This window comes from Prorops nasuta, unplaced genomic scaffold (assembly GCF_024137725.1).
Source record: "Prorops nasuta isolate Cenicafe-Biocafe unplaced genomic scaffold, Cenicafe_Pnas_1.2 PNAS00002, whole genome shotgun sequence".
In the NCBI taxonomy this organism is placed as follows: domain Eukaryota; kingdom Metazoa; phylum Arthropoda; class Insecta; order Hymenoptera; family Bethylidae; genus Prorops; species Prorops nasuta.
The window spans coordinates 11,335,967-11,624,324 of record NW_027116799.1 but is presented as its reverse complement, the minus strand read 5'-3'; the positions used below and the strand labels follow the sequence as shown (position 1 = coordinate 11,624,324).

The window sequence follows — 288,358 nt, the reverse complement described above, 5'->3', positions numbered from 1 at the left end:
AAGCAAATTAGGTGTTAACCTACGTTTCTTCAAAACACCGGTTAATTTGACACTTTTTGAACTGTTTGAAGTAGGCTGAAAAGAGAGACACAGAGAGATAGAATAATCAATAATTCGTTTCGACCACTCTTAATCACCCTACTTCAAACAGTTCAAAACTGTCAAATTCACCAGTGTTTTGAAGAAACGTAGGTTAATACCTAATTTGTTTAAATTCACAAGTGTTTAAATGCAAAATCAGTGATAGTGTGCTTTCTGGAAATCATCGAGGAGCCAGTTTGAAGCTTTTTCAAAAACTTCGATTTAAAGGAACTTGCAGAACATTTAATGGGTGAGTTTAGTTTTCTCCTTCATCAATGTATTGATTTTGAATCATTCCCTTTAGCTTCGTTAGTAGAAAGAGAATGCCCTCATGCATTGTCTATTAAGTTATCATTGCGCTCGCGCGATATCTTAGCTTTTGATACTTTCCTTTACATTGCGTCAACTCGCTCTTTCCATCAAATCAGTCAATGATGCTTGTACTGAATTGAATTGAAATTGTAATGTAAAGGATTTTGTTATTTTTAAAATTAATCTAATAGCCAGATTAAAGAAATAAATAGCAAAAGTATTACCGCACGCGATCGATAATTTTTACATTCTAGCTGGGTGCTCATCAATTGTTTTTCACTTTCTCCACTTTCCATTATGCAGTTAAAGTCGTTCGAAAAGGACTGAAAAAGGGTGATTATAAATAGAAATAACTTTTAAACCTCTTGAACGATTCGAACGAAATTTTACACGTACACCCAGTTTGTCACCCCGAACCTCCAGTTATGAGAAAAGGCGGTCGTTTCGTTACACCCTGTATAATTAAAGCTGACATTGTCGTTTTGCATACCACATTTCTTTTTAGAACCAATTACTGTCACATTTATGCTGCTAATTCTTGACAAAGGTATAACCTATCGGACAGATGAAACCCACATCAGTTTAAAGAGAAGAAACAACTAAAAATGTATTTTGTTCATGATTTCAATACCTGGAAGTTTAGCATATGGTTTTCAAATACTTTAACGATTTTTTGCAATTAATATGCTCTTGATAATCACCGATGCACATAAATGTTGAAAGTATACTTCTCCTTGGCACAGTGTTGAAAATGAATCTTATTTCATCCAGTTAGCTCTATCCTCAGCAATGATTCAATCCACATAGTTTCATCCTCAGTATGATATAACCTATCGGACAATTGAAATCCATATCAGTTTAAGGAAAAGAAACAGTTAAACATGTATTTTGTTAATCATTTCAATACCTGGAAGTTTAACATATGATTTTCAAATACCTTAACAATTTCTTGCAATCCTGATAATCACTGATGCACATAAATGTTGAAAGTATACTTTTCCTTGGCACAGTGTTGAAAATATATAAATATTAATCTTACTTCATCCAGTCAACTCTATTCACCCCCAGTATGATAACCTATCGGACAGTTGAAATCCGCATCAATTGAAAGAAAAGAAACAGTTAAATATGTATTTTGTTAATGATTTCAGTACTTGGAAGTTTATCATATGGTTTTCAAATACCTTAACAATTTCTTGCAATTTATATATACTCGGGATAATCACCGATGCACATAAATGTTGACAGTATACTTCTTCTTGGCAGTGTTAAAAATATATAAATATTAATCTTACATCATCCAGTCAGCTCTATCCTCAGCAACTCAATCCACGTAGTTTCATCCTCAGCAATCAAGAGACACGGTGTATATTATATTTTAATCTTTCACTCCACACAGCTCGACCCTTAGCAGTCAGATAATAAACACATCACTATTTAATCTGCAATAAAATCACACAAAGTACCAGAAAATATATTACATTTTATATCATAAAATTCATTGTTATACTTATCTAATCTGTTGATTCCTTTATGTAATTAAAAATCCTTTTAATGAGTATAACCTCATCAAATTTAAATAAGAACAGCCTAATCATGTTTTTTCATTTATTTATTTCATAATTAGGATCAAATTGTTTTAAGGTTAATACTGTCAATCTTGCAGCTTAACCTGATTTACCGTAATAAACGAAGTAAAACATATATCTAGGAGATACACACAGACACACTGTTTACGATTGTGTGCAACTATATTTACGTTTACGTCTACTGACGTCACTAAACCTACGTTAAGCAGCCAACTTCAGCCCGAGACATAAACTCTGGCTGGATAAGATTCTCAATTTTCGATATATGTATAGCTAACTCAGTATGAGATCTCTGGATTGCATGAACCGTTTTTAATATTCAAGGTCTTAAATGAAAGCTTGTTCCAAACTAGTTGAAGGAAAGCTTTACTTAAATCATGACAGTGGATCATTCACGGAAATAAATCGGTTTGAAAATTGAGGCGGCCAAACCTACTGTATAAGTTAACGGTAGTGCTCGGCGGTATAGACATGTCATTATCTACTTTTATATGTACTTGCCGTCGAGACACTACCGTGTCTCTTGATATAAGCAACGAAATAAGAAGCTACTTGATAAACTTTGTAAAAAGAAAAACTTCTGAACCAGCACTCGATCAAGTTGATTTGATACATTTATTTAAAAAATACGAAGATTTCAAAAAAGAAACTTTAAATGGCAAACACGGTAAGACAGCACAGTACTACATGTTGTATGCAAATATGATAGATTATTATTTTTTGCTGAATAGGAGCATCCGCACAGGCAATTTCGACATGTTTACATTCGTTTTACCAAAAATAACTAATTTAGTTTTTGTATTTAATCAACCCAATTATTCGCGGTATTTAGTCAAATATCATGATAATTTACTAAAAGTAAATGAGACACATCCAAGATTACGTTTGCAATTCGAAAAGGAGTCTTTTGTCATTAAAAGAACAATAAAATCTTTTTCTAAACAACCAATAGATCTCACTCTCGAACAGACTATAAATGCTGATGCTGCGAATAAGCTAACTGGAATTTCCCACATAACCAGTTCAATATCAGGTAGACAGCGATTGTGTCGGAGCCATACGATACGATCGACAATTATTAGCGATACACTAGAGAAAACGGGGTTGACAAAGAAGCAAGATGTAATAGCAGAACTTCAAAAAAGCCGTATAAAAAGAGGCACGGCATATCTTCAGACATTTATTGATGGAGTAAAGCGCAACGTTAATCCGTTTTCAAAGGATTTGAATAAAGAATGTTTGTACAACATTTCCACAGGCGAGGCAGCTCCCGAACAAGTAACAAATTTTCTGCTTAATGTTGAAGAAACGGGAAACAAAAAACGAGAAAATTTTATTCAAGCGTGCGTAGATAACCCAAACAGATTTGAACAAGCTATTTCGCAGTCAAAGTATTATACTTTTGCTGATATTGTTGACAAGAAAAAAGTTTCGATTGCCGGAAAGGAAACAGAGCTGCGAATGCAGCGTGACTTATTTGATCAGCTGCTTTATATATCGCTTGAAAAAGAAATCGATATAGAGAAGATTCTTACGTATCCATTAACGCCAGTACCACTATCTATGTGTCATTTGGACGGTTCAATCTGCAAAACTGACAAATCGCCGCTAATGACATTATTAGAAATAAAAGTGAAATCTGAGCCGTCTCAAATCACGGATGTCATGATTTACGATGAATTTTTTTTGTTACATTTCATGAAAGATGTGCCAAGTAACTTTGGTAATATTTCGAAAAAGATGCTGCAGACAATATGTATGAATACAGCAAAAACCATTGTAATTGCCTTTGATCGATACATTTTTCCATCAATCAAAGATAGTGAACGCAAGCTTCGAGGTATGGAACAAGCATACTTCCGTATCGATGGTCCTGACCAAGTGCGAAAAAAAGACTTCATGATTGAATTAAAAAATCTTAATTTTAAAGAAGCGCTTGTAACATTTTTTATTGACAATTGGGCGGAAGATTACATGGCACCGTATATTGGTAATAAAGTAATATTTTTAAATTCAGACGCATGTTATAAGTACGTTGTAGGCGACGGAAAAGTTACAAGAACTATAGAGGAAGCACTCACATGCCCTGCTCATGAAGAAGCAGACACTTCAATGGTTTTTCACGTTCGTCAATTGGACTTCGATGCAAATGTAACGATTCGTTGTTCCGATACGAACGTGTTAATTATAATGCTAGCTAATATGAATAAGCTTCTAAGTAATCTGCAAATATTTATGGAAGTTGATGTTAAAAACCACCAACGTTTTATTAATGTATCCAAATTGTATGAAACTCTAGGAAGTAATGTGAGTGCAGCACTACCAGCTTTTCACACGATTACAAGATGTGATTTTAATCCGGCTTTTTTTAGAAAAGGCAAAAAACGTCCGTTTTCTGTCATGAGTAATTCAGATGACTTTATCGAAAGCTTCATCAAGATGTCGACGCAATCCGACAACAAGGAAGATATTTTCCCCAAAATCCAAGAGTTCGTCTGTAATATTTATGGCTTTAAGCAATTAAAAACCATTGATGATGCAAGGGTAGCAATGTTTCAAAAGACGTATAAACTGCTCGATAACGACGGTGTTTTCCGCTTAACTAAAAAAAGCATTGACGGCTCAGCTATACCGCCATGTAAAGCAGAATTATACCAACAATTTTTAAGAGCATGTTTCAACGGAGAAATTTGGTCGCACGCTCACCTAAAAGCTCCAACCGACAATTGTCCTTTAGACTATGGCTGGGTAGAAGTTGAGGGAAGTATGACTTTACTTGGTTCACTGGAAGCCAGCTACCAACAACTATTACTGAAATTACAATTCAGCCCGAAGAAGGTAAATAAATTTATTAATTTCTATTATATCGCTTACATTATGCTCATATTTATGTACTTACCCTTTTATTTTTATTATCTTTTTACAGATAATGATAATATTGATGAGGAACAAATGGTACCAGATATTTTCGAAAGCGACTCAGAAAATGATTCAGACGAAGATGACGAGAGTGCCACAAGCCAAAGTGAAGATGAAAGCTCATAAAAACTGTAATAAATAAAAATATTTTTAAGAACATATCACTGCATCAGCTGACAATCTTTCCCCCGATTTACAGCCATCTGATATGTTTTTCTATTTAGAGGTCCATTCCACGTTAAAACAGACAGATTTTAGAGTACAACACCGATTTTTTTTAAATATATGTTAATATATAAGAAAATACAAGACTTTTGGCGCTAGTTTGAGTCAAAAATCTTTTTTCGTTTCGGAGATACGAGCTGTCAAACTTTGCAATTTTACTGTTTTTGGTAAAACACGTAATCTTGGAAAATTTATATCTCCTAAACGAATAAAGATAGAAGACTCTGGCTAGGACGAGTGTACTCAGAAAGAATCATACTTTATTAGAAAAATATAAAAAAAATAGTTTGTTTTAATTGGTTAAAACTATTAACTATTAAAATAAACAATTGAATTAACAAATGTGTTGTCATGCTCTGACAATTATAAAAAAATATCAGGAATGTTCCTTGGAATGTCCTCTACAAAGCAAAAATTAAAACGCGTATACTCTCGTGGTGTTCATAATGAAAAAAAATATTTTATCACGACGCGCACGGCCAGAAGCGTCGTTCGAGCGGCGTAAACCGGTGAGGCGCATGCGTAACTGAGCGCGACTAGTCTCTACATGTCGGAATCCATCAATCTATGAATAATGCGAGTTAATAACATGTTTTAATGGTTTGTTTATGTTTTTATCACTATTATAAATTAATAATATATTCATTATTATTCTGCTTTATAAGCAGTCGCTATTTATTTACAAAATAATTAGAAATAAGACATTTGAACATGGTATTGAATATACAAATTATATACTAATTTATATTTACATATTTTATTAAATTATTGCAGAAGAAAATATTGTGAATATGAAATTTCTGTACTAAAAATATTTAACAAACTTTTACAATTGTATAATTATCTGATTGAGGAAAAGCTTTCGTTTGTAATTGTGTCTTTTAATCTATCGTTAAAAATGCACGATAATTTCTAGTTCCTTTAACTATTTTCACTTTTCAACAAAATTTCGTACAAAGTGTTTTAATAAGTATCAAAATAATTTTAACGAGATTTTTTTGAAAAGTGAGAATGGTAAAAGGAACTAGAAATTATCATGCATTTTTAACGATAGATTCAAAGACACAATTACAAACTAAAGCTTTTCCTCAATCAGATAATTATACAATTGTAAAAGTTTATTAAATATTTTCAGTACAGAAATTTCATATTCATAATATTTTCTTCGCCATAATTTAATAAAATAAGTAAATATAAATTAGTATATAATTTGTATATTCAATGCCATGTTCAAATGTCTTATTTCTAATTATATTGTAAATAAGTAACGACTGCTTATAAAGCAGAATAACAATAAATATATTGTTAATTTATAATAGTTATAAAAACATAAACAAACAATTAAAACATGTTATTAACTCGCATTATTCATAGATTGATGGATTCCGACATGTAGAGACTGGTCGCGCTCAGTTACACATGCGCCTCACCGGTTTACGCTGCTCGAACGACACTTCTGGCCGTGCGCGTCGTGATAAAATATTTTGTTTCATTATGAACACCACGAGAGTATACGCGTTTTAATTTTTGCTTTGTAGAGGACATTCCAAGGAACATTCCTGATATTTTTTTATAATTGTCAGAGCATGACAACACATTTGTTAATTCAATTGTTTATTTTAATAGTTAATAGTTTTAACCAATTAAAACAAACTATTTTTTTTATATTTTTCTAATAAAGTATGATTCTTTCTGAGTACACTCGTCCTAGCCAGAGTCTTCTATCTTTATTCGTTTAGGAGATATAAATTTTCAAAGATTACGTGTTTTTACCAAAAAAAGTAAAACTGCAAACTTTGACAGGTCGTATCTCCGAAACGAAAAAAGATTTTTGACTCAAACTAGCTCCAAAAGTCTTGTATTTTCTTATATATTAACATATATTTAAAAAAAATCGGTGTTGTAATCCGAAATCTGTCTGTTTTGACGTGGAATGGCCCTATAATTAAAAGTATTTTTTTTTTTACGTGCGTGGGAGGCTACTGCCGCTCAATCCACCCACGGTGCCGCAGCTGAAGTTCTCCAGGCTTCAAGGCACAAATAACTTAATCATTTTACGAATTTTCGGTTGAGAAGATTTTAGTCGCAAAAATCTGTCGCTGGCTCCCGGATTATAACGATCGTTGGGCAGTATATCCACAATTTTTTAAGGCCACGAAACTTAGGAAGTAATTTTTTACTTTCCCCAGTTGCTGCTACACTTGTAACCTTTACCAACACCAACGTATCTAATGAAAAATTCAGTGCCTTCGATCTTTTGGATTCGTAGAACTCCTTCTGTTTGATCTGGTCCCAATCGATCATTTTCTTCGCTCGTTTTCTTATTTCTTCTAATGATAATCGATTTAAATTAGCCTGTATCTCACTTAAAATATGTGTTTCAGGAATGGATTGTGCTTTTACCCCAAAAATCAATTCTGCTGGTGTAATACCTGTAGACTGATTTACTATGGCATTCAAGCCCCTTTGCACCGTCTTTATATATTTGTACCACTCATTATCTTCCATACCTCAATTTAACGGGATCCCTCAAGCCCTCTGTAGCCAATATTACGGAAAGAAAAACGAGGGAGAATTGTCCAGCGCTATTTTTCAACCGATTTCAATGTTTTTGGGCTTGTTGGAATCGTTAGGACTCTCACTTTGTCATAAAAAAAACCGTATTTTCCAAAAAACGTGAAAAAAATAAAATTATTTAAAAATTCGCATTAATATTATTTAAACGCAAAACAAATTGAAAAATCGAGCTTCTTTATGACGAGGTGCCAGACCTAACGATTCAAACAAGCCCAAAAACATTGAAATCGGTTGAGAAATAGAGCCGTACCATTGTCCCGCGTTTCTGAGGTGGATGAAAAGCAAAAATTTTTAGGAAGGCAGCTAGGCTTCCACCCCTCTTGCGGCTCACGCTAACGTGTTCCCCCACTCCAGCATCGAAACTTACTGCGAAGCTTTCCTCATATTTACGCTATTCCCCTATCTGTAGCTATACACATATAAATACCGCTAAAATAATGTTGAGAACATTTCATTTCGCCGATATAATGAAATTGCTAAAAATGCAATTATCATTTTGAAATAAAATTGTAGAAAAAGAGATTTCGTAATGCTTGAAATATAGGGCATACGGTGAAACGCGGGACAATGGTACAGTCGTATTTTTCAACAGAATTTGATGAGACTAGTAATAATTAGAGCCATTCTTCATGTAGATTGTCCTAAAGAGCTCGCATTTTCGATAAAGCTTATAGTTTTTCAGCTATGAACGTTTGAAGTTGCACGGCGCACAAATACATATTTCTTCTCTCGCGTAGATCAGCTGTTGCGCACGTCCATCTTCAATCGTTCATAACTGGAAAACTATAGGATTTATCGAAAATGCGAGCTCTTTGGGACAATCTACATGAAGAACGGCTTTAGTTATGACTAGTCTCATTAAATTCTATTGAGAAATGCGCCTGTACCATTGTCCCGCGTTTTGCCGGAATTTCAGGTCTTCAAGCGTCACTGACTCGTTCATTATGCTATTTATTCCGAGCAAAGTAAAAATGCACCAACAACTTGGGTAGCATCATTGAATAGAGCGTGAAAAGGGGAGACGCTTTTATGATATTTTCATAATTTTGCAACGCTTCTTTTGGTCATTATAATGCAAACTGTAACATGATGCGTACTCGGAGTAAATAAAGTTGGCTTCCCCTTTCCCCTCTGCAGCTTGTTGCCTTGTCCAGCGTATGTAAACCAGCATAGTAGGCCTACATGCATACGGGTGTGACTGTGTTAGTGACTCGTGGAGTGTACTGTAAACAAACACACATTGCGTTTAGCATGTATGTACGTGGGTCTTATTTTCAATCGCGAAATTGCCCTTCTAAATTTATTGCATTGCACCTTCTACGACAAGCTTCATAAGATTAAGAAATACTCATAGCAGCATGTACATTATCGAGAGCTTCTAATGTAATTTCTCAATGTGCAATCGTACTTTTATTTGTTCCGAAATAAATAGCAGAATGAACGAGTCAGTGACACTTGAAGACCTGAAATTACGGCAAAACGCGGGACAATGGTACAGGCGTATTTCTCAATAGAATTTGATGAGACTAGTCATAACTAAAGCCGTTCTTCATGGAGATTGTCTTAAAGAGCTCGCTTTTTCGATAAAGCTTATAGTTTTCCAGTTATGAACGATTGAAGATGGACGTGCGCAACAGCTGATCTACGCGAGAGAAGAAATATGTATTTGTGCGCCGTGCAACTTCAAACGTTCATAGCTGAAAAAATAAAGCTTTATCGAAAATGCGAGCTCTTTAGGACAATCTACATGAAGAATGGCTTTAATTATTACTAGTCTCATCATATTCTGTTGAAAAATACGACTGTACCATTGTCCCGCGTTTCGCCGTATGCCCTATATTTCAAGCATTACGAAATCTCCTTTTCTACAATTTTATTTCAAAATGATAATTGCATTTTTAGCAATTTCATTATATCGGCGAAATGAAATGTTCTCAAAATTATTTTAGCGGTATTTATATGTGTATAGCTACAGATAGGGGAATAGCGTAAATATGAGGAAAGTTTCGCAGTAAGTTTCGATGCTGGAGTGGGGGAACACGTTAGCGTGAGCGGCGAGAGGGGCGGAGGAAGCCTAGCTGCCTTCCTAAAAATTTTTGGTTTTCGTCCACCTCAGAAACGCGGGACAATGGTACGGCTCTATTTCTCAACTGATTTCAATGTTTGTGGGCTTGTTGGAATCGTTAGGTCTGGTACCTCGTCATAAAGATGCCCAATTTTTCAATTTGTTTTACGTTTAAATGTTATTAATGCGAATTTTTAAACAATTATATTTTTTTACGTTTTTTGGAAAATACGGTTTATTTATGACAAGGTGCGAGTCCTAACGATTCCAATAAGCCCAAAATCATTACAATCAGTCGAAAAATAACGCTGGACAATTCTATCTCATTTTTCGTTCCGTAATGTTGGCTACAGAGAGCTTGAGGGATCCCGTTAAGGCCAATGGAAATTTGTCTTTCTTAGTTCAGTTGCTTTATTTGCCCTTGCGGGGTACAAATAGACCTCTCTCCATGCACACATCGTTTCAATCTTATAATAGACTCGCCATACATTTTCTTTATATCTATTACATTTAGCCTTACATTTAATTCTTAAGTACTAATGTGGGACATCGTGGCCCACATTCTACCCCTTCCTTATGTCACACCCGTCATTCACTCACACCTTAGAGAGAGAGAGACCATTCATTCCTTAATCCTATTCTCCAACCTTCCTCCTTCACACTCTCCACTCATACCGTACTTCGTTCCTACATCATCCATTCCTCCTTCCATCCTTTTCCTCCTCTCCAATTCCTCCCTCATCCAACTATCGCTCTCATCATCCCTAAATATCTCCTTGAACTTATCCCCCACTTCCCCACTCCCCCAATCACTACACATTCTCCACCCCTACATTCCTCCAACACCTGTTTCCAGCTCTCTACTCTCCACCCACATACTTTGCACATCCTTTCCTCCTCTTCCATCCAATACCTTCCCTCCATCATGTCATTTCCCAGCCTAAATCTCGTTATCCTCCTCTTCCTCTTTTCATCTCCCTTATCCTTTAAGTACCTCGGCTCCCCCTTCACCATCAACTACTCATACCATCCATTGTACCTGCTGTTCACAATTTTATTCAAACTTCCTCCTTCTCCTCCATTCTCATAACGCTTACTATCCTCTCCCACTTCCCCTCACTTTCGTCTTTCCCTTTTCCTTCTTCTCCCTCCACCCCTCTTTCCCAATAACCCTCTAAAAAACTTGCCCTCTCCCATTCCCACCTAGACCTTACTATTCCATCCCTTCTTCCACTCTCTATCTCCCTCAAACACATCCTCGCCTACTTGCTCCCTCTTCCCTTCCTTAACCTCTCTTCAAACTCCCACGCTCTCCTTGCTTCCTCTGCCCTTAACTTTCCTCTCTTCACCTCTTCACTCACCATGTACCCCGGCGTCACTACCCCCACTCCCAATATCCACCTCATCCTCCTATCATTCAGCCCTTCCACACATCTCCTTTCCTTCCATCCCCATATCTCCACTCCATATCACAGCACCGACCAAATCAGTCTGTGAATTAACCACATCCTCCTGCCCACATCCCATTCAAAAAGCCTCTTCCCTATTCCCCAGACTTCCCTCAGCGCCACCATTGCCTTCCTCACTCTTTCCTCTAACTTTCAATCCTGCGCCCCATTTCTTCTTATTATGTACAATGACCGGCAGAAATGGCGTCCCTTGATGCGTTTAGGAACCGCATTTTAGGATCCTTCACTGTATACTCTATTCTGCTAGGCGGAGATAGGGGAATGGAACGCGATAACTATAGTAGTTAGTTTATCTCGCTCTAAATGCGTGAGTGCGAGAGAGAGAGAGCTTTATACGGCATAGCAGGGCAAGCCAGGTGTCCCGAGGCTTATTTCTATCTGTGCCATTGCCTATGGCTATCTCTCTCGCTCGGTAAGAATCATTCGTCCGTCCTTGTTTAGGTCAGTTCTACGCCAATGGATACTCTCTAAAGAAGATTTTCTCAGGCGACACCATTGAAGACTGCGATTACAGCGGGGATTTTAAAATACTGTGCACCTGTCACTGTCAAACGTCAGTATGAAAGATTATTGTCACTTACAGCGTTTGGTGCAATTAACATTATAAGTCTGGATTATTATGTGATATTCTGTAATGCACATATATATATATATATGTTAATTTACTTTTAATTTTTTAAACCAATAAGTTATTGCCATTATAGAAGAAACTCATTTAAATATAAGAATATACTGGTTTCCACTTATGTAACTTTTCTTGTAAATATAACATAATTTTAATTAATAAAATTCACTCGTTTATTAATCAGACTAAGAAGAGTTATTTCTTTTAAATTTTAACATGTATAGAATAATATCCTAAACGCGCACACTTAACTAATTATTATTAGAGAAATATTTTTATAATCGTTACACATTGATAATAATATATCTCAATATCCTTCAGTTTAAAATATCATTTACATTGAAGAAATCTTGATCAATGGTCATGAAGAGTTCGTGGCTCAGTGGCTAGGTCGCTTGCCTCGAAGATTAGTTAGAGCGCTTTTGTCGGTGGTTCGAATCCCGCGGGAGATATTTTTTTTTTTCGTTTTAAAAGCATTACTATCTTTTCTTTTTGTTAATTATTTGGAAGCATTGCTACTGCTTCCAAACATATTTTGAAAAGTTTATTTTGCCCTGAAAAGGGCAGTTAGTCAGACACGGCTTCTATAATGGCAATAACTTATTGGTTTAAAAAATTAAAAGTAAATTAACATATGTATATATATATGTGCATTACAGAATATCACATAATAATCCAGACTTATAATGTTAATTGCACCAAACGCTGTAAGCGACAATAATCTTTCATACTGACGTTTGACAGTGACAGGTGCACAGTATTTTAAAATCCCCGCTGTAATCGCAGCCTTCAATGGTGTCGCCTGAGAAAATCTTCTTTAGAGAGTATCCATTGGCGTAGCACTGACCTAAACAAGGACGGACGAATGATTCTTACCGAGCGAGAGAGATAGCCATAGGCAATGGCACAGATAGAAATAAGCCTCGGGACGCCTGGCTTGCCCTGCTATGCCGTATAAAGCCCTCTCTCTCGCACTCACGCATTTAGAGCGAGATAAACTAACTACTATAGTTATCGCGTTCCATTCCCCTATCTCCGCCTAGCAGAATAGAGTATACAGTGAAGGATCCTAAAATGCGGTTCCTAAACGCATCAAAGAACGCCATTTCTGCCGGTCATTGTACAGTGAAGCCAGATTGGGTCTAAAATGCTTCCCCACTCTGCCTCCATAAACTCACTAACACGTAGAGCTACTGAAGCATCCATGAGAGCACCCCACTACTGCCTCTCTAACCGTTCACGCATACCATTACTGCGGTACGTGCATGTTTTGGTCTCCATCGTTTAGCTTCGGTATATTTCGAGTACGAGATAGTGAGGTATAGTTTTCTCGGACTTCTCTTTCTCGCGCTCGATCTTCGTTCGTTTAAGTGGTTCGAGCACGACTCTCTATTCAAATAGAGTTGTAGGTTGTTACAAAATGGAAAATAGTACTTTACTTATTCTGGTTATGATAGAAAATCAATTTGTGACAAATAAATAATGTAAGTGTTATTTTTATTCAGTTTTATTAATCTTTTTGAAACAATTATATTAAAAGGAATACGCATATGACTTGAGTAGCTGCCACATTTCCATGCAGAATGTAGACAAGTACGAGATTTAAAATTTTTCATGAGTAATAATAGGAGATTATTATAGGTAATATACACATTTTCAGTGATTAAATAATTGCTTATAATTTAAAATATATTACTACAGTTTTTTTTGCTTTGTGCAGTCATTGCAATACGGGACATCATAAATTTCATCAAAATGTGTTGATTGCCCATTAGGCTACACGTTAAAAGTGCCAATTTCAAATAATTATTTCTTCCTTATATCAACGGTAACATCATTCCAAATTTTAGTAGATTATTCCTCTATGCCTAAATAACCTTCATTTAAAATTTTAAATAATTCTGAAGAAATTTCATTGGCGCTCGATCCACCTTAAGGGAGGCAATCTCTTTAGATGCTGAAAAATAAATGCTTTTTTTGGAATTTTTTTGAAGGTGATGAAATAATCACATGGTTTTAAATTTTCAACATCATCTTATTAGTGGCTTAAAGTTTACAGAAATATATTTTTTCTTTAAAATGGCAGATCGACAGAGTAGATATTCGATGCGTCTTTCGTGTGATCGAAAAGTGCTCCAACCGTAGCGATTTTTCTATTGATCTGAAAAAAAAACAAAATAGGCTTTAATTTGTAACATATTTACGGAAAGGATAAACCTCAAAAATGATAAAAAAGTATAAAAACAAAAATTATGGAGGCTTTTTAACGAAATTTTACAGTTTTCGACTATTTTTTCGATAAGTTTTACCTTAAAAAATAACTTATTTACGCGAAATCAGCAAAACTTGAGGTTTATCCTTCCGATAATACTACAGACATAAACCTTCCAAAATTTCATCAAAATCGATCAATAAATTTTTGAGTTACAGCACGAGCAGTTTCGAGATAATCGCGTTTACAGTTTCAATATAATAAAACTATTACTTTTGGTAACTTACCGATCTATCGGCGAATCCAGGCGCGATCCTTTCGTATACCTGCTCTTACACATTATACAATAAGGGTTACGCAAAAACTAATAGAACAATAAAGGTATTATACTGTTTTACCCCAAACGATTCGACTATCTGCTTCCGTAGTATACCATCTGCAGGCCCGTACAGCGCTTTCGACTATTTGCAGTAACTTCATAAATATTTAATATTTCGATTTTTCCTTTTTTCAGTTATTTCTCAATATATTATACTTTCGAAATATGAAATAAAAATCGATTTTTTTAAAAACATTTTAAATGGATGCCCCCCTCAGCCAACTAGACAAGCCGAGTTAGTCGAAACAAAAATCTTTTCGGCCAGCTCTGATAATAGTTGGCCAAACTAAATGTATCGTGATGAAATATATATAGTCAGCTTTTTTGACTTATTACATTTTATAATAAATAAAGAAATGGATTATAATAGGTAAGATTAATCAATTTTATTATGACTTATATGTTACGTATTATTGTTGAATGGTTTTATTTTTTAAAATTATTATTGAATGTAGTAGGTTAAATAAAATAAAATAAATCCTAATGGTTAAAAAAAATTTTTAAAGTTTGCATGAATCCGCAGAAATTGAACCCAAAGCCCACGGAGATACTAGGCAAGCGCCTTTTCATCTGCGCTACGGTACTTATTCGGATGCTCAGAGGTAAAGTCGGATGTTAAAGCTATGGAAGCTTTCTGTGTTAGGTTCAGTTAACAGAAGAAAATATAAGTTTTAATCATGTACATAATTATTTTGTATGTCTTTTTATAATGAAAAAAATTTTTTTTTTACTTATTTGTAAACATTAATGATTTTAATAGCTCTACCTTCAAAAAGTGACTCTAACATTACCGAGAATACTTTTGAACGCGGTAGATTTAAGAAAGGCTGCCCAAGACTTGTATTTGGGAGTTAGTTAATTATTTCTATTGAAATCTATTTATTTTCAATTATCTCATATATAGAAAAACGATCAATCGTCCTTAAAAAGTAAACACGCATGGCTGACAGAAATGGGACGATGTAGCTCTATTCTATTTACTCTAAATATAAGCTTAATCTTCTAATAGTCTTTTAATACAGTATATATGCCACATAAATACTTTGTTTGTCTACATCGTCTCATTTCTGTCAGCCATGCGCGTATAATTATTAAGAACAATTGATCGTTTTTTTATTCGCTATGTGCACACCTACACATTGGTAGCCAGGTAAGAATGTGTAGTGATGCATATGCATAATATCAGCGCTGACTGTCGGTAAATTTTGTCATTTTTGCCGGACTTTTTTTGTTTATGTATATTGCTACACATTCTTACCTGACTGTCAACGTGTAGGTGTGCACATAGCGAATATGTGAGATAATTGAAAATAAAAAGATTACAATAGAAATAATTAACTAAATCCCAAATACAAGTCTTAAGCTGCTTACTATTAAATCTACCGCTTTCAAAAGTATTCTCTGTAATGTTGGTGTCACTTTTTGAAGCTAAAGCTGTTAAAGTCATTAATGTTTACAAATATGTAAAAAAAAAATGTTTCTTTTCATTATGAAAAGACATACGCAATAATTACGTACATGATTATAACTTATATTTTCTTCTGTTAACTGAACCTAACAGAGAAAACTTTCATAGCTTTAACATACGACTTTACCAATGAGCATCCGAATAGGTGCAGTAGCGCAGATGATAAGGCGCTTGCCTAGTATCTCCATGGGCTTTGGGTTCTATTTAAGCAGGTTTAATGCAAACTTTTTCAATATTTTTTAATCATTAGGATATTTTTTATTTTAATTAACCTACTACATTCAATAATAATTTAAAAAAATAAAACCTTTCAACAATAATACGTAACATATAAGTCATAACAAAATTGATTAATGTTACGTATTATAATCCATTTATTTATTTACTATAAAATGAAATTAGTCAAAAAAGCTGCCTATAAATATTTTATCACGATACATTTAGTATCGCCAGCTTTTATCAAATGTGGCCGAAAAGATTTTTGCTTCGACTAACTCGGCTTGGATCGTTGATTAAATGAGCGAAAATCGAGCGCGAGAAAGAGATTTCCGAAAAGACTATATCGCTATCTCTTCTGCTCGAAATATACCGAAGCTAAATGGAGGAGACCGAAAAATGCACGTACCGCAGTAATGGTATGCGTGACGCTTAGAGAGGTAGTAGTGGCATGTTCTTGCGGATGTTTCAGTAGCTCTACGTATTGGTGAGTCTGTGGAGGCATAGTGGGGGAGCATTTTAGACCCCGACTGGCTTCACTAGTCATCGCACTGTATTAATTAATATGCTTCTGGGGTTCATTTTTAAGGTCATTTGAAGGTAAAAGTTTTTTTATAAATGGGTACCCCCAATTTTTGGAAACCGGATCCATCAAGAGTGGGCGATTTTATGTTCGAAATAATAATTTTCGATCTTTCAGAGAGATCTTTAGAGGGTGAAGTTCTGATGAAATGTGAGAAATATCATCTAGAGAAACTGAGAAGTTTTTCCCTTCAATCTCGTAAATTTGTATATGTTGGAGATTGGAGTGTCGGTGCGAGCGGTCTGAGACTCTCAGGCAGTCTCGCTCTCGCTCACACTCTGTCTCTCTTGGTCCTACCTCCAACAGAGGTCGATAGGTGGCCCACGGCGAGGAGCTCTCTCTCTCTCGCTGTTATGATTTGGGCCCATTGTATATATAACTGCCCAAGAGTTCCGTGATAAGCGCGGCTCGTTTCAGTCAGTCTAGGCTCTAAAGTGTGTCAAACTTTTGTATAATTAGTAGCTTAGCCATTCCTCAACCTTCCTGCGACACCACTAGGACTCCACCTCGCAATTCTTCTTCCTCGTCGGTTTCTTGGTCTCCAGGAAAACGTCGTCCTTTCTGCTCTTACTTCGTTGCCTGGGAATCTCAGGTGCAAGGTATCCTACCGGGGGACCTGTGGTCTTATTCAAGGTTGGGATTACGTAGCTAGTCAGTGTATTATTGTGGGTGAGTTATTACGATATAGTCAGTCTCCATTGTGAGCGAATTTTATTCTCTGTATTCTGTATTCCCTGGATATTGAATAAACAGATTTTCTACCAGATTTTCTCAGCGTTATTTTGTCACCTAGAGTCCTCCTCTCCTATAATTATTAGAGGATATCATCCGATCAACTTTTCAATAGTATATTTTTTGTGGCCAAACAATTAATATAGACAAACTGTTCGAGATTGGGAGGAGCAGAAAATGTTGAGAAGTAGATTCCGCATTTTTCTGTTATATCTCCCAACTCTCTCGCGCTCACAGTAGACGGCTAGACCGACAGCGTCTAGCCGCTCTATCTGTCTCTATCTATCTTTCACCGCGGCACGCTTGCACGTCAACTGGCCCTGGCACGTCGCGGCAGCGGCACGACTTGCGCGCCTGGCCACTAGGTGGCCAGCGCCACGAGCAGCTCTCTTGTTGGCAAGTTTCGTACCGCGGAATTATATAGATGGGTCCTTGATAAGTACCCATCGCAGCCCAAACCGCTCAGCAACTCCAGCAGCCGCAGCATCAGAGCAGCTTTTTCTCGCCTTCCGGCACCACGCCTACACGGCAAATTTTGACGCCTCAACGGCAGCGTCTTCACTGGCCAGCAAATGAGCGCCTACACTGGCGAACTCGACGGGTCGACTACTTTGGTAAGTATCACCCACCACCCACCTCCTTCCAGGAGGGGACTTCCCCTCTGCGGCACTCTCCTCCCTCCTAAGAGAGACTTCTCCGGGGACTGCCCGGGAGATATCCACCCTCTCCTTCCCTACCACACTGCCTCCCTTACTTGGACCCAGCGTTTCTACCCCAACATCCAGGGCTCTCGCAAGAGTCGGGTAGTAGGGAGGGGTTAATTCACCCTAGGGGTTGGGATGGCTCGGAGCCACTAGAGCTAGTGGAGAAGGAGGCTGCGGGGTAAGGGGACTTCCCCTTCCCTAAACCACTTCTCCACCTCCGATTCCTCCCGTGTTTGGGGATTTTGCTGGGGAATACCCCAGAGAAATTCCAGTCCGGGAGTTTGTAAGCCCGCGATCCTATCTAGGGAGCTTGTTTTCTCTGGGTTTTGGGGAAACTTCTTCGGAAGTAAGTCCCTAGAATTTTACGGGAACAAATTCCCTAGAGTGCAATTATTCTAAATCGTGTTCTAGCGGTTCCGTTTCTTTTTGTATATATTTTGTACATAATTTTTTATTCAAATAAAGAATCCTTGTCCTTTCAAATTGTCTTTTGAAACTTTCATTTTCGAGAAAAAACCTTCCCATCTGACCACAGGTTTGGAGCCTACTTAAACGATGTTTCGCGCACAAACTTATAAATATATTTTAACTAATATTTAAAATTTAGCATCAAATGTTTTCAATATTTTGTTTAAAATTTATTCAATTAGTTTTTAGTGATGTTAATCAATTTCCGTATTAAACATTCTTTTACTATTTAATTAGTTATTTTCGATTAACAGAGATATTCGGGTGAGTCCTTATACTCACCTAAATGCAATTTATATTCCAAATATTTAGTTCATATCTGAATTAAATGAGACAATGATAAAGTGTTCTAGATAACTTTTGAGATCAGTTTTCAGAATATGTGAGAAAAACCAGGGTGTTCCAATTAAAAATTACAAGATGGCCATCATTCAGCGTTCAGATAACATTTCAAGGTCAAATCAAAGATACCATTTTATTCTTCCTCAAAGTCTAACAACTTTTGTTTGAAACATTTTTTATATGATTATTGGTATGCAAATAATTCGCGTGCGTCGATTAAAATGATAAACCCTTTAAAGATCCTTTCGTTACATTTATATAATTAAATACCTGGTTATAAGAGCAGCAACATCATAATGATTAGGATGATGGACATTCTTTGGATTTATTTTCTCCGCCCATTTTGCAAAACTCTCCAGCGTTGATTCCGCAACTGGACTTATTTGCAAATCTATCTGTAAATAATGAAGCTATTGTTAAGAAAATAATTGCTGTTATTCTACTTGATTTTGTAACGTAGGGGTCTGTTCCCTGTACTTCTAAACCCAGTATAGGTTATTATAGTAATAAGTAGACTAGTTAGAAATAAGAAATTATAAGAAAAGTGTTGAATTTGTTGTTTCGACACCGGGACTTCCGGTCACTTGGCGGAGCACGAAGCTCAAGATAGTTGCTCAATGCTGACACCCGAAATTCCCGGCTGGGTGCGTCAATGCTCGGACGACGATCAACGATCCGACCTAGTGAGACGTAGGCTGGAAAGTGTTGCGAGGCAAAAGGGGTCTTGCACCACCCCCCCCCAAAAATTTCGTATTTATAATCCGGTCCGACCGACCAAACTTCAGTTATCCTGTGCATCTCACTACCGCGAGTCGCGTCCGAGCATTACGGAGCAGATAGCTCAACACTTATCTTCGCCCGGCCAACGAAGTGCTGGTAGTCTAAGTATTAATTGTCACTCGTACATCCGCGAACTTTAGAAATAAAACCAATACGATTTAAACCTACAATCTCTTACGACGACTACCGCAACCACACAATCTGCCCAATCTCTTACGACGACCACAGCCGTCCAGAAATCTGCCAACATCCTACGACAACCACTGCAAATTATACATCAAACTGAACCGTAAGATAAACCCGAAATACAATTACCAGTCACACAAATCAGAACTCTAACAAAGAGACATTTTCCCTTCTATTTGAAATACCACGAATCCCGCTGACCTTGTCGATCTTTCGCCGCTCGAAGACCGACGTTTCGATTGTATCGTCGGCTCTGTCAACGCAATTCAGCATTCTCTCCTAACCCAATTATATTTGTCGACCTTTTGAGCCACGCTGCTTTGCTGACGCAGTGCCTAATGTAACAATGTTTAAAATCTAATAATTATTTTGCTGATAATCAAAGTAGCTTTTCACAGTAATTTTTAACATTTTCAATTTATTGGGACAAAATTTGGTTAATAAATGTACACTAGACTGTGCAGATAATCCAAAATTTTGATATTGAAGATATAATTGTATAAATGTATATGAAGAAGTTTTCTCTGAAAAAATAAATCAACCTACAAAAAGAATCAAAATCGATAACTTTGATCCATTCGCATAAAGTTCAAAGTTTTGCATTTATTAAAAACATTCATTAAACTTTTACCGAGACGTTTGCTCCGCCGCTACTCCATGTACGATACCGCGTAGTGGGGGGAGTCTACAGTGCGAGTGCCGATACCGCGGCCTGCACTGTACAACGTGCAGAGTATAGCGGGCTCAGAGCAGCGTTGCCAACTTCGCCATTTTGATTATATTACGCTGTACAGTGATGTTAGTGATGCCAGAATCAATTTTTTAGAAACAAAAATAAAGTGGACCGCTAGCCAGCAGCAGTATAGGAAATTTGAATAGAAGAAGTATATATCCCTTCCCTTCAAATTTTCTATACTGCTCCTGGCTAGCGGTTTACTTTATTTTTGTTGCTAAAAACTTGATTCTGGCATCACTGACATCACTGTACAATGACCGGCAGAAATGGCGTCCCTTGATGCGTTTAGGAACCGCGTTTTAGGATCCTTCACTGTATAGTCGGGGAGAAATAGCATTTCAATTTCCACTTCGTGCCATAGAGAATTTTTATTGTTTTATGTATAGTTTAAAACGTCCTTAAAGAGCTCCTAAAGTCTTGAATACGAAGGAGGTCGGAAAGGTTATTATTATTTCAAAAAAATGTTGAAAAATGCGTTTCTCTCTGGTTTAACTTAAATAACTCGTTTATTATTAATCGTATCAAAAAATGTGTCAAATAAAATTTGTTCGTAATTAAATTTTCAATCAGATAGGCTGGGTTTAAAAAATCAATCTGTTTTGTTTATTTGTAAAATCATTAATGAAGTACAGGAAGTGGAGAAAAGTTTAAGTAGTGAAAAACCATATAACAAATGCTTGATAGCTACTAAAAGTTCACTAGAAGGTGTCTATTATTTAGTAGAATTTGCTATAAAAGCCATTTTTTGATATCTAAAAATGGCGGCCTATTGCAAAATTATTTATGTCAATATTTTAAGTAGCTGCCAATTTTTTCCTGGCTGTCATAAATTAATGAAACCAATTGCTAAAAATTGGTATTAACGTTATTAACAAATGGTATAAAGAGCATATTTTTCAATAATAAACAAAGCATTTTTTAATTGAAAAAACCCGTTGCTGTCGTCCGATTTTCAGCAACTATTGGATTTTAACTATTGCAACAAAATACATTGTAATGTTTATAAAAACCCATGAATTTAAAAAAAATCATGGCGATTGGAGCAGTAAAAGCTGAGATCATCAAGTTTAACTTCATGGTGCACTACGTCGAAACTATTTGACCTTTCGACCTGAAATTTGGCACATTCGTAATTCACATATCACCCTGCCACCTTAATTTTTTTCTGAATCTTTCGTTCAAATTTTCTTGTTTGCAACGAAGAAGAATCTGTTAGAATTTACACGCTCGGTGGTAGCGGTCTCCTCGCTACGTGGCGCGATGGTGGGGGTAGCGCCTGAACATTGGAGGGAGGCGTGCTGGAGATATTAAACAACTTAATTGAAAAATTTATTTCTATATAACCAAAGGTCGAAGATGGATGATTTTTTTTTTAATTGTATATCATTTTTCCGTACTGTCCAGCAATATTTATAAAAATTTTATAAGTCTAGGGCAAGTGTTAGAAAACTATGCTTTTTAACTTATTTGCAATTTTCCATGATTTCGAAATAAAGTACAGAAATGTTTTAAATTGTATAGTTAAATATATATTGTTATATACATATAACTACTTATACTACTTTTCTCTATCAACTAGCCTATAACTAGAATTAAAACATTTAATTAATTAAAGTTAGTTAAATTCAAAAATGCTCCGCTTGCATTTGAACCAAGCGCCGTGTGGCGTCATTCGTATGCAACCTGAACCTCCTTCTTAGGCAACAGTACTTCTCTGTTGCCAGGGCCTCAGAGTGCGCGTGGCCAAAAGTCTTAGTCAGCTATTAGAACAATCGTCTTATTGACGCACGGTCGACTTAATAACCATTGACGCACGATCGATTCCCTAAAACCATACCATATATGGTCATGAGAATCGATGCATTTTGAGGCAAAGACTTGACTGCTCGGTTCCTGACCGATCAGTCCAGGCCCAGCAGTAACTAGAACAAGTCATCTGACTTTATCTGAGCATTAGCTCCCAAGTTACTCTAAATTCAATCTAACTTCAATTAGATAATCATTTTATTAAAAAACCTCTAAAACCTGTATAACTATAATTTATTTTTATAATTCAACATTGTAAAATAACTCTACAAGCACTGAATAAATATAGTTGTACCAAAAGCACTTGAATTAGTTTGTCACGGTGTGAACCCATAACAATATATGATATTTAACTGCAATTTAAAAACATTTCTGTACTTTATTTCGAAATCATGGAAAATTACAAATAAGTTAAAAAGCATAGTTTTCTGACACTTGCCCTACTCTTATAAAATTTTTATAAATATTGCTAGACAGTACGGAAAAATGACATACAATTAAAAAAAAAAATCATCCATCTTCGACCTTTGGTTATGTAGAAATAAATTTTTCAATTAAGTTGTTTAATATCTCCAGCACGCCTCCCTCCACTGTTCAGGCGCTACCCCCACCATTGCGCCACGTAGCGAAGAGACCGCTACCACCGAGCGCGTAAATTCTAACAGATTCTTCTTCGTTGCAAACAAGAAAAATTGAACGAAAGATTCAGAAAAAAATTTAGGTGACAGGGTGATATGTGAATTACGAATGTGCCAAATTTCAGGTCGAAAGGTCAAATACTTTCGACGTAGTGCACCATGAAGTTAAACTTGATGATCTCAGCTTTTACTGCTCCAATCGCCATGATTTTTTTTAAATTCATGGGTTTTTATAAACATTACAATGTATTTTGTTGCAATAGTTAAAATCCAATAGTTGCTGAAAATCGGACGACAGCAACGGGTTTTTTCAATTAAAAAATGCTTTGTTTATTATTGAAAAATATGCTCTTTATACCATTTGTTAATAACGTTAATACCAATTTTTAGCAATTGGTTTCATTAATTTATGACAGCCAGGAAAAAATTGGCAGCTACTTAAAATATTGACATAAATAATTTTGCAACAGGCCGCCATTTTTAGAAATCAAAAAATGGCTTTTATAGCAAATTCTACTAACTAATAGACACCTTCTAGTGAACTTTTAGTAGCTATCAAGCATTTGTTATATGGTTTTTCACTACTTAAACTTTTCTCCACTTCCTGTACTTCATTAATGATTTTACAAATAAACAATCAAATTGATTTTTTAAACCCAGCCTATCTTATTGGAAATTTACTTACGAACAAATTTTATTTGACATATTTTTTGATACGATTAATAATAAGCGAGTTATTTAAGTTAAACCAGAAAGAAACGCATTTTTCCACATTTTTTTGAAGTAATAATAACCTTTCCGACCTCCTTCGTATTCGAGATTTTAGGAGCTCTTTAAGAACATTCTAAACTATACATAAAACAATTAAAATTTTCTATAGCACGAAGTGGAAAAGTGCTATATTTTTGTGCCCTGACTTCCCGACTAGTATAAAGACCGTGCACACTAGCTCAATGACAGTAAGATAAGAATGTATATTGGTTTATACGCATACTATCAGCGCAAACTATCGGTCAATTTTCGCAGTTTTTGAGTGTAATTTATTTATACGTATACAGTTATACATTGGCACTTCGCTATCATTGTGTTGGTGTGCACGGTCTCTATACTCTATTCTGCTAGGCGAAGATAGGGGAATGGAACGCGATAATTATAGTAGTTCGTCTATCACGCTCTAAACGCGCTAGTGCGAGAGAGAGATAGCTTTCTACGGCATAGCAGTGCATGCCAGGCGTCCCAAGGCTTATTTCTATCTGTGCCATTGCCTATGGCTATCTCTCTCGCTCGGTAAGAATCATTCGTCCGTCCTTGTTTAGGTCAGTTCTACGCTAATGGATACTCTCTACAGAAGATTTTCTCAGGCGACACCATTGACGACTGCGATTACAGCGGGGATTTTAAAATAATGTGCACCTGTCACTGTCAAACGTCAGTATGAAAAATTATTGTCGCTTACAGCGTTTGGTGCAATCAACATTATAAGTCTGGATTATTATATGATATTCTGTAATTCATATATATATATATATATATATATATAACTAAAAAGAGTTTTAACATATAATATTTTAAAATATGAAGCTATTCTTCAGCCCTTGCTACCTCCATCGTTGTCTCCTCCTCATCCTCCTCCTCTTCCTGCGGAATTATCCCTGCCTCTATCTCAATCATTCTGATACCTCTCATCAACAGTTGTATACAGCGTGTTACTGTAAAAAATCATCAGATTTTAGAAAAATGTATGATGCAATCTCATTCATAATAACTTACTATTTTCATACTCCATTCCATGCGTCTCGATTGTTTCTTCATTTACCGCTCGTGATAAATTTTGCATAATTTCATCTATTATTCTTGTAATTATATGAATTACTGGAGATTCTGTCTATACGCTAAATTAATAATCACTTGATACTGCATATTTTTTCACTTTATATTTATCGACAGCTTGTATAAGAAAAAAGTAATCTGTGTCGAAGGTTCAAGAAAGGTATGTGAAATTAAAAGAAGGATCCATAGGAGGAAAATAGTAGGTGGGTCTAGAATGGGTATGTGGAGGAAAAAAGACCCTTCAATAGCGTAGAGGTCGTTTGAGGGGGGAGAAAAATGGTTAAAGAGTATTAGGGAAGTTTTGAAGAAGAACATTGACTTTAGTTTTAAACAAAATTTTAATAGATTCACTTGTTTCATTATTTACAAGTTGTAACATTATATCTCATTCAATTAAATTTTTGTTAACATATGAATCTATTCCTCTTCCTCCTCCGATCACGTATACGAATCGTCAATCGTATGTCCTCCTTCCTCAATTTCCCTGATACATCTTAAAAACATTTGTAAGAAGCATAACAATGTTGATAAAAACAAAAAAATTAGAAGATTTTAAAAAAAAAAAAATGTATAATGGGGTCATCTATAATAACTTACCATCTATATCCAACACATCTTCTGGCTCTCGCTCACTTATTTCAAAGAAATTCAAATGAAACAATTCAATCATTTCCTGTAATATACTGTCCGTAGGACGTCCTAAAATAATAGCAATGCTAACTTGCATATTTTTTTCAATTATTACTAACTTGTGTAAAAGAAAAAAAAATCTACCTAGTGCTCAAGGTTTAAGAAAATGTGAAATCAAGTTAAATGGCGGGTCTATAGTAGGAAAATAGTGGGAGGGTCTAGGATAAGTATGTGGAGGGAGAAAAGACCCTCCGAGGGCAGGTCTAAGAAAAAAAAATGGCAGTCCGTAAGATGCTCAGGACCCCTATTGGTGTAGCTGTCCCCAGTAATTTTCGTGATCGCCACCTAGTGGAGAAAAATGAAACTTTTTCCTCCACCAACTAAAATACAAAAAAAGTTCTCTGGGTAACTGCCAGGATAATTAACCATCCGGACCTTAGGGTGATGGGAGAGGGGTAACCCTTAGGAAACTAGTCGACCCGTAGGATAACTAACCATCCGGGCCCAAGAGTCATGGGAGAGGGGGTACGCCTTAGGGAACTAGTGGACCCGTAGGATAATTAACCATCCGGGCCCTAGACTGATGGGAGACGGGTGAGAGACTAAGAGAGAAAGAGAGGGTGAGAGGGACCTCTCTCTCTCTCTCTCTCTCTCTCTCTCACTCCCCACAGCCAAAGCATTTCCTCCGCACACCCGCACCCTCCTCATCATCCCAATGAACCCTAGCTCTTAAGAAGACACTTCCCCCGCACACCCGCACTCCCCCTCATCACCCAATATACCCCAGCTCTTAAGACACTTCCCCCCGCACACCCGCACCCCCCTCACCACCATGTCACAGGAACCCCCTAGCTACCACTACTTATTAATGTATTGAAATTTTTTAAAGAATCTATATAATCATCAAATTCTATATTTTTTACAACATAGCTTTTAATAACTTTAATACATTTTTTATCCTTATTAACACTGTTGATTCGATATGCATACATTTTTGATCGAAGTCCAACAAATTCTGACATTAAATTACCGTTACATTCATCCTTCATTAAACCAATTACTTTTTTATTAACCAAAGGTATATTATATTATTATTAATAGGATAATCACTTCTATCAAAATAATCTATTTTTTCTCGAATGAAATCGTAAATATTTTCACACCTGAACTCATAAATTAAACTATCGGTATCAGTACACAAAAGTTTTACGTCTAATTTGAATTTTGGTAGAATTACATCATAGTGAAAGCTATATAAACATACTTTAGATAAATCTAAAACGCACATTCCAATAAATATTGGTTTATCAATAATAATATTTAATTTTTTCATTTGTATTGCAACTAAATCTTCGTCAAAAATTGAAATTCGATAAAAATTTGGTTTTGATACTAATGATCTTACAACGTTATCTACCTCCCCAATTATTTTTTATATAAGCATTACCTCTCTTACGTACATTTTCTATAGTTTTACCAAAAACAGCATTATTCATTAATTTGTATAAATTTTTCTCAAAATCACTATTACTTTCAGTTCGTAATTTAGTATTCAAATCAATATAACTCTTCAACCAAAATGATTGTTTAAATTTTAAAATTCCATGTATTTTTTCCAAAACCACACCATGATTTAAAGCTTGTTTCAAATTTCTATAATGCATTACATAACGATGTTTATTGTTTAATGTTGCTAATAGTTTTGAAATTTTTGAATTTGGTGGTTTTTTATTTTTCCGGACACATGGGTAAATCTCTTTGTAAATCGTGAATTTTTTGAGGATAAGAAAGATCAACTTCTATGATGTATCCTGTATCTGAATCATCAGCATAGTCATTTACATTGAAATTTTCACAATTCTCAACCCATTCAAATTGTCCAAAAGGTAAAGCCTGAGACATTGCCCAACCATATAAATTGTTTATATCAAAATATATTAAATAACGAGATGATTCACTTGAATTATAATTTGATAAAAATTTATTGTTTGCCTTGGCATACCTATTAGAACATTGACTGAGACCACCTCTTATACCTCGTTCAATAAATGTTAAAACATCTATATCAGTTACTAATTCCAACTTAATATCAGTATAAAATAACATTACATCCCATGTATAACTTGGTAAACTAAAATAATGAACTGGATCAAGTCTATAATTATTTATACATGATTTTCTAAAATTCTCAAAAATATCTGCCAACAACAGAACATCTGTTTTTAGATACAAATCAGAATATTCACCAATATTTTGAATATTAAAAGTATTCCATACTTTAAGAGCATGTGTATAATCATTCTCTGAAATTTCACATTCATTTAAATGATTGTAAAATAATTCACGAGATGGAAGTTTTGATTCATTTAAAACATTTAAATCTTTAACATAATCATATGGAAATACACCTTTACGTGTTAATAAATTCAAAGCTTCAAACTAATATCTTGAAATTCTGTTTTCAAACACGTAAAATTATTCTGATCTACGTAATTGCCTAATTTTTCCAGACTAGAATTCAAAAAACGAAATGAATCTAAAAATATAAATTTAATATTACTATTTTTTATAAATTTAATTAAAGTCATATATTTTTCCATATTTAACGGTATTACTTTTACATTGCCATCAAAACTATTTGTAATGTCGCGAATTAAAAAATGAGCATCATAATTACTTAAATTATGAAATATGACTGGAATATTTAGTTTTAATTTATAGTTTATATTACATGAGTTATGAGCAGCACCTCTAAATAATCCTGTGATATGATCATGATCTCGAACCTTTACATCATTTACACTAAATGGTTTTTCACAAATATAACAAAAACTGGCCTTTACAAATTTCTGAATATCTTGTTTTGACATTTCCATTGGTTTAATATTATTTATTATTCAAGAAAAATATATATATCAATATAAATAATAATAAATAAAAATTTTGTTTATTTGTGTATTTACTTCTGATATTTCAACAGCAATTTTTTGAAGTTCGTTGGTAAACCATTTTGCACAATCAATACTACGTTGCATTTTAAATCGTGAAAAATTAGTATTATAATTACACGAAACATAATATCCATAGCTATACGGTTTATGTTGTTGAAATGCTTTAGCAGGAACAGATAATGAATCTATTTTTTCAAGTAGACCTTCGAAATCTGCATATATAACAAACGGTATTTGCAATTTTTTATAATAATTTTTAAATTGTAAAATATTATTATCTTTAACAGGAAGTACTACTGCACAATCATTTACAAGATTACAATCAACACGATGTTGTATTAATTTATCATTATTACTAAAATAATGCATACAACGATTACAAAAATATTTTGTATGTTTATCTCTACTAAATTGGTTAGATAGTAAATATGATAAATTTTTAATTAAACAATAATGGTGATTGTAATCATTTGAAATATATAACAAATTAAAATGTTTAATTTGCTCTTCTTTCGTAAGATGTGTAGGTAAAATTTTTTTCTTCTCAGTTACAAATACATTTATTGAAATTTTATTAAATTTTTCAAATTTGGGAATATCTTTAATGGATATTGGAAATTCTAAACCTTCAAAATTCAAATAATTTTTATAATGAGGATAAGATAATAATAAATTACATTTTTTTTTTGCTGGAAATAATCCTGTCATTATTGCCCATGCAAAACAATCTTTGCCTCGATTTTTAACATTAATAACAGCATGTTTATTTTGAATCCATTGAGGTAATTTGATATACGATGATGCTGTCATTGTATGATATTTAATAATTTGAATAACAATATTTATTATTTTCGAAAGAGCCCAACCAGAATCTCTTTCCTGAAATTCTTCTAATAGAGTTTTTATGTTAGACATTTCAATTTCATACCAATTTATGATATTTTCAGATTCGCATAATATCTTATAATTTGTATTAAAATATTCTACTTCCTCATTATTTTTTGACACAAATAATCCACTAAAAATCAACATCACCTTGATAAATTTAAATTTAAAAATTACTTTTTGTATAAACTGGAGAACACTATCTTTTACATCCAACATAAAGTTAATTGGTTCAATATGTGACACATTTATTATAACACTAGTTTGATGTCTATTTTTGAAATTTGATTGTACTTCTTGCCACATATATCTTTTTTTATTCGTTTTATTTATTTTCTTTTCACCACCAACACCACCACCACCAGCAATTTTCTCATTTTTTGTCATTAAACAACTCTTTTTTTTCTTTCAATAATTCTCATTAAACCAAATATTCTATTAAGTTTTGCCTTTGCACTTATTTTTCTTCCCACACCAATTTTCATATTCATATATAATTTTATACTTTTTATTGCTTTATTACACTTTTTAATAAAGTTTATGTAGTCTTCAATCGATGATGATGTATTTTCCATTAAAGAGTAATATTTTTCACGAATCTCTCTCTCGTAGGAAGTCAACATTTTTAAGCAATCAACCATTGTGTATATGTATATATTATTGATAATACAAAAAATATTATATAAAGAGAGAGAGAGAAATGAAATTTTCTCAAACAATCAACCAACTTCGTTACGTTGACGATAGACACACTTGAATCACAGTAATATTCTTGAATATGATTCACTCTCTTTTATATACCATACTGTTACAATATGTTAATTAAGAAAATATTTTAATATGTATAGTAGAGAATTAATTTACACATTAATTGTTTTATATACATATAGAGAACAATTGAAGTATTGAAATTAGATTTCTTTTAACCAATTGAAGAATAATTGAGGTACCCTCAATTTCCTCCTCCTCCTCCTCCTCCATCTCACTGGAGAGAGGTTTTTTAAGGTTACGAAAATCATTTGTATGAGACAGGCAGGAACTATTAACGCGCGCTTATGGTAGCGAATACCTCCTCGTCTCTCTATCTCGACACACACACACACACACACACAAGTTTAAAATATTAATACTTTTTTCATGCTGATAAAGATACTCACTGCCTTGCCGACGGGGTCGGGGCCTTGTCGGCGGCACGCATCCAGGTGCACATCCTCTTACACCCTCATACTGCCCCAACTCTCGGGCGGGAAGAAACGCGCGGGATTAAAAAAAAAGGGGGTGGCGGTGGGTGGTGGTGGTGGGCGGGACCTTATTTTTGAAGGGCGAAGCCAGGGGGACATCCCACCCACCCACCCAAAAACGCACACGAACCATATTTGGACATAACCATATTTGGATCGAAACTTCTTTTGGACATGCCCATATATGGTCCGATCCTTATTTAGAATACCCCCCTCACCTCTCTTCACTTTCCCTCACCTACACTTCATCCAAGTCCTGTTTAGCTCTACTACTTCTATGGTCTCGGACTGTAGCCAACATTACGGAACGAAAAACGAGAGAGAATTGTCCAGCGCTATTTTTCGACCGATTTCAATGTTGTTTGGCTTGTTGGAATCGTTAGGACTCGCACCGTGTCTTAAATACAGCCGTATTTTCCAAAAAACGTAAAAAAAATCAAATTGTTTAAAAATTTGAATTAATAATATTTAAACGCAAAAGAAATTGAAAAATCGGGCTTCTTTATGACGAGATGCCAGACCTAACGATTCCAACAAGCCTAAAAACATTGAAATCGGTTGAGAAATAGAACCGTATCATTGTCCCGCGTTTCTGAGGTGGACGAAAAGCAAAAATTTTTAAGAACGAAGCTAGGCTTCCTCCCCTCTCGCGGCTCACGCTAACGTGTTCCCCCACTCTAGCATCGAACCTTACTGCGAAGTTTTCCTCTCATGTTTACGCTATTCCCCTATCTGTAGCAATACATATATAAATACTGCTAAAATAATGTTGAGAACATTTCATCTTGCCGATATAATGAAATTGCTAAAAATGCAATTATCATTTTGAAATAAAATTGTAGAAAAGGAGATTTCCTAATGCTTGAAATATAGGGCATACGGCGAAATGCGGGACTATGGTACAGTCGTATTTTTCAACAGAATTTGATGAGACTAGTAATAATTAAAGCCATTCTTCATGTAGATTGTCCTAAAGAGCTCGCATTTTCGATAAAGCTTATAGTTTTCCAGTTATGAACGATTGAAGATGAACATGCGCAACAGCTGATGTAAGCGAGAGAGGAAATATGTATTTGTGCGCCGTGCAACTTCAATCGTTCATAGCTGAAAAACTATAAGCTTTATCGAAAATGCGAACTCTTTAGGACAATCTACATGAAGAATGGCTTTAGCTCCGACTAGTCTCATGAAATTCTTTTGAAAAATACGACTGTACCATTGTCCCGCGTTTCGCCGTTTGCCCTATATTTCAAGCATTACGAAATCTCCTTTTCCACAATTTTATTTCAAAATGATAATTACTTTTTTAGCAATTTCATTATATCGGCGAAATGAAATCTTCTCAACATTATTTTAGCCGTATTTATATATGTATAGCTACAGATAGGAGAAAAGAGTAAATACAGGGTGTATCTCTAACGGCGGCATATAGGAGATTCGTGTTAGTTGACTATAGCGCTCAGGACGATAGTAACTGAGAGCGCTGATTGGTCAATATCATGTAGTGCCAACTTGAAATGGTCCGTTACCAATAGATGAATACGAAAAATGAGACCCATCCGCCATTTTGGAGTGGAGAAGTGTTTACATGCTAGTTGTAGCAGAAAGAGGTGTGAAATGGAAAAATGTGAAATAGTGATGTTACTAAAGTAAAAATGGAAAATAATGAATGGACAGTTCGAATATTCTTACTTTCCATTCATTATTTTCCATTTTTACTTTAGTAACCTCACTATTTGACATTTTTACATTTCACACCTCTTTCTGCTACAACTAGCATGTAAACACTTCTCCACTCCAAAATGGCGGATGGGTCTCATTTTTCGTATTCATCTATTGGTAACGGACCATTTCAAGTTGGCACTACATGATATTGACCAATCAGCGCTCTCAGTTACCATCTTCCTGAGCGCTATAGTCAACTAACACGAATCTCCTATATGCCGCCGTTAGAGATACACCCTGTATGTGGAAAGCTTCGCAGTAAGTTTTGATGCTGGAGTGGGGGAACACGTTAGCGTGAGTCGCGAGAGGGGAGCAAACCTAGCTTCCTTCCTAACAATGTTTGCTTTTCGTCCACCTCAGAAACGCGGGACAATGATACGGCTCTATTTTTCAACCGATTTCAATGTTTTTAGTCTTGTTGGAATCATTAGGTCTGGCACCTCGTCATAAAGAAGCCCGATTCTTCAATTTATTTTGCGTTTAAATATTATTAATGCAAATTTTTAAACAATTTTATTTTTTTATGTTTTTTGGAAAATACGGCTTTATTTATGACACGGTGCGAGTCGTAACGATTCCAACAAGCCAAATGACAATGAAATCGGTCGAAAAATAGCGCTGGACAATTCTCTCTCGTTTTTCGTTCCGTAATGTTGGCTAAAGAGGGCTTGAGGGATCCCGTTAATACTGATAATTTCGTATCGTCTAGAAGTTTCTTCTAAAACGTTACCCGGATTTGTCTATGCTCCTCCCATTGTATGGAATTAGCATATATGTGTCTCGGCTAGTCTTATTAGTTTATCTGTATGAATAAGTGATAGTATGAGAGAGAGAGAGAGAGAGAGAGAGAGACTGTGGGCTCTGTGGCGAGGGGGTAGTGGAAACGTGGGGAGAAATGGTAGGAGTGTGGAGTGAGTTATGGATGGAGTTGAGCGAGAAGAGTGGGCCCAGCAGGAAAAAAAGGAGAGAGGGATAGGAAGCGAGTAGAGCGAGGATTAAAGATAGAAGCTGGCATCCTTCGCCGATACTATCTCAATTACCCGAGAGAAAACCAAAATTCACTAGGAGAATAACAGTACCAACAGACTATATTTTGAAGCGGGAACCGACTATTACGCAGTGATGATAGAAAGCGGGTATTCGTTCCCCCCACTATGCAACCATAGGCTCACTACGACTCTGAAAGCCTTCTGGAAATTCTGGCATGTGTGAGACATCCCCACTCGTGTCCCTTCTCGCTGATCACATATACCATCACAGCGATGCATACGTGTCTCGGCTTCCGTCGCTTGACTTCGGCAAGCTTCGTTGAACGTAAGTACGAAAGAGAGCGATATACTTTTCTCGGACCTCTCTTTCTCGCGCTCGATCTTCGTTCGTTTAGCCAACGAGCAAAGCCGTGCTAGCCGAAGCAAATTAAGAAATGTCTTTTATGGCAGCTATGAAAAAAAGCTGGCCACGTTGAATGAATATTAAAATAATATTTATAAGCAGCCATTAACTTATTAGATTTTATAATAAATAAGGAAATGCGATGATTTTACATAACATTGATCAATTTTGTTGAGACTCATATGTTACGTATTATTGTTAAAAATATTTCATTTTCTTAATGTATTATTTAATCTAGTAGATTAATGGTAATAAAAAAAAATCATTATGAAAACATAATTTTAAAAAATTGCACGAATCTTCGGGAATCGAACCCGAGCCCGCGATAACAGCAGGCAATCGCCTTACCATCTACGCTATGGCACTTATTTGGCAGCTTAGAAGCAAAGTCGCAAGTCGCTTATTAAAGCGATGGAACCTTTCTCTATTAAGTTTAATTTCCAGAAGAAAGTAATAATTATAATCTTAAATTTATTTACTTCGTATGTCTTTTCGTAATAAAACAAAATATTTTTTTTTAATATTTCTAAACATTTATGACTTTAACAGCTGTAACTTCAAAAAGTGACTCTAACATTGCGGAGAACATTTTTGAAAGCTGCAGAATTAAAAATAAGTAACCCAAGAATCGTATTTGGTATTTAATATGTCATTCCTATTGCAATCTATTTAATTTAAAATACCTCATAAATAGAAAAACGATTAATCGTTCTTAACAAGGAAAAGCACGTGGCTGACAGAGATTAAATCGATATTTATGATAGATAATATATGAAAATAAATAAATAAATTGTGATCGATTTTTTGCATTTTCAAATAATAGTATCGCATAATTAAAAGAGGTAGTGCAAAAGTGGATGAGCTAGTCTAAAGGATCGATATCGCAATTTTGGCAAATCATCGAATAGTTCCTCCCGATCTTTCTCCGATAATTTTTACAATTTCTGAGAAATAAGCATATCAACGTGTAGCCCTAAATGTCTACTTTCTACGATGTCTAAACAACTTTTTTCAAGGAAAGCAATTTTTCCGGCTCAAAAAGGTACTTCACGCGCCGTGTACCCGCACCTTATTGTTCGTACGGAAGGAGAAAATCAAAATTAGCAAACGATGCTTATTTCTCAGAAATTGTAAAAATTAAAGGAGAAAGATAGGGAGGAACTATTCCATGATTTGCCAAAATTGCGATATCGATCCTTTAGACTAGCTCATCCCCTTTTGCACTACCTCTTTTAATTATGCGATACTACTATTTGAAAATGCAAAAAATCGATCACAATTTATTTATTTATTTTCATATATTATCTATTATAAATATCGACTTAATCTCTGTCAGCCACGTGCTTTTACTTGTTAAGAACGATTAATCGTTTTTCTATTTATGAGGTATTTTAAATTAAATACATTGCAATAGGAATGACATATTAAATACCAAATACGATTCTTGGGTTACTTATTTTTAATTCTGCAGCTTTCAAAAATGTTCTCCGCAATGTTAGAGTCACTTTTTGAAGTTACAGCTGTTAAAGTCATTAATGTTTAGAAATATGTAAAAAAAATATTTTGTTTTATTATGAAAAGACATACGAAGTAAATTGTAACGCGCAAATTCGGGGAGAGGTATTTTATGAAAATAAGTAAGCACTCTAAATAATTTTCATAAAAGGAAATCACAATTTTACTTCTATCTTTCTTGTGGGTGCTTACATTCAAAAGTTTAAATAATTATCTATGTACACTGGCTTCTGCTGCCAGGGCCTCTCCTGGCCGTTTGTACGGGGTATCTATACAATAGGCCATCGATTTGCGGAAACTCATAAAAATACTACAATTTTGCTAATAAACGGTGATGCTATTGGTGCTCTCGGCGCATTCGGTGTAATTTTTATTTCCGTTAGGGCGCCAGGTCCGCCGTGGGCCGTCCGAATGGCCTTCGATGTCCGCGGAGCACTATTCGCCGCTTTTCCGGCTTTCCCGTGATTCTAACCTCTCAGGGTCGCCCGAGTGCCGAACCCTAAGCTAGCCGCAATTTCCTTCCCGTTCGAGTCGGGGCCGCACTTCTTAAAAATTACGGGTCTCTTCCCGGCAGTAACACACACCGGGCAAGAGACAGATTCGCGCTAATAATTTGATCGCCTACCTTATCTCCTATCAGGCAAATTCCTATTTCGCCGCGTGCCTTATGCGCTTGTCCTATTTCTATCTGTTTCTCCTGGCACGTTTTCTCCCTCTCAATTGTCACGGTCCGGTTCAGCTTTCGTACGCCTCGTTTTCGAGTTTCTTCTCCTCGCGTCTTGTCTATTTGACAGTCTGACAGGCAGTGACAGCCTCGCCGCGAGCTCGCGGCAGCGCGGCGATCGGCGCTGGAGTTCTCGCGAGACAACCAATAGCGCGTCGGGCGCGAAAATTCGGAACTCTTAACGTGGCTAGGATCCCGTCTGGACCTGCCACGTTACAATCCTCCCCCCTTTCACTATACCCAGGGTAGGAGAGAGTAAAGTGGGTAGGTATGGGATTAGTGTGGTAGCTAGATTCCTCATGAACGAATCGGATATAATGAACAGGCTTTTATTCCCTCTCGATACAAAACTTAGATTGCGGTAGCAACGGTATAATGGAATGAAAAATGAACTCTTCTTAACAAAAAAAAAAAAAAAAACAACAATATAAGAGAAAGGAATATAAATGTGTGGAGAGTAGTCCTGCCCCTCTTAGTCTTCAGGGAAGGCATAGGCCTATGGATTTGGGTAGCGGGAGCGGAGAAGGTGAGCTTGCCACTGGGCCTTCTCCGCGGTCACTCGTGGTCCATTCCTGGCCCACCACTCGGCTCGGGCTGCTTCTCCTCGCCGGCCTGCGCGGACGCGGCGTTCGTATCCCTCCGGGATGTAGAGGTTTTGGGTCCATTGGAGCCGCTCCGGGCGAGGAGGCATTGGTAGCCCCAGTCCAGCCCAGTGGCGGGGGCCACAACGGAGGCAGGTGGCCTCTTCCTCGTAGGCCCACCCGCACTTTGGGCAATATGGCCTCTGATGGCTCGAGGTACACTCCCGAGGGCGGTGGCCATATATGCCGCAAGCCCAGCACTGAGCGAAGGGCCGGGGGCCCTCCTCCCAGGCCACGGCCATCTGTGAATAGGTCTCCGGAGGAGTGGCCCGTAGGAGGACATCTCGGGGACCGATTAGTAGTTCACCTCCATCGGCCTCAAGCTCGGACGTCTTGGGGTTAGATAACCCAAATACTTCTAACACTCCCTTAGAGGTTAGCGGGGGCGGGGGGGTCTTGCCACCGCCAGGCTCCATGTCCCCTCCGAATCGGTCTGCCTCGTCTACTGCCCCTTCAGGGGCGAAGGGTAAATTTTCCCCCATGGGTAGGATGTAAGGCCTCAGGCCCTCTGGTATCCGGCCCAATGGGATACGCTTGCCGGATCGGAAAAAAGCTCGAGACATTTTCTCTCTCCTTGCTTTCTTTTTTTGTTCTATAGGCCTGGAACCGAGAAAGTAGGGTAATTAGGCCTCAAAAAAAAATATATATATAAATTCGATCCTATACGCGATAATCAACGGTCTCGAGGCCTCAACCGTTTCTTCCAGGCCTGGGAGTCAACAGGAAGGGTGACAGAGCTATGTTTGGGTCCTACAGGCTTCTGTAACGCCTCCCCCCTTGGATTGTGAATAGGGGATGATTGGGACTCTGAACAGAGTGAAGGTACTGTCGCCTGCCCTTTGGTCATATGCACTATCTGGTCGCTCCCGGCAACTACGGCCTGAAAGGGTTTGAGGTCCGATACATGAACTTTCGGATGACTTTTACCGTTATCATCCTCCAGTTCGTACACGGTCGCAGATACAATCTTGGAGTTCGGGAACGGCCCTACATAGGTAGGAGCTAGTTTGGCAGCGAATCCGTCCGCGGCGGACGACAATACATGATTACGCCGCCAAACCAGATCGCCAGGCTCAAACTTTACAGCTCTCCGACCCCGGTTGTAATATTTCGCCTGTTTCGCACTCGCTCGCTCTATGTGCGTTTGCACCAGGTCGCTTAATCTATGCAATCGTGAGACTCGGTCGATCCACGCAGTCGGATCAGTCTTCCGCAAGAGTTTAGGCTCTTCTATTTGCCTACGCACGCTACGCACGCACTCAGGATTTCTGCCGAAGTTCAGGAACGCCGGGGTCTCGCCAGTCGCCTCATGATGTGCAGTGTTGACAGCGAAACGGAATTCGTTGAGGTGGACGTCCCAGGTACGGTGGTTAAGTCCAATGTAGGCCGAAATCATCCCTTTGACCACACGGTTGACACGTTCCACTGGGTTTGCCTGAGGATGGTAAGGCGGCGTGGTGTAATGTCGTATCCCGTGCTCTTTTAGGAAGCTGCCTAGATGCTTGTTGATGAATTCGGTTCCGTTTTCCGTCAGCATAATCTCGGGTGCTCCCCACCTGTAGACTACAAGTTCTTCAAAAGCCTTGGTGATAGCAGCCCCGTTAGCATTTCGTAGAGGCTTTAACTCTATCCATCTGCTAAAATTGTCTAAAAAGACAACGATGTACCGAAATCCATTTTTGCTGGCTGGTAACGGTCCCATCACATCGGCGGCGACTACTGTCCAAGGTTTCTCTGCTATACGGCCTTCCATGAGTCCTATCGGTGCTTGTTGACTCGTCTTATTTTGCTGACAAGTTTTGCACGTTCTAATGTAGGACGCAACGTCTCGGTGCATGCCAGGCCAATAGTATTGGACTAATAGGCGCTTATACGTTTTAGAGACACCAAGATGGCCTGAGGAAGGTGCAGCATGGGCCTCCTCGATAGCTTCTTGTTGCAGTTTCTCCGGTAATACCAACTTCCAGGCATTATCATCATGGCCTAGCATTTCATGCGTGAGGTCGGGCTTATGGCAATAGATTCTGCCCTCCTCTACCTTCCAATCAGGGAACATCTTGGGGTGCTTCTGGATGTTGACCAGTCGGCGCTGGTACCACTCCTCCGGATGCTCTGACATAGCCGCTACCGCATTTTCTAACTTCTTCTCTGCTAGGATGGTAGACTCCATAGCTATTGACAGCGCATCGGGCACATGATGTAAGGCTCCTTTTCGGTGGACAATCTTGTAATCACAAGCCTGCAGTGATAGAGCCCACCGAGCCAATCTCCCTGTCGGATCCTTTAAGTTGTTTAACCACCTTAGGCTGCTGTGGTCAGTCACAACTGTAAATGTATAGCCTTCTATGTATGGGCGCAGCTTCTTAATGGCCCATACTACTGCCAAACATTCCTTCTCTGTTGTTGCATATTTTCTTTCAGCTGCCGTTAGCACGCGATTCACATATACGATGGGGTGCTCTTCTCCTTCTATTTCTTGTACTAGCACAGCCCCAATCGCGAAGTCGCTGGCGTCAGTTTGTATCATAAATGGCTTCATAAAGTCCGGTCTTGCTAGGACTGGGGCGGTACAGAGAGCTTGCTTTAGCTTTGCAAAGGCTAACTGTTGTGCCTCACCCCATTGCCATTTAACGTTCTTCTTGAGTAGCTCCACCAGGGGAATCTTGTCATTCGCTAATTCTGGTAAAAATTTGGCATACCAGCCTATCATTCCCAGAAATCTTCTAAGCTGCTTCAAGTTTTCAGGTGGAGGGTATTCGACGATAGGCTTCAATTTTTCTTTGTCAGGCGATAAGCCTTCTTGGTTCACCACATAGCCCAGAAAAGTGACTTCTGCCCTGCAAAGTTTGCTCTTCTCCCAATTTATCTCGAGGTTTGCCCTTTCTATGATGTTGACCACCCGTTACAGCCAACGCATATGTTCCTCGAAGGTCGAAGTTACAATTATCAGATCGTCCAAATAAGCGAAGACATTAGGCTCTAGCTCCGGTCCTATCAATCGATCCATTAGCCTCTGGAACGTGGCAGGAGCGTTGGTGAGCCCATAAGGCATTCTTCGAAACTGGAACAATCCTCTTCCTGGTACTATGAAGGCAGTTACTTCTTTGCTGGTCTCTTCCAGGACGACTTGGAAGTATGCCTGGCTTAAGTCGAGTGTCGAGATATACCTAGCGGAACGCAGCTTGTCTAGTATAGCTTCCATGTGAGGCAAGGGATAGGCATCTTTCCTGGTGACTTCATTAACCGCTCTGTAATCAATACAGAAACGATGTTTGCCATTTGGTTTTGGCACTATTACGGGGCAACTGGCCCATGCACTTTCCGATCTTTCAATAATCCCTGCAGCTAGCATCTTGTCCACTTCATTATGAGCTATCTCGTACATTCGAGGAGATATTCGCCTGGCGCGCTGCCTGATGGGCGCGTTTCCTTGTACGTCAATCCGGTGAGTTACTAATTTGGTGATCCCTGGAGTGTCCGACACAGGTTTAAAATGCTTCAGTCTAAACCTTTCAACTATTGACGCTTGCCAGTCCGATAAGCTTTCTAATGCTGCGCAGGCAGGATTCCGTAGCCTCTGAGGAGCTTGCGCTGCTTCTCCCGCAAAGGTATGCCAGTGGCCTCTTCTCGCTCGCCAGATCGAATTAGCTAGGTCGATCTCCAGCTCGAAGGCCTTTATGAAGTCCATGCCCAATATGCAGTCGTAGTCCAGGCTGGGCGCGACTCGCATTCGCAGCTTCTTCTTGAAGTCCCCTATCTCCATTTCCAGGTAAACTTCGCCTATCGTCGGACTTAGGCTTCCATCACCTAGTCGGATCTCTCCTGTCGCAGTTCTGTCTATGTCCCCTGCCAGGATGGGGATAGTTCTCTCGCCAAGGTACGACCGAACAGTGCCAGTATCCAGTAAGGCTTTGATTCCTCTGCCTAGAAGGAATACCCAGATATATGGTCGATTGTCCTTGCTATTTGCTATTTCCCTTGGCGATTGTTTGGTGTTAGCTACTCTGGCCAATACGCTCACATCCTCGCTCGCAGGCTGAGCTGGGCCTCGATACCGCAAGTACGGGTTGCTGAATCCTTCTCCCCGCTGCCAAGTTTCCGTTGCAGTGTCGATTGCTAACCCAAACTTCTTGAGGAAATCCATGCCTAGAATGACTTCCATTGTCAATTTAGGCGCTAGATAAACCTCTAATTCTTCTGTGGCCTCATCGATGGTCCAGTCCAGTGCTGCTTTGCTGACTGCTGGAGTATATTGGCCATTTGCCATTTTCACTTCAAACTTTCCCTCCTGGCTGCTTTGAGAGGCAAACTTCAAGGCCAAAGCTCCGCCTATATATGTCCGTTCGGACCCCGTATCTATGAGGCCGAAGACATTAGAACCATCCAGACAGATGCCTAGGCATGCTCGAACATCGAGCTCTTCTTTCTTCCTGGGCTTTACATCCGGATGAACAACAGTGGCAGAGATGGCTATGAGTTTTCTCCCTTCTGAACGCTGTCTGCTTTCTTCTGGTTGGAGGGTCAGTTGATCCATCTTAGAGGCAGTGTCGACCCGTTTCACTGGCCTCTCGTCTCGTTTCCCGTTGCATTTGTCGGGGCTTTGGAGGCATCTGCCTTGACTGCCGACTGTGGAGGCTTCGGGAATGGGCATTCCGCCATCCAATGTCCCAATTGACGACAGTTATGGCAAGGGTAGACACTCTTATTTCTACGGATCTGTTCCGCTTTTCTCTGGTAATTGGCTGAGCTGGCGGAGTAATTTCTCTGTGGAGGAGCATCTGGATTCTGCTCAACATTCACCGGTTCATTCCCTGATGCTGTTGCGCCCACTGTCTTGTGCTCGGACTTGGCTGAGTTAGGCGCTCCCCGGCCTCTGGCCTTCCCGTTAAGCTTCTTTTGCCCTGGTTTCTATCCTGTTGGAGATGGCGATTGCGCTGTTTCTTCGTCTCCAATTGCTGCGCATTTCTCTTGGTTCCTGCGGCTGCCAATGTAGACCGCTGCAGGCACTGGCAAGGTCCCTGGGATAGTTTGGCCTTTACGCAGCTTTTCCTGCCTTCTTAGCAACTCGATTTCCTCCCCGAGCTTCCTTAATTTTCGGTACGAGGAGAAATGGCTTCTTAGGAATCGGTGTGTGTACCAAGGACGTAAGTTTAGGTACACAACATCTAACTGCCGAGCTTCTGACAGGGTTGGATCCATATACGAAAATATAGTTCTCATATTTTCGATGAACTCCACCATAGGCTCATTTTCGCCTTGTAGCCGATTCTTCGCTTGTTCTTTGATTCTTCGGCGAGAATCCTTGGTTTTGAATCGTCGGCGAAACTCGACTTCGAATTCTTTCCAAATCTTGCAGAATCTTCCGTCAAGGCGATACCACTTCTCTGCCTCTCCTGTCAGCACTACAGGTAAGGCCTCGAGGATGGCACTTTGTTTTAGGCCCGATCCTCGGCAGCATCGCTCAACCCTTTCTAAGAACGAGTCAGCACTCTCGCTTTTCTCGTTGGCATATGAAATCCGCCATTTCGTTAAGGCATCCACTGCTTTGTTTCCCCCTAAGGTGGCTCGTCTTCGTTTCTTCTTGCCAGATGACGAGTGCTTTGCTGACCTGTCATCGTCTGACTCGTCGGGGCTCTCTGAGCCATCCGATTCTGGCTTGCTATCGTAGTCCGAACTGGAGTCATCTGGGGAGTCATCTTCGTCCTCGCTGTCGTCGCTGCTTTCTGAAGAGTGTCCATTTCTTTTCTTCGAGGACTTTGTAGGCTTGGAGACTGGCCTCTTACTGTAAGGAGATCCCTTTGATCCATTCCGGCCATCGTTCTGTTTCTCCCGCCTTTTCTTCTCGCTAGCTCTTAGTGATAACTTCTGGAAAAGGTCTAAGGCCTTTCTGGCTGCTTCGCGTTGGTCAGTCTCGGACTCTTCTTCAGGCCGAGCTGACTGGTGGCTGCTAGTGAGCATGACCCTAGGCCTCGTTCCTATAGGAGCTTGCAGATAGTTGGAGGAAGTCCTGAGATTCTCGCTCGCACTCGTTATTGCTGGATTCCGGGAAATTGGAGAAGGCATCGTAGTTGTGGCTGGCATTGGATCTTGCCACAAGTCGTAGGCTGTGCTCACTGCTGGCCTTGGTGCATAGGTCGATGGAATGGGTAGGCTGATCGAGGTGGTTAGGGTCGTGGCAGTAGTCGTTGCCGTGACCATAGTGATGATAGAGTTTGTCACTGTTGTTGGTATTACAACAGTGACAGCCGTTGACACTGCGTAGGCATTATCAGTGTCAGTAGCCTCTATGTCACTGCCTCTTATCTCACTGCTTGGCAGTGTAGCCGTTTCCCTGGCCTGATCCCGGGTAATGTCCCACCTTGCTGCCTCAGGCCCATCCATTTGCCTCACCCGATAGCGCAGCAATCTATCTTGCAAGACCGAGATGGCAGAGTCGGTGTTGAGTCCTTCTGATTCCAATATTTCCTTTAATTCCGACGGGGAGAGCTGGCTAATTTGTTTCTTGATGAATTCCCAGGAGACTTTCCGTTCTTCCCGTACCTGGGCACGTTCATCGCGACTTCGGGACTTATTTCCTTTGCCCATTGTCCTCGATTCTTCTTTTCTTGATAGCGACGTTGATCAGTTTCACTCCCACGACGATTAACGCTGATTCAGGCCCTTCGAGCCTCGTTAACCTTGAAGTCTCTTAAATGACCTATATTTACTATGGGAGAGGAGTGGGGCACATAAGCATTAGCCTTTTTGGCTGGATTTACTAATTTCTCAAATACATAACCTATACTACAAAATAACGCTGAGAGAGTTCACCTTGCCTCTCTAAATTCCTATTTACAAGAATCAACAAAAAAAAAACATTTTTCAATACTGCTTATTACTAATCCTAAAATCCAGGGTTAATTTACAAATTAGGCGCTCGCCTGGATTAAAGGACCGCACCGAAAAGTACGCCGCTACGCTAAAGGCGTTACTTCACTTATTTGCTTGAATATATGTGTGTAGTATGTTAGAGGTTATGAGGGGGACTAAAAATTTCTCTCCGACCGATGCTTATAGGTCCGGATATCTCTCATTTTCTATTTCAAGGTTATTTCCGCCAATAACTCCACGAAAACTACAAACACCCTCAGTGCGCCCCCTCGAGGCTCTGCCGCTGGCCTTTGCCATAACCGGTAAATAATCTCAAATTTAAAAAAAAAACCGAATTCCTAACCTTTTTGATATTTCCTTTTCATTTAAATGCGCTATTTGCAGCATTAAATATTTTATCGCTGTGCGCCGCAGGCAGCACTATTTACAGGGAGGAGCCTCTACACACATATACACATATATTCTTCGCTAAAATTTTTGTCGAGTAATATAATACTACATCAACTTTATGTACCTACTATTTTCTATAGGCATGAAAAAGAAAAGGACGGCGCTATTATTTCGGAATAATACATCCGCTTAAAATCTCAAATTTGTTCTTGGAATTGATCTAAGTCAAACCGTTGTTGACGTCGTTACGCTCGGCCGACTGTGCCGCGCGAAAAAAACGTCAACACTGGTGCGCGCTACTGCCGCGGCCAGGCTCGCCGGAGTGCCTCTCTCCGGCCGAAATATTCAACTAACTAACGGTCAGACTTCTTTCCGCTAGTTACTTGCTTCTTTAATTTATTTTAGGCTCTTATTCCTGAAAAACATAAAATTTTCCTATTTTCCATGCCTATTACTTCGCTCGCAATTTATTTTACACGCTATCGGCTAGTTTTTTCCATTTCCCGTGGTTCGGCACGATCGCCCCACGTTGGGCGCCATTTGTAACGCGCAAATTCGGGGAGAGGTATTTTCTGAAAATAAGTAAGCACTCTAAATAATTTTCATAAAAGGAAATCACAATTTTACTTCTATCTTTCTTGTGGGTGCTTACATTCAAAAGTTTAAATAATTATCTATGTACACTGGCTTCTGCTGCCAGGGCCTCTCCCGGCTGTTTGTACGGGGAATCTATACGATAGGCCATCGATTTGCGGAAACTCATAAAAATACTACAATTTTGCTAATAAACGGTGATGCTGTTGGTGCTCTCGGCGCATTCGGTGTAATTTTTATTTCCGTTAGGGCGCCAGGCCCGCCGTGGGCCGTCCGAATGGCCTTCGATGTCCGCGGAGCACTATTCGCCGCTTTTCCGGCTTTCCCGTGATTCTAACCTCTCAGGGTCGCCCGAGTGCCGAACCCTAAGCTAGCCGCAATTTCCTTCCCGTTCGAGTCGGGGCCGCACTTCTTAAAAATTACGGGTCTCTTCCCGGCAGTAACACACACCGGGCAAGAGACAGATTCGCGCTAATAATTTGATCGCCTACCTTATCTCCTATCAGGCAAATTCCTATTTCGCCGCGTGCCTTATGCGCTTGTCCTATTTCTATCTGTTTCTCCTGGCACGTTTTCTCCCTCTCAATTGTCACGGTCCGGTTCAGCTTTCGTACGCCTCGTTTTCGAGTTTCTTCTCCTAGCGTCTTGTCTATTTGACAGTCTGACAGGCAGTGACAGCCTCGCCGCGAGCTCGCGGCAGCGCGGCGATCGGCGCTGGAGTTCTCGCGAGACAACCAATAGCGCGTCGGGCGCGAAAATTCGGAACTCTTAACGTGGCTAGGATCCCGTCTGGACCTGCCACGTTACAAAATAAATTTAAGATTATAATTAATACTTTCTTCTGGAAATTAAACTTAATAGAGAAAGGTTCCATCGCTTTAATAAGCGACTTGCGACTTTGCTTCTAAGCTGCCAAATAAGTGCCATAGCATAGATGGTAAAGCGATTGCCTGCTGTTATCGCGGGCTCGGGTTCGATTCCCGAAGACTCGTGCAATTTTTTTAAATTTTGTTTTCATAATGATTTTTTTTTTATTGCCATTATTCTACTAAATTAAATAATACATTAAGAAAATGAAATATTTTTAATAATAATACGTAACATATGAGTCTCAACAAAATTGATCAATGTTACGTAAAATCATCGCATTTCCTTATTTATTATAAAATATAATAAATTAATGGCTGCTTGTAAATATTATTTTAATATTCATTCAACGTGGCCAGCTTTTTTTCATAGCTGCCAGAAAAGACATTTCTTAATTTGCTTCGGCTAGCACGGCTTTGCTCGTTGGTTAAACGAACGAAGATCGAGCGCGAGAAAGAGAGGTCCGAGAAAAGTATACCGCTCTCTTTCGTACTTACGTTCAACGAAGCTTGCCGAAGTCAAGCGACGGAAGCCGAGACACGTATGCATCGCTGTGATGGTATATGTGATCAGCGAGAAGGGACACGAGTGGGGATGTCTCACGCATGCCAGAATTTCCAGAAGGCTTTCGGAGTCGTAGTGAGCCTATGGTTGCATAGTGGGGGGAACGAATACCCGCTTTCTATCATCACTGCTATTACGCCAACAGAACCAATTGGCTAATCACCAGGAATAATAAGTCCAATTATCTGAGTAATCCAATCACATCATAAACATCCGTTGTATAGATTGAGGAGTGGGGAAGTTACGGGAAGTCGGCAAGTAGAAGAAGATGTGAAGAGAGAACGCTCCCTCGAGTGTCTCGACCTCCGAGGAAAACGGATGTGGACCAGTTTTTGAGCATAGTGGAATGGAAGGTGGAAGAATCTGAGGCCATAATCATCGCTGTGGAGGGTAGGAGATACCAAGGGACGGTAAGGACCTGTGACAGGAAACTCCCGTCAATGTTGATTATTAGAAAGGTCTGATTTGACTCCTTCTCTCTTTCACGTGGCGGATTAGTGGGTGCGCGATCGGCCTAGGAGGGAGGATGCATCCTGAAAGAAGCTTTCCGGGAATTTTCCCTCCTGGAAGGAGTTGCGGAGGTTGTCCTTTTCCCCTTTTCGCGAGAATTCTTGGGCCTTACTCTAGGGTGACTCTTCCCAGGAATCTCCTTACCGAAGGGCGATTTAGATAAGGTGGAGAACATGGCTCGAGTAGGTTGGTCCCCTTTTCCGTGTTGATTTCTCTTTTGTCATACAAGATGGCCATCGGTTGGCCTATTTAATCGGATCCCCGAGTCTGTGGCGTTGCTCTTCATAAGAGCGTGGCGATATTTTCTCAAGTATCCCACTCACGTGGCGGGGACAGATATCCGATCGGTCGTAGGACGGGACCTGGACTTGTTTCGTCAACGTGTGGTTCGAGAAGTGTCAGGCGTCCCTGAATTGGACCCCGACCGAGTATCTCCCCCATCGGGGCGCCTTCCGAGTTGCGCGATCGGAAATAGGAGTTCCCATGGCGTGCCTCCCTACTGGAGCAAGGTCTCATGACTCAGTGGAAGCCTCCTTCGGGACTTGGCTATTAAATAGGGGCTCACTAATGCTCTTCAACAACGGGCCTTATCCCCCATGCGAACGAGAAATTACCCTAGTAACATCAACCAGAAGTTCCACACTTCCCCGCTTCTCGGTTTGGTGTATGTATGTGTATGCGTGTTTGAGACTTGAGTATGAATGTAAGGGATCGTTACGTATATATTATAAGTGTTTTCGGTTTGAAGCGATTAGAATACGGAGGATTGACCGAGGCAGCAGTTGTAATAGGAAAATTTATAGAAAGATTAAAGCCTCGATGATGTTTCAGAATTTATCCTGTGGATGGTTTCTTTAATTTTTCTCTACCCTGTTTGTGACCGATCCGACCTCTATCCCGAACCTATACTTATCCCGCCCCTCTCCTACCTTACGGGGCTGACTAGCCGCGGAGCGATTGTATATGGGGATTATATTTCTAAGACCCTGATTCACAGTTATCAAACCTGGCGCCCAACATTTAATATAGTAGAATTACCGAAATTCCCCGATTCCAGGTTTCATTGCGCCGGAGAGAATGCTTTCCATGTTTTGCGTGGTGGAGTGTTGGCCGTCGGGAGGATGAGAAACATTCTATGCCGTAACGCATACGTACACACGCACGTAACTACGTCGATTTTCATATTACCTCCTAATGTCTTACATTCTTGATCCTGATGCAGATGAAATTCATTTTCTGCTTATTTTTAAAAGGATCCTCGATAGCACCCATTTGGTTGAAAAGCTTGGAGAATAATACGACGTTATTCGTACATTAATTATCAAGTCGTATTATCTTTTCGGTAACGCGACATATAAACTACTCTAAGGTTGTCAAAAAATAAGTATTATATTAAAAAAGCTATTATAAGAAATTGTATTTTTTCCTGTTTTTGATAATCTCACTGTTTTATCAGATAGAGCAGATCGCTACATCATTGGAAGAGAAAAATGATTCGAAAATAGATTCTCAAGTAAGGCCATAGTCTTCTTTAACAATTTCAATCTAAGTAGAGAGCTTAAGGGATCCCTTGAAGAAAAGATAAGCCTTTTTTCATTTTATGAAGGGACAAGCTACAAATTAAGAATAATTTTTTGTTGATGCTACAGAAGATTATTATTAGTCTTTGCATGCTCTTAGATACCAGAAGATTTCAGAGATAAGTTAGCAAATGCTCATGCGTTTTTCTTTCTCAGTTTATTACGATTTGCTTGGTGAATTGTAAGATATTTCATTTTGATGAGCATTTCAACTTCTAGTCACTATAAACTATAATCTAGTCTAGCAATTGGCTAGTTTTACTGGTAAGTCCATTTAGACAGACACTATGCAAAAAGTACTAGGCACAAAGGCAAAAACTATGGACAATCTAGAGCATAAAGAAAAAAATATTCTTAATTTTTTGGCTTGTCCCATCATAAAATGAAAAATGACTATTTATTCTTAAAGAGACTTAGATTGAAATTTCCAGCGAAGACTATGGCCTTACATGAAATTCTATTTTCGAGTCATTTTGCTCTTCTATGATGGAGCAAACTGCTCTATCTTATAAAACAGTGAGATTTTCAAAAACAGGAAAAAAACACGATTTCTTATAATATCTTTTTTAATGAAATACTTGTTTTTTGACTACCTTAGAGCCGTTGATATGTCGCGTCACGGAAAAGATAAAACGATTTGAAAGTTATGTCACAAGTTACGCCGTATCGTTACCCAGAAATTTCAACTAAATGGGTGCTGTTGAGGATCCTTTTAAAAATAGGCAGAAAATAAATTTCATTAGCACTAGGATCAGGAAAGTAAGACATTAGGAGGTAATATTAATAATAATCGGCGTAGTTGCGTGCGAGTGAGTATATGCATGTGCGACAATACGATTTGGTGTAGAAATACAAATTTTTTTTGTTTTTGAAGGGGAACTGTCGATGAAAGTGAGAGAAAAGTAATTTTTCCGTTGAATAAAAGCTGTGATTTATCGGTTTTAAATTGATTTATCTCAGTAATGATACTTTCACAGATGTCATAGTATAGATGTTTTCTATTTAGTTTAGTGCCATGAATATGTGGTTATACTTAAAAACATCATTGATGTTACACTCTGTATAATTATCCGCTATAAAATACTTATTATACAATATTGGTTTAGCTTACCTCTTCCTTCTCCTTTTCCAAGTATATAATTCGGACTACAACTATATCCATTTGATTCCCTGATGAGCTGTCATGATAAAAGTCAGAAACCATGTTCATAATCGTCAACAGGTACTGCTCGTAATTGGTGCCTTTATGGAAGTCAAGAAATCTTCTATCAACCACTAGCCCCAACTCGATATATCGATGAATACTATGTGTACTAGAAAATGAGGTGGCGTCTCGTTTTTCTTTAAGTATGTTACTGGCTTTTAGATTTTTCTCATTTTTCGCCAACTGCTCCGTCCATGCGCTTTCCCAGTTATCTTTTTCAAAACCACAACAATTTTTCAGTATCTTTAAATAGGGGCGAAAATATAAAAATACGTTGCAATAACTTTATAGTTTTTTCTAATAATTTATACCGATTATACTCTCTACAGTAAAACAGATTACATTTACAATGTAAAAGATCGAAATTTGGCTAAAAAAATGTAAGAAAAAACGGATACTTCTAAAATAATTAACGGTAGTTCAAATACATAATCAAATATGTGATTCTTCTTTCGACATATGAATTTAAATCGCAAATATTAATGGGATCGCACATACCGATTTTACAGAGAAAATGCAAGTCTGTTATATCAGAGATGAAACGGGAGATTGCTCATGCGAGGTCCCGAGGCAATCCCTACCGGTAGGCGGCGCTGGTGTTGGCAAACGCGTGTCTCAGGTCCATCTAACCCCTAACGCCATCTATCGGAAGAGACCACGAAGCACGAGCGTTAAGCTTAGAATAGGGTAAAACATATATGCATTGTTGCCAGAAAGCGGAATAAAGAGAGAGCGGAGATATTTTCTCGGACCTCTCTGTCTTTCTCGCTGTTAGCTTCTAGCAGAAGAGTCGAGGCAAAATCTTTCCGTTTCGCTTTGCCGAAAATCTACCAATATTCGATGTCATTTACATTTGCAGGCCAATGCCTTTATACATGATTTTTTCAGCATATTTATTTATCAGCATTGACTTATTTAAATCAATAATAAATTAAGGAAATGCGTATTTGATATATAATAATTATTTTAACTATAATTTCATCGTTATATTTCGTTTATTTCCGTAAAATCTGAATTTCTATAGTTTATTATTGATTATTGTAAGTCAATGGCCATTAAAAAATTTTAATATTAAAAAAAAAAGAAAAGTACCGTTCAGGAATCGAACCCGAACCCACAAATCGCCACGCGATTACCTTACCGCCTAGACCACGAGGCTTCTTCAGTGCACCGTAAACAGATAGTCTTTTTAAGGGCTTGAAATCTTCTTTTAAACCATATAAATAAACGAGCAACCGACAGCTTTATTCATTATTATTCTGTCATAATGGTACACAAATTAAGGAATAATTATATTTTGAATAGTTTTCAAAAGCTTTTCCAATAGCCAAGAACGAAGATAAATAATCAACGCTCGCAGTTTCCGTTCTTGGTTATTGGATAAGCTTTTGAAAATCTACATTATATAATTATTCTTTAATTTGTGTACCATTATGATAGAATAATAATGAATAAAGATGTCGGTTCTTCGTTTATTTATATGGCTCAATAGAAGATTTCAAGCCCTTAAAAAGACTATCTGTTTACGGTTCACTGAAGAAGCCTCGTGGTCTAAGCGGTAAGGTAATCGCGTGGCGATTCGTGGGTCCGGGTTCGATTCCTGATCGGTACTTTCCTTTTTTTTTTAAGATTAAATTTTTTTAAATTGCCATTGACTTACAATAATCAATAATAAACTAAAGAAATACAGATTTTACGGAAATAAGCGAAATATAACGATGAAATTATAGTTACAATAATTATTATATATCAAATACGCATTTCCTTAATTTATTATTGATTTAAATAAGTCAATGCTGATAAATAAATATGCTGAAAAAATCATGTATAAAGGCATTGGCCTGCAAATGTAAATGACATCGAATATTGGTAGATTTTCGGCAAAGCGAAACGGAAAGATTTTGCCTCGACTCTTCTGCTAGAAGCTAACAGCGAGAAAGACAGAGAGGTCCGAGAAAATATCTCCGCTCTCTCTTTATTCCGCTTTCTGGCAACAATGCATATATGTTTTACCCTATTCTAAGCTTAACGCTCGTGCTTCGTGGTCTCTTCCGATAGATGGCGTTAGGGGTTAGATGGACCTGAGACACGCGTTTGCCAACACCAGCGCCGCCTACCGGTAGGGATTGCCTCGGGACCTCGCATGAGCAATCTCCCGTTTCATCTCTGGTTATATCCCTCCCAAAAAACACTTTCGTGTAAATAAAGCGGCAAGTAATTTGGTCCTTTCTCTCCACAAAAATTAAAATCCCAATAAAATACCGGCAACACAAAGAATTAAAATCACTTAATTTCGACAAGTAATTATTTGATCCCAAACAAAAATAATGGCAACACAAAGGATTGAAATCACTTATAAATTCGACAAGTAATCAAGCGGTAACATAAAGCACTGTGGTCGCATAATTTAGGCAACTAAAAAATGTGAACAAATAATTAATTATTATATCATTTTTGTATACATATACTTGCCAGGACGGGCAAAATAGTGTAATGTATTGTTACGCGGCAAAAATCTCGTGATAAAACTTGCCGCGTAGAGCAAAATACGGGATACTATATAAACGGTTTTTGGGGACGATACGATACTACTAAAATTAATACGCGATAAACTACACGACTATATTCGAATACTCTAAAATCTATAACGCTATAAACGATAGGTTGGGCGCCAGGTCCACGTAGACCATGACTGAATGCTCTACGAAAAATCTACTAATCGACAAAAAAATTCCCCAAAGTGCTGGGCTAGCTCTGTCCCTAGCTGGATAATGGAGAGGGGCAAGATTAGGAGAGGTTTTCACTAATATCGATAAGAGAATCTCTAAAACGCGATACAAAATCCGTCAAAAGAAAAGGCAAGATTTACATAAGAAAAATCTTTAGATTTATTCACAAAACTCCTGGGATTTACAACTATTGAGGATACCTCTGGTTCAATTAACAAGGCCTAGAAAGTCGAGAATAATTACATATTAGGTCCGCTACGATATAGGTAATTTTCCTAATAATTCTCTAACGATAAAACTCTACAAATACATAAAAGAGAACGCCAAAATACTACAACTTAATTCGGAAACGCAATAAAACCTAATATGAAGATAATCCAAAAAGATACAATAAACTCTAAATGAATGATCATGAAAATTCCTATGATCATGGCTTAATATCGATATCGTTGATTCTTTAAATCAAATATTAACTAAAACAAAACTCTACTGATCTCCAGCGCCTCGAAAGCGGAGACTTTATTCTTCAAAACGGCAATTGAACTGGAGATAGAGTTGATGTCCTGCGACACTCAATCTTGGCTAATCAACTCACGAAAACACGAACCATTTCGTCCCGGAAAACTCCACAAAAGATACGAAAATTATATCGAGCTTACCAGAGACAGGCCTCGATGCGCGACACCGCCAAACGATACTTAACTGTAAGAAAATGTGATTAATTTTCCCCAGTTAACTCCCAAAATGCTATATATTAACTTAACTCAACATATCACCGTATAATATTCGGCCGTGATCATAAGAAACCAAAATCTCGAGGATTTATGTAGCGGAATAAAATAAAACATAATGTACAAGGAAATTAGTGAAGCTCTGGCTGGTCGACCTGAATGAGGCACTCACCAATCCGCAAACTCTCATCTATTCGGTAGTCTAATATTTCCTCTCGAATACAGGAAATCAGCGGGAAACAACAGTCAAAAGATGTTCAGAACGCCTCAAAAGAACGGTAGTAGGTTCGGTCCAGGATGCTGCGGAGCTTACGTCAGACTCCCAACAGCACTAGGTTTCGAATGTGCCTTATGTAAAGCTTAGAATACGAGTGTTAATCCTCTAAATGCTAGACTATGAGTATCTCTCTTGTAAGAGTTAGACTAAGAGTATCGCTAGCAAGACAGTGCTTTCGGTAATTTTCGATCATCCCCACCTACTGATTACAAGTTTCGGATATCGATCGTACTTCCGAATAATCACGAGGATCAACGATATTAGATAATCCTGGTCGATAGCTCGTTTTCACTTCTTTCTGTCGCCAGGAGTAAGTCTTGTCCTGAACGACTCTAAATATTTTCGTCAGCTACAGCGGTAGTGTGAGGCTGAGGTTGTCACTGTTCGTGAACCAGTGATGGATAAAAACCGTAGAAGAATATGAGCAAGTGACGATAGCCCATTCTGATGTAATTACTCCATGAATTTGGAGGTCTCTACGATAGCTCTATTATTACCCGGATGTAGCTCCTCTTGCATCCTGATCTCGGTATATCTTCTCAAGTCCAGGTGTTGTCCTTTTACAGGCCGAAATTCCTCGTTGATCGATAGTAAGAAGACGAAAATGCGATATTCCCTCCGATGATTTTTCCGATAACGTAGTCTTCCCCTGGATTGGTGATGGAGGAGAAGGAGGAGAGGCAAGGCCCCCACTCAAGACGACACGCCGTACAGAGAGTTTAATTTACAGAGCAAACACTTTACAAAAATGAAGCTACAAAACGTAGTCTAATATAAAATAAAATAACACATGCCGTTATCGACATGAAACGGAAGTGGATGAATAAATGAGATTTCTAACCTTTATTTGTGGTGGAGTTCCAAGGTGATTCTGCAGCTTCCTTTGACCTTTAGCTGTAAAATCTTACTCTAACATGCTCACAAAATTGCAAGTGACCGAGGGCCAAAATATCACAATTATCGAATATTAATGTGATTTACGGTATTAACTCGGGAGGTTATATCCGAGTGTGCGGGAGTTCTTTATAATCATGTTTTGTGACGACACCAATACGCATAGAGTTGGCCACGTCACAGTATATTTAAATCTTCGTTACAGTTTCATATTGAAATATATACTACTCTACACATTTTGGCCCCTCCTGGCAAGTAGTATGTATACAAAATGATATAATAATTAATTATTTATTTACATTTTTTTAGTTGCCTAAATTATGCGACCTCAGTGCTTTATATTACCGCTTGATTACTTGTCGAATTTATAAGTGATTTCAATGCTTTGTGTTGCCGCTATTTTTGTTTGGGATCAAATAATTACTAGTCGAATTTAAGTGATTTCAATTCTTTGTGTTGCCGGTATTTTTGTTTGAGATTTATTTTGTGTAAATTTTTTTATTATGGTATTTTATTGGGATTTTAATTTTTGTGGAGAGAAAGGACCAAATTAATTGCCGTTGTTTTTTACACGAAAGTGTTTTTTTTTTGGGATGAATCAGACAGGAGCTGGAGAACGTCAGCATCCTCGTCGAACCGTATAATGTTTTCTGGAGAAAGTTCTTGCTCCATATCAATACCCTCCCACTCAATTTCACTACTAAAATCCGATAGACGATCATCATCATCATCGTCATTATCCCCATCGGACTGGATATTTGATGGGGATTGTTGCCGCTGAAGCTTTTTCCTCAGCATCCTCACAATTGCTGTTAACATGTTGTTATCCTCGTCTTCCATTTCACCCCAATCTTCTTCCAAATCTACTTCTTCTTCTTCTTCCTCCAGTGATTCATCCATATTTAGAACGTTATCAATATTGTGTTCAGTAAATAATCTATAGAATTTAATTACACCCATTTCTTTTGTTTTTTTAAATTTTTTTGTAGAAACTATCACGTCAAACAAACTCGGTAGACTGAGAATGGAAGAGATGTAAGCTCAATACGAAATATATTAACAATACGTATTATTATTTTCTCTATCTGTTCGAGATTGGGAGGAGCAGAAAATGACGAGAATTAGATTCCGCATTTTTCTATTATATCTCCCATCTCTCTTGCGCTTACAGTAGACGGCTAGACCGACAGCGTCTAGCCGCTCTATCTGTCTCTCTCTATTTCTCGCCGCGGCGCGCTTGCGCGTCTACTGGCCCTGGCACGTCGCGACAGCTGCACAACTTGCGTGCCTGGCCACTAGGTGGCCAGCGCCTCGAGCAGCTCTCTCGCTGGCAAGTTTAGTGCCGCGTAATTATATAGATGGGTCCTTGATAAGGACCCATCGCAGCCCAACCACGCTCGACCGCTGTGTAATAGCAGCAACAGCAGCATGTTTTGACGCCTTCTCGGCAACCTCCGCCTTCCGGCATCCGCCTCACCGGCCTTTGACGCCTCTACGGCAGCGCCTCCACGGCCATCTAAACGAGCGCCTCCACCGGCGAACTCTTCTGGTGAATCACTTTGGTAAGTATCACCAAACCACCCACCGCCTACCAAGAGGGGACTTCCCCTCTGCGGCAATCTCCTCCCTCCTAAGGGAGATTTCTCCGGGGACTTCACGGGAGGAATTAAACTCTCTCCTTCCCCTCCACACTGCTTCCAAGGACTTACTTGGAACCAGTGTTCCTACCCCTAAATCCAGGGCTCTCGAAAGAGTCGGGTAGTAGGGAGGGGTAAATTCACCATAGGGGTTGGGGTGGCTCGGAGCCACTAGAACTAGTGGAGAAGGAGGCTGCGGGGTAAGGGGACTTCCCCTTCCCTAGACCACTTCTCCACCTCCGCTTCCTCCCGTGTTTGGGGATTTTGCTGAGGAATACCCCAGAGAAATTCCAGTACGGGAGTTTGTAAGTCCGCGATCCTACCTAGGGAGTTTGTTCCCTTGGGTTCTGGGAAAACTTCTTCGGAAGAGAGTCCCTAGGATTTTACGGGAACAAATTCCCTAGACTTTCGATTATTCTACGTCGTGTTCTAGCGGTTCCTTCTCTTTTGTATATATTTTGTAAATTTTTATACATTAATATTTATTTGAATAAATACTCCTTTTTCCTTTCAAATTGTGTTTTGAAACTTTTATTTTTGAGAAAAAACCTTCTCATCTGACCACAGGATTGGAGCCTACTGGAACGCTGTTTCGCACACTATCAATACGTATTAGCTTTCGCCTCCTCATAATAGCTATCAATACGTTATTATCCTCCTCTTCCATCTCAATGCTATCTTCATCTTCTGCTACTACTACCTCGTCCATACTTTGGATGATCTCAAAATTTTAACAGCATCCTGATACGACGACCGTTAATAATATTATTTTATCATTTTTCGTGTGATTTCAAGGGTGAGGAGCAGGGGGGGGTTGCGATTTGTTAAAAGAAAGTTGAACGATCATTGGAGTTTGTAAATTAACATTTATATATTTTTAATAATAATCTAATACACATAATAATAATAATAACAATAATAGTATTGCTTCTAAACTTCAGCAGCAGCATCTGCGATTAAAAAATTGAAAATGATTTATTATTAGGCATAACTTTTAATTTCATAAAGTAATTAATGTTAGAAGAGTTTAAGCTTTTCTTACCGACTGGTGATGGTGGCTGTTAAATGCAATCACGATCCCTATGCTCACGTAGACCGCATATTGCACAGCATACAAGACGTGGTATAGGTTGATGATCGGCAGCAGCAGCAGCAGCATCAGCAGCTGCAACAACATCAGCAGCAATAGCAGCATCAGGCTGCAGCGGTGCATTTAAAGGTCTACGAAGTGGTTGATGCTGCTGCTGCTGCAGAAGTTTCCATCTATTTGGTACAACTAATTGCGCTGTCCGCTGTTGTACATGGGTCTGCTGTACAATCCTATATGGCTTTACGATTGCTACAGGCTTTCCTGTTTGTTGAATGTTCAATAATGTCAAATTTTTGTCTGGCAAACTGATTTTTTTTTATTGGAATCCATTTCGTACACTGTCAGAAACACTACTAATGTCGAGATTGCTCTCCTCTTAATATTAACAGTACGAATAATCCTTATCTATCTCTACTCTAGATTGAGTTACATCTCTTAATCAGTACGTATTAACTTTCTTTCCGTTTACTCCAGATGAAATAGGAAGGGGAATATTTACAATATTATTTTTTCAATAATTTTTTTAGTTTCGATTTTATTTACCTTCTACTTTTTTTCTCATGTTTTTTAAAAACTATTCTATAAAAAATTTGATAGTAAAAGAAAAAGAAATGTGGTGGTTCCCCTTCTTCCCTCTTAGTCTGCTTTGACTCCTTCCTCCTCCTCTACTTTTTTCTCATCTTCCTCTTCTTCCTTCTTTGTGTACTTTGACTCCATATTTTTTCCCTCCTCCTCCTCTTCTTCCTTTTCTTCCTTAATCTTCTCCGAATCAATATTTTCCTTAGTCTGTTTTTCTTCATTCTTCGTCTCTTTTGACTCAATATCTTCTTTAGACTGTTCTCTTCTTCCTCTTTTAGTTTATACAAAAAAAAATTTTTTAAATATTATGAAAAGGTAAAAAAAGAAATTGTAAAATAAATGCTTACAGTTTTTATGCAAATAATGATGCAGTTTCCGTTCATACTCTTCGAAGGAACGATTGTAAAAATCATTAATTCGATTGACGTATTCCTCTGTCAATTCTCTGGGAAGAGCGGGTGAAAGAAGAACAATATCCTCTTGAATCATGATTAATTTACACTTTTCGCAGCTCTTTTTTTTCCTGTGTGCAGCACCAACGACGGTATAAGATTGAATGAAGCTTTGAGGACTTGTCTTCTCCTCTTTATTTCTCTAAATAATTCTTTTTTTTCCGATGAGTTTGAAAGAATCACATTTTTGCTTTTATCCACTTGGCAAAAACTGACCCCTCCTCGTACGGACAGTGGATACGTTCATTGTTCAAGTTCGTCTCTCGAACGTATAAATTACACGGTGTTTTTTCAAAATCATATAATTTCATTAAATCCTTAAACTTAGGACAACCATACACTTGTAAATTAATATTTTCCACATTCATCCTATTCAATATATTTTTTTTCAATATTCCCTTCCTTGTAGGCTACTACGGGATTCTCGCAGGTTAAGCAATCTCTAATAAAATCTTCAACATCCTCGTGCTCGTATTTCTCGAATCCCGTATAACTGTATTTTATACCATGCACCATATTGAGCAAATACCACAAAGTTTTTTTGTCTTTCTTACTAAGGTTGTTCATAGTGTCACGTAAACGAAAAGATGCGTAAGAAATTTGGTTACTTTTTTAAATCAATTATAGCTATATCTTTATATTTAAGTTCTTTTTTATAAACAAAGAAACCTTCTATATCCATTATGTGAGTTATTCTATGCATTGTTGCGATCGCGCTATTCTCGACGTAGAAAAAAACTGAAATGAGGCCTCCGAAGAAATATCTCCGTCGAGAGAAAGACTTTATCGTTTCTTTAAAATATAAAGTTACATTTGATAAGGAGTCCATTCTTTCTTAATCAAAAAAAGATATTTTTTTTCTATTGTATTATACTGTGATGAACCTATAGGTGACAATCACAATGGGAAAAAAATGTTAGAAATTATACCCTCTGAAAAAAAACATTGAATTTTAATATTTTTAGCATATTTGTTCCCCTGATAAAGGGGGAAAAGAAATTTCTTAAATGCGACAAAAAAAAAAGATCGTTCAGTATTGCATCGAGCGACTGACGATAATGACACCGACATTCGTAGATTTTCAAGGTTTTGTATTGACCGACGAAAGTTTTATAGTTAACGAATTTGCGATGTTGCGTGATAATGAAGCGTATCACAATGTATTTTTACGACCATTTCAAGAAGCTTGGTTGAGCGATTTCGAGAGAGAACAGAATAAGTAAGTCTTTTTTTTTTAAACGATAAAAAATATAATATTCTGTATATAATTTTTATTTTCTTTAAAGTTGGCTTTATTTTAATCGCCATGGATTCAATTGGACCAACGGTCATTCACCTTATTATAAGTATAAAGATGTAAGACGAAAGTATGTAACGTCATACGAGGAGAAGGAGGAGCATTGGATTTTCGTGAATGGACGGGAGAAATATGATTGGTTGACAAAAATTTGCAACTTAGAAAATATATACAATGTGAAGGAGTGTGAGTGGGGTAACTTCAGTCTTAGAGGGAGTAAAAATTTCGAACCAATGTTACCCAAGTGTATAACTCATTATGGTATACGTTCACTGCAAAATGTCTTTTATATGAAATCTGTATATGATCAAAGAAATAAATGACTTCTGTGAAAAAATTGATACAATGTATATGTAAGAATATCGATTACATCTCGAACGAAACAAAGGGATGTATATATCACCCCTACTCCCATTTTCTATTCGCTATATATGAGCGTTACTCTTCGCGAGAGACGCATTCACAATTATTAATTTATTGTTGTTGTCTACCGTATGACAGAATCATAAAATTTTATTTTTTTTAAGGAACAAAAATGTCTACTGATTTACGTAAAAAATTGTTTACAATTAATAGTGCGAACGAATACGATGCATGGGTACTGGAATGTCGTGAGCATATTCGACGATTGAGCAACGCGGATCGAGCTTTGCCCGTTGGAACGCGTCAAAAGAATTTCGCCGAAATCGCGTGTATAAAGCGTCTATTGCTACGAGCGCAGAGAGAACTGAATTCTATTAAATCAGGTGCTGGTTGTAGCAATGACGCACAAGGACTTATCTGGAAGGAGCTTCATTCGGCGTTTCGAAGTCGAATATGCAGCGGTATTGTAGTTAATAGTAATTATATAGAGCCGAAGGATTTTTTAGTATACGCAGAAGTATTAGTGCGTGTGCGTATAGATAAGGTATTTGTTAGTGAAAATAGTGTTAAAGTTAATTGTGTATTTAACGGACAATTCATCTCCAAGGACAATAGTGATGAAAAAAACATTAGCATGACTAACGCAATATTGTATAAAACTGGTAATTTTAGTGATTGGTATAGAAAAAATATTTTAGACGTTATTACTCACAAAAAACAGACTTCGGCTGTAAAAAAAGGAGGCAAGTACATGAACCATCTAGCATAAATAATATAGTAAAATTAAACAATTAAAAAAAGTAGTGAAATCTAAATATTAGGCAAGTGTATTTTTTCACCTTAGCAAAAGTTAAATTTTTGAAAAATAAAAGGAACAAAAAAGTTACTTGCCGGTCCCGTAATGTCCATGCACAGTGGGAAATTGAATCGTGTATGAGATGCAGCTATAGCGTAGTACAGCAAATTTCATGTTAAAATACAGAGTGAAGTTAGCCGAACCACAGACGATTCTATTTCTCACTGCGTATGGACATTACGAGCCCGGCAAGTAACATTTTTGTTCCTTTTATTTTTCAAAAATTTAACTTTTGCTAAAGTGAAAAAATACACTTGCCTAATATTTGGACTTCACTACTTTTTTTAATTGGATAATTTTACTATATTATTTATGCTAGATGGTTCATGTACATGCCGTCTTTTTTTACAGGCGAAGTCTGTTTTTAGTGGGATTTCATAACGTTTTCTAAGAGTATAATATTTAAAAAATTTAATAATTCTTTTAATTTTTCTACAGAATTTAAAGAAAATTTCCACACTTCTCATTTTTTGAAACAGCAGCGCTTAACTAATAAAATTAACTAATAAAATAATATATATTAATATTGAAAAAATGTCACAGTCAACACATTGAATTTATTGAACTTTGTAATGCATTTTGCATAAATGAACTTCATAATTAATGCCCCGGATGCTTGTTTAATGTTTTCAGTTTCACTATAATAAAAGTTTGATTAAATTTTTCATAATCAATAAACATACTTTCAACATATAAAAATAATTATGTAAAATGTATGTTTTAATTAATTTACATTTTCTGTTTATCAACATTTGACTTTATACCAACATGTGATTTTGCGAAACTTCAGTAACTCCATCAGCTGCTTGAGATGATATAGGGGCATGACTGGACAAGCAATTCACAAAGCTTTGAATAAGCTACAATTAAGCATATATTCAAAGCTGACATTGTCGTTTTGCATACCACGTTTCTTTTTAGCACCAATCATTGTTACATTTATGCTGGTAACTCTTGACAAAGGTGGCATGGGAGATATATTGGCGAGTCGTCCTTATAACATTTTCTGTGCCAGATCCTCAGATGTTCGTTTCAAAAATTTCTACACATTTTTGAAACTGGTCGGATTTTTGGTGCTGCAAAATGGAATGGAAACCATTAATATTTGGACTGAGTTTCAATTGAGATTAACCGTGCATTTTTTCATCCATACCAATGACCAGAATACTGCCTTTGGCCTAGAATACTAGCATATAGGTAACAGAGGAAAAAAATCAACAGTTATTAACTCAAGTTTACAAAATTTCATCCAATGAATCTCAATCTTAAATTATGGCTGAGCAATGGATGACGTTTTTCTGAATATTGGCTTATTCTTACTTTGCCAATCTTTCAATGCTTTTACCTTTGCCTGTTTCAAGTAACAGAATACAAGAGAGAAAAGGCCAATTGTTGATTCAACTCCATTAGTCAGTATGTGAGCGAACCTTCTTCCTTGGATTTTTAATTCTATTGTACCAAATGTATTTAAGTCGAAGCACAAGTATTACTATTTGCTATAATAAACTTGCACAATGACTGTAAAATACTAAATGATAACACTATGAGTAAGCCTGAAATCAAATCCATCATTTAACAATCTTAATCTTCAAAGAAAATAAATATTTGAAGCAACATGAAGCATCTCAGTTACTTACCAATATTTTATTTTGCGCCATCTCCATTTTCTTTATTGCTTGGTGACCTAACTTCTGTAATATTTGGTTGTCTTCGCATCTTTTGTAAACATCTACTATCGTATAATTTGTTCAAATCCAAATACTGGTCAACTTGTATTTTACGTAAATGAAGATTCTTTGGAATGTTTCATATCTTTCAAATAAGCATTGCCATAATTTAATCTGAAATATTTGTTCGTATATATATGATATAACCTACCGGATAGTTACAATCAATATCAGTTTAAAGAAAACAAAAAGCCAAACATGCATTTGATTAATGATTTCAATACCTGAAAGTTTAGCATATGATTATTAAGTACCTTAACAATTTCTTTCCATTAATATCCTCCTGATAATGACCGATGCACATTAATGTTGAAAGTATACTTCTCATTGGCATAGAGTTGTAAATATTAATCTTATTTAATACAGTCTGCTCTATCCTCATCAATGAAAATGAAAATGTTCTGTCTTAATTTATCTGCAAAAAGAAATACTACAAAGTATATACTACATCCTATATTGTAAAATATAATGTTATACTTATCTAATTCGCGAATCCTTCAGTCACTGTTAATTGAATTTATTTGTGGTTTTAGAAATTTAATAGGTTCATTATCACAACACGATAAATAACCTCCCTGCATTAAACAAAAATAACCTCACATTACAATTTACACAGTTCAATGTAGTCGCCGTATTAATTATCGATTATGTCGATTTTAATTGACAGTTCACAACCATATGTTCGATCGTTGAGTATATTATGTTGGAAGCGTTGTGAAAATGACGTCATTTTTCTTAGCGACTAACTTCAGTCCGAGACATACATTCTGGCTGGAGAAGAAGATGACGAAGGAAAAGAATCTTAATTTTCGATATATATATATATATATATATATATTTATAAAGCAATAGTTATTGGAACCGTTTCAGAGATCTAATGATACATATCAGGACTTTTGGTGAAAATGGGGACCGGTCCAATAATTTTTCTTATAATACGAAATGTAAGAGGCCCGGTCCTCATATTTTTTCAAATATAAATCGATAGTTAGAGGAACCAATCTTAGAGACGGCAAAAAGATAATAATGGGGTCCGGGTACTTACATTTTTATATACTTATAGATAGAAACAAGAACCGATTGGATTTTAGATTTTTTGTTAATTATATGGGATAATAAGTAATTTTAATGCTATCTAAAATATTTTAATATTAATGGATATTTAAACATAAAATTTCTTTTAAAAATTAAGTGATCATAAAAAGTTACAGGTTATTCCAATAAGAAATTTATATTGAAATTAACTATGGTAACCGTATGTACATCGTTAAATTACAAACTAACAAAGTGATGTCTGCTGATATCGGATGTTTTGCCTATTTGTCACTATGATTATACAGGTACCTTCTGTAAGAGATAAGTGTCTAAGAATTTTCTATGAATATAAACTTAATTATCTCTACTCCAAAGTAGAATGTAAAAATGTTGAAGTATAAAAATGTATTTGAGGTATTAACTAGAAGATACACAAAAACTGTATTTAGTTTCTTCTCTGCCTAGACTCGGCACTACATAAGATGAACAATTAAATTAAGACTGTGTTGCTTATTAATGACAATAAGATGGAAGCATTTTATATTCAAATCCTACTTAAAGCATGCTCTAATAACATCTACCTGTTAATGATAGAATAAACAGCCTGCTATAATTAAAAATGATTCTAACATTAATAACAATATATAATTATAAGTGCTTACAAATATCAAAAATTAAAGGAACCACAAATTTGATATAAAGATAGAAATCAGCACCATGTAAAAGAGTTTTACTTTAATATCCATTTCTTGCTTTAAAGCCCATACTTTTGAGAAATATAAATGATTTATCGTCTAGTATTCCACCTCGTATATGACAAAATATTATGATTGTATCTGATTTATTATACTAACAAAATTTTATTAAAATTTATCTAATTTACATGGTGCCGACATTTATAATTGTATCAAAGTTTTGGTTCTTACAATTACTGATACATATAAACACTTAAATATATATTGTCAATAATGTCAGAACCACTTATACTGCAAGTAAGTTATCATTTCTCCAGCTTCTTCAAATATTATTAGAATCATTAGAAGTCTAGAAAATGATTTTATGATAAAGTAATTTTATTTATTTGAAAATATTTTACATGCAATTACTCAATTTTTTTAACGGATAATCCAGGCATGCAATAACAAACATTTCATCTCACCTCCATTACATGTATCTTTAATTTATTTGTGCTTCCAACATAGCTTTTATTTACTTTCAAAAATGATAATACAGCATTAACGGTAATAAAGATCTTTAATAGCATTAATATTATTTATCATATTTTACAGTAGGTAAGACCTAATTTACAAGCATAAAGTAAATATAAGATACATAGAATGGAGGTGAGGTGAAATTTTTGTAATTCCACACATGGATTATCCGCTACAAAAATTGAGTAATTATATTACAAAATTTTTCGAATAAACTAGATTACTGAATCACAGAATCGTCTCTTAAACTTTAAATGATTCTAATAATATTTGAAGATGGAGAAATGACGACTTGCTTACAATATAAGCGGTTCTAACATTACTGACAATATATAATTAAGTGTTTATATATATCAGTAATTGTAAGAACCAAAGCTTTGATACAATGATAAAAGTCGGCACCGCGTGAAATTAGATAAATCTTAATGAAAATTGGTTGGTATAATAAATCAGATACAATCATAATATTTTTTCATATACGAGATGCAATACTCGACGACAAATCATTTATATTTCCCAAAAGATTAGGCTTTAAAGCAATAAATGGATAACTGAATCTATTTTACATGGTTCTGACTTCTATCTTTATATCAAATCTGTGGTTCTTATAATTACTGATATATATAAACAGTTAATGATATATTGTCAGTAATGTGAGAACCGCTTATATTGGAATTCAGTCGTGCTATCCTCAGTTTCTTCAAATATCATTAGAGTCATTCGAAGCCTAGGAAACGATTTTATGATTAAGTAATTTTGTTTATTTGAAAATATTTTTAATGCAATTACTCAATTTTTGTAACGGATAATCCAGGCATGGAATAACAAACATTTCATCTCACCTCCATTCCATGTATCTCTAATTTATTTGTACCCGACATAGCTCTTATTTAATTTCAAAAATGATAATACAGCATTAATGGTAATAAAGATCTTTAATAGCATTAATATTATATTATCATATTTTACAGTAGGTAAGACCTAATTTACAAGCATAAAGTAAATATAAGATACATAGAATGGAGGTGAGGTGAAATTTTTGTAATTCCACACATGGATTATCCGCTACAAAAATTGAGTAATTATATTACAAAATTTTTCGAATAAACTAGATTACTGAATCACAGAATCGTCTCTTAAACTTTAAATGATTCTAATAATATTTGAAGATGGAGAAATGACGACTTGCTTACAATATAAGCGGTTCTAACATTACTGACAATATATAATTAAGTGTTTATATATATCAGTAATTGTAAGAACCAAAGCTTTGATACAATGATAAAAGTCGGCACCGCGTGAAATTAGATAAATCTTAATGAAAATTGGTTTGTATAATAAATCAGATACAATCATAATATTTTTTCATATACGAGATGCAATACTCGACGACAAATCATTTATATTTCCCAGAAGATTAGGCTTTAAAGCAATAAATGGATAACTGAATCTATTTTACATGGTTCTGACTTCTATCTTTATATCAAATCTGTGGTTCTTATAATTACTGATATATATAAACAGTTAATGATATATTGTCAGTAATGTGAGAACCGCTTATATTGGAATTCAGTCGTGCTATCCTCAGTTTCTTCAAATATCATTAGAGTCATTCGAAGCCTAGGAAACGATTTTATGATTAAGTAATTTTGTTTATTTGAAAATATTTTTAATGCAATTACTCAATTTTTGTAACGGATAATCCAGGCATGGAATAACAAACATTTCATCTCACCTCCATTCCATGTATCTCTAATTTATTTGTACCCGACATAGCTCTTATTTAATTTCAAAAATGATAATACAGCATTAATGGTAATAAAGATCTTTAATAGCATTAATATTATATTATCATATTTTACAGTAGGTAAGACCTAATTTACAAGCATAAAGTAAATATAAGATACATAGAATGGAGGTGAGGTGAAATTTTTGTAATTCCACACATGGATTATCCGCTACAAAAATTGAGTAATTATATTACAAAATTTTTCGAATAAACTAGATTACTGAATCACAGAATCGTCTCTTAAACTTTAAATGATTCTAATAATATTTGAAGATGGAGAAATGACGACTTGCTTACAATATAAGCGGTTCTAACATTACTGACAATATATAATTAAGTGTTTATATATATCAGTAATTGTAAGAACCAAAGCTTTGATACAATGATAAAAGTCGGCACCGCGTGAAATTAGATAAATCTTAATGAAAATTGGTTTGTATAATAAATCAGATACAATCATAATATTTTTTCATATACGAGATGCAATACTCGACGACAAATCATTTATATTTCCCAGAAGATTAGGCTTTAAAGCAATAAATGGATAACTAAATCTATTTTACATGGTTCTGACTTCTATCTTTATATCAAATCTGTGGTTCTTATAATTACTGATATATATAAACAGTTAATGATATATTGTCAGTAATGTGAGAACCGCTTATATTGGAATTCAGTCGTGCTATCCCCAGTTTCTTCAAACATCATTAGGGTCATTCGAAGCCTAGGAAACGATTTTATGATTAAGTAATTTTGTTTATTTGAAAATATTTTTAATGTAATTACTCAATTTTTGTAACGGATAATCTAGGCATGGAATAACAAACATTTCATCTCACCTCCATTCCATGTATCTCTAATTTATTTGTACTTCCGACATAGCTCTTATTTACTTTCAAAAATGATAATACAGCATTAATGGTAATAAAGATCTTTCATACCATTAATATTATATTATCATATTTTACAGTAGATAAGACCTAATTTACAAGCATAAAGTAAATATAAGATACATAGAATGGAGGTGAGGTGAAATTTTTGTAATTCCACACATGGATTATCCGCTACAAAAATTGAGTAATTATATTACAAAATTTTTCGAATAAACTAGATTACTGAATCACAGAATCGTCTCTTAAACTTTAAATGATTCTAATAATATTTGAAGATGGAGAAATGACGACTTGCTTACAATATAAGCGGTTCTAACATTACTGACAATATATAATTAAGTGTTTATATATATCAGTAATTGTAAGAACCAAAGCTTTGATACAATGATAAAAGTCGGCACCGCGTGAAATTAGATAAATCTTAATGAAAATTGGTTGGTATAATAAATCAGATACAATCATAATATTTTTTCATATACGAGATGCAATACTCGACGACAAATCATTTATATTTCCCAAAAGATTAGGCTTTAAAGCAATAAATGGATAACTGAATCTATTTTACATGGTTCTGACTTCTATCTTTATATCAAATCTGTGGTTCTTATAATTACTGATATATATAAACAGTTAATGATATATTGTCAGTAATGTAAGAACCGCTTATATTGGAATTCAGTCGTGCTATCCTCAGTTTCTTCAAATATCATTAGGGTCATTCGAAGCCTAGGAAACGATTTTATGATTAAGTAATTTTGTTTATTTGAAAATATTTTTAATGTAATTACTCAATTTTTGTAACGGATAATCTAGGCATGGAATAACAAACATTTCATCTCACCTCCATTCCATGTATCTCTAATTTATTTGTACCCGACATAGCTCTTATTTAATTTCAAAAATGATAATACAGCATTAATGGTAATAAAGATCTTTAATAGCATTAATATTATATTATCATATTTTACAGTAGGTAAGACCTAATTTACAAGCATAAAGTAAATATAAGATACATAGAATGGAGGTGAGGTGAAATTTTTGTAATTCCACACATGGATTATCCGCTACAAAAATTGAGTAATTATATTACAAAATTTTTCGAATAAACTAGATTACTGAATCACAAAATCGTCTCTTAAACTTTAAATGATTCTAATAATATTTGAAGAATGTGGAGAAATGACGACTTGCTTGCAATATAAGCGGTTCTGACATTACTGACAATATATAATTAAGTGTTTATATATATCAGTAATTAAAGGGACCACAGTTTTGATATAATGATAGAAATCAGGACCATGTAAAATGATTTCAGTTTAATATCTATTTCTTGCTTTAAAATCCATTCTTTTGAGAAATATAAAAGGTTTGTCGTCTAGCATTTTATCTTGTGTGTATGTCAAAACACTATCATTATATCATATTTATTACACCAATCAATTTACATTAAGATTGATCTAATTCCACGCAGTGCCGACTTTATCATTGTATCAAAGCTTTGGTTCTTACAATTACTGATATATATAAACAGTTAATTATATATTGTCAGTAATGTTAGAACCGCTTATATTTGTAGTAAGTCGTATCCTCTTTTTCCAGCTTCTTTCAATATTATGGAATCTTTTTAAAGCCTCAGATATAATAATAGGATTCATTAATATAATTTTTATCAATCATTTTTTATGTAGTTACTGAATTTTTATAACGGAGAGTCCGTTTGTCGAATAATAAAATGTTTTAATCTTTCATTCAAACGTTGATACTAGTAGCCTAATCTAAAAGTGTAGATGATTTTGCTGATAGAGAAATTATATCTCATCTGTTTAACTGATTATTCGATCACTAATAAGTGTCCAAATATATTTCTACTACGGATACGATGAGTTGTAATGAGTCCGGTACATTACTGAAATACAAATGAAATATTCGGTTAGATGTCGATTTCCTTGATTGCTTTGTACGCATTTTTTATCAACGAAAATTTCACCTCACCTCTACTACATATGTATATATATATTTTTTATATTTATTTTATTTTTCCGACATATAGCTCTTCTCTGCTTTCAATGATGACAATACAACATTAATGCTTTCAATGATAACATATAATATCATGTGTTTAAAATTTGGTTTCAAAAATGGTTCTTGTTTAATTAGATTTATGAAAACAAGCGTTTTTATATATCAGTAATTATTAGGACTAAAGTATTTATCTAATGGAGTAGAACTCGGGTCCATAGAAAGAACCTTCAATGTGAATATAAATTCATTACATTAAACATTGTGCTCATTAATTGGGACTCATTCGACGTTGATTCTTAAGACAGTCTGAGGTATAAGTAATGGAAACTGCATATTCAGAAGAGAAAACGGTTAAAATTCTCAACAAAAATATTAGACCTTCATATGAGATATTTCTCCCAACAGACTCTAATCAACATTACAATAATTTTTCAGTTTTACTATAATTATTTTCAATTTAAAGTAGAACTGTACTTAAAGAATATTTTATACGAGAGATACAAAATTTATTTTACTCTATCCCTAGAATCAGCAGTGCATAAAATGAGCATATACAAGAAATAAAGATTTTTCAGATTATTATGATGAAAGGTTTGTTTAATTTATAGATGTAGTATGCTATAATAACACCTATGGGTGATTGAGAAAATAAATGATCTGTTATGATTAAAAATGGTATTTATTTTACTGACAAGATATTTTGAAAGTGTAGTCGCAAGCGGTAGGGCGAAAAAGAAAAAAAAATGCATTACAATCAAGGACACTGCCTTCTTTTAAGGAAATACTAGAGTTGAAAAAAAAATATCCAGGCTATTTCACAAGAAATTCTGCTGCTATAAAAACATGGGTGAATAACCAGATTAAAAGAAGAATATAAAATATATTAAAATGAATATTATAATATCGCATATTATTATTGTAAGCTCCGAGTTTCATTTATCTGCTTTTGCGTAACATAACAGAATTATTGCTTAATTTTTTTTCTAATTATAATTAGTTTAAATTACAGGCAAAATTTCAATTAATGCCAGTTATTTTAATAAACGCAGTTTATTTTATTTTAACAAATTATAACCATTGCGTTTGGATCATATTTCACATGTAATTTCTTTCAACATAACACAGATAATTGTATTATGGTTCGATAGTTATTAGAACTGTATAGAAAGTAGCTTTAATCTTATAATGATATTATAACTTCAATGATTTCAGTTGGAAAGTTTAATGTTCTAAATGTATTATAATATTAACATAGATTTTATCCAATATATAAATATATATGAATTGTTTTTTTATATAAACGAGTTTATAATAAAATTGAAGATATTTCAAATGGTGATGACTCCTGCCATTAAATAAGTACTTTCCTTCCAGTCTATATTAATATACATATACATATTTATATGTATTTATAAATATTAACAATTAATTAAATAGAAAGAAGTCTTATTTTGTAAAAATTAAAATAATAGAATACTAATTCTTGGAGTAATTTAAGAAAACAACAAAATATATAAAGGATTTGTTTTATCTTACTGCAGAACATACGTAAGCGTAAAAATTCATTAGCCTTTTAAACTTTTGTCATATTTAGAGATCTAAACACTAATTTACTAGACTATTCCACTTATAGATTTCTAAGGAAATGAGAGCTTATTTATTACCTATTACAATGGCTTAAGACTACATTTCTACCAACATGAAATTTTCTGATATTTTAATTCTTCTAAGAGAAAAGGCTGTACCGTATTGAAAAATAATAATTCCATAATATTTATAAAAACATCAAAATCATTTAAGGACATTGTCATATTAAATATTTACTGTACCATTCAGACATGTTTTATATATGAAATAAATAAAATCCTCGTTTATAAGTGAATAATTAATACATAACCATTGAAACATAATTAAAGGGCAAAAAAAAAGAAACGTCATTTTCATATTTGCATTGGATGCTATCTTAATATTTATATTTGTTCTTGTTTCTTATTGACCTTAAATATTCTGGTAAAAAAATGTAATTCTTTATTAGATTTTAATTTACGAGGAGCTATTTTCATCGTAAACGCATACTCTACACCTCCCCAAATTTCATTTTGTAAATAAGTGTTTGCATCTATTTTTTTCTACGTTTATTTATCAAAAATTCGAATTGCTAATCAAAAAAATTAATTCTTATCATTTTATATAAATAAATTTAAGAATCGAATTTGGTAAGTTTGTAGAGTTTATTTATACGATTAAAATAACTCCTCGTTCATTAAAATCTAATAAAATAAAATTAATTTACGAGAATATCTAATTTCAATAAGATAAAAGAACAAATATAGATATTAAATTAACATACGATGCAAATATGAAAAAGATGTCTCCTATTTTGCATTCTCTTTTAATTATTTATGTATATATATATCAATATTAATTATTAAATTATAAACCAAGATTTTATTTATTTAAAATATAAACATGTCCCACAGTACATTAGATATTTAACGCAACAACGTCCTTAATTAGAAACTTATTATTGACTACATTATTATCTAACATTAGCACTTTGTAAATTATTGAAATTTTCTATAAAACAGCGCTCTATTTCTTCTGTCCTATTATTTAAATACTTTAATAGCTTTCGAATGTCTGATTTAATAAGTAAAATCTTTCGTTTTTGAAACAGAGTCTCAATTGCTACACGCACAATAATTTCCGGTTTTACATTCGAAATACTACAGACTGTGTATTCAAACAATTAAATCCCTGGCAGAAACAAATGAAACAAGAAATGGGTTTAAAACTCCATCTACGACAACTACAATGGGCACTTTATTAAAGCAAATAAGTAAACGAGCTATTACAGTGTATATATTGCAGGATGATAAAGAAAAACTAGAATTAGTAGAAAAGTTTTTGAAACTGATAACCGAAGACTGTTCTTCGTCAATTGCACGCGTAGCAATTGAGACTCAATTTCAAAAGCGGAGACAATCAAAAAAGATATTGCCTATTAGATCAGACATTCAAAAGCTAATAAAGTATTTAAATAATGGAATGAAAACATATAATTCGTCACTTAATACTACATTGAATGTATCGAATTCTATAATAAATACATCTGGAAATGGAGTACCTGACGATGAGGCCATGATCGTTATTAGTGTTGAATCTGGACTTAAAAAAGATTTTTGTATGTACTGTCATACTCATCAAACCAAACTGAGTCGTCACTTATCAAGAAAGCATGGGGATATTAAAGAAGTCAAAGAGTTTCTCTTAATACAAAAAGGACGCCGAGAGCAAAAAATTTTGATTAATATAATCCGAAAACAAAGTCAATTTTATTATAATACAAACTCTCAAGCAAATAAAGGCGAACTGAAGGTAATGAAACGCCCCAATGAAAAATTGAATAAAAGAGCAGTTGACTTCGCTTTTTGTCCTCTATGTAAAGGTTCATACTCTAAATCATCTCTTAGATACCATTTTCGCACTTGTAATAAAAAAAGGAATAAAAGTAATAGAAATATATTAACTAAGTCAAGACAAACTGCTGGACGCATACATGAAGTTGCTTGTGACGTATTGCGTTAACGAGTATTTCCCACACTCAGAGAGAACACCATTACAAAGACAATTCGTTACGGTGAGTTGTGCATTCTTTTTGGAAATAAACTCTGTGATAAATATAAAGACGCACATTTCTACGACATGATCCGTCAAAGATTACGTCAAATTGGTCGATTTTTATATGAAATTAAAAAAAGGGATAGCGATATAAATGATTTGTTTTCGGTTTTACATCCGAAAGGAGCGCTGCTACATAGAAGATTTCAATAATTTTGAAACGGCTAATGAAAAAACTTTCGGTGATTCATTTAAAAAAATGTCAGAAGGGCAAAAGAAAACTACTTTGAGATACATGCGCTTTACCATGCGAGGCAAGCTGGGAAAAACAGTGTCAGTACTATTAACTCGAGATGCATTCAAATATATAAAGATACTGCTCCAATACCGCCAAAGTGCCAAAGTACACCCTAAAAACCCTTATCTTTTTGCTGTTCCTGGCACACTTAAGGGTGATTACAAATATCTTAAAGCTTATTTCATTTTAAAAATTTTTCAGAAGAGTGTGGAACAAGTAATCCTGAAGCATTGCGTCGTACAAACTTGTGAAAGCATTTGCCTACCACTTGCTCTTTTTTAAACCTTAGAGACAACGAACTTACAGATTTAGTTGCCTCTATGCGGCACGCAGAAAAAATGCATTTTCAATTTTGGATGTAAAACGGAAAATAAATTATTTATATAGTTAGCCCTTTTTTTAACTTCATATAAAAAACCAATTTATCGTAATTTTTAATGAATCATGTCGTAAAAATGTGCGTCTTTATATTTATCATAGAGCTTATTTTCAAAGAGAATGCACAACTCCTCTCGTATTGAATTGTTTTTTTAATCGTAAACTCTCTGAGTATAGCAAAAACATGTTGACGCAATACATCACAAACAATTTCATGTATGCGTCCAGCAGTCTATGTGAGTTAGTTAATATATTTCTATTTTTTTTTTATTACGAGTGCAAATAGTGTATCTAAGAGCTGATTTCCAGTATATACCTTTACATTAAAGGTAAAAAGTGAAGTCAACTGTTGTTTTATTATATTTTTCATTAGGCTTCTCTCTCAATACTTTCAGTTCGCGTTTATTTACATGTGAATTATTTTTATTAAAAAATTCAATTTTATTCAGATTTCATTAATCAAAGTTTTGTTCTCTCGATGTCCTTCTGGTATTACGAGAAACTTTTTGACCTCTTAATAACATCATTCTTTCTTGATAAGCGTCAAACCAGATTTGTTTCATTAATGTGGCAGTACATACAAAGATCGTTTTTAAGTCCAGCTTCAACACTACTAACGATCACGGCCTCAACGTCAGGTACTCTATTTCCAGATGTATTTATTACAGAATTCGAAAAATTCAATGTAGGAATAACTGACGAATTTTTACTCATATATGCTAACGTAAATTTCTTAGATTCGTTAATTCCTATTAAATCTACATTAGAAACGTCTGAGTCAAAAGTATCAGGATCATAACTTGCACCACTTGTATTGTTGGATTCTTCTTCCCATGCTTCTAAAATAAAAATTAGACTTTATACAACCTGAAAATTACAATTATTTTGTATCTTAAAATCATTAAACAATGAGAATATTTAGTCGAAGGAGGTGGGGACATGTATTAAGCCCACTTGATGCGGGGATTGGTATAAGACTATCAATTATTAAATAAATCTAAAGATAAAGTGAAAAAATCGAAAACAACCAAGTGAGGGAGGAAAAGCAGTGATACGCGAATTATTTTTCTATTATCCCTATTAATCTCCCCCTCCCCCCTCCCGCGCTCTCTTAATCCACTCTATTTTTCTATGTCTTTGAAATGTATAATAAAAATTAGTTTACTAAATTGCCTGACTGTTAGAACAAAGAAAACAAAAGGGATAACAGAAGCAACGTGCGGAGCAATGTTCATGTTTTTCGTTCTATTATCCTCTCACTATCATCAGAAATAGTCATACGGTTTAGCTAGCAATCGTACAAAACTAATATAGACAGATGTTGGTGAAAAGTTATATAGGCATATATTCTGACAATTTAAAAATCTTCATTGAAATGTATAATTTTTCTATTATTTATGGAGCTTGAATAAGCATATAATTAACAAGAATATTAACATGTACCCAAATAAGCAATTTACGATTTAACGTTGTCAAAAATAATATATATATATAATATACTATAATTTATTGAAATCATGCCACAACTGAATTAATTTATTTAACAGCTACCAATTCTATTTATTGTGAATAACTACAAATCGAAAATTGTTCATATAAGAATGAAAATTCAGTGCCAAATTTGTAATAATTTGTAGCATTTTAGCTCGATTGTAACGAATTTTAAATTCTTGTGAGAACTAGTTGCACGTAAGTTTACATTAAACCTATTTAAAAACGAGAACCGTAGAGACAATTGCCTTAAACCATAACTATCTTCCCCTTCGACAAACTAATTAAGACTTTATATATAAGAGAAGGTTGGATACAATTATTTGTTATTTGGAAATTAAGATATCTTATAAACATTCTTTGAGTAAGGCTTACCATTCTCAGGCAGATTTGATCGATCAATTTGTGGGACACATGAAACTTCCTCAAAGCTTTCATTTCCGAAGCTTCCTAGATTCACGTCTTCCATTATAATTGAGCTTATTCTAGATTTTTTAATTTATTAAATCAAATGATGAATTAATATAAATAAATATTTTTTAGTTAAAATAAATTTATAAGAAAATTAATCCAACCTTATATCATTGGTTGCTTCTATAGAATAACTATAATTAATGTTTGTTTTACTATGCTCAGAGGCATCTGCAATTAAAATAAAATTATTTAGCATAAGGATTTAATACAAAGATTCAATTAAAGGAGCGAACAATTTTTATACCTAGTGAGGAATAAGGAACTACAGCATTTGATCCATCAGTAGAAATAATATTATCAGTAGTAATAAAATTATTATGACACTCTGATTTTTCTTGTTCATAGCTATCATTTTGTTTATTTAAACCTAAAACGTTTCAAGAAAAGAGTAATAAAAAGTAAAAAAGGTAAATATACGATTTTACACATTCACCTTTGCTACAAATTACAAATTTATAATATTTTACCTTCTGAAAAATTTTCGTTGGTAATGCAAGTATTGTTAAAAGCACTCCAAATATCAGTATTAGTACCAGATAATTTAAAATTTACAGCTGTAACATAAGTAAAAGTACACGCAAATTAAACAATAAAAATTTAAGGAAAATTATAAAGAATTAAATAAATAAAAAGGAAGAGGACCATGTACCTTCACATTCCGTTATTGTGAGATCATAGGCACTGCTATTATGTAATTTATGGTTATTACTATCAACATTATTCAGATCAGCTACATTATTCTTATGTATATATAGATTATTTTGGGAATATTGCCCTGAAAGAAAATTTTACACAATCTCTTAATTATCAATTTATATCATTTCTTCGTAAACACACAAAATTTATATTTTCTCTTAGCCACTATAAATATAATGGTAACTTTAATAGTTACAGAAGCACACAAGCACTTAAGATAAATATAATATAAACAGAGCTAAGGAAGATGATACCTTCATATTCATGAGTATTAGATTCACCAGGAACGGCAATAATCATCTGATCAATAGAAATACATGTTCCATCTGATGAATCTCTTTGACAAATATTGGAATCATTATTATTACATTGTGCTGAAAATGAAGAATATGAAATACTTGGAGTTACTAACTTTTATATATCACATTAATAATTTGGTTAAATAGAAAATCTTCCATGTATTTCTGCAGGAAACCTTGTGTTACAGAATAACATGTAATAAGTTTCCAGAAATTAAATGGATTCTGTGGAAAGAGTTTAGGGAACAAATACCTTCGAAATCAATGGCCCTAGGTTCCCCAATTTTATGACCAGTGTCTGATTGTAGAGTAGTGCAGCTTATTTCAACAGCTGAGTCTTTTTGGCAATTACTGGTACCATTGGTGTTACACCGTACTGAAAATGAAGGTTATGAAATTCTTATATTTACTTACTTTTACATGCTAAACATTAATAATTGCTCTGATTTCCAAAATTTTTCTATAGCCCACTTACGTAATAGAAGAACATGCAATATGTTTTCAAGAAATAAATGGATTCTGTGGAAAGAGTTTAGGAAACAAATAGCTTCGCATTCAATGGCCCTAGGTTCCCCAGATTTATGACCAGTATCTGATTGTACAGTGGTGCAGCTTATTTCAGCAAATGAGTCTTTTTGGCAAATACTGGTACCATTGTTGTTATACCATGCTGAAAATGAAAGAAATGAAATGCTTATATTTCCTCACTTTTACCAGCTAAGCATTAATAATGTGCTCCGATTTCCAAAGTATCAAAATTTTTCTATAGCCTACTTTACGTAATAGAAGAACATGCAATAAGTTTTCAGAAAATAAATGGATTCTACGGAAGGAGTTTAGAGAACAAATACCTTCATGTTCTATGCCACTAGGTTCCCCAGTTTTATGACCAGCATCTGATTGTACAGTGGTGCAGCTTATTTCAACAACTGAATCTTTTTGGCAAATACTGGTTCCATCATGGTTACGCTGTGCATAAAATGGAGGATATGAAATGATTGTCATTACTCATTTTTTTTTTTTACAAGCCATACATTAATTATTTTTTTATATACCCAAATGTGAATATTTTTCTAAAGCCCCCTTTAAGTAATAGAGTAATATGTAAGAAGTAATAAAAAATTAATTTGACTATACGGACGTTTAGATAATAAATACCTTTGCATTGTTTGCCACTAGGTTCACCAGTATTATGACCAATATCCGTTTGAAGAGTTTTGTAACATGTTTCGACATCTGAGTCTTTTTGACTAATTCTGCTACCATCCTTGTTACACCGTGGTTAAAATGTATAGGATATGAAGTGCATATAATTACTCATTTTTACATGCCATACATTAATAATTTGCTGAAATAGTAAAACTTAAAAACTTTTTTATAGCCCCCTTCAAGTAATAGAACATGCATAATGTGATCAAAACTTGATTTGACCGTAAGGATAGATTTAAGAAAATAAGTACCTTTTCGTTCTATAACCCTAAGAATTCCAGCATTAATGTTAATTTTATTGTATTTTTGAGCCAAATCACATTTGATTTTAGTTACAGCTTTCTTATCATTGCTTCTTTTTTGACTTGGATTGATAAAAAATTTTTATTTTATTTTTATATTATTGAATATTAGCTTTATAGGTTTTAAACAAAGGAACAAATTTGAATATTCTATTTAATTATCTTTCCTCTTCTTCGGTTGGTTATAATTATTTTTTTCAGCTTTTATAGTTTCTACACCGTTTGTTTCTAAATTATCTTTTATTTTTATAAGATTTTTATGATTTTCTGAAAATTTAAGGAAAATGATTAAACAAAACAATGTTGATAGTAAAAAATGTATCTACTTAATTTTTACTTACTAGAAATTTTAATGATTTCACCAGCATAAAGTTCACTATTTGTACATGAAATATCTGCTTCTTTAGAGATATAATAAACATTATCCGTGAATAAAGCAAAGCTTATATTATTGAGTCTAAACGAATGTAGTATACTTTTTGCGGTAATGGTGATTGTTTTATAAATTAGCTTTGTTAGAAAACCAACGATCAATATGCACACGAGCCATGAGGAAGTCCAAGGAAGTCTAGAAGTTCTGGAATGTTCTTCAACTGTTTAACGCTGGAAATATTGCAACATTGCCTTAAAAAAATGTGATGATTTGAGGACGTTTTTTGCTTGTTTTGAATTTTAGGCAGCGGCCACTATAACTTCCCGCGGTTAGAATGAGTTTTACAAGTGAAGCCAGTCTGCGTCTATATCGTCCCCCTACTATGGCGTCCGAGTCTATATAACTATATAAGCTGGGTAGTCAGAGTGGGGGGTCCGCTTAGACCCAGACTGGCTTTACAGGGTAAAATTCAAATTCTAACCGCGGGAAGTCACAGTTGCCGCTGCCGATAAATTAAAACAAGCAAAAAACGTCATGAATGCTCGGAATTTGTTTAAGGCAGTGTTGCAAAATTTTCAGCGTTAAACAGTTGAAGAACATTCCAGAACTTCTAGACTTCCTTGGACTTCCTCATGGCTCGTGTGCATATTGTTCGTTGGTTTTCTAACAAAGCCAATTTATAAAACAATCACCATTGTCTCAAAAAGTATACTTCATTTGTATAGACTCCAAAATGTATGCTTTAGTTTTATTCACGGATAATATATATTATATCTGTAAAGAAACAGATATTTCATGTAAAAATGGTGATCTTAGCATTAAATATAAAGATGGTAAACGATATGCTGGTGAAATCATTAAAATTTCTAGTAAGTAAAAATTATGTAGATTTATTTTTACCATCTACATCGTTCAATTAAATTATTTTCCTTCGATTTTCAGAAAATCACAAAAATCTTATAAAGATAAAAGATGATTTAGAAAAAAACGGTTTGGAGACCATAAAAGCTGAAGAAGATAATTCTGATCAACCAAAGAAGAGGAAAGGTAATTGCATAAACTATTCACATTTGCTCCTTTGCTTTAAACCTATAAAGATGACATTCAATAATATAAAGAAAAAACTAAAAATTATTTTTCAATTTAAGTCAAAAGAAGAAACAATGATAGGAAAGCTGAAACTAAAAGCAAATGTGATTTGGCTAATAAAGAAAATACAATTAATATTAATGCCGGGGATCTTAGAGCTACAGAATATAAAGGTATTTATTTTATTAACTCTATCCTTACAGTTAAATAAATTGTTGATTACTTATTGCATGTTATTCTATTATGTAAAGAAGGCTGTAAAAAAGTTTTGAAATTCTGGTATTTAAGCAAATTAATAATTCCTGGCAAGCAGAAGTTAGTAATTACATGCATTTTATATCCTTCATTTTCAGCACGGTCTAACGATGAAGGTACCAGTAGTTCTCAAAAAGACTCAGCTATCGAAACTTGCTACAGAACTCTTCAAACAGATACTGGTCTTAACACTAGTGAATCTAGTAAAATTGAATGCCAAGGTATTTATACTCTAAACGTTTATCATGTAATCAAATTAATTTCTTATTACTTCTGGCATATTATTCTATTACCTAAAAGGGAGCTATGGAAAAATATTCAAATTTGGGTATATAAAAAAATTACTGATGTATGGGTTGTAAAAATGAGTAGTAACAATCATTTCATATCCTTCATTTTAAGCACGGTGTAACAATGATGGAACCATTATTTGTCAAAAAGACTCAGCTGTTGAAATAAGCTGCACCACTGTACAATCAGATACTGGTCATAAATCTGGGGAACCTAGGGCCATTGAATGCGAAGGTATTTGTTCACTAAACTCTTTCCGTAGAATCCATTTATTTCTTGAAAACATTGCATGTTCTTCTATTACGTAAGTGGCCTGTTAGAAAAATTTTGGAAATCAGAGCACATTACTAATGTTTAGCATGTAAAAGTAAGTAAATATAAGAATTTCATAACCTTCATTTTCAGTACGGTGTAACAACAATGGAACCATTATTTGTCAAAAAGACTCAGCTGTTGAAATAAGCTGCACTACTCTACAATCAGACACTGGTCATAAATCTGGGGAACCTAGGGCCATTGAATGCGAAGGTATTTGTTCACTAAACTCTTTCCGTAGAATCCATTTATTTCTTGAAAACATTGCATGTTCTTCTATTACGTAAGTGGCCTGTTAGAAAAATTTTGGAAATCAGAGCACATTATTAATGTTTAGCATGTAAAAGTAAGTAAATATAAGAATTTCATAACCTTCATTTTCAGTACGGTGTAACAACAATGGAACCATTATTTGTCAAAAAGACTCAGCTGTTGAAAAAAGCTTCACTGCTCTACAATCAGACACTGGTCATAAAATTGGGGAACCTAGGGCCATTGAATGCGAAGGTATTTGTTCCCTAAACTCTTTTCACAGAATCCATTTAATTTTTGAAAACTTATTGCATGTTATTCTGTAACGTAAGGTTTGCTGCAGAAATACATGGAAGATTTTCTATTTATCCAAATTATTAATGTGATATATAAAAGTTAGTAACTCCAAGTATTTCACATTCTTCATTTTCAGCACAGTGTAAAAATAATGATTCCAATATTTATCAAAGAGATTCATCAGATGGAACATGTATTTCTATTGATCAGATGATTATTGCCGTTCCTGGTGAATCTAATACTCATGAATATGAAGGTATCATCTTCCTTAGCTCTGTTTATATTATATTTATCTTAAGTGCTTGTGTGCTTCTGTAACTATTAAAGTTACCATTATATTTATAGTGGCTAAGAGAAAATATAAATTTTGTGTGTTTACGAAGAAATGATATAAATTGATAATTAAGAGATTGTGTAAAATTTTCTTTCAGGGCAATATTCCCAAAATAATCTATATATACATAAGAATAATGTAGCTGATCTGAATAATGTTGATAGTAATAACCATAAATTACATAATAGCAGTGCCTATGATCTCACAATAACGGAATGTGAAGGTACATGGTCCTCTTCCTTTTTATTCATTTAATTCTTTATAATTTTCCTTAAATTTTTATTGTTTAATTTGCGTGTACTTTTACATATGTTACAGCTGTAAATTTTAAATTATCTGGTACTAATACTGATATTTGGAGTGCTTTTAACAATACTTGCATTACAAATGAAAATTTCTCAGAAGGTAAAATATTATAAATTTGTAATTTGTAGCAAAGGTGAATGTGTAAAATCGTATATATACCTTTTTTACTTTTTATTACTCTTTTCCTGAAACATTTTAGATTTAAGTAAACAAAATGATAGTTATGAACAAGAAAAATCAGAGTATCATAATAATTTTATTACTACTGATAATATTATTTCTACTGATGGATCAAATGCTGTAGTTCCTTATTCCTCACTAAGTATAAAAATTGTTCGCTCCTTTAATTAAATCTTTGTATTAAATCCTTATGCTAAATAATTTTATTTTAATTGCAGATGCCTCTGAGCATAGTAAAACAAACATTAATTATAGTTATTCTATAGAAGCAACCAATGATATAAGGTTGGATTAATTTTCTTATAAATTTATTTTAACTAAAAAATATTTATTTATATTAATTCATCATTTGATTTAATAAATTAAAAAATCTAGAATAAGCTCAATTATAATGGAAGACGTGAATCTAGGAAGCTACGGAAATGAAAGCTTTGAGGAAGTTTCATGTGTCCCACAAATTGATCGATCAAATCTGCCTGAGAATGGTAAGCCTTACTCAAAGAATGTTTATAAGATATCTTAATTTCCAAATAACAAATAATTGTATCCAACCTTCTCTTATATATAAAGTCTTAATTAGTTTGTCGAAGGGGAAGATAGTTATGGTTTAAGGCAATTGTCTCTACGGTTCTCGTTTTTAAATAGGTTTAATGTAAACTTACGTGCAACTAGTTCTCACAAGAATTTAAAATTCGTTACAATCGAGCTAAAATGCTACAAATTATTACAAATTTGGCACTGAATTTTCATTCTTATATGAACAATTTTCGATTTGTAGTTATTCACAATAAATAGAATTGGTAGCTGTTAAATAAATTAATTCAGTTGTGGCATGATTTCAATAAATTATAGTATATTATATATATATATTATTTTTGACAACGTTAAATCGTAAATTGCTTATTTGGGTACATGTTAATATTCTTGTTAATTATATGCTTATTCAAGCTCCATAATTAATAGAAAAATTATACATTTCAATGAAGATTTTTAAATTGTCAGAATATATGCCTATATAACTTTTCACCAACATCTGTCTATATTAGTTTTGTACGATTGCTAGCTAAACCGTATGACTATTTCTGATGATAGTGAGAGTATAATAGAGCGAAAAACATGAACATTGCTCCGCACGTTGTTTCTGTTATACTTTTTGTTTTCTTTGTTCTAACAGTCAGGCAATTTAGTAAACTAATTTTTATTATACATTTTAAAGACATAGAAAAATAGAGTGGTTTAAGAGAGCGCGGGAGGGGGGGGGAGATTAATAGGAATAATAGAAAAATAATTCGCGTATCACTGCTTTTCCCACCTCACTTGGTTTTTTTCGATTTTGTCACTTTATCTTTGGATTTATTTAATAATTGATAGTCTTGGATCAATCCCCGCATCAAGTGGGCTTAATACATGTCCCCACCTCCTTCGACTAAATATTCTCATTGTTTAATAACTTTAAGATACAATATAATTGTAATTTTCAGGTTGTATAAAGTCTAATTTTTATTTTAGAAGTATGGGAAGAAGAATCCAACAATACAAGTGGTTCAAGTTATAAGCCTGATACTTCTGACTCAGACGTTTCTAATGTAAATTTAATAGGAAGTAACGAATCTAACAAATCTACGTTAGCATATATCAGTAAAAATTCGTCACTTAATACTACATTGAATGTATCGAATTCTATAAAAAATACATCTGAAAATAGAGTACCTGACGATGAGGCCATGATCGTTAGTAGTGTTGAATCTGGACTTAAAAAAGATTTTTGTATGTACTGTCATACTCATCAAACTAAACTGAGTCGTCACTTATCAAGAAAGCATGGGGATATTAAAGAGGTCAAAGAGTTTCTCTTAATACCAAAAGGACGCCGAGAGCGAAAAATGTTGATTAATATAATCCGAAAACAAAGTCAATTTTATTATAATACAAACTCTCAAGCAAATAAAGGCGAACTGAAGGTAATGAGACGCCCCAATGAAAAATTGAATAAAAGAGCAGTTGACTTCGCTTTTTGTCCTCAATGTAAAGGTTCATACTCTAAATCATCTCTTAGATACCATTTTCGCACTTGTAATAAAAAAAGGAATAAAAGTAATAGAAATATATTAACTAAGTCAAGACAAACTGCTGGACGCATACATGAAGTTGCTTGTGACGTATTGCGTCAACGAGTATTTCCCACACTCAGAGAGGACACCATTACAAAGACAATTCGTTACGATGAGTTGTGCATTCTTTTTGGAAATAAACTCTGTGATAAATATAAAGACGCACATTTCTACGACATGATTCGTCAAAGATTACGTCAAATTGGTCGATTTTTATATGAAATTAAAAAAAGGGATAGCGATATAAATGATTTGTTTTCGGTTTTGCATCCGAAATACTATAAATTATGTATTCAAACAATTCAAACCCTGGCAGGAATAAATGAAACAGGAAATGGGTTTAAAACTCCATCTACGGCAACTGCAATGGGCACTTTATTAAAGCAAATAAGTAAACGAGCTATTACAGTGTATATATTGCGGGATGATAAAGAAAAACTAGAATTAGTAGAAAAGTTTTTGAAACTGATAACCGAAGACTATTCTTCGTCAATTGCACGCGTAGCAATTGAGACTCAATTTCAAAAGCGAAGACAATTAAAAAAGATATTGCCTATTAGATCAGACATTCAAAAGCTAATAAAGTATTTAAATAATGGAATGAAAACATGTTATTCGTCACTTAAAGAAAAGTTCTCGTACAATGATTGGAAAAATTTGGCCGAATTTACACTAATCTCAGTGCAGCTCTTCAATAGACGTAGGGCAGGAGAAATGGAGCGCTGCTACATAGAAGATTTCAATAATTTTGAAACGGCTAATGAAAAAACATTCGGTGATTCATTTAAAAAAATGTCAGAAGAGCAAAAGAAAACTGCTTTGAGATACATGCGCTTTATCATACGAGGCAAGCTGGGAAAAACAGTGTCAGTACTATTAACTCGAGATGCATTCAAATATATAAAGATACTGCTCCAATACCGCCAAAGTGCCAAAGTACACCCTAAAAACCCTTATCTTTTTGGTGTTCCTGGCACACTTAAGGGTGATTACAAATATCTTAGAGCTTATTTCATTTTAAAAAAATTTTCAGAAGAGTGTGGAGCAAGTAACCCTGAAGCATTGCGTGGTACAAACTTGCGAAAGCATTTGGCTACCACTTGCTCTTCTTTGAACCTTACAGACGACGAGCTTACAGATCTGGCTGCCTTCATGGGGCACGCAGATAAAATTCATAAAGAGCATTATCGCCAACCTGTACTTAGTAAAGAAATATTGCAGATATCTAAAATTTTAGAAATAGTGCACGGTAACGATATAAATGATGAGAGTGATGATTCGGTGGACAATCAAAGCGGTATAATTTTCTATAAATTTTATTACTTGTTTTCTAATCAGTTTAGCATTATATTCTATTTTTTTAATAGGTATAGAAGAAAATGTAGATGATCCGCCAACGAAGAGAGTGCGTAGAAATACTGACTCGGAATGGTTAGAAAATCAAGCTGGTTCGGCTGAAATTATTCCTAAAAAAGCATTCCCTCTTGACGAGGATAACTTCACTTATATTGCAGAAAATTTACCAATGAAGAAGAAACGATCAAGTAAAAAATTATTAATTATTCTTCTCTTAAGTATTTGTAGCTTTATACTATCTTGATTTAAATGTTATGTAGTAAGATAAAACAAATTCTTTATGTATTCTGATATTCTTTCCTTATATTACTCCAAGAATCAGTATTCTATTATTTTAATCTTTACAAAATGAGACTTTAATTTTATTTCATATTTGCATCTAGCTTCACCATTTGGAAAGTGTACTCGTAAGCGGTGGGGCGAAAAAGAAAAGGAAATTGCACTTAAAGAGTTCGGACATCACATTGAATCAAGAACACTGCCTTCTTTTAAGGAAATACTAGAGTTGAAAAAAAAATATCCAGGCTACTTCACAAGAAATTCTGCTACTATAAAAACATGGGTGAATAACCAGATTAAAAGAAGAATATAAAATATATTAAAATGAATATTATTATATCGCATATTATTACTGTAAGCTCCGAGTTTTATTTATCTGTTTTTGCGTAAAATAACAGAATTATTGCTTAATTTTTTATTCTAATTATAATTAGTTTAAATTACAGGCAAAATTTGAATTAATGCTAGTTATTTTAATAAACACAGTTTATTTTATTTTAACAAATTATAACCATTGCGTTTGGATCATATTTCACATGTAATTTATTTCAACATAACACAGATAATTGTATTATGGTTTGATAGTTATTAGAACTGTATAGAAAGTAGCTTTAATCTTATAATGATATTATAACTTCAATGATTTCAGTTGGAAAGTTTAATGTTCTAAATGTATTATAATATTAACATAGATTTTATCCAATATATAAATATATATGAATTGTTTTTTTATATAAACGAGTTTATAATAAAATTGAAGATATTTTAAATGGTGCTGACTCCTATCATTAAATAAACACTTACCTTCCTATCAGTAAAATTAATACCATTTTTAATCATAACAGATCATTTGTTTTCTCAATCACTCATAGGTGTTATTATAGCGTACTAAATCTATAAATTAAACAAACCTTTCATCATAATAATCTGAAAAATCTTTATTTCTTGTATATGCTCATTTTATGCACTGCTGATTCTAGGGATAGAGTAAAATAAATTTTGTATCTTTCGTATGAAATATTCTTTAAGTACAGTTCTACTTTAAATTGGAATTAATTATAGTAAAACTGAAAAATTATTGTAATGTTGATTACAGTCTGTTGGGAGAAATATCTCATATGAAGGTCTAATATTTTTGTTGAGAATTTTAACCGTTTTCTCTTCTGAATATGCAGTTTCCATTACTTATACCTCAGACTGTATTAAGAATCAACGTCGAATGAGTCCCAATTAATGAGCACAATGTTTAATGTAATGAATTTATATTCACATTGAAGGTTCTTTCTATGGACCCGAGTTCTACTCCATTAGATAAATACTTTAGTCCTAATAATTACTGATATATAAAAACGCTTGTTTTCATAAATCTAATTAAACAAGAACCATTTTTGAAACCAAATTTTAAACACATGATATTATATGTTATCATTGAAAGCATTAATGTTGTATTGTCATCATTGAAAGCAGAGAAGAGCTATATGTCGGAAAAATAAAATAAATATAAAAAATATATATATACATATGTAGTAGAGGTGAGGTGAAATTTTCGTTGATAAAAAATGCGTACAAAGCAATCAAGGAAATCGACATCTAACCGAATATTTCATTTGTATTTCAGTAATGTACCGGACTCATTACAACTCATCGTATCCGTAGTAGAAATATATTTGGACACTTATTAGTGATCGAATAATCAGTTAAACAGATGAGATATAATTTCTCTATCAGCAAAATCATCTACACTTTTAGATTAGGCTACTAGTATCAACGTTTGAATGAAAGATTAAAACATTTTATTATTCGACAAACGGACTCTCCGTTATAAAAATTCAGTAACTACGTAAAAAATGATTGATAAAAATTATATTAATGAATCCTATTATTATATCTGAGGCTTTAAAAAGATTCCATAATATTGAAAGAAGCTGGAAAAAGAGGATACGACTTACTACAAATATAAGCGGTTCTAACATTACTGACAATATATAATTAACTGTTTATATATATCAGTAATTGTAAGAACCAAAGCTTTGATACAATGATAAAGTCGGCACTGCGTGGAATTAGATCAATCTTAATGTAAATTGATTGGTGTAATAAATATGATATAATGATAGTGTTTTGACATACACACAAGATAAAATGCTAGACGACAAACCTTTTATATTTCTCAAAAGAATGGATTTTAAAGCAAGAAATAGATATTAAACTGAAACCATTTTACATGGTCCTGATTTCTATCTTTATATCAAAACTGTGGTCCCTTTAATTACTGATATATATAAACACTTAATTATATATTGTCAGTAATGTCAGAACTACTTATATTGCAAGCAAGTCGTGTTTATGAAGCTTCTATGAAATATTATTAGATGTTTTTAAAATGTAAGAGACGATCATAGATTCATTAATCTAATTTATTTCCAACATATATATTTTATGTAGACACTCAATTTTTTTAACGGAGGGTCCGTTCGTTAAATAGCAAATAGCAAAATCTTTAAATCATTCATTCAAACTGTGACACCTGTGGTTTTATCCGAAAAGATAGTTGATTTTGCTAATAGAAATTATATCTCTCATTTGTTTAGCAGATTATTATATCGCTAATAAGTGTGCTAAAATATATCTACTACGATTGCGATGAATTATAATGGATTTGGCATAATAGTGAAGTACAAATAAAATATATAGTTAGATGTTGATTTCCTGGATTGCTTTATACACATTTTTCATAAACGAAAATTTCGCTTCACGCCTGGCCAGTATAAGTATCTTAAGTTGATTTTATACTTCCGACAAGATCTGACCTGTTTTCTAATGTAATACATTCAATATCCTCTATAAACTTTAGCTACTCGTTTTTTCGAACTACTGTATCATATATAAATCCACATTAGCGAGATTGAAAAAATTTTTTGCTCGGTCCTATTAATTATCGATTTATAATAATAATCATTGAATTCATCAAATCTATTGCATTTCAATATACCTCATTCTCAATAGATTGTAAAATTAATAAAATAACCTTCTTTAATTAATGTATACTAAAAATTTTGCAATGTATACGCAATATATACCAATTCTATGTTAATACTAGAAAAGTCCTTTTAATTATCAATACATAACAGAATATCAATTTGGTTTATATCTTCATAGAAATGATATACATTTAAAAAATGAAAGCGAAATGTGACTCCTGAGAACGAGGTATATCAATGTATACAAATGTATACGATACTTTAGGATGGTCCTCATATCTGTCCTTTTATAAACATATATATATATATATACAAGTGAGAAAAAGAAAAACACATTTATTTCTTTTTCTCACCCAGAGAAGAATTTATAAATTCAGCATCAGAACTCTAAAATTATGACGAGCGCGGGCAGGAACAGGAGTTGCCAAGCTGTTGGCCATAGAGTCAAAAATTATAGACGCTGGAACTTGTGACGAGAGACATCTGCGTACTCTAGCGGTACTACCAAGTGAGCGGAGAACGAAACACGAAGCTTGACCCGTTCATAAAGACTCACGTATGGACGTATATTAGTCCACAAAAATGTGCCTTGGTGCCCTCCGTATGAACATAGCCTTATACTATGACTGGATTGGCTGAGACTATTACATGTATGGTGGTCCGTCCCTAGCAGATTTTATGCCTACGAAAAATACCGTAAGTTACCGTTCTCCTCACTAACACCTGCATGTGAGTGATGAGGAGAAACGCTGAATGCAAGATCATAAGGCTCTAATCTTCATGGATCCTCCTCCCTTTTCACAATCTAACACATTGAACGAATCTATCATACCGTTACAGTCCAATGCATATGATTAGTGGGTATTATATACTTAAATGATATGAATAAGTTTTGACCATCCAGCTGGACATTTGGTGCCCTAGATACCGAAAGTGAAGAAGGGCGGATGTGAAAAGAAACCTGCACTTGAGTGGCTCCTTGTGTGGACGTGAATAACATTATGTAACATGTTTCTCTTTCAGCTACAATGTCATCAGTTACGTTCGTTATTAAAGAGTAAATATATTAAACTGTTTTTGCATATAATTAAAAATTATGAAATATTATGTTCGTTTATTAATTATAAATATAGCTTAAGGCATAGTCATCTAAACCTATTGTTTCAAATGTATAATAATTTAAATTTCGGGTCATAAGATTACTAAAAAGTATAAACCGAGGGTACTTTTTACTTGATTAAACTTGATTTTGTTGTCGACTTAAAAAGTCAACTGTGAGTCAGTCCGCTCTATGCTTTTAGGACCATTTCTAATTCATTTTCTTCTTATTATTATTTAATGACAAATCTGATAATTTTAATACTTTCTTTGTTTATATTACGTTTAAGGGGATTTATTCCCGAGCGGCATATTTACTCTATTCTGTGTATTTATGGGCGCTACAGAGTCAGTTTTTCGAAATTCGTAAAAAAAAAAATTTTTTTATATTATTTTTCTTATAACACGTTGAGCGCCACGTCAGCCAGCAGTGGCTGATAGCGTGTAACATTAGGAACACTGTCCACGAATCCATTTCGATAAAATTTTATTTAGAGGGCCAAACCAAAAAAGAAAACAAAACGGTCTTGGCGCGTAATGTGTCGAATGAACGCCTATATGGATCATGTTCTAAACGTACACTATCTTCTACTGCGATAAGAAACATTTGCCTTACAATTATAGTGCTTCTAAGCGGCGCGCGTGGCCTGACGGGGACTTCCTTAAAATTCAGCTTGACGCTCAACGTGTTAAATAATTTCCAAAAAGCGAGACTATAGCGCCCTCTGGCAAACGTCAATCAAGTAATTTCATGCCAATAAAAAGCAAATACTATTACAAATTTGGAAGGTATTCTAGACTGACTTAATTTAGCTCTTATATGAAAAAAATTATATTTTTTTTTATTTGCAAAAAAAAAAACAAGATTTTAGCACCATTAGGCGTAATAAACGAAATATTTTTATGAATGGTAAAATTGTTTATTCCCGATATTTTATATTTTCTAAATTCCAATTGTCTCGATCGTGGATCCTCTTAAACTGTTTTACCGACGGAGAAGTTTCAGAGAATGCGTTAGACAAAAACACATACCCCTTATAAAACGTGAGAGTTGATAGGCTTGTTGCTATCTAACGCACTTTGAAATTTCTCCGTCAGTAAAACAGTTTAAAATTTGTCTTCTTTTCACTAGCTAAATTAATTTTTCAAAATAATCTTTCCCATTTTTAAGTATATTTGTCTCTTGTTGGTCTCAATTTACTTATATAACTTTTCTTTAGAGTGCTACAAAGCCTTTCTTTCAATATTATTATGGGCAGTAAAAAGATCAGTATTTATCATATTTATGAAATATTTTTTATAATTTTGAGAAACCGACTTTGAAGCGCCCTCCAGTACAGTCAAAAGGGTAAATTTAGTCTATACAAGAAAGTTCATATTCCTAATCGTTTGGAAGATAAACTTGTGAATAGTTTGAGTTGCTCAATGCATCACCTTTATATATCTTTTTATTATCACCTTGAAATAACAACTAAAATTCTAAACAAAAATTCAAAAATAACTTGAGCCATTTCCCCGTAAATTATTTACTTTTTTTAGGATCACTATGTTTCTACGTTATCGAAATGTTGAGCAAAATAACCTCTAGATAGTAAAATATCGCAATTTTAAGGGACTGCTGCTAAAAAATTTAAAAGATCATGCGGATCCGTACACATAGCAGTGACAACAGCTTAATAAAAATTGTCCAGAAATATTTCTTTTCAATGCTTCCAGTAATATAATAGATTCGCAAATATTAATATTTTTTACGTTGAAAATTACACTGCAATAATCACAAAAATATATATTTTTTCAACTCTATTTCATTGTCATTAGTGAATGTTTTGAAAATTTTATTCTTGAAAATTGCCACGATAAAAAATATTTTACTAAAAAATTTTGTTGAGCGTCTGACCCCAGGGAGCGACAGACAAAAAAATTGATTAATGAGATAAAATTACATTTTTTGGTGTACTTTAGCTTCCAATAGTTAATTAACACAAATAGGAGTTGTACCGTGTCGCCTGGTCTAGGAGAGATTACCTTTAGTCAAAATATTAAAGCAACTGCATTACGAAAATTTGTCGAGCATTAAAGAAAAGGAATATACCATCATTGCAGAGCAAAGTCATCTGGTGTTTAGGTTTCCATAAATCATAAGATTGAAAATTTCGTAGTTTGATCCAAAAGATGCAACTCTGAGTGTTCGAAAGCAATTCTTCAAAATAAAATCAGTCTTCATCACATAGGATTGCGTTATAATAACTAACATCTCTGGTGAGATGATCCGTAATAACGATATATGTATTTCAGTTGAGCATTATTGACATGTCGATATGTCGATGCAATTTACCTTTTAATACATTGCATACGGCGCTCTGCGCGCTGATCTACATGCTTGGGATTCAGTTGTTTCGCTAAATTTGTCGTAGGAATGCGAGAGGCTTCGTTACCATAGTAACGTAAAAATATTTGCAGCTGGTTGCTTAAGTAGCCGATTGAATACAAAAAATAACGAGATATCTCGTGATTCGTAAGTTGTGGTATTCACGTTTTTACCACGTCACTACAACATTTCTGTGCTACGTGTGCATCTGTGTTGCCAATTGACTGAAAATGTGGGTATGACATCCCCAAAAAACTATTTTCAAAAGTATTTATTTTGTACAAAGAAAAATCCTATATTTACTGCATTTTTCATTCTGATTAATAGTAACCTCCTTGCTGTTATTCCTAAGGTGGTGCGTTCACCCCCCCCCCCCCCGCTGGTGTGGCACCTTGTCGTGGTGGGGGTGCTCACTTTGGGGTCGGCTTCCGATCCTTCACCGACCGCTATGGTCGGAGGGGGGCCGGGGCGGCTCCGGGTGCTAAGACCACACCACATCAACCAACCAACATGGACAGTTCTGGTTCGAATAAACCGTTTACGGTGCAGGGGAGGGATACCCCAGTACCGGTAGCTGAGGAGGTGGTCACGCAGGCCCCCCTCCTACTGTCAGCAAGCTACTGTGGTACTCGTGCGGATGAGCGGGCCGCGCTGAGGGAATATGCTACTGCTCTGGCCTCGGAGATGACACGGCAGGCTTCCGTGTTCAAAAAAGCTACTGCGAGGAAGGATAAGGGGACCATCAAATCCAAGGATAAGAAAGTCAAAACAACGGTCAGGATGTTACAGACCTTGAAGGCTTCAGCCAAACACCCGAAATCTGGAGGACAGCAGACCAGGGCTCAAACGGACGACGATGTCGTCACGATCGACGAGAGAGGAGAAGAGAAGGAGAGTTCTGCTGCTACGTCAGCACCTCCCAAATCACCCAGGACAAGAGGGACACGGCGGGGTTACGCCAATAAGGACGCGACGGAACCGGCGCTAGTTATCAGGACCATCACGGAAGAGCTGCCAATGGTGAAGCGGACCAAGATGGCTAACGAGAGGCAACTGGAGGTAATGAAGAAGGGCCTCCAAAATGTACAGGCTAAATCAGCGTTACTGTGTGCAACGGTAAAGGAAAATCCTAGGGATCAACACCTTATAGACGAACGGGCAAAGGAAATGCGTCTGGCAGCGGATCGGCTATCGGAGGCTTACGATGACCATGTTAAAACGAAGGAATTCCTTCTGCTGAGAATGGAGAACCTCATGACGTGCATGAAGGCGATGTGCACGAGCCACAAGAAGGACATGGACGCCCTCATCGCGAGGATTGATGTCATGGAGAAGGCTGGCACGACCACCACCCCAGATCCAGCGGTACTCAGGAAGGGGGAAAGGAAGAAACGGACACCGGCAAGGGCAAGAACGGACTGGAGAGGCCCCCGCAGCCCCTCCACTTAAGGAAGTTGGCCACACAATGACAATGGAAGTGGATAACGCACTCCCACGGGATGAGGAGGCTTCAACATCCACAAGGACTGCCTCTAGGACAAAGGTAGTGGCGGCACACCAAAGCCACAACGGAAGCCGGCTAATTTTCAGGTTGCCAGTCAGGGGAGGGTCAGAGAGGGACTGAATAGGACGGGTACCTTGAAAGCCTTAGCACCGGGCTTCTCAACGACGAAGAAGAGTAGGAACAGACCTCCAAGGACGAAGGCGGTCAAAGTGGTGGCTAGCGGCGACGGGAAGATGGACGACATATTCGCTGCTGTAAGGACCAAGGTGAACCCCGCATCAATGGGGGCGAACATATCGTCGGTAAGGAAGACAAGGGTAGGCGAATTGCTTATCGAGGTCGGTGCTGACACGGAGAACTCCAAGGTCGACGAGCTTCGGACTACAATAGACCGGGTTTTGGACGGAACCGGCGCAAAAAGCCTCCCATCTTATTCCAAGGACGGCGGTGGACATTCTAGACATCGAGACTTGGGCGATGGAAGAAGAGATTCTACGGGCAATAGAAGAGGCTGCGAACCTGCCACAAGGGGCCAGCTTAGTACGGGTGGTTTCTAGGAGGACAACGTTCGGGAATTTGAAGAGGGTGCGTGTAGTACTACCGGATAAGGCAGCGGATACTCTCCTACTCGCGGGTAAAGTAAGAGTAGGTTGGTCAATGGGAAAGGTACGGCCAGTAAACACTCCGATGCGATGCATGAAGTGCCACCAAACGGGTCACAAGATAGTAGCATGCAGGTCCTCCAAAGACAGAAGCGAGCAATGCATGAGGTGTGGGAAAGGTGGACATAGGTCTGCCCAGTGCAAGGAAACACATCCGCGGTGTGTTGTGTGCAGGGAAGATAGAGGACTGGATGGGGAGCATTTTCCTCTCTCAAAAAACTGCTCGATGACGATCGAGGTGAGAAGAGGGGAACGAACGGTCAGGAAGACCGTCGTAGTGAAGAGGGGATAAGGGTTAGGCAGCTAAACCTTGGCCACGGAAGGACGGCCCAAGCTGTATTCGTGGAAACAGTGGTAAACGACGACGTGCATGTCCTTCTGATGACGGACTTGTATAACCTTCGTAAAGGGGGAGCTTGGGTTGGCAGTTCTGGTTGTAAGGCGGCGATGGTCAACCTTACGGATGAACCTTGGAGGGAAACCCACGTGCGGGAATATTTTGTTTCAGGTATGTGGCGGGGAATACTATTTGTGTCTGTCTACCTCCCTCCTTCCTTGCGAGTGGGGGAGGTTGTCCGGGTGCTGGCGGACATCGGTGATGTCATTGTCGCGACCGGGCGTGCAGTAATAGCGGGTGATTTCAACGCGAGACACCATCTTTGGGACCGCCTTACCAATGAGAGGAGGATTAAGGTGGTAGAGTTCATGGCATCACATGGGCTACGTCTGTATACTTGGAAGGGGGTACCTATCTTCCAATCGATGAGGAACAGGAGCTCAACGATTGACCTGACAATGGCGTCCCAGGGAATATTGCTAGAAGGATGGACGACTATGGAGGAGGACAACCTATCGGATCATTATACGATCATCTTCGAAGTACAGGCGAGTACGGCCACCGCTTCAGAGTCAAATCAATATAAAGGTACCTCCAGATGGGCTAAAGCAACACTGAACCCTGGAATGGCCTCCTTGGCCTGCCAGTGGTTGCTGGGTGGGGTGAGAACGGCAGGGTCAGACGTTAGTAGGGCGTTGGTTGTGGCTTCGGATGCGTCGATGAGGCGGAAGCCAGTACACAGCAAGCGGCCGGTAAAATGGTGGTGGAACTCGCGATTACACACGCTATATCGGGAATTGTCAGCGCTCAGACGGCGAGTGCTTCGCGCTAAGTTACCGGGCAAGGAGCAGGTGGTTGCTGCGTGGAGAGCTGCCAGAACAACCTTCAAGATGGAAGTTCATAAGGCCAGGGACGAAAGTTGGAGGAGTTACGTGAAAACCCTGAACAATGACCCTTGGGGCCCACCTTTCCGTCGATTCTTTCGGGGTCCGTCAGCTAGACCCGTTGTGAGGTCTGCAGGAGAAAATAATGCCCTAATTGTCGAGCTGTTTCCTTGGGACGACGTGACGGATGTTGCAGCGGCGAACAGGGACGAGGACAACATGGAGGACATTCCACAGGTGACAAGGGAGGAGGTGCTACGGGCTATCAAGGCCATCAAATCAAACTCAGCCCCCGGAGAGGATGGAATTGAAGGAAGCTTGACCAAGGCGGTGGCGGAGGTGCTATCGGAACCGATGGCTGCGGCAATAACGGACATCCTGCGTTCAGGGGAGTATCCGAGAGAGTGGAAGGCGCAGAGACTGGTGCTGATTCCCAAGGCGCACCCGAATAAAGTTAGGCCTATCTGCCTGGTATCGACGGAAAGTAAAATCGTGGAGACGGTGATTAAGGAACGTTTGGAAGGGATATGTTCCCACCGGGGGATTCCCAGCTTGAATCAATTCGGTTTTAGGAGGGGTAAATCTACGATTGATGCCATAGAGACGGTGATGGCGTTCTTCAGACAGGGGATGAGCGTATGCGACTATGTCATGACGGTGACGATAGACATTGCGAATGCCTTCAATACGGTTCGGCACAAGGCAATAACCGACGCGCTGGCCGCAATTGAGGATATGCCGCGTTACATGGTGCTCGTGATAGGAAGCTACCTGGCGTATCGGTCGGTAGTGTGTAACGGGTCGGAGGGTGATTCTATTTACAGGTGTTACCGAGGAGTACCTCAGGGATTGGTCTTGGGCCCGACGCTGTGGAATATCGTCTTCGACGTGATGACAAGGATAGAGGTTCGAGAGGGTTGCGGTCTTACGGCGTTCGCGGACGACGTGGCCTTGGTCACCCGCGGGAAGGATCTAGGGAGCGTGACGATACTGATGGAAGAAATGATAGCCTCTGTATGCGAGAAGCTGGGAGACCTTGGGCTGACTATCTCCCCTGGGAAGTGCGAAATGATGGTAAGGACCGGATACAAGGACGCCGTACTTGCGAGAGCCTCACCTAATATACGCATCGCCAGGGTAACTATAGAGGCAGCTGGATGTATCAAGTATCTGGAAGTGTGGATCGACAGGAAGCTGACTTTCAAGGAACATTTGCGGGTGACGACGGAACGAGTCGTAACATCGTCAAGGGGGCTACACGCGGTCCTGCCCAGGGTGAGAGGACCAACGTATTTCCTGAGGAGGCTGTACGTGACGGTAATATACAGCGTATTGATGTACGGGGTTCCTGCGTGGGGCAGTGTCCTCGGGACGGTCACGGCGGTGAGGAAACTAGTTACGGGTACAAGGCCGATCCTTCTTATGGCGACCGGGGCATGCTGCTCCGTGTCTACAGAAGCTATACAAGTGATTGCGGGAGCTATTCCCATTGACCTACTGGGTGACGAAAGGAGGTTGGTATGGGAGAAGACGAGGACTGTACGCGGGGAGGCGTCAGTGGTTCATGCGGAGAGGGAGCGGGTGAAGAATCTTTGTAGGAAGGACACCATTAGAGAGTGGCAGAGAAGATGGACGTGCTCCTCGAAGGGAAGATGAACTGCGAGGATTATTTCAGATGTAGCGGAATGGACGGAGATGCAACGGGACTGCCCAATCGATTACTAGGTGGTTCAGATGTTGACGAGTCACGGATCGTTTATGTCCCATAGACATAAGATGGGGAAGAGTAGGTCAGCTGCGTGCTTGAGATCGGACAGCGGAGAGGACAACGCGGAGCACCATCTATTCGAGTGCGTAATGTGGAAGGAGGAACGATTATGTCTATGGGCGGACGATGAGTCGCCGAGATCGGAGACGCTGCTGGATTTCCTAGTGAGTAAGGATAAGTGGGTGGAATTCCGCACGTTTTGCAGATTGACTATTATGAAGAAGGACGACATGGTATGGGAACTGGAGATGAACGGACGCAACGTAGACTCCAGCAACCGGAAAGAAGCAGGACGACACTCGTGAAGAGTGGCAAGGGGAAGAAGATGGAGGAAGGTCGATAAAGGCGAAGGTCAATGTGTGAACCTAAGCATCAAGGGTCATGGCATTGCATCTACAATGCCAACGCGAGGGAAAGGTTAGGTTGGGCAACCGACCTAATATGAAGGGTAATGATGGACGGAAGGTTAGGGCGATGCATGCCTTCGGTGATTCCGCACTAACCTTCCAAACTAAACCCAGTGCAGGGGTTTTAGTGGGTAAATGCTCCCGTGTTGCACCACCATGCGGGGGGGTCCCACATAACCTAACCCGGGTAACTGTCCTTTTCAAGACACTGCCCTTTTCAGGGCGTCCCCGGGGGAGGTATGCATATAAAGCATTTCCCCTTCACTTAAAACAGTAAAAAAAATATAAAAAAAAGGTGGTGCGTTCATGTTGGAGCTTCTAGCAGTGACAAGAGCAGCAAATAAAGCGGTGAAAAGGAAGTTTCCATATAGATGACATAGGAAGTGGTTACGCTTCATTTTTACCGCTGCTTGAAGCTCCAACATGAGATTATCCTAATGTCAACAGCACACAATAAAAACTGGTCTAGACATCTGATCAGATCTACGTATCCTTATGTGTTTCGATGTGCTGAATCCCAATTCAAAATCAATTTGGTTAATACATTCTCTTAATTTCTAGCAAAATGCTAAACCCAGCTAAAAATCATATAGATTCTTGACTAATCGCATTTATTGATACAAAAAATTGTAGAAACATTTATCTTCCTAAACCAAGTATGTACTTGATGTATCTAGATGCATTGAATCCAAATGTTGAGAGTAACGTTCAGCTTATCGCTGTACATAAAAATAAAATTATATGTTCAATAAATCTTTCCGAGATTGGTTAACGCGTTGACCGTCACGCTGTTTTTTAAGAAAATCTCCGTCAGGCCACGCGCAATGCTACACAGAGCACCGCAACCCGAGTATTGGTTACGTGGCCTAATCAGGATTTTTGACGTCACCCGAATATGGGTGGCACGAAAATCAACGTATTGAGTACAGAAACGACATTTTTCGTTGTTTCCTGGCAATTTGTCTGTATTTCTTGCTATTTCTTATTAGTTTCGCTAAATCTACACACGGTGGAGTTCAACTCATTACAGATTAGAATCCGGAGGATCAAATTTCATCAAGTACGCACTTGATTCAGAAAAAGCAATTTCTACAATATTTTATTTGAATTAATGCGATTTTCGCATTCAACTCGAGATGTCAAAGGTGTAATAGCCAAATCAACTTCGGATTCAGATCTAGTGTGTCAAAATAGATAAGAACAGGTGCGTTTGTTTAAATGTACAGATTACTTTTATGCACATGCTGGTGAAATAAGTATTGTTAATTTTAATACATTTTGGTTTACGACTTTGGTGCTTTTTTTTATAAAGCTAAACTGTCTAATGCCATTTCAAGATTTATTGCAATAGCGTAGCCCCTTAGTTTTTCAAGCTATGATTTTGTAAAATTCTTAATAACTGAGGGAGAAATTGTACAGTACTATATCAAACCTATTATATCTCAGCAACTGCATGAACTTTTTTGACTTTATAAATACTTAAATATTTGAAATTATTAAGAATATATTCAAAATCACAGGAATGACCAAATAAAATGAACCAGCGGTTTAAACTGCCAAAATCAAAAAGGAAAGGAGATGAGCTTACCATTGGCTAAAAATAGACAGAGACAACGAATAGTTTGGTCACTCTTCTTTGCTCGTAGTTAAATAATTATATACCTACCCACCCCCCCCCCCCCCCACCTCAATCTGCTCTCAATTATTTCTACTTATTTCTTTCAACCGCTAGATCGTCTTATTTGGCGATCCCTGCATATCAAATTTAAAAGAAAAAAATACTCAAAACTTTATGCGTTTCAAGAGTAATAGAGATGATATCTAACCTTTTCTACGGATATAACACGTCCGTGTAATTCTGTTCTGTGCAAGTGTTGTATACATTTTCCAGCATCTTCACTAGTGGACATTGTAACGTAACCATAGCAGCGAGCTCCAGGTGTCCTTGCATTAGTTACAACTTTAGCTCCAATTACTTTTCCATATTTTGAGAAAATCTGTTTCAAATCGGTAGCCCTTGTAGTTGATGATAAGCCAGACACCCATAAATTTCTACTGCTTGCATTTACAGGACATATATGAGAAGATTTCCTCTCTATAAAAAATAATGTGGTTAAACATGGAATCAAAAAAAGAATAGAAAAATGGTATATTAGAAAAATATTTACCTTTTTCTTCACGCTTCAAGTTTTTATTGGTTGATTCAGAACTGAAAGTAATAACGAATATTATTTTCTAAAAGAAAAAGATTAATTCCATTAGAATTACACTTTAAAAAGATTAAATTTTCAAGGCTTAATTACTATCTCTGTAATTATGTTAGGCATATAAATTTGGCTAGCAACTTTTTTCGTATATTCCTTATAAATAGTGTACAAGCTAATATTTACATATACAGGGTATAACGATAACACCGAAATGTTTCCAGTCAAGCTAATCTTAATAACTGTGCGACGAATATCCTTCAAGCTTGAAAATATTGCGATTTTATTGTCAAAGTATAGCATCGCAAGGGTGTAACGTTACGTAAGTGCCGTTGCGAAACATCGATCAGTTGACCCACGCCACGAAGATTGTGTCAGAGCAACGAGAATCCAATCCGGGCCCATATGGGCCTCTCACTTTGACGTTCAAGCCCATATAGTTGTTTGAACTGGGAGATGTGAGTGGGGGGAGTCCGTTTTTACCCAGACTGACTTCACTGCGTCAGAGCAGTTGCTATAAACATTTTTTTACAACAATTTTAAACCGTAAAACAATTTCGTATCATATTAACATACATGGGATACTTAATTGTTTATCGATTTTAAAATAACAATTTCTGGCATCTCCGGTCTGCGTACGTTTATTACTGCTTGTTTTCTATCAGTAATGAAAGCATAAGTTTTGTTTATATTTTTTTGGAGTAAAAGAAAAACTTGCAACAATTTGCTCTTTCAAGCCTATTTCATTTAAAAAAATATTTATTAGAGTAAAATACCGATACTCCTGAGTTTATTTATTGAGAAAGAGAAGAGGTTCTTGTCAAACGACTCAAATTATACTGGATTTTTTTTCTCTCATAAGAGGAAATAAATAAACAAGCTCTAGGATTTTTTATATATATTAATTCAGTCTCTAGGTACATAGGAAAATATTGTTTATTAAGAGTTAGTGACGTCATAGTTGACTATAAGCTCTTCAACGTGATCGGTAAAAAAAAAGACTCCAAACGGTAAGAATTTTCACTTTTGTAAAAATGATCTCTCTGCAACCAAAACTTCAAAAACATTAGTTAAATATATAATATTTATTGGAGCTTACACTAATAACATCAATAAAAAGTCGAAAATTAATAGAACAGTGGATATGCGAATTTTCAATTTTTTTTTGCTCTTTAAAGTATTGTAACAAAACAACTATCAGCAAAAATTCAATTATTTTATAGATACAAATTCGAATAAATATTATATATGTAACTAATCTTTTTGAGAAATTTTGGTATTAGATCATTTTTAAAAGAGCGAGAATTCCCAAGCTTCTTTTTTTAACCCGCCAATAGACGCGTGCTATTTTTACATAGATAGGCGCGTGGGGTGCCACGGACACCGCATTTGTTTCTCGTTAAGTGACGTAAAATATTTAAGAATTCAGATTTATTTTTCAATAAATATCATCTATGTGACGTTCCCTTGGTATACGATAGCAGTTGCACATTTCTTTAAGTCATTTCTATTAATTAAACGCTAATACTTGTAAATGACTGCACAAATTTTTCGCCAAGTTACCGATAGATTTCTATTCTTGGGGTGCTTTTGACGCCCCGCGCGCACTTTGACGGGTTAACCGACCACGTTGACGGGTTTATAGGGACTTATGACGTCACTAATTCGTAGTAAAAAAAATTGTGTATGCACTTAGCGACTGATTAACGGGAATCCGTATACCGACATTACAGAGCGAAAACTATTTCGCATGCAGCGTCGTTATTTCTTGACGGATTGTAAAGTTATTACAGGTTTTTGGAAATGCCAGAAGCTTATCTACTAAGTTACGTTAGGAAAATTAACAAAAAATGAAAAAAAATTTTTGTTTAAATAAATATATTAACATTATTGAGAAACAGCAATTAAATCGCAAAATTCCCCAACGTACTTTACTAGATAATGTTCATACGTTTCCAAAAAGTCCACATAAATGCAAATCCGTCAAGAAATGACGATGCTGCATGCGAAATAAATAATGGAAGAATTTCGTGTTAGCGATTTCCCGAAGACGAAATTCTTCCATTATTTATTTCGTATGCAGTATCGTCATTTCTTGACGGATTTGCATTTATGTGGACTTTTTGGAAACGTATGAACATTATCTAGTAAAGTACGTTGGGGGATTTTGCGATTTAATTGTTGTTTCTCAATAATGTTAATATATTTTTTTAAACAAAAATTTTTTTTCACTTTTTGTTAATTTTCCTAACGTAACTCAGTAGATAAGCTTCTGGCATTTCCAAAAACCTGTAATAACTTAACAATCCGTCGAAAAATGACGACGCTACATGCGAAATAGTTTTCGCCCTGTAATGTCGGTATACGGATTCCCGTTAACCTAGAAGGAATTGTCAAGACTTTTGGCCTACGAAAGAATAGAAAACCATTTCTAATTAGAGGAAGATTCGATTTCTCTCTTAAGTAATATTTTTTTGTTTTGTCGAAAGTACATAAGATTTAAAAAATTGTATAAAATACGAAAGACCTGAGTTTGGATAATATATCCAGGAATATTTACAGTTTAAAGGGATTCAGAACTGATGAAAAAATTCAAACTCAAACCCAAAAATCTTCTAAAATATTAGGAAAATTAACTTTTTTGAAGGGACAAAACTCTCCTCGTTTAACTGTGCTTTAGCCTAATGCAGCCCACATCCTTTGTTAAATAAAGAAAATTAAAATATAATAATAGACAATTATATATTTTTCCCTTGACAATAATTTTGAAAAAGGGACGCTGTATTGGGATAAATCAGAATTCAACGAGTAATTCGAAACCAAAAACAAGCAAATAAATCTAAAAATGTAGAAGACATTTTGAAAAAAAAGTCAGTTTTACAAAGCAAATTTTAAAGTGTATTACCGACGCACAAGTGTGCTTTAAGTTAGATAAGGACTGGTGATAGTGGATACCTCTGCTAAAGCAAAAGAGAAAATAAACTTGTCTTTGTCTAACGCATAATCAAACATCTGCGTCAGTAAACCATTTTCGAAACGTGAGCTCTTTAGAGCTTACAATAATAAACAGAAATTAGGAATGTACTTTCTTGTAAACTGTTTCGTTAACCTTTCAGATAACTTCACTGTGTACTTTTTTGATACAAACTATATATAATACACTATAGCAAGAAATAATTACTTATAGATCGTATACAGGGAGCCACGCGTGCAAGGCAAAAATAATATAATTAAATATATGCTTATCTACCTAGTATTCATACACGAAAAAGAATTTGCATCGCAAAGTTTGAATGGAACGACGTAAAGCGATATGCCCATGTACATTCAACTTCAGACTCAGCATCAACAATGCACGCTTGAAGTTTTTACAATTTAAGTCAATACATTCACAAAAATATTTACATAGTTTTCATGAAGTGTAACATTCCCCTCTATTATTTCAAACAATGAAATTTTCGAAAAAAATATATTTTTAGGTTTTTCAAAACATTATTAATTGTACTATTCATTTGACCTCGAAAGGTCACGAAAAGTTTGTATGGACCATTTGTTGTTAATGTAACCTTCTATCGTTTATTGCACATTCTTGTAGCTTATTTCAAGAACTTTCCAAAAAACTTTTGTTCAAATCTAATTCCCTCTTAAATAATATTTTAGTTATAAAACTTTAAAATTCTTAAATAAGAGATACACTAACCTGATTTCTAACATCTTTCGGTGATAAAGGACATAACAAAAAATGTAAATCACAAAAGTCTGCAAATTAGTGCACTGATAGAAATTATGAGCAAATTTTGTAACAGATTCAATGAGTGTCTCACTCTAATGTATACAGGGTGTTTCACGTAAGACCTTAGCTCTGAAAGAAATCTATAAGCGTGTGGTGGGGGGCAGATGCATTTAATTGGCCGGAAAGCGAGAGAGAGAATGCAGGTTGACCAGAACTATTGTGAATGGGAAAGGGAGGGGATAGCGATACACTAGGCATATCGTACATTAACGAGTAGCTCTCTCTCTTTCTCTCTCTCTCTCTCAGTCCCCGACCAACTAGATATATCTAACTACACCGTGTGCTCTGGGTCTTCTTTACAAGCTGGGGTGTCTAACATGAAACACCCTGTATATACTATCGAGCATGTTCTTGCAATATTCAAATTATTCATTTTACTCATTTTTATTAGCTTCATGTACTAAATTAATTATATAAGAATCAAATTTATTCCATTTAAAATTTTTATGCAGTATCTTAAAACACCAGAATAACTTCTTTCTTATTATTAATTACATAAGATCTTATTTATATGAACATACCAAAAAAGAATATTCTAGATGGTTTTTCGAATTCTTTGAAGAACTAAGTTCACAAAATAAGCATTCAATCTGAAACTGCTAAGAAAAATTTCAGCCTTAAGAGTAAGTTGATTAGTATCCTCACAATACCTCATAAGCTTTATTTATTTCTTATCTTATTTGAATTTAAGTATTTTATCTTTTCAGGTAATAGGACACGAAAAGTCACATCTAATTTAAGATTTGCAGATTGGACGATATAATAAAGCGATTTCAAAAGTATTAAAATTTAAGAGTTTCACGATTTTTATATAATTTGCGTATTTAAAATTTTTCAAGTCATTGAAAATGAATCTATAGCATTGTTTGCTAAAACCAAATTCATTATTTTACAGTGTGCACGAAGAGATTACACGATAGGTTTTCGAATTTTTTTGATTGATTAATATCAGATTTGGATAGTACTTTAGTAGCGAGCTATCTTATTAACTTTTGCACAACAAAAATCACTGCTGGTGACTAATTCATATATGGCGCAGGAAGAGAAATGGAGTTTTAACTTTTGAAGGTTGTAATTCTGCAAGCTTTAGGAAGAAATTGAATGTTATATATTAAAAATTTAATATTTGATTATGCAGAGTTCTCCGCAAACTGTCAACAGCGTTTTGTACTTGTTTCGTTATATCGGTCGGAACGTAACGTGTGTTTTCGCATCGTTCCTGTATATATCAGTACAAGTGCTCAATATACTTGTATCTATCTTGCGCTGTTTTTGATGTTTTACGTTTGCTAAGACAGAAAAGCAAATTTAGTCTTAATGTTAGGATGAATTTTAAAGTGTATGGGCACTTCTGACTACAGGAGAGTTTACTGAATTCTCTTACTGAATATGAGGTCTAGTGAGGTACCTAAATAAATTCATACGCATCTACAGCTAAGAATTGTTTTCCTGACCAAAGAACAAGCCATCCTAATAGATGCAGAGGAAGGTTTAACTTTAAAGGATTGTACTACAGCTAGTGCTAATATTGCATTTGCAGTTAATATTAGATTTTTATCCAGGTTCGTAAACGGTAGGATAAGCATGTAGATATAGTTGATCAATTCCTAATTGATAAATTAAGTCTTTTAAAGATGTACACTTCAAAATCGACGCATATGATAATAATATAAGACCTCTAGTATCAAATTCGAAAAATATAATCCTCTCTAACGTGTGTTAAATAGTTCTATATAATATATGATTGAAGACAATTCAAAAGAAATTATGAGAATCAAGCAGTGAAGCCAGTCTAGGTCTAAAAGGTCCTCCCCCCCCCCCTCCCCCTTTGACGACCAAACCAATACACTTATATGAGGTAACAGATCAGAGTAGGGGGTCCGTTTAGACCCAGGAAGGCTTCAATGCCATTAACCAGCTTCGGGTATGAGCTTCGCAAAAGCAGGGTGTAACGAAGCCGGTTATACAGGAATAATCAGTTTTCTAAGACAGATATACAGGGCCAGGCACTTAAGACACCCCAGTGTATATTCAGCGTTAGGATGCTTTAAGTGTCCCCTCCCCTTTTTATCAAACCTGAAAAAGGATGTTTGCAAACTTTCAAAATATATTCAACTAGTATTTGACACAACACCTATTACTTTATATGTAAACGTTACTTCAGACAATTTGGCTCGTTTTGCTTGCAAGAGTTAAAACCAATTTGCCCGAGAACGTCCCAAAACGTCAGCACAGATACTATCGTTTAACCAAGATTAATCCTCGTACCACTAAATGAAAAGTTTGAATTGAGTAGGAGTATTACTTATGAGAATTTAAAAGGTTCTACCATAACTGTAGATATTAAAACTCAACAAATCTGTTACCAACGTTTATTCATGGTTACTGACTGCATAATCAGTAAACGCCTCTGAAATCCAATAAATTGATGCTAACACAGAAGAAGAAGGAGACGATCAAGTCCTAAAAGAAAATAAACAACCAACTAAAGAATATTGAAAAATACACTCCTCTCAATTGGATGCAGATTCCGATGATGAGTTAGAATCACACACACAATGCTATTCTCAATTAGAAATGTAATTCGTATCACCTAACCTTATCGCAAAATGAACAACATACTTTATCAAATAAACCGCGTAAACGTTTAATAATTTATTAAGAATTTAAAACAATAATACGAACAATGGTTGCACAATATTTTCAATTCATATGAATTTATGGAAAAAAATAAACATCTTATCGGTAAGACATACTACAGCTCTGGCCAATTTTGCACTTATAACAATTTTCATCTCACCACCAAACATCCCTGACAAATCTTACCGTATCTCTTAAACACTAAAACAAATGCAATTGATAGTACACTTGTGCAATTATACTAGCGTCTAAAATCCTAATTCCCGAAACTATACTCCGTAACAATATTATAATCTAAAATCATAACAATATTCGTATTACCTACAATAACCCCAAAAATGTATTCAGGATGCAATTAATCAATATGACTATTTATCCATTGAAGACAAATATTAAAAAATGTGACGTGTTTCAACTCACTAAGATCCTCCGCAACATGTGACCGGACTTGAAAGAGAGAGGTATCTAGAAATGCTCTCCAAGATCATCAATTCACTGGAAAAAGGTATAGGTAATGATAATATAAAAATTTACCAAACAGTTTCAAAAAATTCTCATAACTCTAGTTTAATACGAATTACGATCGACAATTATCCAGACTACACATTATTTATTGGAATATGAAAAGTATATATAGAATACACGAAGAACTGAATAATATGTTAGCTGATAATGAGTTTTTTTCTTGTGTACAGTTCGGCCTCAAAACTGACTTTCACATATAGGATATAAAGGACTTTGTACTATAGGATTTGATCATCTATTGAGGAAAGGAGGAATTATATTATATTATGTATGTATGTATCATAATATTTATCAGGAATCAGATCAAGTTCAAAGTACTTCCTAAAGTTTAATGATATTGAAACGTTAATAGAATCATGTGCAGTTAGTTAACTCACTCATAAACCCGAAGCGGACATTTTCTACTCGTTTGAGTTTTAGACTAGAAAAGTAACCAAACGTTATATGAAAAATCAAAGAAATAAGGATTTTTTTATATAAAAAGGTCCGCTCCCTTTTAGACTCTGAAGTTGGATTTTCAAGATTCCTTATCAAAAATGAAATATGGCGTCTCAAAGCTGACCAAATTTTTCGATCGATTCTTGAAGCTTTTATATATTATAAACTTCCCAGATGTCGACTAATGCCACTAAAAATTTGAAAATAAGTAGTTTACAAGCACCTGAACCGATCGGTAAAATGAGAATTTGTTTATTTTTTTCAAAAATTCAATATGGCGGATGCCCAGAAGACCGATTATATTGAAAAATAGCAGTTCTTCAGAATCTTCATGTATAAGTATTTTTTATGTATTTTGGAAAATAACTAATCCTATATGGTGTCCAATAAACGTAAAAAATTGCTTGATTCCAATATAGTCGTATGGGTAATCATTTTATATGTTTCAAAGGCCGCTGAAAAGAATATTCATTTTTATTTCGTTTCACTACGAAATATGATGTACTGTGAGTACTAGCATTACTCAATGCGAATCATGAGGAGATCGCTGGTCAGATTCTGCGTATCGTTTTAACCCTGATAAGGGCCGATTATCGGAGATTTCGTACATCTGAAAAGTTTCTGATAGATAAAAACATCAAGAGTAGATTGAAAAGTTTGGCTAAATTTGAGCCGCCATATTTCATTTTTGGTAAGGAATTTTGAACATCCGATTTCAGATTCTGAAACAGCGGACCTTTTTACCAAAAAAAACCTACTTCTTGGACTTTGCGTATAATGTTTGGTTATTTTTCTAGTCTAAAAACAAATCACCTAGAAAACGTCCACCTGGAGTTTAATGAGTTAAGGGGATCCATCAGGGTCGAACATTTTACCTCCCAATTATCTTCTAGAATCTTAGAAATATTAATTTTTCCTAAGGAGTAAACTTATTCGTTGAGATCCACATTATGGTGATAAAGGGCCCGTTAGAAAAAATAAATAATAATAATAAATAACAATTATATATCACTTTGTAAAAAATCACAGAATTTATTTAAAGAATAAACCTTTACGATTATGAAATAGTGTCATTAGTAATTTGAGACTAAAAACAAGCTGATATTCTTAAAATTGAGAGTGCGCTTTTCATTAATCAGATGTGACGCGTGACTCATGAGCCTGCTTGACGCCCCCCCCCCCCCCCCCCCACTCATCCATCGCTGAATGCCACTAAGCGACGCGTAAATAGTTTTGTTAATTATTATTGGCAGGAATAATTATAAATTAAATTAAAAAATGAATGAGATACATTAGACAAATGATGTTCAGTTGCATCGAGTGCATATGAATTAAAAAATAATTTAGCATTTTTAATGAAATTTATCCTACTTTATATTTATATGATTCTCTCAGCTATTCCTGTAGATAAAAATTTATTACTTTTAAATGCTATAAAAATCGTGTAAATATATTTTTACAGGTTGTGTTTCATTGTTTTATACTTGTCATTGTTTGTTTCAATTTATAAAATTTAGTAAATAAGCAGCAATAAAAAGTGGGTAAAACTTTACTAAAAATGTTAAAGTATCCTCTAATTCATAAAAGCACTCGATTCACCTGAGCATCATTTGTCTAATGCGTCTCATTCACTCTTTGATTAAATTTCTAATTATTTATATGCGAGCAATAAGTAACAAAACCATTTACACGTAGCTCAGTGACGTTCAGCGAAGGACGAGTGGTTAGGGGTATCATATAGGATCTTGGATCATGCATCCTCTCTGATTATTGAATCCGTACGCTCAATTGTAGAAAATATTTATCTAAAATCCCAAATTGTCTAATCGAAGAACACATTTGAAATTGTTTTACCAAAGCAAAATCATAATAACATGACAAACAAGGACAAGCATATTAGATCTCTCGCTTTATAAGGAACACATCAAATTTCAATCCCATCTCCACTACTCCCAGCCTAATTATACCACAAGTCTTGCTTAATAACATCCCTATCGGTGTGAGATTACAGCGCAACACTGCAATTATGATTTATTTTCAGCTGAAAAAAAAGCTTCTTGAAAAAACTATGATTTCACCACTACACGAAGAAAAATAAATAGCACTTGCTACTATATTTTATAATAACTTTAGGACACATAGAGGATTATGGTGATTATTACAAGGCTCGTATAGTACACTTGACTAAATATTTAAATTTTTTCTAAAAATTATTGTGCATGGTACTGTATTATATAGCAATTTTAACCAAAATCCTTAATGTGTCCTAAAGTTACTATAAAATATAGTAGCAAGTGCTATTTATTTTTCTCCGTGCAGTCCTCACACGAAGCAACGAAATTGTGCTTAAGTTTTTTATTCATAATATGATCTCTAAAACCTGCATAAGCTGAAAAGAAAACTACGTGAATATATGAACACTTAAGTATGCTTTGTTGCAAGTTTCCGCGTTGATCGACACACGAATATGACCTACAAATAAAACACAAGCTTACTAATGCTCCTATGAATGTACATTCGTAGTGCAACAATGTGCATCATGATTTATTTTCAAGTGGGAAGAAAGCTTCTTAGACAAATCTATGGCTTTCTCCCCATTTCTCATGAGCCAACAAAACTGTAAATAATTTTTACTATAGTCTGACGTCTAGAAGCTGAGAAAATTTAGTAAAACTGTTCGGATATACGAATTTCAGCGTGCCTAGTCGCGAGTATTTATATTTTGATGCATTCTTGTCAATCAACACATAGAAGCATGCGACAGAGGCGCGAAGAATCGTACATCTGTATAGGTGTATCCAAGTTTCTCCGCCTTTAGAGGTCAGATTATGATAAAAAAATGATACATAATTTCATTGCTTCATTAAAAATGAGGGTAGAGGCATAGTTTTTTCAAAAAGCTTTCATTACAACCGAAAATAAATCGTAATTGCACTGTTTTGTTGTAGTTTCACACCGACAAGGATATTAGTAAATGATATTTGCTGATGTATATAGACTGGAAAATGTGGGTGATGATAGACACTCCAAAAATAAAGGGAAAGTGCTGATATACCTGCCCTTGTTTATCATATTGCTAAGGGTTTTTGCGTCGGTAAAACATTTTCCAATCTATTCATGAATTAACCGATTTCGTTTTGGTTAATAATTTTCTACAATTTTAGGAATATCATCTTGTATTTGGTCTCAATTTTTTCATCACACTCCGAGCCATAGCCGTACAGGACTATCGTTTTAATCAATTTTGTGAATTTTTTCACGGAGTAAAATATAACAGGTGTTATTTATTTCTTTTTTTTTTAATGAGACCTTTAATGCCATAAGGTAGATCTTAACAAATAAGTTTAAACTTTACCAAAAAAATATTATATTTCTAATTGTAGAGGATAATGGGAAATTAAAAAATATTAGACTTCAATGGTTACCCTTAAAGATACTGCTAAATCAGAAAGACTCGGATAAACAAATAAAAACAAACAAATATTCTGATTAGTCTTGTAGAAGGCAGTGGCAATATTTTGAAAGGATTAAATTTTAAATTTATAAAATTACATTTACCTATCTGATTAATGAAAACTGTGTAGATAGAAGATTTGAGGTTTACGGGAATACGATAGATGTAATAGAGGATGATCATCATTGAATATAAAAAATTGTGTTAATTATTTATTTAAAAAAAGTATCTTCGGAGGAGAGTATGTGTAAGGTCATTTAAAAGATATCACGATAACCGTCAAGATCATCCGTCGTTCACTTGTACTGAAAGAAGTTATAGAGGTTAAAAGACTGCTAAAATTGAAGGTAACTGATTAGAAAATTGTATATTTCCTCCACTGAAGATTCTTCCCTTAAATAAATAATTGCTAAATCAATTTTAGTGACGAAAACGATTTTCTTTTATACAGTGATGTAAACAAACAACAGCTGAATCATAAAAACCCAGAAATCATTAGGTTAAATTAAATGTAAATTTCTTTTGAAATTAGAAAGATCAAAGTTGCTGTATAAAATGCACAGTAGTGTTCAACGGTATGTACTTGCAGTTGAGAAATATCGTATCTCTTGAAAACTGAAGGTTTTGGGAATACAAAATATCTGCAAAATATTAATGTACAGGCTAATATCTTCAGAGATTCCATAATTTTTTATTTGTTATGTGATGTATGAGGAAACCATCATTGCTAATTTATATTCTGAGTTGCTGTTAGAAGCGATTGTACCAATAATCGTTTAAGTATTCAATAATGGTGAAGAAGGCTTTAATCATAGTTTTCAATAGAATTGGACGTTACTTTATTTTTCTATAAATATATGAACTTGTCTGGATGCAAAGTTATGAATGGGAATGACTAGTGACTATGGTCCAACTGAATGACTTCCTCGATCAACGGACTTGGCATAGTGCTATTTATTCCTATATATGGATGCCTTAAGAGTAAAATATTTCTTACTAAGTTTAGAGGCACAGAAGACTTAAAAGAGAATAATTGATGAGTGGCGAAAAATTAAACTGCTGATGTTAAAAAATGTGCACCAAGGATACGAGGGCAAATTATTCGTCCGTTAAGAGGTAACAGGAGTCCAATTTGAAAACTTTAAGAATACAATCCAGAAATAAAAAATTTTTCAACCGAACACGCTGTTTAATGACTACAAATAGAATTCTGAATCAAAAGGACACTAGCCGAACAAGTACATCGCGGTCGGAGAGTTAATCCCGAAACCTGCCAGACGTGGTTGTAACATACATTAGATTAGTTATGAGTTAGAATTATTATAAAATAACGAATATAATGAAAATGCGTGCTTCCTCCACCTCAAAATGGTGTGTTAACTTCAGAAAAAATTCGGAAGTAAAAAAAAACACGCTAAAATCACATTTTCCCCCATACATTTCCCTCTATAAGTTTGTAAATATACAAGTTACAAAAAAAGCATTAGTAAGGAATATGTTCGTTATCAAATTTTCCACAAGATATAGTATACACTGGGTTCCTCATCTCTACAATGTTAACCTCTCCATGGGAGTCGTATTCAAAGACATTGTTATCAAGTCGACGTTTAAGAAACATTCCAGTTAGCATCATCAGAGATGAGAACACCTCGATACTCTCTTAAGACTTCCTTCTTAGGGGTCTCCTTATATACTTGTATACATATGTGTACCGTTATGGTTGAGCTCATCAGCTAATCAGATTAATCAATTGGCCGATCAGCTGATATAATTTGCTGATGAACGTTACCGGAACGGTACACATATGTACACATAGAGACTTCGAAGAAATAAGTCCTCGGTATCGAGGTTTCTTCTTCCCTGATGAAGCCAATTGAAATGTTTCTTAAACTTTGGCAGAATTATAGTGTCTTTGATAGCGACTCCCATTCGGTAACTAAAAATGACAATTTTGATAATGAACAGAAAACCTAAAAACTAACTTTTAATGGTTTATAGTATATTGTTAATTATGGGAAGAAAGAGATCGATTATAGATGAGATGTAAAGTTCAGATGTACGAGGTGGGATTGATACACGAGCTGAAGACGATGGTTATCAGCATAGATGTGATCATCCAAATTTCAGACATGGTCTCTGTAATCGATGACTTCTCGTTGTTCAGCATATTGCTTTTCATAACAAGCGAGGGGAAGTACAGTATTTCATCCAGGTTTTAGCGGAGTGAAATTGGCTTACTTTCCTATCAGCCTCGTCAGCAAAATGTCATTTCCACTCCGCAAAACGGACACGAAAAGCTGTACTTTTACCTCAGGCGTGTTATGAAAAAGTAATTATTTATAATTATCTTTGGTATTGACTACTTTTACATTATATATAATTCGTTACAGGTTCAAGTAATACCATGATAAATGGTTAAGAATTGTCAAAATTATTTTAAAATAAAACGAAAAATTATTTCAGCCATTCACAATTTTTACGAAATCATAATTTTTTGTACACGTAGTGATCATTTTGCCTTTTAGAAATTAACGTAGGGGAGACCGGGATTAAAAGTAATATAGCAGGTAGTAACTATATTTTTATGTGTAATGAACGTGAAACAAATGAACTAGGTGTTAAAAGTGTCAACTTGCACTTGGAAGCATATTGAGACGTGACGTGAGCTGACCGCAGCATTAGTTTTACCTGGACGTAATTGGAGACCATAATCTGATTCGAGATGAAAAAGCATCAAGTACATATAAAATTTCGTGATTTAACTTTAAGTATACTATTTAGCTGCATGCACTTTTAAATAGTCTAAAATTTTATTGAAACTTTATAATTAGTCCATAACCATATTACGAGTTGATTTTCTATAAAAATGAATATTTTTTGTAAATTTAAAAAAAAATATTAATATCTCTTGTTAAAATTGTGTCGATAGAAAATGAGACATTTTAATTGACTTTGATATATAAATCCTATCATTTTAAATGAGGATACACACATTCATTTTTCAAGAACAGATAAGCTATGTATGCTTATAATGTTCTATGATTTTATGATTGAAGTTGACACTTTGGGATTCAGAATTATCATTCAATATGATAAAACAAATTTATTAGTTTATTTTATTCAGCATTTTAACAAGGAACATCCAATGGGGCAAAAAGTAACTTTCGAGAGGCCAATTGTAACAGTGTTTGAACTTACTCGAAAAATATACTTAAGTCTAAATTAATATTCAACATTATTAGTTAAAAAGAATTTTATTTTGTTAAGGAAATAAGTTAGTCTAGCATTTTACTTTCCACTTATTCTTGTAATATTTCGTGTACTCAATTACGTCATAAACAATTATTAATATAGTTACATTTAATAATGGGAAGACGAAGGAGAAACAAAAAATAGATTTTTAAGCATTTTTCACACGTAGAACAACTTGCCCCAGTCTTGTTTCTTTTTACCTCGTGTCGGGGCAAAAAGTAACAACTGCTCATGTTTGGAGATACATCATCTATCTCTTTAACAGAAACGTACCAAGGATTTTTTATACACGCAGGGTTACATTTAAAAAGGTCAATTTGACTGGCAAATGGTAGCTTTAGTGTTAACGAACTATTCCTGATGAATTTCTTTCTCATACATCACAGTTTAATAATTAATTCTTCAAATTCACTTCAGTAATTACAGACGTGGGTACTTTTTGTTCGATATAATATTTACATTAAACATAAAGTATTACAACTAACCTCGGTCTCCCTTACTCTGATAGACATTGAAGGTAATTTAACTTTATAAACTTTATGCATGCTTTGTGTATGTGTTGTATGTATGCAGAAGTATGAAGGGTCTATCGAATAATTCATACGAAGTAGCGGAGGCATACCAGAATGCTCGTGGTGGAGGGTTAACACGTAATCGGTGGTGGAGAGAGAGAGAGCACAACGCTACTCACGCGTCACTTCTCTGCTACTCCCAGTAATCCTCCCCCCTTTTGAAACGCAGATTGACAAAATTCCCTGGTTGAGATCTGCCTCTCCCTCTCTCTATCCTGCAGCCAATTAATTTACTTAATCTAAGCTTCAAAAAGGGAGATTACTATCAGTAACACAGAAAAGACTTTAATAGTATTGCTCTTTTTCTCCTCTCAGTTTCGTTATCCTCTCTTTCTTTCCGCGATCAATCACGTGCCTGACCCCCACTACGGGGCTTCAAGTAGACCTCCACCTCTTGATACGTAATTTCTAACTGTGCCTGTATATATAACACTTTTCTTTGCCGTCTTTTATATTTCATTTTTATGTCATTCTAACAAACATTTTATTAAACAGTGATATTAGGTTTCTTTTTATTCTTCAATTCACACATTAATTATACAGGGTGTATCTGCAATGATGCTTTTAATTTTAACCACATATTCTTGGCACTAAACTAAGTCGAAAAGTCCTATACTATAAGGTCCGGAAAAGCATCATTGCTGAGATAAATCAATTTTAAACTGATGAATCAGGGCTTTGATTCAACGGAAAAATTATTTTACTTTCAATTTCGTTGACAGTTATCCTTCAAAAAAGAAAAGAAGTTTGTACTTCTCCACCGCTCCCTATTGCCGTACACGCGCACACACACTTACGCACAACTACGCCGGCTATCAATATTACCTCCTAATGTCTCTTACATTCCTGATCCCGGTGTTAATGAAATTTATTTTCTCCCTATTTTTAAAAAGATCCTCGACAGCATTTAATAAGTTGAAAATTCTGTGTAATGATAAGGTGTTATTTCTAGATTGATTTTGAAGCCGTTTCATCTTTTCAGTGATACGCTGTACGAAATGCTCTATCCAATAAGAGGTAGTCAGAAAATAAGTATTATATTAAAAAAGCGATTTGAAGAAAATCTTTATTCGCTTTTTGAGAATCTTACTGTTGTATTACATACAGCAGATTGCTACGTTATTGAAAAAGTAAAATAACTTTAAGAATCGGTTTCCAACACAAGTAATGCTGTAGCTTGACTCGAAATTTCGGCCTACGCCGAGAGCCCGAAAGATTCCTATAAGAATAAATAGTCCTTTTTTTATTTTCTGAAGAGACAAGCCAAAAAATTAAGAATAATTTTTTGATAATACTGTAGATTATTATGCATATTGTTTGCACGCTCTTAGGTACGAAAAGATTTCAAAGATAAATTAGTAAATGCTTATACTCTTCTCTCCACTTTATTACCATTTGCTTGGTGAGTTGTAAAATATTTCTGTTTGGTTACCATATCAGCTTCTATAGTCACTATAAACTAGAATCTGACCTAACAATTGGCTAATTTTACTGGCAAATCCATTTAGTCAGACACTATGGAAAGGATTAGGCAAAAAGGTAAAACCTGTGGACAATGTACGAAATAAAGAAAAAATTATCTTTAATTTTGTGGCTTGTCCCTTCATAAAATGAAAAAAAAAACTTATTTATTCTTAAAGGAATCCCTCAAGCTCTCCACTTAGACTGAAATTTCTAGACACGACTATGGTCTTACTTGAGAATCTATTTTCTAGTCATTTTGCTCTTCCAATGATACACACAGCAAACTGCTCTATCTGATAAAACAGTGAGATTTCCAAAAACAGAAAAAAAGTACAATTTCTTATAATAGTTTTTTTAATATAAAACTTATTTTTTGACTACCTTAGACCAGTTCATATGTCGCATCACCGAATAGATAAAACAGATTGAAAATGAATCTACGAATAACGCCGCATATTATTCTCCAGACTATTCAACTAAATGCATGCTATCGCGGATCCTTTTAAAAATAAGCAGAAAATAAATTTCATCAACACCAGGATCAGGAATGTAAGACATTAGGAGGTAATTTTAATAATCGGCGTAGTTGCGTTCGTGTGTTTATATACGTGTACAACAATACGGATCAACAGAATTACAAACTTGTTTTCCTTTTTGAAGGGGAACTGTCAACAAAAGTGAGAGTGAAGCCATGTTTCCGTTGAATCAAAGCCCTGATTCATCGATTTAAAATTGATTTATCTCAGCAATGATGCTTTTCCGGACCTTATAGTATAGGACTTTTCGACATAGTTTAGTCCCAAGAATATGTGATTAAAATTAAAAGCATCATTGCTGATACACAGTGTATAATAATGTTATTACCTTTATTTCCGAATTAAACTGATGTGATATTAAAATAATAATTTGAAAATTCAAAGCGATAAATAAAAAAATAATATCGATACAAATCTTAAAATCTTGGTAAAAGTAGTAGCATGGTCTAAAGACTCCATATTAAATATTTGGATATATACTACCAAATTCGAATTTGGGAGACTTTTTGGGACCTAAGGCCCATTGTGTGATGCCCCGTAAAGGCCGATTTATACTATTCGGCACGACACGACACATTGGTTGAAGGAGTATAGAGGATACTTTTCATTACGTTTACGCTCCTTCAACTAATGTGCCGTGTCGTGCCGGTCCAGTGCCATATAGTATAAATCCAGGTTAAGACGTAGACGCACCTGCGCCTAAGAGGTTTCATTCTTGCTTCGCAAGCTAGACATCATTATTCACGATGTAAGAACTTATCCAGACTTGCAACTTAGAACAATGCAACCCGATCTTGTCGCAAACCTAAGCTTGTAATCTCCTCCTCTTTTCCAGATAATATCCGCTTTTAAGCAAATTCTTATGAAAATTAATATATAGGCATGATTATAATTACATTAATTATTTAATTAATTAAGTTGTTTCTATTAAAGCGTTCCAATTGTATCAGTCCCTGTGTATCAATATATCTAATGTGTCCGGAGTTATAAATGGTAATCCCTACGCGAACCATTCCTAAATCCTGCTGGTTCCACTTGCAGTAGAATAGTGCAACTGGGCCTTGTCGCAAATATAAACTTGTAAATCCCTCCTCTTTTCCAGGTAATATCCTCTTTTAAGCAAATTCTTATGAAAATTAATATATAGGCATGCTTATAATTACATTAATTATTTAATTAATTACGTTATTTCTATTAAAGCGTTCCAATAGTATTATCCCCTTTATCAAGATATCTAATGTGTCCGGAGTGATAAATGATAATCCTACGCGAACCATTCCTAAATCCTACCGGCTCAATGTGAGCGTTCTACATCGAACTGGCGGTATGCAAAGGTGGATTCAGACTATTCGACAAGGTTTCGTCACAACTCCGACGGTAACATGAGTTAAGAGAGAGCAAATGTATCTTCCAACTTCTTCTAACTCACGTTCCTGCCAGAGTCGTGACGAAGGTTGCCGGATAGTCTGTGAACGAATCTTAAGGGTGGTTCGCAACCTAGTTCGGGTTCGCCGTTCAGTTGGAAGTCTAGATCCGTCTTAACGGAGCACCCGACATCATTCTTTCGAAAATTAAGCAAATGGCTAAATAAAAGCGGTCCAAGATATTTCTATGCATGTTAACACGTTCAGTGCCACGCGGTTTTATCAGGACTTCCCCGTTAGGCCACGCGCACAGGTATCGTGGCACAGCAATGCAAAGCGCAGTACTAGAAAATTAGAATTTACTCGATGCAAATGTTTAAACATATTAGGGCCATTTGTGTCAGTCACTGATGACTGACGCGACCTGAACGGAAAGCTCGGTGTCAGTCATCGATGATTGACTTGGCACTCAACGTGTTAACACATTAACAGCCGGTGACCAAAGAGATATTTAAAACCTGAGCGCTGACAATGTATTGGCTACTTAAACCCCGAACGCCGGCTTTATTAGCTTGTTTATAATCACAGTGTGAATATCCAAAAAAAATATTTAAAACATTATATATTTTCGTATAATAGTACATTTTAAAAACCGCGTTTTCGCGGGGCCGGCTGTCAATGTGTTAAGCGCGTTCCATTGAATGATTATGTCTTCCACTTCCGGGGTCTAAATCAAGAGACACGGTAGTGTCGCGACGGCAAGTACATTTAAAAGTAGATAATGACATGTCTATACCGCAGAGCACTACCGTGTAACTTATACAGCAAATTTAGCCGTCCCAATTTTCAAACCGATTTATTTCTATGAATGATCAATTGTCATGATTTAAGTAAAGCTTTACTTAAAATGGTTTTGAAAAACCTTTCATTTGAGCCCATAAACATTAAAATAGGTTCACGCAATCCAGAGATATCATACTCTGTTACCTATATATATGCCGAAGTTGAAATTCTTCTCCCTTCTTTCTTCCCGAGTTCTGTATGTCCCGGGCTGAAGTTGGCCGCTAAGGAATGTGACGTCATTTTCACATCGCTTCCAACAAACTATACTTAACAATGAAACTATAGTTGTGAACTTGCAAATAAATCGATGTAATCGATATAACTAATCCGACGACTTGCTAACTGTCAATAGTAATGTAAGGTTATGTATATTTAATGCAGTGAGAATGTTCATTATTATGTTAGTGAATGTTTAATTTTTAAAATGCTAAATAAATTCGAATAATAATGACATAAGGAGTCGATAATTATTAGATAAGTAAAACAATATTTTAGAATACAAGAGGTTATATGCTTTTTGGTACTTTGTGAAATTTCTATTTCAGATAAAATAAATAGAACATTTCTATTTTCATTATTGAGGATAGAGCTGACTGGATAAAGTAAGATTAAGATTTACATATTTTTAACACTGTGCCAAGGAGAAGTATTCTTTCAACATTAATGTGCATTGGTGATTATCAGGAGCATATTAATTGCGAGAAATTGTTAAGGTATTTGAAAATCATATGCTAAACTTCCAGGTGTTGAAATCATTAACAAAATGCATGTCTAATTGTTTCTTCTTTAAACTGATGTGGAATTTAACTGTCCGATAAGTTATATCATATATACAAACAATTATCCAGGAGACAGTAAAACTTTCTTATTACTACGATTAAAGAAAAGTAGATGAATATTTGCTAATCGTTACTTAATATTCAATTATAATATAAAAAAAGTATTAAATCCAAATATTTATCTACGCTTCCCTAATTAGAGTAGAAAGAAATTATTATCTACAAAAAAATTATTTAATTTCTTATAAGTTTAACATTGAGTTTTATAATATAATATGTAATATATTTTTTGGAACTTAGTGAGATTTTATTTCAGATTGAATTATAATAACATGTTTATTGTGTCATTGTGAAGGCTTGAGTTGTAATATTATATATAAGAAATCAGAAATGATATCAGTTTGCCATAGTAAGAGCCATAATGTAAAGTTAATGGTGAGAGTTAAATCAAAGGAAAAGGTGGAGAAATTAACAAATTTGGAGGCCAATTCTTGATAATAAAAAGGCTTGCAAGTGATTTTGGGCATAAAGTTTTTGAAATATATAAGTCAATTAAATAATAAGTATAATGAAAACATCATCTAGAAGTGAAACAATAAAATGAAGTCATCATTTTAATATTTTGCATGCGATACATAATACAGTGAATAAATTTGGTAAAATGAAAGCAGTATATCTAAAATAGAGGCTTCCATTGCATTAATTTGTGTATTTTCTAGTATATATTGATGAAAAGAAAATACAAATGGCACTAGTTTGCTTGAAAAAGAGCCCTGATTCATAGTTGATATTGGGAGTAACAGTTAAGAAAAAGGTGGAAAAATGAGTCAATACATAAGAAAATCCTTGAGAGGGAAGGATTTGCAGGTGATTTTGGACATACAATTTTGGATTTAGAACTCATATAGTTGATGAAAATTATAATAAAATCTTGTGGATGTGTAAATATGAAAGGAATTCATTATTTCAATATTTCACATGTAATAGAGTATACAGTGGGTAACTTCAGGAAATTGAAAACAGTACACTTAAAAAACATAGGCTTCCATTGTATTAACTGGTATATATTTTACAGTTTATATTAATCAAAAGAATAAATAAATGTCACTCGTTTATCAGGGAAATAGCCATAATGCAAAGGTGATAGTGAGAGTAACAACTAAGAAAAAGGTGAAATTAAAGGTAAATTTAGAAACAAATTTTTGAAATCGAAAGGCTTTAAGGTGATTTTGGGTATAAGATGTTGAAAATATAATTCAAACGGTCATTGAATCCTATGTTAAATGCATCTAAAAGTGTAATTATGATAAGATCTCATCATTGTAATATTTTGTATTTATTTAATTGATTAATAAACTAATATCTCAAATTGAATAGTTACATTATCGAACGATGACAACATTGGAAAATGTTTTGTAGATTGAATTAGTTAAAACTATTTTTTAGTTTTAATTCCTATATCTTACAAAACGTTATAAGATCCCACAAAAAACGAGCTTCGCTTGTAAAAAAGGGACAGCAAGTACATAAGTCGTATTTAGCATGATTAATATATAATAATATAAAATATTTTAATTAAAAAAAATAGTGAAATCCAAATGTTAGGCAAGTATAAATTTTGACCATGGCGAAAATTGAAATTTGGAAAAAAGTAAATAGTAATACAAAAATTACTTGCCGGGCCTGTTGTATGCAGTCGCATTAAATAGCCACATTTATAACTTACGAGAAGCAACGATTATAAAGCAAGATAACGACTTACACATGAATATTACGGGCCCGGCAAGTAATTTTTGTATTACTATTTACTTTTTTCCAAATTTCAATTTTCACCATGGTAAAAATTTATACTTGCCTAACATTTGGATTTCACTATTTTTTTTAATTAAAATATTTTATATTATTATATATTAATCATGCTAGATACGACTTATGTACTTGCTGTCCTTTTTTTACAAGCGAAGCTTGTTTTTTGTGGGATGAAAAATTCAGCTATAAAGAATCTACGAAACATAAATTAAATAAGAAATATATATTTTAATTAAGAAATCCAGTGATATTAAATATTTAGGCAAGTATTTTTAATACTTGCAAAAAATAGTATACCATTAAAAATTAGCTGAAATCTAAAAGGATGTACGCGTCCCTGATTACTTATCAAAAATACATTTATAAAATTGATATTGCTGAAATTGTTAATGAAAAGAAAAATGTCAAATTGTCTATGAACAAATAACCCTTTAAGATAATTAAGCACCTTCATTTTTAAATAGAAAAATTTTTGAAATTTTTGCATTCAGAAATTAAATTTGCAACCAATAGGGGATTTATTAAGTCAGTACCTCTTTTGCATTATATTTCTACACCATGCTATACAATTGTTGAAAATGGAAAATTAAAAGTTTAGTTATTGTATGAAAAGTCACAAAGTGCGGGACTCTTGGCAAGTACCCCTTTATCTTCAAATATATAGTTTTGAATACAAAATTTTGAATATTTTTTTACTTAAGGGGACGTATCAAGTGGCTGCAATTTACTTCAAGAATATCTCTTACTAGCTTAGGAATATGAACTTTTCCATAGGACACAAATAGACTAGTTTTACTCTATTTGAACGCAAAACGGTCATGATTTTGGATTTAAATAAAAATATATCAAATATACAGGATGTGTAACATAATGTGGCACAGAGCAAAAAGTAAACGCGGAACGCACATGGTGGGGGAAGAATAAGTGCGTTATTGGTTTCACATTGAAAGCGAGAGACAAAGACACGAGATGGAGATAACTATACCCTGACAACGTGGCATATCGTCAGCTCACTCTCTCTCTCTCTCTTCCTGTACTTCCATCTTATCGTACCTTCTGTCATATTTATTGATGTAATTATTTAACAAATTATACAAATTTAGCTATCGTTTCCTCACCACCTAGTGGTAGATCACAAGACTCATTTTTTTACATGGATAAAAAATATTAATGAAATCCAATAAATATTGCATTAAACATTCGCAATAAAATATTTTAGTCTTAATATATATTTGTCGATAGAAACAAAATTCAATTTGACACAATTAAATATTTGTTCAAACTAAGTAAAACTTTTTATTGTGAATATTCAAAGACAAGATTTAATTGAATTAAATAATATTTTTTTGTCTGCTTAAAAAAACATACTTTGCTAACAAATGTTGGGTAGTGAGGAAAAGATGGCTAAATTTGTATATATAAATATTGTTAAAAAATTAAATTAATAAATATAATAAAAGGTACAATAAGATAGAAACAGAAATGCCGAATGAGAGAGCTAACGATATGCCGCGCTGTCCAAGTATAGTTATATCTTCTTCTAACGTCTTTCTCTCTCACTTTCAATGTGAAACCAATAACGAACTTACTCCCCTAATATACGATTCGCGTCTGTTTGCCTCTGGAGAAAATTATGTTATACACCCGTATATTAGGGTGGCCATTATAAATGGTGTTTTTTCATCATGACCGAGGCGCCCTCCCCAAATGCACGTCAAATAAAAATAAAAAATATCTGTGAAAAGTAAGCGCTGAGAGAGTAAATCCTAAAGTACCCCCTGAACCGTTTACATTTTCCCATTTAAATTACATGAAATTTTGACGGGCTCTATGGAAATTAATTTTGTATAATCCGAATTTGTTACCATAAAAATTTATAAATCATATAAAACTGTCAAATATAGTTATTAATATTTTTAGAAAATCCGCTTCAAATTTCAGCATAAATATTAGTAAATATATTTGACAGTTTTATACGGTTTAAAGATTTTTAAGGTAATAAATAGGGAAAAGCTAAAATTAATTTTCACTGTACATTAGAATACTTTGTTATTTAAATAGGAAAAAGTAAGTCGCTCTCGGGGGGAGTACATTAGGATTTCTTCTCAGAGCCTAATTTTCATGGATATTTTTTGTTTTTGTTTGACATATACATTAGAAGGCGCCTTTATCATTACAAAAACCCAACTATATTTTTAAGAAACATCCTAATATACAGGATCTACCTGTATCGCGCGAGCGGCGGTATATGGGGCATTTCTGATTATTTGACTATAGTAAAATTATTATATTTCGTTTGAATTAAGTAATAAACATAGCGAGTAAGACCATATGAGAACAAATTACGTTTAAAAGGGTCAAGATAAGTGTTTGAATTAAAATAACGATTCCAAATAAATGTTTTAAAATTTTGATGAGAAAGATAATGCGTAGTAAGTGCTTATGTGCTATACTGAAATAACATGATCCTATGTACCGCCGTTAAAGAGAGACACTTTATGATACAGGGTGCGCCACTTAATTTGAATCACAACCAACAGAAGACGAGAAATGTATAGTGGGGGAAGAGGCATCTTATTGATTGAAGATCTGTAGGAAGAAAGACATGAAAAGGAGAGGGATAAACCGAGTTCGCGTGGCTTATCGTCCCTTCATTCCCTCTCTTTCTTTCTCACACTTTTAGTACTCTTTTTCTTCAAAAAGTTATCTAATTTGTTGCTCGAAGAGACAAACGAGAGACTTATAGAAATGAGTCAGAAACAACAATTATCCTTGCTTGGAACGTACCCAACTCATTTCTTTCTCCCTGTCTCTTAATATTTATTAATTTAATTACTTAAAAAGTATAAAGAGAGAGAGAGAGAGAGAAAGAAAGTGGATAACATACTACGCGAACCGGATATAGCTCTTTTCTATCCATGTTTCTCTCTCTCTTTTTCTAAATCTTTAATCAATAAAACGCTTCTTCCTCAACCATGTGTGCTCCGCATCAACTCTCGCTCCTGATGCTAATTAAACGACACCCTGTATATCTGATATTATTAATTATTTTTTATTCTCGGTCAATAATTTAAATAAAAAAGAACCTTTATCACGTTTTGGCAAGGTTCAAAGGTTAAATAAAGACCACAAAGAAGTAAAAACATTGAAAAATGTGGAAGGATTTCTTGAAAAACTATTATATTCGTACGAAGATAAATGTAAAACTGTTTTACCAAAGCAAAAGATTAATAATCGGTTAGTATATAGGACAAACATATGAACTTTCTCAGTTTAGTAGGAGTATCTACTGTCTTTTTCCACTATCCAAACTACAACAGGGCAAATTTGTCATTGTTGCGCTGTTATAGTTTTTCCAAAAAATCTTCAACATTTATGGTAATGTTTGTTTTTTCTTTGTCTCAAATTACTCGTTGAAGTTTATCGCAGCGTCGTGAGGACTCCCTTTTTCGAAATTATTTCGATGATAAATAAAATATAATTACTAATATCCAATTTTTTTATCCTAAAAATAAATCTTTGCATCAATTAAGCAGATCAGTATGAGCCAATTTGGTCTCTACGAAAATATTCAAATTTCTAAAATTGTAGAAGATAATTTGGAAGTACTTTTTCGACGCTCAATGCATCCACTTAACGCAATAGCATATGTAAAAATTGAGGACAACTGTGGTCTTTTATGATGTAGCAACTCTACCTACGAAACGATAAAAACCTTCAAAGGTTGACACTAGTTATTTGCATGTTAGAGGTAGATTGATTAAAAAGTATTTTATGAATTGCTAACAAATCCTTAATAGAAGTGTTGTTATCAGGTATCATGATTATTAATGTTGTAGGATTTTTCTACCCAATGCAGCACAACTGTAGAGCTTAATTTGATACAGTCGGGTAAGTTTTCAATAATGAAATTATGGATTTTTTGACCATATCAATACAATAAATCAGAATGCACTAGGATTTTGGGACTAGAGACTGTCTTTTCGAAAGTATTCCCTTTCCCATTTTAACTTCATTTCACCTGAGGCCCTTTATCCAATCCAGATTAAGGTATCTGGGCTATCTTCACTCTGGTTTGGATTTCGGACATCTTGTAAGGGTAAAGCTGTTGGGAAAGGCAAGTGCTTCGAAAAACGAGTCTCGTATACCAACATTTTTGTCCCTTGCAATAAGTTATTGATATCGTTCTGATATATTGGTCTCTTTTACTTCGTATATGTGTCAAGATGTATTTAACTAGTTAACTGAATCATCAAAAAAAAAAAAAATTATATACTTATATTGTCGTAAAAAACACAGCCTATAATTACTATATTCATCTTAACACAATTTTCTTGTTTTTTCTTATGACGAGTATACTCGTCAAACTCTGCAGTTAACTGGTTAAACTTTGGTCTTATTTTGGCCCATTGCTACAAATTCCTACGTTGTCAATACCAACGACATAAAAATGAGCTCTCATTACGAGTAGCAGTAATAAACAAATGCAGACTTTGTGAGACGGCAGTAGATAAAGGTTGCAATGTGACACTAGCATGACGTTATAGCAAGGTATAACAGTGAATCTACGTTCCATGGCAAAAAGTACCTAGAAAGGTGCTTATATTTAAATTTTTATATCCAGAGAACCATCCTCCAGGTTTTTCATGGGTATCGAAGACTTTCCATTGAACAGCCTATCGAATTATCCTCTTTTAAAATCACTCGGTGGTATTATTACACCCTGTATATGTCGATCCTTAAAACATTAACTTATAACATACTTTACAGGTGGTTATTAAAAATATATCTATAAAACAAATATTATTTAAATATTCTTCTTCACTTGTCCCATCATACGCTTATTGCTACAAATAACAAAAGTTTATATTCATCTTTTATAGTCTCATTTGTCGTTATGCAAGTTCCTCACGTTTAATTTGTTGCTTCTCACTCTTCTTCAGGAATAACACTATCACATTGTAGAAATATGTTCGGCACAGACACACATAGTTAATGGGGAAATCTTCTTCGAGTCCTAAATTCCTTGATCATGCCATGTCAAATAAAAGAAATCGTATGATACTGACTTCTTTTCTTCCACAAAAGTACTTCCTGTAATCGTGGTCCACTTTTAAAGATTAATGCCCCTGTTGGGGACAAATACGCAGCACTCGATATCAAAGTAGGATTACTCTGTTGAAATATTATATATACATTTTTAAAGTGTGCTAGCCAAGTTTTAAGTTTCTCTAGGTGGGATTCCCATATTCCGAACTTGACAATTTTAAATTGGGGGGAGGGTTGAGCAAAATAAAGTAGATATTATTGTCTACAAAATTAATTTGACACTTTGAGAATATCTTCCCAGAGCCATAAACTACTTTTCAAATATATAAGTATATATTGGACCTAGGATTAATTTGACTGCCATTAAATGCTATTTAATATAATTTAAGACTATAAACGTGTGTTGTTCTCGATACGTAAATTAAAATCAGCACTGTGGAATGGAGAATCTACAATTAACAACTGATAAAATACGAAATTTTATACATATCTCTAATAACTTATTGACCTCTGCATAAGTCTAATAGTTTATTTAAAAAAATTAAAAATATTTACTAACAATATGAGGGAAGATGTGGTCATCAGTTGCAACTGAAATTTTAGAAGAATCAAAAATTGTTGGAAGAAAAGTGGCGCGCAATGAAATTGAGCAAAAAGAGAATTATAGGCGATTTGTGCCCATTATGAATGTTTAAGCTTGATATAAACACTAAAACTCCCCACTAGATATGTTCTTGCTTTGATAAAATATTTGTATACATATATATAACCATTCGTGTGTATGTGTGAGATTAACAATTGAGTGGCAACAATAATGTGAATGCAGTGGGTGCTTTCCAATTAGCTTAAAAATCGACACAATCGAACACAAATGATATATTGCATGTCACGCAAACTATAGATTTCTGTCCGATTGTGTCGATTTTTAAGCCAATTGGAAAGCTCCTAGTGATTTACTCGTGTTTCTTTTATTTTATAGCGTTATTGAAGCAAAAGCAAGTCTCGAGCATATCTAAGGTAGATTTATAGTGTTATTAGGTTATTAACGTTAAAAAATTTGTAAACATCTCAAGTGTTCAGTGCTGCAATATTTTAGACTTTGCAAAAAACTCATAAAAAGCAGCAATTCGCCTTTAATATCTCCAAAATAAAATAAAATAGTTGTGATGAAGTAAACTCTGTCAGTAAAGGAACTATTTGGAGATTAAATAAAAAAGTATACTAGAATGTAAATAGATTGACTGTTCTTGGTAAGTTCAGATGATCAGACCGAATACATTAATTACTCTTGTAATATTTTTGAATATATACAGGGTCTTTCTCTAACGGCGGCATATAGGAGATTCGTGTTAGTTGACTATAGCGCTCCGGATGATGGTATCTGACAGCGCTGATTGGTCAATATCGTGTAGTGCCAACATGAAATAGTCCATTACCAATACATGAATACGAAAAATGAGATTCATCCGCCATTTTGGTGTGGAGAAATGTTTACATGCTGATCGTAGCAGAAAGAGGTGTAAAATGGAAAAATGTCAAATGTTGTCGTTACTAAAGTAAAAATTGAATACTTTGAATGAAAATGAAGAATATTCGTACTTTCCATTCATTATTTTCAATTTTTACTTTAGTAACCTTACCATTTGACATTTCTCCATTTTACACCTCTTTCTGCTAGGATTAGCATGTAAACATTTCTCCACACCAATATGACGGATGAATCACATTTTTTGTATCCAACTATTGGTAACGGCTTATTATCTGTTGGTACTACGTAATATTGACCAATCAGCGCTCACAGATTCGATTATTCCGAGTGCTATAGTCAACTAACACGAATCTCCTATGCTTCGCTGTTAGGAAAAGACCCTGTAGTAAAATAACTTTTATTTTTCTCATCATTTATAAACGATATTTGTGGATAAAGAGACACGGTAGTTTCTCGATGGCAAGTACATATAAAAGTAGATAATGACATGTCTGTACCGCCGAGCACTACTGTGTAACTTATACAGCAAGTTTGACCGTCTCAATTTTATACCAATTTATTTCAATGAATGATCAATTGTCATGATTTAAATAAAGCTTTCATTTGAGCCCACAAACATCAAAATCGGTTCACGCAATCCAGAGATCTCATACTCTGTTAGCTATATATATAAAGAAAAATTTCATTTCTTTCCGTCATCTTCTTCTTCGTCTTCTTCTTCTCCAGCCAGAGTGTATGTCTCGGGCTGAAGTTGGTCGCTAAGAGGTAAATGACGTCATTCTTTCTCAGCGTTGCCAACTAGTTAAACTCAACTACAAAATCATGGTTGTGAACTTGCAAATAAATCGATGTAATCGATATAACTAATCCGGAGACTTGTTAACTGTCAATTGTAATATAAGGTTATGTGTATTTAATACAGTGAGGTTATTCATTGTTATGTTAGTGAATGTTTAATTTTTAAAATGCTAAATAAATTCGAATAATAATGACATAAGGAGTCGATAATTATTAGATAAGTAAAACAATATTTTAGAATACAAGAGGTTATATGCTTTGTGGTACTTTGTGAAATTTCTATTTCAGATAAAATAAATAGAACATTTCTATTTTCATTATTGAGGATAGAGCTGACTGGATAAAGTCAGATTAAGATTTACATATTTTTAACACTGTGCCAAGGAGAAGTATTCTTTCAACATTAATGTGCATTGGTGATTATCAGGATCATATTAATTGCAAGATATTGTTAAGGTATTTGAAAATCATATACTAAACTTCCAGGTATTGAAATCATTAACAAAATGCATGCTTAACTTTTTTTTCTTTAAACTGATGTAGAACATACTCTCCGATAGGTTATATCATATGTACAAACAATTTTCTAGGAAACAATATAAAACTTTCTTATTACTACAATTAAAGAAAAGTTGATGAATATTTTCTAATCGTTGTATAATATTCAATTATAGTATAAAAAAGTATTAACACCAAATATTTATTTACGCTTCCTTAATAAGAATAGAAAATATTATTATTATCTCCAAAAAAAATTATCCAAATTTAATTTTTTATAAGAATAACATTGATTTTTATAATATAATATGTAATATATTTCTTGGTACTTAGTGAGATTTTATTGCAGATTGAATTACAATAACTTGTTTATTGTGTCATTGTGCAAGCTTGAACTGTAATATTTAATAGAAGAAGTCAGAAATGATTCCAATTAACCATAGAAAGAGCCATAATGTAAAGTTAATGTCGAGAGTTAAACCTAAGGGAAAGGTGGAGAAATTAAAAAATTTGGAAGCCAATTTTTAATAGTGAAAGGCTTGCAGGTGATTTTGGGCATAAATTCTTTGAAATATATAAATCAATTAAATCATAATTATAATGATAACATCATCTAGAAATGAAACAATGAAAAGAAGTCATTATTTTAATATTTTCCATGCGATTGAATTTACAGTGAATAATTTTGCGAAACTGAAAGCAGTATATCCACAAAAGAGAGGCTTCCATTGTATAAATTGATGTATTTCCTAGTTTATATTAATGAAAGGAAAATATAAATGGTACTAGTGTGCTGGAGAAAGTGCCATAATTCAAAGTTGATGTTGAGGGTAACAGCTAAGAAAATGATGGATAAATATGAGCTAATTTATAAGAAAATCCTTGAGAGTGAAGTGCTTGCAGGTGATTTTAGGCATACAACTTTGGAATTAGAAATAAGATAGTTGATGAAAATTATAATAAAATCATGTAAATGTGTAAATATGAAAGGAATACATAATTTCAATATTTCACATGTAATAGAACATACGGTGTGTAACTTCAGGAAATTGAAAACAGTACACTTAAAAAACATAGGCTTCCATTGTATTAAATGGTATATATTTTACAGTTTATATTAATCAAAAGAATAAATAAATGTCACTCGTTTATCAGGGAAATAGCCATAATGCAAAGGTGATAGTGAGAGTAACAACTAAGAAAAAGGTGAAATTAAAGGTAAATTTAGAAACAAATTTTTGAAATCGAAAGGCTTTAAGGTGATTTTGGGTATAAGATGTTGAAAGTATAATTCAAACGGTCATTGAATCCTATGTTAAATGCATCTAAAAGTGTAATTATGATAAGATCTCATCATTGTAATATTTTGTATTTTATTTAATTGATTAATAAACTAATATCTCGAATTGAAGCTTTACATTATGGAACGATTAGAACAATGAAAAATGTTTTGTTAGATTGAATTAGTTAAAACAATTTTTTTGGTTTAATTCCTATATTCTTACAAAACGTTATAAGATCCCACAAAAAAACAAGCTTTGCTTGAAAAAAGAAGGACGGCAAGTACATAAGTCGTATCTAGTATGATTGATATATAGTAATATAAGATATTTTAATTAAAAAAAATAGTGAAACCCAAATGTTAGGTAAGTATAAATTTTTTCCATGGTGAAAATTGAAATTTGGAAAAAAGTAAATAGTAATACAAAAATTACTTGACGGGCCTGTTGTATACAGTCGCATTAAAAACCCACATTGTTAACTTACGAGAAGCAACGCTTATATTGCAAGATAGCGACTTACACATGAATATTACGGGCCCGGCAAGTAATTTAGTATTACTATTTACTTTTTTCCAAATTTCAATTTTCGCCATGGAAAAAATTTATACTTGCCTAACATTTGGATTTCACTATTTTTTTTAATTAAAATATTTTATATTACTATATATTAATCATACTAGATACGACTTATGTACTTGCCGTCCTCTTTTTACAAGTAAAGCTTGTTTTTTGTGGGATTTTATGTACGTTGAAAAAGTTACAGTTTAAAATTTAATTGGGCTGCATATATGGAATACTGGAACGAGATAAACTTAAATTTTTCAAAAAGATTTGAATTTACTGAAAGAGTGGTACAATTGTTCTGGAAATGAGCAAACTAATTTTTAAAGGGATAAGAGCTCCTTATCAGCGATTTTTAGCTTCGAATTATAATTAAGAATTAACAACGCAATTATTTCTGTAAGTAATCACTTTGTAAATTATATGTTGTACATTATAATGATATCACAATTCTCTTTCTCAAGGTTGTTGAAAAATTTGCCATGTTTGACGGCGCTACAGAAGAAACCTTAACATCGTTGATTCCTCGAAATGCTTTAGTTAACATCTTTTAGGCAGAAATGAATGAGAAACTTGGTAGCCAACAAACTGTTGGAGAAAATCACGTTCCAGTTGAAATGTTTTTTACTCTTTTATATGGTATCATAATTTGGTGCATAACTAAATGAATTACATAAAAATGATTATATATACAGTTGATAGTAAAGTAATTAGTATAGCGTTAGGAAAACCTTCTCGAAAATGCCATTATTCTCAGCTATCATCCCTATTGTTTTGTGCATACTTTAAATAGAAAAATATAAATAGCACACTGTTAGCTAAGATTTCAGAATTAAATTACTAAATGCTGGACCTTGCTAATTAGACTAATTATTAATTCTATTACGGAGTGCCCTATTTAATTTGTCACTTGTTAGAATTAAACAAACTCTTTTTTGGACTCAATTACTTTGTCATTGTATGCTGCTGAAAGTATTAATAATTTAAAAGTATATAAACCAAAGATGCTTCAGATCTTATTATAAACCACTAAAAACGCTCATTTTTAAACCTTTTCAGCCCGGATTTTAATAGGCCTTCAAAGTTATTTAATTGGACAACCCTCAAAAATAACCATTCTTAGGGAAAGTCGGTGATATTGTTACACCCCGTACACACCACTATAATCTAGGATATTAAATCGCGCGCGCTCTCTCTCTCTCTCTCTCTCTCTCTCTCTGCTGCAGTCTAATATACAATTTTGTCGAACAAGGACAGAGTGATATTAGTAAAGCCAAAAACGAATCAAATTCCTACAATGTACTAATCTTACTATTTCCACTGATTCTTCAATAGTAACTATTAAAGCTGTTGCTTTTACATTTGGTCAATATACGAAGAGAGAGGATATCCCTTTTCCGCATTAAATATGAAAGATATGACGCTTTAATATTTTTCTTTTCCTAATAATAAAAATAGTTGGGTGAAGAGATAGGGTTGTGAATTCCCTCTTTCAGAATTCGCTAATTGAAACGAATGACCGAGGAGTTGCGCTTGATGACGATAATATACCACAGCAACCAATTTTCAATATAATTGATCGTGTTAATTTTTTTCAAAGCTGTTAATAAATTTCTAAATACGTTTGCTCAAGTTGATCAAAATGACTGCTAGGGTTTTTAACTAATTTTATGGGAATCCCCCTTAACATACATTTCAGAGTTAAGTATTAAAGCCTAAAAGTATATGTTATGAATAGTTTGTATTTAATTGAAAAGTGGGAATAAATTAATCTTGCTTGTGAATTCGTTAAATTATTCACTCTTCAAAATCCACAGTTCGTGTAGCAACTTAATCCTGCTGGTGATGTACATAGAATAGAAAGTCATTCTAAAAGACGTGCACTTCGTCGATGAATTATTGTGACTTCTAGCAATGGGACCAACCTCTTACTTCCATCGCCACCTTCCTGTTTGTTCTTGATTCCAACGTTGTTCGCACCAGATACCATCCCTTCCTTGCCGCCGACACCACTTTCCGCTTTACTGCTCCCTTTAGAGTCTCCTTTTTTGTTCTCTTGCAATTTCTTCTCTCCTCCACCATCTACAGAGACAGTCAAGGTAGCATAATCACTGTATGCCAAGTGAGATTTCTCTCTCCCTAACGTTTTTCTAAACAGCTTCTATGTTCCGGACCTTTGGTAATTTCTTTAGCCGTTAATTAATTAATATGACGTTGTATAATGTTGATAGACTAGTAAGACCATGTTAAAACAATTATTAGAACTTTATATAAAATAACTCAATTTATCAATTCAAACCACCAGCTCAACTTAATTATGCAGGGTCCACCACTTAAAACGCTCCAGAGCAAAGATGCAAGAAACCGTGTGTCTTCGTAACTGTGTAAGAAATTGCGTTGATTTGACACAACCTTTTCGGAGCTTTATGCTATTTGCTTTGAGTACTTCTTGTGAATAATTGTGATATCTTTAATAATTACTTTAGCAGAAAAAATATTAACGACTTTTTACTATTATGCCTTGAGGCATTTTAAGTGAGAATCCCATAAGGTTCCTAATTGGGGTTTGGTGGTATCTAAGAAGAAGCTAAAAAAGCAAAAATCACAGAGCGTATAATGAGCCTTAGAATTAGGTATCTATTTTAACATCCTATGACATGAAAATCGTTAAGCAGTGAGCTTCTCAGGCTTGTGGGTTTTACATCGTTGCATGATTTAGAGAGTGATGCAGCTTTCCATAAATCCTACAAATCTTCACATTAATTGCAAACCGAGAATTTCGTCCAAGTTGCATATAAGCTAGGTCCTTTGTATATCCATTGTCACTTCGCTTCAATTTATGATCCAACGTTGCTCTATGTATCACAACCAATATTACGATACGTCAAATTTTAGTTCTACTTGACCTTTAGGACTAGCACTTAGCAAACACGTAAGTTTTTTTTTATTTTAAAAGAAGATAGATGTTATAGAGGCCAATATTTCCATCCTTGGAATAGGAGTTTGTGTTGCTCCAAGCTCATATAGACGTCTGATCTTAATTCAGTCGTTTGTAGAATAAAACCTGTCGTAACTGTCAATATCTAGATTTCAGACAATTCATCAATATAGATGTTGTAAATTTAGCTCCTTAATTATTTTTTCGTCGACCAAATGAAGTGTGGAGTTGATTCACCATTACAAATACAATTTGTTTTTATACTAAAATTAATCATTTTATATATAAATTTGCAAAATTCTTACCTTTGGATTTATCATGTGATTCTGTCTGCAAAAAAAAATGTTAAAATAAATATTAAATGCATTCGTAGATTAAATGTTTCTTAAATCGACGCTTATACCAGATATGAGATTAAAGTGTCTTAGCTAGAAAGCCATAAATGCAATAAGGAAACATAAGAAAACTTATCTAAACTCGTTAAGTTCAATTCCTATACAGGGCGGGCCCGTTATTTAACCCTTAAAGTGCACTAGAGGTCTAAAATACCCCAAAGAAAATAGCTTTAATTATAACTTTTCGGATTTAAAGTTTTGTGTTTGTACCGTCAATTGTGAAAAACAGATTCATGAGAAACATTATTAATTATTTTCGTAATAGAATACTTGAAAAGACAAGATTTGTAGACATTATAAAAAGTTGGGGTCTTTTAGACCCCATGTACCTTTTATGATATTGATAGGAAGTGTGCGCTTTAAGGGTTACAACACTTCAGAGTATAAATACAAGAAGACACATGTCCCTGTAACTATTAGAGATATTAAAATTTTGTATAAGAACCTTTAATGAATGCAAGCAGTAAGACGTTTTGAAAAGATCTTATAAACATTTTGATATCTCTGGTAGTTACAGAGATATACGTATTTGTGTATTTATGCTCTGAGACGCTTCAGCTTAGGGACTCTTTATCTATTAAGGTTGTTCTTATTTCGACAAATTTTAAATTTTTATAGCAGGACCCGTTTATTTTATTCCAAATACTAGAAAAGTAAGGTATGCCTAGCTGTATGTCAGTTACACAATTTTGCTCCACGACCTAGATACTCTTATTTTCCTCATTTAAATAACACTGGTTTTTCACAAACATTGGGATTTATTCTCCAGCTCGAAATGTGCATCGTTTTAAAAAACTCTCAAATATATGTCACATATAAATAATAGAAAATTTAAGTGATTTTCAGGTATATCCATGAGGAGTGGCACAATATTGAAATCAATCCTAAAATTTACAATCATTTTAAATTCATAGACGTCATATATTTCTGAATGAATTTATACATCTTTATAGTGTTTTGAAAAGCTCTTCAGACTAGCTATAAAAAGATAAAAAGTAAGGATATTTAATTAACGAAATGATGGTGACCTTCATATGACCTTGCAAGGTAAGACCGATTCTAGAATAATATGACTCATTTTAAGTTAAATAACTTTTGTTTCTACCATTTTGCTTGAAATATAATTTTTAACAAATATATCAAATTTTCTCCTTGAATATACGATTTATTAAAAGAATTTGCGAGATGATAAATTCACATTTTAAAAGAGATATACCGGGTGTATCAGCAATGATGCTCTTTTAATATTAACCACATATTCTTGAGGATAAACCAAGTCAAAAAGTCATGTGCCATTAATACCGTAACAGCATCATTGCTGAGATAAATCAATTTTAAATCGATAAATCAGGGCTTCGATTCAACGGAAAAATTATTTTACTCTCACTTTCGTTGACATTTCCCTTTCGATAAACAAAAGAAGTTCGTACTTCACCGTTCCGTACTGTCACGCGCACACATGTGCAACTATACCAATTCCAAACATTACCTCTTGACGTCTTGCATTCCTGAACGTAGTGCTGATGAAATGTATTTTCTGCCTATTATTAAAAGGATCCTCGAAAGCACCTATCAAGTTAAATATTATAGGTAGCGATACGGCATTATTGTTAGATTAACTTTGAAGTCGTATTATTTTTTCGATAACGCGACATATGAGTTATGCTAAGGTGGTAAAAAAATAAGCATTATATTAAAAAAGCGATTATAAGAAATTTGATTGTTATCTGTTTTTGAAAATCCTACTGTTTTATCAAATAGAGCAGTTTGCTACATCATTGGAAGAACAAACTGACTCGAAAATTGGTTTTCATGTAAAGCCCTAGTCTTCTCTAGAAATTTCAATCTAAGTGGAGAGCTTGAGGGGTCCTCTAAGAATAAATAAGCCTTCCTCCACTCTTCGAAAGTACAAACCAAAAAATTGAGGATAATTTCTTCTGTATGCCATAGATTATCCATAGTGCCTGCCTGAATAGGCCTGCCGGTAATACTAGTCAATTGCTAGGTCAGATTCTAGTTTATGGAGACTAGAAAATTGCATGATCCTAAATAAGATATTTAACAATTTACTAAGGAAATTATAATAAAAGGAAAGGAAAGCATGAATATTTACTAACTTATCTTGAATGTTTTCGTACCTAGATGAGAGCGAACAAAAACTATAAATAATAATCTATGGCATTAACAAATAATTATTCTTACTTTTGTGTCTTATCCTTCCATAAAATGGAAAAAGGCTTATTTATTCTTCAAGGGATCCTTCAGGCACTCGGCTTAGGCTTAGATTTTGAGACAAGACAGTGGCATTATTTGTGTGAAAACCGATTTTCAAGTCATTTTACTGTTTCAATAAGGTAACAATTGGATCTATGTAATAGAACAATAAAATTCTCAAGAAGCGAACAAAAATTTCTTTCAAATCGTTGTTTTAATATAATTCTTCATATACCTTATTAGATATAGCAGTTTATAGGGCTCGTCATCTAAAAGATAAAAGGACTTGAAAATTAATCTACAAATAACGCCGTATCGTTACCCAGAGTTTTCAACTAAATGGGTGCTTTCGAAGATTCTTTTAAAAATAGGCAGAAAATGAATTTCATCAGCAGCAGTATCAGGAATGTAGGACATTTGAAGGTAATATTAATAATCGGCGGAGTTGAGTGAGTGTGTGTATGCGTGTACGACAATACGGAACGACGGAGAAGTACAAACTTTTCTTGTTTTTTGAAGGGGAACTGTCAACGAATGCGAAAACAAAATAATTTCTCTGTTCAATCGAAGCCCTGACTTATCGATTTAAAATTGATTTATCTTAACAATGATGCATTACGGTATTAATGGTACATGACTTTTCCACTTAGTTTATCCACAATTACATATGATTGAAATTGAAAGCATCATTGCTGATAAACCTTGTATGTGCCTCAAGAATTATTGTATTAAACAAAAATGTAAGTTTAAATATTTCAAAAGTCCTCTTTTCTTTCCACGGGTAGCTTGAAGAGTCAATTTCCAATAATTAATTTATTTATTACTAACTTGTGAAAATCTGTTTAACCCTTTGTAGCACGATGCCACCTTTCTCGAAGCACTTTTTTGCAAATTTGAAGTAGTTTAAAATCGATTTAACCAATGTTTTTTATATTTTTATGACCGTGGGATGTTATAGAATTAAAATTCATGCAAGAAGGTATAAATTTATTTGTTAATTTATTTGTATTAATTAATAACTTAAAAGTAAACCATCCTTTTTTTTAACAAAACTTCCTTATTGTAGCGATTTTTAAACATCATCGTACGGAAAAAATTATATAGAGGTTTTAGGGATATTGGTTACGAACCTGATGTCAGAATTTAGAAATTCAAAATGGCGGATACAAAATAGCAAGCAAAAATTTCAATTATTACCGTATTTCAAAAGCAAAATTATTATACAGCAATTTACGGACTTGCTGGTTACGAATCTGAACTCAGATTTTTGTGAAAATAGATTTAAATTCAAATTCGTAATCAGCGACCCCGAAGACCGTTATATAATAATTTTTAATGAAATCGGGTAATATTTTATAATTTTGATCGCCATTTTGAAATGTTAAAATCTGATGGCAGATTCGTAACCAGCGACTCCGAAGACACCTGTATACGAATTTTTATAAGAAACCGATCATATAAAAAAATGTGTACCGCGAAGGGTTAGTGAGAAATATGTTACACTTGATTCAATTTCTGAATTCTGCTATTCGCTTCTATCAATATAACACTATATCTTTTAGTAGGGTTATATATGAATACTTCTATAAAATTTTAATCTCATTATTTTGTTTAATCGATATATTTTGTATTAGATATTTTACAGATTTCTTCGGAAATAAACAAGCTTAGTAAACATTGCATACTTTTATCTAAAATAATTGAAAAACTAGTACTATTTTTTACCACGATAATACCTTTCCTAGGACTTTTATGTACTTGCAGTCTTATTTTTACAGAAAAGGTTTACTCTTTTATATATTATATATTCTTGTAGTTGTAACCTATGTCGAGAAACTTCCAAATCAGTATATTAATATGCTGGCGTAAAACGAACGAAAACCGCATCGATAGTAAACACATGATGAAGCAAAATGAATTTTAAATTGTTATTGATTCTATTGAAACGCTAATAAAACTTGCATTTATTTAATAAAATTTTAAGTATGCAGAATGAGTGTTAGTAGCATTTTCAAAGGAGTTAACAATAATTTAGTATCGATTTTCACGATTAAGCGTTAGCTGAGGTAGATACGGTAATCTTCAATTGTATTGTATGTACAACCAAGCAGTTTTAGAAAGTTCCAGAGATAACCTATAAAAATATCTAGTGAGAAAGGTTTTCCTATTGAAGAAACACAATGATATCATTACGTACTCTTTGAAATTTCACCCAAGAAGGGTCTCCCATCAGTATTATCTCGTACATACTTTAGAATATTCTAAAATTGTCTATAAACGATTATTTTTTAAATGCTTATTTATCGACATATTGGCTACGTTTGTTTTTCTACTGCCAGTAGCATGAGCACTACTTTAACTTTGCGAATCATTGTACATTAACCAAAGACAAAGGAATACATGCAGCAGTATTGCTAGTACTAAAACAAACGCAGTCATCGCATCGTTTTCACAGTAATTCCTCAATTTGTGTAAACTTAAGGTGGTTCAAACGACAATAAAATTTCTGCAGAATCATTTAAAATTTTAAAGAAACGTTACTTAGTCATGTAAGTATAGTGTGCTAAAATTTTGAATGATGTTACCGATGATATAAGTAAGAAATAACCGTTTGAAATTGACACTTTTAACGTGTAGCCTATGGGCGATCAACACAATCTGAAGAAAATGGTCTCGTATTGCAGTGACTGCACAAAGCAACAAAAAACTGTAGTGATATATTTTAAATTATAAGTAATTTCTTAATCACCGAAAATGTATACATTACCGATAATAAACTGCTATTATTCCACGTGAAAAATTTCAAAATCTCGTATACTTGTGTATATTCTGCATGGAAATGTGGCAACTATACTCAAGTTATATACGTATTTCTTTTAATATAATTTTTTCAAAAAGATTTATAAAAATGAATAAAAATAATACTTAAACCATTTATTTTTTACAAATTGATTTTCTATATCAAACAAAATAAGTAAAGTACTCCTATCAATTTTGTGACTACTTAGAACTCTATTTGACTAGGGAATCGCATTTGAACCATTTTAAGAGGATATTTTCTATTCATTAATATGTTTTTCAGCCGATGAAAAGGTACACGTCAATTATTTTTCATAGTACCACAAGTGTACAAAGTTTAATAAAAATCAGAGCGATAGAGTTGGGGAGGTTCACCTGTAAGTAACCTTATCCCTCGAGTGCACATGGTGTTACCGTAACCACTAAATTATATTCAAATTTGACGTTTGGCGATCGACTTGTATATAAAGAGACACGGTAGTGTCTCGACGGCAAGTACACATTAAAGTAGATAATGATATGTTTATACATATACCGCCGTCGAGTCACTACTCACTTTTACAGCAAGTTTGGTCGTCTCAATTTTCAAATCGAATTTTCTCCGTGAATAATCCATTAACATAATTTAAGCAAAGCTTTTCTTAAAATGGTTTTGAACAAGCTTTCATTTGAGTAGCATTTTACTCGACGACAGAAATACTTATAGTATTTTAAAATCTCACTCGACATACGTAAAGTTGAATAGATTTGGTAGAAAATAAATAACAAGCGAAGTAACGTTCTTGTGGCATTATTTTAACTCTATGTGCAATGTAAGTGAAATTTCCTATCTATTTTTGGTAAGTTAATGTGAATAAATCTCATATCAGGTATAAGTTAAATCACGTTAACATGAAAATCTGATTTTTACAATCCGATCCTGCAGGTATTTATCTGATAGCTTAACCCTTTAAGGCTTAAATGTACGAATTTTGTACATTATTTTCAGCGGTATATGAAGCAGGAAATAAAGAAGAAAAAAATCCTGGAGTATCATTTCGTGTATATTTTCAACTGCTCTGTCCAACCATGTATTGCAAATTACTCGCAAACGCTTTGCAAAAAAGATACGAGCCTCTTTTTTTATACAAAATCATTTTGTTCAGGAGTAAAAGTTTTAAGATAGGCATTGAGAGTGGTAGAAAAATCGTGACAAGGATGTTCAAACTTTCAGATTAAATTTCTTCTTCCCTTAAAAATTCAATTTGGCGTAACAAATACAGCGTCAAAAGCGTGAAAATGAATGTTTTCTACAACAATTACCGTATTAAAATTATTCAAAAACACATTATATGTATTTTAAAACACGTGAACATGGCATCATATATTAGAAGACCATATAGAACGAAGAATATTGTATAATTTTGAAATAGCGTCATGTTTGAACCTGCGAAGTCACTATAAATGACTAAGATTTAAAATTTTCCCCTATTCCACTATAAAATTAGACTCTTGAAAGCTGTTTTTTCTTTTTATTGGCTAAGTAGCGTGACTTTATCATCATATGTTATTGCAATATTTGCGTGTTACATAATGCATATAACAAGCTGTTAAATAATCTTAAGGGGCTATACCAGTGTAATTTTTTCAAAAAATCGTTTATTTTTTTTTTGCTGATTCAATAGTTTATACTTTCAAAAATATCCTGTGAAAGCGGCAAGGTCGTATCTTGAATAGTTTTTGAATGGCAGCGTTCTAAAAATCGACCGCTAGCAGGTATAAACCGCTCCAGCTGCCTATGGGCGGAGTACCGGAGTTATTGTGTAGTCCCTCGAATCTTTCGCATTGTAAGCAGTATATAGGTAATATAGGGGGCCTACATAGGTATATACGGTACTTGTATCATGCCATTTTAAATATATTTAGAGCCGTTTAAACGCATTTTTCTCAGCACGACATTTTTCAAAATTGCTGACATCATAACTCAAAGAGAAATTGACCGATCGACTTCAAATTGAAACTTAGTATTCTTGAATATATTTACTATACAATAACCTACGATCTTTTTGATTGATTGAAAAATGTCAATTTGGCATTAAAAAAACGACCATTTTTTCATCCCAAAAACGACACTTTACTTCAGAACTACGCCACTTTGTTAATGTTTGATATTTTTCAAAAATCGTAGGTCATTGTATAGGAAGTATCTTCAACTTTAATTACCCTTTTGAATTTTTTTGATTCAGCTAGTCATTCGTCCGGAATCATGTCAGCAGTTGGGGAACTATTTTTTTTTGGCACTTCCGAAGAATGCACATAACTCTTTTATTTTTCAATATTTTTGTAAAAAAAAAAAAAAAATTCAAATATAGTTGAAAATATACCTTTTATGTCAAAAAATTCAAAACATTATAACGTGTACTTCCTTTTAAAAAAATCCCCGAAAATCGCCTAATTATTCATGGGTTACACTGGTATAGCCCCTTAATACGGTATAGTAAAAAACATTACCTGACGCTTTCGATGCCATATTTGATGCGCTATTTTATATTCTTACACGGAGAAAAAATTTAATCCGAAAATTTGAATATCCTTGCCGCGATTGTTATACCCGTCAATGCCTATCTTAAAGCTGTTACGCGTGAAAACCAATGAATTCATAGGAAAAAGAGGTGATTTTTCACATTTTTTGGCATAAAGAGGCTCGTATCTTTTTTGCAAAGTATTTGCGAGTAATTGGCCGTACATGGTTAGAAAGATCAGTTCAAAATACATACGAAATAATACCCAAAGAATTTTTTCCTCTTCGATTTCTTACTTCCATACAGGATGTTTCTCTTACGACGGAACATAGGATTGTGTTATTTGACTATAGTATTGAAGCACTTACTATACATTAACATAATTAATAAAAGCTTCGATAGTTAAGTTTTAATGGTTACTTTAGTTTAAGGGGATCCATTGCTCGTCGAGAAAGTACTTCCAAATTATCTTCTACAATTTTAAAAATTTGAATATATTCATAGGGACCAAATTGGCTCGTATTGATCTGCTTAATTAACGTAAAGGCTTATTTTCTGGATTAAACAAAAAAAAAAATTGTAAATCGGATATTAATAATATTTTATTTCCCATCAATAATTTCGAAAAAGGGTGCCTTTATGACGCTGCGCCAAACTTCAACGAGTAATTTAAGACTAACAAGAAGCAAATATTCCCATAAATGTAGAAGATTTGGTTCTTGTTGGTCTTAAATTACTCGTTGATGTTTGGCGCAGCGTCGTAAAGACTCCCTTTTTCGAAATTATTGATGGGAAATAAAATATTATTATTAATATCTGATTTAAAAAAATTTTGTTTTTTTAATCCAAAAAATAAGCCTTTAAACGTCAATTAAGCAGATCAATACGAGCCAATTTGGTCCCTATGAATATATTCAAATTTATAAAATTGTAGAAGATAATTTGGAAGTACTTTCTCGACGCGCAATGGATCCCCTTAATTGCTTCTATTATTCATTATAAATATAATTTTATTTAATTAGTTTTGATGACTACGTTTAATACTTAAATTAAACGGAAAACAGTAATTTGACTATAGTAAAATGTACTATAGTCAAATAACACGAAAGCTCCCGTGTTTTGCTGTTAGAGAGACACCCTGTATACCGCTGAGTATGATATACAAAATGTGTACATTTGGACGTTAAGGGGGTCGTCTAGTGTATTAGATCAAAAAAATCGTTTTCATTTTTAAATCACATTTAAAACATGTGTAGAATACGTGAATAAAAGGATTTTTCAAAATTCGAAGCCGTTCAAAAGTTTCAGTTGTAAACTGGTGGGTTTATACACAGCAAGTATACTGGGCGCATGAGAGTTTGTTAGTTTTTCTCGAAACACGTTTTTTTCAAACTGCTGCCATGATATCTCAAAAACTAGTTGATCGATTATGTTCAAATTTACACAGCATATTCAGTATATGTATAGTTACAAAGTAAACTAAAATAATTAACACTGCTTGAATAGTTTTTTTTACCAGCTAGATAGAACCAAAAAAAAAGCGAAAAATTGATTTTTAATTTTCTAAAGCGTGTAACATTTTTTGTTTTTGGAATTTTAGCTTCATTTTTGTTCACTTTATAGCCACAAGTCTCACAATTAAAATGGCACTTGAATTTTTAATTTTAAATAAGCAGAACAGCCGGAATCATGGCAGCAGGGGAGCACCGTTTTTTAAACACAAATTCCTGTTAAGCAGCGTATCTTATATTTCGTGCAAAATATTGACATGAAATTTTTTAAAACCTTGTTTTAAATGTTAATAAAACTGATATACAAATTGTAGATTGTTTTATTTAAATGGTTCGCCAAAAATAAATTCTTAAAACAGAAATAAAAATAAAGCCTTCACACTAGACGATCCCGTTAAAGCGTTAAAGTAACACAGCTACGCAAGTAAAGTCTGTTTTCCTGATGTGAGAGTCTAGCCTTGTTTACTATATGTTCTCGATTTTACTAAATTCGAATCCAGGATCTTGCTATAACCTCAAAAACCCCATAATTTCATCTATCTCGCCCGTATAATCAACTGACTGAAATTGTAATTTGAATACTAATCTTTCAAACTCTATCTCCCTATAACTCTAACTTTTAAATCCATAAATATGTTGAAATAACAATAAAAGCGAATGGACATTTTGGTTGATTTGGTTTTCTGCCGCTTAAGGGTGCTGAACGTATATCTGCCTCTTGTTTAGTTTGTGTTCCAATATCTTAAATAGTTATAAGTTTATGGCGAAGTCAGTTTTTGAACAGTAAGTTTTTGTAACGGTCAAGTTGTAATAAAGAGATGTTCTATTGTATTTTTCATTTCCAATTTTTTGACAATTAATTAGTTAGTAAAATATTACAAAACACAAAGGTTTTCATGAAAATACTATATCCAATGCAACCTCATTGGTCAGTGTATATCAAATCAAATAATCGCGTACGTCAGACCTTCGGTTAAATCTTTGCGCGTATCTGCTAGGAAGGTCAATGTGGCGGTAAAATGATTTGAAAAACTGACATTAGTTGAATAAATATGAAACTATAAATGTATGTGGTTAATGTATTTCCAGTACGTAAGAGCATGTTCCATTTGAAACGAAATAAAGATTCTGCGAGAAAAAATACAGTGAATAAAGGTATGCGGTTATTACAATAACGTATTTATCGCGTTAAATGCCTGTCATACATGGTTATTGGAACTGATAATACATTCGGTTATTGGTTACAGAGTAATCTGATTTAAGAGCTTCAGTTTTTTCTAATTACAATATCATTATCAGAATTAAAGGGGCCAAATAGATAAAATAATGAGTTTTTTTAGGTTATATGTAAAAATCTCTCCGTGTTGAGTTAAACAGACCTTAGATTCGAAATCAACGACATCCAAAGCATATGATAAACATGGTTACATTCACAGATCAGGAACAGATATTTTTGTGTGCATATCTAATTCAATGTAGAAAATAGCAAAACGACTAGTTATATAAATTGGATTTAAGTTAAATAAGAATCCTAATTTGCGCGACTCCTTAAGAATCGAGGTTTTAACATTAAACTGACATTCCAACCTACCTCTTCAACCAGCAAATTTTCTTCATCCTCTCCTATGGTAAGATTGATAGAATCTTCATTATCAATTCCATTGGTTTCACTTATATGAGGCTGATTAGAGGCTTCAATTGATACGATTTGATGGCACGTTGAAATATCCGGTCGGTTAGAAGAAGTATCTGGAACTTCGTTCGGAACTTCTGGATCTTGCGTAACTGAAGCTTTGCTTATTTTAATATTTTCAGATACATTATAATCGTCAGACTGACTTTCCTAAAAAAGAAGTTATTTCAAATTAGAAAAAAATAAACACGCGCTAATTAAATCTACTAATTTTTAAATCGAAAGTCCTTCATATTCATTTAAAAAAATGAAATATTAAGAAAAATAATGTTAGTCGACAAAATGAAACGTATTTTTTGTAATATAGGATCTATTATTCATTTCCAAAAACATTGGTACGCTAAATTCAAATCCGGTAGCACAATTGATGTATCGTGTAATAATTTTTTGAGATTTAAATCTAGAGGCAACAAAACGTTATTTTAACCCATCTTAAAAGCTTATATCTGAGTAACAATATTATGTAAATAATTTTTGGTAGGTGCATTATACAGTATTATTCTTCTCTCTCAAAATACATAAAAAATTTGGTTTCACCAGGGTATTTAAGATTAAAGTATTACAGTTATATGTTTCTGACACAAACACAGAAGTACTGTAACATCTCACATAACGCTTAATAAGGATGTCAAATCGTTATGCTTCAAACTTAAGTGTCTTAGTAAAACAATGATCGTATAATAACAATTGAAAATGTATTTTGAGTATGATGAGTATACAGAGAGGAACTGTACAGACGAAGAGAGAGTTAAGTGTTAGCACACGTATTAGCTCTTACCCACTTCTGTCTACCGTATTAATTAAGACTTAGAAAAGAGAAACTAGTACGAATGTGACAGAGAGGTAACAATATACCAATGTGTGTCTTATTGTATAATTCTTCCTTCGTCTGAATAGTTTCCCACTGTCTAGCTTTTACGAATCAGTACTTAAACCCCATTCACATCTTCCCAGTCTGCATTCACCACTGAGACGGTATAAGTGACTCACCCTCTGTATAATTTAGTTACCACAAATTATTTAAAAACTTTTCTTACTCAGATGAGTCATTTTAAAATCCGGTAAAATTACCGCCATTTATACTCAAATATCATCGTAGCAACACTGAATAAAACATTTTGCTACTGGATTCTGTGTTTCAGTATACAAAAATCTATAAGAAACACCTAATTACATGTTTTTAACAGTATCTGTGTTGACTAGTGATTTGAACTTTACTGAAATAAGTAATGTCAGCAACTAGTTACTTTTTTGGCTAGTTTCAAAATGTTTTTCGAGTTTCTAATATACAGGTTGTACCATTTTAATCGACGTACCAGAATTACTTGTAAACCTATGATCTTATGAAAGAATGTTTCAAACGAAAGTTGTTAGACTTCGAAGGGAACATAAGATGGTATCTTCGATCTGACCCTAACATGTTATCTAAACGGTACATGAAGGTCATTTTGTCATTTTTAAATAAAACGCTCTATTTATCCTTACATATTCTGATAATTGATCTCAACAACTTTCCAAAATAATATATAATTATATAATTTTATTCAGTCGTTAACTAAATAATTAGATTTTAAATTACATTTCGGTGGGCCTATCAACTCACCGGAATATCTCTGTTAAACGAAAATAAATAATGTAATAGTAAATGAATGTTTAATACAGAAATGCTTGACACCACTAAAAACTAATTACAAAAAATGTAAAAAAAAATATTGAAAACCATTGGATAAGAAATTTTAAACATTAAATAAAATATATTTTTGCACAAATTTGTCTGCATTGTTTGGCCACTAAAAATATAAAAATTTTCGAAATTGAAGGAAAAAGCTTCTCAGCTTCTCTAAACGGTATTTCTCTCATTTGACGACTTGACCCTTTAGAGATTACTCTGACAAATCGAAAATTATTATTTCGAGCTTAAAATCTCCCGCTCTTTACGGATCCAATTTCCAAATTGGGCGATCCCATTTAAAAAAAACTTTCACCTTCAAATGGCCTTAAAAACTAATCCCAGGAACATATTAATTAACTCTCCGTCTGCACACTGGATATTTTTGGGCACCAGGGAAAATTTGAAAAGAAATGTTTAGTATTGTTGGAAACCGGAGGTATGTCGGTGCTAGCGGTTGGGGAATCTCGGAACGTCTCGCGCCGGTGCAATCTTCGTATCTCTCCTTCACTCCCATCTTCAACTATTCGCCGCTAGATGGCCAACAATTGGAGCAATCTCGCTCATAAGACTTCAGTCGCGAGTTACTTAAGTGCCCAGTGGCACAGTACTGCTCGCTGCTGCTCAAAACCAAAGGTCAGGCACCTTAATCTTTTGTTTTAATCTGGTGTGTAACCCCAACGGTCCGGACCAGCAGTAGCCAACCTCCGTCTACCTTCTCTCGACTCCGCCAGGCATCCTGGTGCGCTATCCCAATTCTCAAATTCTTTTGTGGCATCTAGAAGGGGATTCTCCTTGTCTTTTCGCGTGTCGTGACCTGAGAATCTCAAGTGTGACACTACCTTTCTTGAGGCCATGAGCTTTGCTCTTTTTAGTTGGGATAGCACTTTCAGTACTTTGATACTACATTCGTGGGTTGGTAGCTCTCCTTGAGCATTTTTGTGATTCCTCTTGACATTACTGAGCAATCTTCTTGTGCAACTTTTGCTTATACTATTTCTTTGCGGCCTTCGGGAAATCACTACATAGGCCTTCGAGCAATTACAATTTATTGTTAAAACTTTTGTGCCTTGTTAAATAATTTAGCGGTTTTGAATAAACTATTTTTTAGTTAAATTACATTCAGCTTTTCGTTTTTGAAGGCATCCTCTCCCTTTTTACCTTTTCAGGAAACCTTACTGGATCAATTGCTCGCAAGAATGATTTAAATTATTATGATGTATTGTTTTCTCTTTTATCGAAATAATTCTGGAGCCAGCAAATAGAAGTCTTATAATATGTATCGTATTTTTTTTTTAGATTTTTAAAATGACTTTTTAATAGAAGATTTAACATTACACATTTGTGAACTCAGTGTACATACGACACCGGTAAAATATAGTGTACTGACGAAGGATTAATAGAGTGTGATGACCCGAATTGACCTGAACAGCTCTTGTCCACAATTTTTATGTATTCGGCTTATCAACAGAGATATTTGGGTGAATCGATAGGCCCACCGAAATGCAATTTAAAATCTAATTATTTAGTGAACGACTGAATGAAATGATACATTTATATAATGTTTTGGAAAGTTTTTGAGATCAGTTTTCAGAATATGTAAAGATAAATAGGGTGTTCCAATTAAAAACCACAAGATAGCCTTCAGATAACGTATTAGGATCGAATAGAACATAGCATTTTGTCCCCCTGGAAGTTTAAAAACTTTTGTTTAAAACATTTTTTCATATGATCATTGGATTACAAGCAATTTTGGTGCGTCGAGTAAAATGGTCAACCTTGTCTATTTTGGAGTTTACATAACAATAATAGCTAATCGATTAGCTTATTTTTAAAAAATTAGAGATGTCAAATATAAATGAGTTTGATATGTTTTATATGACTAAATAAAACTTTTACTTTTTAATATTAAAATATGTTAACCTCTTGAGGCAATGTGGTAAGTATACTTACCATCTGCCTATTCTCATATTTTCATGATATATTTCAAGCTTAATCGATTTTAGCCGCACTTTTTGCATTCGTTAGCATCTTATGTAATATGGAAAGTTATATAGAAGCTTAAAATTGTTTGGCATAAATTTTTTAAATTTGCTATAAATAAACAATTTGAAAAAATACCCTTCTTGCCGAAAATTTCATTATCCACGATTCTCATTATTATAATTTTTTCAAACAGGAGTTATGGGTTTCAGGTATCACTGATTATGAGTCTGAAGTCTAATTTTTAACATCCGAAAAGTAAATAATATTTATTTCTGATCAATAGTTATTACGGCCTCACTTTATAATATTTTTTATCACAGTATTATTTCTTCCACCATTTCAAATTTTCAAGTTTGGATTTCACATTCATATTCAGCGACTCTGAAAACCCAAAAGTAACCAGTTTCGGCCAAATCTAATTAATTTTGTAATTTTTGGACGCCATATTGGAACTGTAATTTTGAATTTTCAAATTTTCACTTCAGACTCATAGCACAGCCACACAAAAAAAATATTGCTTTCTGATCTAAGGATCTAACCATTTTTACTATATGTTTTTAATATCGCTAAATACGAATCCAATAACCGTTTAATCCCATCCAATCAGAATTTTGACATAACATTAAAAATCCATGATTTAAGCTATTTGATCAATATTTATCTGAGAATAAAATTATAATCTGAATCATCTAACAAATATCTTGGATTTTTTTATATTCTCATGGCAAAATTATGCAAACATGTAAGAAAAAGAGAATTCTACTCATTTCCCGTCCATACTTGTACATTACTTAGGGACATGGCTATTATGTAGAGTATACCATTAACCCATTAACGACGGAGACTGTCGATTTTAGACTATGTTTTTGTAGCTGAATTTACGGTATTTAAGGAAGTAGTAACTAGGTCTAAGGTGTGATTCTTTATGTTTTTAAGTATGCTAAATATTAGTCCGGATTCAAAATCCAAAAATTTTGACTACAAAATTAAATATAACGTTTTCTTTAACAAAAAAAAAAATGCCAGAGGATTTGTCATTTTCAAAGTTTATGATATATGTTCAGGCATAAAACGCATACATATATGGAGTTTTGATCAACCTTCGGTGCAAAAATTTCCTGAAGTTTAACGGCGTACTTTTACGTATATGCTTTTTGTGTCAAAATGCCCGGTAAAATGCTAAAATGTTCAAAAAATAGAATTTTTTCTTTATTAATTTTTTCCTTGAAAAGGGAAGGCTTAAGTAATAATAGTATTAGAATAAAAATGTCTTAGAATTAATTGAGAAATATTTTTTAATTTTTAAAGATTTTGTTCAGACGTTTTTGAATATTTTGATTTTGCAATTTTTCAAAAAATAAAAAATTATCCAAAAAAATTTAAGAGTATTCTTTAATCAATTCTAAGATACTTTTATTCTTAAACAATTTTTGCTTAAGCCTTTACTTTTCAAGAAAAAAATTAATAAAGAAAACATTCAATTTTTTTAACTTTTTAACATTATACCGGACATTTTGGCAAATGAAGCATGTACATAAAAACACACCATTAAACTTCAAAAAATTTGTGTACCAAGGGTTGATCAAAACTTCATATATTTATGCGTTTTATGCCTGAACAAATATAAACTTTGAAAATGAGAAATCTTTCGACATTGTTTTCTTTTTCAAATAAACCGCCATATTTAATTTTGTGGTAAAAATTTTTGGATTTGAACCCAAATTCTGATTCAGCACACCCAAAAACAAAAAAAATCACACCTTAGGCCCAGTTACTACTTAATCAAATACCTGAAATTCAGCTACATAAACATTGCCTAAAATTGTCGCTTTCACCGTTAATGGGTTAAAAAAAGTCAAAATCTATATCATGACTGCCATAGCAATCTTAATATATTTTGTTAGGTTTACTGCAACTACGAGGTGGCTACATTGCGGAAACAAATAAATAAAGAATGTGTGAGAATAAATGCAACAATTAAATTCATAATAGCTTAAATTATGGGGTTTTTCAAGTTATAGCGGAATTTTAATTAGATAGGATTAAACGAACCTTGGATTTGAATTCGGCGACATCAAAAACATATGGTAAACATGGTTATAGAGGCCCCCAGATTAGAAAACAATTCTTTTTTTATGTGGCTATGTAACAGCGACCTCAAAAGCCCCTTTATGACCGGTTTCAAACCGATCACTCAGATAGAAACCTGCGTGCGCTTCAAGGGGTTAAATTAAAAAAAAAAAGATGCACGATGGTCATGTTTTGAAGTTGTATTCAAATTTAGCTATAATAAATACATAAAAAGCAGCTACTATCACTCATTTAACTAAATCATTATCGACTATTATAATCAGTTAACTTTCTTATTATGTGAATGAATTTCTAAGATAGAATTTACTTCAGGAATAGTATTTATTTCTAATTGATTCTTTAAAAATGTATATGCAATGTATACATATATGTACAACAAACCTCAGGCTTATAAGAAATAAGAGTTTCTTGATTAGTCAAATCTTCTTCAACTTTTAGTTTAACTTCAATATTTCCTTCAGCTGGCATGTTGTCTTCTTGTTGATTGTCCGATATGTCCATAAAATCATCTAAACTTTGTACACCTATAATTGTAAATTTAATTATTATTAGTACATTTATTATTCACATATTTGAATAAATAGAGTGTCAATGAAGTCTGGAATCTCTCGAGTTAGATAAAAATAGAGGATTTTCAAAATAAACGTTTTACAGCAGAATTTTAACAATTGTAAAAGCCAGATTTTTACTTATCTTAATTAAATTCTGAAGAACCCTGTAAACTTTACGTACAAACTAACTTGAGTTTCTTTTAAATGCAGCACCCTGTATGATTGTACATATTCTTATAGCTGATCTTACGAATTTTTTACTATCCTCTTATCGTTCTGCCATTTCATCCAGTCGTTCGTGAGATATTGCTATTGCGATATATACGTAAATGAATGACCATACGTCTGTAGCAAAGCAGATGCGTACACACGAGCTCAGCCAAACCCATAACTATGTGCAGTTTCAAATCCAAATAACTTGGATACGACTGGATAAAAAGGAAAAATAAAAAGAACATTTTGGAATACTTTTGAGGTGGAATACAAGAATCTGTAATAAGATATAGGGTCCTACATTTAAAAAAAATTTAAGTTGATGTTCAGGTAACGTTTTTGGTGTACTTTAAGGTTAAATTAGTAGAGTCGGTAAATAGATTCCTTTGAATATTAAAGCTTTTGAATAAAACGTTTTTTCGAAAAAGTTGTATTGTAGGGTAACTTGAGAGAATTGAGACTTTTAGGACACCATTTATTAAAACCAAAATACCACTATTTTTCCTGGGACTATTTTTGCATGGTAAACCCCCAAATGGCACTATGAGGTACTCATCAGGATTGTGCCCTTCGTCTATAATAGCCTAAAAATATAAGAAAAATAAGGTAATGTTTATATAAAATTACACAAAAAAAAACAATCAAATCAGATTTATTTCTTAAAGTATATATCATGCCCCGTAAGATCAGATCTGTACAATCTAATATTACGAGATTCAAGTCTCTCTAAAATTCTATTAGAAACGTGTAATAATCCATTTCGGCTCGAAACAGCATAAATTTTATTTTTTCTTTAGCCTAACGGCTAAGATAGAAAGCATCAATGAATTCTATTGCCGCATGCCTTATTTATGATTCCGAACCGTGTTCTTGCGCAATCTGTTGTTATCAAGAGACACGGTAGTGTCTCGACGGCAAGTACATAAAAGTAGAAAAACTCATGCCTATACCGCCGTCGAGGCACTAGTTTCTTATACAGCTAGTTGGGGCGTCTCAATATTCAAACTGATTTTTCTCCGCGAATAATCCATTGCCATTATTTAAATAAAGCTTTTTTTAAATGGTTTTGAAAAACCTTTCATTTGCGCCTAAGAACATCAAAATCAGTTCACGCAATTCAGAGATCTCATACTCTGTTAGCTATATACAGGGTGGAACGTTAACGCCGCACTTCCTTTAAACGGGTTTTTCCTGAGACTTTTCTAAGGAAAATGCTGTTGGCCGTTTTAAAATCTAGCCACTGGTTAAGGAGATATTAAAGATTAAATTTTGTATGCAATTATTGATTTTACATATGATTGCAGTAGTATTGGTACGTACGTATGGCAAGTGCAAGTATGAGAGAGAAGTTGCTGCTATGACGTTTCACTCTCCCCTTTTATTGATTTTTTCGGAATCGTTGAGAAGTTGCTGCCGGTTAGCTGTTTTGCTTTTTTATTGATTAGCTGGAAATTTTGAGATTTAATTAGCGTTCTCGCGCAGAAACTAACGCGTACGCGCAATTTATCTACGGAGAATCTTGGTTAACTGTTATTGTGTGCGTCCCCATTCCATTTAATTTCCGATGCCAAATAATTAATGGGCAAATCGAGATAATGTAAATTAAATTCTATGAGGATTGAACACTTTAAACCAAGACTATGCTCCAGTCAATGAGCGCTCAGTTGCGCACATCTGTCGATCATTCAGACTGTAAGCGAGAAAAAGAAGCTATAGCCGAATAATAGCGTCGTTGACGGTTAGCCTAATAAATGAAAAGATTGCGTAATCAAATGTTTATTTACCTGATTTTATGGAGCAACTTCAAGGATGGGCAGCATTGTAAATGTGCTCCATATGGCCACCTTCAGCATCGATGCACGCCCTTGCTCGTCGGAGAAGATTTGCTTGGACAGTGGCTACCATCTCAGGTGTGATCTCCGTGAAAGCCACATCCAATCGCGCTGCTAGTTCTTCCTGATCCCGCATTAAATATCTTCCCGTATAGACCTTTTCTTTCAAGGCCCCCCAAAAGAAGAAATCTAATCGATTCAGATCAGGAGATCTAGCAGGCCAAGGGATGGGACCACCACGGCCGATCCATTTGCCGGGAAACTTGCGGTGTAGCACGCCTTTCGCAGTGGCCGCATAATGCGGAGCTGCTCCGTCGTGCTGGAACCACATTTTCTGCCGAATAACTGTCCAAGCTAATCTTCTCCGACGAGCAAGGGCGTGCATCGATGCTGAAGGTGGCCATATGGAGCACATTTACAATGCTGCCCATCCTTGAAGTTGCTCCATAAAATCAGGTAAATAAACATTTGATTACGCAATCTTTTCATTTATTAGGCTAACCGTCAACGACGCGACTATTGGGCTATAGCTTCTTTTTCTCGCTTACAGTCCCAATGATCGACATTTATGCACAACTGAGCGCTCATTGACTGGAGCATAGTCTTGGTTTAAAGTGTTCAATCCTCATAGAATTTAATTTACATTATCTCGATTTGCCCATTAATTATTTGGCATCGGAAATTAAATGGTATGGGGACGCACACAATAACGGTCAGCCAAGATTCTCCGTAGGTAAATTGCGCGTACGCGTTAGTTTCTACGCGAGAACGCTAATTAAATCTCAAAATTTCCAGCTAATCAATAAAAAAGCAAAACAGCTAACCGGCAGCAACTTCTCAACGATTCCGAAAAAATCAATAAGAGGGGAGAGTGAAACGTCATAGCAGTAGCTTCTCTCTTATACTTGCACTTGCCACACGTACATACCAATACTACTGCAATCATATGTAAAATTAATAATTGCATACAAAATTTAATCTTTAATATCTCCTTAACCAGTGGCTAGATTTTAAAACGTCCAACGGCGTTTTCCTTAGAAAAGTCTCAGGAATAACCCGTCTAAAGGAAGTGCGGCGTTAACGTTCCACCTTGTATATATATCGAAAATAAAATTTTCCTCTTCATAATCTTCTTCTTCTTCTCCAGCCAAAGTGTATGTCTCGGGCTGAAGTTGGTCGCTAAGAAAAATGACGTCATTTTCACAACGCTTCCAACATAATATACTCAATGACCAAACTATATATATGGTTGTGAACTGTCAATTAAAATCGATATAATCGATATAATTAATTTGGCGACTATATTGAACTGTAAATTGTAATGTGAGGTTATTTCTATTTAATGTAATGGGGTTATTCATAGTGTTGCGGTATTGCATCTGTTAAATTTATAAAATCACAAATAAATTTAATTAACAGTGACAGAAGGAATCGCGAATTAGATAAGTATAACATTATATTTTACAATACAGGATGTAGTATACTTTGTGGTACTTTGTGGGGGGGGGGGGTATTTCTTTTTCAGATTAAATTAAGACGGAACATTTTCATTTTCATTGTTGACGATAGAGCTGACTGGATTAAATAAGATTAATATTTAGAACTCTATGCCAATGAGAAGTATACTTTCAACATTAATGTGCATGGGTCATTATCAGGAGGATATTAATTGAATAAAATTGTTAAGGTATTTAATAATCATATGCTCGACTTCCAGATGTGGAAATCATTAATAAAATTTATGTTTAACTTTTTCTATTTTTTAAATTAATATGGATTTCAATTGTTCCATAGGTTATATCATATATGCGAACAAAAATTACAGATCAAATTATAGTCATGCTTATTTGGAAAATATGAAGCATTCCAATGAACCTTCATTTACGTTGAGAGTACAAGTTGACTAGTGTTTGGATTTAAGTTAATTATATGATAATAGATTGTAACGAAGTTCCCCGTTATGTATACGAGATACCCAATAAAGAACATAAAAGCTACCGAACAGTGGATATTATTAATCCCTACGTTACCGACTCGTGAGATAGGCTCACGAGTGGATTATAGCTAACGTCAAGGATAGACCCCGTTGACAGGCAGAGGCCCGGATGAAAAGACCGGCGCTCCAGTAAACGATGTCCAGGTTGTCCTGAGAAGTAAGGCAGGGCCATGCCAAACAACCCAGGCAACCTGAGATAAGGAGAAGCGGCCTCGGGGAGTCCTAAAGGAATGACAGTGTCTATAAGTCCCCACGAGGAGAGGAGATAGAACATCGAGTCTGGCTTGAACGCTGGTTACGCGCGTCAAGCAGGCTGCGCGAATGTCGTGCGCAGACTGCCATCGCAGGCAGTCGGAACGCGACCATGGGACTGTGCTGATGTGTCCGTGCGTGCTGGTGAGCGCGTGACGCGGCACCCAGACAGCCATGGGTCGGTTCGCGTACGTGAGGCGTGTGCTATAGGCCAGCCTGCACGTACGTCACGACTGGTTACCGGCCAATGCATAGTGGGTTGTGCAGGGGCGTAGTTAGCCCGTTGGCATATGTCCCGGTGCCCTCCGTAATCCCATAGGCTTGCGCTATGGTTGGACGGGCCGCGAACATTGCCTCCATCGTGGTCCGCTCCTGGCAAACCCTATGCTTGGCAATGATACCGCATGTTCCCGCACTCCTCACCACCACCTGGGTGTGGGTGGTGAGGGATAGATGTTTGCCCCTCAGCAGATAGGCCTGCGAGGCTCGGACTTCCGTAAGAAACCCTCCCCTCTCTCCACGACCTAGCATACTGAGCGACCCTGGCTACCGCTACCGTCCATGTGCATGGCCGCAGGGCCGTATAAGATGCATAGAGAATGGGGTCGAAGGACCCAATCGATAACGTAGGGTTGTTGGCTACCCAACTGACCAACTGGCGCCCTGATACCGATAGAAAAGGACGGGCGAAGGTAATGGGAAAACCCGTAGTGTGAGTGGCCCCTCACACTGACGGGAATAACCTTACAAGATGTTTACAAAAGATGCAAAGACACCCAAATATTACAGATCTTTAGTCTTACGAAAGTTAGGTCACCAAGCAAAAAGAAAATGGAGATGGGGCAACCTCAAATACTGGTAAGTAACTGAGATGCTTCATGTTCCTTCAAATATTTATTTTCTTTGAAGCTTGAGATTGTTAAATGATGAATTTGATTCTAGGTTTACTCGTAGTGTCGTCATTTAGTATTTTAAAGTCACTGTACAAGTCTATTATAGCAAACAGTAATACTTGTGTTTTGACTTAAATACATTTGGTACAATTGAATTAAAAATCCAAGGAGGAAGGATCGCACACACATTGACTATTGGAGTTGAATAAAAAACTGGGCTTTTCACTCCTGCATTCTGATACTTGAAACAGGCAAAGATGAAAGCATTGAAAGATTGGCAAAATAAGAATAAGCCAATATTCAGAGAAATTTCGTCCATTGCTCAGCCATAATTTAAGGATGAGATTCATTCGATGAAATTTTGTAAAATTGAATTAATAACTGCTGATTGTTTTCTTGTTACCTATGCTAGTATTCTAAGCCAATGGCAGTATACTGGTCATTGGTATGGATGAAAAAATGCACATTTATTCTCAATTGAAACTCAGTCCAAAAATTAATGGTTTCCACTCAATTTTGCAGCACCAGAAATCCGACCAGTTTCAAAAGTGTGTAGAAATTTGCGAAACGAACATCTGAGGACTCTGTCACAGGAAATGTTATAAGGACAACTCGACAATGTATCTCCCATGGCACCTTTGTCAAGAGTTAGCATTATAAATCTAACAATGATTGGTGCTAAAAAGAAATGTGGTATGTAAAACGATAATGTCAGCTTTTATTATATGCTTGATTGTAGCTTATTCGAAGCTTTACGAATTGCTTGTCCAGTCTTGCCTCTGTATCACCTCAAGCAGCTGATGGAGTTACTAAAGTTTGGCGAAGTTAGATGTTGGTAAAAAGTCAAATGTTGATAAACAGAAAATGTAAATTAATTAAAACATACATTTTACTTAATTATTTTTATATGTTGAAAGTATGTTTATTGATTATGAAAAATTTAATCAAACTTTTATTATAGTGAAACTGAAAACATTAAACAAGTAGCCGGGGCATTAATTATGAAGTTCATTTATGCAGAATGCATTACAAATATCAATAAATCCAATGTGTTGTCTGTGATATTTTTTCAATATTAATATATATTATTTGATTAGTTAAGCACTGCTGTTTCAAAAAATGAGAAGTGTGGAAATTTTCTTTAAATTCTGTAGAAAAATTAAAAGAATTATTTAATTTTTTAAATATTATACTCTTACAAAACGTTATGAAATCCCACAAAAAATAGACTTCGCCTGTAAAAAAAGGCGGCAAGTACATAAACCATCTAGCATAAATAATATAGTAAAATTATCCAATTAAAAAAAGTAGTGAAATCCTAATATTAGACAAGTGTATTTTTTCACCTTAGCAAAAGTTAAATTTTTGAAAAAAAGGGAACAAAAAAGTTACTTGCCGGGCTCGTAATGTCCATGCACGGTGAGAAATAGAATCGTCTGTGGTTCGGCTAACTTCACTCTGTATTTTAACATGAAATTTGCTATACTACGCTTTAGCTAAATCTCACACACGATTCAATTTCCCACTGTGCATGGACATTACGGGCCCTGCAAGTAACTTTTTTGTTCCTTTTTTTTTTTCAAAAATTTAACTTTTGCTAAGGTGAAAAAATATACTTGACCAATATTTGGATTTCACTACTTTTTTTAATTGGATAATTTTACTATATTATTTATGCTAGATGGTTTATGTACTTGCCACCTTTTTTTAAAGGCGAAGTCTGTTTCTTGTGGGATTTGTCATTTACTTTTGCACATACTTCTTCGACATGGCATTTTAAACCTTGCAAAAACATTAATAAATCCAAATGTCTCATCAGTCAGCCATAATTGCAGTTTGGAAAATAGGGTGATTTTATTTCGAGGCTCGTTTTCACATGGTTTACAAATAAGTACTTTAGAGCCCAAAAGTCCATTTGAAAAAAATCAAGATGGAAGAACCAATAGGACAATTGATCTTAATGAAAATTTTTATTTTCAACCCTTTTATATAATTACAATACCTCAAAGTCTGTACTCGAAAATATTATTTACAATTGGATATGATCACCATTGGAAGATTGTTACTTCGAATGCGGAATAACAAAATTGAAAGCTATTTTCAATTAACGTTTTCCGGTATCTACACTGAAATAATTGCAGGTACAAAAAATATGGTGAAAAAACATAATTTTTGTAAAAAAACATCGCCGTATTAGTCGTGTTAAAATGACCAATTTTAGGTGGTCTTCTCGGCACTAAGCAGCACAAATGTACGCCACCCTATACAAAGTTCCATAGAACAGTATGAACCTACTGATAATTCTGAAATTACAACTGATCGAAAGGTAAATGCAAACATTTTTAATTTTCAAGATGTAAACGAGAATATTAAACATATAAATAATGATAAAGCAAAGTAACAAGCGATTGCAAAAAAGCATACTTGAAATTATAAGTAAGGCATGTGGTTAAAGAATTTGTTGATTTATTCATCTCTGAAAGTAATGTTAGGAAATTGTGTAAGGTAGCTGGGGCCGGAAGAGGTACCTCACTTTTAAACTTACATTGTATGGGGTGAAAAATTGACGGTTCCGTGTGATAAGTAGAAATATCTCTCTCGAAATGGGAATGTGAGCTATAGAGCTAGGGATAAAAGTTGTTCGGTCCAGAACGTGACCGCAAGTAATACTAAAAATTATTCGCTTGCAGGGCGAACGACGCACAGTGGGTAAATACGGTCAATCTAGGTGGATATTTGAAAAAAATTTCAAGTCGTCAGATAGATGAATTGTCTTTATGGTGTTATGAAGGATAGTTAACGAAAAACAAAAATTCCTACGTAATTACGATTTGATATCCCACATAGCAAAGGATATTCTGCCCATACAATTTTTAGATTTAACACGTCGAAAAAATATACTGTATACAGTGTTTGTGTGTCAGCAACAATACTTTTAATTTTAACCACATATTCTTGAGGATAAACTAAGTCGAAAAGTCATATACTATTATATCCGTAAAAGTATCATTGCTGAGATAAATCAATTTTCATCCGATTAATCAGGGCTTTGATTTAATGGAAATTTGACGTTACTGTCACTTTCGTTGATACTTCTCTTTCAATAAACAAAAGAAGCTTGTATTTCTTACCGTTCTATACCGCCACACGCACACATGAAAATATACCGATTATTCATATTAACCCCATAAGTCTTACTTTCCTGATCATAGAGCTGTTATAACGAGATACCGAAAATAAAGAACACAGAAAAGCTACCGATAGCAGTGGTTATTTCAAACCCTACATTACCGACTCGGAGCATAGGTTTCCAAATGAATGAAAACTAACCCCTAGGATAATTCCCGTGGACCGTCAGAAGACCGGATAAAAAGACTGGCGTTTAAATTTAAAAAGCCCAGACCAACCAAGTGTGCATGGCAGCGCTGTGCTAAGCAACTAGGTGACTTGAGACGAAGAGAAATGGGCACGGGGACTCTTATGGAAGACGTACACTCTAATCCTCTGAGGAGGGGGAAATGCGAGTGTATAGTCGGGTTTGGGACGTACACGTTGCGGACGCTCACCATATCGAGTCACCGATAAGTGTGACGTGCTGGCTGCAAGGCAGTCAGGCGGAACGTGGCTGCACATTTGTGGTGATGTTGTGCGTGAACCCACACACACCAACGTGGGCCAGTTCCGCATGAGTGAGGAAGTCAATTCTCCATGTATTGCGTACACTGTACTTTGTCGATGCATGTAGAGACTGTGCAGGCATGGTAGGTTTCTACCGCATGCCAAGTGCTGCTGCTAAGCCCATGGCAATGCACATGGCACCGCGGACTTGGACTTCGCGGGGATGCGCCACCCTGGCAATCTCCGATGAAAACATGTTCCCGATGATGATCTCGTCTCTTCACCCCCGTCACACTCGTGAGTGGGTGGAATGAGGAATGTGAGAGATTTGACCCGGTATGTCATCCAAAACAGAAGTCAAGAGTGTTAAAGGAGAGGAGGACAGGTATTAGACTGTGTAACCAAAGCGGTATACGCAGATAGGTCATTTATTAAACTACCGAACAAGATCCCGGAATCGCAAGATACAATAGTACTAAGAGCACTGACAAAGAAAATGATATAGGAACCAGATCCTAGTTTCGAGTAAGCGAGAGCTGTGTAACGAAAAGGATTAATAGGAGCAAGGTCTTATTTTCGAGTAATCGAGAGGTCGACCTGGCACGATTCACGGACTTAAATACATTTTAAGCAACATTTGACTAGCGAGAAATGCTCCGCGAGGTGGCCATCTGGCGGGGTTGTGCCAAAGTGGGGAATGTGGAAGAGAGACGGACAGTGCGTTAGAGTGAGGTGGCCCGAGAATCCCGGACCGCTCACACCAATGCAATTCCGATCTCCAACAAGGAGAGTGTTCCTATCGTCGTGAGACTTGGGCTACCAGTAAGGAACCCTCCACTCTCTCCACGACCTAGCACACTGAACAAGCCAGGATTTCCGTACTGTCCACTATGCACGGCCAATCAGTTTGTTGGAAGGTGCATAGGTAAGAATGGTGGGGGAATAAGACCCCATATAACACTGGGTTGTTGGTCACCCACCTCATCAACTGGCGCCTTAAAATACCGAATGTAAGGACGGCCAAAGGTAGTAGAACAAACTGCTACGATCAGCTCATCGTAGTAGCGAGAGAAAACCATTACACTGTATAAAATCTGTTTTCCGCATATTTTAATAGGATCCTCAAAAGCGCCTGTTAAGTTGAAAATTCTGGGCAACGATACGGCCTTAATTGTAGTTTCATTTTGAAGACGATTTACCTTGCTGATAATGCGCCGTTTGAACTGCTGTATCTAATAAGGTAGTCAAAAAATAAGTATTTTATTTAAAAAGCGATTATAAGAAATTTTTTTTTCTGTTTTGGAGAATCGTATTGTTTTATCAGATAGAGCAGTTTGCTTCATCATTGGAAGAGCAAAATGACTCGAAAATTGGTGTTCAAGTAAAGCCATAGTCTTCTCTGGAAATTTAGATCTAACTGGAGAGTTTAAGGGATCCCTTTAAGAATAAATAAGCCTTTTTTCATTTTATAAAAGGACAAGCCACAAGATCAAGAATAATTTTGTCTATATGCGGTAGATCAGTCTTTACCCGCTCTTTGGTACGAGAAGATTCCAGATAAGTTAGTAAATACTTGTGGTTCCCTCTTCACTTTATTACAATCTACTTGGTAAATTGATAAATATTTTTTTGTTATGACTATGTCACCTTGTAGTCAATATAAACTAGAATATGGTGTAGCAATTGGCTAGTTTTACCGGTAAGACCTTTTAGGCAGACACTATGCAAAAGTATTAGGCAAAAACTATGGACAATCTATGGCACAAAGAAAAAGTTCTTCTTAATTTTGAGACTTTTCCTTTCACAAAATGAAAAAGGCCTATTTATTCTTAAAGGGATCCTTCAGGCTCTCGATTTAGACAAAAATTTCGAGACAAGACGATGGCATTACTTGTGTGAAAACCGATTTTCAAGTTATTTTCCTTTTTCAATAAAGTAGCTATCTGCTGTATGTAATAGAGATTAGTAAGATTGTCAAAAAGCGAACAAAGATTTTCTTCAAACCGTTTCTTTAATATAATACTTATTTTTTTACTTCCTTATTAAATAGAACAGCTCATAGGGCGCATCACCGAAAAGATAAAACGACTTAAAAATTAATCTGTAAATAACGCTCCATCGTCACCCAGAATTTTTAACTTAATAGATGCTTTTGAGAATCTCTTTAAAATAGACAGAAAATAAATTTCATACAGCACAACGATCAGGAATGTAAGACAATAGGAAATAATGTTAATAATCGGCGTAGTTGCGTGCGTGTGTGAGCGTGTACGACAATACGGAATGATCGGGAAGTACGCATTTTTTTTTTTCGCAAGGGAACTGTCAACGAAAAAGAGAGTAAAGTAATTTTTCCGTTGAATCAAAGTCCTGATTTATCGTTATAAAATTGATTTATCTCAGTAATGATGCTTTTACGGATGTTTTGGAATAGGACTTTTCCACTTAGTTTATCCTCAAGAATATCAATAAAAAAATTTAAAACATAATTGGTGATACACAACCTGTAGATCTAGAAAGAACGACAATTTTGGTTTTTTACTAAACTCAAAATTGTTATTACTTTTCTCGAAACATAACTATTTAAAAAAAATAATACTTGAAAATCGCATCCTCTTGCTCTAAGGGAGGTCACAGTACGTTGTATCTAATTTCATCCTCCTCACAAGGAATTGTTCTTTCAGAATATTTAAAAAGTCTTTGGAGTTTCTTTATAATAATTATAGACACATCACAATTTAAACAAATATATAATAATAATAATATATATATATGACGTTTTCTTTTAATAACTTTTTTAATAAGGAACTTACGAATAAGTTCTATATATGTGTACAGATCAATTCTTTATATTTTTTAATGAATTTAATACAAAAATGACTCTTTTACGACATTTTGAAACCAAGATATATTTTTTGTCAATTAATTCTACAAGGCGTATTTTCGCTCCTACAGCATTACAATTTATCGTCAATAAAGATGAATATCTCAATTAAAAAAAATGTGCACAGCGTCATTTCATTGACCCTAACTAATTTTAATAATTTTCCGAAATCATCACTGAGAAAATGGATTAGTAACAGTTTCAAATTTTTCGGGTAACCATTGCAAAATTCTTAGTAAATTCGTGACGACAATGGGTTCTTAGTAACCGATCCTATATTACATAAGTAATGATTGCTACTTTTTAATCCTAGCGACTACTATGTGAAAGTAATAATGATTACTAAGAAAAGTAGTAATAATTAAATTGAACAGGTTAGTAACAGTTACCAGCTATTTTCATCAAAAGTTATGAATCATTCTTATTACGATTAGTCTCGTTACTTGACGTACACGTCATTTGTTGACAAGTTACTGAATCTGAATGATTTTAAAAGAAGACTATAATTATAAAAAACACATTTTTGTATTAAACTAATATTTCTTAGTACACACAGATTCACTACAGCTCTATTTCTATAACGCCTTAATTATTTATGACAGACTGCAATTACTAATGTGCCCGAATGCTAGATCATTGCAATTTTTCCTCTTCCAATTTAATCCAAATTCCATTTTCCTATCTCTTATTATCAATGTATACACACTTTTATAATTCTTTCGCTCTAGAAAAAGTCCTTCCTTTGATCGGGATCGAACCAGGGTCCTTCGAGTGACGAGACTGAAACTTAGCCCACTACGCCATTTGATACTTTTTTTGTTCTAGGCGCCTTTTCAGGGTTCGCCTCTCTTTTCTCATACAACCTCCCTTCTCATCCTCTTTACAAAATCTTGCTTACAATGTTTCATTCTTGCATCTATCTTAACCTAACATTCCCGAGAGAGAGAAAGAGAGAGAGAAAGAGAGAGAGAAAGAGAGAGAGAGAGAAAGAGAGAGAGATCTCCCCTCCATTCGCTCTTCCATCCACACATCCTCACTCATTCCTCTTGGACCTTCGTTTCCGGGTTACTTTTTCTATCCCTTCTCTTCTCCAGCTCCTTCATCCACCCCATTCCCCTTCCACCCCCCCCAACACCTCCCTTATTCTCTCTTCTATCCATCTTTCTCACTTTCCCCAGACCCACCACACCTTTCCATCACATGCTCCCACCCCTCCACCTCCCACTCGCATATTCTACATTTCCTTTCTTCCTCTTTTCTCCAATAGTTCCCCTCTCTCATCTCATTACCCAGCCTAAATCTTGCCACTCTGATCCATTCCCCTTCCTTTCTCCCACCCGTTAGATATTTCGGTACTCCTTCCTCCCTTATCAACTTATACCACCTATTGTACCTAGATACCTCTATCCTCCCTCTCCTTTCCCTTTCCTCCCTATCCTTTTCATCTTCTTCTATCTCATTCCATATTCTTTCCCTTTCCCCTTTATCCTTCCAGCTTTCTCCTCTTCTCTTTTTCCCCCTCTCCCCCTTAAACTTTCTTCTCCCTTCCTCCCATCTTGATAACTTTCCACCTTTCCTTTCCCTTTCTTCTATTTCCCTCAGACATTCCCTTGGCCACCAACTCCCTTTTCCCTCCCTTAAGGGGATGCATTGAGCGACTCAAACACTCATTCAAGTTTATCTTCCAAATTATTAGGAATATGAACTTTTTTGTAGAGATTAAATTTACTCTTTTGACTGTACTGAAGCGCGCTACATACTCGGTTTCTCAAAATTATAAAAAATAATTTTCATAAAAATTATGAATACTTGTAATTTTGTTGGTCATAATAATATTGAAAATTAGGCCTTGTAGCGCGCTAAAGAAAAGTTCTATGACTAATTTGAGACCAAGAAGAAACAAATATACCTAAAAACGTGGAAGATTTTTTTGAAAAACTAAATTAGCTATTGAAAGACAAGTTTTACACTATTTTACGGACGGAGAAGTTTCACACAGCGTTGCCAACTCCGCCATTTTGTTTATACTACGCTGTACAGTGATGTCCGTGATGCCAGAGTCAAGCTTTTAACAACGAAAATAAAGTTAGCCGCTAGCCAGCAGCAGGATAGAAAATTTGAAGGGAAGAGATATGTACCCCTTCACTTCAAATTTTCTATCCTGCTGCTGGCTAGCGGCTAGTTTATTTTCGTTGTTAAAAGCTTGATTCTGGCATCACTGACATCACTGTACAGCGTAGTATAAACAAAATGGCGGAATTGGCAACGCTGGTTTCACAGTGCGTTAGACAAGGACAAGCTTATTAGCTCTCTTCGCTTTAGAAGGGGTACCCACTCTCTCCCCACCATTCCCCGCTAAACAAACCAACTCTCCTACACACAGCAAGGTGGCTGGCTAACGCTGCCTGTCGGTGTGAATCCGTAGCGGAAAGGAAGAACAAATAATTATTTGTAGATTTCAGGGTTAGGTTTTCGCATATCCGGCGTTGTACCGCTCTTCCATATCATTTTTAGTCAACTAATTCAAGTTTTTTGAGACTTGTAGATGACAAAATATTTTGAAAATTTTACTGTAGTCTCCCGAAATGATATGGAAGAGCGGTACAACGCCGGATATGCGAAAATCTAAACCCTGAAATCTGCAAATAATTATTTGTTCTTCCATTCGGTTACGGATTCACGCCGACAGGCAGCGTTAGCCAGACACCTTGCTGTGTGCAGGAGAGTTGGTTTGTTTAGCGGGAAATGGTGGGGAGAGAGTGGGTACCCCTTCTAAAGCGAAGAGAGCTAATAGGCTTGTCCTTGTCTAACGCACGGTGAAACTTCTCCGTCCGTAAAATAGTGTAAAACTTGTCTTTCAATAGCTAATTTAGTTTTTCAAAAAAATCTTCCACATTTTTAGGTATATTTGTTTCTTCTTGGTCTCAAATTAGTCATAGAACTTTTCTTTAGCGCGCTACAAGGCCTAATTTTCAATATTATTATGACCAACAAAATTACAAGTATTCATAATTTTTATGAAAATTATTTTTTATAATTTTGAGAAACCGAGTATGTAGCGCTCTTCAGTACAGTCAAAAGAGTAAATTTAATCTCTACAAAAAAGTTCATATTCCTAATAATTTGGAAGATAAACTTGAATGAGTGTTTGAGTCGCTCAATGCATCCCCTTAACCTTTCCTCATAATCCCACGCTCTTTTCGCTGCCCTCATTCTTATCTTCCCCCTCTTCGCCCCTCTTCCCTTACCATATACCCCGGTGTCATCCAATCTAATCCTAATACCCATTTCTTATATCTCTCATTCCCTGCCTCCACCCTTCCTTTCTCCTCCCATCCCCATATCTCTGCTCCGTATCCCACCACCGGCCATACCAATCTATCGTATAACCATACCCTTCTCCTAAAATCGTTTCTAAATACCCTTTTCCCTATGCCCCACACCTCCCTCATCACTCCACCCGCCTTTCTTACCCTTTCTGCCACATATACATCCTGTCTTCCATTCCTTCCAAATTTATACCCCAGATACGTCACTTCCTTCTCTTCCTCTATCCATCCCCCCTTCCATTTGAGCCTCACCTTCCCCTCTACTCTCCTACCAAACCTCACCAATTTTGTCTTCTCCGTGTTAATCTCCATTCCCATTTCGTCCATAAATTCTTCCACCGTTCCCATCATCATCTTCAACCCCGCCATCTCATTTGCCATCACCGCTATATCGTCCGCATACATTAATGTGTATACCTTCCTTGCTCCGACCCGTACTCCCCCTTTAGCTCTTTCCTCCAACTTCCTTTCCAAACCTGCCATGTATATTATGAACAGCTTCGCGCTCATTGGTCATCCCTGCTTCACTCCTCTATCCGTCCAGAATTTCTCCCCTATCTCCCTACCTTTTTTCACCTTACACGCCGTTTCTCTATATACCTCCTCTATTGCCCCCTCAGACTCTCACTTATCCCATTCTCTTCCATTATCTCCCATAACTTCTTCCTGTTTACTCTGTCCAACGCTGCCCTCAGGTCAATGAAACATCTTATCATCCCTCCGCTCCTATTTTCTATCTCCCTATTTACTAAAAAGTTCAACACAAATATGTTCTCCATCACCCCTCTCCCTTTTCTAAATCCTGCCTGTCCTTCCCCTATCAGTTTCTTTTTCTGCATTTCCTTCTCCAGCCTCTCCCCTAACACTCCTGCATACATTTTCGCCGCCGTGTCCATTATTGTCACTCCTCTGTACTCCTCTACCTTTCTTCCTTCTCCCTTCTTTCTTATCGGCACTATAATTCCAACCTCCCATCCTTCCGGCCATCCCTCTCCTCTCCATACCCCGTCACATATCCTCCATAAATCCTTCTTTACCTGCCTCCCTCCATACTTCCATACCTCACACTCTATCCCGTTTTCTCCCGCCGCTTTTCCTATCTTTGCCTTTCTATCTGCACCTCCACCTCCCTCTCCTCTATTACCCCTTCCCATCTTTTCTCCCCTCCTCCCCTCTCTCCATTCAAACCTCTCTCCTTCTCCCTTTTTCCTCCCAACTATTCTTTGAAGTATCTATCCCATTCACCTATCTCTATCTCTCCTAGCCCTCCCTTATCCCTTCCTCTGTATTTTCTTAATATCTCCCATACATCCGCTTCCGTTTTTGCGCTTTCTACCTCCTTATTCATCATCTCCTTTCCTCTTTCCTTTTTCTCCTCACGCTTCTCCTTGTATTCCTTCTTTCCCTTCACATAATCCTCTTTCCCTCCTCCCTCCCTCAACCATCTCCTTAACTTCTTCCTCAATTCCTTCTTCATCTCTTTAAACTCCTCATCCCACGAACCTTTCCCCCCCTTTCTCCTCCTTTCTCACTTCATCCACTATATTCCTTGTCTCCCTCTGCAGCTTCTTCCACCTCTCCCTTACATCCTCCTCCTTCCCCCCCTCTATCTTCTCTGCTCTCTTTCTATATTCCTCCTTTACCCTTTCTCCCCATCTCTTTGCCACCCATCCTTTTCCCTCTCTCCTCTCCTCCCTCCTTCTTTTCTCCTTTAGCTCCACCACCAGCGGTAAGTGATCCGATTCCGTCCTAACCTCTATATCCATTCTCTTCACTCCCATCCTCGTCCTTCTGTCTCCAACCACGTAATCTATTACCGATCTTCCCAAATGTCCCACATAAGTATAATCCCCTTCCCTGTCCCCTTCTATCCTTCCATTCCAGATTTCCATCCCCATTTCCCCTATCAGCTCTACCATTCTCTTTCCTTCCGCATTTACCATTTTGTCTTTCGACTCCCTTCCTTCCTTCTCCCCCTCTTCCTCATTTCCTGCCCCTATCACCCCCGTCCTCGCGTTCCAATCTCCCCCTATTAAGCACCTCTTTTGGTGTTACCTATCCACTATTCTTCTTATCCCTTCCTCCTTGTTCCTTATCCCATTTCCTATATATACTGCTATTATTCTCCACACTTCTCCTCCTATCATAATTTCTACCTTCATTATCCCCTCTTCCTCCCCATCTCCTCCCTTTCTTTGCTTTCCAGCTCCCTCCTCACACCTATCATTATCCCTCCTTTTGCTCTCTCTTCCTTTCCTTTCTTCCCTTCCCGCCCACTGCGCCCACCACTTATATCCGTTCGGTAATCTTCGTTCTACTCTTTTCCATCCCTTCTCCTCCATCCACGTTTCCATCAGACACACTACATCCCATTTTCCAACTTTCTGCCAAAACTCTTTATCCTTGTTCCCTACATCTGCTACATTCCAAAATGTGACTTGCATCCCATTCCCTTCATTTCCTCTCTTCATTCCCCCTCTTCCTTTTTCCTTCCTCTCTCCTACCTTCTTCCTCCTCCTTCCTCCTTCGCTTTCATCTTTCCCCATCACCTTTCCATTAATCATCACCACCTCTATCTTTTCCGTCCTACTCCTCCCGCCCTTCCCCCAAAATTCTCATCCTTCCCTTTCTCCTCACCTATTCCCTTTCCTTCCTTGTTCCTTAACTTCCCATCCTCTTCATTCCATCTCCACTCTTCGTTCTCTATCCATATCTTCATATATCCTACGTTCACCCTTTTTCCTTTCTTTCTTTCTACCTCCACCACCCTCCTCACCTATGCCATCACTCTCCTTTCCTCCCATGTTAAATCATCTTCTATCCTCTCCTTTCTCCCTCTCAGTCTCCTTTTCTCTTCCATTACCTTTCTCTTAATTTCTCTAGCCTTTAGCTTCACCTCTACTCCTTTCCTTCCTCTCTCTCTCCCTCCCTCAATCCTTCTTATCTCTTGCACTCCATCCTCCACTCCTACCATCCTCATTGCCTTCTCTACCTCTTCCATTATCTCCTTTCCACCTCCCTCCACTCTTTCCATTCCCCATACCACCACATTATTTCGTCTTCTTTCCTCTCTCTTTCCCATTCCAGCCTCCTCAATCTTCTCTCTACCCCTTCATATTCCACCCCCTCTTCCTTCTCTCTTCCCTCCTTCTTCCCTTACTTTTTCCCCTCTCCACTTCTTCTACTCTTCCTTTCAATTTCTCAATCTCTATTCTCCATTCTTTCCTATCTTTCTCTATTTCTTCCTTTATCCCCTCCACCCTCTTTATTATCTTTCTCTCCCCCCTCTCTAGACCATCCATCTTTCCCTTTATCTCCTCCAATATCACCATCATCCTCTCCATCATCCCCTCCACCTTCTTCTCCGGTGTTCTGACCACCTTCGCATTAATTTGGAAAACCCACCCTTCCCCCTCCTTCTCCCCTTCATCCTCTTCCCTCTCCTTTCTCTTTCCCTTCATCATCTCCTCCACGCTTCCCACACTTCCGCTTCTCAACCTCCCTACCTCGCCTTCTCTCTTCCCTAGCTTCCCTAACTTCAACTTCTATTTTCCCCCCTCCCCTCTCCCATCTCCTTTTCCCATTCCCCCCTTCCACTCTTCCCATCTCCTATCTATACTCTCTACTTCCATCATTTCTCCTATTTTCCTTGCTCGTTTCTTCTTACTCCCCCTCTATCTCCACTCTACTTTACCGACCTTTCCCTCTTTCTCCGCTAGATATCACCCCCTTCTCCTTTCTCCTACACTTTCCTTTTCGCTCTTGCCGCCTTCCCGCCTTTTCTTCCTAACCTCACTATCCTTCCTATCTTTCACCGCTTCTCCCTTTCTTTTAACCTTTTCTCCCTTCTCTTCCTTATATCTCCCTTTGACGCTCCCTCTCTACTCTTCCTACACCACTAACTTCCTTCCTTCTCTCTATCCACTAACCTCTAAACTTCTTTATTTCCTCGACTCCTCTGACAGCACACCCGTCCTCAACACACCGGAAACGAAAGTCCCCATTTGATACTTATTGACTAATAACAGTTTTATTGTCTATACATTTATTCTAAGTGGATTCTTAATGTCTACATATTTTTAAAAGCTATCATACAAGTTTTCATAAATTATTCTTTCCCTCATCCTCTTTTAGCTTCTAAAATTCCATAGGAAAATTTGGAAAAGGAAGACATGATATTTGAAATTTTTGTGAACTATTCCAAGATGAGGTTTGTGTTTATAACCAATGTTCAGCAAGCAAGGGCTCTCAATATTTATCGGAACTGCTATCAATTTTAAAAGTAATCAATACTAAGTCTGTTACTATATGATTTTTCGTATGTTTATGGAATCATTTCTAAATTTTATAGTAACATTTACAAAATATAATAGGAATTATTACACATACTTATTTTACTAACTATTTTAGTAAACGTACCTAATTTTCATAGCAATAGTTCTCTAAAATTTATGTGAATGTCCCTTTTTCCAAGAAAATATGCTGTTACTATTAATTACTAGTAACAGCTACTAAGAAAGGAAAGGAAATTTTTCTCAGTGTGCGTGCGATCTAGCCGGGGGTAGTGGAGGGGATGGGTCTTACGATGGCTGGCGTAAGATTGACGAGGCTGAAGCTAGCGACCGATTCCTAGCGACCGATGGCATCATCGTTGTCTTGACTGTACAGGCAGTCAGCCTTACGCTTAAGTAGATAAGTCTATTCCTCGCTAGGGCGCCGTATGTAGTCAGACCAAATCCACATAAATCTGCTCGATGCGAACTACGCTAATAGTACAATAATGACTTATAAAATTACATGATAATATTGAAAAAATATGCATCTTCTTCATTACTTGATAAAGAAAGGACCTCTATAAGTTAAAAAGTGGAACCAGTTACGGAAATAATTTTAAAAAATTGAGAAACATTAGAAAACGTTGCTCGCTTGCATTCTAAGCCATCTGCTGAGTACCGGCACCTCCCCAGCCAAATAAAAAAATATGTAGAATATTCCTCTTTTAATAAGGAATAGACCTATATAGGTTAAAAAGTGGAACTGGCTATATATATATATACTTTAAAAAAATCCTAAAAACCCAAATACGCTGCGCGTTCGGTTTCTAAGTCGTCTGCTGGTTCCCGGCACCTCTTCAGCAAAATAAAAAAATATGTAGAATATTCCTTATTTAAAAAGGAATAGGTCCATTTAGATTAAAAAGTGGAACTGGCTACGGAAAAGCTATAAAAAAATTGCCAAAGGTCTAAATACGCTGCGCGCTCGGCTTCTAAGTCGTCTGCTGGTTACCGGCACCTCTTCAGCAAAATAAAAAAATATGTAGAATATTCCTTATTTAAAAAGGAATAGGTCCATTTAGATTAAAAAGTGGAACTGGCTACGGAAAAGCTATAAAAAAATTGCCAAAGGTCTAAATACGCTGCGCGCTCGGCTTCTAAGTCGTCTGCTGGTTACCGGCACCTCTTCAGCAAAATAAAAAAATATGTAGAATATTCCTTATTTAAAAAGGAATAGGTCCATTTAGATTAAAAAGTGGAACTGGCTACGGAAAAGCTATAAAAAAATTGCCAAAGGTCTAAATACGCTGCGCGCTCGGCTTCTAAGTCGTCTGCTGGTTACCGGCACCTCGTCAGCGAATTAAAAAAATATCTAGAATATTCCTCATTTAGTAGGGAATAGATCTATATACATTAAAAAGAGGAACTGACTACGGAAAAGCTATAAAAAAATTGCAAGGGGTGCCGGTAACCAGCAGACAGCTTAGAAACCGAGCGCGCAGCGTATTTGGGCCTTTAAGAATTTTTTTTAAGTATATATATAGCCAGTTCCACTTTTTAACCTATATAGGTCTATCCCTTATTAAAAGAGGAATATTCTACATATTTTTTTACTTGGTTGGGGAGGTGCCGGTACTCAGCAGATGGCTCAGAATGCAAGCGCGCAGCGTTTTCTAAAATTTCTCAATTTTTTAAAACCATTTCCGTAGCTGGTTCCACTTTTTAACTTATAGAGGTCTTTTCCTTATCAAGTAATGAAGAAGATGCATATTTTTTCAATATTATCATGTAATTTTTTTTAGTCATTATTGTACTTATTAGCGTAGTTCGCATCGAGCAGATTTATATGGATTTGGTCTGACTACATACGGCGCCCTAGCGGGGAATAGACTCATCTACTTAAGGGGATCCAAGACCGACCAAAAATTTATTTCGAGCTTATCTCCGAAAATAATAAAATATGAAATTTTTAGTAAAGGTTGAATTTACTCGCTTAACAGTGCTTAAGGAGATCCACGACCGACGAGAAATTTAATTCAAGCTTATCTCCGAAAATAATAAAAATATGAACTTTTTAGTAGAGGTTGAATTTACTCGTTTAACAGTGCTTAAGAGCGCTACAGGCTCATAATTTCATTAAAACAATTTTATTTTTTATGAAAATTAGAAACAATAGTATTTTTGAAAATATTAGTGATATTGAAAAAAGGGAACTGTAGAGCCTTCAAGAAAAGTTCTATGAGTAATTTAAAATCAGAAAAAAGTAAATACGTCAAAAAATATCGAAGATTATTTTGAAAAAATAATACAACTATTCCAATATAAAAATTGCCGGTTTTACTGACAGAGAAGAATCGTCACTCGTTAGACAAATACACGTATATAAGTTCTCCTGCTCCTATAAAAGCGGAAGAACTTATATACGTGTCTTTTTCTAACGCATGACGATTCTTCTCGGTCAGTAAAACCGGTAAATTTTATATTGGAATAGCTGCATTAGTTTTTCAAACGAATCTTCAACATTTTTGAACGTATTTAATTCTTTCTGGGTTTAAATTACTCATAGAACTCTTCTTAAGGTCGCTACAGCGCCCTTTTTTTCAATATTATTAATGTTTTCAAAAATATTATTGTTTATAATTTTCATAAAAAATAAAATTGTTTTAATGAAATTCTGAGTCTGTAGCGCTCTTAAGGGGATCCATAACCCAGCAATAATTTTAATCAAGAAAATCTTGTAAACCACTGGAGATATAATTATTTTTACTCAAGGAGCAAATTTATTCTGTGTGTTTAGGGGTGCTACGGAGTCAGTTTTTCAAAATTCGTAAAAAAAAATTTTAACAATATTTTTTTGTTTTTAAATAATTTTGAAAAAGTGAAATATAGCGCTCTATGGCAAACGAAAATAAGTAATTTCATGCCAATAAAAAGTAAATAGTCTTAAAAATGCGGAAAGTAATCTAGACTGACTAATTTAGCTCTTAATGAAAAAAATTCAATTTTTTTTATTTAAAAAAAGCCAAGGTTTTAGTACCATTAGGCGCAATAAACTAAATATTTTTATGAATGGTGAAATTGTTCATTCCCCATATTTTATATTTCCTCAATTCCAGTTGTTTCGATCGTGTATCCTCTTAAATTGCTATATCTCGAAAATTAACAATAATTTTTATTTTGTTAAAAAACCAAAATTTTTTGTCATTTTTTCTGAATCTATATAAGTATTGGGAAAATATATAAAAAAGTTATAACAAAATACGGATTTTCATTTTATTTATCATTTATCTCGAAAATTAGTTAAGCTTTTTCCATTAAACCGGAAGCAATCGAAAGATTTTTTTCTAATTTAAAATTTTGGACCCTAGCAACGGCTTTTGAATAATAGCGAAAAACACGTTTTTTGAACTTTACGAATTTTTTTCGTCAATTTCGCAATATCAACTCGTGTTTGGTCCAACAGAAAAGTTTCTTAAATTTTGTTTTTTCTCTAAGAACGTATTTTTGTATATTTAGGTTGGAATTTTTGCAAATTTACCATTAAGCCTTCGCATCGCTCGGTGACAGGACTATTTAAGGCATTCGAATCACTAGCAAAATGCATGTTTTTTTCTTTTTATTTTTAAAGTAATATCGATATCATCTATCCAAAAGACTGTACACTACATTCGGTCAATTTTTCAAGAGAAAATAAAACTTTATTACTACAATCAGAGAAAAGTAGATGAATCTATGCTAATCGTTATTTAATATTGAACTATAACGTTAAAAAGTATTAAAATCAAATATCGATCTACACTTCTTTAACCAGAGTAAAAGAAAATTATTATCGTCTCCAAAAAAATTTTCTAACTGTGCGAAATGTTCTTTCAAAAAACTAGCATCAATATTCTGTTATGAAATAACAACCTAGCATTCTTGATTTTATAAAATAATTAGAAAACTCTGTATTTTAATGAAAATAAATCTTTTGCAAAAAAACTGTAGCCTGTTAATAAACGAAGTTAATTCTAGGTTCACTTTACAACAATTAATAAAAAGATAAGAGTATCACCAGACGCATCAGTTGAGGAAATTAAATATTATAGTCAGTCAAATATTTAAGGGGATAGCCTAATGTAACACCTCTAAAAAAAAATCATTTTCAATAATATTTTTTTCAGAAACTGTTACACATAACAAACCAAATTTTTTTTGCTGAAAAAATAAAAATTAGGAGTAAAAAACAATTGTTTTGGTAATGAAATAATGTTTAGCAATTTATTTATTTTCATCCTTTTGAACCAATAGCAATGAAACCTTGATTCTTTGGCGCAGGTGATTTCACCCCTCCCAAATATCTGAAAGAAAAAATGGATAAATTTTCTTAATTTTTGATAGTGCCGCTATCACCGCAGTCTCAGTTTTTAAATTTCATTGTAAAAAAACAAAATGGACATGATTTTTGCACAAGTGAAGAAAAAAACGCGTTTCTTTTACATTAATCACTACAAAATTATGTTAGAATCTAAATTTTAATACTATTAAGGTTCCGACAATACCCACGAGTGTGGATGAATGTGTGAAAATTTCAGGTCGATATCTTTAACCGTCTTTTCGAAATCACCTGCGCCAAGTTCAAAAATATAATTTCGAGAAAAATGCGTTTAAAGTTTTACCTGATGAAAAAAAAACTCATATAAAACATACCACCACGGGTAATCAGTAATGCTACGTAGAAACACCATTGCTTCAGCACCTTCAATGTATATTTTTATATATATGCATATTTGTAAACTTAGGTATAATTATAAAGTAGCTGTTATAAATACTGATTCGTGTACCTGCTGCGAAACTCCAGCACGCGCCGTAGGACGTGCAGTTACAGCGTTTGCTTTGAAGCATCATAGGCTTCAAAAACAGAAGAAATCGACTTAACCCGCTATAGGATATCAATTCTGTGATCATAAACTATCGAAAAATGCATAAAAAAATATCCATTTTTTTTAACAGCCACATTAGACTACCCACTAACCATTTGTGTGCTGGCGACGCTTGTGCGTGTGCCAGGAAGGTCCAGTGTGTAACTGCCTAGGAAGTATCGTGCAGTGTTCGATGCGTTAGAGAAATCGCAAAAAGATTTATATCTTGTTTTTTGGATGACGTGCGTAACACGTCCTTCCAGCGCAAGTGGTTAAGATTAAAAAACTTGGACTGCACAAATAGCTTTTTTTCTACTACCAAAATGAAATTTCATGATCTCGAAACTGACAAGATACTTGTGAAGATCGTACACTGTACACCGTCTTAAAACCATGCAATCACCAAGTTGGTTAAAAGATAATAAAAATGTCTCTTTGATTATATGCGGTATATGGATTAACTATAAAAGAATCTTTGTGAGTTGATATTGTTAAATCTTGGCGAATAATGTGTAATAAGTTTAACGTTTGTCAGAAAGCATATTAAATATCAAGAGACATGGCAGTGTCTAGATGGCAAGGAATTTAAAAAGCAGAGACACAACCCTCTTTTACGCGACGTTTGATAATATAATATCTATCTTTTAGTTCCGATATATATACTTTGAAGATGATTTATTTAATGAAAATTTTAGTGTAAATTTCATTATACATACAAATTGAGCCTAAGCTTTTCTAATGAGACTACAATCATGTAAATCGGTTAATTCAATGCCGAGATATCAAGATCGTGTAATTTGTATCAGTTACTTTCAGCGTTTCTGCTTCTTTCGACTGAAAATTGTCGTCTCCATCGGAGCTCTCACTCTTTCACACTGGAAATCTATCTACGGAATCTTCTGTCCTTTCCCCTACACTTGCGATGCAGTCTGACGTCACATAGCCAACCAATAAACGCGCAGTGTCCGGTGGCAGGGTATGTATTGTAACGAAGTTATCCGTTACGTATGCGAGATACCGAATAAAAAGTATAAAAGCTACCGAACAGTGGATATTATTAATCCCTACGTTACCGACTCGTGAGATAGGCTCACGAGTGGTTTATAGCTAACGTCAAGGATAGACCCCGTTGACAGGCAGAGGCCCGGATGAAAACACCGGCGCTCCAGGAAACGATGTCCAGGTTGTCCTGAGAAGTAAGGCAGGGTCATGCCAAACAACCCAGGCAACCTGAGATAAGGAGAAGCGGCCTCGGGGAGTCCTAAAAGAATGACTGTGTCTATAAGTCCCCACGAGGAGGGGAGATAGAACATCGAGTCTGGCTTGAATGCTGGTTACGCGCGTCAAGCAGGCTGCGCGACTGTCGTGCGCAGACTGCCATAACAGGCAGTCGGAACGCGACCATGTGACTGTGCTGATGTGTCCGTGCGTGCTGGTGAGCACGTGACGCGGCACTCAGCCAGCCATGGGTCCGTTCGCGTACGTGAGGCGTGTGCTATAGGCCAGCCTGCACGTACGTCACGACTGGATACCGGCCAATGCATAGTGGATTGTGCAGGGGCGTAGTTAGCCCGTTGGAATGTGTCCCGGTGCCCTCCGTAATCCCATAGGCTTGCGCTATGGCTGGACGGGCCGTGAACATTGCCTCCGTGGTGGTCCGCTCCTGGCAAACTCTATGCTTGACAAATGATACCGCATGTTCCCGCACTCCTCACCACCACCTGTGCGTGGGTGGTGAGGGATAGATATATACCCCTCAGCAGATAGGTCTGCGAGGCTCGGACTTCCGCAAGGAACCCTCCCCTCTCTCCACGACCTAGCATACTGAGCGATCCTGGCTACCGCTACCGTCCAAATGCATGGCCGCAGGGCCGTATTAGATGCATAAAGAATGGAGTCGACAGACTCAAATGATAACGTAGGGTTGTTGGCCACCCAACTGACCAATTGGCGCCCTGATACCGATAGAAAAGAACGGGCGAAGGTAATGAGAAAACCCGTAGTGTGAGTGGCCCCTCACACTGGCGGGAATAACGTTACAGTATATACGTGTTTGTAGGATTCTGTAGTAAAAGAGAATTTCTCCTAAACCTCGAATAACACGCGACGCACCATTTAATGTTGGCCTAAGATGTTTTAACCATTACAAAAGTTTTGAGATCCAACCAAAAAACACGTACGTGTAAGAAAAAGATGGCAAGTAATTAAAATAATCCTTAATAACAAAGAGGGTTGAAATGGAATTTGATAAATTCGACAAGTAATAGACTTGATCAATTTAATAGTATTTAAAATGTAGAAAAATAAATAAATTGCAATTACACATTCTTTGATAAATAAGTGTTTCAAATTTCATTTAAAAGAAAAAGAAATCATTACGAAAAACTACATGCCGGGCACATGATTTTTAAGATCGAATAAAATATCGAAATATTAATTTTTAAGAAATAACATTTTATTGGCATATCAACGATATTATAATATACATACATATATATAGCAGATAAATAAACCATAGGTACGGTAAGTTGCTTTTCTTAATGCTTTCTTTGTCTTTTAGATGAAATTTAAAATATTTATTTATCGAAGAATGTGTAATTACATTTTATTTATTTTATTACATTTTAAATATTTGTAACATTGATCTAGTCTATTTCTTGTCTAATTTATTAAATTTCATTTCAACTCTTTTTGTTATTAAGGATTATTTTAACTACTTGCCACCTTTTTCTTACACGTATGTATTTTTTGGTGGTTTTAACAAAAACGAAAGCAGAGTATCGTAATAAATTAAGCTTGCAAAAACAACTTTCGATGTTCATAGTCTCATTTTGAAGCTCCATTAAAATGTTCTGAATTAAAACTGTGATCACACAAATCAAGACATCTATGAATTCGTATTAATAAAATGATTTAAAAAAAACTTTTAAGATTAAGGCGCCCAATCTTGCTGAATAAGAGAAGTATTGCCTCGACGGTCATATGTAGCAATTTTTTTCTTGACATTAAATGTATTCGACATTTCTAATAAATAAATGATTAATCTCAAAAGTCAATGAGTGACTCGTTAAAATATAGCGAGTTTCTTATGGAACATATAAAGAGTTATGTTTTTCTTAAATCCGCAAATTTCTGAACTAATACAATCATTTGGCACCTGAGCAAAAGGAGGCTTCTCGTAAAATTCAGAGATTTAATGTTTACGCCAAACGGCAATGTTTAATATAATTTACAAATTGCTGTATATTTAAATAAATAGCTTATTTGATTTAAAAGAAATTAGGCTTTTTTATTCAACGTTAATTGAAACGTATAATTTATGGTATGATATGGAATAAGTTAAAATTAATTAAATGTGATAAGCGTTGTTACATCTTAAATCTGAAGATTTTACTTATTTGATCGAATTCCACATGCTTTGAAATAAAAAATGCCTTCTTTGTATTTAATGAATGACATAGCGCTCATTAAAAAAAAATATTTGCTTTCCTTATATAAAATTCTTATTTTAACTAAATTAATATTCACTGACTTTAAACAATTACATGTATATTTAAAACGATTCATATTTTATCGTATCAAGATCGTATTTTTAAAATCTACAATTATTAAGTTTAAGTAAATCTAGTTTTGGTTCAAAAGGAAAAATCAATTTATTGAAATATCAAGAAACACGGTAGTGTCTCGACGGCAAGTAGGGGAGACCGGGGACAATTGTAACACGGGACAATTGTAACATTCAAATTTGTGGCTCCGTGCTCCGCCCATTAATGAAATTTAAAATCGTTCAGTACCTTTCTTGAACACTACAAGACGCTGTAGTTGCAATAGTTTAGGACCGCCAAAGCTAAGCCATTGTTCGTAAAAATGAGAAAATCAGTTTTAGACACTCTTTTGTAATTATTTCACTTGCTCTTTAACTCTGAATTGCTCAAATACTATTATGTAAATATTAAAATTCAATACATGACTGAAATTGTCATTTCTTTGAGTAAATTTTTCAATGTCAAACGATTTTTAAATACGAGATTATCTTGATTAAATTTTACTACGTAGTAATTTGGAGCGTGTGGGGTCAATTGTAACAAGTAAACTGATGTCGATTGTACCATGCTAATTGAATAGGAAAATCATAGGTGTTTCTATCGCGTCTTCTATAACTCATTACATATTGCAATAAACATCGTTCTGATCAAGTAAATGTTCAAATGTTACAACAAATAAAAATAATATTCATACAAAGAATTTTATTTTTATAAAACAGTCAATAGTGGTTATTTTGATTTTTTACAAGTAAATTTCATTGTATCATGCATGTTAACCTTTAGATAACATACTCCGTTTATTGAAATATCTTCAACTACTTTTTTATCCATGCACTATGGGCATTACGCACATTTTACAATTGAAAATCGGTGTGTTACAATTGACCCCTGTGTGGTGTCGATTGTAACAAATTGCACGTGGTACTATATTAATTGTTTGCTTATGGATTAATTAAAATATCACTTCAATAAAAATATATTTGCATTCTAGACATATGTAGTAAGTATTACAATTTTTTTGAGATTTTTAACACTACTAGGATCTTCGGAAAAAAATGAGATTCAGTTTTTGTTACAATTGTCCCCGGTCTCCCTTACATATAAAAGTAGATAATTACATGTCTATACCGCCGAGCACTACTGTGTAACTTATACAGCAAGTTTGACCGTCTCAATTTTTAAACCAATTTATTTCAATGAATGATCAATTGTCATGATTTAAATAAAGCTTTCCTTAAAATGGTTTTGGACAAGCTTTCATTTGAGCCCACGAATATCAAAATCGGTTCACGCAATCCAGAGATCTCATACTCTGTTGGCTATATATATAAAGAAAAATTTCATTTCTTTCCGTCATCTTCTTCTGCGTCTTCTTCTTCTTCTCCAGCCAGAGTGTATGTCTCGGGCTGAAGTTGGTCGCTAAGAGGTAAATGACGTCATTCTTTCTCAGCGTTGCCAACTAGTTAAATTCAACTACAAAATCATAGTTGTGAACTATCAAATAAAAACGATGTAATCGATATAACTAATCCGGCGACTTGTTAACTGTCAATTGTAATATAAGGTTAACTGTATTTAATACAGTGAGGTTGTTCATTGTTATGTTAGTGAATGTTTAATTTTTAAAATGCTTAATAAATTCGAATAATAATGACATAAGGAGCCACTAATTATTAGATAAGTAAAACAATATTTTAGAAAACAAGAGGTTATATGCTTTGTGGTACTTTGTGAAATTTCTATTTCAGATAAAATAAATAGAACATTTCTATTTTCATTATTGAGGATAGAGCTGACTGGATAAAGTAAGATTAATATTTACATATTTTCAACACTGTGCCAAGGAGAAGTATATTTTCAACATTTATGTGCATTGGTGATTATCAGGATCATATTAATTGCAAGAAATTGTTAAGGTATTTGAAAATCATATGCTAACCTTCCAGGTATTGAAATCATTATCAAAATGCATGTTTAACTTTTTTTTCTTTAAACTGATGTAGAACATACTCTCCGATAGGTTATATCATATGTACAAACAATTTTCTAGGAAACAATATAAAACTTTCTTATTACTACGATTAAAGAAAAGTAGATGAATATTTTCTAATCGTTGTATAATATTCAATTATAGTATAAAAAAGTATTAACACCAAATATTTATTTACGCTTCCTTAATAAGAATAGAAAAAAATTATTATTATCTCCAAAAAAATTATCCAAATTTAATTTTTTATAAGAATGACATTGATTTTTATAATATAATATGTAATATATTTTTTGGTACTTAGTGATATTTTATTGCAGATTGAATTACAATAACTTGTTCATTATGTCATTGTGCAGGCTTGAGCTGTAATATTTAATAGAAGAAGTCAGAAATGATTCGTTTACCATAGAAAGAGCCATAATGCAAAGTTAATGTCGATAGTTAAATCTAAGGAAAATGTGGAGAAATTAACAAATTTGGAGGCCAATTCTTGATAGTGAAAGGCTTGCAGGTGGTTTTGGGCATAAACTCTTTGAAATATATAAGTCAATTAAATAATAAATATAATGATAACATCATCTATATAGAAGTGAAACAATGAAAAGAAGTCATCATTTTAATATTTTCCATGCGACAGAAAATACAATGAATAAATTTGGGAAAATGAAAGCAGTATACCTAAAAAAGAGAGGCTTCCATTGCATCAATTTATGTATTTTCTAGTTTATATTAATGAAAATCAAATATAAATGGCACTAGTTGGCTGATAGTCCAGTCAAATTAGCACAAAAATCAGGAAAGAATAACATTAAATCCGACGTTTTTGAATTTTTTTGCATTATCTAATATATACTATCGATAATGGAAAATTCAAAAATTCGAACTCCTAAGGGTTGTGCTAACGCCGCCATCTTAGAAAAGGGATGAAAAGGGGTAAATTGGAATATCTGGGCTCCTATTCTATGTACGAAGATGTTTTTTTTAGTTTTGTTTGAAAAAATATCCTCTAGAAGTTTTATTTGACAAAATTTTTCATAATTTTTTGTCATAAAAAGTTATTGATGAAAAACTGTCAAAAAATTGTTTATGCTCTTGGTTATTTCTAATTATACTGTCTCAGGTAAATCTGGTCAAAAAATGATTCAAGTGTATTTTGTAGAGGATTAAAAACTGTTTAAATAACTAAAATGTAACATTTTAAAAACAATAAATACATTAAAAATTGTCTAACATGCTTCTGTAGATAATCATTTTTGGCGTTTCCATAATTCTCCAATAACATTAAAATCTGTTTGGATATTACGACGTGTGGCTGGAGTTAATGTTTGCTTTGTAATATTGGCAATACGTATTCTCCTTAATGTCAACAGACAAATTTCAAATTTAAAAACAAGCTGTATAGGCTGCGGAATATAAGATCATTTTCTATCTATTCAGTACAGAACTATCTGCATAGTTTCAAACATAAGATACCGTCGCATAGAGTGAGTTAGAATTATTGACAATTTTGAATTAAGACGTTTAACGAAAAAATGGATATGAAGTGCTTTATATGTGATAAAGAATACGGTGTAGATAAAATTTCTATTCTTAAAGAAAAGGAGATGCGTACTTTGTATTTGTATGCTGTGAAAAGAGGTGATGTTGAACATGCGCGTATGTTGGAAAATCTTGATAGTGTAACAATTCATACTTCATGCTGGAAATCATATGTTAATGAAAAAATGGCTGCTGCAGCTTTACGTCGTCGGAATAGTGCACCATCGATCTCAGCATCAACAACATCAGAAGTAACACCCTCATCATCCTCGCAATCACCAAATGATCCACCGCAAATTGATTTCAGTGGACGCTGTCTGTTCTGTGATGGAATAATTGACGAGGTATTCTTTCAAAATCAACAAAAACTATCCTTAGAAAAAAGAAGAGTGGTTCGTAAAGTCCGTAGCAATTCGATACGCGAACTGAATTATCTTAGATATCAACATTTCATTAAATCGTCCAAGAAAACAAAATTTAATTTATTATCGTTGCCTCCTACTGCTGCAGCTGCACAACAACATACATTTCGTACCTATTACCAAATGCAAACCTGGCTCGGCTTATACCTTGATCCCTTAAAATGGGGGTGGCAACGAACACCAAATGGACTTGAGCCAATTATGACAACTCAGGATCCAGCACCACCTAGTATTATGCAAACAATATCGTGTAAGTGTAAGAAAAAATGTGGCGCAGCTTGTGGTTGCTATAAAGCTGGACTTCACTGTTCAGATATATGTGAATATTGTTGCGGAAAAACTTGCAAAAATATTCTTCCGCTAAATAATTTATTAGAGGATGAAGATGAATGTGACGATTTCGAATTACAGACTTTAGAGTTTACAGGAAATAATGAAAACGATCCGGAAATAGATCACGTCGTCTTCGACACTCAAGAAACAATTACTGAGGTACCTACGTCTAGTCCATTAGCTAAAAGACCAAAACTAAATTAATAATCATTTCTATACATTATTAAAAATAAAAATATTCATTCGTGGAATATACCTATTTTTTATACCGGGGACACCACGTTAAAAAAAATGCGCCTGTAGCTTTACCTCAATGGTGGTGTGGAAAAAAGTTATAAAACAAAACTATATTTAAACAAAAAGATGAAAAAGAGTAAATTAATTTTAATTATTATATTAAAAGCACTTATAATATTGTTTTCTTCTTAAAATCAAATAAATCGAATATCAATCAAATTTAGTGTCTTTTGCTTATTATTTTTTTACCCTTCCCCTCCCCTCTAAACTAATCTTCTACGCGTGTACTAAAATTATAGAAAATTTAATCCTCTATAAAATACAATTGAAATATTTTTTGACCAGAGTTACCTGAGACAGTATAATTAGAAATAACCAAGAGCATAAACAATTTTTTGACAGTTTTTCATCAATAACTTTTTATGACAAAAAATTATGAAAAATTTTGTCAAATAAAACTTCTAGAGGATATTTTTTCAAACAAAACTAAAAAAAAACATCTTCGTACATAGAATAGGAGCCCAGATATTCCAATTTACCCCTTTTCATCCCTTTTCTAAGATGGCGGCGTTAGCACAACCCTTAGGAGTTCGAATTTTTGAATTTTCCATTATCGATAGTATATATTAGATAATGCAAAAAAATTCAAAAACGTCGGATTTAATGTTATTCTTTTTGCTAATTTGATTGGACTATGAAGAAAGTGCCATAATTCAAAATTGATGTTGATAGTAACAGCCAAGAAAATGATGGATAAATATTAGTTAATTTATAAGAAAATCCTTGAGAGTTAAGGGCTTGCCGGTGATTTTGGGTACAAAATTTTGGAATTAGAAATCACATAGTTGATGAAAATTATAACAAAATCATATAGATCTGTAAATATTAAAAGAATTCATGATTGCAATATTTTACATATGATGGGGCATACATTGAATAAATTTAGGAAGTTGAAAATTATATATCTAAAGAAGAGAGGCATCCAATGCAAGAATTGGTGTATTTCCTAGTTTATATTAATAAAAATAAAATATAAATGGCACTGGTCGGCTGGAGAAAGTGTCATAATGCAAAGTTGATATTGAGAGTGACCGCTATGAAAATTATGGAAAATTAATGAATCAATTCATAAGAAAAACCTTGAGAGTGAAGTGCTTGCAGGTGATTTTGGGCATACAATTTTGGATTTAAATCTCATATAGTTGATGAAAATTATAATAAAAGCACGTAGATATGTAAATATGAAAGGAATTCATGATTTCAATATTTCACATGTAATAGAGCATACAGTGTGTAACTTCAAGAAACTGAAAGCAGTATACCTAAAAAAAATAGGCTTCCATTGCATTAACTGGTATATATTTTACAGTTTATATTAATGGAAAGAATATATAAATGTCACTGGTTTACCAGGGAAAGAGCCCTAATACAAAGGTGATAGTGAGAGTAACACCTAAGAAAAAGGTGGATTTAAAGGTAAATTTAGAAACAAATTTTTGAAAGCTAAAGGCTTTAAGGTGATTTTGGGTATAAGATGTTGAAAATACAAATTCAAACAGTCATTGAATCCTAGGTTAAATGCCTCTAAAAGTGTAATTATGATAAGAACTCATCATTGTAATATTTTGTATTTTATTTAATAGACTAATAAATTAATATTTTTAATTGAAGCTTTATATTATGGAACGATGAGAAAATTGCAAAATGTTTTGTTAGATTGAATTAGTTAAAATAATTGTTTAGTTTTAATTCCTATATTCTTATAAAACGTTATAAAATCCCACAAAAAACAAGCTTCGCTTGTAAAAAAAGGACGGTAAGTACATAAGTCGTATCTAGCATGATTAATATATAGTAATATAAAATATTTTAGTTAAAAAAAATAGTGAAATCCAAATGTTAGACAAGTCTAAATTTTTACCATGGCGAACATTGAAATTTGGAAAAAAGTAAATAGTAATACAAAAATTACTTGCCGGGCCCGTAATAATCATGTGTAAGTCGCTATCTTGCAATATAAGTGTTGCTTTTCGTAAGTAGAAAATGTGGCTATTTAATACGATTGCATACAACGGGCCCAGCAAGTAATTTTTGTATTACTATTTACTTTTTTCCAAATTTCAATGTTCGCCATGGTAAAAATTTAGACTTGCCTAACATTTGAATTTCACTATTTTTTTTAATTAAAATATTTTATATTACTATATACTAATCATGCTAGATACAACTTATGTACTTGCCGTCCTTTTTTTACAAGCGAAGCTTGTTTTTTGTGGGATCCCCTTAACGAGTATCCCTGAACACACAGCATTCTATAGATCTAATTGCGTTGAATTATAATGATATGCAGATATAAAGAAGGATTCTATTCATTAGCATAAGACGATGTAGTGATAAGGTGTCAGCCTCGTCATCTGAAGAATACAGGCTCGAATCCCATCAGGAAAGACGGCTACTCTGCAACGGATGTACACAAAATACAGGAAATATTGCAAATTCAATTATTTCAAATTAACTTCAAATGGGATAACTTAAGGAATCACGGTGTCAGTAAACTCAATGCTATGAATATTAATCTAAGGAATTCTCTATATATTTTATCGGAAATTTACCGCGTGTAAGATACGATTAGAATATAGTCATTCGAAGCAAGTGTGCGCACTTTGCCCGTTAGAGGATTGTCAGGCTTCATAGATAAGGATTTGTAAACAAAATAGATGAAGGTCAGATAGTGCATTTATTAGACTATTGAATGCAAAAAAAAAATTTGCAGTAAAAAGTCTCATTCAAAAAATAAACACTTATTTAGAAGGCAGAATCTGTACATTTGACCCGTATGTAGGATAAGTGTGCGCAGTCCTATAGGGTAAGTGAGGGCGCATTGAGAAGGTGAACGCATTAGCCCTAACGATTCAATTCTACAAAAAATGTATTATTTATTTCAAAAGAGCTCACAGATCTTCATAATATTTTTTACCTTCCTTAGAAAATGTCAAATAATTATATATTTAAAGTTAGATCTACGCACAATCACAATTAACAAATCTTCGAGATCGATTTATTAATAAATCGCATAGAATAACTTTATACAACCTACAGGGAATGAAATTAAGAGATATGAACGTGTGTATGTGCGCACACACTTACCCCAGTATAACATGTTTTATAGAAATGTCGAAAACTATATATCGGCAACGATTATAGCGTTAAAGTTATTGGAATATATTATTCTCGAGCGAATTGCTGACATAAAAATCACACACTCATGTTAATTTTTATTAAAGGTTAGGTGCTACACTATTTGTCGTGACAGAAGAATTTATTTTGGGATAGTCCATTTTCGTTATTCTAATGACAAATAAATACGCCGTGGAACAGATTGTTTTTTCGTACCTATACTAATTCTCCACCAATGTATATCTGATTTGCCTGATTGACCGCTGTCTAACATCCTCCCGTTCAAAAAAACTGGGAATGCGCACACTTACCCGCTGCGCACAGTTACCCCGAATTACTCTAATAGTAAAAAAAGACGATATTGAATTGCTAACTAAAACCAACATGGAACAATAGGAAATTTCCTATAATTCTCTATCGTTTTTATATATAAGGAAGATAACATACTGAAAAATTCGATAAGAAAAAAATTGTACCCAAAACACAGCTTTTTTATAAGTATCTGTGAAAAATAAAGGGTATATAGTCATGTTTTGGTAGATTTGACTATGTCAATAGAAATGCGATTCATAAAATGATAGTGTGTAAACTATCTTTCTTGTTTACCTTTTATCTTTAAATTGTACGAGGTTGAAATCAATATAAAAATTCTGCAAACCTAAGTGTCAAACAGTTAAAATATGGATATACAGATGTGATTTATCAGGGTTATTGAAACAAAAAAACAATAGCTCTGCATTGGTATCAATGGACATGAAAGTATCACGACAATCCAAAGCTGGTACATAAAAATTTACTTATCTTCATAATGCTAATAGATGCCTACTTTATCCTATAGGACCAACGCAAGTCAAAGAAGCTTGAGAAAGGTTCAATACCAAACATTCGATTTTATATGGTTAACAAAAGCAATAAAGATACATTAGTACCTCTCTGCTCTTAGGCACATCAAAAGTGCCTTTTATTTTTTTTAGAATATATTAAACTATGATTTCATTTTTAATTCTATTGCATAAGGTTACATGTTAACCCTTGGAACGAACACATGGTTCATTTTCATCCACACATTTTTTAATATCAGAATGAATTTTTTGTATATTTTCTTTTTAACCATTAAATTAACAATTACAGAATTCATGTACGAATATTATCATTATCTAAACTGCTAGTTAAAATACTGCAAAAGCTCTATGAATAATTTTTAGATCTGTCAGTAATTTTAGGTCATTTGGTATGACATGATATAAATAACCTCTATCTTCAGTTAAAAGGTATCAAAAAAGAGTGTCTAGTTTCAGAGTTAAAACTATACCAACCATACCAATTAATTTAACTTCTTACAAGTGTATGTTAAATTACTGATTAGCATTTAAAGTTATACTGCCATAGTAATTTATACATTTTCAAATCAAACAGATGATAATAAAATTTTTATAACATATCTTTCTATTAAATGTCAGATTTTGGCTATATTTCAGATATCACTGCTGATGCTGCGAATACTGTTCTATCTACATTTAATACTTCATTATTAACAAAGATAGAATAATGTTATGAGCACTGGCAATAAATTCTGAAACAGCTTTTACTACTTGAATAAATTAAACATTTTCCACTAATATTTGTATTGTTGGTAGTAAAATATTTTAAAACTTGTTTCCCTAATAATTTAGATACTGATAACAAATGTTTTTCCTCTAAATTGAAATTTTGGAAAGAATATTTTTGTCAAGTTTAAAAAATTACTGTTTATATGAAAATTTATTCAAAGTATTGAAATAAAAAAAAGGTATTATTTACACTAACCTCAATATTATACATATAAAGCATACAAATTCAAACTTAAGTATTATAATTCAAAAAAGTAAACTTAACGGTGTATATATAGGAAACTTATTATTAGACTTAACTTCAATGTTATCAGAATTTGCTAGTATATAAAGTATTGATATTTATCAAAATGTAATAATGCTCTCCTAATTTAGCCAACTTAATCTTGTTCATTAGAACCTATCAAAGCCTTTACTATGTAGTAGACTTTTTTTAATCAACTCAATGAGTGGCGGGTGATAGTAGCCTCTTTCTAACTAGCCTAAAAATTGACATAATGGGATACATATATTCCATTGTATGTCGTACAAACAATATGTTTGCTTAATTGTGTCAATTTTTAAACTAGTTGAAAAATAACCAATAAATGGTATTAAGAATAATAATTGCTTTAAGAATTTTACAGTATCAACAAACATTATGTAGCAGAAATGGGACTTAGCTTAAAAATTGTTTAGCTTCTTTATTATAAAATTAAAAACAATAATAGTAATACAAAAGACAAGAGAATTATGTTTAAAATATTAAATCTGTACTAAATTATTGAACTCATATAAAGAAACGATTTGTAAATTTATTTATATTTTATGTTTGAAACATAATATTCAAAATAATTGTTTTTTCCTTACCATATATGTGTACTATTTAATAATGAAAGTAGGTTTTTTAAATAAAACTGTTTGCAGATTTAACGTTTGATAGTTACTATTCTTCAATATCATCACAAACACAATGCTTGTGTTTGTCTTAGCAGCTGTAGATACATACAAGGGGAATTTTTAAAGCTAGTTATTTATTAACAGCTATCACAGATAAAAATCTTAAAGAAACAAATTTTGTGAAGAGCAAATGCTAATGTTTTAAGCAGTTAATTTTAATACATATAATTCCAAAAGTTAACAAGTTAAACAAAAAAAGAAAAACAAAATATTTCAGTTACAAATCCTTAACATCGAACTGCAACTTTTTTGTGCCATTCTAAGCATGGTAAACTAGTTAAAATAACCCAGACCATGAGCATAAAATTCTTTTTATCTTCGTAACTCTCTACAAGAGACATATTTTTTTGTACAAGGAACTTACCGACTACAAACTGAAAGACATTTCAAAAAGATCTTGTACTAAAGATTGATATCTCTTACGGTTACAAAGATAAACAGAATTGTATCTTCATGGTTTAAGTCATTAAAGCTGTATACCATATACAATTATGACATATTATAATAAGTATCCGATATAGTAAAATATGATTAATAAGGTTAAAATATGGACAATAAATAAAACTGATTATTTCTACTAAATAATAAAGCAAGAAAATTTACCTTTGATAGACGCTCAAAGAGAGTAGCTTTATTCCCAGTTTTATCAAGACTGCGACGTTCCAATTCTGTTTTTAAGTCTATTACTCGAAGCTCTGTTAACTTTTTACCCTCAACATCGGCCATTATCCTTGTTACTTTCGTACAGCTTTAAATCGATTACTGTATTTTAGTTGATTTTTTCCTAAATTGCTATTACTATGAAACACAGATAACAAAAAGTATTATTTCAGTTGAATATATATTTAGATAGTACTTTTATGCAGATTTATAAAATAAAAATCGCTTCACAAGATTTTATAAAAGAGCACATTTTTTAGTTCCATAAAAATCAATTCGTAGCCATTGTGGCAAACACGCATCAAACTAAACGTAACAACACCAGACTCCACCAGACCACCAGTGATTAGGGAGAAAACTACTCACAAGCCATAAGATCCGCAGTATCTATCTGCACGTCCGTCGTTCGTTTGCTTGACTTGCCAGCAGGCGGCGTTTCAATTACACACACAGCTGACCATGAAGAATGCATAAGGAGGTCCAACTCCATACCAAAGTTACTAGATAAATCCGCCCAAAAATGGTATGCTGAAGTAACTGTTACTTTAGTCACTAGCGGCGTTAGTGTTCCATGTTTAACATAATACGTCCCTCTTTCTCTTGTAACCCCTCATCATCACTCGTATTTGGTTTGTTTGTGTTGTGTGAAATATCAGGTTCTCATCGTATTTATTATTGAGATAATTAGCCTTTTATAAATTTTATTTTTCTAGAGAATTCATATGATCTCTTTTATTTTAATCAAATTAATCGTTTTAAATTTACTTTTAGCGTTTCTTCAGTCTGGCTCGAGGCATCAATGGTTCAAATGATCATCCTGATGCGGTTGTTTTTGGCAATTTATTTAATTTGATGTCAACCTACTCCCTTGTTAAACCTTGTAAAGGTTCAAATGTGAGTGGTGGAGACATTTTAAATTCTCTTGTAAAAGCTACAAAGCCAAATATTATTAATCAAGGAAAGCATGAATATGCATTGTTACTTGAAGAAATAATAGAAAAAGGATTAGATAATAATATGGATGAAATACACAAAAATCTTCCATATGAACAAGCTTCTTCAAGTCAAACAAACATATCTGTAACCAATAATAATATGGATGAGATTAATGCATACATGGCAGGCTACGTAGCTCATAAATGTAAAAAATGGACATCCTGCTCAGAGTGCCTACAATCAATTATATTATCGGACAATAATATAATTGATAGCAAGGATAAAAACTCGAATCTTATATCTAACTTGAGTAGAGGAAAGCTGGTATATCCTTCCAGAACTTTATCTACTCTATTAAAGCAGATTGAAAATGTAATCTTACAAACTTGTAAGAATTATAATATCGAGGCGGATACATTTTTTCACATTCTGTACAAATTAAAGGAATTACAACTAATGCTAGTAGGTTGCAACAGCCATAAATATATGTTAACGAAGAAAATTGTTAATTTTTACATAATTATGAGGGCGAATTTTATATCCAAAAGAAGCAATAAAAAAATGCAAGAAATAAAAAAAAACACCCAAAGAGCAAGAAAACTTGCCAAATTATAGATATGTATATACATGTTATAAAATATATATTTTTATATTAATGATGTTTTTTTTGCACCTGCAATGACTATAATTTACGCCTAATAAATGCATATATATATATATAAGAAAATAACGTATTAACATGCATATATTTAACAACATACTACATTTATTAATTAAACATGATTATATATTGATTCTTTTATATTTATGAACATAATTGATTATTACAGATGTCAAACCATCTTTTCAATATTTAAATTTCACATAAGTGATTTAAATTTATTTTTTGTTCATATTTATATTAATCATTCATTTTATAATTTTAATTAAGAAATTTGTATATAATTAGAGGTACAATATATTTCCTATTTAATTTGATTAGGTAAAGTGTGGATGAGGGGGAATAGGGAAGGGGGTTGATGGGTAAACATGCAACACAAGCGCCGCTTGTGGCCAAAATGCTAAATATCTCCCATGACAGTTTTTGGCACGTTCTCACACCACGGAGTTGGACCTCCTTATGCATTCTTCATGCAGCTGACGATTACGTTCGTGATCCGTGGGGATGCTTACGTTCAGTGATCTGATGCGGGTTAGGGTTAGACCCAGTTGCAGAGCTGCAACTTTCGAGAAAACCCTAGATGGATCCGAGGCTAGTGAGGAGGCTTCCGCGAATGGATCTGATCGGATCTGGGTTAAAGGGAATTAAGGTAGGACGCGCGCGTACTCAGACGTGATCGAAATTCAAAACAGCATTGGTAAAATTTCAATAAGCAAATAAAGGTAAACGTAGTTATAAACTTTTATTATTAACAGTGAAGTGTCAGGTGAGCAAATGCCAATAGTGAGTAAAATGTGCAACTTAACCTCTGTATTTTTTATTAATTTATTAAAAAAACTTATAAGTGATGAACTTTTGTTAAAATCATGTTGTGTTATAAATATGTATAAAAAACATGTATTTTAATTTTAATCTATTATTGTGTAACGTATGGTGTATAAAAATAATTGAAAATATATATTTTAAATTAAATTTATGTTGTTGATATTTTGTCAAGAATAACACATAATTAACTTTTATATTAATAAGAAGGAGCTATATTCTTGAGTCGTAAAGTCCATTGGAGCTTGCAAGTCAACTACGGTTCCCAAACTTACAGCAATAAGATTCTACGAATAAAAAAGATGCAATTCATTGTTAAAATAGATAATCGTTAACTCAGATTTTTTTGCAGAAACCTAATATCAATAGTGGCAAGCTTTCGTACCTATTTCCAATTGATGATGCTGGAACAGAATCTCTGAGTGCTCTTGACAGCTCTACTGCCACAAGTCCAAGAAACAGCTATTTACGTAAATCTGTCCAATGCCATGCAATACATTTTTCAGAAGCCAGTCTGCTATTATCCAACTAATGTTTCTACGCAATATAATTAATTTCTTGTTAAGTTTCAAATATACTATATACATTAAGAGGAAAAAGCCAATATATTAAAATCCATTTACTTACACCACATCTCATTACGTAACCATGAGTCAATATTTTTGAATGTTGATAGAACAGCTTAGAGTTGCAAAATCACAATATGTGCCTGTGAATAATGTTGCCGGGTCCTTGGTCTTTCGCAGTATCCTAATTGATTTAGTTTTTCAAAAAAATTTTCCACATTATCAGGTATATTTGTTTATTCTTGGTCTCAAATTAGTCATAGAACTTTTCTTTAGCGCGCTATAAGGCCTAATTTTTAATATTATTATGACTAACAAATTTTTAAGTATTTATAATTTTTATGAAAATTATTTTTTATAATTTTGAGAAACCGAGTTTGTAGCGCGCTTTAGTACAGTCAAAAGAGTAAATTTAATCTCTACAAAAAAGTTCATATTCCTAATAGTTTGGAAAATAAACTTGAATGAGTGTTTGAGTCGTTCAATGCTTCCCCTTAAGGCATTTAAACAAGGATAGCCTATCATACATATCCTATACTCTTTCCAGTCACTCAGTCCAGGCGGGGAAACCATGGGGAAGTATGGTTCCTAAACGCATCAAAAAAATCTTGCAGGCCATTAGTGGCGGCAGATATAAAACGGGAGATGCCTAGCTGCCTTCCTAAAAATTTTTGGTTTTCGTCCACCTCAGAAACGCGGGACAATGGTACGGCTCTATTTCTCAACCGATTTCAATGTTTTTGGGCTTGTTGGAATCGTTAGGTCTGGCACCTCGTCATAAAGAAGCCCGATTTTTCGATTTATTTTGCGTTTAAATATTATTAATGCGAATTTTTAAACAATTTTATTTTTTTACGTTTTTTAGAAAATACGGCTTTATTTATGACGAAAGGCGAGTCCTAACGATTCCAATAAGCCCAAAAACATTGAAATCGGTTGAAAAATAGCGCTGGACAATTCTCCCTCGTTTTTCGTTCCGTAATGTTGGCTACAGAGGGCTTGAGGGATCCCCTTCCCGTTAACGGGATCCCTCACGCGTACTTTGCCGACAGTACAAGTCAATAAACATTTCGTTTAATAAAAGTCAAATGCGAAGCAAATTGCAAAAACGGGCTTCTTTATGACAAGGTGCCAATTCTAACGAGTCAATCGAGCTTAAAAAAACTCAAATCGGATGAAGAATAACGCTGTACCACTGTCCCGCGTTCTTGAAGTGGAAATGACCAAAAGTAACCTCTCTTCAAAAACGCGGCACAATGGTACAGCGTTATTTTTCAACTAATTTGAGTGATTTTAAGTTCGTTTGACTCGTTAGGACTGGCACATTGTCCTACAAAGGCACGATTGTTCAATTTGCTTCGCATTTGAATTTTATTAAACTAATTGTTTATTGACTTGAACTGTCGATAAAGTAGGCGTGAGGGATCCCGTTAACGGGATCCCTCACACTTGCTTTACCGACAGTTCAAGTCAATAAACAATTCGTTTAATAAAAGTCAAATGCGAAGCAAATTGAACAATCGGGCGTTTGCTGGACAATGTGCCAGTCAGTGCCAGTCCTAACGAGTCAAACGAACTTATAAACACTCAAATTAGTTGAAAAATAACGCTGTACTATTGTGCCGCGTTCTTGAAGGGAGGTTACTTTTGGTTATTTCCACTTCAAGAACGCGGGACAGTGGTACAGCGTTATTCTTCATCCGATTTGAGTTTTTTTAAGCTCGATTGACTCGTTAGAATTGGCACCATGTCATAAAGAAGCCCGTTTTTGCAATTTGCTTCGCATTTTACTTTTATTAAACGAATTGTTTATTGACTTGTACTGTCGGTAAAGCACGCGTGAGGGATCCCGTTAATGGCCAATTGTTCTTCAGATACCTTATATCCATAACTTTCAAAGCTTTCTGACATTTTTCTCCAAAATAATTTTTGCAAAATATTTTTTTTATTTAAATATACAAACTTTTCTTTCATCTCGCTAATTAATAATAAAGTTGTACTTCTGTCCCAACAAAACCTTGCTTCCCTTACTTCGGTATTAATTTCTTCCATCTGAAAAAAATAAGAGTTTTACTTAAACTTACTAACTACACTATAAATAGGTTAATTACCTTTTTTTGCAATAATTATTTGCACAACTTCAAATTAAATTTAGTACTCCTATTTCTCAGTTCTCTATCAAAATCCGATCCGATCTGCGTGTATCGAAAGCTTTTCTTAATCCGATTACCTTAGTGCCTTTTCGTTGACTACTAGTGGCGTCACTGTCACTAGTGTAATCCGATCTCAAAATCCGATTTACGATCATCGTAAACGTCCTGTGTCACCCCCCGTCACCCTGTTTCTCCCATCATGGCTTCATGACGTTTTGTTTTTTGAGAATTGAAAAGATTAATGATGACTTTTTGGTAAGTTATAAATGTAGAACACAATTTTGTCCAAAGGGTTGCTTATTTTCACGCGAAGGCATTAAGTATTAATATACATCAGTTATGGATGAAGAAGTACTGACAATATTAAAAATCTTGATCATCGGAGAGTCAAACGTAGGAAAATCAAGGTATAACCATTTTATTTAAAATGTAGTTTTAAATTTGAATCAAAGATTTATTATTACTCATTGTTTATGTAGTATACTCCTACGATTTACAGAAGATGAATTTAATGAAAATATGCAAAGTACAGTTGGCATGGATTATAAAACTAAACATATTACAATTGATAGCAATAATATCAAACTGGCAATTTGGGTTAGAAAAATTCTTAATTGAATATAATAATTTTTTACAATTATATAAATGTACATTATTCGCTCATAGGATACTGCGGGTCAAGAACGTTTTCGTACTTTAACACCTAGCTACTACAGGGATGGTCAGGGTGCTATCTTAATGTATGATGTCACTGATAGAAATACTTTTTTCAAACTAGAAGCATGGCTCAATGAATTAAATACCTATTGTAATAAAACAGATATTGTTAAAATGGTAGTTGGTAATAAAATAGATTTACCTAATAGAGAAGTTAGTACTGAGCAGGGATTAGAATTTGCAAGAAGGCATCAAACTCTTTATATAGAAAGTAGTGCCAAGACAGCAGATGGAGTTAAATGTTGTTTCGAAGAGCTTGTTCAAAAAGTAATTATTTTATATATTACCTTTTTTAATTGATAACAATTTTGTATCAAATTTTCACAATAATAAATGTATGAATATTTGCAGATACTTCAAACACCTGGTCTTTGGGAAACGCATTCTTTACAATCCTATAATATTAGTAATTTAAGTGGGACACGAAATCGCATGGGAAAACGGGGAATACAATTAGTGGATGATTATCCATCACAAAATGCTTACTCTACTTGTAGCTACTGTTAACTTATGTTACTAAATAAGTCTATTAACTATATTATTAAGAAATATCTATTCATCTAACCTTATGAAAAAACAAGGTAATGATACAAATTTAATATGGTTTGAAGTTATATTACAAGAAATGTTATATTTATTCATTTTCAATAGTTTGCAGATACAGTAACTGAATTTGTACATAACTGATAACTTTTAACCATTTGCCAAATTTGTTTGTATTTAGTCCTTTTTAAGTAGAAGCTTTTTTTTCTCATGAAATTTGCTAGTTCCTTCAATGTAAATACATTGATAAAATAATTTTTCAAAACTATTAAACTTTAATATTAATTAAAAAAATGTAGACTTCATCTTTATTCATATAACATGGTATTCTGAAAATTTCAGAATGGTCAAATATCTCATAAATTATGCCCTTTAAAGGAAGGTTACCTATCAAATATGTAGGACTTAAGGCTGGTTGTTCCACCTACTGACAAACGTCTGGATAAATTTATCCGTTTGGTAAAACTTGAAATTGAATAGAATTTACTACAGTTTGTAATTTTTACCAAGCAGAAAAATTTTACCAATAGGTGGAACAACCGGCCCTTAGATCAACATATTTACTTACTGACTATACCAGTTTAATCATGAGTTGCATCACAGAGGTGAAGTAAATATCACCTTAAATTTAAAATATAGAAATCTATATTCTTTTTACAAATGTTAATTGTAGGTTCTTCTACACAGAGCTTTTTATAATGCTATAGTATAAATACTCTACTATTTATAAAATAACCAAGTATTTGTAAGAAATTTGAATTTTAAATAATATGCGTGTAATTGAGAATGGGTACATCTTCCTATGGTATTTGTATTTACTATTTGAGCCACAAATCCACACCTGAGGATAATTAAGCTTATATATTTCATAAATGCTTAGCTAAATGGTATATTCAAAGTGATGGTAAAGCTTTTGGAAGAACTGTAAAAAATAAGAAACAAGTTCCCATTTATAAAATTTAAAGTGGTCTTTATACTTGATTTTGTGATTGCCATTAGCAACATGCTGTATATGTAAAAACTGGTAAATATGTAAAACATGGTTGTTAAGAAGCATGTTTATTTATAAAAATACATATTTATAGATCCCTACAATATAAGTCCTGCACACAATTCTTAAAATTTATAAATTAAAATTGCTTTTATGTGTGCACATTCATTCCGTATACAATATTAAAATATCACAGATTTTCTATGTATGAATATTTAATAAAAAATTAAAAAATAAGTTTTGAATGAAATTATATAACTAAATGTTTTTATTGTTTTATAATTGGTTTTAAATTGTCATACCAGATATGATCATAACGGTATACTTAGCAACATAATTTTCTATAACTATGGCTGTTTCATGCATTAAAATTGATACACAAATTCGGAATTTATTGGAAAAAAGAATTCTTGAATGTAAAAGTACAAGATTTCAAAAGAAATATTGTCTAAATGACACTGAGATGCAACACGTCATTAACCAAGGAACATTCAGTCAAAAAGTTTTGAATCTTCTAAAGCAAAAAGGTAAATTGTACCTATATTTTAATAATGAGAAATTGAGAGTGTGTGTATGATATTTATTTTTTTAATTATAACTACTATCATTTTATTCAAATAGGTATAAACAATTGTACCATTATGAAAACTATGAAATATGGTTTTAATTGTCTTAATCTTGCTGATCTTCAATATTTTGAAGATTTCATAATTATGTCTGAGTTAATAAAAATAAAAGAAGGATTGATGGAAGATTACTCAAATGAATTAATATTAAATCTTAGGCCTATTGGCTTCAGTTGCTCGGAATGCTGGCATATTGTTATCAGTGGAATATTGAATCAGGATCAACATACTTTATTGAAATTATTTATTAGTGGTATTGATATACCAAGGATACTGAATTGGTGTATTCCTAAAATAAAACCATCTAAAAGTGTATTACAAATATTAACCAATATAGGTATAGACGAAGAATCTTTACGAATAACGATAAAATATGGTATTGATGATGAAATAGTACAAATTATAAAAGATTTGGGGTATAATGTGCAAGAAGAACTATTGAATATTGAGCAGGTTCTTACATAAAGTTACATAGTAAATAATCTCAATGTTAATCATATTTTTAATAACTGATGTTTCAAGATAGAATGTCAAGTGTAATTCTAATATGAAGTCGAATGTAAGCTGCAAAAGTACACACTACACTAAAAATCTCACATCGCTCACAGATAGTACACAAAAACGACATTCATTAAATTTAGATGAATCAATGATAACTCATTATCAATTTGTAAAGTACGTATTCTATATAAAAATTAATTTTCTTGTAAAAAATAATTTATATACATCTTTTCACACATTTAGGGAGAATTTAATCGAATCTTTAACATGGTCATTGAAGAGAACTTTAAACTACAATCCATCAAGCCCCTTACATTATTTGACCCAGCAATTATTACAATGGAGATACAATTTGTAACATCATTGTTTATAGAAATCAATTAAATTAAACAATTCATAAAAAAATTGGTTTATTCAATAGTTACCTTGTACAAGTTTCACAAGTTAGATATTTGTGTTCTTAATCACGCAATAATATTACATGGAACGGAATGAACAAGTGTTTGACACCAATATAAAAGATGTTCAAAACACACTCTGGCAGTGATTCTCTCTAATAAAAAGTTAATTTAAATATAATATATCAAAGACTTTGTGTGTATCGTCATATGATTTTCATAAATAATACAGTTGAAAAAGAGTGAATGCGTCAGAAATACAAAATTAAAAATTGTTCAAACGTATTAATTTTCATAAAAACTAATAATACGGACAATTTTCGATATACATAGTCAACAGAAGTTCTTATTACCCGTGAATATACAATTACTATTTAAAACGTAATACATGGTAATTTACAATGTTAAAGTAAAACTTCATAATTAATGAAAAAAGCTTGACACGCAGCCAGAGAACCATAAGTAGTATGATAAACAATGCTGGTTTCTACAAGACATTATTTTTCAAAAGTAGACGTTAAAAACAATAATTATTTGAAAAAATGAATATATATTACAATAAATTGTTCATTTTTGCAAAATAATACTAATGATTATATAACATTTATCCACTATCATCATTTGATCTAACTGAATTTCGAAATTCAGAAGCTCTCTTCTTAAACTGTATTTATGCTTCTATACTTAAAATATAAAAATAATCCCCGCATTTGCAATGATTCAGGTACTACTGCTGTAAACCAATGGTACTATGAGTTGCTAATCGAGGTTTACCATTAAAATCAAAATACCGGCAACTAATAATTATAAAACTCTCTTTGCAGTCTCCAGCACTCTTCCTCATACAAATAATTACTTATTAAAATAATTACTTCTATTCTGATTATTGTTACAATAAACTGTTATAAAATAACAACATATCAAAATATATTTTCGCATCTCTCTGTTTAGTTTATATCTTGAGCTACTATAAACAGAACAAGATTACTATGATGTGCCTTTCATTCACTATTAAGTAGAATTGGAAGTATAAAGTAGGATAAAATTAAATCTATTTCGTGTACGAATTTTTTCTTGTGACCTACACAGGGACTTGTGAATGTTTTATTAACCTCATTACTGTATTAAAACCTGCTAAGCTTAAGATTAAAAGAATGCATAACTCATAATGTATTTGTGATGATAATCGAATCGATCTCATTGGATATTTTAAACGCCTAATTAACGGTTTTAGGACCATTTGAAAAAAATGTATTATGTGAAAAAAAAGTACGTATCTAATAAATTAAACCGAATATACTTTGAGCTTATTAATTTTGGCTTTTTCTTCTTCAGATTCATCTCTACAGATCATAAGCGTATGTGACAAACCGCATGTTACTGCAGTAATATAAAGGCCTTCTACAGCTTTTACTTCCATTGGGGTTGTGGATGATTTTCTCATTTCTCCAAATCCCTGCAATAGTTATGAACTACATTTAGAAACACGTTCTTATTTGTAAACTAAAATATATTCTTTCAGTTATTTTACCAATTCGCCAAAAGTTGGACTTGACCCCCAAGCAATGACAGATTCATCCGCAGCAACGACGACACTTGTATTTGAAACTCCGACGCATCTGATCTCCCATCCAGATAAATCTTGGATAGGCTTTGGATACATATTTGCTTCTCCAGTACGCTTAGTCTGTCCAAACATTAGCGCTGTTCCATGTACACTGATCACAATGCTGTAAGTACTACCGCAGTAAACGGATTTAACTCCACGTGTTGGTGGTTCCAAAAATTTAATTAAACGTGGTACTAGTTCATCTCGTTGTTCGTTGTGACCTAATCGGCCAATACCACCAAATCCCCAGGAGAACGCTCGATTTTTACTATCAATGGCAACAGTATGGTAATAACCACAACTAAAATCCGTAATTTCAACACGATCTAAAGGCGTTATATGACCATCCTTAGCTCGTTCAACATATAAAACAATTCGTTTAGGCACTTTTTCAAAGTGAAATGCCATTTTTGTATTTGTTATAAAATATTTTCCATCTGTATTGTGACCTAATGCACCATGCTCAGGGCTTCCAAAAGAATGTAATCCCCCTTTGATATCTAAGATCATTGAAAAATCTGCACCGCATCCAATCTTCACTATAGGTGGTCCAGTGTACTTTACTTTAGATGCAGACACAATGCAAGGGTCTGTTTTTCCTACACCACATTGACCAAGTTTATTGTCTCCAGCAGCAAAAACAATTCCTCTACTGGTTAAAAACAATGTATGATTTCGTCCACAAGTAGCTGCAATAACTGTATGACCTTTTAGGGCTTCCACTTCTGTTGGATCATCCCGACGCTTTATATCCCCCACACCTAATTGACCTATACCAATAAATGTTTTCAATACAATTATATTACATGGAAAATTTAGCAGATTACATTTATTTTTTATGAAAGCTATTAATAAATAATATCGACTAGTTAAAGAGAATAGCTTTACTCGAGAAATGTTATATCCAGAGTGATGATTCTTGTATTCAAACATATTGTACAGATCATGGGTAGTGTAAACATCATCTTTAACAAATTATATTGACTTATTTTATGATTATTAACAAGTACTGGTTTACCATTGTACTAATTACCTTTGTCATTTCTACCAAAAGCTAAGCACCTGTTGTCCTCTGTAACTAGGATGCTATGAGAAGCAGCTGGTCCTGATGCTACCAGCCTAACTCGTATTCCATTTAAGTTTTTGAAGGTGTGAGGTGTCCAAAGACTACGACCTATATTTACTTTCATTCCTTTTGGAGGAGCTTTACGACCAGCCATGTCCCAATTTGTCAGTCCACACATAAGCAGTGTTCCTGGCTTTCCCCAACCACCCTGCAAATACAATATACCATGAAATATAAGCTGTTAAATAAATTTACTAACAAGAAAGACGAATAATAATAATCAGTAGCATCATATTATTAAGAAGAGTAACCGACATTTCATATTTTTGTAGATGCCTATTTACTTTACTAAACAAATATCTTACCACATTCTAGTTCTTATTATAGTGTTTACTGATTGTGGTAAAAACAGTGAAAAAAGAACGAAAAAGAAAATGGTAATATCACCTCTGGAGGAGGAAGCTCGGGTATAGAGGAGACATCGGTAAGGTCATCTTCGGCAGCGTCCTCACCGTCGACATTCGAGCCGGTCTCGGCGTCTTCGACCTCTGATTCGTGTTCGCTTGAAATATCCTCCTCGTCATATTCTACCTTCCTCGATTTCGGACGATTCTTCTTGCTTGGAGAATTCTTGCGTTTTGCTGACATTTCGCTTTATTATCTGTCTTCAATATTGTTTGAAAATAAAGTTTACGTGAGCGTATCCTAATGACATTTATCGCTGTAATGGCTAGTAATGGCGCTGAGACCTTCCGAAGCAATTCTCGACAAATGGACAACAAAAACGCAGCCACCTGGTGCTCAAAAATCATAATAAAACTATGCTCATTGCTCCAACGATAAATGCAAAAAAGCAAACTTTATAGGTGTATGGAAAGACGAGGTACGGAAATAACCTGACGAAGAAAATGTGATATGGCTATTTGCAAAGTGATTTTAGCCCAGATTTCAGTTTAGTTCTAACCAAAATTTTTTGTTAATGAAATTCTTTAAGTACAAATTTAAAATAGATTTAAAGTTAACGTAACCCGAGTGTTTATATTTTAAAAAAGTGCTAATCTATACTTTAGGGCGATTAAGCGATTATCATAAGTATTTCTTTTAGCTGCATTTTCCATAATTTCAGTAATTTCCTGTATGACATTATTTTTTTCATTTATGATATGCTAATAGCTAGTTGATGCCGCGAAAAACTGAAAACCATAAGCATAAACTGTAACGAGTACAGCTAATAATAACTCAATTATCTCAGATAAAATGTTCATATTTTTATAGGTTATCTGTAATACAGTTTGAATAATTCAGCAGCCTCCGCACACAGTGGCACACAGTTTACGTAACAACGTTACGTTACAGGGTGCTTTCCATTTACATGAAGGGTGCATCAAGAAGCACAGCTGTTCAGTGAGCGCTTACTGAGCGCTCACAAGTAGCCGATTGGTGAGCGCTAAGCGATATACTGGCTGCGTTTCTAGCACCTAGCGCTACACGAGCGCTCTGCTCAAGGTTGCCAACTCGGACACACGAGCATATAAAAGCGCTCTAATAAGCAGCGTGCTATAGTATATGCAGCTATGTACATATACATATGTATGTATGTACATACTATAGTATAGGGTGCATTGGTGCATACGGTGCATGCATGCATACTTATCCTCAACTATATGCAAATAAGCAATAATATATTTTGCATTATAAACAATTGTAAAATGTGTAGGATAGGAGCTACATAAAATTTTATTATAAGTATGAAAATATTACAAATAAATTATTGTAGAATATAGTGAAGTAAATTTAAAAAATTTTACTTTTAATTTCTAAAGCATATTATTAGGAAATTTGTGTTGTATACATATAACATGTCGGAAGAGGTTTTCAAAATCACTTATGATTATGAGGATAATTATTATGAGGTTGAAGGCGATGAAAACTTCCATTTTAAATTACAATCAGGTATATGTTTGTATATAACAAATCCTCTTATTTCTTATTTCTAGCGAAATTGTATAAAAAACATGATATGCAAAATCAATAAAAATTTTTTATTTCAGAATCTGATTTTAGAAGAAAGTTTTTTGAAATTGAATTGAATAAAAATCAGGAAATAGTACATGTCGAAGAAGAGCAGTATGAAAGTAATGATAAGCATGGTAAATAAAATAAATTTTATTTGAAATGAATTTAACATATTCATTAATTTTGTGATAGTTTTTGCATAAACGTAATAATAAAATATATCCAAATTTGCAGGTTTTGATGAGTCTTATGAAATAGGTGATATTTCTGATGAATGTGACAATAAAGAAAATGGTAAATTAGAGTACTTATTTAAATCTTTAATGTAATTTTACAATAACATTTAATTGCATTTATTACTGCAATCTCATACAAATTCGAAAAGGTTTTTCTATAACATATTTACATTAAACATTTATAGTAACAATTTTTTACAAAACAATAACTGGTGTAGATTAAATATTCATTATTTTTATTAAAGATGGAAAATTTATTTGGGATTTGAAAAGTACCAAATTTTTACTAAATAAATACGAAGAAAGGAGGCATAGATTTAGAAATCCCAAACAGAAAAAGTCTTTACTTTGGAAAGAAATACAAAAGGAGTTTGAAACAGCTGGATTTAAGGATAGTAATTCAGAAAGACTCGATAGAAAAATGAGAAATTTAAAGATAAGATTTAAGGCTCTAAAAAACGAAAAACATAAAACAGGAAGAGGCAGGCCATCGTGGATATGGTTTAATCAGATGTATAACATCTTTTATAACGATAAATCTGTAACTTTCGATAGAGGGATATCTTCAATGACTGATTTTATTGATAAGCCAGTAGATTGTAGCATATCCTGCAGGTTACCTTCGATATCATCTTTTTATTCTTTTAATTTAAATTATTATTAACGTTTTTTTTAATATGTCGATGTATCTTCTGAGTCATATAATTCTTTTTTAATAGTGAATTAGATAGCTCCTTATCAAATGAAATTTTGCCAAACTCAGAAGACATAGAAAAAGATTTGAGCTCAAACGCCAGCACTACTAATGATAAATATAGTAAATTATCCAAACAAAGATCTGTGGCAATACAAATAGAGAAGGAGAAATTAGAAACTCTGAAAAGTATTCGCAGTAGTATTATTTCCAATAGTCTTAACCAAAGCAGCTTAAACAGTACTCTAGAAAATCAAACAAGAAGAACAGCTGCAATGGAGGAAAGAAACAAAGTCTTAAAAAGAAAGAATGAATTATTGGAACGTAAAAACGATTTACTATGCAAACTAATTGAATCACAAACTAGAAACTAATTAAATAGTTATTGTTAAATCTTTTCAATAATTACAAGTAATTGGTATGTTAATTTTATACGAAAACGTATTTTGTTACATTTTAATGTAGGCTTCTTCATTTAAAATGTAAACTCATTATTTATTACAGGTTGGTATTCTTTGCAGTTTGACGAAAGTAATTTTCAGTAGACCAACTAAATGTGATTTCTATTAAACATCATGGTGTTTAAAAATAGCTTATTTATGTTTTATGAATTAGTTTAATCCAAAAACATATGTTTTTTAATATATCTGTACGTTAATTATAACTAACAGTTATTATACTTTAATATTTTATTTGCATCCCTATAAGTAGCATTAATGTTTAACTTTATAGAATCACTTAGTAATGATCTTACTACTTAAAATTAGTTTAGTTTTTAAAGAATTTAATATATTTTATGTTTGTTGTATTAAATGGATATCGATCATTATATTTTATAGAACAATTTCTTTATAATAAATGTAAGTTATATAAAATATTCAGTTCAGCCTTAATGTTCTTTTACAGCCTACTAATTTCTTAACAAATACCATATTAGAACACATAAAAGCTTATGTAAGATACTTAATTTAATTATCTATTCTATAAGCATAGCTTCAATAAACTTATTAATTATAAACTCATAGTTTATTATTTAAATATATTACAATATTACGTATTAACTTGTATAATCTAGTTTATCACAGCATTTTAACAATTATAACTGATTCATAATTAAATCATGTTTGTTTCGAGCATCTTCAATTTCATGCTCATTATGATGTATATCACTTATGTATTCATTAATATCACTGTTGTTGCTATCATTGCTTATGGATTCACTTAAAACATCCATTTCCTTATGAACAATGAGAAAATTATGAAGAATACACGCAGCTGCAATAACGCTATTAGCCATATGAACACTGTTAACGTCTAAATATTTTAATCGCCTCCATTTTCCCTTCAACAGACCATATGCTCTTTCAATCACAGAACGTATGGATGCATGTTTTACATTGTATTGTATTTGCTTCGAAGTTAAATTTCCATTGTCCTTAAAAGGAGTCATTAGATTAAAAAGTAGAGGATATGCTGAATCACCAAGTATGTGTAGATTTGGTGGCAGCAAAGGATTGTCGACATCTGTTAACTTTTTGTACACTGCACTGCTTTTAAAAATTGCTGCATCATGTGCGCGTCCTGGCCTGCCAATCAGACAGTCGATAAATTTTCCCGTATGATCACAAGTTCCTGTAATGCAAATATTGAAATAATAATTAATAAACTGCAGATTACAAATAAAAATAACCTAGAGAATTACTAGCAAATACCTTGAAGCACAACTGAATGAAAATCCTTCCTATTGTAATAATCATGGGCGTTTCCAGGTGGCTGTTTAATAGGGATATGACAGCCGTCAATTGCTCCGATAACACCTCCAAAACCATTGCACCTACTGTGGAAAACCTTGAACCATCAATAAGTAATGTCACATATGAAATTAATGTAATCGTTTAAAAGAGATTAGTTAAAATAAAGTTTCAAACCTATTCGTTCGTTTTCCATGAGCTCATGATGATTATTAGGCCATTTTATGAAATGTGAAATTAATTTATTGATTGCTAAAATAATCTCTTCAAAAACTTTCCACCCAGTACTTTTGGAAAGGCCAAATCTATCACTGACTGATCGGAATGATTCAGGTGTAGCCAATGCCCAAATCGACAATAAAATTTTTTTCCTAATAGAAGTTATGTCGTTGCTCTTAATGTGAGGACGTAATATTTCTTCTAATTCCTGTAATGTAACAATAAATCAAATTATTATTATAAAAAGATAATCATACAGACTAGAAAGAAATATCTGTATTTACAGTCTTACCATAAATGACGTATTACTCATTCGAAAGTGAGAGAAAAATTGAACATTACTATAATTTGGAATTACTTTTTCAACAAAATCCTTATTATAGTTTAATTTAATTTTCTTATCACTTTTTAAACCATGTATATGTATATAATTTGAATCTTCTACAGCAGTCAGAAGAACATTTGCAATCTCAGCTTGTTCTAACAAATCAAAATAACAAATAAGCTATTTACTGTATTAATAACCATTTCAATCTTAAACATTACACATATTTGGAGATTTATGTACAGATAATAACTATTCTATTTTTCATTTGGAGTAACATATTTTACTTTGCAGTTTACAATGCTAACAATTTTATTCTTTCAAAAAATCTATAATAAATTTGTCTAAATTCTCTGCAATGTAAATTCTAAGAATAAATATTTCTTTATATCAGAAATAATTGGAAACAGTAGGTAATTCTTGACTACTATTTATAGTTAGGACACATGAATACATGGATGATTATGTTCTCTTACTTATATTCTGTAAAAAAATATTTTCAACAAAAGTTTCCATCTCTTCAACAATACTGTCGTCAGACGAACTTTCACTAGTTGTATCATCATCAATAAATTCATTAATAATATTTTTATACATTTCCATAGTAGAGTAGATAATAAATATATTTTAGGCTCCAATGTTCCAATAACTGTAAATACAAATACAAGCTTGTTTCACTAGCCTTTATTAACTTATATTTTATACAACCAAACATTTATATAATATGAAAATATATATATAACATACATATAATATTATTCATACCTTCAAGCAAAATATGTATAACTCCTAAATTAACTTAGAGATGATAAACATTTGTATGTACCATTTGTACTAAGGAAGGACCGAATTCATAAACGTCACTCGAGCTCCTCTCGAACTTGAATCAGGATAAAATACTACAGTATATGTAACGTAAACTATAGTATTAAAACTTGAGTGGAGCTCGAGTGACGTTTAAGAATTCAGCCCTTTATCTGTACAAATACACTATAGAAAAAAAGAACAATTGAATATTCCACATTTCTCACATCTATATTCTACAAAAATAAATAGTACAGTTTCGGCCATTAATCTTGCGTTAGGGATGGGCGATGTTAGAAAAAAGTATCGATGTTTAATAAATCGACTTTTGAATAAATCGATAAAAAAGATCGATTATTCTTAAAAATAATCGATTTAAATCTATGTTTAAAATTTTATATTTTTCTCAATTATATATTGAATTATTATTATAAAACACTTAGGATAAACTGATAAAAAAATATAATAAATAAAGAATTATTCATTAATTTTATTTACCATTATCATCGCGTGAACAAAACAAATATATTATTTTCATATAATATAGTATATGTATAAATACTATATAGTAATAATATCTGAAATACATTTGTTTTCCATTTCTATTCTGTGGAAATAATTAAATACAAAAATACTTACAAGTTGTTGATGTAATCATTATTACAAATTAATATATGCGTAGCCAGGCTCTGTACTGCTACATAGTCGATTTTCAAAAAAATATAATGGCCAAGTCAATGTATAGTTAACGAATTTAAAAATCACTTATCTATAATTTATGTAACGTGTATTATACATTTTGCTGCTAGGAGCAATTACGCTCCGCTTCACAAAATATCGAAGAGAAGGTATCTAAAAATCGATGTAAAGTCGATTAATCGGATTTGGAAAGATCGATTTTAAATAATCAATTTTGCAAAAAAATACATCGATTTTTCCATAATCGGCGTAACATCGCCCATCACTATCTTGCGTCAGGCGAGGGGAAGTAGAAATTAGAGGGGTGAAGGGATATCTAGGGAGTTTGTCCGTAGCTGTCAAATGGCGCGATTAACCCTTAATTTTGGATTGTAAACAAAAGTAATGTTTTCGGAAAACGATTGCGGAAAAGAAGGAAGAATTTTAATACATAACAGAGAAGAAGAAATATATCAGATGAGTATAAATTAATAAAAAAAATGAAAATTATTGTGAATTTTTAAGAAAATATACTTTGTGGTTTTTTTATTTTTGTTACAGGTGAAATCCTGTTATGATGGCTTTCTATTAAGGAAAAAAGTTCTTATAAACAAATAAGTGCAAAAGCATTAAGATATGAAGCATTTCTTTGTGGCCCAGTCATTTCGATAATTGTGACTTAATGTTATAATAGTGAATGTGTAAGCGATTAGTGTATATACAACAAACTCTTATTGTAAATTTAATAATCTTGTATGACAGTTTTAATTGCTATTATTTTAAATTAAAGCTAGTTTAATTAACATATTATTTTTATTTCATCCCTTTCTCAAAATTCTAAACACACATGGTAATTACCTATTCTTGTAGTAGTCATATATTCGTTAAAATACTTACAAAATTACAACTGTTTTATATTTGTAAAGCATAGCTTTTTGTTGCAATGATTTTTATTATTCAATGTGAGAAAAATTGCATTGGGTTTAGGTAAATGTCTTATTTATCCGCCACATCCTTCCATATCTTATGCGACATTTATTTGGCTCTGTTACACTATTTTCTTCTAGTCTACAACATATAACATTAATTTTTTATTCATTTATACATACACACAGATCTGACAATACTACTCCTGAGTTCATCTTGTTTTCAGCTTCAAATAGTTTTCCAACTACACGCATGGATATCCATTTTGAATATAGAATACTTATTTCATTTCATCTATTATGATATTGTTAAGATTGATAGAAAGATATCAATTCTTTGCAAATGATATTTTATATATCTAGTAACTGGATTAATTAAGGTTTTAGAACAGATAAATTTCACAAACAAATAGGACTAACAAAATATGTATTATATATTGAGGAAGGATATCCAAATGTGAATTATTTGAAGCTAAAAGCAAGATGATTTCAGCAGTATACTTAAATGTACTGGAGAACAACATCCTCTCAAATATAAATCCTATGGAAGAGATGCCAAACATTATAAGTAAAATAATTCAAGTGTTCATTCTTCAAATTTAATAGAACAATGGTTTACCAATCATCTTGACATTTATAAGATTAATTATTCAATAGAATAGCCATATCTGAGTGTATATAAAAATAGCAAAAAAATATTGGTATATTTTGAAAACTAAAAGAAAGAACTAACAAGGCAAATAAATATTACATAAGATATGGAAGGATGTGGCGGATCAATAAGACATTTGCCTAAACCCAATGCAATTTGTCTCACATTGAATAATAAAAATCATTGCAACAAACAGCTATGCTTTACAAATATAAACAGCTGTAATTCTGTAAGTAATTTAACGAATATATGACTACTACAAGAATAGGTAATTACCATGTGTGTTTAGAATTTTGTGAAAGGGATGAAATAAAAATAATATGTTAATTAAACTAGCTTTAATTTAAAATAATAGCAATTAAAACATTGTCATACAAGATTATTAAATTTACAATAAGAGTTTGTTGTATATACACTAATCGCTTACACATTCACTATCATAACATTAAGTCACAATTATCGAAATGACTGGGCCACACAGAAATACTTCATATCTTAATGCTTTTGCACTTATTTGTTTATAAGAACTTTTTTCCTTAATAGAAAGCCATCATAACAGGATTTCACCTGTAACAAAAATAAAATAGCCACAAAGTATATTTTCTTAAAAATTCACAATAATTTTCATTTTTTTTATTAATTTATACTCATTTGATATATTTCTTCTTCTCTGTTATGTATTAAAATTCTTCCTTCTTTTCCGCAATCGTTTTCCGAAAATATTACTTTTGTTTACAATCCATAATTGAGGGTTAATCGCGCCATTTGACAGCTACGGACAAACTCCCTAGATATCCCTTCACCCCTTTAATTTCTACTTCCCCTCGCCTGACGCAAGATTAATGGCCGAAACTGTACTAAAGTAACGCTATGTTGTCCAGAAGATCTACATACGAAGCGCTGCAAATTAGAGCGCTTCAAGATTTAGCGGAGCGCTCGTGTAGCGCTAGGTGCTAGAAACGCAGCCACTGGTAGAGGGAATTTTCTCCGAAAAATTACTAGGCCAAAATAACGACTGCGCACGGTCATCTATACATTTTTGGTATATGAGTGATTCTCGAGTCAGCTCGAAGTCAGCACTCGCTTAAATTGTAACATAACTGCTCCGTTGACATTTCTGTGTAAATGTGTTGATGTGAATTTCGGAACAATGTGGAATAGCAGAAATGGTACAGAGAAGAGGTTATGGATGAATAAACAAACATTTTTACATAAGTATAAATTTTTTATTGTGCAGACCTGAATTCTTGCATAGTAATGACAGAGATGAAACGGGAGATTGCTCATGCCGTGTCCCGAAGCAATCCTTGCCGGTAGGCGGCGCTTCGATCCCATCGTTGAGCTTCCAGATGTGTGGCAGCCTTGACACTGCTCCAACACACTCATGCACGGGTTGGCGGCCCTGACGCCACGCAGCGGGACAAATTCGCAACGTGCGCCCTCGAGAGGCGCGAAATTCAAAAAAGTATAAATTACAGGAGACATTTAAAACGAAGCCCGGAACTTCCGTTCATGAAAGTAGTCCTCACCTTTTCCGGTTCGCTCGCTAAGGAGTTAGATCCTGTGGTGAAGCGAGTGCGTGAATATCGAGATACAACGTGTATCTTTTCAAGCATCAAAAGATAAAGAACTGTAAAAGTCATTGTGACACCATGGTGCATGAATAAAAAAATCATAAAAGACCATTTTACGAACACACGATTTTATTTTGAACCACAGAAAAATTGGTGACCCCGACGTGATAAGGTGTTTCAAGTGAAAATTGCCGAAGAGACCTTTTCAAGGTGCAAAAGCGTGTGGAAAACACTCAGCTCGTGAATCTGCAGGTGGGCCAGAATGAGTTTGCACCGGACACCTACCCAGGATAGAATGGTCCCACGTGAAGGAGTCGAGACGCGAGAAGTTCAGAGATCCCTCCTGGACCTGGAAAATGAACAGGACCAAGTAAATGAACCAGAGAATCTTGGCCAAGAGACGGAACGACACAATTCTACCGCTAAGAGCGCGCCGCAAGAAGTCATGGCCACATGGCAAGGAAAACTTCCTTCTTTCATGCAAGAAGCACCAGACATCTGGTTCATCGTCGCTGAGGCTGAATTTGTGTCATCGCGAGTAACCAAAGACCAAACCAAATATCTAGCCGTCATAAGGGCACTGGATGTTGGAACTCTAAAACAGATAACCGACATATTAAAGAACCCGCCGGAAAAAAATCTATATGAGAATTTAAAAACGGTCATCTTACAAAGACTGCTCGACTCACGAGTCAAACAGGTAGACCAGCTTCTAAAAAATCTAGTCCTAGGAGATCGCAAACCCTCCCAACTCCTCAGAGAGATGAAAGTATTAGCAAAAGGTGAAATTGGGAAGGAGATTCTACATCAGCTATGGCTGGAGAGGCTGCCAGCCCACATACGGCCACACTTGCTTACTTCAAATAACATGGATCTGGAAGCCGTGGCAGAAATGGCTGACCGACTAGTGGAAGCATTTAGTTCCTCGTACGTAATGGCGACTACGTCTAGTAAACCACATGCGACCAGCAATGAGGGACTCGCGAAGCAACTCCAAGACATGCAGGCTCTTCTCTTGACCTGCATGCAGGAAATAAAAGAAATTAAGGGTCAGGGAGCGCAAACAGAATCACGCCCAGGCTCAGGCAGACCGCATCGGAGTAGATCCCGAACCAAATCTCCTGCTAGAACAAAAAATCTCTGCTATTATCACGAAAGATTCGGCAAGCAAGCGCAGAAGTGCGCCGAGGGATGCCTTCTCTACTCACACCCAAATTCCGCTCCGGAAAACTAACCTTGCTGTCATCCTCAAGATCAGCTGATGACAGCGGAATCACTCAGGTGGCCCACGAAAAACGCCTGCATCTCAGAGACAAGAAGTCCGGGCAAAGGTTTCTTATAGACTCAGGATCCATGCTGTCTATAGTGCCCGTGGGGAATCTGAAAAAGGCCCTAAGAAGGCAAGACCTGACGCTATATGCCGCAAACACGACACAGATACCTACTTTCGGAGAACAAAAACTGAATCTAGATTTGGGTTTACGCAGGAGCTTCCAGTGGACTTTCATCCTGGCAGACGTGCCATCGGCAATCATCGGTGCTGACTTCCTCACGCATTTCAACCTGCTTATAGACCTGAAACACGGTAGATTGATTGACGCCATCACGAGTCTCACGTCGAAAGGAGAAATATTGAGGAGCAGCCTTACCAATCTGTCAACAATCAATCTCTCCGAGCCCTACGCATACCTTCTCGCTCAATATGAAGAGATTACAAAGCCCACAGGCAGACCTACACTCAAGGACATGAGTTTTGCACACCGGATCGTCACGACAGGACCACCCGTGTTTGAGAGATCTCGTAAGATTTTCGGTGAAAGGGCAGCCGCCGCCAAAGCCGAGATAAATGCTCTTCTTGAAGCAGGAACCTTACGACCCTCAAGAAGCCCTTGGGCAAGCCCAATTCATGTAGCACCTAAAAAGGATGGCACCTTCAGGGTTTGTGGGGACTATCGCAGACTAAATGCTATCACTGTACCTGATAAATATGCTCCACCATTAATACAGGATCTTTTTCCTTTGCTTCATGGAAAGACTGTATTCTCCTCTCTGGATTTAACAAAGGCCTACCATCAGATACCTATGGCGGAAGAAGATGTACAGAAAACAGCAATTACAACACCCTGGGGCCTCTACGAGTATGTGGCTATGCCCTTCGGGTTGAAAAACGCCACACAATCGTTCCAGCGCTACATAAATCACGTGTTTCGAGAACTCGAGTTCGTATTCGTCTATGTCGACGACATCCTAGTCATGTCTGAAAACAAAACTCAACACGAAACTCACCTGAAAGCCGTTTTCAAAGTCTTGAAAGATTCAAACCTGTCAATCAATCCTCACAAGTGCCAATTGGGACGAGAGGATATCGACTTCCTGGGATTCAAGATAAGCAAACAGGGATATCTACCTTCAACTGAACGAGTGGAGAAGATCCTAGAGTACCCAAGACCTGAAACAGTTGTGGAGTTACGGCGATTTATAGGAATGATAAATTATTATAGAAGGTCAATGAGAAAGGCAGCACTTATCCAAGCTCCACTCAACGAGTACTTGAAATCCTCCAGAAAGAATGATAGAACCCCAATCAGCTGGAACGCCGTTTCCGAGGAAGCCTTCTTACTATGCAAGCAACGCCTGGCTGAGAACACATTGTTACACTTTCCTTCGTCTGGGGCTAAATTGCGCTTGACCTGTGACGCATCCACCACAGCAATAGGGGCAACACTGGACCAGAATGAGGGTACCTACTGGCAACCGATAGGGTTCTTCTCAAGAAAACTCAGCCCCACCGAGCAAAGATATTCAACATACGACAGAGAATTACTTGCCATATTTGCATCCATGAAATATTTTGAATACCTACTGGAAGGGCGTAATCCTGTCATACGAACCGACCACAAACCACTGATCCATGCATTCCAGCAGAAACAGCACAGGATTTCTGATCGCCAGCTACGACAATTGGAGTATATCTCCCAGTTTTCAACCAACATTGAATATATACAAGGCCAGGAGAATTCAGCGGCAGATGCTCTCTCTCGTATCCAGAGCATACAAATGCCCACCGTGCTTGATGCTCACGCTATACATGTAGCTCAGGAAGCAGATGAAGAGCTTCAGCACCTGCTGAACAACGACACATCATTAAGATTACAAAAACTAACAGTAGAGCCCAATATAGAAATCTACTGCCAGGTTGAAAAGGATAGAGTAAAACCTTACCTACCAGAAACACTACGAAGACTAGCATTTGACATAATCCATGCTCCCTCACATCCCAGCATTCGTGCAACCTCCAGAGAGCTGCGCAGCAAATTTGTCTGGACGAATGTCAACAAGGATGCCATAAAGTGGGCACGAGAATGTGTAAGCTGTCAACGTTCCAAGGTCAGCAGACATAACCGGCTAACACCAAACCACATCACAGTCCCGGACAACAGATTTAATCATATCCATCTGGATATAATCATGCTGCCAGCCATCAGCGGATACCAATACTGTCTCACCATCATTGATCGCTTCACTCGATGGCCCGAGGCCATACCATTGAAGGACATCACAGCCAAGACAATAACCCAAGCTCTTTTCACACACTGGATTGCTCGTTATGGGACTCCTATCTCCATCACATCTGATCAAGGCACACAGTTTGAGGCTGCGCTTTTTCAGTCGCTGACACAGGCTGTGGGTGCTAAAAAACTCAGAACCACATCCTATCACCCCCAATCTAACGGCATGGTAGAACGATGGCATCGTACCTTAAAAGCAGCTCTGATGTGCTCTCCAAAACCCTGGATGGAGGTTCTTCCCATTGTCATGCTTGGACTCAGGACATCCTTCAAGGAGGACTTGCAAACCACACCTGCAGAGCTCCTGTATGGCACCACTCTGAGAATACCTGGCGATTTCTTCGTTTCCATGGATGAACCAGCCAATCCCAAAATCTTCCAAGACGAACTCAGAGAGACAATGCGAGCCATGAGACCAACACCAACGGCACACCACACGAAAACCAGGATGTTCTTACTCAAGGATATAAACACTTGCACCCATGTATTCATCAGAAGTGACCACGTCCGAAGGCCGCTGGAACCGCCTTATGGTGGGCCCTACAAAGTTATACAAAGACTGTCTGACAGAGTTTTTCAAGTACAAGTAGACAATGAGGTAAAAAACATATCTGTCGATAGATTGAAGCCAGCGTACGTCAGCAAAACGGACGACCCCCAGGACACACAGGAACTCGGTGAACAACCAGAACCAGAACCAAACAATCAACCTCACATGTGGCAATCGATGATGGATAAACCAACCCGAACCTACAAACGAGTTAAATTCAAGAAGGAACAACAAACCTCAACAAATTGACATTTTTTTTCAGGGGGGAGTACTGTGGCAGCCTTGACACTGCTCCAACACACTCATGCACGGGTTGGCGGCCCTGACGCCACGCAGCGGGACAAATTCGCAACGTGCGCCCTCGAGAGGCGCGAAATTCAAAAAAGTATAAATTACAGGAGACATTTAAAACGAAGCCCGGAACTTCCGTTCATGAAAGTAGTCCTCACCTTTTCCGGTTCGCTCGCTAAGGAGTTAGATCCTGTGGTGAAGCGAGTGCGTGAATATCGAGATACAACGTGTATCTTTTCAAGCATCAAAAGATAAAGAACTGTAAAAGTCATTGTGACACCATGGTGCATGAATAAAAAAATCATAAAAGACCATTTTACGAACACACGATTTTATTTTGAACCACAGATGATTATGCCCTCGCGCCATCTATCGAAACTGATGCGAAACAACATGGCAGTGCTTCGAATAGGGTAAAACCAGGGAGGTGCAACTGATGTAAATAATTGACTATTATTTTGTCACCATTAAACTAATCCGCTAGAGGCGTTAAGTGTTCACTGATCCACCCTACCCAACCTAATCTTACATAGCACATGAAGTGGGTTAATGATATAATCTTGCCATTCTTGTCAATCTTGAAAGAAGCAAATTATAAGAAATTAAAAAATGCATCACATAAGCCTATAACCTAAAATGGTCAAATTTTTTCCAAAGATCTGAGGCATAACGGGCATAACCAAATTGGTGAAAGTTCGCTGACAATTGCAAAATCTAATGCTATATATACATAAAAAAATATTTATAAGTTTTAACTTTTTTCTTAACGGTAATAAAATGCCTCGCTGTATAATTATTGGCTGCAAAACAAGCTATAGCTCTACAGAAATAGTGCATATGTTTTCTGCTCCAAAAGATTCAGAGCTTTTAAATCAGTGGCAAAAAGCTATAAATAGAAATGATTTAGTCATTTCTTCTTCTCATTTCGTCTGTGAAAAACATTTTAATGAAGACAATATAATACGAAAACGAGAGTTATTAGATGTAAAAACTGGCAAAGTTTTAGGCGTGGTAAGTTATTAGTTATTAATTAATGAAGTGCATAATTCATACTATGAATCAGCCTATGTATTTAAAATAAGATCAATCATATGGCTGATTTGTTTGATATATACAAAGATCAAATTACTTTCTTTTTTTAGTCTACATATAAAAGGCCAAAATTGAAAACAGGCAGCGTGCCCACATTAAATTTACAGAAAATAGAGTTTACACAAAATAATTTGATGAAAGATAGCAAAGTTGTAAGCAATAATAATGAAGATTGCTTCGTCCCAGATAATGAACAACTTTCAATAAGAAATTCAAGTTTCATAAGCTCAACGTCTTCAATTGTAGAAAATATCAGTGTTGATGAAGAAATGATAATGGTGCATAATGATACTAATAATTATGTTCAGAATGACAAACTGGTTGAACCAGAAATAACTTTCTGTGATATAGAAAATAATATAGAAATTCCTGATGGCTGGAATGTAGTCAAAACAGCAACAGAAAAACTATCTATACATTTTATTCAAATGATTAGTAGAGTAGTGAGCTGCGAACTAACACTTGCATCACATAAGTGTGTTAGCATTGATAAAGATTTGAATCTATACATTACATTCAAAAACAAATCTTTTGATCCTACTTATTTTGGATTTCCAAAAATAATGACAAATTATGAGGAATTGCAATCAATTATACAAGAAATACATAGTTTAAAAATTTGTCCTGGTTATTTTTCATGTGTTGAATATAAAAGCAGCATTTCCTTCAAAGACTCACAATATAATTTTCGACACATTAATTGTCCATATATTATGCAGGATGTGTCGTTACTTAGATGTGTGCGCTGTGAAAGGATACGTAAAACAATTAACAAAAAGAACAGCCGATTACAACGAGAAGGTAGCTCTCTAAGTAAAAGGCAAAAATATGTACGAATAACCAAAAAATTTTATGTTGAAAGAAGAGCAAACTGTCGAGCTCAGAATAAAATCTTTTATTTGAAATCACTATTAAACGAAACAAAGCTTAAACTAAAAACTATTAGTGAAAATAAATTAAATAATATTTTAGCTCAGGCTAATATTTCTAGAAATGAACATAGTGTTATAAAAGAAATTATTAAATCTTCAAAACACGAAAGGCCCCAAGGTCGAAAATATTCAGATGAGTGGTTGATATCATCTCTACTGTTGCATATGAAATCACCAAAATGTTATAAATTTTTAAGAGACAACAAATACTTACCCCTTCCATGTGTTAGAACAATAAGAAAGTAAGAGTTATTTTATGTTTAAAATTTTCTCTTGATGTTCAAAAAGTTATATATTCAGAAATCTATAAAATAGTTTAATTTTACAGGTACTTGTCATTGATTGACGTCTCCTGCGGTTTTGATTCGTCATTTTTTACATTATTTAAAAAATATATGAAAACGAAAAACGATAATCAGAAACACGGCGTAATTTTAATTGATGAAATGGCAACAAGACAAAGTATTAGTGTAAATTCAAAAAATTTAACATACCGAGGTTTAGTTGACTTTGGAGATGAAAATTCAATGGAAAAAGATCTCACTAAAGAAGCTAATTACGGACTTGTTATGATGTTTCATCCAATTTATGATTCCTATTCCCAACCTGTCAGCGTTTTCGCTTCTCACGGCCCTGTCCATGGGGTAACATTGGCACAGATAATTTTGAAATGTATTGTGCTTTTAGAAGAAGCAGGTGCTTATATTCATGGCGTAATTAGTGATGGTGCTTCTACCAATAGAAAATTCTGGGACGTTTGTGGCATAAATGGGAATATTTCTAATAGTGAAAGAATAAGTTGTTTTTTTAAGCACCCGTTAAATGATGACCGCAAAGTCTTTGTTTTCTCTGATACTCCACATTTAATTAAATGTATTAGAAACCGTTTATCATCAGCTGATTTGCAGGTATTTTTTGAAATATTTGAATGCACTTTTTTAATGGTTTTTAACTCTTTTATATGTATTTCTACTTTTTTTACCTTTGATTTAAAAATATTTGTCTAATTATTTATGAAATGATTTCTTTGTTATTAGATAAAAACTGAAGAGCCTCTGATACAATGGAACCATATAAAATTTTTACAGGAAAAGGACAAGCAAACTTTGGCCCCTAAATTAACATCACATCATGTTAATTTGAATAACGTTGCAAAAATGAGGGTTTCACTAGCTGTTCAGGCATGTTATGTTTTCCATATTATTTAAGATAATCATAAATAATAATGTTTAAAAATAAACTTGCAATGAATGGTTAAATATGTTTTATAACCAATTTTACTTGATTTTCAATAGGTATTTAGCAATTCTGTTGCTCGATCAATGGCATTTTACAAGAACTCTTGTCCAGAATTAACGGATTGTCAATCAACAATCAATTTCTGTCAATGGATTAACGATCTTTTTGATGCTTTAAACAGACCACAGTCGCAAGGTGTCACTACAGATAGTGCTGACTACAAAGTTAGTGAAACATCACCTGATAGCTACTTTTTCTGGAAAAAGAAACGTATACATATATCTAATTATATATAAAATAATTGCCTCTTTTTTTAGATTTTGCAAGAAAGTTTAAATAAACTAAACAATTGGGAGGAACTTGTAGAAAAAGGTGCGATTCCTAAAGATAGATTTTTAACAAAATCAACTGCGCAAGGTCTGAGAGTATCTCTTCATTCCATGTTAGAAATAATTAATTATTTGACCCAAACTTATAATCTCTCTTTGGTCCCTACTGGTAGATTGAATCAAGATCCAATTGAGGTAAAAGCATCTGAGATTTCTCATTGTTGAATTTGAAATATAGATAATCTGCATACCTAATAGCACAAACTATGCAAAGAATCCCCTTAGTATTTTAAAAATATCTTTTCAACATTCTTGGTATACTTTTAGATTATTTTGTGCTATTATTAGTAGTTTTTAATTTTGAATAACTGAACGTTCAATAGAAAATTTAATCATTTTCCTACTATTATTACTATTTCTATAGAGATTTTTTGGATGCATTCGACAGTCCTGTAGCTCCAATGACCACCCTACAAATCCCACCTTCCTTCAACTATATAAAATTCATTGTATTTTTGGAATTTTAAAACCACCGCAGAAAGGAAATTGCTCTGTTTCATTGCATGATCATGAAACTTATGAGCCATTATTCTCTTTATCGGAAATAAGATCCATATTTCAACAAACCAAATCTGATACTCCATTACCTATACTAATTAAAGAAAAAATTGAGCATTCTGTAGCAGATGATAACTGGGATTTTTATGATATCGTAGAAAATGGACATGATTATTCCATGCCTGAAACTATTAATTGTGTAGCTTATTGTTTAACAAGCTATATCGTAAAACGATTATCTAAAATTTCTTGTGAGCAATGTTTAAATGCTATATCAAGTAATTTCAAGCATAATCAACATATACCAAGTAATGTTTCCATGTCTACATTAACAAATTGTTTCGACCATCCAAATAAAAAACTGTATAATTTTATATTAAAGCTAGAAGAAGGCTTTAATAGACATTGTCATTCCCCATATGTTGCTGATCTATTGATTAATGATTTTATTAATAATGATATGTTAAACTTTCCCTGTGTTATTCACAAAACTGATATTATATCACGTATTATCATTATTTACTTACAAATAAGAATGCGAGAATTTTGCACAAAATCTAACAAACAGTGTATAAGAAAATGTCAAATGAAGAAAAAGGAAGCAAAATATTATAAAACATAAAGTTTTCAACTTGTTTAATATTGTATGAAGGATAATAGCATGTAAAAAACTTTTAAAGAAATATATTTTTTATTACGAAATTTGAATAAATATTGTATGATTAAGAGTTTGAATTAATCCTGTATTTTCATTTAAAAATATTATAAAAACAGATACTCATAAAGGCTGTACATACATATACTACTCAACAGTAGAATTATGGACATAAGTTTATAATTTAAGGTTAACAAATGATTTAATCTTCGATAAAAAATTTACTACACTTGCTATAAGTAACTAAATTAATTTTTCTTTTATGATTTACAGTAAAATTAGTTAAAATTATCACTAATGCATTTTGATTATTTAGATCAAATGTTGTCTATAGTCTGTTCTCACTATACAATATCTGTCAATCTGTCATGCATATAATTCTGGTCAGTGAACACTCAGCGCCCCTAGCGAATTAATTCGTTGGTGACACAAGCGCAGTCAAATTTTTGGTCAAGCTGCTATAAGAGTTACACCCCCCTGGGTAAAACAGATCTACATTAGATAATTTTATAGTTTAAGAAAATATTTTTATTTTAGCGTAGAAAGATACACGAAAATAGCATTAATTTGTTAACAAACGAAATTAATAAAATTATTATACATATACCCTACATTATTATTACAATATCCTTCTTAAATTTAAATATAAGACTTCCAGATGATTTGTTTGATATATATATATATATATATGTGTCTAATCGGGTAGATACGGGGGATACGGGGACCAAATCTTGTGTAAAATGGTATTTAGCGGTACATCTGGTACAAGTAAGGACGGTCCCCATAACTTCAATAAGTCTGAAGGTATATATGAGGACGGTCTCCACAAATTTAAGTTTTTACTAAACGGTAGTTATAGGTACCGTCCCTATATCTGCCTATACTTATACATAGTATATATTATATATGATTATATACGAAAATATATATATATACTAGTATATACTATATACTATACATAAATATGGGTAGATACGAGGACGTACCCATAACTGTCATTTAGTAAAAACTTCTACATTTATATATCCATATATACGCAAATACGCATGTATACGCGTAAATAACAAACACTATTAGTCAGTATAGGTAGATACTAGGACGTACTCATAACTACTACTGTGTACAACTTTAAACTTAAATATATCCATACAACTATAGGGAAGATGAATTAGGGCCAAAAACGTGTATATGGATAAGACACTTTAACGAGTTTGCAATGTTTAGGTTCAAGCTCAAAATTTTATACATAGAGAGCATTCTTTCGTGTTTATATCTCACTAAATGTAATATACGTAATACACAGTTTAGGTCTACTAAATACAAGATTTCTAATATGTTTGTAAATTTCTAAGGATCTCAGAAACCAAAGAGTCCAGAGGCATATACATTTTCTTAGGCGAGTTAGGCTGAAAAGAGACACCCCAGACCTCTCCAAAATGGCCCAGATATAAGTTTTTTAAATACTCTTTAGTTAAGCAATTGTAGCTTAATTAACAAGTTCCTCGCCTTCTAGAAATCCGATAAAGACGAGAGTAGTCTCGTTGGACTCATCTTGGTGCATATTTTCATCCTGCACCAAAAAATATGGTCATGCAATTTTATCGCATAATCGGATGGGATACGTCGAGACAAGAAAAATAAGCCCTCGCAGAGCTCGCTACGATGCTCCGTTCGCGAGATATGAAGTTTTTAAGTATTTGTTGGTTAAACAATTTGTAGCTTAACTAATGGATTTCTCAGCTTCTAGAAGTCGGATTGGGATAAGACTAGTCTCGTTGGACTCGTCTTGGTGCATATTTTCATCCTGCACCAAAAAATATGGTCATGCAATTTTATCGCATAATCGGATGGGATCCGGCGAGACAAGAAAAATAAGCCTTCGCAGAGCTCTCTAGGATGCTCCGTTCGCGAGATATGAATTTTTTAAGTATTTGATGGTTAAACAATTTGTAGCTTAACTAATGGATTTCTCAGCTTCTAGACATCCGATCAAGACGAGATTTGTCTTGCTGAACTCATCTTTGCCTATATTTTTATTCTGAGGTAAAATATATAGTCCGGCAATTTTATGGCAGAATCGGATAAAAAATGTCGAGACATACAAGCAACCGGAGTCCTTGCAGAGCTGCCTACAATGCTCCGTTCGCAAGATATAAATGATTGAAGTATTTTGTAGTTAAACAATCTGTAGTACAAAGTGAATTCATAAATTATTTCAATATTATGCCAGTCGGCTTTAATGTAAATTTGTGTGAATAGATTGAAATTTCGTTAAAAAAATTGAACCTCTAGCAAATGCTATTTAAGGGGATGCATTGAGCGACTCAAACACTCATTCAAGTTTATCTTCCAAATTATTAGGAATATGTACTTTTTTGTAGAGATTAAATTTACTCTTTTGACTGTACTGAAGCGCGCTACAAACTCGATTTCTCAAAATTATAAAAAATAATTTTCATAAAAATTATGAATACTTGTAATTTTGTTAGTCATAATAATATTGAAAATTAGGCCTTGTAGCGTGCTAAGAAAAAGTTCTATGACTAATTTGAGACCAAGAAGAAACAAATATACCTAAAAATGTGGAAGATTTTTTTGAAAAACTAAATTAGCTATTGAAAGACAAGTTTTACACTATTTTACGGACGGAGAAGTTTCACAGTGCGTTAGACAAGGACAAGCCTATTAGCTCTCCTCGCTTTAGAAGGGGTACCCACTCTCTCCCAACCATTTCCCGCTAAACAAACCAACTCTCCTACACACAGCAAGGTGGCTGGCTAACGCTGCCTGTCGGTGTGAATCCGTAGCGTAATGTAACAATAAATCATTATTTCTAGGTTTTAGGGTTAGGTTTTCGCAAAACCGACCTTGTACCGTCCTTCCATATCATTTCAGGAGGCTACAGTAAAATTTTCAAAGTATTTTGTCATCTACAAGTCTCAAAAAACTTGAATTAGTTGACGAAAGCGTGACTCGTATCAGCCGACGCTGATCACTAAGTTGTGTAGCGCATCAGCGTCGGCTGATACGAGTCACGCTTTCGTCAAATAATTCAAGTTTTTTGAGACTTGTAGATGACAAAATACTTTGAAAATTTTACTGTAGCCTCCTGAAATGATATGGAAGGACGGTACAAGGTCGGTTTTGCGAAAACCTAACCCTAAAACCTAGAAATAATGATTTATTGTTACATTACGCTACGGATTCACACCGACAGGCAGCGTTAGCCAGCCACCTTTCTGTGTGTAGGAGAGTTGGTTTGTTTAGCGGGAAATGGTTGGGAGAGAGTGGGTACCCCTTCTAAAGCGAGGAGAGCTAATAGGCTTGTCCTTGTCTAACGCACTGTGAAACTTCTCCGTCCGTAAAATAGTGTAAAACTTGTCTTTCAATAGCTAATTTAGTTTTTCAAAAAAATCTTCCACATTTTTAGGTATATTTGTTTCTTCTTGGTCTCAAATTAGTCATAGAACTTTTCCTTAGCACGCTACAAGGCCTAATTTTCAATATTATTATGACCAACAAAATTACAAGTATTCATAATTTTTATGAAAATTATTTTTTATAATTTTGAGAAATCGAGTTTGTAGCACGCTTCAGTACAGTCAAAAGAGTAAATTTAATCTCTACAAAAAAGTACATATTCCTAATAATTTGGAAGATAAACTTGAATGAGTGTTTGAGTCGCTCAATGCATCCCCTTAAATAGCATTTGCTAGAGGTTCAATTTTTTTAACGAAATTTCAATCTATTCACACAAATTTACATTAAAGCCGACTGGCATAATATTGAAATAATTTATGAATTCCCTTTGTACTACAGATTGTTTAACTACAAAATACTTCAATCATTTATATCTTGCGAACGGAGCATTGTAGGCAGCTCTGCAAGGACTCCGGTTGCTTGTGTGTCTCGACATTTTTTATCCGATTCTGCCATAAAATTGCCGGACTATATATTTTACCTCAGAATAAAAATATAGGCAAAGATGAGTTCAGCAAGACAAATCTCGTCTTGATCGGATGTCTAGAAGCTGAGAAATCCATTAGTTAAGCTACAAATTGTTTAACCATCAAATACTTAAAAAATTCATATCTCGCGAACGGAGCATCCTAGAGAGCTCTGCGAAGGCTTATTTTTCTTGTCTCGCCGGATCCCATCCGATTATGCGATAAAATTGCATGACCATATTTTTTGGTGCAGGATGAAAATATGCACCAAGACGAGTCCAACGAGACTAGTCTTATCCCAATCCGACTTCTAGAAGCTGAGAAATCCATTAGTTAAGCTACAAATTGTTTAACCAACAAATACTTAAAAACTTCATATCTCGCGAACGGAGCATCGTAGCGAGCTCTGCGAGGGCTTATTTTTCTTGTCTCGACGTATCCCATCCTATTATGCGATAAAATTGCATGACCATATTTTTTGGTGCAGGATGAAAATATGCACCAAGGTGAGTCCAACGAGACTACTCTCGTCTTTATCGGATTTCTAGAAGGCGAGGAACTTGTTAATTAAGCTACAATTGCTTAACTAAAGAGTATTTAAAAAACTTATATCTGGGCCATTTTGGAGAGGTCTGGGGTGTCTCTTTTCAGCCTAACTCGCCTAAGAAAATGTATATGCTTCTGGACTCTTTGGTTTCTGAGATCCTTAGAAATTTACAAACATATTAGAAATCTTGTATTTAGTAGACCTAAACTGTGTATTACGTATATTACATTTAGTGAGATATAAACACGAAAGAATGCTCTCTATGTATAAAATTTTGAGCTTGAACCTAAACATTGCAAACTCGTTAAAGTGTCTTATCCATATACACGTTTTTGGCCCTAATTCATCTTCCCTATAGTTGTATGGATATATTTAAGTTTAAAGTTGTACACAGTAGTAGTTATGAATACGTCCTAGTATCTACCTATACTGACTAATAGTGTTTGTTATTTTCGCGTATACATGCGTATTTGCGTATATATGGATATATAAATGTAGAAGTTTTTACTAAATGACAGTTATGGGTACGTCCTCGTATCTACCCATATTTATGTATAGTATATAGTATATACGAGTATATACAGGGTGAGGCACTTAAGCCGCCCCAGAATATGGATGCAGAAAGGCGCGTATCTCTTCACCTATAAAAGATATTCAATTTTTGCATAGAACCTTTCTGAAAGCAAATAACAAGAGGCTTCGAAAATGTCCTATGGAAAAATTGAATATCTGTTATAGTTAAAGAGATACACCTCTTTCGGCATTCGTATTCTGGGGCGGCTTAAGTGCCTCACCCTGTATATATATTTTAAATAATATACGCACTTAAGGTCCAGGACAAACTTTTCGGTTAAAGTTAATCCGCAGTTAAAATGTTAACGTTCCTGTGGTTTAAACTCTACCATTTTAACTACGGGTTAACTTATAATTAACCAGAATAAGGTTTGTTCTGGGCGATTTCAGGTTTGTCTGAAGTTTTGGGATATCCATTGCATGTGTACACATTCGAATAAAGTGGTTTGGCTCTTTATAATTCAAAATCGACATCTTTTTTAAAGGATTGAATGAAATTATAAATAATTATTCTGCTTTATAATCCGTTTAGCTAAATTACTAGAATTTGCAATACAAAAATGTATTTTGATTAAAAAAACTGAAGGTGACCTTCGCAATTATTTTAAGAAAATCTATCAAAACTTATATCAGATACTGTGACCATCTGTCCTCTTTGACTATACAACTTTCTATGAAATATTTTTCTATATTTTTTCAATTTCAAATATATTTAACTAAACTATTTCACATAGAATTTGTCTACTTACATTTGCCTTTTACTAAATTTCTTATTTTCATAATTAAATCTTCGTTTTTAAAAGACACAATGTTTAAAAAATCTATAATTGCTCTATCTTCGTTTACATTTATATCCTTTTCCAAATTTACCCATGCGGCTTCTAAATATTTTGTAAATTTTTTTTTATTTTTTCTTGGCTGCAGTGTTCTTATTTTTTATTATTATTTAACTGCTTCCGTTCCCTTTCAGTTTCTTTGATTAGTTGAATTAATTTATCTATGGATATATAACTGATATTAACACAGAACGCTGAAACCGAATAAGTATTAGTCTTATTCAGAAAACTGTATACCGAGTCAATATAGTTTATAAGGGGGTTTTGGTTTTAAATTACATATAAACGTGAAAAAGCCTGTTATATAATTACATATTTTTATAACGTTTATTATTTTTTGTAATGTTCTAATGTTAATTTACTTACAACAAAATTTTGAAAATTGTGGTCGAACTCCTATTAAGTTATTAATTGTTCTATGATACCGCTCTTGGGCATTGTTAGTAGTATCCTCAACTTTATATACACTTAAAATTTTAGGATCTGTTTTTGAAATCCATTGGTTGAATATATAATTTATTAATGTTTTAAATAATAATTCCAGTTCCTCAGTTTTTGCTGTTTCTTTTATTAACAAAAATCCTTTTTTTATATATTTGGACGGTAAGTATGGTAAATTATATATTTTTCTAATTAATAAAAATACTTTAGAAGCAACATTTATGTCCATATCTTTTATTTTACTCAAAATTTTTCGTTTTTTAATTTGTTTTCGAATACTCTGAAAAATATTAGATAACTTAACAAAGGAGTATTTTTAACATATAATAATAAATAAGATTACTATACCTGCACATAGTAAAAATAGCAGCCTTGCATTTGAACAGAAGGAAATACTGCTATTATTGCATTTTGTAATCCTATTTCATAATCGGTTATGCAAGTGTCAGGTTTAAAGTCCGGAAGCAATTGATTTTTTATGAACATCAACGTATTTATATAAAATTCTTGGATTTTCGTATTTAGCAAAATCCAAATAAACGGAAAAAACTGTAGAAGTATAAATAACATATTAATTCCAACCTAATATATCAAATAAAGAAATTTGTTTATAAATTATTATACATATGTCACCTTATCTTTGATTTTACCCATAATTGTTATCATCTGGCTGGCATCTTTTATTGGTACTGCTCGAAACGTACCGTCCATACTAATGGTTTTACATCCATTTAAACAGCTACATAATGTGTTTTCTACAAATATGACAGCTATATTATTGCCTTTTGCATAATGTAACATTTTTATTTCATATTTCTCCTCTCCTTGTGAAAAAGATAGAAATTCTTTCCATTTATTACAACTCAAAATCATTGCACAGTTTTTTAACATTTTCGGTGGCGAAGGAAAATGTTTTGATTTCCACTTATTTAACGTTCTCTTTATTTCCGGAAACGAAATTTCCTGTGATCCTAGTGGATGCCTAGAATGCGAGAAGATTTCGTTAATTTAACCAATCTTTACACAATATTGCACTAAAATAACAATTATTATTTGCAATTATATTAGATTCTAACTTTAATTTCAAAGATTATTTTTTTTTTATTTAAATTCAATATAGTGTTTTACAATGAAATGTAAATAAATAATTATTAAAATTGAAGCGAGAATATACGAATTTGCAAATACTGTTAAGAATAAAATTATTATCTGTAAAACAGGTTAATTGAAATTGAATTTAATTTAAGAATATACCTGTTGGCACAAATATTATAGGCCTGTTTTGACGTGCACGGCACAGATTCTATTGTCTCGTACATATTCTTTCTAAAAACTGCTATTGCCTTGTAATTGGAAGGCTTGTCGTGGTTATGGATTGCTCCACTTGCAAACATATTGCCTCTCAATTTTGCTGTTCCCCGACAACCAGGCACATTACATTTTAAATAGCTGCAAAAATATGTATTTTTGAAAATATAATAATTATTTTATTTTGTAATGGAGATGAACTTACAGAATAATATCACCGTTATTTTTTCTATATACTTTACTCTTATGATATACATATCCATCTTCGTAATAAACAGATGAACTTTTCTTTATATTCATATTACTCGAATAAGACATTTTAAACAGTTTGTTTTTAATAATAAACTAAATTTGCATTGCTTGTGAATCTGTCCTTTATAAATTTACAATCGATAAGCAATGATTCTTTTTTTTTTTAATATCGATAATTAATGACCGTTTTTAAAATGCTGGGATAGAATTTATCTTTTTTCGATAGAACGAGCTAGATTCTATCCAGCATTTTAACAAGGGTAAATTACTTCCATTAAATTATAAGCATAATGAAAGTATACCCCTTAAGGGACAGACAACCTTAAAATTGCCTATGTAGAATATTATAACGTATTTGGCACACCCAAGGATATTCCAATTTCTGCGTTGTTGGGGGGAATGGAATATCTTTTTGTATTTGCTAAAAATATGGTAGATTGAATCCTTATATGTTCACTTCAAGACAAATGTAAAATCGTATTCCGTTGGTAAAATAAGTAATAGAATGTTTTCAATTTATTATTCTCTACTTTTTCTAAATGTTAAACACGGTCCATACATCATTTTAAGAATACGGTTTAAAATTAGGTATCTAACATACAGTCGCATAAAAGGAAAGAGTCGTATCAGTATTAATATATTTTATCGATAAAATTTAAATTGAAATTTTCATCAAAATTTGTAACAATAAAATAAACTTACTCTCTATATCAGTAAAATGTACACAATTAAGAAGTATTATCATAAAAAATGTATACCAAATGCTAGTATTAATTTAAGTTTTGATATTTTCGTGCAAATGTTTATTGCAGGTTCAGCTTTCCATTTCGTAGCAATTTAAATGCCTTTTAATAATAAAACGGAGTAAATCATGTTATTCAATATCTGCGAAGATCTCCCTATATTCCATGATCTAATAAGAATTGTTTTAAGCAAAAGTTATGTTACTTAACGCTTTATATACGGAATGGTAATTATGCCTTAACTTTAATGCAATCCTAATTAGCCCGTAAATAAAATGTTAAAAGCGACATAATTTTGTATTAATGATGTTTCACCTTATATGGTTATCGGTGATTAGTAATAATAAATTTTAAATATCATCCTATTTTTATATTGCATTTAGGAAATAACTCTAAACTTAGAAGCTTTCATAAACACTCCTACAAAGATGTATCATAAAACCCAAGCGTTTGTGACACATACGCTTTTTAAATATATATATATATATTGAATAATATTGTGTGTAATACTTTATTAGAATATATTAGCAACATAAATGTAAAACAAATTTAACATTGTAATGCTTGCATAGGCTTAACATACCATATTACAATATTTTATTAAGCAGCGGTAGAGAATATACAATGTAAAATTATATATATTCTCTCATTTATTATAAGATTGATTAAAAAAATCTTTCATTTATTGTTTGCGGAAAGGTGGAGCATATGCTACTATATATATATTTCTATTAAGGATAATTGTCGGTCGAATATTTATTAAGGAGATTCATTTCTTTAAATACATAAGGGTAATAAAAATATACTTAAATTAATATCAGATTTTTGTGTTCACTTACAGTGCACCACCTTCAACGCCTGTCGCCTTCACAAATAGTTGGGGAAGGACCACTAAATACAAATTTATTAAAACTATGATAAATATATTTTGTATCAATTTAATAAACCGTTTGATAAAATTGTATACTGCCGCTATATACATATTTCTACATTAATTTCATAACTTTATGATGAGACTATAAAAATAAAAATTAAATGATTTTTAGTTATTGGAATGCACAAAAAATGGTGGGGATATAAATTTGTATACTCACACACAAACATGTCTCATAATACTAAACTATATAGGAAGAAGTAGCTTACAAACATGTGTTTTTCTTTGTATATGCAAATTTGTATTGACTTGTGTATTAACCGATTAATTTGTAAGAGCTGGCAGACCATTTTAAAAGAGACGTAGTTTATAAGATAATTGGCAAACTCATACACACACACACACACACACACAAACGATGGTGTTCTCTGCTGGCTGGTTTGCTACCTACCCGGATGATTTATTTGCAGAAATTCCTATTTTCATTGCTCGGTTTCATGCTAGTTTGTAACAGGAGTTAATCAAAGTCAAGCCTTCAACAACAGCTAGCATTCAGTCCATTCTTTGTCCTGCTGCTGCCATAAGTCATCATGAGATTAAACGGCACTTACAAGATCAATATGAATTTTGCCTGTTTAAAGTGTTTGCTAATAATCCCACATACTGGTTATTGTTATATTAATAAACTACGTTCATGAAAAAGATTGTTTTCCTTAATGTTTTTATATTATTATATTTAATTATTTTAGTAGAGAAATGATGATTTTTATCGTACATATTCAAGGCTAGTTGGAATTTCCAAAGCTGCAGCACAGCTCAAAAGGTAAACCCTCATGTCAAGCAAACTCAATCATTAATCTACTTAGAAAATATATAATATTAATACCAAATAATGTATTTTCCATTTTACATTCATATCCAAACACAAATTTGAAATTGCTCTGTAGCTTATATATAGTAATACACCATATATAATATGCCTGGATTACCGCACATAATTGGATGACTCAAATATTTTACATAACATTGCTTTATCGATTATTATTTATCCAGTAACAAAGCATCTTATTCCAGCGTAAACATGTAATTTAACAGAAAAGTTTGGTTGAGGACAATGTAAGATTAATAAGAGCATTAAGCGATATCTATCAGATACATTTATACCTTTGGAATTATATGAAAACTGCATCAATTAAAATAATCTAGACTATAGATGTTAAATACTGTTTATTTTATTCACTTTAAAGGATACAAAATTGTTAGAATAAGACATTCAAAAAATTAATGTCTCTTATAAATGCAAAGATAAACAAAATATTACATTCATGTTCAAGTCATTTTAAGAAACATAACAAGTATGTCAGATTTAGAATGACAAAATTATTTTTGAAAGTAATGGATTTTGTACGCTACCTGTAGTTTTTGCACATTACTTTTGAAAAGTATACTTAAACGAAAAATGCCTTGTTTCTCTTTACGATAAAAAGTGCTGCAGTTTAAGGAAATACGAAAATGAGTCACGTACATTTGGCTCCTAGACAATCTAAAATCAAAATTCACTTTGCCTGGTGATCTCAGAATTATTTATTGAATTAAGTCACTTCCAGTAGATGAATGCAAGATGACATTTATACAATCTGCAAGCATTTTACTTAGGAAATACCTCCCAGATGGCTTAAAACTATGCTATATTAGATCTATGTCGTAACAAATGTATAAATATTCAAGAATTGTAAGCTCGACAAAATAGTATTAGCTTTCTATTAAACAAAAGAAGTACAGCAATTGCTTTACCCATTTTAGTGGCTTCAAGAGCTTATCTAAAAATCTCTGTAGTACTGTAGGTACTAAATATAAAATTTAACATTTGTTAGTCTACAACCTTTCAACTTTGAATGGATTTTTTATCAAAATTTGTTTTTAACCTACAAACTCTTAATTGCTGCAGGAACAATAACTTTTGCACATACACAAATAATCTCCTCAAGACAAAACTGAAAAGTTTTGTATCGCTCCCAGCTGCTGATATTTCTCTAGGGTGATTTTGTATGTGTTATTGTAACACCATTCCAAATTGCTGAATAGATAAGAACGAAAAGTATTTTACACCTTGTCATTTTTCTGAAATATAAGTAAGTTAAGCATTCTGCGGACAGAAAAATAAACTTAGAAACTTTGACAAACCATTACAAAATCAATTTACTAGCATCAGAGTAGCCTGTAACATTGAAAAACTATTTTTCTTCATCTCTGATAGCAAATTATCTTTCCAGGATGACTTAACCTAGTAACGTAACCTCCAAGTTGCTGTATTGGTAAATGATGAAAGCATTACGTAGCTAGTAGTCTTCCTAGAATATGAAAAGTTTTTACAAAGAATAATATTCTCATTACTATGCAAGAATTCAGGTCTGCACAATAAAAAATTTATACTTATCTAAAAATGTTTATTTATTCATCCATAACCTCTTCTCTGTACTATTTCTGCTATTCCACATTGTTCCGAAATTCACATCAACACATTTACACAGAAATGTCAACGGAGCAGTTATGTTACAATTTAAGCGAATGCTGACTACGAGCTGACTCGAGAATCACTCATATACCAAAAATGTATAGATGACCGTGCGCAGTCGTTATTTTGGCCTAGTAATTTTTCGGAGAAAATTCCCTCTACCGATATACTGGACGTGTGGACATTACGCTTATTGCTCACTCATACATAAAAGGCACATAAATTACAGCTATAATTTTTATATATATAATAGTCGGATTTCAATGAGCTTTTATCTTTTAACCTTACCATTATTTATTCTTGCATTAATATCCTCCGTTTCTGTAATTGCATATAATATTTCATTAATATTGTATTGCTGCTCAAATGCTATGTTTTATTTTCTAAAAAGTTAATTAAAGTTTCTTCACTTTTAAAAGAAAATAGAAAATTTTTTACAACGAAACGGTATCCCAGACTACTTGCAACCATTTCAAATTTATTATACTGATCTAGGGATGTTAAGTAACTTTTAAATTTCGCGCGAAAACTTCAGAGTGAGCAGAAAGTGAGGCTGAGTGAGCGACTGAAAATTAGGATCACGAAAATGGCGGGCGCTCACTCTGAGCAGCTTAATGAGCAGTTTCATCCAGTACTTTTGTCTAGGGGATTTGGCGAGCGCTCACCGAGCGCTCATTGAGCGGTCTGGATGCTGTAACGTCCTGATTCGCGGGGACGGATTTCGATATGTAGAATCGGCTCGTTCGTAAATTATCCGTTTCGGGCACATACGTTTGGACTTGTCTACCCGGGACCGGTCGCGATTCGATCGTTCGTATGAAACAAATGCTGAGATTTATACCTGTTTTCGTGGAGAAGTGGCTTCTTGGGTGATGATGAGGGTGGAAAATGCGAAAGAATATAAACACTAATTTCACTTAAGAAATGAGTAAAAACAGTATAATTAGAGTAAGAATAATGAATACAGTGAAAGTAGATACTAACTAAAATACAAGTGGTTCAAACAAAGTTGAAGCAAATCGACTTAGGAAAAACAGTGTAGCTTGATTTAAGGAAGTAATTAGAATGAATGATCCTTCGAAACTTAATTGCTACGTTTCTTCACCTAGAGCTGGACCCTCTGACCCTTGGAGTGGGGGGTGCGCGCTGAACCCAGGCGCATGACTTAGTTCCCCCCACTATTTCGTTAAAATCGGCTGGTTGCCATAGTATATACTCCCAGAGAGAGAGAGAGAGAGAGAGACGTTACAGACGTTACACCTCCCCCCCTGGGATAATAAGAGAATTAAAATAATTCTCTTATGAAAATGGGGTCAGGGAGCCCATTGCTCGCCACGAAGGTTTTACTTATTATTAACTATGGAATTACAGCTAGTTTCCGAAGTAGAGGCCAGAGCATCTTCTTCTTCTTTCAGTTGCCTGGTACGCCTTTCCAAGACCCACTTGACACAGCGCGGGCACTCTTTCCTGGGGTCATCGATGTATGTTTCACACAGGTTGCAAACTTTGTGGAAACGGTATTGGGGATCCTCCACCATGCAGTTATTGCACCAATTATCCACCAGGAAGCACAGGAGGCAACTGGGACAGCGAGGGTAACTGGAATAGATTTCCTTTCGGCACTCGAAACATTTTATTTCCTTAGAAGGGGTTGACCTTGAAATCTGCAGTTGTTCTTGCACGTGGTATAGTTGTTTCAACTCGGGACCCTTGTTATTGAAGCATCGGTGGCATATGAGCCCAAGGCTGACAACATCTCCATTGAGTACGATGCGGGAACCCTTTGTGCAGTACACTGTATTCGTCCCCTTGATATAAAATGGTTCCGCGTCCATGGTCGTAATGCTGCTGCGTGAGGTAGAAGGGTCTGGAAGGGAAACCTGTAATAAAGGATTGTTAGTATCGTTTAAGAATGTTAGTAGCAATTGTTTTGCCTCTAGTGAGATCTAAGAATGTTGAACTAGGATTGAGCGGTGCACTAGGAGTATAAGGTATTCGTCTTTCATTTCGCCCATCGAGATCGTCTCTGTGAAGGTCCATGGACCTTTCGGTTCGGCGTAAGGTAGGATATATTGTTGGTTCAGTGCTGAGGCGTGGATCTTCAGGGACAGTCCCGTCGGTTCCTCTTTCCATTTCGTCATTTTCTCTTTCAGCTTCCGTACCCTGGTTTTGTCTCCTTGCGACGGCCCGATGAAGCAGCAAATTCGTGAGGGAGTTCCAGCACGCTCCCACCAAGTGAATTCCCCAACCGTACACAGCGTGCAGGGCATAGCCGTGCAATAGCGTATCGATCGTCATCTTGATCATTATGTATACCAGATAGACTCCCAACACAAACCAGCACTCGTGGTCCCAAATGTAGTCATCCCTATCCAAATTTTTCCTAAAGTAGTCTGTGTGATCTTTTCTATGGCGGTTTCATCTAAGAGGTAGTGAATAGATACACCCTCCTCCATAGATGGACGCCCCGAAAAACTCCTGATGACGTTATTGGTTAGTGCAGGTCTCTCGGCTGAGAACATAATGTGGTCTCTCAGCCGATCGATGTCGTTTTGACTATAGATACCAGAAGTAGCAAGATTACCAGGTGATAGATATCTCCAGGTGAGTCGGGTTTTTGGCTTCAATTTTTCAGGGGCATTTACATCTAAAGCTTTCGGCAGTAGGCGCACCCATCCGTGCTCGGTCAAATGTCGTGTTGGTAGGACACTGGAGCAGTCTCTTTTCGTGCCGTATCTTTTTAAAACCCTTGATCTGGGGGCCACGAAGTATGATTCATTGAGGTATGTCACAGGAAGTTCTAAAAAGCAGTCCGTTGTTTCCCGAATTTCCACTCGCACGGGTATATACTTTATCACGTAGATGACCTCTCCGGCCAGGTCCGCGGTGTATCCGGGGCCCTTCATAAGGGTGTAGGCGAAATCCGTGGGGTTGGGGGCAGCGGTTGACAGCGTTATCTCTAATAACTGACGTTCCATGTCGCACTTTTGTCTGATGATGTCTGCATATAGTGAATTTACTTGATTACGAATGTGCCTTTCTACATAGATAAACTTCGAATTTATATAGGTGAATAAATCCATATTTTCAACGGACATGTCCCGGGATTTCGGGAAGGTATTGCCCGCTTGGGTTTCTAATACGAATAGCTTAGGATGTTCTGTGCGATACAATTCATATCCGCATACCTTCAAGCTAGTAGTACGGGTCAAAGCGAAAGTGACGTCATTGGAGATAACAGAGAAGATCTCAGGTGCGTTTATTGACCCTAGTTCCTGGAGTTTCTGAGCCTTACCCTCGTATAAAATGTCGTATCCGGAGAAATCACAGGTGCTTGAAGGAGTGAGCTGCCAGTAGGTGTATCCGTCTTGTACATCCATACATTCTAATTCCCCTGCGTTGCATACGGTGCCGGAAGGTAAGTTGATTTTGCCTGTAGGTGTTCGTAATATACTTATTCCAGATTTCAGCGTGATTTCCAATGACCCTTGAACTATTACATTGTCCCATGACCCGTAAGTATCCGCGTAATAGGTTCCGATGCACTTCCCATCGTTGCCTATTCTTCCTGCAGCCGTGACTGGCCTTGACGTGGTGGAATTAGGTTTCAGATCTGATAAGACTATATGGTCATTAAAGTAAAAAACACCAGTAGTGTGCATAGTACGGCACTGTTGTTCGTTGATCTCCTTGATGTATGAGACAAATCCATTGTGTACCTCGGAGGTGTGCGAGTGCATTCCGCAGTATTTTACGGTCCGTGAATAATGGACCAAACATTGTATGATCTCGATGGGTTGATAGTCAGCGATTTGGAGGACTTGGATATAGGTAGGGGTGGTTTCGGTTTGGATATTCTTTATATTGCAGTCATCTACATCTAATAGGCTGATGGTGGTGACATTCAGGTGTGGTCCTCGGCAGTCATAACCGATCAGCCCCGTGCAGAGATGTACGAGTGCTAAGATGAGGGGGATGTGGGGAGATGAGGCGTGCATGGTGTGTCCTGAAATCCAGGCGCATCTTTACTTAACCTAGCCTTGTCTTCGTGTACAATGCGTATTTTGTTCTTATATCTAATTTTAATATTATTATTGGAGAGCGTTTCCAAAACCTCGAAAGGTCCCTCGTATTGGTTTGCGAATTTCCCCATTCGCGGCTCTTTTATGATATATACCCAGTCTCCTCTTTTGAAAGTAACCGGTCTAATTCGGGAGTCATAATATCTTTTGTTCCGTTCTTTGGATTTTATCAGGTTTTCCCTAGCTAACGTTTGGGCATCATTAATGCGATGAAATAATTCTGTGATATATTCGACGTATGTGTTCTCGGTAGATTCTTCTATTGGTGGGTCTGACGCAGGGAGCCTAGCTATTTTTCCGAATACCAATTCATAAGGGGTGAACTGGGTACTCTCATGTACGCTCGTATTGTACGAAAACGTGGCTGTTTCCAACCATTCGTCCCAATTGTTGCAATTTTCATTAACATAAGCCTTTAGGTACTCGACCAATACATGATGGGACCTTTCCAAGGATCCATTGGACTGCGGGTGATACGCAGTGGTTTTGAACTGTTTAATGTTGAATTTTTTCGAAACGCTCTTCATTATGCTAGACAGAAAATTCGACCCTTGATCTGTGAGTAGGGATTTCGGGGCGCCGAATACACAGATGCATCTCTTAAGCAGTCCTTGCGCGGTTTCTATACTATTTGCAGCCGGCAGTGGCACAGCAATTAGGAACTTTGTTAGTAAATCCTGCATGGTTAAGATATATTTATTATTTTTAGGTGTTTCGGGTAAAGGGCCAACAATGTCTAAGGCTATTTTGTCAAATGAAGCTCCCGGCGTGTCTGTTAAGACCATCGGTTGCTTTATTTTTACTCGAATTAGTTTGCGGAGTTGACAGCCCCGGCAATTATGAATGAAATCCTGGATATCCCTTTTCATGGAATTCCAATGGTAATAAGGCCGCATTCTGTTATACGTTTTTGAGATACCCTTGTGCCCTCCTGAGCTAGACTCGTGATATTCCCTAATTAAGGTTTTCCGTGTTTCTTTGTCCGGGGTTACTACCAATTGTTTACAGACTATGAAGGTAATCTCTCTTCCAATAAAAATTCGTTTTAGTAGGTTTACGATTCGTTTCCAAGGAGTATCATCTATTGATTCTGTTTTGGCTAGGCACATGGTCTTAAATTTGAAAGTGTCCTGTACTTGCAATAATGATAACAAAGCTAGGTTTAAATTTTCGTCCGTTAATAAATCTTTGTGTTCCTTTTTTATTGGGAGAGTTACAAGGACCTTCTGATTTTGGTAAACTATATGGGCTTCGGTTAACGTTAGTCCTTGATAAGAGGGCAAAAGTTTCTCCTCACGTAACTTCAGAGCGCCTTTGTCAACGGGTATTCCTTCGCAATCAGTAAAAATAACGATGTTATCGCGCCGATTAGTCAAACAATCGCGTGTTTCGACAAACTTGGGTGAGTCGATGTTTTCGGGTGTAGTAGTTTGCACGGTGTCATTTATATCGTCTATTATTTCGTCGTCGGTTAATTCGTCGCTACTGGGGTCTTCACGGAGAGCGTAGATTTCTGCTTTGTCTCGTATGCTTGTCGGCTCAGATTCCTCGTAGTCTAAACATTGTGTGCTGGTTTCTGTCTCTTGGTCAATAAAGAGATTAACAGGGGGTCCGCATAGCTTAGGTTTATTGCAGTCGGTGTAATAAAGGACACGACTGAAAAGGACATATTCTGGAGGGTTTCTCGAGAGGGCGTCTGCGTTGTCATTTATTTTTCCGGGTTTATGCTTTATTTCAAAGTCGAAATCAGAGATCTTCAACCACCAATTCCAGAGTCTGGACGATTTGTCTTTTGCGTTTTTGAGCCACACCAATGGCTTATGGTCGGTGATCACCGTGAATTTATGCCCGTAAATGTAATGTCGAAAGGTGGAGATGGCATAATAAATGGCTAAACATTCTTTTTCTATGGTAGAATATTTCGCCTCAGTTTTGTTTAATACACGCGACGCGTAAGAAATCGGCAGATCTTTGCCTACGTCTCTTTGGCTCAACACCGCGCCTATCGCGTAACCTGATGCGTCCATTGTGATTATGAAAGGCTTGTCGAAATTCGGGTACTGGAGTATCGGAGCCGTACACAGGGCGTCCCGCAAAGTTTCGAATGCCTTTTGTTGTAACTGAGTCCAGACAAAAGGCTTCGCTTTTTGCAGTAGGTCCGTCAAGGGTTTGGCGACCTTAGAAAAACCGGGGATAAATCGTCGGTAATAACCTACGAGTCCCAAGAACTGTTTTATATTTTTGGGGTTTTTAGGTAAGGGAAAAGTCTGAAGTGCCTCTATCTTTTTCGGGTCTGCCCTAACTCCGTCCTCACTGATAACATGCCCTAAATATACCACTTCTTTCCTCAGAAAACTGTATATCTCAGGCTGTAGTTTAAGATTAGCGTCCCTCAGTCTTTTCATCAACCTCTCGAATTTTACTGTGTGCTCTTGGAGGGTTCTGGCATAAATAACGATGTCATCCATATAAACGAACAATTCTGTCCCTTGTAACCCCGCTAGCACCGAGTCCATGACGCGTTGGAACGTGGCTGGGGCATTTTTCAGGCCGAATGGCATTCGTTTAAACTGGTAGTGTCCGTGGGGGGTAGAGAAAGCGGTTTTGTGAGCGTCCTTTTTAGACATTTCGATTTGATGAAAACCCGATGCCAGATCTAGTATCGTGAAATATTTAGCCTCTCCTAGTTGGTCCAAGATTTCCGTAATGTTAGGCAGTGGATATCTATCGGCTATGGTTTTTTCATTCAAGTGGCGAAAGTCTATCACCATGCGCCAACGCTTATTACCATCGGCGTCTTCTTTTTTTGGGACAATCCAGACAGGGGAATTAAAAGGAGAGAATGAGGGTTCAATGATGTCGTTATCTAGCAACTCTTGTATTTGTCGGTTTATTTCGGTCTTGTGAATAGGAGGGAACCTGTATTGTTTAGTATGGACTGGGATTTCATCAATGGTATCGAAAGAGCATTCTGGAGTGTTGGCTGGGCCTAATTGGCCCCCTGGTCTCCTGAAATTTTCTATGTGTTTTGAAACTAAATCCGTTACGTACTTCCTTTCTTCAGTGTTTAAACTATCTGGATTTAAATTTAACCCTAACCTACTGCTACTAGAAATCTGGAAAATATTTTGAAATTCAGCGGATTCAGAGGATTCAGAGGACGGTGGTGTTTCGCTATTCACCCCGTTATATTCAAGAAGCTCCACAGTAGGAACTTCAGCCAACACATCGTCTTCATTAATATTAAGGGCAGCGACATGGGCATACCCTTCGGAATTGGTAACTAAAGCTTCTCCCACATATAGCCCCTGGAGAAGATTAATCCTGGGGACCCACCCCCTCTTCATTTCCGGGTTGCCTATCCGAAATTTAAAAGGGCTACACGTCGCAGCGAGATTACTTCTGGAATTTTGAACGGTATGGTGATACCGTTCATTTTCAAGCATTTTCCTTCGTAATTAATTTGCACCTCATTGTGCGCAAAGAATTCATCCCCGAGGATGCCGTCATATTTAATGGGGAAAGAATCTGAAACTACATGGAACTTGGCAGACGTTCCAAACAGGTTTATTCTAATCGAGCCCAAAGTGACCAACTTTCCTTCCGTGATCCCTGTTAACGATAGAATTTCGGAGCTATTAAATCCATGGTGTGGTAATTTGCGGAGTTTTATAACGTTTACTTGGGCTCCCGTGTCTAGTAAGAATTCCGCCGGGTTTAACAAAGACTCGGTTATACACTCGACACTCCGGTGTTTGTTGCAGTTTAACTTGATAGTGGCAATTTTTAATTCTGACCCGGCGAAGGTCCCGGCAGGTCTTGGTCTAAAAAATGTCCGGGTAGAGGCTCATTATTACCATTGTAATTGCTCGCGTAGTTGTGAACGTTTTCACTCGGGTATTGTTCTAACGGTTGTGGAGGATGTTGATATTCATTCGCTGGATTTTGGTTTGCTTCGAGGGTTGGTTGGTCCGATTGCATAAACCTCACAGGGTACTGTCGGTTGTTTCCCGGGGAAGGATGTGAGGAATTATACCGCGGGCTGTTATAGTCATTCCACGTTTGGTTACTCTGATTATGGTTAGTCGAATTATTCGGCGGATTGGGAGTGAAAGGAACGGCATGGGGGTCTGGACCCTGCGTGGTTTTTCTGTAAGCGAGTTTCCTACAGACCGATATATCGTGACCCTGGTTTTTGCAATAACGACATATTTCCCGAACTCCAGGTGGTGAAGAGTTCTGATTATTCCTCCCGGGTTGAGGTGGTGTTGCTGGTTGTCGTTATTCAGCGTTTCCTGATCTCTTTTCAGGCTGTAAATCGCGATCTATCTCAATGGCGTTGGAAATCGCCTCTTTTAAGTCCCCGTATCTGGACATTCGCACTCTCAAATGCAGATCGTCTCGTAGGCCGTCAACAAATGACTTTAAGATGTCATCCTCGTGTTTCCGCATAATACCCACAGGTGGTGAGCCCTGCCACTCATCCTCCACCCCTTCTATTAACGCGGTGGAAATTAACTTGAAACGGCCTATGTAATCGAGTAAATTTTCGCGAGATTGTTGTTTCATAATGCTTAATTCTCCTAAGCACCGATTTACCGATTTGTTTACGCCGAACAACCTTTTCAGGTGATGTTCATACTCTTCGTATGAATCGAATCGGGTTCCCAAAGTAACCCTTCCCGCTGTTCCCTGTAGCTCGTTTGCCAGTAATTCCACGAAAGCTCTGTGCATTTCGGGGGCAACCTGTGACTTGATCCGTCGGCAACTCATCAGGTGTTTTCGGAGTTCGCTGTTTTTTCCGTCGAACGGGGTTACGAGCTTGATTGCCTTGTCAGGGCTCTAATACGTATCTTGGGAGTTTACACTAAGTGGCGTTCTTTCTCTATCTACCTGTCATTCCTGTCCTCGTTATACCTGACGGCGCGCTCATTATCGTTTTGTACTACAAGGCTCCTTAGCCTGCTGATAACAGCATCCTGATTTTCCTCGCGCCTGTCCCTTTCTCCGATTTCTTTTTCTAACGCGTCAATTTTTGCACGGAGGTTTTCAATCCCCTCAGGATTTCCCTGCCTCGCGGATAACACCTCGATCGTTTTCTCCATTTCGCGCATTTTCTTGTCCCTATTTTGTCTCTCTATCCGCAGTAGCTCGACCTCGTCCTGTGATAACCCACCCCTTTTCTTTTCTAATTCTAGTTCTAATTCCTTAACCCTATGATTACTATTTACTAATTCCGCCTGTAATTGGTCGAAATGGACTGAGGTCAGACCTTTACCGTTGGACATTTTCTTACTTATTTGGGATTTTGTTAATTTTCCGAATCGCGTATCCCACTTCTGACACCAATTTTGTAACGTTCTGATTCGCGGGGACGGATTTCAATATGTAGAATCGGCTCGTTCGTAAATTATCCGTTTCGGGCACTATACGTTTGGACTAGTCTACCCGGGACCGGTCGCGATTCGATCGTTCGTATGAAACAAATGCTGAGACTTATACCTGTTTTCGTGGAGAAGTGGCTTCTTGGGTGATGATGAGGGTGGAAAATGCGAAAGAATATAAACACTAATTTCACTTAAGAAATGAGTAAAAACAGTATAATTAGAGTAAGAATAATGAATACAGTGAAAGTAGATACTAACTAAAATACAAGTGGTTCAAACAAAGTTGAAGCAAATCGACTTAGGAAAAACAGTGTAGCTTGATTTAAGGAAGTAATTAGAATGAATGATCCTTCGAAACTTAATTGCTACGTTTCTTCACCTAGAGCTGGACCCTCTGACCCTTGGAGTAGGGGGTGCGCGCTGAACCCAGGCACATGACTTAGTTCCCCCCCACTATTTCGTTAAAATCGGCTGGTTGCCATAGTATATACTCCCAGAGAGAGAGAGAGAGAGAGAGAGAGAGAGAGAGAGAGAGAGAGACGTTACAGACGTTACAATGTACCCAATCAGGCACAGATGAACACAAGCGTGTTCACTAGTGTTTAATTACGTTTACGTTCGTGATCCGATCCAGAACACGATCCAACCTAGACGCAGGAATGCAACGTCGAAAAAAAATTACTAGATGGATCAGAGGCTTCCGCGTGAGCTCGCCGATCCGATCAGGAGATTCAGAGGGTTGGCGATCAGACTGATCAAACAGAACGTTTACGTTCGTGATCCGATCCAGATCATGATCCAACCTAACCGCAGGAATGCAACTTAGGGATCGGCGATTAATGATAAGAAAATCGATTATTTTTTAATCGATTTACGTTTATAGCAATTAAAAATCCCACAAAAAACAGACTTCGCCTGTAAAAAAGGCGACAAGTACATAAACCATTTAGCATAAATAATATAGTAAAATTATCCAAGTAAAAAAGTAGTGAAATCCAAATATTAGGCAAGTATATTTTTCACCTTAGCAAAAGTTAAATTTTTGAAAAAAAAAGGAACAACAAAGTTACTTGCCGGGCCCGTAATGTCCATGCACAGTGGGAAATTGAATCGTGTGTGAGATTCAGCTATAGCGTAGTACAGCAAATTTCATGTTAAAATACAGAGTGAAGTTAGCCGAACCACAGACGATTCTATTTCTCACTGTGCATGGACATTACGGGCCCGGCAAGTAACTTTGTTGTTCCTTTTTTTTTCAAAAATTTAACTTTTGCTAAGGTGAAAAAATACACTTGCCTAATATTTGGATTTCACTACTTTTTTTAATTGGACAATTTTACTATATTATTTATGCTAAATGGTTTATGTACTTGCCGCCTTTTTTTACAGGCGAAGTCTGTTTTTTGTGGGATTTCATAACGTTTTGTAAGAGTATAATATTTAAAAAATTAAATAATTCTTTTAATTTTTCTACAGAATTTAAAGAAAATTTCCACACTTCTCATTTTTTGAAATAGCAGCGCTTAACTAATAAAATAATATATATTAATATTGAAAAAATATCACAGTCAACACATTGAATTTATTGATATTTGTAATGCATTCTGCATAAATGAACTTCATAATTAATGCCCCGGCTACTTGTTTAATGTTTTCAGTTTCACTATAATAAAAGTTTGATTAAATTTTTCATAATCAATAAACATTCTTTCAACATATAAAAATAATTAAGTAAAATGTATATTTTAATTAATTTACATTTTCTGTTTATCAACATTTGACTTTTACCACCATCTGAGCTTGCTAGACTTCACTAGTTTCATCAACTACTTGAGTTGATACAGGGGCAAGACTGGACAAGCAATTCGGAAAGCTTTGAATAAGCTACAATCAAGCATATATTCAAAGCTGACAATGTCGTTTTGCATACCACGTTTCTTTTTAGCACCAATTACTATCACATTTATGCTGCTAATTCTTGACAAAGGTGATATAGGAGATACATTGGCGAGTCGTCCTTATAACATTTCCTGTGCCAGAGTCCTCAAATGTTGGTTTCGCTAATTTCTATACACTGTTGAAACTGGTCGGATTTCTGGTGCTGCAAAATGGAGTGGAAACCATTAATTTTTGGACTGAGTCTCAATTGAGAATAAACGTGCATTTGTTCATCAATACCAATGACCAGTATACTGCCTTTGGCCTAGAATACTAGCATACCCAGATAGCAAAATCCTGTCGTAATGTTGTCATATTGTCCTCAGAATGCAGTATTCCGTGATGACAAAAATAGACACAGATGAGGACTCATTTGTACCTCAGATTGCACTCACGTCATGAGGTATCATTAAATGATAGAAAATGTTGAATTCCGATGTAGGATAATTCTTCAATTTTTAACGCCGGCGTTGCAACATTTTCGCTCTGCATTTAATTAAATTTACTTTCATTTTTTATGTCCAAATGATTTGACCGTACTTTTGCTGATGAAAAATCGTTTCCCCTGGTGGGTCTTGAACGCTGGTCGTTGGAATAATAAGACTGATACCTTGTCCATTACACTGCCTGACGTTAGTTAGTAGCAAAATTCCATTTGTCTATATATTTCGACTGGCTGTAATTTTATCGGTCACATTAATTAAAAAAAATGTACGTGCTGTAACGCCGATAGCGATATATAGCTTGCTTCTTGAATACTCGTTATTTGAAAATATTAAATGTATTACCATAATTACATTCAATGTACTCATAATTCACTCATGGTGTGTCGACAGCAATCTTCATATTATTATCATTACATGATCTCATTTTTTTCTTACAAAATGACTTGAAATGTAGAATATAGCATGCCCTCACGATACGTCAGTAAATGTCACGATGTGAGCTCAGGATCATATTGACATTATTGACCATTAATATTAACATGTTATGTTTTAACATAATCTGATCACAAAAATAAAGTATTATGCGGTAATATATACATATCACGTCGTGATTAAACCTGAGGTTTCAGACGTTGCTATCTGGGTAGGTAACAGAGGAAAACAATCAACAGTTATTAACTCAATTTTACAGAATTTCATCCAATGAGTCTCATTCTTAAATTATGGATGAGCAATGGATGACATTTTTCTGAATATTGGCTAATTCTTACTTTGCCAATCTTTCAATGCTTGCATCTTTGCCTGTTTCTAGTACCAGAATGCAGGAGTGAAAACCCAATTGTTCATTCAACTCCAATAGTCAGTATGTGTGCGAACCTTCCTCCTTGGATTTTTAATTCAATTGTACCAAATGTATTTAAGTCAAAGCACAAGTATTATTATTTGCTATAATATACTTGCACAGTGACTGTAAAATACTGAATGATAACATCTGAGTAAACCTAAAATCAAATTCATCATTTAAAAATCTCAATTCTTCAAAGAAAATAATATTTTAAAGAAACATGAATCATTCCATTTGTTAATCAACATTTGACTTTTTATCAACATCTGACTTTGCGAAACTTCAGTAACTCCATCAGCTGCTTGAGGTGATACAGGGGCATGACTGGACAAACAATTCGCAAAGCTTTAAATAAACTACAAGCAAGCATATAATTAAAGCTGACATTGTCTCTTTGCATACCACATTTCTTTTTAGCACCAATTACTGTCACATTTATGCTGCTAATTCTTGACAAAGGTATAACCTATCGGACAGTTGAAACCCACATCAGTTTAAAGAGAAGAAACAACTAAAAATGTATTTTGTTAATGATTTCAATACCTGGAAGTTTAGCATATGGTTTTCAAATACTTTAACAATTTCTTGCAATTAATATGCTCTTGATAATCACCGATGCAAATAAATGTTGAAAGTATAATTCTCCTTGGCACAGAGTTGAAAATGAATCTTACTTCATCCAGTTAGCTCTATCCTCAGCAATGACTCAATCCACATAGTTTCATCCTCAGTATGATATAACCTATCGGACAATTGAAATCCATATCAGTTTAAAGAAAAGAAACAGTTAAACATGTATTTTGTTAATGATTTCAATACCTGGAAGTTTAACATATGATTTTCAATTACCTTAACAATTTCTTGCAATCCTGATAATCACTGATGCACATAAATGTTGAAAGTATACTTCTCCTTGGCACAGTGTTGAAAATATATAAATATTAATCTTACTTCATCCAGTCAACTCTATTCACCCCCAGTATGATAACCTATCGGACAGTTGAAATCCACATCAATTTAAAGAAAATAAACAGTTAAATATGTATTTTGTTAATGATTTCAATACTTGAAAGTTTAGCATATGGTTTTCAAATACCTTAACAGTTTCTTGCAATTTATATATACTCTGGATAATCACCGATGCACATAAATGTTGACAGTATACTTCTCCTTGGCAGTGTTAAAAATATATAAATATTAATCTTACTTCATCCAGTCAGCTCTATCCTCAGCAACTCAATCCACGTGGTTTCATCCTCAGCAATCAAGAGACACGGTGTATATTATATTTTAATCTCTCACTCCACACAGCTCGACCCTTAGCAGTCAGATAATAAACACATCACTATTTAATCTGCAATAAATTCACACAAAGTACCAGAAAATATATTACATTTTATATTATAAAATTCATTGTTATACTTATCTAATCTGTTGATTCCTTTATGTAATTAAAAATCCTTTTAATGAGTATAACCTCATCAAATTTAAATAAGAACAGCCTAATCATGTTTTTTCATTTATTTATTTCATAATTAGGTTCAAATTGTTTTAAGGTTAATACTGTCAATATTGCAGCTTAACCTGATTTACCGTAATAAACGAAGTAAAACATATATCTAGGAGATACACACAGACACACTGTTTACGATTGTGTGCAACTATATTTACGTTTACGTCTACTGACGTCACTAAACCTACGTTAAACTACGGTAGTACCGAAAGTACTGCCAGAGATGAAACGGGAGATTTTTTTTTTTTTCTCTATTTTATATATTGGTCTTCGCTAGCTTGGCGATTAACCAATAATGGTTCAATTGGAAGATGTCTAATAATATCTAATAATTTGATCTATTATAGCAGAAAATACTTTTATTAGGGTCCTTAAATAGTACTTGCTTCTTGGTTGTTCAGTATTTTCACTTTACTTCCGCCATTCTGTGTGCAGTGCTATCTGTATGTTTTTAGTTTCAGACTTATTGTATATCCCTATTATAGATGGCGTCACTTTCAATTTGTATATGTTGCAAGGAGCTTGACTATTGTCTTGAATAGATGGTCTGGTCTTATGTTTATTTATATTTCGTTGTCTTAGCAAAGAAAATCTATTAATAGTTTTATGTCATTGTTATTTAGTTGGGTTAATAATAACATAATTGGTTCATCTATATTTTTGATTGAACATTTATTTAGTATTTTTACTAAAATATGTCTGTTTGTATCTTTTTTTGGACATTTCCACATTATGTGTTCTAAATTTTGTATAGATAGATTGTCAAATTCACAGAATGGGTCAGGTCTTGCTCCAATTTTGTTCAGATAATAGTTACACATAAATTGGCCAGAGTAAATCCTGTTTGCAATCGTTATTTCCTTTCTGGTGAGGCATGAGTTGTAAAACCAAGGTGTTTTGAGATTGATTTTATTGTAGCAGGTCAGAAATATATATAATCAGATTTATTGCTCGGTATAGTTATTTCTTCTAAGAATTTGGAATTGTTGTTGATAATTAATTGATTGTAGATGGTATCAACATTTAATAGTGAGACGTTAACCGAATTTGGGAGACTATTGTTTCTGGCCACGTTATCAGCAATTTCATTTCCCACTATACCCTTATGGCTGGGAACCCACAAAAGCATGATCCTAACGTTCTGAGTTGACAGACAATGTAACATGATGTCCGATTGAATTAAAAAGAAATCTCTATCCTTTTCTATGATATTGGAATATAGTTTAATCACAGCGCTGAGCGAGTCGGACACAACTATATAATCCTTATTTTTTAAGCTTGAATTAATAGTTTCTTTTGTTATTAGTTTAAGAGTAAACCAAAGTGCAGCCATTTCTGCTGTAAATATATTTGTAAGGGGATTTAGCCCTATTTTGAATTTATTATTGTTATAAGAGTCATACACTGCAGCAGAACTATATTTGCTCACCACTCTAGATCCATCTGTATAGTAGATATTGTTTAGATTAGTAAGGGTACAATTTAATTTACTTAGTTCGTTATTGAAGACCATATTGGGGTCAGCAGCTTTTTCACATAGTCTTCCTATTTCGTCATTAAAAATCAGCACTTTCAGTTTGTAGTCCACCTCATAAGTAGTGAGAGGGTAATCAATTTTGTATATGTATTTATTCCATTTTACTATATCTATGTATGATTTTAGGAAAAGTGGGATGTATCGAGAAGACACTGTAGTTTGTGTTTCAATTAGATTTAGATAATTTTTTAAAGTTTCTGTGGTGGGATGATTAATTGTAGATATTCTGTTTAAAAAGAACCTAGCTAGTTTATTTTTGGCGGTTGTTGTTATGTCTAAACTATTCGACAGTAACCATGTGATTCTATTAGAGGCAGATTTTGTTAACCCTATTGTTTTTTTTATCAGAGTTAAGATTATAGAGTCATAGCTGTTTGTAAAGCTTCTATTTGTAGGGTTTATATATACACAGGATCCCCATTCGAGTTTTGGTCTAGCATATGCCTTAATGATTTTAAGTAATGTTTCGGGATGACCACCCCATTTGATATTGGTTAGCCAGTTAATTATATTTAATACTTTTTTAAGTTTATCCTTAGAGATGATTAGGTGTTTCTGCCAGATTAATTTCTCGTCGAAAACTACGCCCAAAAATTTGTGTTCTTTTTTGTAGCTTATAGTGCTTATATCGCATTTAAAACTACAGACTTTGTTTACAGAAAATTTTCTTGTAAAATGAATAAAGGATGATTTTTCATTTGATATGTTTAATCCTAGTTTTTTAAGGGATTTATTCAAATTATTAATCGAATTTATTACAGAATGTACAGCTAGTCTTACATCATTGTTAATGCTAAATACTACTATGTCATCGGCAAATTGTATGTATCTACTTTCTTTATCAATCACATCTGGTAAGTCATGTAAATAAAGATTAAATAATATGGGACTTAGAGAGGATCCTTGTGGAAGTCCTCTTGTAACCATTCCTTCGTCTATATATTTATCGCCTATATAGAAACTATGTTTTCTATTAGTTAAGGAGTAGAATATGTATTTTTGAATATTGGTTGGAATTTTGTGATTAATTAATACTTTTATCAATATTTCTGGGATTACTTTGTCAAATGCCGATTCGATGTCTAGAAAGACCGCTATCATATTTGATTTTTTATAAAAGTAGCATATATATTGCTTGTTAAGGATATGAGAACATCAATACATGATCTTCTCGGTCTGAATCCAAATTGATGATTAGGAAGTATTTTGTTAATATCACAGTAATCATTTAGTCTCTTGGTCATTATTTTATCAAATAGTTTCCACATACAGTTCTGCAGTGAAATTGGTATGAGTTTATTGCTATTTGGTTTCTTTAAGCAGATAGTAACAATATTGTTCCAGCTATCGGGGTATATGCTTAGATATAGTATGAAGTTAAAAATCTTCAATATGTTGTTGATGATATTTATCGGGAGATTTTTAATTGTTTTATTACTTATGCAATCAGGTCCTGAAAATGATGTTATTTTTATTCTCTTGATTGTATTTTTAAATTCATTTATGCTAATTGGTTTGTCTGTAAAGCTGTATTTGAAAGTATTGAGTGAATTTTTGAAATCAGGTAAAGGTGTAGGTCCTGGTGTAATCAATTTATTTATTGTTTCCGTCAGATTTTCTTCATTTAAGGCTTCATTTAATTTAGGACCTTCCAAGAATTTGGAGTTTTTTAGTTTCTTTACTTTGTTCCAAATTATAGTTGAATTTGTATTTGGGTTGAGCTCCTCTACAAATGATTGGAAGGATTTTGTCTTTTTTTGTATGCATAGCCATTTAAATTCGTTTTTTTTCTTCTTGAATAATTTCATGTTTTCTTCAGAGGTTTTGTTTAAATAGCATTAATATGCTTGGTTTTTCTCGTTCCAGGAATTTTGTAGTTCGTTGTCCCACCAATAGTTTGTTGTTTTATTTTTGGCTAGATTACTTTGCCTATTTTGATGGAGTTTATTACATTTTTTTTTAGCGCCATATTCGATAAGGGTATGGGATATTAGAATTTCTATTTCTCTGTATTTATCTAAATAGTTGTCTTCTTTTGGCTCTTCAATGTGGTGATGTTGTAATGTATTGTAGAATTTGTTCCAATCAACCTTGTTTGTGTATATTCCATTTCTGCCGGTATTAATCTGACTCTTGGTTGTGTCAATATTTGATTTGATGTAGTAGACGATGGGGAAATGGTCACTGTCATAGTTGGTCTTATCTACAGAGTTATCTATTGTAAAGGGAAAGGTTCTATTAGATATTAGTATGTCTGGTATGCTAGTATAATATGCTCTATTATTAATTGTGGATGTATATTTGTTTACTATTTTAAGATCGTATTTATGTATAATTTTATTAAGAATTTTACCTCCTCTATTGCTTTTTGTTGATCCCCAATCTGTATATATACAGTTTAGATCGCCAAGGATAATGTAATTTTTATTCCATTTCGTTATTATGTCCATTTGGTTGATAATATTGTGCCAGTCTTCGTTATTTATTGTGTTTGAGGGGGGATTATAAGTAGCTAGGAAAAAAATATTAGTTTTGTTCAATTTAGTTTTAATGATTATTGATTCCGGAAGAATGTCTTTTATTATTTTGTTTTCGATATTATATACTAGAGTGTTTTGTTTCATTAAAATTGCAATACCTCCCCCTATTCTAGATCTATCTTTACGAATTATATTACTTATAGTTGTTGATATTGAAATGGTCATTTTGTGAGAGCTATGTTTCCGTTATTACTAGGTAATCTGGGTCGAATTTGTGTATTAGTTGTAATACAGAGTTTTTTTTATATTTAACACTTCAGCTGTTCTATAATATTATATTAATGGTCATAGTTTTTTTTTTTTTTGGAATTATTGGACTCTAGTTTTATTTCACATCTATATTAACTATTTTATATAAAATGTTATTGGTTTTTTGTATATTTAGGATTTTTATTTGTTTTTAGGAAATCTCTTACATCCCTTTTTTTCGAGACTTCTTGTTTTTTGTATAATTTTTCATTTGGTTTACTATTTTTTGATTTAATTTTAGTTTGTAGACTCTTAATGCTGCTGACCCCTAAATGGTAATCATCTCTATTTTTATTATAATCTATGATGGCAGAGGCAGATGCCTTCTCTGCAGTGTTTTCATCAGCATTATTTAGTTGATATTTATTAGTATTAAATTCATTGTTTAGTATATTTTGTGTATTTATAATTGTGTCCGACTTACCAGTATCTTCCACGGTAGCTACAGGTACTTGGTATATAGTGACCATCAAGGTAGAACATTCCAGGTCTTCAATCATGTCATCATTGTTAGCCACATCTATGCCAGTCATCATTTCGTCAGGTTTCACTTCCCCATTTTTGTTCTGTAAAGTTTGAAACTCATCACTGTTTACATCACTATCAATGTTAATAACGTCTACTGTTTTAATTATCTCATTTTTATCGTTTCTTGTTATATCTGAGTATGAGTTTATCTTTCTTTTTGTAAATACAGATCTATTTTTCATTTTGTTTATATATATTTCTAAGCAGTTATATAGATAATTATTTGAATCTCTGTGCAGATCTTCAAAATATAGTTCTATCTCATTTTCATTGGTAAATTTGTTGTCTATTAGTATTTTTTTTGCTTCATAATTGGAGCAATTTTTATAAGCTTTGATTTTTTTTTGTAGGATCATATATTTTAGTATAGGACATTCATGACTAAGGCAATTGTGGTCACCATTACAGTTTCCACAATTAGTTATGTTATTACAGTTCACTTCGTCATGATCGCCAGCACAATTGTCACACCTTTTATGGCCTCTACATTGAATAGAATTATGTCCAAATCTCTTGCAGACAAAACATTTACTCACCTTTTCTATGTATGGTTTTACCTTCAGTTTTACATTATATATGTATACCCATGAAGGTAATGAGTTTGTTAGGAACGTTAATTTTATTGAATTTGTGGGTATTTGAACCTGGTTTTGTCTATCCCATCTGTTAAGTCTTTCGCTCTTTATAGTTAAGGTATTTTTCTTATTGCTATTTATATTCTCTTGAATATCGTCTGTTTTAAGGTCTTGTAGTACATGTCTTACAATTCCTATTTTTGCTATAGCATAATTTGGTATATAGAATAGCCATTTTTTATAGGCTAGTTTGTCCTGTATTTCAATTAGTCTATTAGCGTCCTTCATATCTTTAGTTTTTATTTTGACTGTATGATTGTTTATTTTAGTAATACTAAAAGGCTCATTGTAAATTTCTTTAATCGATTTACTTATCTTCATCAAGTGGAGGTTTCCTAAGTTATCTGTGGGGTCTGTTGATGTCACGTTTATTATAAACGGGCCAGTATGGATATTGGTATATCTATTTGGAGTCTGATCCTTTGCATATTTTATTTGCTTAAGTCTCTTTTCATCCATGTTTTCATTGGCATCTGCAATACGTTGAGTTCCCGAATGTTCTAGGTTAGTTGGGTTTTCCATTTTCGTCAATCTTATATCTACAGTACTAGTATTATGGGTCAAAATAGGTTTCCCAACCGAGCTATCCTCAACAATTATTAAGATTTCAGATCGTTTTTCTAAACAATATTTTTCCTTATTTCTTTTTGATAATAAGTTACCAATGGTTTCAAACAGGCCACACGGTAGCTGACAGCACGGTAACTGAAAAAAAAAACGGGAGATTGCTCATGCGAGGTTCCGAGGCAATCCCTACCGGTAGGCGGCGCTGGTGTTGGCAAACGCATCTCAGGTCCATCTAACCCCTAACGCCATCTATCGGAAGAGACCACGAAGCACGAGCGTTAAGCTTAGAATAGGGTAAAACAGATATGCATTGTTGCCAGAAAGCGGACTAAAGAGAGAGCGGAGATATTTTCTTGGACCTCTCTGTCTTTCTCGCTGTTAGCGTCTAGCAGAAGAGTCGAGGCAAAATCTTTCCGTTTCGCTTTGCCGAAAATCTACCAATATTCGATGTCATTTACATTTGCAGCCCAATGCCTTTATACATGATTTTTTCAGCATATTTATTTATGAGCATTGACTTATTTAAATCAATAATAAATTAAGGAAATGCGTATTTGATATATAATAATTATTTTAACTATAATTTTATCGTTATATTTCGCTTATTTCCGTGAAATCTGTATTTATTTAGTTTATTATTGATTATTGTAAGTCAATGGCCATTAAAAAAAATTTAATCTTAAAAAAAAATGTACCGATCAGGAATCGAACCCGGACCCACGAATCGCCAAGCGATTACCTTACCGCCTAGACCACGAGGCTTCTTCAGTGCAACGTAAACAGATAGTCTTCTTAAGGGCTTGAAATCTTCTTTTAAACCATATAAATAAACGAGCAACCGACAGCTTTATTCATTATTATTCTGTCATAATGGTACACAAATTAAGGAATAATTATATTTTGAATAGTTTTCAAAAGCTTTTCCAGTAGCCAAGAACGAAGATAAATAATCAACGCTCGCAGTTTCCGTTCTTGGTTATTGGAAAAGCTTTTGAAAACTATTCATTATATAATTATTCTTTAATTTGTGTACCATTATGATAGAATAATAATGAATAAGGCTGTCGGTTGCTCGTTTATTTATATGGTTCAATAGAAGATTTCAATCCCTTAAGAAGACTATCTGTTTACGGTGCACTGAAGAAGCCTCGTGGTCTAGGCGGTAAGGTAACCGCGTGGCGATTGGTGGGCCCGGGTTCGATGCCTGCTCGGTTCTTTTCTTTTTTTCTTAATGGCCATTGACTTACAATAATCAATAATAAATTAAAGAAATGCAGATTTTACGGAAATAAGCGAAATATAGCGATGAAATTGTAGATAAAATAATTATTATATATCAAATACGCATTTCCTTAATTGATTATTGATTTAAATAAGTCAATGCTCATAAATAAATATGCTCAAAAAATCAGGTATAAAGGCATTGGGCTGCAAATGTAAATGACATCGAATATTGGAAAATTTTCGGCAAAGCGAAGCGGAAAGATTTTGCCTCGACTCTTCTGCTAGATGCTAACAGCGAGAAAGACAGAGAGGCCCGAGAAAGTATCTCCGCTCTCTCTTTAATCCGAGGATAGCCGAGAGCGAGCGAAGCTGGTCGACACATGTACGGACGCTTCTACTTGTGTTCGTGACCATCGAGCAGCGGTAGCAGCGAGGATGGCTCACGCAAACGAGCCTGCATCTGTGGTTGTAAGTGGAGGGGAAAATTCTGCAGACCGACGGTCCGCTTTCTGGCAACAATGCATATCTGTTTTACCAGAGATGAAACGGGAGATTGCTCATGCCGTGTCCCAAAGCAATCCTTGCCGATAGGCGGCGCTTCGATCCCATCGTTTAGCTTCCTGCAGCTTCCAGATGATTATACCCTCGCGCCATCTATCGAAACTGATGCGAAACAACACGGCAGAGCTTCGAATAGGGTAAAACAGATCTACATTAGATAATTTTATAATTTAAGAAAATATTTTTATTTTAGCGTAGAAAGATACACGAAAATAACATTAATTTGTTAACAAACGAAATTAATAAAAGTATTATACATATACCCTACATTATTATTACAATATCCTTCTTAAATTTAAATATATGACTTCCAGACAAGGTTGCCAAGTGTAGTACCCCAAAAGCGACATATCCTATAGCGTAGTACTATTTTGGGTACTACGCTATAGTCGCTGCTGATACTACTGGTCGGCGGAAATACGTCAGAGGGTAGAGACTGTAGAGGGACCGCAATATAGATATTTCTAATTACTAATTTCAAAATACATAATGCATGGTCCGTGAACCAAGACAAATGTTAGTATTATTGTATCGTACATACAATATACATACCGCAAGTTATAAAGTAATATTAAGAAATAAAGTGACAGTTTTAATCTTACTGACAGCTGATATACTGATGGTATAAGTGAATAAATAAAGTGACGAAATTTGTAAAATGTACATAAAAATAATTTTTAAAAGTATATAAAGGACTGAACATTTTAGATAAGTATAACAATAAATTTTATAATATAAAATGTAAGATATAAATATTTTGTGGTACTTTGTGGGATTTTATTTCAGATTAAATTATAGTAATGTGTTTACTATGTCACTGTGCTGAGGATGAAGCTATGTGGATCGAACTTTAAAAAAAAAGAATAGATTCACCATAATGTGGTTACTGTGTCATCGCTGAGGATCTAACTGTGATAATTGAGATGAATATTAAAATAAAGAAGCTGACAGATTAGATATATAATATAACATGTTAGATATTTTACAGTACTTTGTGGGATTTTATTTAAAGTTAATATATGTAAAATAAAATTTTTGTTTTCTTTTTACAATTGTATCTATATTAATTACTATATGTTGCAATCTCTTAAAATTAAGCCTCTGCTTTTATTAGCAAACTAATAGTTCCACACGGCAGTGATGCCAAAATCAAGCTTTTAGCAACAAAAATGAAGATAAGCGCTAGCCAGCAGCAGTATAGAAAATTTAAAGGGAAGCGGTACAAACACAACTATGCCTGGAGAGCATAGGTGTGATTTGGACTTCAGGCAACATTGGCTTTAGAAGAAGAGCGACTACCGCTAACCGTGACATTTTTACGTGTCATCCGTGTGAAGTGGTGCTGCGTTTACCTAAAAACTCAAAGCAAATAAAAATGCTTTTCCTAAATTGATTTTTAATATTGATAAAATGGTCAAATGTAGCCATTAATTAATTAAATTTGGTAATAAATACAGAAAATGCGTTTTATTATAACAAATGAGTTGAGGTAAAATAAACTCAATGTTTTTATATTAATCTGTTAACAAATGCATTTTTTTATTTATTATTGAGTCCAATAAATTAATGGTTATTAAAAAAAAAATTCCTTGTAATGAAAAAAAAATGAAAAAATTTTAAACTTCACCAAGACTCGAACACGAGCCCACCGCATGACAAACGGCAACCTTACCGCCTGCGCTACAGCGCTCACTTGATGTACCAAGAGCAAAACAGCCTTTTAAAGACTGACTACAATTCTTTCACTAACTCGTCATAAACGATCAAGAATTAGCTGGAATAATAAATACATTTATCTCCACAGCATTATTGCACTAAATTTATTATGTTTTTAATTTGAAGCATACATTTTACATGAAGATACGATACTTTAAGGGTGTTCATGCAATACTCTAAATACAAAACTATTCATATGCTCGTTTATCATAGTTATTCGACTACATATAACAAATATTATAATATTACTTAATTAATTTATGATAGTTGAGCATATGAATAGTTTTGTATATAGAGTACTGAATGGTTACCCTTAAATTATCATATCTTCATGCAAAATGTATGCTTCAAATTAAAAACAATAAATTTAGTACAATAATGCTATGTAGATAAATGTATTTATTATTACAGCTAATTCTTGATCATTTATGACGAATTAATAAAAGAATTGTAGTCAGTCTTTAAAAAGCCTGTTTTGCTCTTGGTACATCAAGTGAGCGCTGTAGCGCAGGCGGTAAGGGTGCCGTTTATCATGTGGTGGGCTCGTGTTCGAGTCTTGGTGAAGATTAAAATTTTTTCATTTTTTGTTTCATTACAAAGAATTTTTTTTTTAATAACCGTTAACTTATTGGACTCAATAATAAATAAAAAAATGCATTTGTTAACAAATTAATATAAAAACATTGAGTTTATTTTACCTCAACTCATTTGTTATAATAAAACGCATTTTTTGTATTTATTACCAAATCTAATTAATTAATGGCTACATTTTATAAAAATTAAAAATCAATTTAGGAAAAGCATTTTTATTTTATTTATTCACTTATACCATAAGTACCTCAGCTGTCAGATAGATCAAAGCTGTCACTACTCTTTATTACACTTTATTTTTCCGTATACTAACATTTGTCTTCGTTCACGCCGTTCACGGTGACAGGCTGTGAATATAATATATATAATTTTTTATATATTACGTTCTGCATTTAAGATGGCTACTGACGTATTTCCGCTGGCAGTATACTTTGTGCAGTCTGCATTCCTTATATCAAAATTCACTTACTATAGAGCGTAGTACTATTCAAGATGGCGGCCTTGGCAACCTTGCTTCCAGATGATTTGTTTGATATATATATATATATATATACATAGTTATTTTTAAATATAAAAATTGGAAAAATATTAAATTTTATTTCCTATGATTTTTATTGTAAGGCTTAATTTATAAAGAAAATTTATTGTAAGTACTTTTTTGTGATTTCTAATTATTAATTTAAGAAATATTTGTGACATTTATTACATTTACTTTCTCGGTAAACTTTTACCGACGCCTATCACGGTTGTCGTTAAGTTAACGATAGAATTCGGTAGCGACCGCGACATTTTTAACGACAATTATCGAAAACTTTGTGTTACAGAATCGCTCTTAGCGATATCTCTCGGTAACTCGATTCATTTACCGAAAGTTGTCGGTAACTAGTTACTGAATCCATATAGACGGAAGTTACAGAATCGCTCTTTTCGTTACTGCAAGCGACAGCTATCGGTAGTTAGCGATACCGACAATCATCGCTGGGAAGTTACAGAATCCCAGCACAGATTTGGCTATCGCATTGGGGTATTACTGACGTACCAACAGCGAACGGCACTGACGTCATTGAAGTGACAATAACTATTATCCAAAATAATTTTAATTTAAAAATATAAATAAAAGATAGCTAATATTATACAGTTGAGCCCAATAATCTTGCGTCAGGCGAGGGGAAGTAGGAATCAGAGGGGCGAAGGCATTTCTAGGGAGTTTATCCGTAGCTGTCAAATGGCGCGATTAACCCTCAATTTTGGATCGTAAACAAAAATAATATTTTCTTAAAACGATTGCGGAAAAGAAAGAAGGATTTTATTACTAACAGAGAAGAAAAAGTATATTAGATGAGTATAAATTAATAATAAAAAATGAAAATTATTGTGAATTTTTAAGGAGATATACTTTGTGGTTATTTTATTTCTGTTACAGGCTAGGGATGGGCAAAATCTAGTGAAGTATCGATACCGGACTCGATACCATATCGAAACCCTCAGATTCGATCCTCGATATTTTTAAATACGAAGTATATACCCACACAGCACAACGATCTTATAGACGTCCGATCGACGTCTTTGTTAAGGTGTCTTTGAAAAGACGTCTATGGCAGATCTGTTGCATGAATTCTCACAGATGTCTTTCATATGTTGTTTGTAGACGCCTGTACTGTAGACGGGCTTTTCATAAGAAAACCTGTGGGCATCTAATTGAAGAGGTTTCCATGATCGCGCATTAGATTTTTAAAAAGCCCGCGTAAATAATGTTGTCTAATGGCCGTGCATATGTTTCAAAATTCACTGTCAGTACGGAGAATATTATATTCTATCTTTTTTTAATACTTCATTATTGCAGACAAAAACGTAAATACTTACAGTACTGGCAAAGAATTCTGGAACATGACCTATGTGTGTGGTATCGTTTTGTAATTTGACAAATTTTAATAAATATTCTCTAATATATTAAAAAATAAATTGGTAATCTATATTTCACTAATAAGAAATATTTTATCTCTACTGCTAATAATTAAAATATATTGATTGCCTTGCACACTTTTAGGTTATTTTTGGCTGTCAAAAATTCAGGATACAGTATTATTTGATTTAGACATCGGTGTTTTAAAACCGGTTAAGAAGATAAAGGACAATATATATATATATATATATATATATAGTGCATGCAACGGGAACTATACATCTTTTAGTTGGATTGACTACATCCAGGATTGGTAATGTTTAACCAGAGCTTATTAAATTAAAGCTTGTCGTACCCATTCTACAAAAAGATAGCATATTTACAAACGTACAATATAATTTTATTACAAAACTAAGCCATATTTCATGTATTCTTATATTATAAAATATTAACAGGATAATCATAATAAAATATCTTTAGCAGCCATAAAATGACTTTCCTTTTCTCAAATATTTATATTAAAAATAGTAACAAAACAATGTTTTAAACTAACAAGCTTTTAAATTAACAAACTTTTAAAGTAGAAACATTTAAAGTAATACTTTGTAATATATAAGCAGGTTATACGACTTTTCTAGCTGTACACTCCATATCTTTTTTTATTTGATATCTTACTCGATCACCCGCATGCCTGAACCATTCCTTTATGCAATTGTCAATTTGGCTCTTTGTCGTTTTAAATTGCTTCATGATTACATCTGAAAAAACAATTAAAAATATATTACTATTAAACCATAAAATATAATGTAGTCGACATAATTATTGTATAGTTAAATTACCAGATATTCCTTTAACGATTAAATAATCAGATAATTTTATTGTTTTCTTTAAACCGATCCAAGAATATTTAATAGCTACATTATCACTCATTATCAAACGCAGACAATTCCTAACAGCAGTGTCAGAATTTACCCCACCTAAGGTACTGATTTTCTCTTTCTAAAAATTGAAATTTAATTATCAATATGTACTATTACATTGTTTGAACTTCATATACTGTAACGAAATTGCCCGTTACGTATGCAAGATACCGAATAAAAAGTATGAAAGCTACCGAATAGTGGATATTATTAATCCCTACGTTACCGACTCGTGAGATAGGCTCACGAGTGGATTATAGCTAACGTCAAGGATAGACCCCGTTGACAGGCAGAGGCCCGGATGAAAAGACCGGCGCTCCAGTAAACGATGTCCAGGTTGTCCTGAGAAGTAAGGCAGGGCCATGCCAAACAACCCAGGCAACCTGAGATAAGGAGAAGCGGCCTCGGGGAGTCCTAAAGGAATGACAGTGTCTATAAGTCCTCACGAGGAGGGGAAATAGAACATCGAGTCTGGCTTGAACGCTGGTTACGCGCGTCAAGCAGGCTGCGCGAATGTCGTGCGCAGACTGCCATAGCAGGGCAGTCGGAACGCGACCATGGGACTGTGCTGATGTGTCCGTGCGTGCTGGTGAGCGCGTGACGCGGCACTCAGACAGCCATGGGTCGGTTCGCGTACGTGAGGCGTGTGCTATAGGCCAGCCTGCACGTACGTCACGACTGGATACCGGCCAATGCATAGTGGGTTGTGCAGGGGCGTAGTTAGCCCGTTGGAATGTGTCCCGGTGCCCTCCGTAATCCCATAGGCTTGCGCTATGGCTGGACGGGCCGCGAACATTGCCTCCGTGGTGGTCCGCTCCTGGCAGGCCCTATGCTTGGCAAATGATACCGCATGTTCCCGCACTCCTCACCACCACCTGGGTGTGGGTGGTGAGGGATGAATGTATGCCCCTCAGCAGGTAGGTCTGCGAGGCTCGGACTTCCGTAAGGAACCCTCTCCTCTCTCCACGACCTAGCATACTGAGCGACCCTGGCTACCGCTACCGTCCATGTGCATGGCCGCAGGGCTGCATAAGATGCATAGAGAACGGGGTCGAAGGACCCAATTGATAACGTAGGGTTGTTGACCATCCAACTGACCAACTGGCGCCCTGATACTGATAGAAAAGGACGGGCGAAGGTAATGGGAAAACCCGTAGTGTGAGTGGCCCCTCACACTGACGGGAATAACCTTACAATACTTACGTAAGAATTAAAAACATTATTGTCTGTCTTCATATGTTCTTCCAATTCTTCAACTTTAGCTATAGTCATTAATGGAAAATCAGGTAAGATTGAAAAATCAGGCTCATATCTTTGAATGCTGTGTGTCAATGTATAAGATTTCATGAGTTCAGATAACTCATTTAATTTCCTTATTATAATCTGATTTTCATTTCTACATGAGGCTAATAATGTAGGAAGAACAAAGTACATTTATTTTAAATTTTTCAACAATTTTGAGTAGAAAGTTATTCACTTACTGCAACAAGAAAATTTTTTAGATGAACTTGTATCTTCTGAATTAAAATCTATTGGAACATGTTCATGATCTAAATCTGGTTCAGTGACAGTTATTCCATTATTAATCTTTTCTCCGGTTTGAAAAATATTAGACTCTTCATCGTCTGTATTATATTGCTCTAATTGATTATCAGTTTGCGAATCTAATAAATACAATGTTCAATATAGAGTATTTTTTATAATAATAAAAGTAACTTAAATTATTGTAAATAATTAATATCAATAAATAAATATAAGTAATATTATACCTTTGGTCATATCATTGTTAAAAATATCATTAACATATTCAGGTTTTAAATGAAAACTTGGTGGATTAGGAATAGTGTCGTTTACATTAAAATCTGGAATACAAATTTTAATAGTCAAATGTGTATAATTAACAATTGTTTATAGGCAAATAGGAAGCAATACAAACCATATGCAACATCAACTGATTTGTTTGAGGAAAAGTTTTTATTATGTTTCTTTGAAATATCTGGAGGTTTTGATTAAGTAATATAACCTCCAAAGTTATTATTTTTTGTCACGTTGTAATTGACTCTTTCTACTTTTAAAACTTTAGATACTTGTTTGTATCTTTTTGCTAAATATAAATTTATTTTATTAAATATTAAAAGTAGATTTTATTGTTTAAAAAAATATAGTGCACTGGTATACATATTACATACGTTTTACTTCATCGGTACGCAAATGTGTAGGTAGCATTTCACATAATACTGAAAATTACTAATTTTTACTATAGGGCAATACTAGTAAATTATTAGTAAAATAATAATAAAATAATATATATTACGTACTTGACTTTCTTTTAGTTTTATTTTCCTCTTTGTGATGCATGACTATAAAAAAACTGGTACCTAAGAAACATGTAAAAGAGAAATAATATAATTATGTTCCTCTTCAAATGTTATGTAAAAACATTTGCATTTAACGAAATCTATCAACCATTCATTTAATTCTGATCTTTCTTTCACTTCAAAAATACCCACTAATGTAGACTGACAAGGATAATCATTAATACCTCCAACTATTTTAAATGTTCGTCCAACGAGTGTTACTAAGCCATTTTTATATTTTATTTCTTTAATTATTGCAAAAGAACCATCTTTCATTATACAACAATTATCGTTATTGCTCGTACTAATTATAAAATTTTTATATTTTATGACATAATCACCATTTTTCTTTTTAATTATTTGTGGAAGAGTATAATTACTTTCCCGGTTTATACATTTTATTTGACTCAGCTCTGTTAATCTGTTATTCAATTGTGAAAGTGGTTTCTCGGATTTTCTTATTAATTTTTTTAATGGATTAAAATAACTTTCATATGGGAATGCACTAAAATCATCTAAAGGCCCATAGTTTAAAGCGTCCTGTGATAAATGTATAAGATTATGTACATTATATACAATATTTTCTTTTCCATACAATGTAGACATATGCAAAGTAAAATATTTCAACAACTCTTTAGCATATCTATTTGCTGCAAAATATTTAACTGGGTCACATAATATTCTTAAAGCACAATTTAAAGAATTAAAATGTATATACTTATTATTAGGTAAAATGCCTCTTAATACAATAGGTCCGAGATAAAGTAAAAATAATCTAAATTCCTGTGCTTTCCACATATCAATGTCACTGAAATCTCTACATTTCCTTGCAAACTCTGATGGTGTAAATCTTTTAATAATATGTAAAGAAGTAGAAATCTGTTTAATTTGAGTAGGTGATAAGATTTTGGCATCAATCCACAATTTTATTAATCGTTTCATCACTCCCAGACAAACCATGTGCATATAATCTAATGGGAACTGTGAAACCATACCTAAAGAAAGTGCTTCAAATGGAGAAGTATCATTATGATGTTGAATTTGAGTTTTCTTCAAGAAACTCTCATCCGTCCTAAGCTCTGCTTCCTGATTTAAAAATACTGTTCGTGATTTTATACGTTCACCTTTAACACAGCATTTACCACATCCATAAAAGGCATTATAATTTTTGGTACAGGTTACAAAACATCTGGCTGGGGTATCACAGATTACTGCTCTAATTTTAAGTTTACGACTCACATTATTTAATAAGAATCCATCTGCAGAAAGCTTTTTGTATTCATTACAAAATTCATGCAAGAACTCATCAACCGATTTAGGCTTTTCTTTTGAATAATGGGCACCAATAAAAAATGGTTTATTAAAGTTTTTGTCATAAATTTTACCTAATATTGTCCACATTTGACCTTTTGCACTATTGTATAAAGATACGCCATCTATGTGTATGTCAATAATAATATCAGTTAAATTATTACAATGGATTGAAGCTGCTAGCTCCTGCTTTAAACATTTGTCTAAACCATAATGCAGATAATATTGATTATACGATAGATGTTTTATTGTGTTAGTTCTCGGAGTTTTTACAAGAGTTCTGCAATCTCTAGGAAGATCCATATGTTCTGCTGATATCAATATTTTCAATAAATCATTTACAGCATTTTGATTTATATTGTAAGAAACAACCCATTTTCTTAAATATTCAGTTAAATTTGGCTTGTCAACAGAGCTTGGTTCTTCATATGTTGATGAAATGTCTATAATATTGATTTCAGTTGAATAATCCTTGTCATTTCTATTTTCCAACAAATGCGGAGTATTGTTTATATACAGGATGAGGCACTTAAGCCGCCCCAGAATACGAATGCCGAAAGAGGTGTATCTCTTTAACTATGAAAGATATTCAATTTTTCCATAGGACCTTTTCGAAGCCTCTTGTTATTTGCTTTCAGGAAGGTTCTATGCAAAAATTGAATATCTTTTATAGGTGAAGAGTGTAACGAGGTTCTCTCGTTACGTATCAAGATACCGGATTTAATAAAGAAATTAAAGAGAAGCTAACGACTAGTAGTGGTTATTTCAAACCCTACATTACCGACTCGGTGCATAGGTTTCCGAGTGGACAGAAAGTACCGTCTAGGAACATCCCTGTGGACCGTCAGAAGACCGAATGAAAAGACCGGCGCTCCACTTAAAAGTCCAAGCCGACCAAGCGAGCAAGGCAGGGCTGTGCCAAGTAACTTGGTGGCTTGAGACGAGGAGAAGTGGGCACAGGGACTCCTGCGAAAGGCGAATTCTCTAGTCCCCTGAGGAGGGGGAAATAAGAGAGTGAGTCGGGCCTGGGACGTCGCGCAAGGCGGACGTACACCACACCGGCTCACCGATGAGTGTGTCCGTGTGCGTGAGGTGAGCTTGCTCCCTACGCAACGAACACACTGTATGCTGTCGATGCATAAGGGACCTGTGCAGGTATGGTAGGTTTCTGCTGCATGCCGGGTGCCGCCGCTAAGTCCATGGCAACGCGCATGGCACCGCGGACTTGGGCATTGCGGGGATGCACCACCCTGACAGTCCCTTATGAGAAAAGATCACGATAACGTTCTCGTCTCCTCACCTCCCCTCATATGTATGAGTGGGTGGGTGGGAGAGTGTGTCTATTGTCGCGAGGCTCGGGCTACCTGTAAGGAACCCTCCCCTCTGTTCACGACCTAGCACACTGAGCAAGCCAGGCTTCCGTACCGTCCTCTATGCACTACCAATCAGCCCATTGGGAAATGCATACGATTGGAATGGCGGGGTAAGACCCCTATGTTAACGATGGGTTGTTGGTCACCCACACGACCAACTGGCGCCCTGAAAGTACCGAATGCAAGGACGGCCGAAGGTAATAGGAAGATAGCTATCACGATCAGCCCATCGTGGTAGAAGAATCCATTACAAGAGATACGCGCCTTTCTGCATCCATATTCTGGGGCGGCTTAAATGCCTCACCCTGTATAAGTTTGAGGTATTATTACACATTTCTATATTATTTAAATTATTCTCTAGTAGTTGAGCATTCTGAGCATTTAGATAATCATTTGCATGAATCTGATGGTTCTGTTCTATTTGTAATAATTGACGATTTCTTTGTGACTTTGACAACAAGAAAAATGGTTTCTTCGGTGGCATTGTTCTTTAACTTATTTAAATATAATGTAATTATATATTACAGTATATATAAAGAAATAAATCTACTTGAAAATTATCAAAATTAATATCACATATGTTTATCAATATGAGATTTCGTTATAAATATATGAATTAATAATGCTTAAAAATCTGTTCACTTATAACTGCCATCAGTACCTATATACCAGCCTTTCAAATCTATTATGTTATGTTACATTTATATATAACAGAATTTTAGTAGTTAATATTGGAAGTTAATAAAAGAACATGGCTTTAGAAGCCTAAAATATAAAAATTATAGAAAGTAAAATATTGTAGCAACTTACACCTTTATATGTATTTATATATATATATATCCCAGGGCTCCTCAGCAGTTCCTTCGGGGGTCGTTTGGCAGTATCGTCTTTTAAGGGTTCGAGTTGATTGTTCCAGTTAGACTAACCGTGGAATAAAGGGAGGTTGAATAATCTCTAGAATAATTGCTAGCGAACAGTGATCATTACTATGGGTCGCTCAGTAAATGCTAATAATGCTGCAGGAGTCGTTCTATAAAGAGAAAGTCGTACATGCATTAGATTTCGTGGTTAGTAGAGGTGGGTGTAGAGGAAGGTTTTAATTTGTCCAAATGTTTAGTGATGGGAATTCCAGAGTCAGTGATGAGGATAGCGTTGTGCTTATCATTGATCGACTCTATGGTATATGGCCCGATATCAACGTTACCAACTCCGCCATTTTGATTATACTACGGTGTACAATGATGTCAGTGATGCCAGAATCAAGTTTCTAGCAACAAAAATAAAGTTAACCGCTAGCCAGCAGCAGTTTAGAAAATTCGAAGGGAAGAGGTATATATCCCTTCCCTTCAAATTTTCTATACTGCTGCTGGCTAGCGGTTAACTTTATTTTTGTTGCTAGAAACTTGATTCTGGCATCACTGACATCACTGTACACCGTAGTATAATCAAAATGGCGGAGTTGGCAACGCTGGGCCCGATATACTGGGAGTCTAGTTTATGTTTTCTAGGTTCTCGTAGGACATAGGCCAAATCTCCAGGGGAATAGGAAACAAAGGCTGCTTTCCGATCGTAATATTCCTTAGATTTTTCTTTAGCTTGGATTTCGCGTTCTCGGGCTAAAGCGTGAAGCCGGGTTAACTGCTGAGCCAGCTCCTGTGCGTATGCGTCGTAGGTTAATAACTCCTCGATCGCATAGGCGGAGAAGGGGGACTGAGCCTTGCGCCCATAAACTAATTCATAGGGCGTAAACCCTGTAGCTTCGTGCACAGAAGTATTATAGGAGAACATGGCGAAGGGGATGAATAAATCCCAGTCCGAATACTGGTTGATATTATGTTTTAGGTACTCGGTGAGCACTAGATGACTTCTCTCTAGAGATCCATTGGTCTGGGGTCGATAACCGGAGGTGGTCAAGTGCTTGATTTTAAAAAGAGAGGTTACGCTTTTGAGTAATTTCCCTAAAAAGCTGGTGCCTCGATCCGTGAGAATGGCACGCGGAAGTCCGAATTGCGCCACGAAATGCCTCGAAAATGCGTCAGCGATGGTAGCGGCGCGAATGTTAGGTATTGCGACAGCAATGCAAAATTTAGTCGAATTACACTGCATGGTTAGGACGTGTAAATTTCCGGAGGGAGTAATAGGAAAAGGGCCTACAGTATCTAGTGCTACTTTATCAAAGGGGGCACAGGGGGTGTCAGTTATGAGCATAGGCAGTTTAGGTTTTACGCGAACCAGTTTCTGCCGTTGGCAACTATCGCAGGAACGTATAATACTCTGGACGTCCTTATGGAGACCGGGCCAATTATAATGTTCCCTAATCCTATGATAGGTCTTGGTCACTCCCTTATGACCTCCAACTAAGCCTCCATGATACTCCAGGATGATGTGTCTTCTCATCTGAACTGGGGGAGTCACTACTTCTCCAGTGAAGATAGTGATTTCGACATCGTCATCGTGGAATGCACGGGAAAAGACGGAGCTCAAATAACGCGACGTCAGCCGGGTGGTTCCGAGTTTATACGGACCGATGCTGAACTTGGTAACGTTATTCTCATGGACAAATTCCTTTAACTTTTTCAGAGAATTAAGAATTTCTTCGTCGCTGGCGGGGATTAATTCGCTAGGATAGATAATGACTAGGATGATCTTGGTGGTTTTGTAGGAAAAGTCCTGGATTGACCCATGAGGAAAAGGATGATGCTTTATGGTTTACAGGTCGAGCTTTCCAGTTTCTATGAGCATTTGGCTAATGGGATCTTGAAAGGAACAGTCAGATGCGATCAGATGAACAATGTTGTTAGGACGATGGCATAGAACATAATCAGAGGTTTCTATGTTACATCGCATAGGGTTAGGGGGAGAGCTAGACGGGAATTTTTCTGAGATGGGATTGGGTTCGATACGGATGAGACCAGGATCTAGGGACGGATCGTATTGAGTAGGTGGCATGGTTTGGTTTTGGGTGGCATCCACTACAGTGATATCTGATTCGGCGTCGGAGCCAGAAAGGTCATCTTCAGGTTTTTCGAAATCACTAGGTATCCACGTGGATCGTCCTATGGGTTCTATTTTATCAGGAGATGGGAGAGTAAAGTTTAGAGGTTCGGATGTTGCGGTGGGTGTGATGCACGAGTCGGAGTCGGCTTCCTCATCGGAGTCGGCTTCCTCATCGGAGTCGATATCTTCGTCCGATGATTGTTCGTTGTGGAGGGACGTCAAGAGGTTATGAATTTCTTCTTGGCTAGAGCTCAAGTTGCTAATAATAGAACATTATTCGGTGGTCAGAGGGGTACATTCGGCCTCGAACGAATCTCCGAGGACGCTGGGTTCCTCAGAGAAGTCGTCTGGAGGATTTTCCGAGTTGGTGTCGTCGGGGAGAGTCGTTTCTTCCATCAGTGTTGGTAACATGCTTGTAGGGGGCCTAGAGTCGATATTGGTTAAGGGGTGAACTTCTGTAGAAGTCTCGAGATCGGTGGAAGAGTCCAGTTCGGCATAATTGATAGGGGGAGCGGCTTCTTCCCGGCGACGGCTTCTCAGACGGGCACCAATTGATTGTGTGTCCAGCGGAAGTTGTTTTTGATGGGGAAGGTAACTGGGGTCATCGCGGAACACCGGCAGAGCTATCGGCACCGGATTCCGTGATAGAGCGTCAGCATTGCAGTTAGTTGCTCCTTTCTTATAGATGATTTCATAGTCGAACTCCTCTAAACAGAGTTTCCATCTTTGGATACGGTTGGTGGGGTCGGTTGCTTTGCTGAGCCAAACGAGAGGTTGGTGGTCGGTGACGAGAGTGAATTTTCTTCCGTACACGTAATGACGGAACTGTTTAATAGCATAAACAGCAGCCAGTCCTTCTTTCTCGGAAGTAGAATATCGAGTTTCAGGGTCGGTAAGCGTACGAGATGCGTATGCTATGGGTCGATCGTGTCCAAGCTTTCCTTGGCTGAGGATGGCTCCTATAGCAAATTCAGAGGCGTCGCAGGTGATAATGAACGGAATTTGGAAATCTGGATAGGCCAGAACTGGAGCTTCGCACAGGCAGGCTCGTAAGTCTTCAAAGCTAGCTTGGGCTTCCTCGTTCCAAGTAAAGGCGATACCTTTCTTGAGCAGTTGCGTCAGGGGTTTGGCTCTTTGAGCAAAATTTGGAATAAAACGTCGGTAATAACCGGCTAATCCTAAAAACTGTTTGATGTTTCTGGTGTTGGTAGGCACTGGAAATTTTCGTACAGCCTCCACCTTAGAGGGAAGGGGCTGGACACCATTCGGGTTGATAAGGTGGCCTAAATAAGTGATTTGTTGTCTTAGGAAGGCACACTTTTCCGATTGTAGCTTGAGACCATATTGTCGAATTCTGCTGAATAAGCGCTTGCATTTTTCGAGGTGTTCAGGGAGTGTGGCAGAAAATACAATAATATCGTCAAGATATACAAAAAGTTCCTGTCCTTGGAGTCCTTGTAAGACTCGATCCATGAGGCGCTGGAAGGTGGCGGGCGCATTTTTGACTCCAAAGGGCATCCGGGTATATTCGTAATGTCCGAAGGGAGTAGAGAACGCCGTTTTATGCCTATCCTTAGGATGGCGGTGAATTTGGTGGAATCCACTGGCCACATCGAAAATAGAAAAATACTTAGATCCTTCTAGTTTGTCCAGGATGTCCACGATGATAGGCAGAGGGTAGGAATCTCCTACGGTTTGTTCGTTTAATCGACGGAAGTCGGTAACTAAACGCCACCGTTTCTTTCCTTGAGAGTCGGGCGCCTTGGGTACAATCCACAGCGGAGAGTTGTAGGGCGAAGAGGAAGGGACCACTATGCCATTCTCTAAAAGTACATTCACCTGGCTCTGTACCTCGGAATGTAATGTTTCTTCAATTCGGTACTGTCGGATCTTGAAGGCGGCTCCTCCGGGGGTATCGATTTCGTGGTAAAGATCAGCCTTGTTCTCAGTGTCGGGTCGATCTCCAGTCAAATAGAATATGTCCGAATACTCATGAATTAATGACTTAATCACGGTTTGAGCTTCTGAATCTTCCGGAGGGGTTTTGAGGAACAGGGCTTCTAAGGCTATAGTCCTTTCCTGCGGTTCTAAAGGTTCAATTCCGTGGGTAGCGTCTTCGTAGGGCAACTCTCGTCTAGGGTCTTCGCCTAGGTAGGGAAGAGTGTTTGGAGAGTCTTCCTCCGGAGGTGATGTTGCCGGAGGGCTTATGGTAACATTAAGGGACTGAGGAGGGTGATGAGAGGCGTTGACCTTAGTACACCCTTCTCTAATACTTAGGAGTTCGTCACTATTTTTGAAGGGTAGAGGCCTCACGGGTTTACTGGAGGTAACTAAGGTCCGATGTAACAGGGAGATCTGGGCTTCGGTTTGATTGAGGAAGGGCATCCCCAAAACTCCGGTGTAAGGGAGGTCGAAGTCCTCTATGACTTGGAATCTATGAGGTTCCTCATCGATGGTAAGGGTTACCGATCCTACTACGTCCAGTTGTCCTCTGAGACCTCGTAGGGCCGGGAAATCGGGGTATTCGAGTCCAATATCCTCTCGAAGGGCATTATACACTATGATGTTAATGTGTGAGCCTGCATACACCAAAAATTCTCCGTCCAAGCAGCTCAGTTGGGGAACTTTCTTGAGTACTAAGGTCGCGTGAGGCGAATAGCTCAAAATGGCGGGTACAGGAGGCGGGTTTTTACTCTTTTTCTGGGGTGGAGTTAAAATTTGAACGGACGCAGTTTCTATGATGGGTTCTTCGACGCGTCGTCCGGGCGAACCTGATCGTAGTTTAAATCACCGGTCTCTTCGACAGCCTCCGTTACTGCAGTAGTGGGAACATGGGTATTGGAAGGATAGGCAGGTGAAGCTCTACAGCTGGATGCTCTATGCCCAATCCTTCGACACCGTCCACAGGTGAGCTCTGGATCGTAGGGTTCTGACTGTGGAGGTCTAGGGGGTCGAGATCGATAGTGTTGATCGGAAGGAGGTGGATAACCATTAGGTCCGGGTGCAGGAGGAGGTTGAGGATAGCGAGGGAACGGATGGTATTGGGAATGATTTGGAGCAGGATAGGAAGAATGGTACGGGGAATGTTGATAAGCACTTGGTGTCTGGGAATAAGGAGGATAATTGGAGTGATCGAAGGCTTCTCTTCTCTCTATACCGAACTCCCGTAAGCGCGCGTAGTCGCAAGCCTCTTGTAGATTTCGGGGGTTTCTGGAATACACGGGGGTGTAATATTCTGGAGCTAATCCATCCATGAATACTTCCAGAAATTCCCGATCATTGGGCTCCTGTATCAAATCGAGCGATTCTGACACGTATTTGTTTTCATAAGCGGCATCGAGGTCAGCTTTTAGGCGTTCAGCTCGATCTATATACGAACCTAAGGCTTCGTTCGGGCGCATAGCTAATTTTCCACATTGTGTGACTAAATCTATGAAAGTCCGGGGAGGTTGAAATTTTCGTCGTAAGTGAGTGATCAAGTCCTTGATGGTAGGGAACCGTTTACCAGTAACGCTCACACGAGCAGAACCGACCAACTTGGCCAATACCAAGGGAACAAATTCCAGACGTGCGGCGTCAGACAGGGTAGAGTAAATATTTTCTAAATTTTCTATAAAAGGTCCCAGATCGTCTCGGGAGCCATTGTAAGATGGTACTGTTTGGAGTTGGATTAATACCTCTCTTCGGGGAGAGCAAATTCCGTTGGAAACATTTAAATAACCGGACGCATTTCCGCGATGGCTACCGTTAGCGGGTGGAAGAGGTGGAGGTCCGGGTGGTGATCGTGTAGGGGTAAAAGGCATTTTATATCGGAAGTTAGTAGAGAATTTTGAATAAAACTGTGTCAAAAAAGCTGTTCATACCCTGAGGAAATTCTATGGAACGGAATTTCCTGCGAAATCCCACCGCTGTCACCAGATTTGTTACGTACTGGGTAGTCGTGGCCGCCTTTCGGTCGAGTTTCGCGCTGACTCGACACTACAGTCTGGGTCAGTAGAAACGTCGATTGAGCTTTTCGACTATCAGTACAATGAACTATAGTATTACACTCCGAGCGGTAAGAATGTAATGAATTGGCAAGATTCGGGGTGAATGATAGTATGCATAAACATACGTTGGAACAGCAGTTTTGACACAAGACTATGTATTTTCAGGTATTACAATTATACTTACAGTAAACGCTAATAATGCTGGATCAGCATTCGCAGGATTATTTACTAATTGTCACAACTATTGGAGAGACTAGACTCTCCGATGGTTGTGGATTTCTCGCACTTAATTAATTATGATCAGTTCGTAGTAGTTGTGCTTGTCTTCCAGAACGGTACGTGTTAGGCACGACTGAAAGATGTACACTCGCGACAATTTCCACACGACTTGTTTCGGATTGAATTATACTAGACTTAACTACCAGTACACGGCGACTGGGCAAGAGATTTGTTAGAATATGGTGGAGTACTCTGCTCCCGTGGAACGAACACTAGAGTTACGACCTTGGAACGCGGATGATGCGGCAGCGGCTAAGCTTGCACAGAATAAGACTCGACTTGAGGGTCGTGGAACTCGCATATATGCAGGAGGCTTAATAGGTCATGTGTCGTCAGTAACGCCATGATCTTTCGACACATGACGACCAAAAAGTCACCACCTCAACGGCCGATGCCCAAGGTTTAACGCATTTCCGGAAAAGAATTCCGGGTGTCAGCAATGTGCAATACCACCAGTATTGCACACGGACGTGTGCGATCTACTTTGGTCCGGCGAGGTGGCTGACCCCTACGTTACACCGCTAAGCCTCCTAGAGGAGCAAAGCAACCGTTGCCGCCTATGGTGATTCCGGCACCACCGGTGAAGAAGGCGAAGCCTTCTGATCCTGTGGCCACGCGCGTTACCGGCAATTTCGGCATACGTGTATGCTGGAATTGCAAGGGTAAGGGCCATCGGTTTTCCGAATGCCCTACACCGGTTACAGATGCTTTCTGTAAGGGGTGTGGGCGCACCGGAAAAACGTTGCGCACCTGCCCTGCCTGTGGGCCGCATTGGGAAACAATCGGTCCATACGTGGCGAAAGCGGGTACGAACGTACCACGTAAGGTGATAGCGGCAAAACGCAGATCAAAGCATGGGAAAGTACACGCCCAACCACGAATTTCCGAGGCGACTCCGAAGGCAGTTCCCCAGGTGTTGGCCCCACCGAAGGAAAGACCTTCGAAGCCGCTAAAGACGAAAGCGGCTCATAAGGAAGTTAGTATTGATAGGGTTTCGCAATTAGTGGAGCCCTAAAGATACTCTTCCTGGAAGCTACCGAAAGTTACCGGTACGAGAAATCGTACGATCCCGCACGCTACCGTACATCTCGGTGAATTTCCCATCAATTTTCCAACCTATTTTCCTTCCTTTTCATTCCTTTCCTATCCATCCAAAAACAAAATAAAATTTATGAGCTTGAGCCTGTAAAGGCCAATGTTTTCAGGACGAGGTGAGACAGAGACCACACGTGGACCCTCTGTTGAAAAATGATACCGGTACTGCCATCCAACGGTAATCGACGGCAAGACGAATCAATAATTCGTCGAAGTGCTGTCGTCTGTCGTGATCGATGGTACTAGAGGTCGATAAACTCAATCCTAGTGCTGCCATCTAGCGGCCCGTAGATGAAGCAGAGCTATCGAACGCCTAGATCGAAATTCGATTAATCGAAAGGCGATTGTTATCGATCAGAAGTGATAAGTGAGAATACGAGAATCACTTAGATCGTCTACGCATGTCCAAAGCTCGGGTGGGGGTAACCTATCCGACGGACGGCTAACGGGGCAAATCAAAACATTGCCGGATCACTCCAGCGACAACCCTTGGACCAGACACAACGAACAACGCACTATATTATTGATACGTAGATGGCTGAGTCCACAGAACGGAAAAGGAGTACCGGGTCGGGTGACTCTGATGAGTTTGCAGAACCGACGGCTATCGATGCTTCCCAGGCAAGCCTGGAAAGGAAGATCTCGAGTCTAGACGAGAGAATGGAAAAACTGGAAGGGTCTTTCCAGGATTTCATATCTCAAGTCCAGCAGGCTTTTGACAAGCTGCTGAAAAATAAGACAGATACCGAGGAAGCAGCAGTGCCAGCTGCTCCGGCTACCGAAAAGCGCGCTAGAGGCCGACCGCGAAAGACCGCGGCCGCTCTAGCGGCATCGGCCAATCAGGGTCAACCTTTGTTGACAGTGACAAGGCCGAGTGATGATCCCGAATCTCAACCGACATCGGACGATGCTTCGGCTGAAATATTCCAGGGGGCCTACAGGACGAGGATCCTGAAGGGAAAAACTGGAAAAGGTACCGGTCAAAGGGGATGACTGTATGCCCCGTTAGCGTGTTCTCGAATCTCTCCAGAGGTCAAACTTAACCTTTGCGGGCGACGGAACGGAGGCGGTTGAGAGTTTTATTTCTCGAACCGATGCCGTCCTGAACCTTTTCAGGGTAAGAGATTCCGACCTTGTCGACGTCTTTCCCCACATTCTAACAGGTGTGGCAAGGATGTGGTTTGAGGATAACGAATTCTCAACCTGGTCTGTCATTAAGTCCGCCTTAAGGTCTTATTTCAGATCACAAACATGGGAGGAAGAACTAGAGACTGAGCTTCTAACAATAACTCAGGGTGCTAACGAATCTGTGCGAGCCTATTTGCAGACCATACAGTCGTATATTCGGAAAATGGGCAGAAAAAGTTCGGATTGGAGGCGAATCGCTATCGCGCACAAGAAAATGGTACCGGTGTATAGAAGAGGCATTGCTATACACAAATACATGACGTATCGAGAATTCGAGCGTTTGGCGCTCATTTTCGAAGCTGCTTATAGGCCGTCTTTAAAATACCGTCCACCTGCCGCGCCTGAAGAAAGCTTAGTTCCTGAGTTGGCGTATACCGGCAGTCATGGAAGATCCCGAAAGTCTAGGCAACAAGGTGTGCATGCCCTAGAAGTGGATAAAATATCTAGCTCTGATACCGATGAATCAACAACGGAGGATTCGAATGATAACGAAGAGCATTTGAAAGCCTTCAAATCAATAAGGAACCGACAAGGAACCAGTTCCAAGTCGAAACCTTCGTTAGATAAGGCAGCTGGCAACAATAACAGCCGGCAAAGCTCAAAACGTAAACAACCGGGTCCGAGCGCTACCTGCTTTAAATGCGGGAAAGCTGGACACGGTTGGAGTGCGTGTAAAGAGCAGAGAACAATGTTCTGTTGCCGATGTGGCAGCAAAGGGGTTTCTACAGCGGAGGGCCCTAAATGCTGTTCAAAAAACGCCAAGAGAAGTTCGTAAAATTTCCCGAGAATGTTAAACACTACAAGAGCGGAAAAACATGATACCGAAAATCTTGGGTGAAAGCCAAGATAATATGATCCCGGATAATTATGTTGAAGAATATTCAGTACAGCAATGTGTGAATATTAACCATAATTATCGCTCCCGCGACTTCTCAGACCAACATGTTATATTGGAGACGGAGAATGTAAACAATCACTCAGAGGACACAAGCGCACGAGTGGTTGCTACCGAAAATTCGAACGATGATCAATCGGTCGATAAGTTACCGGCCAGTCATATTACTGATATAGTAATTACGACGGTTGGCGATAGATCTAGGAAACTAGCATTTAACACCACGATCACCGTACAAGGGGAAAAGCTGCATGCGCTGGTAGACTCGGGAGCCTCGCGCACGTTTGCAGGCAAAGTAGCCATTGAATTGTTTAATTCAATTGGTATACAAGCCAATAAAATAGAACCCTTAAGAGTTACCGTTGGCAACAATTACACATGTAAATTAATTGAGTCCGCTAAGATCCCGATATTTTTTGAGGGGAAGACATCTATAGTTGACACACTATGGATGCCTTCTTTGTCGAGTGATTTTATTTTGGGACTTGATTTCCTACAAGAAGCTCATGTTGTCGTGGACTTCTCCACGGGAGAATGGGCTTATAAGGAAAAACCTCAAAATAAACATTGGTTCTCGAATGCCGAATCACTAAACTGTGTAGTGGTGAATAACGGCTTAATGGTTCCCGAAAATGATAACGCTAAGAAATAACAAAAGTTTCTAGAAATTAAACTGCCCCCCATTTCTGGAAAACCTGGAATTTCAAAGTTACCGGCAGTCATAATTGACGTACAAGATTACGAGCCAATCAGACAGCGAGCTCATAGGTGCACGGAAAAAATCCGCTAAGCTATGTGGCAAGAGGATGACGATATGCTAACCAATGGCATTATCGAACCGTCGCAAAGTGATTAGGCGAGCCCGGTAGTCATGGCAAAGAAAGCCAATGGCATACTCCGCTTTTGTGTGGATCTCCGGCGCGTTAACGCTGTAACTAAAAAGGATGCGTACCCATTACCGAACATTGATGCGATCTTAGATGAGTTACGATAAGCCAATTATTTAAGAACGCTCGACTTGAGTCAAGCATATTGGCAGGTATCGCTAGCAGAAAAGTCACGTGGTATCACGGCTTTTATTGTTCCAGGCAGAGGCTTATTTCAATTTAAGCGAATGTGTAACGTCCAGGCCGATAATTCTAAATTCTTAAGCGTTTCCCAAATTTTTTTTTTCCCTTTTAAATAGATTTGTTACTCTAGAGTAAATGAAACATTGTTCCGATACTTTCATTATTTTGTTCAGACCGATCGTTAGCATCCCTTGAAGTTGTTTCATGAACATTTCGGTTCATTTATTATCTTCCTTGCGTTTAAGAGTAAATGTCTTATTTATATTTTAAAATGTTTTCATTTATCATCTTCCTTGCAATTAGGAATAAATGTCTTATTTATATTTAAGAATGCTTCATATTTCCAAAACGCGCCAGCGATCGTCTTACCATCGCGCCGTGCGGACCCAATTCTCCATATATTTTTCCCCCTTTTCTTAGAAAGGAATTAACTAACTCGATTGTTAGATGATCTTCCCCTTTTCTCTGAAAAGAATTAATTAACTCGATTGTTAAATAATCTTTCTCATCGTTTTTCTCTTCTTTCTCTGTTGGGTAATCTTTTTTTTTTTTACTGTTTTGGTCATTTAAAATGCTAGCGCTTTCCTTTAGTCGGGAATAAAAGATTGCAAGCAGCAAATTAGATTCATTTCCTAAATGTCTAAAATCTTCCTCATTTTCAATTCTCCATATTTTTCCCCCTCTTAGAAAGGAATTAATTAACTCGATTGTTAAACAATCTTTCCTTTATTCATTTTCAATTTTCCATATTTTTCCCCTTAACTCGATTGTTAAACAATCTTTCCTTTATTCACTTTCAATTTTCCATATTTTTCCCCTTCTTAACTCGATTGTTAAACAATTTTCCTTTATTCATTTTCAATTCCCCATATTTTCCCCCTTCTTTGGATTAACTTATTTAACAAATACTAATTTTGTTTTTTTCTTTTTCTTCTCTTTCTCTCTCTTTATTTGTTTTCCTGGAACCCCACCGTTAGTCACGTTACTCGCGATAAAGGTTCCTCTCAGACGCTAGTCAGCGGATCTCACGCTTACTGCCTTATGCCTCTTCTATTCTATCTTTAATACATCCTGTGTCCAAATTTTAACCATCAAATCCGTTTCATCACCAGCATGGCCCCAAAGGAACTTTTCGTTTGTGAGCGGTTATTATACAAATATGTTAGGACCAATCCAGCTCAAAGGATCTGTGCCTATTGCGAGGCCGCCCTTCCGGACAACAAACGAAGTATCCTAGCAACAATTCGCCAACACCGTCTTAGAGCTGCAAAAGATGTTAACCACATCTTTTGTAACATCTGCCATAGATCATTGCTTTTCATTGCCCCACTTAACACATGCCTTTGCTGCAAGCATGCTTTTTATTTGCATAGAGAAACCCTTCAGCGAAAAGAAAACAATCGAACCTTTGTAAATTCCATTATCTACGAAGATAGATATTGGAATTTCGATTTTCCTAACCCCAATAAACCATGGGGAACATAATTGCGATAAAATATTAAGCGTTTTTCCTCCGTAACCATTCGGGCATTTTTTTTTTCTTCACGCTTAACTATTTTAACGTTTTTTTTTCTTCTCCGTAACCATTCGGGCCACCGTTTATATAAGTCCAACCATAGGAATAAGAAACATTAGAGATCAGGTCCCATGAGTAACGGGATATCGAACCACAGGTAGCCACGTGCATACTATTTTTTTTTTATATAACTTGCCCTTGGAAGCGGTCAACCGTTTAACAATTTAATTGTTATGGGTTTTTTAACCCTAAAACGGTGATCGTTTTCCTCTCACGATTTTCCTCCTTTTTCCTTTTTATATTATTACTTTTCTCTCGTGTCCGGTTTAGGACACATTTTTGCTTATGCGACGGCTAATGCCGTATTAATCTTAAAATTGATTAATATTATTTAATAATTGCGTTTAGTTATAAGTAAACGATTGTATACAAAGGTGCAAGCTCAGCACCCTTTGTCTCATCCTCTAGCGTACCCAATCTTAGGCAGTAGCGCCTTCTGATTGGCTGAAGGCGACGCGACGTCCTCCCCCCAGCTAATTATTTAAGAGCGGAGCGGATGGGCGCCGCATGCATTCTTTCATTCATTTTCAAGTTAGACTCATATTTTTTTTCTAAATTACTTTCACTCATCTCGTACGTCTTTGATTAAGTAAAATTCAAGAATTTGCATAAGTTTCGAACCTAATAAGTGAGACAAAGCTTCGCGTTATAATTTTGTTAAAATACAAACGAACAATTTTTTTTATATTTTTTTTTGTGTGTATCCAAGCGAAATCATTATCAAATTAAAATTTTCCTCGCTAATTGTCTCAGTGCACACTTTTCTCTTCACCAAACACTCACACAATCATCCCTGGTTCCCTACGGCGACGACGACCGTAGTCCGAGAAGCAGCAACAGGAGAGTCTCCCTTCTACCTTCTTCATTGTTTTTTTATTATTGTTGTCCATCACCAGGTAATATTTGAATTATATTGTTTCCAATTTTGAATTTCACTTTTCCTTCTCATTTTGTACGCCCAGGGTTTTATTTTTCCTTACCTACGACGCCTTATTTAAAAGAATAATAACGCTACCTAGAGGCTCAGCAATGATATGAAATTGTAATTGAGCATCGTGTTAAATTTAATAATCGTACAACTCTGGACGTTACAAATGCCTTATGGGTTAACTAATGCTCCAGCAATATTCCAGCGTGCTCCGGATAAATTATTGGGTCTCGAATTTTATTCACATGTATTCGTTTATTTGGATGACATTATCATTGTCACCAAAACATTTGACGAACACTTATTATGGTTGGATAAAGTTACCGAATAATTCAGGCAAACTGAGCTGACGATAAATAGGGAGAAAAGTTTCTTCTGTAGAACGGAAGTAAAATATCTCGGATTTATCGTAGACAGTCAAGGTCTTCGCGTGGATCCGGCGAAAACAGAAGCCGTAATCACGTTCATGATACCGAAGAATTTAAAGCAAATTCGTAGATTCTTGGGAATGGCATCTTGGTATAGAAGATTCATTCCAGAATTTACGACAGTTGCTGAACCGCTAACGAAATTGACAAAGAAAAATAAGTCATGGGAATGGACAGCTATTCAGCAGTCAGCATTCGACGCGCTGAAAGGATGTTGACAAGCGAGCCACCGCTTGCATGCTCAGATTTTTCGATCCCATTTGCATTACAGACCGATGCTAGCAATGTTGGCTTAGATGCTGTTTTGAGACAAGTTATCGAAGGTCAAGAGAGAGTAATCGCCTACGCGAGTAGAGCGCTTACGGATCCCGCAAGAAAGTATACCGTAACCGAGCAGGAATGCTTAGCAGTGGTGTGGTCGATAAGGAAGTTTCGATGTTACCTTGAGGGTTACCACTTCACTCTAATTACCGACCACAGCAGTCTCCAATGGTTGCATAACTTAAAAGATCCATCTGGAAGACTTGCTCGTTGGGCTCTCGCCTTGATGGAATACGATTTTACGATCGTACAACGTAAAGGAGCTTTAAATCATGTTCCCGATGCTTTATCAAGAGCACCGGAAAGTTCAAATGCTTTGCTACCGCCTTACGCCGATACTAAGGATGCGTGGTATTTAAAACGCGTAAAGGATATCGAAAGAACGCTAGAAAAATTTCTTGATTGGAAATTAGATGGAGAGTTGATGTACCATCAAAGACGTTCACATTTGGCAGATGCTGAGCTCGAAGATCTTGATGCTTGCAAACCGATGATACCCAGGGAATACAGGCGGAAAGTGCTCAAAGAATGACATAAGTTATCGCAAGTCGGCCATCAAGGTATCGATCATACATATCGGCGACTTTCGATAAATTACTTCTGGCCAGGTATGTTCAAAGATTTAACGGCTTACGTCAGTCACTGCGACGAATGTCAGCGCTGCAAGGCAGAACAACAAGCTCCCGTCGGCTTCATGGAACGTCGAATTGTTGAATAGCCGTAGACTGTAATATCGGCAGATATTATGGGCTCACTAACGCCAAGTAAACAAGGGTTCTCGTATGTGTTGGTAATCCAAGCCCTATACACAAAATGGATCGAAGTAGCTCCACTTCGACGCGCTAATGGCAAAAGGATTGCAGAAGCTATTGAAAACCTGGTGATTGATAGATGGGGTACACCAAAAGTTTTAGTTACCAACAACGGTACCGAATTTGTAAATAAAGACATAACTGTTTTATTACAATTAACGGGTATGAAGCAAACCACGACACCTTCATATCATCCCCAGGCAAACCCCACCGAAAGGGTGAATAGAAGCCTGAAGATGATGATGAGGGCCTTTCTCGATTCTGATCATCGAGACTGGGATCAGCATTTGGATGCATTTAGATTTGCATTTAATACTGCCCACCATGGTTCACTGCAAGCTACCCCTGCATTCGCTAATCTGGGTAGAGAACCAGAATCGGCAAGGTCGACGCGACGTGAATTAGAAGGCGATACCAAAATCTTGCAGCAACCGACAGAAAAGTGGTTGGAACGCATGAAACGCTTGGAAACACTCAGAACAGTTTTCAAGTATGCTCTCGAAGAAGCGCACGAACGATAGGCAAGACCGTATAATCTACGTCGTTGTGAAAAGCGTTATGAGGTTGGCGAGTTATTCTTAGTTCGCAACACGCAGCTCTCGAATGCCGCAAAACACATATCGGCTGCACTGAACAAACCATTCGGTGGACCGTTTATGTTTGCGAAAAAGTTATCGGAGACAGTTGTAGAATTGTCTGATTTGGCAGGAAACGTCACTGGCAAAATGTCTACGGCAGACATAAAACCATACAAGCTTGAGCTACCGCAACAGTAAACCCAAACTGAAGTGCATCCCTACACGCTTGGGCGTGGCAGCGAAAAACGAACTCGTGTTCGGCGCTTTCGGTTTCGGGTCGAAACCTCCGTTACGGTGGGGGTTATGTAATGAAGTTCTCCGTTACGTATACGAGATACCGAATAAAAAGTATAAAAGCTACCGAACAGTGGATATTATTAATCCCTACGTTACCGACTCGTGAGATAGGCTCACGAGTGGTTTATAGCTAACGTCAAGGATAGACCCCGTTGACAGGCAGAGGCCCGGATGAAAAGACCGGCGCTCCAGGAAACGATGTCCAGGTTGTGCTGAGAAGTAAGGCACGGCCATGCCAAACAGCCCAGACAACCTGAGATAAGGAGAAGCGGCCTCGGGGAGTCCTAAAAGAATGACCGTGTCTATAAGTCCCCACGAGGAGGGGAGATAGAACATCGAGTCTGGCTTGAACGCTAGTTACGCGCTTCAAGCAGGCTGCGTGAATGTCGTGCGCAGACTGCCATAGCAGGCAGTCGGAATGCGACCGTGGGACTGTGCTGATGTGTCCGTGCGTGCTAGTGAGCGCGTGACGCGGCACTCGAAGACAGCCTTGCGTCCGTTCGCGTACATGAAGCGTGTGCTATAGGCCAGCCTGCACGTACGTCACGACTGGATACCGGCCAATGAATAGTGGGTTGTGCAAGGGGGTAGTTAGCCCGTTGGAATGTGTCCCGGTGCCCTCCGTAATCCCATAGGCTTGCGCTATGACTGGACGGGCTGCGAACATTGCCTCCGTGGTGGTCCGCTCTTGGTAAACTCTATGCTTGGCAATGATACCGCATTTTCCCGCACTCCTCACCACCACCTGTGTGTGGGTGGTGAGGGATAGATGTATGCCCCCCAGCAGATAGGCCTGCGAGGCTCGGACTTCCGCAAGGAACCCTCCCCTCTCTCCATGACCTAGTATACTGAGCGACCCTGGCTACCGCTACCGTCCAAATGCATGGCCGCAGGGCCCTATAAGATGCATAGAGAATGGAGTCGAAAGACTCAAATGATAACGTAGGGTTGTTGGCCACCCAACTGACCAACTGGCGCCCTGATACCGATAAGTAAGGATGGGCGAAGGTAATGAGAAAACCCGTAGGGTGAGTGGCCCCTCACACTGACGGGAATAACTTTACAACGATGATGCTGTCATTGGATTATATTTAATAATTTGAATAACAATATTTATTATTTTCGAAAGAGCCTAACCAGAATCTCTTTCCTGAAATTCTTCTAATTGAGTTTTTGTGTTAGACATTTCGATTTCATACCAATTTATGATATTTTCAGATTTGCATAATATCTTATAATTTGTATTAAAATATTTTACTTCCTCATTATTTTTTGACACAAATAATCCACTAAAAATCAACATCACCTTGATAAATTTAAATTTAAAAATTGCTTTTTGTATAAACTGGAGAACACTATCTTTTGCATCCAACATAAAGTTAATTGGTTCAATATGTGACACATTCATTACAACACCAGTTTGAAGTCTATTTTTGAAAATTGAGTGTACTTCTTGCCATATATATCTTTTTTCATTCGATTTATTTATTTTCTTTTCAGCGCTACCACTACCACCACCACCACCACCACCACCACCACCAATTTTCTCATTTTTTGTCATTAAACAACTCTTTTTTTTTCTTTCAATAATTTTCATTAAACCAATTATTCTATTAAGTTTTGCCTCTGCACTTATTTTTCTTCCCACACCAATTTTCATATTCAAATATTATTTTATACTTTTTATCGCTTTATTACACTTTTTAATAAAATTTATGTAACCTTCAATCGATGATGATGATGATGTATTTTCCATTAAACAGTAATATTTTTCACGAATCTCTCTCTCGTAGGAAATCAAGATTTTTAAGCAATCAACCATTGTGTACATGTATATGTTATTGATAATACAAAAAAAAATATTCTATAAAGAAAGAGAGAGAGAGAGAGAGAGAAATGAAGTATTCTCAAACAATCAACAAATTTCGTTACCGTTGACGATAGACACTTGAATCACAGTAATATTCTTAAATATGATTCACTCTCTTTTATATACCATACTGTTACAAAATATTAATGAAAAAAATATTTTAACATGTATAGTAGAGAATTAATTTACACATTAATTGTTTTATATACATATAGAGAACAATTGAAGTATTGAAATTAGGTTTCTTTTAACCAATTGAAGAATAATTGAGGTACCCTCAATTTCCTCCTCCTCCTCCTCCTCTATCATTGGAGAAGTTTTTTAAGGTTACGAAAAAAATTTGGATGAGACAGGCAGGAGCTATTAATGCGCGCTTATGGTAACGAATACCTTTTCGTCTCTCTCTCTCTCCCTCTCGACACAAGTTTAAAATATTAATACTTTTTTCATTCTGATAAAGATACTCACTGCCTTGCCGACGGGGCCTTGTCGGCGGCGCGCATCCAGACGCACCCTCTTAACCCCTCATACTACCCCTTGGGCGGGAAAAAACACGGGGTTTAAAAAAGGGGTGGCGGTGGGTGGTGGGCGGGGCCTTATTTTAAAATAAAGGGCCAGTGGAGGGGGGACACACCCACCCACAAAACCGGACACGAACCATATTTGGACGTCACCATACAGGGCACTTTTCTAACGGCGGCATATAGGAGATTCGTATTAGTTGACTATTCGTCAGGTGCATACAAAAAGTGGGGATACATGAAACGACATCAGCGCTCAAGGTGGTAAAATTGTTCATTACAGTACCCCCAACAGCTGAAAGCAGTTTATTGTATTTAAATAAATGTCACGCAAATTATAAAATTAATAGTGTTTGAAATGCGCTCAAGGAACTGTTATGTGTTTAATTGCATAAATAATGAAAAAAAAAATAAAAATGTAAAATTCTACAAATTTCCTCGTGCATGGTACAAACAGGAGCAAAGAAATTTATGGATTAATGCAGTGAGGAAGCAAAAGTAAATATTCGTAAATTTTCAATTTATAAGTCTTTTTGGTTGTACGATGTCATAATCAACATTATTTATAGTCCTATTGAATCTATGTGGGAGCCAAAAATAAAAGATGAAATTTGCAGTGTACATTTTCTAGGAAATGCTAAATCAGATAATCAATTGAGTCCAAACTATGCACCAACAATATTTGATGGCCAATTTAAAAGGAAAATGTTTGATGATACTAGTATCATCAAACGGTATATTGATTTATTAATTAATCTTAAGTTCTCAAAAAGTTCTAAATTGTTGTTTGTCAATTTGAGAAATTATTTTTTAGGCATGAAAGATTCATGAAGCGAAGGAATAAAAAGATGATTGATCAAATTTCATATGAACCACCAAATGATTTAGTAATTATGGAAGAAAACAGTGAATGCCATATTGAATCAAATTTAATTGCAAAAGGATGTCAATCAGATTTCTTACAAACAACAAATGAATTTTCAAGAACTTTCATTTGTAATAGATTTATAATTAACAACACATGCGAAGCAGAGACACAAACTGAAATTAGTAATAACCAACATGTGATTATTCAAAATAGAAAGACAGTTAGTGATAAAAAGTGTGGTACACCTATAAAAACATATAAAGATGCAAGTTTTGACTGTAATACTTATAATGAATGTAAGAAGAAGTCTTTCTTAGGTTTTGAGTCAATACAGAAGGATGAAGAATTAATTGATCTGGCTGGTATAACACTGAATACATTTAAATTATTTGCAGACAAGCTTATACCAGAAATAAGCAATTGCAAAATTTCAAGAAACAACCGTCTATTAATTTTTTTTATTAAATTAAAGACTGGCTTAACGTATTCTGCATTAAGTGTCTTGTTTCAAGTTCACAGATCAACAATATCAAGAATTTTTATCAACACTTTAGAATAATTATCTTCTGCTCTCAGAAATTCCATTAAATGGTACAATAGAGATGTAGTTCTAGGCATGATTCCTGAGTGTTTTAAACCAACATATTCAGATGTAAGACTGATTATTGATTGCACTGAATTTCCAATACAAGTTCCATCAACTGTTGCCAATCGGGTATATACATATTCCCATTATAAAAAAGGATTTACAGCAAAAGTACTAATTGGATGCACACCGAACGGATTGATAACGTTTGTTTCAAAATGTGCGGGTGGTAGAAAAAGTGACCCTCAAATCACAATTGAATGTGGATTGATAGATTTTTTAGACACGGATGATAAAATTTTAGCCGATAAAGGTTTTCCTCAGATTAGAACCAAAATAGAAGAAAGCGGAAAAAAAATTTTAGTAATCGTACCTTCATTTTTATATAATACGGAATTTACAAAAAATGAAACAGAAGAGACTTATAATATTGCTCGTGTACGAATACACATTGAAAGGATAATGCAAAGGATAAAATTATTTAATATATTAAATAAAGTGCCGGCTCATCTTTTCCATCATATTGATGACATTATTAGAGTATGCTGTGTTCTAGTTAATTTACAACCTCCAATTATTGCTGAAAATAAATGAATTTAATTATAACTGCATGTACTACATATATTTAGTAAAAGAAAAAATAATTATTGTGTTTTAATGTATTTATTTTTTCGTTTTTTTAATTTTCATTATATTTTGAATTAAGCATCAATAAAAGTACGTTTTTTTACTAATTTATATTGTTTGTGTATCATTATTATTACTATCACATACAATATTTTATGTATTTGTACTTCTCTTCTCATATAAAACTGGTAGATAATGTTTGAAATAAAACATTTCACAAAAGGGTATTACAACTTTTAAAAAATCTTCATCTTTATGCACCTGAATACAGCAACTTCCTTCCGGAGGATATATGTACAGATCGCAAACAGTTAAACCAGTAACATATAATTGAACTTGACATTGGGTATAATATCGATGAGATTTTTTTAATTCAATGTGATCTTCCATTTCAGAATCTTGATGAAAGTACAAATAATCTACATTACATTTTCTTTTTTTAAAGTCAACAATGCATTTCTTTTCGCATGTGCTAGGACATTTAATTTCAACTAGATTAGTAATACAACCGTCTTCAACTACAATACCATCTACACTTGCACACAGCCATGGTTGATGCTTCAACACAAGTACGCCGATTTGTATTACATCAACAGAATATAATTTCATGTACTCATTTAGTGCAACAGTTTCATATTTTAAGCCATACCTAATTGCAGGCGCATTAATTTTTTTAATTGCGATCATGTCATTAATTAAATTATCAATAGATTTTCTCTTTAATGATTTGATGCTATGAATATTTTGACTAGCTGAAAATCTAACGCTTCTTGCTTCAAACCATTTACAAGATTTTCTTTGTGTTATGGTTTCAATACATAATTTTACGATATCCTCATTTTCTAACACAATATTATTTGTATAAAATTGTAATATCTTTGGTGATAGGAAATTGGAATTAGATATTGGACTTTTGTATATTTTACTTTCTTCTAAGAAAATAAATAAATTTTCTAAACATGCTGAACAGTTCATCTGTTTAGATTTAATGCATACTTCGTCTATTAATTCAGACAGTATTAATCTTATAAAAAATTGCACTTTATCTTTCTTTTCTTCGAGTAAAACGATACGTAAAGGAGATGCTTCTTTCAAATCTTCGAGCGTGAATTCATAAGGCTCTACTTCAATCTTAGATTTGGGTGGGAACATATTGAAGAAAAATTTTCCCTTTGAGTACTTTTCTGTACCAAGTTGTTTCGGCGTTACTTTTTCCCAAGTTTGCTCATAGCTTGTCTTGCTTCGATTTTCATTGCAATTAATATAGTAAATGAGCGCGCATACATGCTTACATTTACCGCTTTTATTTGAAACGCAGTTGCAGCTGACATTTACCACATGACGTTTATCATCAAGCTGAAAATTGACAAGAAAACTTCCTTTACTAATTCATTATCTACTTTTTTAAAATTAAAGAGAAAAGTAATTTTAATTACATGTAGTTCTGTTTTATATACAGGTGCTGAAACTGTCGTTTGCGGTATAACACAAGCTTCAATAATTTCACTTATGCCATTACTCCGAAATTCTTTTACTTTTTGTACATGGTGACTTTCAACTAACTGTTTAGCTTTTATTAAAGCTCCTGAATTAAATTTAATTCCGTGCGTAATATTTTTAAATCCTGTCTCAATTATTATATCCATTATTATAATTAACATACGTATCTTATCGTTTATTTAACATATACGGTTATGACATTTGGGGGTACTGTAATTCTCTTAAACGCCACCGAGGATGGCGCTGCATGTCATGCACCTGACGAATAACGCTCAGGATGATGGTATCTGAGAGCGCTGATTGGTCAATATCATGTTGTCACTACATGATATTGACCAATCAGCGCTCTCAGATACCATCATCCTGAGCGTTATAGTCAACTAACACGAATCTCCTATATGCCGCGGTTAGAAAACGCCCTTTATATGGCGCAAATTTTATTTGGACATGACCATATATGGATCGAACCATATTTGGACCCCCTTCACCTCTCTTCACCTCCCCTCACCTACACTTCATCCAAGTCCTGTCTAGTACTACTATTATTGATTCTTTGTGTTTTGTATGTTACAGATTGCTTCCTGAAATTTAATATATAGAAAGCATGTAAGTTTTATGCTTACACTTATATCTTATGTTTATTTTCAATTAATATTTTGCCATGACGGGCCATGGTTTGCTAAAAATTGAAAAAAGGAAGAGAGAAAAAAAGTTTGGATATATTTATGCAGTTTCTAGACCTGGTTAGTTCATCATTTTTATTCTTATAATAATACAATTATTTCTTAAAATCGACCTTTATAGTACTGTTTCATTTTTAATTTCAGTTGTTAAAGCAGAAAAGATTCTCGTTCGATATATACAAGTTGGTACGATATGCTCATTATTGCATATCGTCTTCCTATATTTACCAAACGGTCTGTTTCTCCTAGGATCCTGTGAAAGACGGTGAAGAAATGATTAGGCTGACTTTGAACAGAGCTTCACGAAGACATGCAGATTCTTACGCCATTTAAAACTTTAGAATTAAATGTTTTGGTGCTTTCTTATCTGAGAGGTACTCGGATATACATATAAATTGCGTATGCTACGCAACAAACAAATCTATATATGTATGTATAATTGAACAGAAAAACCTTGAAATCTTTCTATTCACGAAGCTTCGCTTATGAAGTTTGCATAGAACCGTAGTTTTCTTGTAGAAATATAAATCGAGGGGAATAAATGATTATTGTTTTATATAATATTAATGTATCATGTAAATATGTGCAAAAAATTGTTAGTATTAAACAAAAATCTATTAATCTTAAACGTGAATTGCGAGATTCTGACCTGCTCGAATCGAGTGCAAGGGAGCTACAAGTACATGACGTCTTAAATCTATTTCCCAAGCATTAAGGCCTAGAAAAGAGGCTATTTATGAATATACTTATATATGTGAATGTAAAATTAATAAAGCAATGAAAGTATTAATGCTTTTCAGTTGTACAAATTCATTCCTCTACATTTTGATGATCGTAGATATTGTTAAAGCTTATAAAAGACCAAATCGTTATTTTTAAGGAACGATAATAGTTCCTTCCTTCGGAATTCATCAAAAAGGATCTGTCTGTGTACAAATATTCTGCCGT

General features: G+C 35.0%; 9 protein-coding genes and 4 long non-coding RNA genes across 22 annotated transcripts; 7 read left to right on the top strand and 6 right to left on the bottom strand.

Annotated features, from left to right (window-relative positions):
- The first annotated feature begins 3,824 nt into the window (after positions 1–3,824).
- On the top strand, positions 3,825–5,631 carry LOC136775855 (uncharacterized). The gene is given in 6 exon segments (XM_066730995.1): positions 3,825–4,740; positions 4,743–4,820; positions 4,909–5,007; positions 5,057–5,160; positions 5,257–5,293; positions 5,507–5,631. Coding segments are annotated over 6 exon segments (1,359 nt in total).
- A 74,596-nt stretch (positions 5,632–80,227) lies between these two features.
- LOC136781150 (uncharacterized) lies at positions 80,228–85,556 on the top strand. The gene is made up of 11 exons (XM_066739916.1): positions 80,228–80,234; positions 80,283–80,405; positions 80,584–80,703; positions 80,879–81,004; positions 81,100–81,186; positions 81,287–81,409; positions 81,486–81,552; positions 81,643–81,752; positions 82,777–84,675; positions 84,746–84,922; positions 85,118–85,556. Exons 1-11 carry the CDS (start codon positions 80,228–80,230, stop codon positions 85,324–85,326), a joined length of 3,048 nt encoding a protein of 1,015 aa, XP_066596013.1. The 3' UTR covers positions 85,327–85,556.
- Positions 85,557–98,457: 12,901 nt separating this feature from the next.
- LOC136781141 (SAFB-like transcription modulator) lies at positions 98,458–189,691 on the bottom strand. The gene is made up of 9 exons (XM_066739889.1): positions 189,309–189,691; positions 151,428–151,518; positions 150,552–150,694; positions 144,323–144,574; positions 133,617–133,641; positions 132,299–132,455; positions 99,191–99,231; positions 98,849–99,117; positions 98,458–98,616 (listed from the first exon to the last, which is right to left on the bottom strand). The coding sequence occupies exons 1-9, from the start codon at positions 189,429–189,431 to the stop codon at positions 98,458–98,460; spliced, it is 1,260 nt and encodes a 419-aa protein (XP_066595986.1). The 5' UTR covers positions 189,432–189,691.
- Positions 156,571–156,893, top strand: LOC136782557 (uncharacterized). The gene is made up of 3 exons (XR_010824132.1): positions 156,571–156,600; positions 156,679–156,773; positions 156,869–156,893. It is a non-coding gene; the product is annotated as an uncharacterized lncRNA (long non-coding RNA).
- Positions 189,692–191,629: 1,938 nt separating the features above from the next.
- On the bottom strand, positions 191,630–192,784 carry LOC136780434 (uncharacterized). Its single transcript, XR_010823759.1, has 3 exons — positions 192,412–192,784; positions 192,170–192,321; positions 191,630–192,071 (listed from the first exon to the last, which is right to left on the bottom strand). It is a non-coding gene; the product is annotated as an uncharacterized lncRNA (long non-coding RNA).
- A 1,903-nt stretch (positions 192,785–194,687) lies between these two features.
- Positions 194,688–197,004, top strand: LOC136778333 (ras-related protein Rab-18-B-like). Of its 2 annotated transcripts, none has more exons than XM_066735085.1 (4): positions 194,688–194,910; positions 194,983–195,100; positions 195,170–195,487; positions 195,572–197,004. In XM_066735085.1, the coding sequence occupies exons 1-4, from the start codon at positions 194,843–194,845 to the stop codon at positions 195,725–195,727; spliced, it is 660 nt and encodes a 219-aa protein (XP_066591182.1). In that variant the 5' UTR covers positions 194,688–194,842; the 3' UTR covers positions 195,728–197,004. The 2 variants fall into 2 exon arrangements, with proteins under 2 accessions (XP_066591182.1, XP_066591190.1); XM_066735093.1 differs by having other exon boundaries at positions 194,691–194,910; positions 195,003–195,100.
- Positions 196,656–198,247, top strand: LOC136778321 (uncharacterized). Of its 2 annotated transcripts, XM_066735075.1 has the most exons (5): positions 196,656–196,787; positions 197,060–197,281; positions 197,376–197,833; positions 197,907–198,055; positions 198,125–198,247. In XM_066735075.1, exons 2-5 carry the CDS (start codon positions 197,104–197,106, stop codon positions 198,237–198,239), a joined length of 900 nt encoding a protein of 299 aa, XP_066591172.1. In that variant the 5' UTR covers positions 196,656–196,787; positions 197,060–197,103; the 3' UTR covers positions 198,240–198,247. The 2 variants fall into 2 exon arrangements, with proteins under 2 accessions (XP_066591172.1, XP_066591168.1); XM_066735071.1 differs by having other exon boundaries at positions 197,907–198,241.
- Positions 198,248–198,287: 40 nt separating this feature from the next.
- LOC136778311 (protein RCC2 homolog) lies at positions 198,288–201,756 on the bottom strand. 2 transcript variants are annotated; one of them, XM_066735049.1, is made up of 5 exons: positions 201,402–201,756; positions 200,922–201,162; positions 200,755–200,853; positions 199,811–200,658; positions 198,288–199,735 (listed from the first exon to the last, which is right to left on the bottom strand). In XM_066735049.1, exons 1-5 carry the CDS (start codon positions 201,600–201,602, stop codon positions 199,565–199,567), a joined length of 1,560 nt encoding a protein of 519 aa, XP_066591146.1. In that variant the 5' UTR covers positions 201,603–201,756; the 3' UTR covers positions 198,288–199,564. The 2 variants fall into 2 exon arrangements, with proteins under 2 accessions (XP_066591146.1, XP_066591155.1); XM_066735058.1 differs by lacking the exon at positions 200,755–200,853 and having other exon boundaries at positions 198,290–199,735; positions 201,402–201,747.
- A 534-nt stretch (positions 201,757–202,290) lies between these two features.
- Positions 202,291–204,274, top strand: LOC136781134 (uncharacterized). Its single transcript, XM_066739876.1, has 5 exons — positions 202,291–202,907; positions 203,006–203,104; positions 203,205–203,264; positions 203,452–203,821; positions 203,926–204,274. Exons 1-5 carry the CDS (start codon positions 202,814–202,816, stop codon positions 204,272–204,274), a joined length of 972 nt encoding a protein of 323 aa, XP_066595973.1. The 5' UTR covers positions 202,291–202,813.
- A 722-nt stretch (positions 204,275–204,996) lies between these two features.
- LOC136781126 (putative nuclease HARBI1) lies at positions 204,997–206,792 on the bottom strand. The gene is made up of 5 exons (XM_066739864.1): positions 206,672–206,792; positions 206,163–206,350; positions 205,968–206,078; positions 205,613–205,748; positions 204,997–205,532 (listed from the first exon to the last, which is right to left on the bottom strand). Exons 1-5 carry the CDS (start codon positions 206,790–206,792, stop codon positions 204,997–204,999), a joined length of 1,092 nt encoding a protein of 363 aa, XP_066595961.1.
- A 4,191-nt stretch (positions 206,793–210,983) lies between these two features.
- LOC136777453 (uncharacterized) lies at positions 210,984–212,524 on the bottom strand. 5 transcript variants are annotated; one of them, XR_010823246.1, is made up of 5 exons: positions 212,479–212,524; positions 212,275–212,404; positions 212,065–212,221; positions 211,501–211,950; positions 210,984–211,424 (listed from the first exon to the last, which is right to left on the bottom strand). It is a non-coding gene; the product is annotated as an uncharacterized lncRNA (long non-coding RNA). The 5 variants fall into 5 exon arrangements; XR_010823247.1 differs by having other exon boundaries at positions 212,038–212,209; XR_010823248.1 differs by having other exon boundaries at positions 211,501–211,953; positions 212,040–212,209.
- Positions 212,525–212,538: 14 nt separating this feature from the next.
- Positions 212,539–213,520, bottom strand: LOC136777443 (uncharacterized). Of its 3 annotated transcripts, XR_010823242.1 has the most exons (4): positions 213,354–213,520; positions 213,237–213,278; positions 212,808–213,086; positions 212,539–212,744 (listed from the first exon to the last, which is right to left on the bottom strand). It is a non-coding gene; the product is annotated as an uncharacterized lncRNA (long non-coding RNA). The 3 variants fall into 3 exon arrangements; XR_010823240.1 differs by having other exon boundaries at positions 213,237–213,520; XR_010823243.1 differs by lacking the exons at positions 213,237–213,278; positions 213,354–213,520 and adding an exon at positions 213,152–213,172.
- A 66,602-nt stretch (positions 213,521–280,122) lies between these two features.
- LOC136781098 (uncharacterized) lies at positions 280,123–285,194 on the top strand. The gene is made up of 4 exons (XM_066739817.1): positions 280,123–280,370; positions 283,716–283,880; positions 283,961–284,497; positions 284,591–285,194. The coding sequence occupies exons 1-4, from the start codon at positions 280,123–280,125 to the stop codon at positions 285,192–285,194; spliced, it is 1,554 nt and encodes a 517-aa protein (XP_066595914.1).
- The last annotated feature ends 3,164 nt before the right edge of the window (positions 285,195–288,358 follow it).

Bases quoted from the DNA above. Each gene is read 5' to 3' on its own strand.
- LOC136781126 (XM_066739864.1), bottom strand. From the start codon at position 206,792: ATGTATAAAAATATTATTAATGAATTTATTGATGATGATACAACTAGT. The intron at 206,351-206,671 runs GTAAGAGAACAT...TTGATTTGTTAG, and splicing joins TATTTTTTTACAGAATATAA to AACAAGCTGAGATTGCAAAT. The intron at 205,533-205,612 runs GTATTTGCTAGT...TTTGCATTACAG, and splicing joins TCATTCAGTTGTGCTTCAAG to GAACTTGTGATCATACGGGA.
- LOC136778333 (XM_066735085.1), top strand. From the start codon at position 194,843: ATGGATGAAGAAGTACTGACAATATTAAAAATCTTGATCATCGGAGAG. The intron at 195,101-195,169 runs GTTAGAAAAATT...ATTCGCTCATAG, and splicing joins ATATCAAACTGGCAATTTGG to GATACTGCGGGTCAAGAACG. The intron at 195,488-195,571 runs GTAATTATTTTA...GAATATTTGCAG, and splicing joins TCGAAGAGCTTGTTCAAAAA to ATACTTCAAACACCTGGTCT.
- LOC136781098 (XM_066739817.1), top strand. From the start codon at position 280,123: ATGAGGGCCTTTCTCGATTCTGATCATCGAGACTGGGATCAGCATTTG. The intron at 280,371-283,715 runs GTATGCTCTCGA...CATTATTTATAG, and splicing joins ACACTCAGAACAGTTTTCAA to TCCTATTGAATCTATGTGGG. The intron at 283,881-283,960 runs GTATATTGATTT...ATTATTTTTTAG, and splicing joins GATACTAGTATCATCAAACG to GCATGAAAGATTCATGAAGC.
- LOC136781150 (XM_066739916.1), top strand. The intron at 80,406-80,583 runs GTATTTGTTCCC...CTTCATTTTCAG, and splicing joins TAGGGCCATTGAATGCGAAG to CACAGTGTAAAAATAATGAT. The intron at 81,005-81,099 runs GTACATGGTCCT...CATATGTTACAG, and splicing joins CACAATAACGGAATGTGAAG to CTGTAAATTTTAAATTATCT.
- LOC136778321 (XM_066735071.1), top strand. From the start codon at position 197,104: ATGGCTGTTTCATGCATTAAAATTGATACACAAATTCGGAATTTATTG. The intron at 197,282-197,375 runs GTAAATTGTACC...TTATTCAAATAG, and splicing joins GAATCTTCTAAAGCAAAAAG to GTATAAACAATTGTACCATT. The intron at 197,834-197,906 runs GTTCTTACATAA...GTTTCAAGATAG, and splicing joins AACTATTGAATATTGAGCAG to AATGTCAAGTGTAATTCTAA.
- LOC136781141 (XM_066739889.1), bottom strand. From the start codon at position 189,431: ATGGCCGATGTTGAGGGTAAAAAGTTAACAGAGCTTCGAGTAATAGAC. The intron at 99,118-99,190 runs GTAAATATTTTT...TATTTTTTATAG, and splicing joins CTTGAAGCGTGAAGAAAAAG to AGAGGAAATCTTCTCATATA. The intron at 98,617-98,848 runs GTTAGATATCAT...GTCTATTTTTAG, and splicing joins GTGTTATATCCGTAGAAAAG to CCAATGGTAAGCTCATCTCC.
- LOC136778311 (XM_066735049.1), bottom strand. From the start codon at position 201,602: ATGTCAGCAAAACGCAAGAATTCTCCAAGCAAGAAGAATCGTCCGAAA. The intron at 201,163-201,401 runs GTGATATTACCA...TTGTATTTGCAG, and splicing joins CCGAGCTTCCTCCTCCAGAG to GGTGGTTGGGGAAAGCCAGG. The intron at 200,854-200,921 runs GTAATTAGTACA...AATTTGTTAAAG, and splicing joins TTTTGGTAGAAATGACAAAG to ATGATGTTTACACTACCCAT.
- LOC136781134 (XM_066739876.1), top strand. From the start codon at position 202,814: ATGTCGGAAGAGGTTTTCAAAATCACTTATGATTATGAGGATAATTAT. The intron at 202,908-203,005 runs GTATATGTTTGT...TTTTTATTTCAG, and splicing joins CCATTTTAAATTACAATCAG to AATCTGATTTTAGAAGAAAG. The intron at 203,105-203,204 runs GTAAATAAAATA...CCAAATTTGCAG, and splicing joins TGAAAGTAATGATAAGCATG to GTTTTGATGAGTCTTATGAA.